Source organism: Onychostruthus taczanowskii, unplaced genomic scaffold, assembly GCF_017590055.1.
Source record: "Onychostruthus taczanowskii isolate IOZ18803 unplaced genomic scaffold, ASM1759005v1 scaffold32, whole genome shotgun sequence".
NCBI classification, from domain to species: domain Eukaryota; kingdom Metazoa; phylum Chordata; class Aves; order Passeriformes; family Passeridae; genus Onychostruthus; species Onychostruthus taczanowskii.
In genome coordinates this window covers 5,495,075-5,759,298 of record NW_024500572.1, presented here as the reverse complement: position 1 = coordinate 5,759,298, position 264,224 = coordinate 5,495,075, and the positions used below count along the sequence as shown (strand labels likewise).

At 43.6% G+C, this 264,224-nt stretch overlaps 4 protein-coding genes and 1 non-coding gene across 11 annotated transcripts; all 5 read right to left on the bottom strand.

Annotated features, from left to right (window-relative positions):
* Window positions 1-109,033: 109,033 nt before the first annotated feature.
* On the bottom strand, window positions 109,034-116,843 carry NOC4L (nucleolar complex associated 4 homolog). Its single transcript, XM_041409998.1, has 15 exons — window positions 116,715-116,843; window positions 116,505-116,628; window positions 116,309-116,415; window positions 115,953-116,060; window positions 115,667-115,816; window positions 115,015-115,114; window positions 114,681-114,715; window positions 114,527-114,577; window positions 113,875-113,986; window positions 113,198-113,258; window positions 112,550-112,660; window positions 111,180-111,343; window positions 110,724-110,806; window positions 109,881-109,994; window positions 109,034-109,579 (listed from the first exon to the last, which is right to left on the bottom strand). The coding sequence occupies exons 1-15, from the start codon at window positions 116,808-116,810 to the stop codon at window positions 109,463-109,465; spliced, it is 1,533 nt and encodes a 510-aa protein (XP_041265932.1). The 5' UTR covers window positions 116,811-116,843; the 3' UTR covers window positions 109,034-109,462.
* Window positions 116,844-116,972: 129 nt separating this feature from the next.
* EP400 (E1A binding protein p400) lies at window positions 116,973-173,663 on the bottom strand. Its single transcript, XM_041410410.1, has 60 exons — window positions 173,097-173,663; window positions 172,061-172,266; window positions 170,072-170,235; window positions 168,425-168,700; window positions 167,758-167,878; window positions 166,312-166,487; window positions 165,740-165,849; window positions 160,717-162,069; window positions 154,844-154,934; window positions 154,326-154,433; window positions 153,229-153,608; window positions 152,402-152,707; window positions 152,068-152,253; window positions 150,580-150,720; window positions 150,394-150,472; window positions 150,071-150,117; window positions 148,885-148,942; window positions 148,110-148,199; window positions 146,819-146,926; window positions 146,153-146,346; window positions 145,788-145,965; window positions 145,212-145,348; window positions 144,892-145,061; window positions 144,296-144,470; window positions 143,767-143,903; window positions 142,951-143,137; window positions 141,853-142,019; window positions 140,851-141,005; window positions 140,105-140,347; window positions 138,889-139,053; window positions 137,921-138,088; window positions 136,637-136,728; window positions 135,651-135,946; window positions 134,961-135,163; window positions 134,693-134,862; window positions 134,277-134,473; window positions 133,681-133,792; window positions 133,046-133,189; window positions 132,580-132,738; window positions 132,263-132,346; window positions 131,568-131,699; window positions 131,403-131,447; window positions 131,141-131,294; window positions 130,443-130,684; window positions 129,773-129,946; window positions 128,341-128,477; window positions 127,788-127,844; window positions 127,535-127,613; window positions 126,649-126,953; window positions 125,944-125,953; window positions 125,704-125,749; window positions 125,504-125,613; window positions 124,735-124,939; window positions 124,080-124,243; window positions 123,509-123,715; window positions 123,036-123,231; window positions 122,594-122,724; window positions 122,026-122,187; window positions 121,242-121,319; window positions 116,973-119,468 (listed from the first exon to the last, which is right to left on the bottom strand). The coding sequence occupies exons 8-60, from the start codon at window positions 162,037-162,039 to the stop codon at window positions 119,196-119,198; spliced, it is 9,357 nt and encodes a 3,118-aa protein (XP_041266344.1). The 5' UTR covers window positions 162,040-162,069; window positions 165,740-165,849; window positions 166,312-166,487; window positions 167,758-167,878; window positions 168,425-168,700; window positions 170,072-170,235; window positions 172,061-172,266; window positions 173,097-173,663; the 3' UTR covers window positions 116,973-119,195.
* LOC121339029 lies at window positions 166,972-167,110 on the bottom strand. The gene has a single exon (XR_005953116.1). It is a non-coding gene; the product is annotated as a small nucleolar RNA SNORA49 (small nucleolar RNA).
* Window positions 173,664-175,752: 2,089 nt separating the features above from the next.
* Window positions 175,753-181,350, bottom strand: PUS1 (pseudouridine synthase 1). Of its 4 annotated transcripts, none has more exons than XM_041410349.1 (6): window positions 181,246-181,350; window positions 180,558-180,782; window positions 179,592-179,729; window positions 179,237-179,339; window positions 178,292-178,989; window positions 175,753-176,195 (listed from the first exon to the last, which is right to left on the bottom strand). In XM_041410349.1, exons 2-6 carry the CDS (start codon window positions 180,771-180,773, stop codon window positions 176,145-176,147), a joined length of 1,206 nt encoding a protein of 401 aa, XP_041266283.1. In that variant the 5' UTR covers window positions 180,774-180,782; window positions 181,246-181,350; the 3' UTR covers window positions 175,753-176,144. The 4 variants fall into 4 exon arrangements, with proteins under 4 accessions (XP_041266283.1, XP_041266280.1, XP_041266284.1 ...); XM_041410346.1 differs by lacking the exon at window positions 181,246-181,350 and adding an exon at window positions 181,084-181,232; XM_041410350.1 differs by lacking the exon at window positions 181,246-181,350 and adding an exon at window positions 181,166-181,227.
* Window positions 181,351-186,437: 5,087 nt separating this feature from the next.
* ULK1 (unc-51 like autophagy activating kinase 1) lies at window positions 186,438-262,327 on the bottom strand. Of its 4 annotated transcripts, none has more exons than XM_041410424.1 (29): window positions 261,797-262,327; window positions 261,460-261,657; window positions 260,560-260,652; window positions 260,427-260,468; window positions 246,591-246,623; window positions 245,788-245,824; window positions 238,811-238,984; window positions 236,985-237,058; window positions 234,730-234,831; window positions 227,467-227,525; window positions 223,658-223,740; window positions 220,754-220,804; window positions 214,347-214,435; window positions 212,120-212,282; window positions 210,822-210,882; window positions 210,431-210,520; window positions 206,424-206,549; window positions 202,860-203,011; window positions 201,954-202,037; window positions 201,110-201,372; window positions 200,273-200,457; window positions 199,364-199,479; window positions 198,706-198,849; window positions 196,016-196,203; window positions 193,229-193,407; window positions 192,980-193,098; window positions 191,246-191,403; window positions 190,902-191,037; window positions 186,438-189,029 (listed from the first exon to the last, which is right to left on the bottom strand). In XM_041410424.1, the coding sequence occupies exons 1-29, from the start codon at window positions 262,295-262,297 to the stop codon at window positions 188,974-188,976; spliced, it is 3,756 nt and encodes a 1,251-aa protein (XP_041266358.1). In that variant the 5' UTR covers window positions 262,298-262,327; the 3' UTR covers window positions 186,438-188,973. The 4 variants fall into 4 exon arrangements, with proteins under 4 accessions (XP_041266358.1, XP_041266357.1, XP_041266360.1 ...); XM_041410423.1 differs by having other exon boundaries at window positions 212,120-212,285; window positions 261,797-262,321; XM_041410426.1 differs by having other exon boundaries at window positions 212,120-212,285; window positions 261,460-261,610; window positions 261,797-261,939.
* Between the last annotated feature and the right edge of the window lie 1,897 nt (window positions 262,328-264,224).

Sequence of the window (264,224 nt, the reverse complement as noted above, 5' to 3'; positions counted from 1 at the left end):
ACTGTATGAAATCTTTATTCTCCTTTTGTTTGCTCTGATGGAGTTTTACTCCTTGAGGGAGGTGAGAAAGGAAAAGAAGGAAAAGATGGTTTTGCCAGGTGAGATTTTGGGGGAGTAACAGATCATTCACACCCATTTTTAGTCTTTCCAGTGAGTAAGTGCTAACTATTTTATATGAACATGGCAGGAAGTGGAAATTAATTATATATCAGTATGAGCTATTAGAGTATGAGGTTACAGTACTGAACACAAGCAAATATGCCATGTGCTTTCTTTTCCCCTTTTATTTTTCCTTGTCTTGAATTAGCAATCTACACTTGATCCTTGATTAGCAGTGGGGCAGCAAGCCTTTCAAACCCTGGGTAAATGAAAAAGGAAAGCTGAACATTTAGAGGAATACCAGGGTTTAAATCTACTCTCCTGAAATGAGTCTTGCATGGGCAGTTTAGGAGCTTTGAGGCTGAGAGGACCAGATAGATCTGTGTTTACTGGCAGAGATTTCAAACCTTCATCTGACACCACCACGATCAAAGAGAATTGGTTGTCTTGGGATTTTGCCCCTCAGGGCTCAGTGCAGAGCATTTGACTGTGGCCACTCTGTTTGAGAGTGGTCAGTCCTGGCAGGTTTGAATGCCAAGGCCACCAGCTGCAGGAGGCTTGTAGGAACCAGACTTAGGGTATAAGAAGGAAAACAGGTTTTTGTGGTAGATAAATGGCTTTGAGATTTACATAATAATATAAAAGAAATCAAATAACTCTTAAAAGGTGGAGTTGGTGATTGTCATTTTTTTAAGACTTGCTGGAATAATTTCTTATATTTGCAAAACACATCTGTTGGATTAGTTTTACTTTATTCTTTATCTGTATGAACCACTGCTTTGGCTGTGGTACTAACATGGTGACTCTGCATGTGAGAGGGTCTTAAATAGTCTCTCGTCAAAGGAATAATAATAAAAAAAAGACTTGAGTATTATCTGTTTTAACCAAAGTCTGTGGTTCTTTTGTTAGTATTTCACCCTTAGTATAATCTGAAATCCTGCTTAATGGTGTTCAAATTTTCAGTCTTGTTTCCCACAGTGCAGCATTCTAGATCTCATGAAAAGTATTCAATGTAGTGTAATATGCCTTGTGGAGAAAATTCAGATCAAAGGCTTTCTATGCTATTTTTTTTTTTGATTAAGGGGATTATGGAGCTAAATGCTAGGTCATAGGACAAAAGAATAGAAGGTAAGAAAGACCAGCACAAGAGTAAGAGTCTAGCACACTGTTGTGAAAGCCAAGCCAGGAAAAATATTTTTTTCTAAGCATGTTCGAGTCCCTAAAAATGAGTTTGAGTCCTAAGGTAATAAAAGCCCTTTCTTTTTTGAGAGCTACAAACTATTTTCCAAGCTGAATTTAATTTTGGTTGGGTTGAATCTATTTGTTCCTCAGCCAGAACTGTCCTCTAGCCCTTACTGGCTTCCTGGTTCCTGAGGCATGTTAAGCTCCAGTGGGAAGGAAACAAGAGAAATTTGATGTTTTGGAAGGACCTACTGGATTCCTGCAATCATGTAAGATCTTTATTGTGCTCACCCACCAGGACTCTTCAGGGCTGTTCCACATGCAAAAAACCAAACTCAGGTTCCATAGAAGTGATTTAAGACCAACTTTTGGAAATGAACAACAGGTCTTTATACGTATTTTGAAAGTGTTGGAGTATTTCTCTCAGCTGAACGAATAATTTGGGGCTCAATGTGTCTGAAGATGAAGCCTACATGGTCCTTCATTTACAGTCCTTTTCACTAGCCTGTCCCTTTTAAAAAACTGTGGTCTAGTAGATGAAAAACTCACTTGCCATGTGACTAGGGGTGTAACCTATCTGACACAGGATAGCTGCAATTTTAAGTACTTAAGTCATAGCTAGTCAGATTTAATGAAATAGCACCAGTCCTAATCTGTTCTTCAGATCAATTACACAGCGTGTAATTCCTTCAGTATCCAGTCTTCATTTGAAATGGTTCATTACCAGCCATACAAAAGTGCATTGTGGCCAGTTTCAGGATCCAGGGAGCTGGGCTATAAGAAGCACTACAGTAGAAGTTGTAGTTCAGAAGGTGTTTAGCATATTATTATTCAGCTGGGGCACAAATACCTTTGTTTTTTCATGAGAGGCTTTGGGAGGAAGAACAATTGCTAGAATTCACTTGATTGAAGACGTTTCTAACAATTATGTTCTATTTTTGCCTGCTGCTGTTTTTACTGCCTGCTTCTTAGTGCTGATCAAAGTTGATGGTAGAGGTCATACCACAGATAAAACATGGTATTGCAAATTAGAAGATCTAGCTAACAGGCTGGAGAGAAACCAAGGAATGATCAGATCTTCACATGCCTCTAGACCTAGATGCCAACACAGGAAACTTAATACCCAAAAATTCTCTTTGGAAAGAATCCCAAACTACAGTGACCTCTTTAGTGCAATATAATGGATTTCAGAATGGCTTCATAAAATACAGTGACTTACATTACAAAAGCATTAATGACATGTAACTAAAAGGGGTTCAGGGATTGTCCTAAATAAAAACAATGGCTTTTGGCCAAAAATGCTTACAAATACACAGTGAAACCATATACGGCAACCTGATTTTGAAAAATAATTTATGAATCAAGAGTGTCTTCAAAGATATGTAGAAGCATAGATTACTTTTCATAGTATTAGTGTTTCCTATTGGCCATCAACAAGTGTTGTGCAGTTTTCAAACTCTTTGTAATGTTTAATTTAAAAAATGCAGCAACTAGAATGCAAGTTGTGACTGCAAATATTTTTTTTCATTATGTGGCACATCATCAAATCAATTTGTATTCACACTGAAAAAGTTAATAAATTACTATGCATTTTACTGCTGACATGAGCTGCATGTTTTATCATTGTACATTTGGACACATGTATTAAAATTCAAAGATTCACACAATGGAAAACTAGAAGAGCAAAGCATATGGGCATTTTAAAATTTAAATTGCACATATTGTGTTCTGAAAGTACTCACCACACACTTGTAAGAGACTTGGCCCTGGGGGTGCACATCCAAAATTGGATTGATAACAGTGCAGACTGTCATCTACATATCCCAGCACCTCACCACTGCAAACAGTCAATAATTGGTGCTTAGAAGAATGAAATAGGATGCAGGGAAAATGTAGAATGATCCTTCCACATTATATCTCCCCCTAATTTCTCAGGGTAAGGCCTTCCCAAGCCAGAGGCTCTACACAGCAACCCAACCCTTAGATTTAATGACACTGGGCCGGTATGTATCCAATCCACTCAAAGCTCTGGATATCACAACATCCTGCTGTAATAAATATCACAGTTGCTGTGAGTCAATATCACAGCCTCTCATTCCATAGGATGCCCTGTAGTTCTCTTATGGTGAAAAGCTGTGAATAACTGCTGCCAACTCTTTTTTAACACTGTTCTTAGTTTGACCTCTGTCATTCTGTTTTAAAATATATTTCTGAACTCACTGTCATGCTTTTTTTTGTGTCACCAGCAAACAACTTTGTAACTGCACAAGCAGATGGTCTGTGTCATCTCTTGTGCTGGGTGATAGCAGGGTGAGAACCCATCAGGTTCTTGAGCTGCTCAGTGGGATAAAACATACATTGCTGGCTTTAACATTGATTTTGGATCTCAGCCAGGCTGTTTCTCCAGTGTGTATGGCAAAGTTTGCAATTTGTGATCAAGGAGAACAGAGCATCTGAGAAACGATCCAAGTCCTTTTTTCACACTTCCCTGCCCTGCTGCTCCTGCTGTCAGGAGACTGTGGAGCACCCAAGGATTACAATGGAGTGACCAGGATGGGACATGTGCCCATGTTCGTGACTCTCTTACACCCCTCTGGTTCAGCTGATTCAGCTGGGTGACACCTGAATATCCAAGCTTTTTCCTTCCCAGTTTCTGCAAGGACAGTGACTGCCTAAGTTCAGGAGCAGCAGTTGATTCTTTGGTTTTCCCAGAGGAGGTAGGGCTGGCTGTAGCCTTCAGGTGGGTGACAATACCACCAGCCTCAGAAGGAATGGCCTGATACAGCCTTGGCAAATTTAGCTCCATCCCCAGGATCAGTCTTTTTGTTCTTTCCCATTTCTTTGTAACTCCATGCTGAGGACTCTGTGTAGAAACACTGCTCTGTTTCAAGCCAAGGTATTCTGTAGACCCAACTTCCTATTGTAATCAAGCCAACATTTCTTGGAAGGAGAAAAATCACCTTTGAAGGTACCATATGCTTGCTAGAATGAATGTTTTGTGAATAATATCCAGCAAAATTAGGTTTGTATAAATATTTTGTCAGCAGTTCTGCATCTGACATTTTTACTGCAGAAGTTATCCTAAGCATGAGTTTTTTTCACTGTGAAAAATGTATTCTGTGGATGTAGCCATCCTTTTGTTCAATAAATCCTCATGAATTGACTGTGAATCATTCATATGTGCCTGTAACTGAGCACTGACTAGCAGTGATAATGATTTTTCAGCCTATAAGGGCTTGGTCATGTTTGTGTTTTGTTTTGGCTGTCTATTTTTACTGTAGCATAGTTGAGCACCTTTATTAGTTAGTCTTGCCTTTCCATTCTGACTCATTATCTGGAATTTAAAGCAAGGAAATAAGGACTGGGGTATTCTCCTGTCTGTAATGTTGAGGTAAAAGCAAACAACCAAACTAAACCCCCTTTCTTTATTCTAGAATTTATGAAACATTTGTAACTTGTGAATTAATCCAAGAGTTAATTTCAGTGTTTAAAACTAACTGTAATCCTAAGAACCAGCAAACAAAACCCATGAAAATTCAGTGCCAGGTTTTTCTGGACTTTGTTCTTCTTACCATTAGCCCATTTTTACTGCTTAACCAAATTCTACCATTTTCCTTTTAAGATTCATCTTTTTCTATCATTCTTTCAGGTGTGTTACTGATGTAGACTATCTGCACTGGAAAAAAAAGAGAATTCTAACTAACAAAATTCTGTCATTTTCAGAACTTAGGGGTAAAGCTGTGACCAACAAAGTGATGTGACATTCATTGGATCATGTGTGCAACATTATTTATTTTTAAAAAGCCAAGCTGAGCTTCCTAACAGCCTCTGTCTTGCTGACAGTGGAGGCTGTAAGGTGACTCTTTGGGTGGGCCCAGCTGGCAGAAAAAATTCTTGAGGAACTCAGAGTTCCAGTAATGGGATGGGAAGGATAAGGCACATCAGGATTTCCTTGAACTCTAAAAGTGGGAGTTAAAGAAAGACTGAGCTGCACTGTCCAACCTGGAAAGCATGAAGTGACACACAGCAATTCACCCGGTGATAAGGCCCTGGCGTCTTTACATGAATAACTGAGCTTTAATAAAGGGATTTTAATCAGGATTTAGGAAAGATTTTTCTGCTTTTGCAGTTTATTACAGTGAAATCTGCCTAATCTGTTGACAGAGCCCCGAAACACACAGGTCAGTGCTGTGGTGTGTTAGCAGTGAAACATTTGTCAAAACCTATTGAAATTCTCCGTGTACTTAAAGCGTTGGCATTCTGAGGAGAAGCTGGTGCCACCTATCATCAAAAAGGAGAAAATTAAACACCAAAGTGATGTGCTTAAACTGGAGAAACTGCTATTTTCATTGCAAAGCTGATTGTTTTATATTAAAAAGGCAATTAGCAAGATATTGGGGCTACTCAGGATGATTCTGGGTGAGGTGCTGACCTGGCCACTCTCACCCTGCAGAGGAGGTCAAGGCTAGGCAGATCCTGGATGTTCTGATCTTGCTGACCAAAGGGAGAGTTATGAGATTACAATCTGCATCAAGGGTGCAAAAGCAAGTCCAGCAGATGAGCTGAGGTCCAAATCACCACATTTAAGTAGTTAAATATTTTTGTGAATCTGAATCTAAAAAACTTTTGCTCCGCTTTTTCTCTTTTAGATGGTACAAGTCATTTTGAGTCACTCTAGAGAGCAGACTGTAGGTTCATTAAAATGGCATAGGTATTTTGAAAATGTTTGTTCTTTGGAAAGGTACATTTGGAATGATAGCCCTGTTGGAGTTTTTGTTTAAAATGCTCAGAATACATCCTAGCATGTCCAAGCCGTGTTTTTCCTACAGTCTCAAGCTATCATAATACTGAGGTCCAGGATACTGCATTGTGCCTTCTTTTGCTGAAACGAAAGGAATTTCAAAGCTTCAGTGGGCTCCTGAGGGGCAGTGAGGGATTTGTGTTGTGTTCAGTCTTATTGAAAAAAAGTCATGACACTATTCATCTCTTAGGGGCCTGCTTCATGTTTTGATCCTGGAGCCAAATCATCTTTCTTAAGTCTGAATCAGAGACCCTTTTAGCCAGCCATCAGGCCAGGGTGACACAAGGCTTTTCTCCCTCTCTATGACTCTGTGTAACTATTAAGCCTCTTCAAGACCTTACAATTCTAATGGTTTTTGAAGTAAATTTCAAAGTTCTTTGGCTGAGCACAAGTCAAAACAGTGGACCTTTAGGTTGTCTTTCTTTCTTTTCCTTTGAAATGCATTGATAAATGTATGGGTGATAAATTTAGTATGAGGCAAATGCACACAGCATCATGTCTCACAGAACTGTTCTTTGATATCCTCCGAAGATTCAGCTCAAGTAGAAAAATGCTGGCTGCTTAGAAAAATGAGGCTCCTAATCAGTTAATTTGTGCCAGGCCTGAGGACTTCATGAAAACCTGTGGGGTTAATGTGCCATATATGCACATCATCTATATATTAATACTCTAAACACTCCAAAATAAATAACACTCTAAAAACTACTTCTCCTCCTCTTGTTAATGTGCTGATGAAGTCTGATTCAAGATAAGGTTCTGACTTACTCGGTGTGTAAATATCAGTGTGACATATATCGCAGAGCTCTTATGGCACACAGAGGCCAAACAGTAGAAAAGCATCAACAACATCTAATAGTGGAAAAGGAGATGACAAGTAAAAACTATTTTTTATGTGTTTTTACAGTCTACACCTCCACCATCCCTCCCTCCCTCCCTCCCTCCCTCCTTCATTCCCCAAGGTGAGTCTCTTGCTGCCAGAGCTAAGTTCTGTTCTAGTGATGTTTTGTTGTACCTTATCACATAAAACAAATGTTTTTCTAAAAGCTTTCTTACATGAAGGCAATGAAGTAAATCGAATCTCTAACGTTCAAATCAGGCTTACAGAAAGGCAAAGAGGACTCACTTTGGCTCGGATGACATTTATGGCCAGCAAGCAGCTCATGGACAAGAAAAGGCAGCATGCTGTTCTCTGTAGGGTGTACAATGTGAAACAATTTTATCAGAAATGCTAGATAGGAATCTTAATAAGCTGGAATTGAACAACTGGGTTTAACAACTGGGTGGTTTTAACTTGGAAGCAAAAAAAAAAAACCCAAATAAAACCAAACTCCACTACATTTAAAATTTGCCATATGCACAGTAACTTGCAGTTAGCAATTAAATTCTCACAACATCCTTCCACAGTGCCAGGCAGAGCATATTGGCTTAGGTTGGCCTGGTTGTCGAGCGTGAACTGAAATGATTTCTAACAGCAATCAAATACATTTTGAAATATGCTTGTAAAAATGCTAGCTCAGAGGCTCAAAGCAATAATGATTCATGTATTAGCAAATGAAGCTGTCCTCTGCAAGCTAGCCCCTGAAATGTAATAAGGGGTCAGTCCAAGGAAAGGGAAAAAAAGTGTGTTTGTGAAGATGTTGAGAGGTAATATTTTGGGATGGGAGTTTGGGGTGACATCTCTTCAACATTTATGGACTGAGGTGTTGGACTGGCCTCCAGAAGCCAGTCTTTGTCAAGGGTGCCTTTATCAAATCTATATTCACAGAGGGATTTAGGCAATGTGCTTGCCAGAACCCCTCTGTCCCTCAGTGGTACCCAAGGGAAGCTCTTTGGTCCCTGTATGAGCAAGATTAGCACGCAAAGAAGGTGAGAACAGCTGTCCCACATCTCCTGTGCCGTGAAGATGCTCAGGAAAGGCCTGTGTGTGAGACCTGGGAGATCTCAGATTAATAACACTACTACCTTCCACTGCCACTTCTGGACATGTCCAAATATACTCTGAAGAGACTGTGAATTTAAAAAACAATCATAATAATTTCCCCTGGAGCCTAATGGCATGAGCAGTGGCTGGACACTGCCTAATCTTCCTTGTTTTGAGCATGAAACAGGGGTCAGATTCTCTCTCCCCTTGAGAGAGATCACCTGGTACTCAGAAGGGCTCACAGGGCTGGAATTTTGACTTGGTGAGGCAGAGAAAATTGGGGACCCAGGCAGCCCCTGGGCTGGCTCTGCCATAATTTATCGCTGTGCTCTCAGGCACAGCACCATCAGTAAGAAAATGAGAACAAAAGAAGAGTAGCGGCACAGAGAAAAAATCTGTAAGGACTCAGGTATTTTATCGGAGTAGAACAGTCTTAAATAAATATCTGCACAGAACCTCACTCATGCACCTGAGATGCTGATTCATTTTATCCCACTGGATTTAATTTTTTGCCCGAGGCCGCTCAGCTAAATGGCATTTAGTGGCTCAGGGATGAAGGGGACAGCAGAGCAGCCTGCAGACTCCAGAGAGCCGTGACCTTTCCCAGCACCACGGAGAAAAGCTGCCGGTCTCACGAGGAGTGAACAAATCCGGGCGCCGCGGGCAGAAACCGGCACTGCCACCATCTGTAAAAGTGTCACCTCATCAAACCCAGGCACAGTTCCATCCTCCTGCCCCGGGGTGGGGACACAGGTGGACACACAGAGCTGTACCCCGAGGTTTGGGGCATGGCTGGAACCCCACCGCACAGGCCCTCAGTGACCAGGCCTCAAGCCAGCGGCTGCTGAGGCCTGCTCTGCCTATGGAGAGGCCATGTTGTGCCTGGGAGCAGCCCTTAGCTGGGACACAGACACTGTCCCTGTGTCTCCATGTCCTTGTGTCCCCGTGTGTGTCCCTGTGTGTGTCCCTGTGTCCCTGCCAGGGGGAGCTTGGTGTGGTGCAGCTGTCCTCCCTGATGGCTGCTGCCTGCGGACATGGAGGCCTGGAACAGATCCCACGGGGACACTTTTGGAGGAGGGCCAGGAGAGCAGGAGCTCCCAGCCTCCTCGGAGGGGTGGGATAAAGGTCTTTTCCTGAGGGGCTGGAGGAACTGTCCCACTGACACCCCCAAAAGGGTCAGCATTGAGTGTCGGCTGTGGCCAACACCCCGTGGTGTCCGTGAGGAGGCTCGGGGATGCTCTGAGCTGCTTGCTGAGAAAACTGGAGGATCCTGCCCATCCTGTCCCTCCCTGGGGGCAGAGCTGGCACCACAGAGCCAGGCAATGGCCTCTGCTCAGTCCAGGACCCTTGGGAAGCTGGGCACTGCAGTGCAGGAGGCACAAAATGTGGACACAGACTGGGTTCATCGTAACAGCTCCTGTGTATTCTCTGTGGGGTGTGGGCTAGAGCAGTCTAAATACACTACAAGCACTGAATTCATTTTTCTAGCACTCAGATAAATTTGTTTTCCTTTCTGAAGCCTGTGCATGTCTCTGTTCCCAAAGCTATTTTAAGGACTCAGGTGTAATATCCCTTTGGCTCCCCTGCCAGTCAGATCTGTGTTCTTACGGGTTCTTTGGATGCCATGCAATCTTTAGACACAGAAGTCTTCATAAAATAAAATAACATAAATAAAATAAAATAAAATAAAATAAAATAAAATAAAATAAAATAAAATAAAATAAAATAAAATAAAATAGTTCCTAAAATTCTTCCCTCTCCCCATGAGGGAAGAATTCTTCCCCATTCTTCCCTCCCCAAACATTCATGGCTTCAAACTTCGAGACAGCAGCCTGATTCTGACAGCCTGGAATTTTCTCATATGAGGTGCTGCTGGGAGATCCGAGGCAGAAATTTAATCAGGACTAGGGGCAGCTATCAGAGCAGGCTGTCATGCCTAGGAAACCTCAAATTATGTGTTAATTATCCACCTACACTGCCAGGGAATAAATAAATAATGACTTCAGCTTACTGTGCTAAAGATAATTCCAGTTGTAACAGGATTGCAGGCTGAGTTTTTCCCTGATGTGTTGGCAATGCAGTAAGGAGCAAAAAGGTTTGCTGAGGAGTGACTGGGTGGGTTTTGAGTCCTGTGGGCTCCAGAGCAACAGAATCAAAGCTCAGAGTGGTCACTTTGAAGGGGCGACTGCTGCTCATTGCCTGCCTCCTGAAAGGGCTGTGTAATGATGTGTGGAGAGGTATCTGCTCTTTTCCACTCCACTTTCTTGCTCTGTAGTATTGCTTTTAATCGCAGGGAAGGATTTTAATCAGAGAAGCAGGCTTTGTCCTCACCTTGACCTTGCAAACAAAAGAAAATGCTGAAAAGAGGATCCTTTTTGAGCCAAGGTGTAAGATGTATTGTTCAAACCCGAACATTTCTAAAGCTGTGATCAAACTAGATTAGGCTCGTGCATGGGAGTGAAAAATAATGCCAGTCTTTCTTTTAAGCATTTGAGATGAATGTTTGCTTGCTTGCTTCTTTAAAAACTCGAAAAATTTACAGTTTTTCCATTCTAGAAGTTCAGTGTTTGCTCAAGTAGAAAAGCTGCCGGCAATATGGGAAGGTATGAGAAGAGCTGTGAAATTAATTAAATTGACACAAAGAAAATACCTTTATTGTTGCAATCCTCAAAACAGCAGTATAAAGCAAACTTATGACATTTTGCCAAATGTTATTTTTCATGAGTTAAGAAAAGCTAGAGATTTTGCTAAACTCTGAACCCTGGGGGGCTGGTTTGATACACATTCTGAGGGTGAGAGCAACTGTTTGTTGAACTGCAGGCAGCCTGGATTTATCTCTCCTTTCCTGTAGCTGTCAAATAATGAATTGCTCCTGGACAGCATTTTTCTTAATGACATATCATTAAGACTTAAGTTCAAATTATGTGATAACTTCTTTATTTTTTTTAAGTACAGTTCATGCTATGAAACCCATACAAATCAATTCCTGTTCTTTAAGGATCCCAGTCATTAAATTTAATAAGTATGAAGGATTATTATTTCTAATTGTTCCTGTTTAGGTGTTTTTATCTCCTTTCCTATATCTTCCTTCCCCTGTTTTATATTTGGAATAATTAGCTAAAACTGGTGAATTTTGTTAGCACCAGGAATAACTCATACCTGGATTTAATGGAGGAAGGGAAGCAGGGAAAGAATGAGAAGTAGGAGGTAAGGAGATTAATGTAGGTAAGAATGACTGACTATTCCCAACTTGCAAGTCAATGTTTAGGTGGGGTTTTTCTTTTTTGTTTGTTCAGGTTTGGTTTTCTCTTTTTTAACCTAAGCCATTGAGCATTGATATCTTTTTCTACATAAGCCTTTTTACTGGTGAAATTCAGAAGCATGTACTTGGCTCTGCTTCAGGGTAATTGATATCTGCTGGGCAAAACAGAAACCAGCGCAAGAGTTCACACTGCAGATCAGGGCAGGAGAAACAGATGAGTCTTAACAATGGCCTTGACTGCAGGGGTGAGTTTTTCCATGCTTCACATATTTGGAGATCTGGATTTGTTCTATAAAATGATGAGAAAAATGGCCCACATGGGAAACCATTATTGATTGCTTCCTCTGCCCTTCAGTGATAAATATTGCATGACTATCTGCTCATCCTTTGCATTAAAGGAACAATCCAATATCCATTTGTGTTTTCCACACTGTGCTAGCATGACAAGCTCTTTCCCAGTCTTCATATAAAGCAAAACCCAAAGAGGTTTCTTCTGAATGCTGGATGACAAATAAGAGAGTAATGCCTTCCACAGGAAATCTCATGTTGCTGTTATGTACACTGTTGGGATTTTTTTTTTTTCAAAATTGATAGTGGAGAATATTTCAGAGCCATTTGTATTGGGGATAACTCTATACCTTGAATGTGTGCTTACCATTAGAATTCCCAGGTCAGCTTTTGAAAGACACTTGAAAATGTTTATTTTGTTTGCTTGCAAAATCCTCACCTGCTTGCAGACTCTCTTAGAGCTTTTCGGAAATATATTGACAGAACAAAAGCAAAACTTGTCCATTCCAAACCCCAGTACTCAGTTGCAAATAGTGGTTTTATTTCCTTTAGAAAAAGATAAAGGATCTTGATGATCTCAATGAGCAAAATCAATACAATAAAATTTAGGCATATTTTCCTTCCAGCTGTTCAATCTTAAACCAAATATTGCTTTCTTCTCCTCTGTAATTTTACAAATTGTTATGAACAATCCAGAATTTTTATTTAAACAATATGACATAAAATTTCTCAATTATTTCCACACCTTGAAGCACTAGCAGCTGAAAAGAAATAGGGCCTTGACAGGTTTCTGTTAAAATCCCCATCTCACAGTTCCACTGTTTACTTCATTGTGTTTGACCTCTGCTTGTAAATTTTCCCTCATGGGCTCCTTTGGGCAAGGGACCTGCTTGACCTCAGGGTGGCCCAGCTCTGATACCCAGCTGTGACCCCCACTCATTTTCCTTTTATTCTTTCCATCTCCTGAGTTGCTCTGCATGTTATTATGCTGTTCTGGATAGGTTCTTAATACCATTCCTATTGATTTCCAGGAGATAAATGTCAGGCATGATCCATATATCACTGTGATCTAGCACTGGTCAGCCCAAGTGAACAACAGAGGTGAGAAGCAGTGCGACAGCTCCACACCACATCTGGCACCTGCTCTTTCCCCAGGACAGACAACAATTATCAAACCCTACATGAATAACTTAAAGAGAGTTTGAATGGGTGTTGGTTGATGGAAAGCTGCTGAGGAGTCGTGGGTAGGTGGTACTGAGCTTTGCTGTGGTCTGCTGGCAGTGGTTCAGCTGATAAGAGATTATTTATTCCTCTCAAATCAGCCCAAAATGTAGTTGAAGCATCAACCTTTCTATGTTCTGCTCATTGTAGCTGAATGTTATCGATACAGAAATACTGGGAGTGTCTTTCCCCACTGGTGCAAATTGGCTGCTTGGAGGTGCTGATTTAGTGCAGCAGTGACTGCAGTCCCTTCATGAGGAGCAGCAGCTGGTAGAAGCCAAGCATAAATTGCACTGGTATAGCTGCTCTGTGCTGCAGAAACTGCATACTGGGTTCTACAAATTTCAACCCACTCATCACTTTGTTTATGCCATTAGACAGGCTCAAGTTACCAGGTCCTGTGACTACTTCTTAACCTTTTCCTATTATTTTTTTCTCATCTATGTCAATAGTAAAGTGGGGAAAATGCATATAATTTGTGAGTTTCAAGACTTTGGAACATATAAGCTAAAAAAAAAATCCTCATAAAATGCTGTGTTTTGCACTTTTGGAGGCTGGGGGGAAGCTCGTGCCGTATATTCATTATACATATGTTCTTTCATTTAGTTATTATGACACAAATATCCAGGGATAACTGCAAGGGAAAATCTTTCAGCTGTGTTAAATCCCAATGTGTTGTTTAATAAGGGCAAGGCTTCAGCATTACCAGATGAATTTTTAACAGCAAAATAGCATTTTGGGAAATGCTAGTTGAAAGACAGGATGATAATATTAAACTTGGGTTAGTTTTTATCTTTTTATCTTGTCAGGAATAAGGAAGAAAATTCTGCTTCCTTATTATGCCATGTAAAACATACATAATTTAGAAGGTTAAAATTATATTTTATTTCACTTAACATAAATATTTCTTTTCTTCTGAAACTGTTTTACACAATACAGACTTACTGAGAGAACCTCTGTTTTGGTTTTTTGGTTTTTGCAGCTCAGATCTATTCTTGGTTTTCTTTTGCAATTGTTCTAAGAAAAAGTAACACAGATTTTATTAATGAACTCATTGCTTACCTTGGTTATTATCACCTGGCAAGTTTCTCCAAAAATAAATGTTCTGGAGTGAGCAAGGGTTAGGTAGCATGAATTAAGACCAAATTTAAGCCATCAAAAATATACCAGCTGGGTACTGGGAGACAGGGAGGGGAACGAAAAGGAAAGAAGAATAGAAAAGGGAAAATTGAGAATTGAGTTATGCTTCATGTATACCTATCAGGTTTGTTGAAAGGCAGAGCTGAGATAGTGGAAGAAGAACTGTAGGATTTTTCTACTCTAAAAAATTGTATTAATAATTAAATGATAAAATATTTAAACAAAAAGGAAGCGCTTATGTTCAGACAGTGCATCACTTTGTCAGTGGTTCCCAAGATGCTTATTCCAGGATACATTTTTTAACCTAAGCTTTAATCCTGAGAGATAATGAGAGCAGGAATGTGAAGAGCCAGAAAAAGAGGAAAACTTGGAGAAGGAAGTGAGGATTCCACATTCATGAGAGCAGAAGATTGGACCTTGCCTTCCCCTTTGGCAACAACAAGTTGTGCTCCAGGCTCCCTATTCATTGGCTGGTTTGCTTCACCACTTCCCTCCCTAAAGCATTGGCAGTCCCTGGACAGTTTTAAGCAAGCTTTAAGGAAAGACTAAGACCAGGCCATTCGTATGAATATTTTTCTGAGTAGTCAGACTTGGTACTATGGCAAGTTGTTCCCAATTCTCCAAACCCACCCATCATTTTTGTCATATGCTACACATACAGAGTTTGTTCTTTCCCAGTGCCTCAGCAGCAGCTCACAGGACTATAAGCACACAAATTTCTGTAGCACTACAAGAAAAAGCAATCCCTGGCTGTTGCATTTGTAGTTCTAAACAGGAAAAAAGCACTTACAGTTAATAATCATATTTTATTGTGGGACTAGCAGTTACAAAGACAGGCTGTTTCTTCAGTACGGTCGGTTCTGAGCCACCTAATGAGAATGTGTTGCCGTGGCAACCAATGCCATAAGTTTTTTGGGATTTTTTTAAGTAATTAAACTTTCTAAGTCAATTTTCCCTTACTTGCTAGGTTAGGAAATGGAATGTTGCTTATTGTTTTCTGCTGGAGCACTGAGGTGACTTGGAGGGCCAGCAGGACTGGAGCTACCTGAGGAGATATCAACAATGCAAGGACTTTGTTAATAAATTATTCTTTTTCTAATATGTGGCAGGTGTGGGAGGGCTCAATGAAAATTTGTGAATAATTCTATTCCAGTTGGATTGGTGGGGTGTTGCTAAATGGAGACAGGAGGTTAAATACTAAGACTTTGCTTTGTGGCCAGGTGAATGTACAGGAGATGAGGATGCTCAGATGCCATTGAGACAAATGCGTGTGGGCATGATATGAAAAACAGCATCTTTGCCAGGCTGATAGTAGAATGAGACAGACATCCCTGATTCAAGCTCTGCTTGGTGCTGTCAGATTTATTTACCAGCCCTCATATGCTGTACAACATGGAGCTTATTTCCAAGGCACAGAATGCCCTAGGAACATAATGGAGGGAGGGGACCAAGTCTGCTCAATTCCTGCAAAACAGGGATCTGTAAAGTGCCCAGATCCCTTTGCTGTAGCTTGATGCACAAACACTGCTGGCTGTTCAGGGCATTCTCTGCTCAGAGCCAGCTTTGGGAATACCCAGAACATATGGGCCAGCCACAGAGCAGCATGGAAGAGTGAGGCCCATTTCATGCCTTCTTCGATTCTGCTTGAATTTCCTGAAGTCACTGTATGCCTTTCCAAATGCCTGTCAAACCTCATCTTAAAAACTACAGCTGTCAGCTATGAGATCCTACAAAGTTTATTTTAGCTGCACTCTGCCTGTGCCCTTTAGCTCAAAAGAGAATGAGTCTCCAGCAGAAAACAGAGGAAATAGCTCCTTAAGTGTTTTAATTTTTAACTGTGAAAAGGTTCTGCTTAAGCATCACAGACAGAAGCAACAGCCCAGAAAGCTGCAGACACTTTAAAGCATTTGGTTTTATTGATCATGCTGTTTGCTGTTCCACTGAAATGATATGAAATAAAGTATAAAGAGATCTTTGTAGAATATTTGATATCTTGAGTTCTGTAGGACAACAGAAGATCCAAGAAAATAATGGGGGGTTTTTTTATGTTTGGTGGCTTAAACTGGAAACAAATTTTCTTTCAGCTTTGCCTGAATGCCACACTTTAGCTTTTCATGCCAAACTAAAATTTGACACAAGTAGTCTTGGTTTAGAAGGAATTTTGTTATTGATGTGATTTCTTCACATAACACTGAATTTAGCTGTTAAAAATTACAAAATTATTTTCCCTTAGAGCACAATCTTTTCCTGCTACCTAAAGAACATCTTTAACCTGTCCAAATATGCCTGAAAGCTTATTTGTATGTCCCCAACCTATGGCAGTGGTTTTCTGCTCCCCTCTTCGAGTGCACTGATACATGACAGGGCTCTTTGAAGTATTTATTGTCTTTGGACCGGCCTCTGCCCTGAGGGGCTCTCTGGGGGTCTCACTTGAAACCACTACAAATCTGTGACAGCATAATTAGGGCAATCTGCTGGATGCAGGTGCCTTTATTTTACTCTGGTGAATATGCAGCATTTTCACAATGTCATTCCCCCTAACAAATCGGAGCTCACAGATTCTCTTCACAGCACAAGTTTGCTGGCTCTCGGAGCAGGTGAGTGATGGAGCAGGAGAGCAGCTTTGACATCATGTTTTATTTTCTTCCTTCCCTCTAAAGCCTGGTTAGCTGATACGAAAGCAAGCAGGCATTTTTCATGTAGACTTTTGTTTCCCAAAGTGCAGAAGCTCACCTCTAAAGCTCAGTCTTTGGGGATGGGGAAAAATATCTGCAAAAGGTTACTCATGTTTGCACATGGGAGAAGGAGTCGGGCACCATCAAAACTTCCTGGTATGTCCCTGAGCTTTTAAAATGTGGAAAGAAATAAGAAGAAAGCAATAATGAGAGGAGCCACAGATATGACACAAATAAGAAAGAGTGAAATAGAATGTAATTTGACAGCAATGAGGAAAATACTGAGAAATCTATCACATCTGTGCTCCTGGTGTTAAGAAGGCAGTGAGAACTGTTAGGAAGGCACAGAGCATGAACTCACAGTACTTTTATGCAAAGGCTACAGTAATGAATTCCAATCTTGCCTGGGAGCAATTCTTAAGATAAGTACAAAGGTGAGTCTGGAGTATTGATTTTTTTAAAAAGACGATAAATTGGAGTGAGTTGTAAAAAGTTAGTGCTGCCTGGAACAGTTCACATTAAATCAGAGCAAAAGTAAAGAGGTGCAGGCTCAAAGGGGAGTGTATCAGGATTGAATTTTGGATCTTGGAATCATTGCACAGTAGGGTCATTCCTTCTTCCATTCTGTTCTCTTTCCCCTGCCTCCTTTGTTGCAGTAACCCCTGTGGACAGATCTCCAATTAATAAAACTTACCTTTATGTATGCATTATCATAATACAAAGGCTCAAGGGGAGCACAATCCCTTCATGCCTGAGCAAATTTAAAACTCATGATTCTCCTGGGATGCTTGCTGGGAAATAGAGAAAGGGAATAAAGGGCATTCTAACATTTCTGCTGAATGATTGCTACTCCTTGCAAAGTGCTATGAAGCTTGTTAGATTCTGAACATTTATGGGAACCTTATTGCTATTAGATCCTTTGAAACTACTGTAATTAAAAAATTCTGGTATTTTTTACATAGAAGTTCTGCACTGTGTGTTAAATCATTTTCTTGGAAGAGCCTGGGAGAAATTAGAAACGTGATTGGTACAATAAGAGCAAATGACCAGAAATATTTAAATTGCCAATGTCTTTTAAGAGAAAATACTGTGAATGCCAGGTTTGAATGCACATATACATTGGCCCATATTTTATCCTTGGGACACAACAGTATGCGTATGATTACTGTTATTAAAAATTCTGAGGTTTTTATTTTTTGGTCTGTTGTGTGACTAGAGGAGTCAGGCCCATCATAGCTTGTGCTGTACAGAGCATTTATAGAAAGGCAGATGCCCCAAAAAACTTTTAAAATCTATCAGGGCTGTAATGACAGACTCAGTTAAAGAGATGGGGTGAGGGAGAAGTCAATAGCCCAGTAATGCAATTATGGCAGAGTTATAATTAGTGATCAAAACACTCCAGCTTCCCAGACATTGCCAAGTGGTCTTCAGCATGCCAAAAAGCACAAATGCAATCCAAGATCTGAACAATAACTTGGTGGTGTTGGAGGATTTGTAAGGGTGTTAACACCACACATGCACATTCAATGCAAATTGCTGCCCATTAAGCAGATTTAATAATACTTTGCAGAATTGTGACTTTCATTAACAATCACCTTGGCCAAAGGGACTAATGAGAGAATGAGTACATTAAATAAAGAGATTTTTACAATTTGGCCTCTCTGTAGAATACAGCAACTTCCAACTTTAATTTCCCCCAAGAGTGAGCACAGCCAAGGAATATTTAGGGCCCAGGAGGAGCCCAAAGGAGCATGAGTCTCCTGTTCAAGAAGTTGAGTGCCAAACTGCAAGGAAATCCTCTTTTGCCAGAAGAGGAACTTGGAACCTCACTAAACACCTAATTGACTAAGTCAGGTTCCCAACAGATAGCAAAGAGTTTTCACTTTGATCTAAAACCTTGCACACAAGCAAGGCATTTGTTCTTTCTTTGTAAACTCATGTTGAGTGAGAAGCCAGCCACAGATTTATGGTCCAATTTTTATTTTCCTCTGTGTTCCATCTAGTTTTCTATGAATTTATTTATAAAAGTCCCAAGTGAGAGTGTGGGGTATTTCTTCTTGGTTTTATAACCTGAAGTTCATGAAAGATTTTTGTCCCAATGGTTTTGAAAAAAGACAAGTTCTTGCTTCCCAATCCCAAACCATTCCTAGGAAGGCAAGGTCATTCCTTGATGAATTCCTGTACATATTTACTTTCAGCAATACCAGATAAATTCCCATACGGACAAGTTTAATTAAATTGCTTGCTAAGTCATGTAGTTAGCAGCTAGTAGATAAATAAAATGAACTCAGACTTATTTGTTATTTGTTCTCAGTCTTTAATCACCCAATAGTAATTGCATAATTGAATTAAAGTACTTAACCATTCTAATGCAAATTGTCTGGCTTACAGTTCTTCAATGAGTAAATTATTGCAAATCAGGCACCAATGATATCAACATTATTCACTTATAGTTAATTTATCTTTACAATAATGAGCTAATTTTTATTTATTCTATAATTGGATGTCTTTTTATTTCTGAAAATTGAAAATTAAAATTTGGATGGCTTCATAAAACAAAACTCTCTGTTTTCTCTCTTTTTTTTAATATTATTTAATGTTTTATCAGACTAGATGAGCATCTAGGAGTGATATGGATCATAGCAGCAGGCCAGCTTCCACTGCAGTTTTGATAAAGTGCAAACAAATGAAGTATAAACAACAAGAATGCTGCTACATATCTGAAAAGGAATATAAGAATATTTATGAGAGCATACACACTGCTAAGAACTGCTTTTCATCATTAAAAAGAAGGACTTGCCTACAAAGAGGAATTATCCTCACTGAAAGAGCATTTTAATTAGAAAAATTACTTTTGATTTAACAGAATATTTTAGTAAAATTATGTGTTACTTTAAAAATATGTTTATTTTGCTCGTAAAATACTAACCAGGAGGAATTTACTAGAGAAGCTGCACTCAGATAATTTTGTAATTGCAATAGACAGTCAACAACTGCAAGTTGCAAACTCTGTGCCACAAATAGAAATGGTCAGCAAGGCAGAAGGTAACTTCAGACAGACAGGCAGCGTCTTCTCTAGTTAGAGCAGGGTAATTGGACAAGCTACAGTCCTGGGGATTTTGGTCTGAAAAGGTGAAAATGCCTCCTCTCCTAACTGATGTCTGATTAACCTCAATTAGCATTGGGTAAACAGGTGCCTTTGGCAATACAAAAGGATGGTGGTTGAGCTGCTCTGTGTTTTTCAAGTCTGTTAAGAGCTTAGAGAAGCCTTCTGAAATTATAGAGAAAGGGAAATTATTTTTGTCCTGTTCTTGTTGTATGTAAGAGTGCTCTTGACTTTGTTTTACAGAAGTAAAATATTGTAATAGGAAGAACTTCCAGGAATAAAACAAATTGAGAGTTGCTGACTGCTTTTGAGGCTACTCAAAAGGATGTGACTCATCCTTCTACTACAGGAGAACTTGTACTGGTGAGTTCATAAGGGCTATGAGCATTTTGCTTTCCTTTATAATTTTTTTTTGCCTGGTATTTTATTTTGTTTATTTTACTTTTTATTTGTTAGCTTTTGCAGTTCATTATTTTAGGACCTAATTCTGCACCGAATATTAACCTGGTGTGTCATCTGTCTATAGATACATGAGAGGAGGAAAAAAGCTTATTCATTCTCTAAGGATCACTCAGTCTTACAATAAAACAAGTCTAATTTGATAAAAGGCTAAGGATTATTTTATGTGCTGATAGCTGAGTACATAGGCCCTTACTGCTTTGTTTGAATCAAAGTAAGAGGAAGGTCCTGATGTGGATTCAAAGCCTCAAGTCAAAGTTAAGATACCAGGATGGGAGGCAGGTGGTATTTATGTGCTGCAGTAAGCTTTAAAACTTGTGCCTGGTGCCGGGGTACTCTTTGATGTGTGAGTGCTCTGTGTGATCCTTGTCATGTGGAGCCTTTCAGGAAAAAACAGTGAGGAGCTTTTTAGCTCCCAGGATCTGTTGTCTGTGCAGTCTCTTTTCACTGCCTCAGAGGTTTCAGATGAGTTTGCCTGCAGGTGTAACTCAGAGTCAGATGGGAATTTCTGAAATAATTAAACAAAAATTGCCTTCACAATTTCTGAGGTAATAATCAGTTGAATGTTATTGTTAGGAGGAGACAACAGCTTAATGTTCGTCTTCCTCTATACTTTTGCAGTTAAATGCTGTCACTTTCTGCTCAGTGGGTTGGACAAAACATTTTGAGGCCCCAGAGCATGAGCTTATCACTCTGCTGGAGCTGGACCACTGGTGGGAGATCACTTGCTGCTTTTTTTGCTCTCTTACTGGGATGACTTGGAATCTTCTTAGCTTGCTCCTGCTCTTTTTTGAGTGTCTGAATTCATAACAGACTCTTCCCTAACAGAAATCCCTGTCATATTATTACTCAATTATCCTTCTCTTTGCAATGACTAATCCAGTAGAAGGTTGGAATGGGATTGTGAATGCTGTTATCAGCTGCATGTGTAATACCTTTACTTTTTAACTTTCAGAGTTAAAATATGTTAGTTTATAGTATTATTTTTTGAGAGTGACAAATAAATGCCAGGCACACTGGGAGATCAGAGCACAAAGTGGTTTACATGAAAGAGCTTTACCCAAGGTTAGAAATTAGAGTTACCATGAAAGGCAGCTAATTGGATTGTGAGGCTTGCTTCCTGTTTAAGGAACATCAGATGTGCAAATTCCCCCATTATTACACTTGCCACGTACTGACAATTAAAGCTTTTACCTGAAAACACCAGACAATTGTGCAAATGTAAAAGGGGGAGAGGGAAAATCATTCTTTTTGCAGTATACTGGGGAGAAAATGATGGCTGGTACCTGATTAGGGTAACAAATATACAGGAACTGTAAAACTCAGCTTTTAGTTTGCCTGGCTGTTTTAAATGAATGGTTTAATTTGAAAATGATGTTACAAATCTGGCTGGACTCTAACTCCCACTAACCTCTGGCTCCTTGAGTCTCTGCTAATGAGGTGCTATTTATCAAACTCTATCATGAGCTATACTTTCCATAAAATGGTTCTGCTGGCAATATGATTATTTGATTCTAAGACTGTTTCCTTTGTAATCTCTGATCATTAGAATTATCCTCTTTCACTTTGCAGTTAAAATATAATTTCTCTCTTGACAATGGATTTGTCTTGGCTCAACCCCGAATGCCCTAACCAGCAGTTCCTGGAGTCTCTGCTCTTTTTAATCCTATATGAGACTAAAACATCTCAAGCATATTACATTCTTATGATCTGTCTAAGCTGCGAGTTTTCTGAAGGTGCTGGTGCTGTGACCTTACTTCAAAGTACCGCACCTTGTAGAGTGAAATGATGGGAAGTGAGTGTTAAGCATCTCCCAGAAACATGGAATATTGGCTGTTAAATGTCTTCTTTTATTTCAGCAGATCTGTAACAGTGGAGATCAGTGTGGTATTTATTAATTCCCAGTGATTCTCTTAGTAATGTACAGCAAAATGGTGGCTCTTAACCATTAGAGGAATGAAATAGTGAACCAGCCTTATTCTACCTACAGTGGGGCAAGCAAATACTTGCAATTGTGTTAATGAATGAGATTTTTATTATATGTTCACAGCAATTGCACAGGCTTAGGCTGGATGCAGGAGTTACATCCCACAGCTGTTACATCCCTGTTGTTTATCCCCATTCTGCCTGCAGTGCAGGGAAAGCAGAAAGGTGGTGTGAGCCACTAAAGCCCAGGCAGCTGTTACTGCAGAGGGTGAGTCAGAGCCTGCCCTGCCATTTGTGCTCCTACCCCAGGCTCATGGGAGCTTAGCCAGGTGCCATAAGCTTGGAGTATCCCAGCTGCTCTTTTCCTGCACAGCAGTGGGAAAATAATCTGTAAATAATCTGTGGTTTTTGCTGGTGTTGCATGGGATTGCCCTGTTAGACCATGGTGTGTCTTTTGGTGTCTTTTGTGCTTTGTGGTGGAACAGCAGAGATCAGGGAAAGCATCAGCATTTTGTAGAATAAAAGAAACAGTTCTCTTGTCACACGTGGTGATCGCTGACCATGAGTTTTGTCTCTGTAGCTGAGCTGGGCCAATTCTGATAAGGAAAGGAAGGGGTTAAGCAAACTGTGATTGGAGTTACTGCCCTTTCTGCATTGTGTCTGTAGACAAAGGTGTCCCTTCAAGGACAGAATGGGCTTGAAGTTCTTACACTGAGGAATGTGTGCTTGCTGCAAGTTTTGGTATCCCTTTACTAATTATCTTACCCTTTACTTTCCCCAGTACTAATAGGTGGGCTGCTAATGGTCATATCATGCAGCATTTGTGACTGTGCCTTACTGTAATTGAGAATAATGATAACATAATAATGATAATGGTCTATACTGCAGCTCTGTCTCCAGGCAGTGGAAGTAGGATGGAATTCCTTGTCAGTTAATGAAAAGAAAAAAACATTGCTTGAGACCTGCAAAGGGAATGATAAAGTGTCTAGGAAAGCAGTTGTAAAAACCTCCTGAAAAATCTGAAACAATCTGTTTTTAAGATCTGCCAAATATGTTTTGGGGAACAGTAAAGACGGTTGTATTTAACCAAGCATTAGCATGATCTGTGAAAACAGATGCTCTCCCTCAAGGACAATGATGAAGCATTAATTACAGGTAGAGATGATTTGAAACAAAGACTGGAAACCTGCTGCTACCAGAGCCTTTTTTATTTTTTGGTAGAGCTGATTTATTGTAGCTAACTGTGGAGTTTAAGTCCTAACAAAGATGAACCTTGAAATCAGGCAGGCAAATGTATTCTTCTACAGTCCAACATGATACATTGAATTTACATCATGTTGGAAATTAGGCTTGGTATGAATTGCAGTTGTAATGAGCAGTTTGCCCTGTGATTTCAGTGAAAGCACCTGATGGTGATAACTGCCTTACAAATGCCAAGGACTCTTACTCTTCTTTAGAGCAAATTACTTCCTGGACCACATCAGTCACAGCGTGCTGGAGGTGCAGCAGGCCTAAATGAAAATGAATAAATTCAGGCGGGTAATTAAATGTTGCTGCCTGTGATAACCATAAGGCAGGAGATTAGCCTTAACTAAGACAGAATAGGTCAATTTATGGTGAGGTTTATTGAGTCAAAAAAAGGCAGCTGATAGAGGCAGAGAATATCATACCTGTGAGTGTGTCAGTGCACAGTGTGTGTATATAAATGAGCACTGGAAGCTGCCACTTAAAGCAAAGTAACTACAACTTCCTAGTAATCAAGGCAAGCTAAGAAAATGTAACAAATAAGAATATGAAAGCTTTTCATTACCTTAATTACTGTACAGTCTCACAATTTTCCTGTTTTTCTGATTTAATTTTCAAATAAAATCATACAGAGTTATTCTTTCATGGAATCTACTTGTTTTGAATTTCTCAGTTATAAAGCCATCACCTTTCCCAGGGAAAACTGAGATCCTGTAGGGCTGGATGTGTGTGAGGTTTACATCAGTAACCTGTTTATTGTGCTGCAAACACGAGTGAGGGGGTGTGCTACAAGTGTAACTAACAGCAAAGTGAGAGAGGCTTAAATAGCTCCAAATGCATTGATCATGCATCTGGAACTATTGGCAAAGTTGATTGCAAGGGGACAAGGGTCATGTATCGATCAGATTGTAATGAAGATTTATTGTGAAGAAACTGGGAAAGTAGCAATCTGTTCTTAAACAGAATAGGCAATTTGGGTGTGAAGGAAAGATAATTAAATGCTGCTTAAAAGTTCTTGCATTTTCCTGTGTTCTGGGATTCAAGACAGTTTAGTATATCATATATTATCCCACTGACATTGGGGGATGTTTATACAGCAGCTTTCTGGCTCATACTTGGAATAACTGTAAGGGTACTTAAAATTCTTCCAACACAAGTGCTCTGACTCCTCAAGGCCTGTGTGGTCCAGCTTACACTGCAAGAAGCACAAGAATTGCATGACCTGCAGAACTAAAACTGAGCTCCCTTGCTGTGGAGACCCTTCTAAGCCTCCAGGTGTACCAATGACCCCCATACAGAGGAAGTGCCTCTGTCTTTTAATGGCAGACATCTGGCTGAAGATCAGATTGATCTGTTTTCTCTGAGGGAATTCCTTGGACCTGTAGCTAAACAAAATTTTCTCCTGAAAAGACAAAGCTGCTCCTCTCCAAAGCAAATCAGCATCCCTTTCAGAAGATGTGGGCTGAGCCTTGCCAATAGTACAAATCTATTGATTGATTTCCAAGCGCTTGAAAATGGATTCATGTTGTTGCAGCTCCCAGTGGGTTTTTCACAGGGATTTGAGATTAGTTCAGTGCTATAGTAGCTTCCTGGTCTCTGCTTCTAGTCCATGTGTGCTCCTATTGTATCAAAACTTAGCCCTCATTTAGTTTCCAGCAGTGGAACCACTGCTGCCTCTTTTAATATCTTTGGGTGAGATTGTGCTGAACTTGCTTGCTGACTAAAAACTCTGGAGTAATTTTAAATATAATTTTTAATTTACAGCAATACAGCTTACAAATGCACAGAAAATGTGTCTCTGGGCTGCACTTGTGCATGTGTGTTTTATTCTACTTTCACTCTTCCCAGCTGCTCCTGTGCAATTGTGAAATGAGTGCACCAAGTCACAGATCTAATTGAGACAGGCTGGAATCTCTTCTTGCCAGGAACTGTTACACTATGGCAGGGTCCCAAGGGGGATTTTAGAATTCACTACAACAGGTTAAGACAAGACTGAGGTAGGCAGGAAAACAGTAATTGAAGATGACAGTTGTCAGAAAGAATAGTTTGCATGCCTGCACATCTTCATTGATGTACTGTGGTGTATTCCCCAAATAAAAGCTGACATTGAAACAATGAATTGGTCATTCCTAGAGAAAAACAGTAGTTCTTGCTTGATTAGCTGCCAGGAAAATGCTGTTCTTTTTCAAAAGTTTTTTGATGAGTATTTCCACTTTGCAAAAGAGGATTGTGGTATCAGGCTTGGCTATCATCTTTAGTTTCTCCTATGGAGAAAGCTGGAGATAATCTACCTCTAAAATATCCTCAGCCCTGGGGGAACAGCATTATTTCACCCTTTTCACTGATTTTCTTTGCTGTTTCCTGGATAAATAAAAACATTCAAGTTGTAAATGTGTTACTGCTGATGAAACTGGTTTTTAGTTTGTTTTGGATTTTTTTAGTGGACATTTCTGTGAATATTGTAAACAGTCTCAGATGACTTTGAGCCAACTACAAAGATTACTTTAGCTATTCCAGCAACTATTCCTGATTTTAGGGATGCCAGTTATGTTTTGTGAGATGTGCAGTTTGAATAGAAACAAGATAGAAAGGCTTTAGATGAGAGCAGCCAAAAGTTAAAACATAAGCTTTTCACAAATAAACAAGAATAGTTTTTCCAGGAATGTCTTGTTTCAGGGAGCTGCATTCCCTGTGGAATGAGGGGCTGTCCAGCCACTGCTCAAAAGATGGATTTACTCCCATCTCTGTCATTTCCATCACAAATGGAGGCAGATGGTGCAAATGGCAACTCTGGACCATATGTTCTTGGTTTGCTCAGTTGGTTCCTCCTTTGTCTGTGTTTGTAAGTCTGCCCTGGTTTCTCCACCTGCTCATTTGTGAAAGATGAATGGGCTCTTTTGCTGAGCCTTGTCTGTTGTATTTCACTTTATTTCCCCTGACCACACTTTTAAATGTCACTTTCTGGGAACTGCCAAGAAGTGACTTTTTGAGCATTTGGTTCAAAAAGACCCAACCAAAGCAGCAAAAGGCATTAAGGTTGCAGATGTCCAAGCAGTAGCAGAGCAGTCCTTTCAGATTGCTCATCAGTACATCTTTTCCCTGATGCTGGTTTAATTTCAATGATTTTGCTCTAAGTGCTTCCAGTTTGGCATTTGTTAATGCTTCAAGTCTAACTGCTGATAGATTGAAAAGAACTGACTGTAATTGTTTTGGGTGACATTTTGTTTAGCTACTGTAAGTTGAGCCTGCCCAACTTAGGCATCATTAAGAAAAATCATATGTTCCTTAAATATTTTTATTAAAGCTTTATTCCCCAGCTGGAAGACAGAATTATCATTCTAGGATAACTGACAGCAAAGTGCTAAATCAACATTACACTGTCAGGATGCAGAGAGAAATTTAGTCAAAAGAGGCTGTCACTACCAAAACACTCCCGTTCTATAACAAAAAGTAATGTGTATTCCTAATAGTGTTGAGTGAGCTCTTAAGCAAATAATTTCTTTTAAAATTCTAATTAGGGTACATTGTTGCTGCTAAAGATGCCCTGTTTTATTCTGTAGCTGACAAGCAGTAGAGATGTCAATTGCCAGCTTAAAGGAAGCAAGCTGCTGAGGTGGAGCAGCAGGGTTTTGGTGGCCTGTAAGATTCCTTAATGCCCCTTCCTCTCTTCTTCTCTGTCAGGTGATACCAATAAGCCACAATCCTGCCACAAGGCAAGTCCTTCCTCATCCTGCCATTGATTTAAGCAGAAAAGTACACGTGAGAATTGGCTGAGGGAGTTGTGTAAGAGCTTGTAATGTGAAAAACCAGTTTGCTGAGCCCAGTGGCTTCTCTCCAGCTGGTGGTAGCACCAGCTGCTCTGGTACCTGCAGAAATTAAACTCTGAGCTCTCTTTGCTAGGGCTTGGCTGCTGCTCTGTGCAGGGTTAAACACCTTCACCAACTTTAAACAACTTCACCAGCTCTTTTAGTTGCTCTAATCATGGCTAAGTTCAGACTTGGGCATTCTTCTCACTGGGATATCCTCCTTTTCCAGCATGAGCTGCTGCTGGTGGCATTTGATCAGGTACTTGTGTCTGTCTTTCTGTCTTAAAACACCTCCCTTGTGACTTTGTGTCCTCATACAGCCATAAAAAGGGCATTAGCAAACCTTCCCAAATGCAGAGCTGGCTGCTACAAATGTCCTTCCTGCCCCTGCCAAGCTGCAGAACCAGTGAGGAGAAATTCAGTGCAGCAAGTACCTGCCTGGCCACAAATCTCCTTTTCCCTTCCCTTTGCTTAGGTGTGTGACAGATGTTTACCCACAAAGATTGATGAGGAGGCTTATTTAGAAAGATTTGATCTGGCATTTGAACCACGTTCATAATTGGGAACATTTTGGAGGATAAGTTGATGAATAGGCCCATTTGTTTAGCCAGGTTGGCTAAAAAAATTGTTTTAAGGTACAGAAGATTCATCTAGGAGGAACTACAAATATAAGAAATAGCTATTTGAGCTGGAGAATGGGGTTGATGAGAAAAATCTAAATCATGTGAAAACAGGCTCTGGATAAATTTAGAGTGGAATTTGAAGATGTACTATTATATCATGGTTTAAATTGAGTGTTTCAGTTTGGCTGGGCTGTTGGGTTTTTTTTTGACAAAACTGAGTTTTAGAGAAAGTTGGCTGAAATCAGTCTGAGACAGGAAAGCCCATGTGACATCAAAGAACAGACTGCTGTTCTTTGAAGCTAGTCCTCCAAAACTTGTAAGACTGTCTCAAGACTCAGTGGGAGATGCTGTTAAAGCCAAAATTTTAAATCAACACCGATATTTCCAGTATCCCTATGATTTAATTATATTATGTCTGTGTTGAGACAAATACTGCTTCCTCTATAGTTCTGTGATCCTTTACACATTTTTATTTAAACATATTCGACTGGATAAAATCCATATCTTCTCAAACTTACAAACCACAACCTGATGTTTGCGGAACTTCCCACCCCAATGAAGTTTGGAAGGCACTGTTTTCTAAGTTTCAACCATTTCAGAGGATCTCAGTTTCACATTTTCATATTGGCAAAATGAACTTGCAATCACATTTTTCCAAATTCCTGTTGTAAGTTAAAATGAACTTTCTACTAATTACAAAGCACTTACTGGAGATTTTTATGATTAATCAAACCTTTTCTCTGAAAAGAAATGTCACTTTTACATGTTTTCGATTTGGAGGTGTGGAGATAGAAAATGTCAAGAAATGACCAGCCAGTTTTTCCTACCACCCCCTGAATGAAAACCAATGGAGAAAATTAATCTGGTTTTATCAGCCCTGACATACAGTGTGCAAGGTTGGAGCAAATATTTTTCAAATGAAAACTCTTCCCTGAGATTTGTTTTTTCTAATCTTCATCCATCACCCCAAAAGATGAGGAACAAATAAAGGCTGAGATATGAATATCAAAATAATGTCAGGAGGATGTACTTGCACAGCAGTCCAGGGGAGGCTTTAATACATTCCATGTAGATGATGATATATGTTGATTAATCCATATCACTTCACTCACAGATGTGCAGAAATTCCATCAGATGCTTTATTGCCTACAGAGGGAGTTGCAGTTAGAGTTCACCTGTTGTCTGCTCGAAATTTATTTAAAGAGGGAAAACAACAACCCTTCCCTGAAGAGCTGCAAAAGTTGAGGCTGGTTCCACATTCCCTTTCATTACAGGGAGCAGTCAGTCCCCTACCAATCATTAGCATCCTTTAAGCACAGTGACATTGTCTCCTGTTTTCTTAAGGAACCTCATTTTCCAAGATAGAAGGTACTGAATGGGCTGTGGGAATAAGTGTCATGCCTGCTGGACGAGAGATTTCCTGCAGACCAGCAGCTGGACTGAGGGGCAAATGCAGCTGCTGCTGGGGAGGGGAGTGAACACAAGGCGGGGAATTTCACAAGAAGAGGGAAAATGGAAATGCACAAAATGCATGAGGCAGTTCTGCAGCGAAGTACTGCGCTGCTGGATCACGTGTTGCACTGATGGATGAAGCAACACCAGTTGCGCACAATCATAAAACCAGAGGAGAGGCTCAGTTTGAGAAGATACCATTACTTTAAAGCCATGTGGGTTCATTTACTGAAGAACTAATTAGGTTAGTTTTGAAGAGGGCAGGGCTATTCTAGGATGGCATTCATTTAAGGCCTTCTCATTCTACAGAAAATTATTTTCACTGCTTTGTCAAAAAATTCAAGGATACAACTTCCAGTGACCCATTCCATTTCTTTTGAAGAAAACAGCCCACTTCTTTTTCATCTGGCTAGAAAAATTAAAGCCAAAATACATGGGTAATTTATCTCCTGGAGCAGCCACTGTTGTTTTCTGTTCTGCCTTCTGATCTCTGGACCTTGCCTAGTGGGAAGTCAGACTCTTAGACCTTACAAGGAACTGTGGGGCTGAAAATTGCTTTTTTTTTTTCTTCCCAGCCATCAATACTCATTACATTATTATTGCTTGCATGTTTATTACCTTCTCCACTTCCTTCACTTCTGTAAAAAAAGGAACTTTTATGAGAATCATGAAGGTGAATGTCTGAACTGGCAGTTTCCTTTAATAAGCCCTTTTAAGAAGATTTTCTTCTTGTAGTAATGAGAACTCTATAAAGATATTTTATGCAGGATGAGCAATTCTGGCTGATGGATTCCACTAGGACAAAATGACCAGCTTGTTAGTCGATGATCCCACTCCAGCAGGAAATAACCATAGATTATTATACTAAAGTGAGAGAGAAATGAGGCTTGCTTCCCTGACAGCTGTGAGTGGATAATCCAGAGAAACTGTTATTTCAGAAGCAATGCAAACACGACACTTTCTTTTTTCTCTGTACTTTTATAGCTGGGGGTTATTTTTTGGAGCTGGTTTTTTTCCTTGCTCTTTTGGTTTGGAAGGGTGTGGTGTTTCTTTGTATTTGTTTGGGGGTTGTTGTGGGAGTTTTTTTGGTGAAGTTTTTATGTTTGGTTGGTTTCCATGGAGTCTTTTTCCCCTTACCAGGGATCAATTTATTCCTTGCAGGTACAGAAAACTAACTTTTCTTGCTCATAAATAATTTTCTCGTCATGGAGTGTCTAATGACCTCAAGTGGCCAAGGGCTTCATTTACATTCTGCAAGACTGTCTACCCTAAAGCTTACTTTAGAATTAAAATAATTATCATAAATGAAAAACTATACAGCAAAGGCAAAATTCCAGGTGAGAAGGAAAAAGAGCAGCATGAAAAAACTGCGTGTAAATAAATGGCTTGTCGTAGACATAAAAAACAAAAAATTATTCTTCTCTTGCCAGAAGGGCAAGGAATTACTGAAGCTGCAGATATTCATGCTCCTCGCTCTCACACAAGGATTTATGTGAATGTGGGTGTACATATATATGTATGCAACTAAATTTATAGGCTGCCTTCCTAAGGAGATTGGAGGATTAAATGATACTTGCTCCAGCTGAAGCAGTGTTTGGTTGTGAATTGGTCATGCATCCATTCTATTTGATTTGTTTATGGTTTTTTACTTCTTTTCCTGCTTTCTCCATCCCCATCTCCATGGTTTCACTCCTCCTGTGGTACCTGTTTCCTTCAGCCAGCGTGTGTGGCCCTGGTAGGGAGAGTTTTATGGAATGGTTAGAAGATTCTCTTTCCATGTCTCTGCCCTGTATTGCAGCAGCACTGGTGCTGGTGGGAAAGTCATGCATAACATGTTCCTCTGTCCCTGTGGTGATGAGAGGAGAGCCAATATTCAGTCTCTTCTTTGGGATAAATCCTGTTTATTTTAATCTGTATTCCCCTGAACTGATGCCTCCTCTTCCTTTGGGACTGTGACACCTCATCCATGCAGAGTTATCTCCCCAAGTGCATCCTCTTCACACCATTTCCTGGAGGAGCTGTGATTTCTGCAGGGAAAAAGTCACAGAGCCCCTTGGAGTGGTGCCCCCAGTAACAGTTCAAGGCATGCTCAGAAGTGCATTGCTGTCATCTAGTGATGAACAATGACAGGCTTGCAAATTAATTGTATGGATCCCAGGCACAGCTCGTGCAGCTGTTACCAGGTTTACTGGCCAAATCTGCTATAAAAGAGCATTAGTGAGCTCTCTAACAGATGCCTGGGTGTGGACTGCAGCCAGTTCTGCAAGAAAGAAGCCCACCAGCCTTTCCTGTCCTGTGATCCCTCCAGTTGGAAAGGAGCCTACAAGAGTGCCGGGGGGAAAGGAAGGAAGAGACATCGTTACCTTGATTCCCAGCTTTGGTTCAGCACAGGCTGAGCTTGCATTGCTTGAGTGGGGTGATGTGGGCTACAAAAGACACCAGGAACTCTGGTGCTGTGTATGGGAAGGCAGCACCTGTGTTAAAATGCCTGCCTGTCACACAGGGAATGCAGGATGTGGGCTGTTGGAACAGCAGCCAGTGCATGCCAGGAGCAATGGCACAGCATGGCAACAGGAATGTCAGGGAATCATTTGTGGATGTGGCAATGGCCAGGCTGTGCCTCCATCCAGTTATTGCATCCTGCTGGATACCTGCTGGACTCATCTCCTGGCCTGTAACAAGGGACTCCAGAATAAAGCTAGGAGGAGGAATAATCTGTGCTGCCTCTCCCCTGCCTTAAAGCTTTTGTCCTAATGTCTAGTCCCAAAAAAAAAAAAAAGAAACAAAAAAAAAAAAAAAAAAAAGCCACACATGGCTTCAGACCAGGAAGTGGAGATTTAGTGGACCTTGAAGATTTGGGGTCATCTGCCCACATTGCATAACTGTCTGACACCCACTCCCCCTTCAACTTTGATGGATGGTTTCAGCCTTAATGAGCATCCAGTGGCCAATGAATTTCTCAGCCTAATTACATGCTGTCAGATGAAGTGCCTGCATAGTGTAGGTTTTCTTTTTTTTTTTTTCTCCTAAACTGCCATCTTGTAGCTCTGATTAGTGTTGGCTACCACCACTAGCTATAGGATTGGCATATGGCAGCCCAAGCCTCAAATACAGAAGGGTCTTTTTTGTTCTATCCTGCATATCCAATTTTTGGAAAGGCAGTTAGGATGCTATGCATGAGCTCTCAGGCAAAATCCAACCTGTGCTGGATCTTAACTGCATGAGAACACATGGCATCTCCAGATTTATGGCAGTAAAACCACTGTGCTCCAGACATAACAGTGTAATGCCAGTCACATCCAGGAGCACCAGAAAAGCTTTGCCTTGATTAGTATTCTGATGTCTGCTGGCGTTCTGTTTGACAGAGAGATTATCCTTTTGTGATTGCAGACTTATCACAGCTCTTCTTTGTCTATTAGCACCATTTCCCAAGGTGATGGGAAGAGAATTTTACCATCTTCCATCTTTTGTCCTGGAATTATTGATTATCAGTTTCACAGGGACTCAGGTTTGCTTTGTGAGGAAGGTGACCCTCACAAAAGAAAGGGAGGAGAAACCTGGTGGGATTCTAATGTTGAGCAAGGTCCAGGTTGGTCACTAGCTTTGCTTTCTATGTGTAAAAATGCCTTTTACTTTCTCTTTTTTACTGCTTGATATATCAGAGGAGAGGTTGGCATTTTTCATGGTCCCTGCCATCCTCTGTGTTCATATATCATCTTTGTTTTCACTGAAGTGTGGGTGTGTTTCTCCTCAATTAGAAGATGCAGAATTCACACTCTGCATGATTAGACCTTTCCACTGAGTCCATGAACCAAAATCTTAGAAATGAGCCCTTGCAACCAATGCTGAATGTTACTAGGATCTATACCACAGTATTTTATGCCTCTTTACCTCTGGCTCAAATGAGGTTGGGAGTCTAGATTGCAATAAATTGTTTCTTAAGAATAAATACTTTTTCTTTTTATTTTTTGTAAGTTATTTATATCAGGTTTAACAGTCTAGATACTGCTGCATGCAATAGGTTTCAGTGCATTCTGCTCTGTTGTCCATTGTTCATTTTAAAGACCTTGTAGTTTCCAGGTTTCTTATTTTCTTTTTTTTTCCCTTAATGTCATAGCTGACAGTATCTCCTGACTGAGTAACTTCAACTGCACTGCAGCTTTTGGGACTTGAGATCTACAACCTGGGAGTGGAGACTAAAGAGGGAATTGATTATAGTACAGCTATATAAAAATACATTTTAAAAAAGATACAAGCATGAATCTGTCAGAGGAGAAAGTAATAATCTTCTTCCATCTTCTTGTGTGTAATCTTCTGCTCTTTATTGAAATGAACAAAATATGCTTTGCTTCAAGGTCTTCTGTTTGATAATTTATCCTCTGTGATCTCTTGTCTAAGCTTTCTTCTCACTCCCTGTTTTCTTAGTTGTCCATCAAATTCTCTTGTTTATTTAACATGAAGACTCCAATGTGTCCACTTGATCATTCTTAGACTTTCCTCTGCTGCATTTTAATGGAGACAGGAACCCATCTGCTGCAGGTATCTTCCTGAGCTAGGATGATTTGGGGCACTGTAAAAGGAAGGGATACAATGTCTTGTTCAATCCACTTTCCTTTTTTAGCTTTAATTATGGAGTTTGAGCAAGAAAAGGTTGACATTACTTAAAATAACTGTTGCAATTGTGTTCTCCTGGGGTATGTGAGGAAGCCAAATATTCAGAGCATACAAAGAATGCTGGGGAAAAAAAGGCACTAATGGTGAAGCAGTGCATGCCTTGAAGAATTGTTACAACAAATCAACAAATGCAACTTCAGTCCTGCAGAAAATTCTGATCATCTGAAACTTTTTTCTGTCACAGAAAAAACATATCGGGGTGGAAACCTGTGCTAATTTTAACCTAATCTTTTGAAAACATGCTGTGCATCAGAGCTCCCTATGCAAGGAAGATTTTCCATGCTACCAAAATTCCATGTTATTTGTTTGGAAAGACACAAATGTTTTCTTGAATTTTCTCATTTGAAAAATACTATCCAAAAGTATTTAAAAATAGTACATGCCCCATTTTCTAATAGGAAAACCTGGTTTTATTTGTGGTCAGTTTGATATTATATAGATTGATAATAGCAGTCCAAAGAAAGAAGACAGTATGTTTATTTCAGGATTTCTGTAATTGAGAGACAACACATAAATAAAAGACAAAGTTTATGGTTTGTGTTTACAAACTCTCAGCTCTGTGGGAAGGAGAAAAGGCCTCCCATATGTTGTTGATCTAGACATGGTATCTGGTTCTCTCCACTTGAATTTTGAGTTAGACCTGGTTTTGAATTAATCATGAGAGATTTGAATGTCATGTGATTATTTTTACAGCTTGTAAAAAACTTTCCAGAATTGGACTGGACCAAATAAAGTAAAGTCTTTGCAATTGTTCAGACCTTCTAATGCTTTAAAACAGGAGCTATGTAAATTGAACTTTTTTTCATTAAAAAAGTAAATGTTACCTTCTCATTTTAGTAATGGAATTGAATAAATATTACAAGAGTTCAAATGAAATGTAATTTTGTAAAAAGATACAAAGGAAACTTCAAAATTAACATTTAAGTCTAACATCTGTACCTGGCTTCAAAGAGAAAAGGTGAGGACAAAAGCAAAAGCTCTGATAAATCTTGAGAAAATTGGACCATCCAAAGGAATAATAGGATCAGAGGCCAGATTATTTTTTACTATGAGGTCGGGAAGGGGAGAAAACTTTTCAACTGATGCTTGGAAAAAAAAGATTAAAAAAAAAAAAAAAAAAGGAAACATGCAGCAGAATTTAAGAGTCTTGCCCTGAAACATGACACTAAAGGAAGGGAGTGTGGAAAATGGAGGAGGAGTGGCACAGGCTGGTATCCAGTAGAGGAGCCCCTCCAAAGCTTTTGGAAGTAAAGCAATTTGAATCCCTGGCCCTTGGCAGAAGGCAGTGCGTGATGTGGTGCTGTGCTGGGTAGGGGAGAGAAGGCCAGGCTGGGGTTTCTGAGGAAATCTCCTCTGGAGCCCTCTTTCCCCTCAGCTCCACTCCCTGCCCCAGACTTCCCCGGCTCTGCCTTTCGTGCCCGGGCACTGCACATTTACAGAACAAGCTCAAACTGCCAGGTGAAAGGCAGGGAGCAGCGAGGGAGGTGTGATCTGAGAGCGAGGATTGATCCTGCGACGAGGAGCTGAGGAAGGCGTGGAAAGAACCTGAAACCTTTCAGATTGTTTTCAGAAGTTTCCTGTATCGATCCCTGCTGGTTAGCAGCAGGTGCCTCTGCAGTGCATCAGCTCTGTGGGCAGCCCTGATCAATAGCTCAGAGCAATGGCCTGACAGTTATTTACTCATCAGCTCATTAGGGTGGGAAGAGTAGATTACACTTCTCATAATTTCACTATTGACTGGCACGCTGCACTATGGTTTTGTTGTTGCCTTTATTTTATTTTTTTAAAGTACTCTGTAATGAAGATGTCTGAAGGAGAGGAGTAAAACCACAGATTTTTAAAATGAAAGGTGCTTGTAAAAGCAAAGGAGACTTATTCATGGCAGGACAAAAAACTTCAGCCATGATAAAGAACAAGCAGGAGAAGGGAGGAGCAAGGGCAGCTCAACCCTGGGTAAAATGAAGTTCTTTATTTCCATTATGTTGTGCAAGCCAGGATCCCTTGCAGTGTTCATCCAGCACTGTTGTCTGGGGGGAGGAAGAAGTGAATTTACTTTGAGGTCAGTGGTGGTGTGGCACTGACTAGCAGACTTGTACTGACACTTTCCTGGAAGGGCTCCAGCAGATAAAAGGTATTTTAGAAGCCTTACTCAGCAAATGTGTTGTTTGCAGTCCCTGATGAGTTTTACAAATTGCTGGTGACTACAAAAAAGGGGAACCAAGACCACTGTCACTGCCCAGAAGTGTCCCACTATTTTGATCTACCAAGAGTATGTACCAAAATTTTGACATTTTTCCTGGTTTTAGATGGATTTCATTCACTTCAAGTAAACTTGAAAGGCCAAAGAGCTGAAGAAGAAATCCAAATACATTTTAAATGGGGTATTTATACTTTTATTTTAAAAGTTGGGCATAATTACCAATTGGAACGTGTTGCTATAGAGATTTTTGCCTCTCTCTTCAAGCCTTTAAGACTGTGGCCTGTCTGAACAGTTTTTATTTAGATGTAAATGAACAGAATTCATTTGTCCACTGAAGAAGTAACAAAATAAAAATCTGTGCCTGTGTTGTACTAGTAATTGGACAAATAAGTAGAACAGAAAATATAACATTTCTGAGGCTCCCCACTAATGAATTTGCTTTAAACATGAAACTTTTGCTCTAATCCAGATTCATGTTCTGTAAAACTGGAGCCCCTACTCGAAAATTCTTGTTCACCTCCCTGACACCCTTGTGGTGCAAAACCTATGAGCAAGAGCAGCATCCAGTTAGAAACCATGGGATTTATGCACCCATTTATGTACTCCATGGAATAGGAGCCTCATTCTGCTGCTGAACCTCTTCAGACCTATATACCAGGGCCTCAGTTTTCTTGATTTCTTGCCAAGCTGCTGCTTTTTCAATTGCCTATAAGGAGCGTTTTTATAATTTTGTACCTTTTTGACATGAGGCATTAATATTTGAGACCGACTCTCCTTGATTTGATATATCTTGCATTTTTTAATTTGCTTTCTATATAATTCTTTTTGGGATGAGAAAGTACATTATGTTTTGGGGAGTGACTAGAATGCTGGATGCAGACAGTGCTAAATCTTTTATGAAGCAAAGCACTCCAAGAAGCTAAAAAACTAATTTATGAGAGCCATTCAGAAAAGGGAAGGTGTCAGGAGAAGAGTTCAGCCCTTGCATTGATTTTTCTGCAGCTCCTTGCATTCTGAACTGGGGCTTATATTCATTGCCTGAAAAACTGTCTGCTTTGCAGCTCCTGCCAAGGGTGTGTTTTGTATTTTTGATTGTAGTCTTATAAGGTCTTTTTCTCTTCTGCTTTTCATTGCCAAGAAAGAACCAATTTCCCCATTGTAAGAACTAAATGGCACTGGGAGCTGTTTGTAAAGGCATTAACTACCAGCTTTACTCACCGGATTTTGTGAAATATTGAGGTTGGCTGATTATTGCTTGCCCCAAAAGCAATCTTCCAAAATTAGACACTAGGCTATGTAAATGGGCAGGTTTATTGTGAAAACATTTGAAACTGACCCAGCAAAAGGAAGCTGTCAGTGGCAACTTTTCCATTAGTTTCAATAAACCGTAATCAAGCTCCTGTAATAACAGAGCACTTCCAAAACATGCTGCTTCAGGGCAGTTGCAGGTCATTTGTGGAGAGCTGGATAGAAAAAATCAACAAAAAGAGTTAATCCATGAAACATTTATACAGGCACATCTTTAAAGTACCATTGTTTCCTTACGGAGCATTTGCAGGCAGGAATTCTTGTCCATTGAGGCACTACGGTCTTCTGATATTTAAAAAAATAAAATAAAATGTCCAAAGCCCTGTAACTTCCCCAAAGAAGAATGTGGTGGCTTGGTGGACAGTTTTCTATTTTAGTAAATTGGGTTCTGAGGCAGTGTGTGAGGCAGGGCTGGGAGCAGCAGCAGCTACCCCAGGGTTACAGCAATCCCACCAGCAGCTGTGCAAGCACTGGGCTCAGCAAGGTCGGTGTGGATCCATTAGCACTGCCCCATAAAACATCCTCTGCCAGCCTTGCCCTGCTCCCTGCAGTGGTTAAAGCACAGCTGACTCTGCCTCAGCAGAACCCTGCACGGCCTAACCCATTTCAATTAACCGTGAGCTGAAGGACTGACAGTTTTATTTTATACAAAGAGAGGCAGGGAGACCCTTTAAAATGCAGGCAATGTCAGGTTAAGCCCTTAAAGTCATGTTTTAGCACTGAAAAAGGAGCCAAGTTTACTGGCTAGGGCTGAAGTTAAGTGAAGGGAGGTTTAGTTTTGCAGCTGAGGTGTGTGGCTGGGGCTTCTGATTGCTGGGTTTTATTGGGGTCCAGGGAAGACCACAGCACTGCAAGCTGCAGTGGGGTGAAATGCATGGACAGGACTCCTAGCACAGCACTCTGCTGATGGATGACAAAGACAGTCTGTGTCCATCATTTCTGCTTGCTCTCCTTCAACATCACTCTTCTTCACAGAGCCCTTGAGGAGTGTCCTGATTGACACTACAGAATAAATGCCAAATTCCAGGACTAGGGACATGTCAGCAGTGAAGCTGAGGGGGCACGACCAGTGGTTAATAAATCATAAACCTCTTTTATGAGTCCTAGCCTGGTTATTGTTTGATCCCAAGATCAGCTTGCTAGAACTCATTTAAGGAAAATAGAGCTTGAAAAATAAAACACAAATATGAAGCAGAGTTATGCCTTTTAGAGAATACGTGCAGGGGATGATTGAGAGCACGAGGTACCAAAAGGAGCAGCTGTGGGGCTGACAGCAGCATGGCTGTGTTTGGGGGGATTGATTGCCTGCTTGTACCTTGATTTTTGAGAAACAATCACTTCCTACTTTTTCATTTTCTTTTATTTTTCTGCCTTCTCCTTCTCTCCTCCAACCATTAAATGGAAATGTGTACCTGGAGCTTGCTGCCAAGGTGTTCTGCTTAGAAATGGTGACATTCACTAGTGAGAAAAGCACAAAAATACAGAAGCCTTCAGCACAGGAGTCCTTTGAGCAGAATACTGCCTTCTGTACCACTTTCCCACTGGTCATCTTTACTCATTTTTCTTATTTAGTTCGCATGATCTTTAGTTTAAATGAATGTTGTGTGATATTTTCTAGGGGAAGTGTCCTGTGAGCTCCAGTGCCACAGCAAATACGGTGCTTGCTCTGGGAAAACTTCAAAATTTGATCATCTTTGGGAGCATCAGACACTTTAATTTTTCAGGGGTTCTTTGCCTCCTCCCTGGATATAAATGTGAGACAATGATTGTAGGTGCTCCAGGGTAAAATAATAGAAAATGCAGTTGTGAACAGAAAGCAGCAGCGAGCTGGAGACAGAGAGCACAACCCAAGGAGGGCAAACCTCATGCCAGGAACCAGCTGCTCCTGCTGGGTGCACTCACATGAGCAGGCAGGAGCTGCAAAATCTGTTTGGAGGTGGAGAAAACTAAATTTAGAAGCTAATCTAAATGTTGCCACCCTGCCTGTCCCTGGCTGGAGCAGCTGGTGCAGTGCTAGCCCTGGGAGCCTTCAGACAGACACTCAGCTCTGCTGGTGGCAGTACCTGGCACGTCCAGTGCTTGAATTTTTCCCAATTTGCTGATGAAGTCAGGAGTTGTTCATTTCCATGCCCTTTGTAAGTGGCTGATAAGCACATTCACTAGAGGTCTGCAGATCTGTGGCACTTATCATGGTGTGCAGTCTCTAAAGAAATAATTTTTTATTAGCCTTTTAAAGGAGGAGAGGCAGACAAAGTAGACAGCACGTTGATCAAATGGGCGACACTTGTTCCAAAGCTTTTTCCCTGAAGCAAATGTTATCTCTTTATTGCCGTCTTTCAGCTTGGAAATAAAAAGGACTAAACTTTCCCAGTTGGACCTTGATTTGTAACTTTTCTTCTGGACTCTCAGCAATTTAGATGGAAATTCTAGTGGCATACTGAGAATGGGGTGGAGACTTTGCCTTTGTGAATGTGTGATAGTTAACCATTTTCATATGAGCTCTCTACTATCTCAGGGGGAAAATGGTTTATTTTAAATTGGGGTTATTCTGGGTCTTCTTCATAAATTCAGTCTAAAATTAAGTTGTCTGTTGACTAAAATTGATTTGTCCTCACAGAACCTGGCATGAGTTTGTCTAAATAGATTTGAAAAAGCCAGCACAAATGTGGAGGTCAAGGTGCTCTTTTAAAGGTTTTGTTTTGGAAGCTGGTGAAACCAAATGAAGAGAAAGAAATTGTTCGCTCAGGGGAGGGCAAGGAAAGAGAAGAGAGTTGTAAGCAAAGCAAATTTTAAATAGCTGCTGGACAATAATTTTCAAAAAGGATTCCCTCAGGCCTTGGAAAGCAGGGTGCTCTGGGTTAGGATGGGGACAAGGATGTGCTACTCCTGTAACTTTTGCTCTCCCCACAGCACAGATGAGAAGGGCACTGAGGCTCTGGGTTAGGTCAAACCAAGTGCTGTCTTCCCTGAGCTGCTGTTTTGTAGGCAGAGCTTGTGCTGAACATCTTTGCAGTGACACCTCTGCAGTGCAGCTGGCAGGGAGCACCACGAGAGGGCTTGAGAACAATTCCATGGCTCAAAGTGAAGGGATTTTCTGTTCCAGGTGTAATGCTGGTGTGTCCTCTTCCCTCACCCTTGCTCCTCTCTGCAGTCACGAATGGTTAGTGACTGAACAGCCCAGGAGCTGTTGGCTTGTTCACTTACACAGCACAATCTCCCTGGCTCCCCCACCTACTGGCACTAAAAACCCCTCTAATTCCAAACCTGTGATACTGCAATACCTGTGCACAGATCAAAGTGCTGCCATTCAAGGCTTTCTTTAGCTCCTGTGTTTCTGAGATGGATGTAGGTCAGCACCCAGCACTCACCATTATCACTGACATCTGCCAAGGGCAAAAGCTCACTTCCTTCTTACTGCCCTCCTGGGAACAATTTCGGATTTAATCTTGCTGGTGCTGGGTAACTGCAGGATAAGGCTGAGCAGGAGTAGGATTTATTAATGGACAATTGCTAGGATGTAAAAAAGTAGGGCAATCTGTTCTGGTTTAGTAAAATTAAGTGCTAGGCTTGGGTATTGCAAGTGTTGAAGAGATTTTGGTTTTTTTTTTAATTTTTATGCAGCTGGGAAGCCGTGGTGTAAGTAAAGCTCAGGCTGAGCTCACTGAGGAAGGCAGGACGTATCTGTGCTCCTGAGTTCCAGATTCCAAGTTTGTATCTCTGGGAAGAAAAGAATGGGACTGGAAAAGTATAAAAGGGTTAGCCCAGACTGGGACCAGTTATTAATAGGAGAAGATGTCTCAAGGCCCTGTGCAATATAATATTTAAGAGGAAAGCCTATTAAACTTGCCTGATAGGTCAGTGACAAGGCACACTGGGGATTCATTTCACTGTCATTATTAAAGCTGGTAAGAAAAGAGAATCAAACCTTCACTGACAGAGTATCCTAAACAACTTCAGTCTCACTGAGTAAACTTAATCCCTGACTTGAGAAATATTCCCAGCCTTTCACGCTTCCCACAAATCCCTGAACTTGCCCATAGAGAAACCCTTTGTATTCAAATAGAGTCCAAAAATGGGGTGTTTTATTTCCCCCACAGCACTGGAGAGCCAGAATTTTTTTCTTTTTTAATCTGGCAAGATCTTTAACCTAAAGTACCTGGGAGACCAAATCACAGAATGGAAGCAATGTGCATTCAGAAGAACATCCTGTTGATGCTAAAAGTTGTGGTAAATTCAGTGTTCCCTGCTGCTTGCCATGAGCGTCCAAGAAAAAGAATTAATCTATTTTAGAAGGTGCTTGAGAAGTTACTGCCTTGACAGAGTTTGTATAGCAAAGAAGCCAGAGACATCTGCTTGCCTGTGTTACAAATAATATAAATATTTAAATTCATGATGCAAGTATGGTTTAATCTGTAAACCTCAAACAAGAAAACCACACTCAGTGGTCTTCCAGATAAGTCTCTTCTTACAGACAGAATGGTGCCAGTTGGATTTGCTATCCCTGTAATCTCCTGTAGAGCTTGGAGAGATGCAACCTGTGCAAATGCACAACCCTTTTATCTGCAGCATTGATGACACAACTTGCCTTATGTTTTTACATTTAAATGCCAAATCCTTCTTCAGTTGCATAGAAAATTGGTTTGGTGCAATACAGATTATCAGGCTTCTGGGCAAAAAAGCATTAACTGTGTTAGAAAGTACTTTTATCTCCACTGGAGTGTTGTATAATTGTCTGCTGTGGAGCTTCTCTGGCTTTCTTTGAAGCATTTGTGTTTGCTGAATGAAACCCCACACAGGATTAGCTTGCATGTTAATGTGTTATGAGAGGTAGCAATTACTTCTTTTTCCAGACCAGAACAGTGGGTGCCTTTGTGATTAAATGGTTTATCCACTGTAATGGTACATAATAAAATCCAAAATTCAGGCTGCTTTGCAAGCCCCAGGTCTTGATTCTACTTTATAGGTGTTACCTGAAGAGCTTGGATCATGCAGCTGCCATAAAAGTAAATTCAGACCCAATATTGAACATTTTTCCATCTTTGCTCCTGTTTCTACCCATTGTTCTGTACCTTGGCCAACTTCTTGTCTAATTTGAAGCAGACCTGTGGCAATATAAGGTGTGCTTGCTTTCACTTCTACAAGAGCTCTGACTCAGCTATCACATCACAAATTATTAGTAGCTAATTATTAGCTGGACCTCCCTCCCTTTCCTCTCTTGCCCCATGAATATTATTTTACCTGATTCTCTGCGTTCTTGACTTCACAAACTGGTGGAGCAAATGGCCACAAAGGGGCAAAAATATCTTCCTGCCTTTTTGTCTGTGTTGTAGCAAAGGTTTAACACATTGGTTGTACAAAGCACACAGGAGTGTGGCAAAGGCAGGTGGGTCAGGGCACCAAGGTCCAGAGCTTTAAATGTCCCTGTCTAGGAACTATATTCCTATCACAGTGTGCAACTTTATTCTCATACTTCACCACTGTCTGTAAGGTTCCTTGAGAGACTTCTCTTGTTTAATGTGGAATGGGATTCACACTCAAAAATAAACTGTGACATTTAAAATGTGCATCACTCATGCTTTAGGACAGCAAAAACTGATTTCAAAAATAAACAAACTTGTTAAATGGATTTTCCATATCAATTGTTACTTTGTGCATCTGAACCAGTAGAAAATCAATCACTAGCTGCCAGGGAAGTTGTGATCTACAAATGTAGACGGCAGAGGGAGAGTGAAAGAAAACATGGCTTTAAACTATGCAAATACTTTGCTAGAGCAGCCTGTTTTGTGGGAGGCATGTCCAAAAATCCTGGCTCAACCCTAAACTCCTGTTGGGATGTGAAGTTGTTGCAAGAGAAGTTATGGAAATAGCCCTTAATATGGGAGGTCAGAACCAACCCACTTTCCAAGTGCTTTGTTTCTGAATTATCTCATGGACTGAAACATCACAGGCAGATGTTTTTAAACATGCTCAATTATCTGTTGTAATTAATTAGGTCTGGTGACTTCCTTGCCCCTGGATAGGACAGCATGTGTTTGGGTTAGGTAAGGACCTGGCTCATACCAAGGCCATCCTTCCTTCTGAATGCTCTGCTGTCTCCAGACCGTTTTTACAGTTCTGAAATTGTTTCAATTGCCAGCTTCTGTCAGGCTTGTGCCTCATTAGGCTTCATGACCCATTGCCTGGGAGCAGTGGCCTGGATGGCATCCCTTGGAAAGCAGAACTTTACTCAAGTTCTATGTGTTTTTATACCATTGCTGTTTCATTTTCTAACTCAAAGCACAAACTCGAGGCATTTTACAAATTACAGAGTTGAGCATGTCAGACAAGTCCTTGTTTCACGGGAGATAACCAGTAATCAACCCTCTGTACAAAGCATAGAGAGAACAGAACTAGCAGGGGGCTTGCAGGTCAAACTTCCAGCTCCATTTATTACCTTTTATTGTACACAATTACAATCCTGGCAGTTATTGGAAATGAAGAGCTCCTTTAAATGCAGCATGCTATGTGCCTTCCCCTATTCTTTGATATTGAGCTGAAATTTTACAAACCATTAGTCCTTAGAAGTCTTTTTAGATCTTGAAAGCAAAAATCAGAAAAGCTTTATGTGATAAGTCTCCAGAACTAGTGGATGTTTGTGTATGGAAAGCAACTCTTGCATGAGTATTTTATAACATTGAACTGTTTCAACCTGATAGACTGAAAAGTTTATTAAAGCTAAATATCCCATGCACTAAATAGCTTTTATCTGCTGATTAACATGGTGCACACTAAGGATCTCTGCAGAAGTTTATTGGCAACAGGAAAAGTTCATGACATGTTTCTTCAGAGGAAAATGAGAGAGGTTTGCACACTTCATGTGTGATAGTTAGTTAGTTAGTTATTTAGTTAGTTCTGGAACTACAGTTTTAGAAGAAAGTACCCACCAAAGTAATAATAGATGGACACTTACAGGCTCCCTGACAGTAGATGCATAAAAGCATTAAAGGACAGACCTAATTTGAAGCAATCAGTATTAAGCATTCCTTGGCAAAGGGACAGGTTTTCTAGCTCACTAAGCTCACTTATGTCATTGAAAACTTAAATTGTCCATAAATTATAGCACCAGGACTGCCTCTTCCACTGGGCACTTACCAGGCACACCTCAGAATCACCTCCTTTCCTCTCAGGCCAGGCCAGGATGTGGAGCTTGACTCTGACTCTTCATCACCTTCCCTTTCCTTCCACATGCAGATGGCATGTCCTACCCTCATGCCAAATTCAGGGGACAGCAGACTATTGAAGAGCACTACCTCTCTTCTATGCCTAAACAAAATATGAACTGAAGCAGCTGATCCTGCCCCGCTCTGTTTGGCAGCTGGCTGCAGGTGCACAACCTCCTGGGGTGGCTCTTTGCAGCAAAGGATGGGGCAGGATGGGAGCAGTAATCAAGATTTTGGTGGGTTTGCAATTTTTAAAATATCATAGTCATTATTTGCTTTATGTATTTTGATATCTGGCTGCTGTTTTGATGCCTAAGGTTTTACTGTGAGTGATTTGAGTAGTCCAAATTCTCACAACTTGAAAATGCCACATGTAGTGCATCAGAAGCAAGGAACCACTAAACCAGTCATTACTGGGTGTAATGTAGGGCTGCTGGAATATTATCTTTCTGCTGTTCCCTGACTAAGTAGACACCTTTTTTAGCAGACTCGTGTGCACAATCAAAATGTTCTTGACACACTCCATCGCTGGTTTATGGATGTGATAGCTGGGACTCTGCAAAGTCTCTGAACACATGGAGGGATTTCAGCTCCATGCTATATCATCTCCTGCTTCCACCTGTTCAGGAAACTGCATTCCATTTTATTTTAATTAAAACCTAGCAGATGTTTCATTGGGGTTGATCCAAACAAAAAGAATGCCAGTTTCTCAGCAAAACAAAACCAAAGTAAACTGCAGCATCTTGTGCTCCTTCCACCTGGTCCAGAAGGTAGTACTTTTGTCCATAGCCCAGATTATATGTCTAAAAATTGGTTGATTGCAGAGATTTTATTCCTGACAGCTGGTTAATGCCTGATGACTAACTGCTCATAACCATTAACAGAGCAGCAGAACGTTCACCTCTGTGCTGAAGCGCCTCAGCAAAGCTTGTAGGCACGCTGTTAGCTTTGTTAAACCTCTCTTCATCACAAAACCAAATCCTTCCCTACATTATTATTAAGCTTGATCTGAGAAATATATAATTTAGGAGGCAGACCTGGGCTGGAGAGGCCTGAGGTTGGAAGTGCAGCTTTGTGCAGATGCACAGCACCGTGTGCTCCATGAGTTTATTGAAGCACGTCAGGCCATCTGCTCCACGCTGCTGCCTTTGCTTCTCCACCAGCAGCACCTGAGGCAGAGCAGCAGCAAAATGATGCTGTCAGACTGGGTCCTGCTTTATCCAACACCTTCCTGGCTTGTGAACAAAAGGGCTGACTTCAAACATCCACTTTCAGTATCAGTTCGCCAGGAAAATGAAAGAGAAATAAGCTCAGAACTTTACATTTTATTTCCATGAGCACACGCTCATGTTTAAGTGAAGCAAAATTACATAGCACAGATTTTACAGGCATAAAAAGCCTTTTCCACCTGCTGTAGTTACCAACAGCATCTTTAAAATAATGGGAGTGCAATGGTTTTTTTTAAAATCTATTACAAAAATATGAGAAGGCTGTTTAGTGCCTGCCATTATTTAATATTTTGTAAGTTGCCTTTTTTAAAGCAGCCAGCAAAGCTGGGAGAAGTTTCAAGCAAGGCTAAGCATGATTTCAAAGACAAACTGTTTTTCAGCTGCCCTGCAAATTCTTTAACCATGTGTACATTGGTGAAACGTGACATCTACCCAGGTTAAGGGTGTTTGGATATGAAACTGCCTGCTGTGATAGCTGAGGAAGAATCAGAACTAGAGGTTTCTTATCTGAGGTGTGAAGAAAATCAGTGAATTATTTGGTATTCAAATGTAACAAAAAGAACTCTTGACAAAAGTTGTTCAGATTCCCCCTGGATCTCTCTATGCTGGAATAGGACTTTGAAATAGCAACTGAAATTGAATTATAAGTTTGATACCACCTCTGCCCCTGGGGCTTCTATAATTCATGAACTCATGAAAATTCAGTTCAGATACAGCATCTGGTTCTCATTAAAGTTCTTCTCTTAACCTGGTTTTCTAGTATGCTTACTCAAAAGTCAAATGTCCTTCTTTGAGGTCAAATACAAAGCAAGTCCTTCACTGATTTCTGTCCCAGAAGACTGAATTTGAAGAAGGTGTGCCAGGAAAAGAGTATTTGCTGTATTTTCTTTTTTTTCCAAAATAAACAACAGCACAGCCTAGAGCAAGATGCCATAGCATCTGTGGACAGATTCACATGACCACATATTGTGGTTAGCCATCTAATAAAGATTTCTGCAGTTTTAAACTTTCTTTCAGAAGGAGTGAACAATCTTCAATGAGAATTATTTTGACATCAAATTTGCTTTTCCCTCTTACAAAATTCATTGTATTAAGGGCAAGTCCTGACAGTTCATTACAAATCTGAAGTCTCTGCTGTATTTCCATGAAGACCAAGTACGCCAAAAATCAAAAAATGCCAGTAAGGAATATAATTCATTTGTCACTCATAAATAGTGTTCTGTCTAATTAAAGGGCATGGACAGTGCTTTCTGCCAATGTTAGGTGTTGCTCCCACTGTTCTGTTCTGTGCCTGCTCAGTTCTGGTTCTCTTTTCCCCATTACCCATTGCAGTGATCCCCAGCCAGGAGAAGGTGCTATATATCCAATTTGACAAAAGGCATTAGGAAATTTCAGAATTCAGGACAAGTGCACTGGTTCTAGAAGCTTAGAATGCGGCAATACCAACACACTGCAATTTCTCCACACAGTATTAAAGAAAGATGAAATGAGGATGTGAGGTGGACATTAAAATAGTGGCTTGTGGGCACTGGAAATGATATTCATGGTAGGCAGAGTTTCAGCTGGAAAATATTATAAGCTTATGTGGTCTCTTCTGCTGCAAAGAATGGGCTGAAGAATTTCAGACAGATAGTCCTGTGCTGAACACAGCAGCTTGGTCTGGGCTATGGAAGATGAGCAGCTTTGATTTGAAGGCAATGAGAGGGAGAATCAGCCTCTTTCCCTCGTGATATGTTCCAAAGGTTAATCACCAATTCATAGCTGAACACTCTGAAAAATGACTGTGTGTTGATTCATCTGTTTCTGTCTCTACCAAAGCATCAGCTATTCTAAGGTTTAGGTGACCTTGCAAAATATCTAAACCACAATTTTTATTTGATAATTGCATCAGTTTCACCTTTGCCATCTCCACAAACAGTAAGAGACAAAAAGAAGAAGAAAAGAAAAAAAGAAAAAAAATGAACATTACTACAGTATAGTGTGACTATGTAAGAAAGTGCTGAAAAACTTGAAGTTTGAGAGTTTTTTTCCTGCAGGCTATTCTGACAATGACATTCTGATGTACTAAGACTGAACTCTGAATCCCTGTTTTTCATATGCATAATCTTCTCCAGGAAACTGGAATCTGGGTGCCATTGCCACCTCCCAGCTTTCTGAGGAAAGTAGAGCAGAAAGGATGGAAAGGAAAGAAGTTGTGTCATACTAAAATAAATACTCCTGCTGCCCTGGCAAAGAGAGAATTTCACCCAAAGTGAGATGATTTATTTAGGTAAATTTATTTGGATTCTTGCTGCTTACCTGTGTGGGTAACCCATGCTGGGATACAGGAGAGGCTCAGCTACTGGAGACATGAGTTCAACTCACTTTCAAGGGATCTCTGTCTGTGTCTTCTCAGTGCTAAATGCAATGAACTCTGTTGGAGTTATCAAAATGAGAAATAAATATTTGAACTATTTAGAGCACTGCTCTGATGGTAGTGGATGAATTGAAGGGACAGGGGCTGAAACATTTTACTATTCCTAGTGTTTAGGGTTGTTTGAGGCTTGTAATATGTGTCTTTTCTTTTGCCTTCTTGGCTGTATTTATCACTGTTTTGAAAACCTTGGGGCATTTTAAGATGTCTTTTTCCTGAAGTTGGTTATATGTTTCTGCAGTGAAGAAAATGAAAATATGGCTTCATTTAACTTCAGACTGAGTACTTTAACTTCAGCTTCTTCAGCTAAAGACTGACTTGAGCAAGATATAATACTATAAAATAATATTCTACATGCAAGAGCAGTAGTTATAATACCTGGAAACCAATATGAAACATGAGGTGTGAGGGTTTTAACAACAGAGAATTAAAAAGCCCCCACATTTAAATGGCTAGATGATAGTAAATTGAAATTCTGTTCATTAATGACTGCAGCACTTTTTAAAATGCTCAGCGTACACCTAACAAAACAACACACACACACACTGGAAAGTTGTGAGCTGCAGCTTCTTGTGTGCTGAGCAAGGTTATCAGAGCAGAGAGGCTGAGCCAAGACAGCCCTGCTGAGGAAGAACGAGGATTAGGTTTCCATCAAGGTAAACACTGAGATAGCTGAGCTGTAATTCTGCAGTGGAGCTGTTCTTGGCTAGCAAGAGCACACACCGCTGTGCACACACCAAATGTGCACACACCACTGGAGAAGTGCTCTAGATGAGTTTTCACAACTTGAAATGTAGGTTCTGGGGAGGTTTTTGGAGGGAGTTGCTCTAGTGTAATGATCAAGTGAAAAGGGAAGCTCTGGGACTGGCTGGATGATTCCACAATTCAGAACTTGCAACCAAGAAAACAAAAAAAGTGGCTGAAATACAATGAACTTGAATGTGTTTGGTAAAGCTGTTCTACCTTATGAGGGTGGTGTCCTATACCTGTGAGAAGGATATTTTATTTTTTTGACCTTAAGACCAGTCACTGATGTTATTGGAAAGAAATACTATTCAATATATATCTTCAAAATCCATTCTGCATGGTAAAGCATTTTGGTTTATATCCCCCTTGTGTGAAGCACAACTGTGATTAGAATCACTGTATTTTTCCTGACATTTTATATTGCAGAAGTGGCAAATGCAGCAGCCTGTCCTTCAAACCCAGGTTAGTTGAGGTTCCTGGAAATTACAGTGTCCAGGGCAGTTTGAAGATCATATACCTGCCAAAATAGAATATTCTTTTGTAAAACTCCAGACAACCAAAATAAGCATCTCTCAAACTGGCTTTGCTCTTAGAAATTTCATTGGTTTTGTGTGGAAAATGTAGGTTCAGATATAAAATATCATGGTGGAAAATTTCACTCAAAGTGAAACAATATCATTTTGCTTAAAATGGGCTGGGATGGCAGGACTCAAGATTTGTGCAAACAGATGTGTGACCTTCAGAAAGTCACTACAGGTCCCACAATCTCCTCTTGCCCCTGATTTCCATCAAATGGTAGAAACCTCTCCCAGTGGTTCTTGTTCAGGGCAGCAGAGGTTCTCCCAGAGAGTGTGCACAAAGCTGCTCCTTTGAACCAGCAACAACAATGTGGGCACCAACCCTGCTTCCCAAAACAAGGAGGATGGCAGCTCTCTTCCAGGCACTTTTTTTTTTTTTTAATTTATTTTTCTTCACGTTATGCTGCTGGAGAAAAAAAAAAAAAAAAAAAGAAAACTGAGAAGAGCTATGGATGTTTAGAATGCAGCCATGACCCAGATTACATGATATTGTAATGAAAGCCAGCTGTTTGGGGTGTGGCTGCCCTGCTGTGTCCCTGCCAGCTGGGCCTGATGTGGTCAGTGCTGTCACCTCCTTATTGACTGCTTCAACAAAAACCTCTTTACCACCCTGCATTTGGAGGCACAAGGGGATGTGGATTACAAAGTAGAATTAGTGTGCAAAACAGGAATCAAATTTGGGATTTAATTATTCCCATCTCTGCTCATTACCTCTCCTTTGCTGAGAAACTGGAGGATGCATGAGAGCCATTTCCATAACTGAGCTGGCAGGCAGGAGCTTGGGTGTGCGCTGGAGCCAAGAGGGAGCTCCTGCAAATCTTCTGAGACCAGGTGATTGAGTTTCTTCTGTCAAAAAAGCACAAAAGACTTCCATATTTTCAAGGAAAATACATTTGGTACAGCTCAATCCACTGGGACCCACAGTGCTGAATGAAATAATGTAAATATTCCTGGAGGCAGAAGTGTTATGCCAAGGAGCCTTATGGAGGAGTTGGGACTTTCAGACACAGTAGTGTGCTATTATGTAAATCACTACTTTGTTTGACAACTGAATGGTATTAAAACTGTCTGCAAGTTTATTTCTTGGAGCAGAGAGTTCCTCAGAGCTACATTTGACATCATTTAAATTACAGTGGTGCTGTGTGGTATGTAAAATAACTGTCTTTGTTCAGCAAGGTGTGTGCGCTCCCCCGCTCGCCTCCTCTCTCCCCGCAATTATTTCAATCCCAGGCAAGACCTTTCCCCACAAAATTCAGTCTTGAGCAGACAGGGGAGTATTACAGAATGTTCAGAAGAATTTGGTGATAACAGAAGCAGCCTCAGTGCAGAGCTGTGTGGCAGGAGGCTTTCTCTGCCTCAGGGGGAGCAAAGATGTGCACTGGGAGAGGAGGAATCCTTCGGGGTAAGCGTGTTCATGGATGTGATCCTCAGCAGGAGGAAGGGCTGCAGGGCCAGGAGAGGGATCCTGGGCCTGGGTGCCTGCTGGGGGTTACAAAAACCTCCTGGGAATTTGACACACTTGGCTTTTTCCTGCAGCAGGTCTCCACAGTGTAACTCTGGAACAGTAACGTGAGGATCAGACCCGAGGTATCCCACTCATCCCTTCTGCCATGGGCCTGGATACAGCTCAAACACTGTAGGCAATGGATGAATTGAAGGGACAGGGGCTGAAACATTTTACTATTCCTAGTGTTTAGGGTTGTTTGAGGCTTGTAACATGTGTCTTCTTGGCTGTATTATCACTGTTTTGAAAACCTTGGGGCATTTTAAGATGTCTTTTTCCTGAAGTTGGTTATATGTTTCTGCAGTGAAGAAAATGAAAATATGGCTTCATTTAACTTCAGACTGAGGACTTCAGATTCTTCAACTAAAGACTGACTTGGGCTCAGGTGTTTTCCTATCCAGAATCCTGGTGCTAAAAGTGAGACACTGAATCACAGGAGTGCCTGCTCAGGAGGATGCTTGTGCTTCCTAACTCACGTTGAGGTGAGAACCTGTCTCATCCTGACCTGGACCTTCGACATCCTGCAGTTCTGGAGCCTCTAGAAAATGCATTTTCTGCAATTTCCTTAGACGACAATAATCTTTCCCTTACACAGAACGGCAAGAAATCGGTTTGATTGCCACTGTAGGACCCTGGGGTGGTTTCTGGGCCAGGCTGGATGGTGCAAACCACATGGAAAGGAGGAGAATAGAGCCTATGGCTCAGCTTTGGCTGTTCTGCCTCCCCATGCATGCTCTGTCCCTTAAAACACCTCAGTGTTGGGCCTTGGGTCACCTGGTGCTCAACCCTTTACCCAGGAAGATTCCAGCCCCTGTGGGCACAGGGTTTGTGCCTGGCTGTGGCTGCTGGAGTGTCACATTTTGCCTTCAGAACCCAAGCTCTGGTAGGTAACACGTATTTAAGGGTACCTGCAGCCAGGAAGGGTCTGACAGGGGAAAGAGGAGTGACTGCTGAGTCTGGAAATGCTGCCCTGGGACACTCACCATGGAAAGGGCAGCTCTGAGCCTGAGGCTCTCAGCAGCACTTTGTCTCTGCACCTAGAGCATGGGGATGATGAGAAGTTTAGGGGAAGCTTGGGGTGCCCAGTAACTGCTGAGGGGAAATACACATCAAGTCCATTATTCACTGTGTGTAGACTCACCTCATGGAGAAAGAGAGGTGCCCATCAAAATCTTCAAAGGCACAGACAAATGCAGCAGTCTCCTGATTCTGAGTGCCCAGACCCTCCTGACAAGCTCCATGTCTGAGCAAACAGGAGGCTCCAAGCCAGCATGGAAAGCAATTTTCTATCAAAACCAGGAGGTGAAGAGCAGGACCCTTTCCTCTTCCCACAGGTGCATTTGCAGGCATCTTGTTGGCCAATATCTTGGTTTTTCCTCCTGTCTCTACACAGAACGCAGCAAAGGGAGAATGTGGGGTGTCTGTGAAAGCCTCAAGTGTGAATAAAACTTGATGTGAGGAAGTGAGTTTTCTCAGGAGTCCAGTTTCAGTGCTCATGGGATCCACTGAGTTTGCTCTGGGTTCCTTCCCACCTGAGAGGTTGTGTGACTTGCTGGTGCAAGAGGGGAAACTTAGCAGCCATTTTCTTGGAAATAGCTATATTTAAACCTTGTATCTTATGCTCAGTGCTCCAGAAGCATAAACCTGTGCAACCAGGGACTGAATGAAATATTCAGCCTTTCCATTCTCCTGCAGTTTTTCCTGCCTGCTTGGCATATGGAATCACTAAATATGCTTGCCAATAAAGAACTCCCCTGGAAGAAATCATTTAACAAGGGATGAAAATGTGATAAATGTTTTATAATCAGGGTCCCACAAGCAAAAGTGAGTGTTAGGTAGCTCTCATCCGAGTGGGAACTGGCTGGAAGTTTTAATATTCACTTGGCACTGGATTTTTCTGAGTTTTGATGTGAACAGGCTTCTTCCAGCAGGCTCATTTTTACAGGCATTCATCTCTGCTGCAGCTGCTCCTGCTATAATTTATACAGATGCTATTACTCACAAGCAGTCTTGTCCCCAGTACTTTTGATGTTAAAATCTTTTTGTTGTTGTTGTGTTCCAAATCAAAAGATCTACTTCTACAAAGTATAGGTAATTCATGCAGTTCCACTTATCTGCATGCTGATGCTAAGGAGCCTCATCTAATTAAAAAGCTGTTATCAAAAGTCTCTTCACCCCACAGAGAGCAGATAAAGTTGGTTTACCAGCTTCATTTCTGAACTGCAGGATAATGAATATAATTTTACTGATGAGGGATTTCTGTATGATTCCCCACACGAACTGCACGTTTAATCCAGTGGAGGACTAGCTGAGCTTGCAGTGACAGTCAAGTCATTTTTCATACTGGGGCATAGTCAATATCTTTAAAATCAAATTGTTACTCTCTATTAATTACTGCAATGTATTTATCTGAAACATAATAACTGGATCGACAGTGCTTATTAACAGCCAGGCACTTGTAAGTATGGTGGAAAGATCATAAATGAGAATTGTGAGGAACACTAATGAGAGACAGGGGAATATTCAGTTCTGTGCAGTGAGGAATTTCAGTGTGTGGGTACCTGGCTGCTGCCTCTGACATCTGTCAGCAGCTGTGGCACTGGATCAGCTCACAGGGCATCTCTGGAGGCTTTGTGCCAGCGATGGATTAAGGCTACCACAGCAGAGATTTTAAATTTACCATCTCATCCAGGGATGCTCAGGACAGACAGAGGCATTTTCCTACTTACAGAAAGCAGAGAATTTGAAGCAGAGATGCAGCAGCTGATGTGGGGAGGATGTGCCAGTCTGTGAGTGGAGATGTGCTCACATTCAGAGGGGGTGGCACCTGCTGCCCGTGGGGATGTGGCAAAGTGCCCTGACCCCACGGGAAGGACCAAGCTGCTTTTGTGTAATGATAATTAGATGAAAACTTGGCTTGGGATGCGACATGAGCTGAAATAGCAGACTTTATTTCTTCATCTTACAGAACTCAAGGTTCATAGAAAGATGTTGCCTTTCAGATTCTGGGAAGAGCAGAACCCTCAGCCAGGCTCACCTGCCTTGTTGTCATTCCAGGAGAGGCTTTTGTTTTGGAAAAAGTGTTAGGATTTGAGGAAGAAAAAATATCCATGGTTTGCCAATCTTGTATGGCATCACAGTTTTCCTAGTGCTTCATTATTCAAACAGAGATTCACCTAAATCTGATCATTTAACTCACCTCCTCTACTTCCTAATCAGAAAACCAGCATGGCCATGTGCTCTAAATCTGCTCCTTATTTACTTCCCCTGGCTAATGTCCACAGAAATTGTTACTGCTGCTGAAAATTCAGCACACTTATCTGAAACAGAGTTTGTTCCATTAGTACAGCTGTTAAATATCTGGGACAAAGCAAGAAAAAACAAAAAAAATTATATTTCTCGGCAGTTAAATGCTGCTCTGCATGAACACTTATCTGAAACAGAGTTTGTTCCATTAGTACAGCTGTTAAATATCTGGGACAAAGCAAGAAAAAACAAAAAAAAATTATATTTCTCAGCAGTTCAATGCTGCTCTGCATGGCCATTCAGTCAGGTCACAGAAACCAAGGTAAATTTTCAAAAATCAGATGGTTACAAACCTCTGTAAAATCTGCTTGTGTTCAAATGTCAAAAGGAGCCTCTTTTTGAAAAGTCAAGCTAATTAATACCTGTGATTTTTAGGAAATGAAATGCAGGAAGCATTCCCTTGTACCTTGCCCCTAACTGGATGGCTGGAACTACAGTAATTACCTTGTATCAGGAATGTCATTTTTCATTTCCTGCAAGTCTTGTTTAGGCAGACAGGCTCTTAAATTACTGCTCATTGTCTGCTCTGCAGTGAAGCAAACCTTTCAGTGCTGTTTTCCACAGGTGGAAGCAGGAATTCAGAAGGTGGCTGACACGTCCTGAGCAAAGGCACGTGCTGGGCAAAGCTCTGGCAGCCTGTGCAGCTCCATCAAAGCATTGTTTCTGCCAGCAGCGGGCTGCTGCTTGTCATTCTGACTGATCCCACAGGAAAGGAGAACATGAAAAGCATCCCACTGTTTAACTGACTTCTGAGATGTTTGTGGTTTGTTTTGGCCCGCTGCTCAAGCCCATGGGGATGGTTTGTGATTGGGTAAAGAAGGGAGAAGTCACTCATATTCACCTTGTGCTCTTGAAAAAATCTCATGGGGGTCTGGTTTAATTTTTTCCCCAGGATCTGACTCATTTTTCTGGGACCCACAATTATCAGAAAATAAATCCCAAGAGGGAAGAGAATCAACAAGTCCCATTCTAAAGTGAGGATAATTCCTTGGCCACAACAGAGTTGCCTTTTCCCAAAAAGTAATTCTCACATTTACACTTTGGCTGAATTTAGCACTAATCAAATGTCCAGGTGTACCCAGCCTTAGGTACATGGGACTTTAATGAAGTGTGGGCTGGTCTCCCTAAAATAAAGACTGCAACTTCTTCTCTTTCCAATATTAATAAATCCAGTGTACATACATTTCCTTGTACATATTTTTTATTAATTCTCTTTGCTTGATCCTTATGTTCTGTGTATCCTGTGAATAACTTCCAATATTAATAAATCCAGTGTACATACATTTCCTTGTACATATTTTTTATTAATTCTCCTTGCTTGATCCTTATGTGTATCCTGTGAATAATTTCTAGACCATGGATGTTTTTCTTCACCATCCCTGATGTAAGTTTTGCTGTCTAGTTTGTATGTTTAAAACTCCTTTATCTGTGTGCAAAAAACATTCCCCGATGTTTCATGTGGTCAAGGCTGTGCTCTTTGTTATTACTAAAGCCTAACATAATTCTCATTAAAATTCTAAAACCTGCTAATGCAGATGACTAGTGCATGACAGATTTTCATTAAATATGCTTTATTCATTTACAGATGTTTAAAGGGATGATGTGCTAGGAGCACTGAACTGATTCAATCCAGTGCTAAGCCCTCTGACAACACTGTGAATGTTCTGGTGGGGAGATCTTAGCAGAAGTGTGTTGTCTTTAATATCTGGTCCCTGGCATCAGTGGGGCTTAAGAAATAAGAAACTGGCATATTTATTCACCACCTAAATTTTTTAACAGCAAGGGTTCTTAAAGTACTTGCTGAAATATTTAAGCCAAGCAAATAACAAGTAGATGATATGTGACAGGGAGAATAAATTCCCTGATTTCTTGAAGAAAAGTGAATTCTAGAACAAAGTGTGGAGAACCTTCTTGTTAAACTGACGGAGATGATTCTCTAATTAAATTGTTCACAGTAGATTATTGAATTTGAGAATCTGTAAAGGAGCGCCAGCCCAAGGTTGTAATCTGACCACCTAACCCTTGTGAATGTCAGTCACTGGCAGAGATGAGTCTAGAAAGGTTTGCAGAGCTGTCAGCAAGTTCACCCAAAATCAGCTGCTTGGCAAGAACAGATTAAGAAGGGACTTTAATGTGCTAATGCTGCAACCTGCCATCTCCTTCATTTTGTGCTGGGAGCGGAAGAGAGAAGTCAGATTTCGGGCTAGTGAAGTGTCAGACTCACAGTTCTCTGTCAAAAAGGAGGTCACAGCCTGGGTTTCTGATTTAAAGCTCTTCATTCACATCTATTCCCCCCTTCCCCCTTCCTTTTTTCACAAGAAGGAAGCCTCTGAAGGGCATCCAGAAAGGATAGGATGGAGAGGGAGAAGCAGCAGATGTACAGCTCTTATAAACACTCACTCTTTCTTGGCATTTATGGGCTGCATCATTTTAACAGCTGGATATATGGTCCTTTACTTGCAGTTGATCTCTTAAAGTGGCACTTGTTCAGTGACTTTTATGACCCTTCAGACTTCAGATGCCTGTATGTATTTTGAACAAAAGGCAGAAACAAATAAACTGTGCCAGTCCTCCTCAGAAGTTTCCAAATTTCCTAACTCTGCATTTCAGAGCAAGTTGCCAGGTTTTGCTGGCGGAGGAGGCTTCAAAGGCAGTGTGCAAGGAGCAGGTTACACTGATTTCCATTCTGGATTCTTCTCCCATGCAAACTAAACTGAGAGAGGCACTGGGGCTTTTCCTGCCAGCACAGCTGCTAATGAAGCTGCCCTCATTTCACCTTTCAACCCCAGTGCTCCCCTGGAGCTCAGGGCATCGTAACTCATTTCTTCTGTGGCAGGGGCTGGAAAACAGGGAGACACACAAATCTGAAAAGCTTTGCAAACTCACTTTGCCTTTTAGATTTCTCTTTGTGTTTGGGATGAGCTAGTCTAACATAAACAAGTGCTCTGAATTCTCCTGGGAAGGAAGGGTGAATCTGCTAGGAACCATAAGGAGGTGTTGGCTGGCAGACTGAGCAACACCAAAGCACTTAGACTTAGCCTCCTCTTTATGTTTAGCCTCACATTGCACCTGATGAGAAGGAGGTTTCAGTGAATTTGGGAATAATCCAGCAAAATTCTGGTTGGTTCTTCATGCTGCAATGTCAAGCTGTGCTCAGGGCAGGTCATAAGGCTGGTGACAAGGTAATGATTCTCCAGGATCAGATCACAGAGCAGTTCAGATGAAGTAGATGATGGAAATTTTACTTCAATGATTTGGAAATAATTAGGCAGATGACTCAATATTTTTGGGATAGAAGCTGTAACATCATATGCTTACATGAGCATTCATGTAAGGGTGAGGGGGTTTTTTGCTTCATGACCTTCCTTAATCATTTGTATTTGAGAGGAGAGGAAGAATAGCATGGTATTTTTTAGGCTGTGAGCCAGAAGTTTTGCGTCAATATTGGCAAATTATATTACTATTGTTCAACTTAGGTATTTAGAAAAATCTCCCTATCAGAGCTAAGAACACTTCTGTTTTACAATGAGTCCCCAAAGTCACTGTGTTCATGGCCAGTTTCCCCACAACACATCTCCAGTAAGCATGCAAATGGAGCAGGTCAAAACCCAAGTGCATAACAGCTGAGCAGTTTAATACTCATCAGCTCTTGACCCTGAATTTCACTGGGTTGTCTTTTCAAGTGCATGACTGCACTAACCTTGCTGTGTCAGGAAACTTTGTGTCCAATCCTGTAATTATGCATTAGGTGTCCTGGCAGGAGAAAAGCAATGGAGTTTCTTTGCTGAACTCCAAGTGCAGCCTGTCATTATTTATTAAAGAGCAAGTAGCTGAAAATCCAACTATTCTTGACACTGCAGCCTTTCCCAGCCTTATTTGTGCAAGTGGTAAAGTCATTTGCAGAGAAAGACATCTCCAGACACTTCTGGGGGAGCTGAAATGATACGTTTTTCTTATTTAGTGAGGGCATCTGTTTTTATTCTCATTTTAAAGGTGGGACAGGATGGTCAATTCCCCTAATGCTTTCAGCTCTCATTTCAGCATGCCTGCAAGAGGAGAGTCCCGGCAGAAATCTCAGGAGCAAGTTGTAATTAATTGAAGCAAGCAGATGGCTCCAGCTTTGTGTGCCTTAGCAAAGTGACAGCATCTGATGGAGGAGCTGTGGCAGCACAGGAGAGGGGCTGGGATGAAAGCTCTCCATGTGCATCTGCAGCAGGCTTAACAGGGTCTTTATTCAGACAAGTGTTATCTCACCCCTCATTGAATTATCTCCCTCAAATGGCCTTGGGTAAGACATGGCTGTAAGGGAAGGAGAAAGAGGTGAGCCAAGATTTATTCTCAAGAAATTGTAGAATAAGATGCTAAGTTGAATGTCAGGCCATAATTGGCTCCCAATTGGCTCTGTGAGTTGTTTTTTCTTATTTTGGAACAGGAGTGCCTTTTCTGAATAAAACCCTCTTCTAAGTGGATTAAACAAATTCAATTAAAAGTCTGAAAATGCTGTTCAAGGATGAGCACAATCACAGATGGAATGAGAGTCCAAAGTAACCTCTGGCATAAAAATATCCTTGTAAGTGTAAACAATCAGGTTTGTGCTGTTTCTGAAGGGTGTGTTTGGTCTTTAAGCCAGGGTGGTTTGAGCAGAGAAATTGAAGAGCATCTTTTCTTTAGGAGACTCCTTCTGGATACATAAAGTGTGACAGATGGGGGAGCTTGCTGGATCTTGGATAAGTTACTGAGATATTGCAGAGCTGCTGTAAATATTGTAGGACCTCATGGCAGTCAAAGAAGATGAAAAATGACACCTACCCAGAAGGGCTGCAAAGTGTTTGTAAACCTCCAGCTTTTAAGAAGGAATGAATTTCCATCTGCCTACAGTTTGGGGTCCTTGGACCTCAGTCCTCTAAGGAGAGTGGTGGTGAAATGGATCTCCCCACACCCCATCAGTGTCCAGAGAAGGACCCTGCAGGGTTTCATGGCACACAACATCATCTGCTGAGGGCTCAGACTGCTCCAAGCCTCTTCCCACAGGTGGCCTGAGTACCTTGCCAGAAGTGTTTGGTTCTCAGGGAAAATCAGACTCTGGTCTGACCTTTGTAACTGCAGGTGACAGGGGTGGATCAGTTTTCTCTTTACCTATGTCCTCTCTTTCTTTCTTTTGTCTGGACATGCCAAATGTGTGCCGTAAGATGAGTCCCAGTTTCTCACCAACATTCTAAATCCACAATTAGGACAGATATTTCTTTATAAGATCTCTATGCACTGCAGCCAGCAGAATTTTCTTTAAATCCTTATACCCAGTTTAATCTCATGTGTTAAAAAAGTTTTATTCATTACCCTAACTATTGATTATCTCATTATTCTCTTCAGATACTCTAGAGTCTGACATGCCAGCTTTTTGGCTGCAATTTCTGATTGTGGGGGCAAGCTGTCATAACTGAGCACTCCCTACAGAGCAGCTTCTCAGTCTGGGTGTTTTTGTACTGCTCTCACTCAGGCAAACTCCCAGATGTGGCAGGATCAGGCCTCTTATTCTGAGGTTCCTGATAATTCAACCTAAAGTTTTCCATCAAAACTTCTTCCAAGTTCAGCATAAGCATAACTGATGGAGTTAAAACCAGTTCCCTGCTAGTGCTAATTTAATTCCCATCCCTTATCTTCTGATTCCAAAGGCATGGCTGGATGAATGTTACTTGTCCCTTCATGGAAATATTTCCCAACCTTCTTTCTCCCATATCTTCTGGTTTTATGTGTGCATACACTTTTTAAGAAGAAAAGCTTGTTTATGTGCCAAAAAAATTTCTATTGTTGCTTTTTCTTTGTTCCACGGTTTCTCTGTTTAAATTGCCTCACAGCAGTTCCTTTTCATTCACATGTGTTTATCAATTTTTAACAATTTCCAATTACCATATTCATTTCAAAAATTTGCAGGAGTAATGTTGCTGATAGAAACTGTATGTTTATTTACTGCCTTGTTTCCAGCCTGCCTGAAAAACACTGAAAACAAGTGTGCTGTTTGCAGAGATGTCTGACACTGAGTCAACAGCCATCCAAACCAAACTGGTGCACACTGACACCTTTGGGATCTGAAGGAATCCAAATTAGTCCTTACTTTGTAGCCTACAACCTAAAGACCTTTTCTGGGAAGAGTTGGAATTAATTACATGAAGGGGCATATTCTCAATTTTCAGTATTTAGCATCTCATCCATGTTCTGTGCCTACTGAAAAACAATTTTTTTTTCTAAAAAACAAAATATCTCAAGCTGTAAAAAGTTATCTGAAATTCTGGAAAACACAATTTGACCTGCACATACTTTTTCTTTCAAAATCGCTTTTAAAATAAAAAAGGAAATCAAACCAGTTGGAAAAATAATTAGCAGAACAATCACTGCTGTTCCCAGAGGAGACCCTGTGTGCCAAACCAGTGGGTGGAAAGGATGGGTACAGCTGGGCACAGCCCAGGCCTCCTTCCCCCTCTGGAACACAGACTGGAAAATGCTGACAGACCCTGAGCTGTATCTGTGCAGGTGAGAGTCACACTGCAATAAAGCACACCTCTGTCAAGCAGATAAAACCTGGATTTAATTCAGAATCTTAATTCTGCTTCATCACTCTTCTCTTTCTGTGTTTATCACATCAAAATGTGTGCTGTTTCCATCTGTTAATACTCCAGAGCCTGTTTGACAACTGAATGCAGCTGAAAGCTCTTAATTCTTGATTTGTGTTTTGGATTTTAGGGGATGGGCCTTTTGTTTTTCCACATGGCAGTTAACACAGCAAAGCTAGATGCTAGGAGCTGGCCTGTTCTTCACTGAAGTTTGCCCAAAACAGAACAAGATTTGGAAGAGAAAGCCCTACTCCAGAGCTTATTAAATAGAGTTTGAGTGGATTGACAGTTATTTGAGGCTGATGTCTATTAAAAAAGTACCCTTGGTGAATATGTAGGAAATCCCAGTTTTCAATAAACAAGGAAATTGAAAATATTATACAGATGCTAATGAATGGAACTTCAACTCTGTCAGAATTAACCAAATTCATCCCTGATATGTAATGCCTAATATTTCACAAACTAATAAAATCTGTGGGCCCTTCTGAATGAGAAGTTGGTTGTGCAGAGCCCTGTGAGTTCTGCTGGAGGTGTGCTGTGATTTACAGCCACTGAGACTTGTCCTGTTGCATCCCAGAGAAGGGGCAGGGGGTGATAGGTGGGGAACATGCAGAGGTGATAGGTCTGAAGGGTCCAACCTGAGCACAAAGCAGGCAGTAAATGCTTGTGCTGGCCCAAAACCAGCCCTCCCAGGGGCCTCCAGGTGCCTCCATCCCCATTGTTAGGTGCCAGGATGTCACATTCATATTTTCTGAAAAATCCCTTTGCCTAGGATTTTTCTCCTGGGAAGCTGAGAAGCCTCAGAGAAAAAGGAAAACAATTTTAGCTGATTTGCTTCTCCTGTGTTTTGCTCCTTTAGAATGTGCTTGGAGATTGTTTACCCACAGGTGTTTGTTTCATTGGAGTCTACTGTGAGTTGTTTTGACTCACTGGCCAATCAGGGCCAGGCTGTGTTGGGATTCTGGAGAGAGTCACAAGTTTCATTACTATCTATTGGCATTGTGTAAGTATCCTTTCTGTATTCTTTAGTATAGTATAGTTTAATATTCTTTAATATAATATGGTATTATAAAATAATAAATTAGCCTTCTGAGAACATGGAGTCAGATTCATCATTCCTTTGTCTGGGCACTCTGCAAATACAATACCAGGTCACCAAGAAACTGGAAAATTGTCAGTGCTGAGGTGCTGGCAGCACCACCCTGCTCTGTCCCCTGGCATCTTCTGCCCCTTTCCAGGAAACACTTCTCCAGCACCCAGATCTGTCTGGGATTGCAGGGGTTCTGCAGGTCCCACTTCAGTGGCTCAGCGTTGTGGCTGTGCTGGAGGTGGGACTAAAATCCAAGGTTTGGGCTGGGAGAGATGCTCTGGGTCACCCCAGGTGGCAAACAGGGAGTTTGGGAATTGTCAGCTGAGGGAAAAGAAAAGCAGGAGACACAGCAGGAGAGTGGGTTCTTCTGGCACAGCTGATTTCCAGGCTTCTTCTGGCAAATACACAAACCCTTTGGACAATTAGGAGCACAAGGCCTCTCTGTTCCCATAAAAAAGGGGTTTCCATTAAGAAAAGGTTTGGCATTTCTGCACAGCAGCAAAGGTCCTCTCATCTGTAACTTTCCCTCATTTCCCTTGCAGTTGTTTCCTTTCCAGGTGAACTCAGCAGGAAAACCAACATCTCTCCCTGTCTTTGGGGTTACCTGTGCTTATTCTAGGCCACAGAATTGTTTTGTAGGCTGAGACACTGAGCCTGGAGGAGTCCTTGGTGCTCTCCTGGGGGAGACAGGACACCCAACTGGATGGACCAGAGCTCAAACCTTCCCCAGCATCCCTTCCTCTTCTGCCAAGTGGAGCTGTGGCAGCCCTGGGTGAGAGCACAACCAGAGCAGAAATCCCATCTGTGTGCAGCAGAATCATGCAATGGATGAGAAAATCTAGTTATGCTGAAATTTCTCTTGCTCTGTCTTTTGACCTTTTGTGGTACCTGGTAGCTCATTTGTCTTCCAGCACTAACAGAAATAGGAAGAAGGAAGCAAATTAAAACTAGAGAGCTCAGAAAATTGAACATGGATTCAGATGAGACAGAAAAAGCTGATTTTTATTGTGGACGTGTCCATTGTCACTCTTTACTCATCCAAGTTAGGTCAAACTTTTCAAACTTGGAAAATATTTTGTATTGTCTGTTGAACCTAATCAAGGCATGATTCAATTAAGTGGGTTGAGAAAGATTCTAGTGAGTTATTTGTGCACCTGGCAGTGTGTGATGAATACTAATAGTCTGGGTAATGTTCTCCAAGTTCTTCATCAGCAGCAGCTGGAGCAAATTTTTTACTTTGATGAGTAGGGAAAAGAAGAAATCTATTTCAGTGCAGCGACAGTAGTAAATTTACATTACAAACACAGCAATTGCTAAGCATTACTGGAATTCAGCTGCCAGAATAAAAGCAGTGGAATTCATTTAGTTTCACTTCCAATTATAAGAGATCCTGATGAGGTTTTTTTTCTCCAAAATAAAAACTTTGCAAACCTAGCTTAATTACAAAACTACACGGGCCACTACCCTCCTTGTCTGGCTATGGCTGTTGTCAGCTGTCATCCCAAGCATTTTGAACTCAGCTGGGTTTTGGGGAGAGGAAAGGCAGTTTTTGGTCCTGTGATTAGTGTAGAACTTTTATTTCACAGCTGAGCATGGCAGTGGGCAGCCTGGTTCTCTGAGGAACAGCTATCCCTGGTAAACTCAGGATATCTCTCAGCCTCTTGTTCACTGTGGGAGCTGAATCTCTGTCAAGCAGCTCCTCTTACTGGAGTAAATTTTTAAATTCACAAATGTAAACTTTTAAGTTAATCAGACTGGGACTTTGAATTTTCTGTACACCTCCCTGGTGTCTGCTCCAGCCAGTGGGACATTCTCTTAACTCCAGTGTAACCAAATTTCCTCCAGTTTGGACAGGCAGCAAGCAGAGGGCTGTTAGAACAATTCCCTGCTGATCAGAGAATTCCTGACAGCAGCAGGAGGGCTGGTGAGGACACAGCCAAAGGACAGCAGTGCTCCAGGACAACAATCAGTCTGGTCACTTCACTGCCTGCAGGTGACCCAGTAATAAACATTATTCAAGGCAATTTGGTGGGAACAGATATTTTAAAGATGAACCACATTGAAACAAATCCTGCTGTCAGCATAGGAGTGATTTTATTGTAAGAGCAGGGTGGAGAGAATCTTTCAAGTTCTGCTCAAAGAAGATTACTGAGGCTCTCCCTTTCCTCCCACACTGAGGCAGGATGCCCCCAAACCCTTCCTGAGACCCCAGCCCTTTGACCTTGCTGCAGAGTTTCTGGGAACCTAAGGAAACTAAGACATGTTACTAGGCACAATGTCTAAAATCTCCTGCCCAGGGCCCAAATTTCCTGAGCTCACAGCAGGAATGAAATATTTCAGCTGTGACATGAAGCCTCTCATGTTTGTTGAGCAGAACAAGGCAAGGATCAGATCTGATTCATTAATAAACTTTTGTGTGCAGTAGCTCTGTTTTTTCTTCAGGCTCTTGCTGCTATACAATGAAGTACATGATTAAACCCAGCAAATGTCAGCTCAGAATCAATCTGGTTTGAGCAGGTTCTTTTTAATTCAGGTTACTTCAGTGGTGTTTTCAGTTGCCACTTGCTGAACAGTTGGAGGGTATTGGTTATGTTACAATCCTCAGGAAAAATTAATTCTGTTCAGACCTAGTGCAAGCAAATTTTATTGTGCATGCAGCTGCTCAAGATTAAGTAATTATATGGTGAGGCTTTGGAGGCAATGAATTTTAGATGAAGCATGTACACATTTTTATTATGCATACATTTTTCTTGATCAGTTTTCTCTTCATTTGGTCACTCGCTTATGTAGCAGCAATGAGCAAAATCTGCATATTTCACTCTTTAGAAAGAAAATTTCCATTTACAAAGCTGTGATGCTTTCAGCCCACACATCCTGCAGTGAATTTTCAAAGCCCACTGATCTATTACACTCCACACAGCAGCTTTAATAAACAGGTCATCTCAGAGAGACCCAGGTTAGACCCTCAGCTGGCTCAACAGTCTTTTCTCTTTTGAGCTCTCTTTGAGCTCACTTAGAACCATTTCACCTTCAGGTGAGCAGGGGTGGCATCATGACCCAGGTCTCATCAGGGGATGTTTTACATGGGGTTTTCTGTTGTTTAGAAAAGGTTATAAATCAAAAGTTTCCTCTCTTTGTTTTGTTCTTTCCGAGCAGCTGAAAGTTCTTTCTGTTCAAGCTGGTTTCTAAAAAACACCAAAAGAAGACAAAAGGGAGAAAAGCAATTCTGAAACAAAGAGCAAAAGGGGATGTTTTCAAAGAGAGCCTTTCAACAATTTCACAGTCCACGTTCCCTGAAGTGTATTTATGTAACTGGTCCAACCTCAGCAAAGCCTGCAGCACCTTTGGGTTTCAGGTCAGATCTGTTCACCGTGATTTTGGCTCCACATCTCAAAGAGGAGCTTCTGCTGCCACCCTGAGCACCCCCTGGCCCCTGCTCACACCAGAGGCTTTGCCCTGGGACAACACAGCCTGGAATTGTTCCAGCAGAGGCTGAGGGGGGCATTCTCCAGTCTTTATAGCAAATTCATGCTCTTTGGGTGCATAGATGGTGGGACCATGTAGCCACACGGATTGGAACCACATCAAGCATGCAATTGCATCTCTAGGGAATTGGTAAAATGTAAAATAAGGAGCTTCTGTTTATTTTCTGGTAGCTGAAGAGGATATGGGATCTCAGAAAATGTTAAAGTGCTTCAGACAGCTGGTATATGATCCTGACAGTGAAAACTGAACCTGTCAACTCTCTGAAAAATTTGAATCAGCAGAGCAAATTCATAGTGGGTCAGTGCTCTGTGTCTAACAGCTGCAGCAGGTTTGGTCTAAGATGGATAAATTATATCACTGAACCATGATGTGAGCCTGCAGAAGATGTGAATGCAGCTGAGGGAAATGTGTTTCTATTAGAAAAACACACCCTGCAAGATACCTCACCCTAAAGCTCTTTGGCTACATTATTTTTGAGCCTCTCTGAGAGCCTTTTTCCATGACTGCCTTTCCTTGAAGCCCAGCTTTTGCAGCACATTGCCATAGTGTGGTACACAGAAGTACTAATGCTGTATTCTGAAGAGGTTCTGTAGCAGGAAAAAATAAGTATATCTATGCATTTACAGGTATTTTTAGATAAATAAATACAGGTAAAAAGCTGTCCCTTGTCATATGGCAAAATACCCAATGTCTGCCTGTGTGGAGCATGAGTCAGCTTTATAAATTCAACTTCAATGAGCAGAAGACTCATTTTATTGTAAATACCATCCAGGATTGCCATCACTTATCTGCTGGTGAATGGAGACACCATAAGCAGGTGCTTTTTCATGGTGCTGTAGAAGAGTTCTGTGTGCTTGGAACAGTGATCAGGGCTGAGAATGCTCCATAAGATTTTGCTGTGGAGTGAAATCCTGGTCTGTCACTCAGCAGTGGTGGCCCAAGGCCTGTCCTGCCCCTGATGCCACATCACACCAACAAGAAACACAGGTGAGCCCCAGACATGCTGCAGTCACTCCATTGTGATGTTGTTTTCTGTCAGCAGCTCCTGACAAAGCCCCTGATATTGTTCAAAACAGTGGATATGAAAAGCGATGTGCCTTTGTGATCCCGTGCACTTCAGCACTGAATGCATACAAAAGGGATGGATTTCTTTTGGGCTGTATTTTATATTACTGAAGCTGTCTCATCTGCTCAGACTGATGCCTCTTGTTCTGTATTTTATCTAAATGTGTGTTATAAACTGCCTCATGTGGAGGCAAGAGCAGCAGTGTGGTGCCAGAGGGGCTCAGGGGCTTTGCTTAAATCAATGCTTTGTTGGCTTTAGTGGAGCAGGGTGTTGACCCCCTAACAGAGCTTTTGATGATACTTCCAAAGCCACTATTTGTACTGCAGTTGCCAGTAAATGAAACCAGCAAATTCTTTATCAAATTGGCCTTCAGAAGTGAGAGGAGATTTGCAATGATGAAAAACAGGACCTGAACTCTTAAAAGCTCAGCTGTACTCATTTTTTCTTGGTCTGTACCAGCCTTGGGTAATGACAATTACATTGCCTGTCCCCATCTCATATGCAGGAAAAACATATGAATGGTTGGAGATATTATTTTTTACTTTTAGGCACTGTAAAATGAGGAGGGGGAGAGGAAAAAAATCTTGTTTTTATGAACAAGGATCATAAAAATCAAAACTGGAAAGAATAGCAGAACACACGACAAAAGCATTTCATTTTAGCTTTTGGCAGTTTGTAAAAAAACCTTTTAATGAAAAACCGTTCTGCATGAGAAAACAAAATATCTCAGTGAAATGTTTTGACTGCTTTTCATGGCTTTTTAAATGGAGCTAAAGTCCAGAAAGTCGTACAAAATAATACCATGGTGTCCCAGTGCCAGTATTTCTTATTTTTGGTGCTCCAAAGGCATAAGGAAAAAAAAAATATGTTTTTCCTCTGAGGTTTTCCAGTTTAGAGCCCAAGTTTCAGGTTTGTCTCAGTTGCCCGGCCTGGATGTGAGGCTGTCCTGGCTGCACCTGTGGCATGCACAGAAACTCTGCTTTTCAGGGCATTTTTGGGTTCACTGGAGCTGCACATGCACAGCTGCAGCAGGACAAGGCCAGCTTTGCAGGGACTCCTGCAGTGGATATTTCAAGCAATCAAAGATTTTCTTTTATAAGATTCAAACCTAATTTCTTGCTGGAAGAACTCAGCTTTTACCTGAGAGGTGTGCATGATAGAAAACTTCAGAACAATGGCTTTTATGGCATCTGCCAATATTTTCATTTTAGCTTAACGGGGGATTTAAATTATTATTGAGTCCTAGTTTCTGAAGAGAGCAAATGCTCTCTTTTAGAAATTTGATTATATTGAGCCTCTAACTGAATAAACATAATACCAGCCCCAGTGGACTAATTCCATTAAGACTTGAACTATCCACCTTGAAGTAGCTCATGAATACAAAGTGCCAGAGCTGCTGGCATTGCTGGGTTTGCAAAGCAACTTGTACATTTATGTGTCAGATAATAAAAGCCATATTTATTTAGATATTAAAATGAACAGATTTAATAATATATTTTAAAACGTCACTGTTACTGGTATGGTCTTTCTCTCTGCACGAATAATACTTTTTATTACAGCTGTATATTACCTCCAAAATAATTCTTGCTCTGAACTTTGCAAGGTGCTGGATCTGAGGTCTGTAGCATAGACAGGTGGAGAATTTTAATTTGCACAGCAGAAATATCAGTTTCAGTATTTTGCCTATCCAAACTCTGCTCTGTCTCACCAGTTTTTTAATTCTACCTATCTTTTAGATAACTCTTTTCTATCTAAATAACATATTACTGCTGAGGTTTGGGAGTCATTAGGGAAGATCTGCCCAATTAGCATGTTAATTAGGACCTACCCAATTCAGGGATAGGGAGGTGATTGTTTTATTAGCATTCTGTGAGATGAAAGAAAGATTAATGACTGTGCCTACACCCCTTGAGGGGTATAGAAGTAACACTTCTTATTTGAGATATCTGTGTGTGTGAGGAGGTGTTTGAAATGGCTGGGCTTACTGAGGGAGTTGCCTGCTGATTAGTTATGCCTGAAGCAGAGAAAAGTATAATTGAGTTTGTTTCTTGATGAGAAGAAAATGATAGTACAAAACAAACATAACAGGGCAGGAATGTCTGCTCTTACAAGCGCAGTCCTGTTGGTAGCTGGAGATCAGCTGGAGCCCTGCTCCCTGAACTGGGCTGGCAGGGTGAGGCTCTGCCAGAACCCAGGACATCCCTCTGGATGCCCTGGATGGTCAAAATCCTGGCAGGGGTTTGGAGACCCTGGCAGGAAGCCAAAGACACCTGGGAATCTGATCTCAACCCACGGAGCAAATTGCCAACTTTATATGAAGAATTACAAGTCACAAAAGTTTAGATAACAACAGTAGTTGTCACAGGGTGAAAGGTGGAATTTTGAAGAATTTTACTACAGGGATCTAGGGGGCAAGATGGAGGGATTTGGGCGTTGTCCTGTTCTTCTCCCTTCTTCTTCCTAGCCTCCATCTTCTTGGTGATGGTGGCACTTTGGAATTGGTGTAGAGTAGAAAGTCACTGTCTAACATAGGTGATAGGTATTGGAACGTAACTGTAAATATTGAATATGTAGTTTATAGTATAAAAGACAACCCCAGCCCCATGGGAGGGCAGTGTGCCTCAGACTGACCTGCCAAACAGACCTTGGCAGGCGGGACAGAAAATGTTTTAGATAAGAAATAATAAACAACCTTGAGAACGTGAGACGAAGGCTTCTGACTCCTTCTTCAACAGCTGGGTTGGGGAAAAGAGACTTTAAATACATCTCGGGGTGATCTCAACCAGAGGAGATCCCGAGAAGGCTCCTGGCCCTTCCTTGCAGTATGGTTTGTGCAGCTCCTTAGAAACCTGGTGGCTGTGGATGGAAAGTTGGTTTGTAACGAGCATCTCTTGCAGATGCTGTTTCCTCCCAGCCAAGTGCTGCCCTACAGCCACAGAGCGTGGTACCTTGAGCAGGGTGTGCCCAGGGCATTCCCATTCAAAGGGCCTGAAGGAAAGTGCAGGAGCCTTGGGCACATGCTCTGGTTTGGCAGACTGTTGGTGCCACGCAGATTTGCTCCTCTTCTCCCTGCGATGCTGTGAATCTGATACATTCCAAGATTGTCTGGCACACACAAACTCATGCCTGTCATTTTGTTGCAAAACTCCAGAGCTGATTTATTCCAGGCTTCTCAAATATTCATGTACCCAGGGAAACACCAGATTGTTGGTTTCTTTGCTTCCTGAGAGTTCTGCACAGACAACACCTGTTTTGATGCACTTCTGATATGAAAACTTCGTTCTTCTTTTCCTTTGTTAAATTTTCCTGTAAGGAGTACCAGCTTCTCATAATGCAGAGGGTTGTCAAGGTGGTCTCATCCACAAATGCTCAGGAAATTGCACTCCTGGCTTTGGGATTTGAGCATATATTCCTTGGAAAGCAAATGATATCTTCTTCCCAACGTTATCCTCAACAGCATAGAGGAGACCAAACCAAGGTCCCTGTGGGCATTATCAGTTTACCACAACTTGTTCTGGTTGCAAATGCTGTTCTTTAAGCCTTTGTTCTATTGTTGTCTGTGGTGCTTACATACACCTCTTTGTTTGTCTGTCACTCATGCCAGTCTTAAAATTTCTTTTAGAAAGTGATGCAGTTCCAGGTAGATTTGCTAGAGGAAACTCTTTCATATTTAGGTGTTTCTGTTTGATGCTCATAACCATTTGATGCAGTAAATTCCCAGTGCACAAGCACAGACCTTATGCTTTCAACATTTTAGTTGTCTCAGTGTTGGGATTTTTTTAAATCAAGTAGAGCTGAGGTGAATTGCTTTATTCAGATTTTTTTTTCCTTTTGTGGTGCTATGTCATCCTTATCCATGTGAATGCTTCTGCATCTGGATTGTAAATTAATCTCTTGCTGAGTTTTAAATTGGGGTATGAGCCACTCACTCATCTCCCAGAGAATGCAGAAACCAGGAGATAAGACCTCTGTGCTCATGTGAGTTACAGCCAGGCTGTTCAATAAAAAGCTGCAGATAGCCACAGTTTGTGATAACAATGTGGTTTTTCAAGTCACCCTGAGATGGAGTTTGCTATTTGTCAAACAATACCGTTTTGATCAAATAAAAGTAAAAGTTGCCTACGTTATCTTTCCACACAACCAACAGTACCTGTGGGAGACACAGTTCTGTACAAAACAATTGATTCCACTGATATAAGCAAATTAGTTTTTTGTGACACAGGGAGTTTTCTTTTAGCCTAAAATGCTCCCCATTGAGAACTCCCACCAGGTGTGCTATGCTTTCTGAAGTCATTAATGTAGATCAAAGAATAATTAGGCTTTGGCAAGCATAAGGGGGTGTGATTAATCAGTCTGAACAGCATCCTTTTATCTCCTAATCCCAACTGTTGAATCAGCATGGCGTGGCCAGGCTGCAGGAAAGGACCCACACAATTGTTTTACTCTTGCACAAAAGCATGGCATGGGGATGAAGCAAACCCACCCTTTTGTTTCTTACCTTTCTCAAAACTGGGAACTGGGGCCAAGTGTTTATAGCAAATCACAGATCCAGAGAGTGAACCAGAGCACCCAATCCTTTGTGACTGATGGACACCACCCACCACAGAGAAGTGGAAAATCCGTGCAGTAAATTATCTTTTGAGGGCAGTCCTGTGCAATGAGACTGGTTCTCACTCTGTGTGTGGCAGAGAACACACCAGGCTTTCTTGCTCACTTACAGGAGTTTGCTTTACTTTTTGACACTTTTGTTTGCTCTTCATAGAAGCTTCCTGTACTTTTTGAAGACAGCTATGTAAAAAGCTACCTCTGCTTGCAGGTGGCCTATCAGTTCCTGGGGTATGAATGTTGATAAATGCAAAGGGGAGAAAGTCAATGCTGTTACATGATCCTGTGTCTATAGAGCACCAGCAAGACTGTCTGGTATAAATGTGATCAGGGTTTGGCCTACAGAGACCTCCTCTGGTTTAATTACCTGGCAAGCCCCAGAAATTTGCTATCAGCATTTTAAAATCCATTGATTAGATTAATCCAGAGGCAAAGAATCTGACCAGAATTTTTTAAAATTGACTTACATGCTTCTGTTAAATAAGAGCACTCAGTCCTTCTCTGGGGAGGAGGCAGCCACTCAGGTGTCTGTTTTATGCATCCCTGGAGAGAGCAGGGAAGAGCAGGTTCTTAAAATGTAAGGGGACTGGACAAGCCACTCACCAGGCAAGGAGAAAAGGGGAAGATTCTTTTCCTTCTGCCTTTTCTCCTGAAATGGGGCTCCTGAGAGAGCAGAGGGTGCAGGATGGAGAGGCTGGAGCAGCAGCCCCTGCCCATCCCAGGGCTGCTGTCAAGAGTCTCTCATGCACAAACAAGGAAAGAAGATGTTACAGCAAGTAGGCAGCATTTTCCTAACAATATTATACTGTTTGTCTTCTTCACTTACATCAACATTTCAGTGAGAAAACAGCGAAGCGTTTCCTTCCTCCTAGCAGTAAAATATATCTCAAATAAAATGGGGCCAGTAATGCTTTTATTACCAAAGTATCTGCAGCACAAAGTGCTTACTTTCTCCTACTTATTTCTAAATCATACCCACACTAACTGTTGCATCCGTTTTCTGCATCCCTGACTGTGTGAGAGAAACTTGGGGAGAAATTACCTCAATAATGTCTTTCTAATCTTCCTTGTTTACAGCACACTTTTTGTTCAAAGTCATTATGACAGTCATGGAAGATTCTGAGTATGATGCAGTTATTGAATTTTAAATGAAAACTAAATTGGCTGTGGTAGAGGGGAAAAATATCTCATAACACAGTAATTTTTCCTCAGGGTACTGTTGCTACATTTTATTAGAAATAAGCAATTTTCACCATGTCTCCAAAATGTATAGTGCAGATAAATGTGAGATATTAATCTAAGGAAAAAAAGGCTTTTACACGTATTTAATGCCAAATGGCTGCTTAAAGTTTGCATGTCTTCCACATTTTTCTGGAGTGCAGCAGAAACTATTTACCCATTTTACTGGGGTGAAACATCTCAGTTCTCTGCATTGGTCAAAAGCCTCCTGTGGTGTTGGTTAGATGGGATTTAATTGAAAGGTCTGGAGGTTTTTTCTGCTTGATTTCTGCATTTGGGAAGCCAGGAACATTATTTGTGTGTAGAAAGTATCAGGGTGCCTGTGTGGCTGCTAAACAAACCTGTCTGCAGGGCAGGAACCCCTTTTCCCATTCCAGCATCCCCCACTGCTCTGTCCCCCCAAGCCCCGAGGCTCTCTCAGGGGGATTCTGCTGGCAAAGAGGGCAGGCCTTTGAGAAGATAAACATGGGGGTGAAATAAAAAGCACCTTCATCCTAGGGCTGGCAGGTGCAGCCCACAGGCTGGCTCTGTCAGCTGGCAGGGAATGGCTCATCCCCAGCTCAGCTCAGAGGCTGCCAGGAGGGAGCTGGGAGCAGCCCAGGGCCATGGGCAGCCCCCTGAGCACCCTGGGCATCCCCTGAGCACCCTGGGCATCCCTCTGAGCCCTCTGGGCACCTCCTGAGCCCCCTGGGCACCCCCTTGAGCCCCCTGGGCACCTCCCTGCCAGGGCCCTGGAGGGCAGATCCCTGCAGCTGCCCCAGCAGCATCCTCCCTTCAGCCATTCCTTCCTTAGCCAGCAGCACTGGTGCCCTGGTGTCATGGGTTAGATTTGCTTCATTGCTGCAGCAGCTCTCCTGCAAACAGGAGCAATGTTCCAAGCAGTGTTTAGTGAATTCTCATTAACCAGGATCAGTTCTTGCTCAGCTTCAGCTGCAGTTGCAGTCTGTTGGACAGGAGTGGACGTGAATGAATTGTTGCAGAGGAAGGGGTGTGTTTCAGTAGCTGCAAAGTACAAATCAGCGTGGAAAATGCATCCACACGTGCTTGGTGAATCTATAAAGTTGTGGTTTTACTCATCCTGGCTCTGAGCTGCAGCTGTGACCAGCCCAGAGCATTGTCCTGGTGCCCAGCCCTTGTGCTCGTGTCTCCTGTTTGCTTCATGGCTGTAGCTCACGCTGGAAACCTAAAAACAGAGTAGGGTAAGGGTTCAGTTTGGTCAGAAAGACCAAAGTGGGCTTGACAGAGGATGCAGTTATGGAGAAACCATGGTTTGCTTGGCCTCAGGTAACTGCCCTTTGGAGAGTAAAACCTGCATAGGCAGAGTCCAAAATGAGTGTTAGAGGCATGTTCAGGAGAGTGCAGATAGAGGATTCTGTAACATCCTCACCCATTTGCAGAAAATCTCGTTTGGATTTTGAATTTTCACACTTCTGCCAGGATGCTAAAATAGAAATTCCAGGGAGGTTTGCAAGCAAGCTCGCAGCAAACCTCACACTAAGTGAGCTAATTCAATTTATCAGTCCTGGTCGGGTGCTGGCACGAGAGAACATTTAGAACTGAACACAAGTCTCTTTCCAGATTAATCACAAGCTGTTATATTTTTATGATTTAGTGGTGTTGTTTATGACTAACATTTATGGAAGATAACTGTAAATTTTCAATAAAAGCTTTTCACCTCAAACTAAGATTATAACAATTTTAGGGGTAATTGGGCAACTGTTGAATTCAAAAGCTGATAAATATAGGGAGATTTTCAAAACTGTTTATTGCCTACTGACTTAATGGCAGGTTAGACTGCCAGATACATCTCTCTGTGATGAATGTATGGCTTGCTAAAAATAATGTTGTTGTTCATCATTTGAAATATATGGCAGCCTGTAAGCAAATGAAAGGGGTCCTCTCCAATCTCAAATTAAATCAGTTGTGAAAAGCATTTCCTAATTAACAAGGTTTCATTTTAGAGCAAATAACAAAATCCCTTATAGTATACATTTCACTCTTCTGCATTTTCTCTTTGTAAATATGCCACATTGGTTGCTTTGCTTCCCATGTTGTCTGTTTGGGCTTCACAAACTGAAATGGGAGAGGTGTGTGTTAACAAAAATTATGAAAAAATTATGTGTACCTCACTATATGATCTGTGAGCTGTCTACAGAGGCGGAAAGACAACCTTACAGCCATCACGTCTAAAGATTGTTACAGTAATCTGCATCAGCCTAGAAAAATATTTAGAGTAAACAGGTTGAAAAAGGTCAAAAAATTCTGTTCTAAGGGAAAACTTTATCCCCTCTCTCTCCCAAATGAAATTTCATGATATTTGCATTTTGCTCTCAAATTTCCTGTAGAAGTGCTTGCATTTCAGTACAATTGCTGTTTACAGTAATTTAACACAAAAGCACTCTTCAGAATTCTTCTGCATGGGTGCAGTTTTGTTGAAGTCTGTCCTCCATTTAATGATCTTTTAATTAATTGTTTCCTGGTTTTCAGCTTCGCATTGACTGCCACCCACTCAGTCTTGGCTTCATATTTTGGACAAACTCTGCTGTAAATAGTGTTTCAATTTCTACACAGGGAGTGTAAATGTAGTTCTCATTTCCAGCATCATTCAAATGCCCACATAACTCTTATCCCTGTGAAAGTAAATTGAATCTGTCACGTCATCTTCTATGGCAGCCTGATTCTTGGTAACAAAAGATATTGCAGCTGACAGATGGAGCCACACACTACATAATTAAGTCTCCAGTGTGTGTCAGCTGCAGCCTTTCAGACACAATTAGAGTCTGACCAGTTCACCCATTTAGGTGCTTTAAATAAAAACAAAAAATATCCCTTAGATGGATGTGGAGGTTTCTGTTAAAAAAAAAAAAAAAAAAAACAAAACTCCAAAATGCATTAAACAGGAAAAAAACTAGGATTTTGTTCATTGCCAGACCTTCCAGTGATAAAATTTGATACAGGTCTTTAAATCCTCGTTTTACCTCCTTTTCTTTTGCATTTATTATGTCCTTAGTGTAGCTAAGCATAAACTCTTCTCAGTAGGGAGGCTCATGGAAGCAATGGATAGAAAACACATTTTCTTTAGAAAACTGGCTTCAGGAACCCCCAGCTGTGCAGGAGATACAATCACATTGGGTTTGTAACAGAAGATTGTAAAACTTGGGCAGAACTATGAAACAACAGAAAACTTTAAGGAAAGACAAAAGGCATTAAGTGGTGTGTGGTGCATCCAGAATTAAAGATGAGCCTGATGCACAGCCTCGTGATCTGGCCTCAGCATCTGCCATCTCTGGGATCTCCATGTTTCTGTGACTTTTCCTCACCAAGAGAGAAGAGATTTTGGATAATCTGCTCCACGGCACTCCTGGGAAGAGATCAGGTGCCTTACACCCCTCACCTCTGCACACCCGAGGTGCTTTGGGTTGTAAGAGCACTGAGCAACGCCAGACCTCAGTGTTCTCCCCTGGTTTTAACCTCCAAAGCTGATTCCATCTTTTCTGACACACACTCCTTTGTTCAGTCTTTCCTCCTTCCCTAAAACACACCCAGCAGTTCCCTGACTGTCATTACACTGATGCACCAGCAGCAGCTCACAGAGTTACAGCTGCTTCCTCACATTCTTTTTTGCTTTTTAGGTGTGTTTTGTTTCATTAGAGAGAAGTTCCATGCTGCTTTTATTACTCTGACTCCTAATGAAGGATAAGCTTATTAATTCAGAAGTTTTAATTAAATCACTTGCAGAGGGGCCTGCTTGGCATGAAAATATATTCAGCGTGTGACTGAAAAGAGCCCCTGGTGGTGCAACCTTCCTTGCTGACCATCCACACTGGACACTTGTATTCCAAAGCAGCCTTGGTGAGGAGGTCAGGAGGCAGGAGACACAGGGGTGCACTTCCCAAATAAAGGGCTTCAACCACAGGGCAGAATTTCAGCTTTCAGCAGGCATCTAAAAGCTAAAATTTAGCTTTTACGTCTAAGTGGAGGTGTCTAAATGTAGAAAAACAGGTTGCCAAGAAAGTCAGTCAACTTTTCCTACAAAACCAGCCTAAAATGGGCTTGGATGCCTCATAGTTGACCCTATTGGGTTACTGCTTTAGGCTGGGGAGTCACTTCTAGCAGTTTAAATTAGGACTGGAGTGACATTTATCCACTCCTTTTGAGCCTGAAATCTCCAGAAAGCACATGCACCTCTGTAGTACATCTGCATTGAGAAGACCCAGGACTTGGTTTTCCTCTATGGCTGCTATCAGATAGACTTGATTTTAAGAAATAAATGTTTCCTTGGGGAAAAAAAAATAAAATTAAGCTGCTTTCTTATTCTGGGAACTGTAATTTTTGGTGAGTATGGCCTTTGACTTACCTCTTTCATGCTCCCTGCCCCAGTCTGGCATAGATTTACAAAATTGATTTAAAGACTGATATTTCTCATCCTATTCCATCCTCCCCCCACCCCCAAAGTAACCAAGTTACAAAAGGTTTTCCCCTGATAAAACGCATTCTTGAGAATTCCATCACCCCAGGTGGACTCAGGCAGGAAATATTTTTCCTTGCAGCCAACAAAAGAATAGGAAAAGATAGAGAAAAATCTTGACTTCATTTATCAGACTTCACCCTGTTGCTTCCTTTGGCCCATGCCTCTCAGATCTGCATTGCATCTGAGTTTGACAGTCCTGGTCCTGACAGGGCTGTGCTGCTGGGAGGGTCTGATTTGGATTTTGGACACTGGTCTAAGGCAGGAGAAACCCCCCAGGCAGGAGCTGGTCACTGCAAATCCAACTAAAAGCTGTAATAGCCACCATCCATCAGGTGGAAAACCTGGAGAGAGAGCAAACGCTCTTATCTCAAACACTGAATTTACAGTAATTAACAATTGTAAATGCAATTGCAGCGTATTATAGGCTGTCCTTTCTATGATTGTGGGGAATGGAAGTTAATGGAAATACACTTGATAACAGTTGTTGGCTGAAGGGCTCCCATTAGCTGATCCAGTACCTCCAAATGCACACTTAGGTAGTAATGCTGTAGATGAATCTGCAAGAAATTAATTGGGGGTTTTGGTTGGTTTTGTCATGGAGAGAGATAATAAAGATGTTTCTCAGTAGGCTCAGCTGGGATACTACTGCTGTTTGTACAGCCAAGTGTTTTGTTGGAGAGATGAAGTGCTGTGTATAAACTTGTTCACTACCAGAAACCTGACAAACACTGAGATAATATCATGTCAACAACAAACTGGGGGTAATGCCTTTCCTCTCTTTCTAATAGATTTTTCCTTACATAGAATCATAAGCAATATTTAAAAATTACAATGGGGGTAAAAAAATGGCCTCTGGAAGGTGTCTGCTCTCTGTGATTGTTTACCTGACTCGAGGTATCAAGTGCAGAGAAGATGAAAATAATTTGTTTGGGTGTTACCTACAGAAAGGAACTTGATAATCACTCCAGTGAGTAGCTGCTGCATTTGTCTGCTACCCTCTTGCCTAGAAATTGTTGTTGAATGCAAAGAAATTATTGTTTCCAGGGGTGGGGAGTGAAGGAGAGCTCATTGCTCATGAAGCTGCTTCTGCTTCCCTGTGCAGAAGTGTCAGCAGCCACTTAGCAGGGCTGTTAATTGGATCTACAGTCACTGACCAATTAATGCTCTTTGGGTTTTTTGTCCTTAAGGAAACATAAACACATAGCACAAACAGGGAAGTTTAATACACAGACCAGTTTAGTCCTCAGAAAATGCTTAGTGCATCTTCAACACAACATGGCAATCAAAGGCACACATATAATTATGTTTTATAAAGATTTTATAGGAATGGCCGGAATAATATTAATGATGCGTGAACTTAGGTGACAAGACTTGATTTATGTCTCAGGCAATTACATTCTACAAGCTGAAGTAGAGAACAGAGGTAATTAACAAGAATAATGAAAGCACTACCTTCCCCTATATCACTGTTAAAAAAGAGTAAATAATAGAAGACAAAGGGATTATGAGTCAAGTCGTGTCGTTATTCATCAATTTTAGAGCAGAATGGTGGGTTTAATTAGTGAAATGGCATAGCACTTTCTTGGTGCTTTTCAAGTAGTCTTCATACTCTTCTATCACTGGGAGCAAACATCTGATTGAATGCAAATGGCAGTGATTGCCTTCTTCACACTCCTGATCAGGGAAGGAAATTTCCCTTTGTGCTCCTTTGAATGAAGCCAAGGGAATGATTAGTGGCCAGGCTGGACTGGGGAATTTTGCAGTCCTGATTGCAGGTGAGGGTCTCCCTAATCTGCAAAGGATGAAAGCTCCTCCAGCAGTTCCAGTTTTCTGTGAGTTGTTCTGTTCCAGTTTTTAATCTGCAATGCTTTTTGGATAAGAAAGCAAATCAGTCTCCACTGCGAGGACCCTTATCTATTAATTAATTTTTCCTTGTCTGATCCCAGGAGAAGACATTTCTCATGCCAAGCCACGGGAAGCTGGTGCAGAATTGCAGTACCACGAGCAGCAGGAGCCCGTGAGGATAAACACAATGTGCCTGCTCAGCCAGCACAGGGCAAGAGCTGCCACAGTCCCAGAGCAGGGTCAACAATGGGCAAAATACCCAGCAAAGTTTCCTGTTGTAATATTTTAGCTGATACAAGGACTGTTCCTTTGGAAGTTGTTTTATATTCTATTCATTCCTCTGAGGGCTGAGCAAACATGGACTGAAAAAAATGACTGACTGAAGGCTTTTTTCATCCTGATCAGCTTGGGCTCTGCTTTTGACTGGCTTTACAGACTAAGGGATAAGATAGTTGCTACTTGTAGATGCATTTGATCTCTCATTGCCAGGAGGACATGCTGCCATTCCGATAAGGAAAAGCAGCACTGAGTTATTTCTCCATTCACAGAACACAAATCTGGTTCTGCAAGCAGTTTGCCAGATGTGATATCAATCAGTACAGCCTCTTTACTAATCCCCAGTCGAGGGCCAGGACAAGGGTAATGGAGGAGATCCATTGTGAAGAGGCTCAATATTTTCTTGTGCACTGAGTCAGGGGAAAATCTCTGTGGTTCAAAAGCAGCACTGGCTGACCAGAATCGTGTGGCAGCCCTTTGGGTTGAAGGCCTCAAGAAATGGGACTTCCCAAACCTTTTTAGATCTGACTGAATTAGAAACTTAGCCTGAAAAAGACATTTTGTGCTGGTTGACTTAAAAACCCCCAACAAACAAACAAACAAACAAACAAAAAAAACATACAAGAAGAGAAATTATTGCCATCATTACAGAAAGTTGGATCAAACTCTGAACAAACAAACAAACAAACAAAAAAACCATACAAGAAGAGAAATTATTACCATCATTACAGTTAAATCAAACTCTGCACATCCCACAACTCTTCACAGCCCAAAACCCAGATGCAAGTTCTGATATCAGGCTTCCCCCACATCCTCAGCTGGCAGGCAGTAGCATATTTTAAAATGAAACTACAGAAGGTTGTCTCTGTTTTTCAGAGCCTGGTCCTTGCACAAAGGTTCTTGCGAGCTCGCTGTGACTGCACAGGGCTGAGAGTGGCTCTGCAGCAGCACAGGTGACATCTGTCCTGCAGCTGACACGAGCCCAGTGCAAACCTGAGCTGCTCCAGACCCGTGCTGCCAGCGTGTGGCACAGAATCAGAGCTCCACAGAGCAAAACAGCTTTTTCTGGTGTCCTGCCCCATTGGAAACTGGCCAAGAGAAGCCGCTCTTCTGGCAAAATCCCGGCTGGCTGAAAGAAAAGCACATTATGAAACTGCCTGTTTGGAAGAAATAAGGCAACTTTCAGTTCTGAGCTTCTTGGAAATTAACACAACCATTTTTTCTTCAGGAAAAAAACAAACATTTTCTTGGGGTTTAATACTTGCACTTGGTATGAATGTGTATATAATGCGCAATGTACAAAAGTGTTGTCCAATTTCAATGACAAGTTTCTTTCTTGATTGAAACACAACGTTTCAGTGGTCTGAAAATTAGTCTGAAGTATCTTAACTTACAGCAAAAAAAAAAAAAAGAAGAAAAAAACTGAGCACAAAAAAATCACGTGATAGTTTCATGGAAAACAGAAATTCTGATTTCAGTTTAGGCAGCCCTGCATCGGCTACTTTGAGTTCAGACCTAATGGATAAAAGCAAAACAAGAATTTTCCTGGAAATCCTTGGAATTTCTGTCTGTGGGGGGCAGATTCTTATTCTTCATGTTCACCCCCTTTTTTCCTGTGTCTGGGCTTGGGGAGAGAAGCAGAGCCACTTTAAAAATGCCACTGAATGCCATTTTCATGCCACTGAAAATCAGGGGAGGGAAGAAGTGCTTCAAGGCTTGTAGTGGGTGTGTGGAGGAAGGGGGGAATTTTAAACAGGATTTAATGGAGCTGGGAGCTAGGTTATTTAAAACTGGTGCAAAGATCCTTTGTATTGACAATTCACTGTATGAGCCATAAACTCTTCACTCTGTGCCTATAAAAGATGAAAGGACCAATTACTTATTGAGGCATTAAACACCCACGGGACAAAGATGCCTGTCTAGCAATAGTAAACATATTGACTGAAACCTATTTGAATTTCAAATTGCCAAATGTCCCGATTTTTTAAAAGCTTCCTATGATAACCAAGGTCTGGAAAGTCAATTGAAACGTAATTCTCCTGGATATCTCATGGGGGGAAAGTACATGAATCTGGACAGATTCAATTATTTAATTTTAATGAAAAAACAGATAGCTGCTTTATAATTTCCTTATAGAGCCATAGATGGGCACTCAGCTCCTTTTTCTAAGATGTTATCCTAGGATAAATGACAACAGTGGTTTGGCAAACACAGCTTGCCAAGAGGTTTATGTCCAAGGGTTTTCTGCTTCCTCTTGTCCTTAGATCTTCTTTTTTCCCTCCACCTGGGACCAGGACTCTCTGCTATGCCAGCCCACTCCAGAGCAACATTTCCTCCATGCCCAGCGACAGCACAGGTGGAATTTATAAAGCACTGCCCAGGGGACCTGTTGGAGGATGCTGAACATCCCCACGCTGCACAAGGGCACTTTTCCCGTCTCATTTATTGGAAAGACTCACAAAACCAATCAGCCCCAGGCCAGTGTTGCTGCTAGCAGCACCCTGCTGCTGAGACACCCTGTGGATGACAGGACAAAGTCAGTCCTGATAGCAAATGTGGAAAAACAGCCACTGGCCATGTCCTGGAATCCCCCCACCCTCAGATGCTCCTGGGACTGGCCATGATCATCAGCTTGATCGAGCTGCCATCAGCTCTTGCCAGGAGGCAGCAGGGCAGAGCTCATCGAATTAAAAGTTACAGCTAACTCCCCCTGCCTTGCACTGCTCTCACCACATTCATTAGCAGAACAGCTCATTGTATTTAATTGCCATTACTCTGAATACCAGTGGAGTTAATTACTCGCTCTGTATGGGCAGCACTGCCTGAAACGTTGACTCCACATAAACCCATTAAAACAATTAGTGCGGTGTAATTGTGGGTATTTACTGTTGGATTCATTTTCCTTTTGTTTTTACTGTAATGTCGTATACAGAGCAAAGGTCCACAGCAGCAGCAGGGCTGTTATCAAAAACTCAGAGGAGTTTATCCTCCTCTTTATATGCTCAGCACACATGGAGGGAGCATCCCTCATCATAACAGCTGCTGTGTGTGTAGTGCTGGGCAGGAGAGACAGCACTGCACCCCTGTCCTTGACCTTGGCATAATAAGGCTTCTGTCAGATGCAGCCAACAAGAGCAACTCAGTACTTCTGTCTGAGCAAAACTGGTGTTTGTTGTTGCTTTTGTTCCAGCAGAACCTCGTTACAGGAGGGTGAGTGGCTGCATATCAGCATCCTGTGGAAGAGATTCCATCTCCTCCCTTTGTTTCGGGTGGTTTCTGTTGGGATTCCCATCATGCAGTCATTTTTATGTATTCCATTTTCTCTCTGTCTTGGTGTACAATCATAAATGAAGGCAAGCATTTATCACCACAGCAGCTTTAAATAACAAATGCTTGATGAATTTACTCTCAGCTGGCCGGAAGCAATACTGTGATTGCAGCATTTTATAATCATCAAGACTTGTTTCTTTAAGCTGAATTAATTTGCATGGGCAATGTGTTATTAACAAAGTTGCTGGTAACTGGTGTGTAAAGCAAACTGTGGAGGAGGACTCTTTCTGCCTGTGCTTTCCTTGGGCAAACTTAACCTTGTGAGGTGTTTTAGATGGATGGGTGAAGAATTGTACCCAAGGAAAAGGTTTGAAGTGAGTGCAAGGATTCTGAATCCATGTGGGACAGATCCTGCAGAGCCAGGCCCTGTCTCTGGCCATACAGGACATTCCCATATTACTGTCATATATATGTCCAGCCAAGCTCTTACATGACAGTAAATCCAGCACTAGGGTTTGTAATGCCAAGTCATAAATACAGACAGAAACATTTTTCTTGCAAAAACTCGATGCATTGCTCAAGAGTGTTCAAAAATTCTTGGTGTGCCAACACATCAGGTATCACCTGTCCTTCCTCAGGCAGACAGAATAAACCAGTTGATGCTGTAGATCATGTCTGGGGATGCATTGACTGGAATAAACTCCTTGTTTACACTTCTCTAAACCTGGTATTTACACTTTGGTGGGCTGCTAGCTTATGGATCTGGAAGGATGCTCCAGATATTTGCTTCAGTAGCTGATATGTGACCAGCATTTGTTCTGATTCCCTCAGATTACTTCTTTTTAAGATGGTGGAAGGTTTCTCCATGGTGCCTGGGGGTGGATTTTTGTGCCTTCAGCAGAAGCTTCAGCCGCTCCTTTCCGTGAAGGTTCTTAAATACTTCTCACAATTATTTTAAGTGGAGGGCACTGTTTACACTTCCCAGCCTCAATGAGGTTTCTGCAGCTCATTGTGGTATTTATTGCTGTATTAATTGCTCATGCACAAAGGCTTGTGGTGGTGTGCAAAATGCTAATGATGGATCCTAATGGCTGTGCACCTCCCTCTCCTCTGGTCGGTGCTTTATTGATGTGTTCATTAAACTGTCTGAGCAGCAAGGCTGGATGCACATACCAAAACATTTCCTTTTCAGTGGAGAAAAAGACAGACCCTGAGAGAAATTGGTGGTTGGAAGATGCCAGACAGTTATCTCTGAAGGATGAACAAAGGCACTGTGAATAATCATGTAAAAGCTGACAGTCAGAGTGAGAGGCTGTGCCTCGCAGAGAGAGGGGGGTGTGGTAGGATGTTAAAGAGCAATTTTTGCATTTTTGAGAAACTTGTCTGGAAATGGGTCCTGATCTTGTAGGGATGCTAGAAGATAATCATATGGACATGGAGCACACTGTCTTTGAGGGAAGATGCAGGGGGTTAGAGGTTTCTGTGTAATTGTAAAGGACTGAACACACATGGAATTGAGCTAATGATCCTGGAGTGTGTCCCTTAGGAGAGCCCCCTCTTTGCCTCAGGATGGAGACACTGGGCAATACCAGCTTTTATTATTTATTTTTATTTATTTCCTTGAGTATGTTGAGAGGAAGGTGATGAGGAAAGGCTGTGGGCAGCTTTGGGTGCATCCCTTCATTTGGTAGAGTTTTCCAACAAAAGGCATTTCAGAGCCCCTTTACAACAGAAGTATCATAACATCCACATGCCAAAGGAGAAACCAAGGCACAAAGATATTCAGGAGATGAGAAAAGGGCTAGGTGTCCCAAGACTTCAGTGTTTTGTCAACGCCCTTCAGTGTTGACTTTAAAGTTGCTGTTATTCCATCTTTCTTTTTTCATTCCAGGGAGGTACAGGGGAGAAGGCAGTGATGTCACACCATCATTGTCAGTGTCACAAAACACACACTTATAGAACAACATCTATAACATTATAAAATAATATAAAATGTTGCATAAAATATAAAATACTGTTGTAAAATAACAGCATTTTTTCAATTCTTAATCTGAGTTTATGCCAGAGCTCTGTAGAAATAATTGATTAGGTTTCAATTTATGCTCAGAATGGTAACTGACATGGTAGCAAATGTGTTCATTGATATCTAATTTGGTGTGGCTAATTTCCTCAATGCCAGCTAACTGCCTGGGTATTTCTTATCACATTAAGGTATTATCTGAATCTTGTTGCACATTTGTTCAGTGCTTCTGTAGCCATGACTTAATTACATGGCAACTGAGTTTTTACCCTGGCATGGAAGGATTGCTCCTCAGGTGGGTTCCTCAGATAAACAATAGATAATTGCCATATTCCTACTTTAATTAATGTGAATTATAAGATTATTTGAATGATCTTGGGTCCAGCCTTGGTTAGACACAGATCACTTCTCCAGTCATGCTAAGCTCCCACAGCACTCACTGAAGTTTTCAGAGCAGGTTTGTTTTCACTCAGCTCTACAGAAATTGGATCTTTTGCATAGGAAAATACTGTCCCTCAGCCTGAGGGAATGACACACACACAACAATATTCAAATTTTTGGCAAGAATTCCCTACCCCCAACCCTCAGAGGCCGTGCAGCACAATCCTGCATTGTGTGACCTACTCGAAACAAGTGGGAGTCAATATCTATTAACTTCCCTCTGTTCTCTAGTCAATACCTTGTCTTTAAAGCAGTTGTTTCCCTCTCCAGGCTGCACAGCTCATGATCAGAGGAAAAAGGGAATTTTCTCACCTCCATCCCTCGATGCTCTTTGCCATTAATGCAGCCAGGTGAGGGGAGGTTCCCAAAACCAGGAAAGGCAGAGGAGCAGGAAGGGGATGTGGAGGCACCTCTGTGTGAACAAATCTGGTTTTCTGGTGGGGTGGGCAGGTGTGCAGGAAGCTTGTGTCAGGATTCAGCTCTGGGTGTGTGGCACAGCCTTGTGAGCAGAGTGAAGGGAATGCTCATGGGGTCAGAAATGCTGGGGGAAAAAACAGAAGTGATCCTTCAAGATACCTAAATAACAATTTGTGACTCAAGTGAAATGCTCTCAGTAGACCCTCTGGAGGAGAATTTGGCATTTCCTGTGCCACCTGCAATATTAAAAGAAAATGCTGCTGACTTCTGCATTGTCTCCTGAAAGGCACAGGGGCTGACAGAAATGTAATTAAATTACCTGCAGCATTCATCTGTTGTCATAGCAGCCCTCACAATGAATATAACAATAATTTCATCTGTAGCTTAGCTTAATGCAGTTTTGCCTACAGCAGCCAGAAGAGAGTTTGCTATTCCATGTCTGACAGAGTTCAAGGCTTTCCATTTCAATGGTCTGGAGTGGGGTGAAATCACAGATGGAGCCTTTGCTGCACTCCCCCAACATCAGACAGCACCCACGACCTGTGGGTGATCTCACGTGATCCAGGAGCTCAGATTAGATGATTATATTTTCTTCTAGCCTTAAAAATCTCATAATCACTGCATCAATTTATAGGCAGGTAACAGAAGCACAGTGAAGTGTTCTTCCCACCTGGATCAAGCCCACCAAGAAGCCCTGGCTGTGTTCTACACTCGTGTCCTTAATTTCCCTGGAGGTGTTTCAGGCTGGATATGTGGAGCACAGAGAGGACACAGCAGTTTTGGCACTGATGTAGGGCACAGCAGACAGGGTAGAATTAATATTTTCTTTATTTTTAAATCACCAAGGAGTATGTTTTAAACTGAGACATCATTGGTGGACCCAGGTGGCTTCAGGCACCTCCTGGCTCTCTCTTGCTAAATGTGGGATGAGCTCCCTGGCTCAGCTCAATGCCCTGCAGGGCAGTGATCCCCATCTCTGCTGAGGCTGAGGGCACAGCAAACTGTCTCTGTCCAAAGGCTAAAGGACTGAATTATCCTGAACACCTGCACAGTGCCTAATACCTGAAGATAGATCATACATTAAGTCCAAGAAAAGGTAACAGGCTACTCCTAATTTCTATGGCTTATCCTTCTTTGGATATGAAGGAGTTTGTCATTGATTTATCACTGTAAGAAATTTCAGAAAACCTTGCTTTACTTGCTGATATTTAATTTTGTTTTATTTTTGCTGCTATTTATCTACTACTTTCTTCCAGGAACGACTGCCATTTACCACCTTTCTCAAATAAGCAGTCCCACAATTCAGTTATGTAGCAATAATATCTCAAGAGAACAATTAAAAACAAGCCAAGAGTAGAAGAATACGATAAATGAGACATACAGCATCTGCAACAAATATGTGGCTCCACCCAACACACCTGGGAACTATCGCCTTCTTTTTGCTTCTATCCATTCCATTCCTGTTTGGGGAGGTTTAGGGAGCCAAGGATCATCCTGCAATGACTTGTTTTTATCTCACATACTCAGGAATGTACAAGTTGAAGAGTTTTAAATGCCATGTGAAGAAAGGGTAACTTGTGCATGGCCAAGATAAGCTGATGTGTGAGCTGAGGCTTGCCCGAGCCTGGTGCATGGAATATTCCTCCTTCAGGCAAGCTCTGCTCCGAGCTGGGGAGTTTTCTCTCTCTCCAGGAACTGTGCATAATAGCCTTCCCAGGCTGAACAGTGCTAAAAGGAGCTGTTGCAAATTCCTTATGTGTTGTAATTTTACTTTTCCCTCTATGAGTAGACCTAATAACAGAGCCACATGCACAGTGCCTCACCTCTGATGCTCTCACGTGCTTTACCCAGTGCATAAACAGCATTTATCCCTGTTTTACTGATGAGGTAGGGGGGATGGCAGCAGCAGGAGAAGCAAGTGTCACTCAGCAAGAGTGAGATGTGCCTTTGCCACGCTGGACCATGCCAAGCAGCACTGTCTGAGGTTTTGGCAAGCACCAAATAAATGTCAAAGGCAGCTCTTGCTGAGGGGCCATCAGTCAGTGCCTGCAGTGCAGGGCTGTGAAACCCAACCCCTGGTACTTGGCCACCAAGCTCTGGAGTCAGAGGATTTGCTCTGAGTTGCAATGCAGGGTTGGAAATTCTGAAAAAATATCAAGGGGCTCAGCCACCATGGCCTGGCTCAGCTACAGATACCTGATTTTCCTGTGGTCCACGTGTTCTTTTGGAAAAGCTCCAGTTTATCCTTTGGAGAACATTACAGCTTGAAATCTATTAAGTTTGACTGAAATCACCCACCTTGGGAGGCAGCAGCAGGTTTGTCCCACAGCCCTCAGGGGCTTTGGTCTCCCTGGGCTACGACCACGGTGCCTTGGAGCATCACCCTGCACAGGGAATGGGGGGAAAGAATGGAACCATCTCCTCCCAGCCCCAGGCATCCTTGGCTGATGGGTTTATAACCTGTTTTGGAGCTCTGGAAATGCTCCGTGTTTCAGGGTTCCACAAATGGTGCTGCTGCTGAGAAAGGATTGAATGGCACCAGCGTTTCTGATCTGGAACAAAAACGAGGAGGGTTGTGAAGGAGTAAATTAAAGACAGTTTTAAAGATACAGCAGTAAATATGCTGAAGGTCGTGGGACATCACAAGTTAATAAACTCAACTGGATAATTTAATTCTGCACAAAGAACCCGCCTGTGTGCACTGAATAGGAGGTAAGAGTTTGACATGACGAGATGGAAAAGCTTTGTTATCCTCTTGTCTTGCCAGGATTTGCTTCAATTACACCAAAGAATGTTACTTCATTCTTGCCCTAATAACACTGTAGAGGAAATTAAATTACTCATATATAACAAAAGTGAACTGATTTTGACATCTCTTCTAGGCAAACCTCCTGCTGTATTAGCTCCTAAGCACATTCTCCCTCACTTAAGGTCTCATGCATATTTATGATTATCACTCATAGTAAATATAAGCACTTTGTGAGAACACAAATTAACTGCAGGATGTAATGGAGGTTGCCAAGGGTGGTTTTTATTGTTGACTGTGACATGAAGCCTGCAATATGGGCACTATAATGGATGGATCGTGAGGCATGGAGAAATAATCCCATCACAGAGTGCTCTGAAATCAGGAACCACAACAGCAAAACCAGTGCCACTCCAACTTCAGGCTGGTTCTACTGTGCTTTTACTTAATTTCACTTTAAAAGGAGCTCTGCTTTAGCTTGAAATCTTTTCTTTATATTTTTATAATTCATCGATTAGTGAAAATAATTAAAGGTTGTAGAGCTAAGAAGGAATTCACTTCATTTTTAAGGCTGACAGACCTTAGCCTTTGGTTTTAGCTGGATTAATAATGGTGGGTTGTCTCTGTTGCAATGGATCTTTCTTAGAGTTTGATTGCTTTTTCATTACATTAGCTAGCTAGCTTTTGGAAAGGTTTTATACAGTAAATTTAGCCTCTAGAAATAAACCTCACAACCTTTCAACTAAGGTTGAACCCTGCAAGGCAGAGACCATTGCATCAGTGATGGCTCTTGCAGGCTTTCATTAGGAGGAAGCTGGCACATCATGAAAAATACAGAATTTAAAACAAAGGAGCCTTATTTTAAAAAAAAAAAAAATTTCCCAGCCCATTCCAAATGCAGCTCTCAGCCTTTGTTCTCTCAAAAAAGCAGAAAAGTTCTCTCTTGTTCTCTCTTATCTGACCTTTAACTCCAGCTCCACCTGTCTGGAGCCTGCCCTTGCCAGAGCTCTGCCAGGAGTGGGTTCAGCCTGGAGGTGGGTGCAGGTGGATTTCACCTCCCAGAATCTGATGTCCTGACAGTGAGAGCCTTTTTTGAGATGGACATTCCTGAAGTTATGGAAAAAAACTTCTGTCTGGAGCCTCAGGTTCTTCCTATGAAGTGGGGGTGGAGTTTTAAGGGGCTTTGCTGAGCTTTTTGTTTTAAACTCAGTAAAAGAGCAAAAACTTCGTGCAGGGCAGGAGAGAGGCCAGTGGGAGCAGCTCTGCCTGCCTTCCCCTGGGGATGGCTGTCTGAGGGAGCCAGGGACAAGCCCCCTTTAGGCTGTGAAGGATGTCCCCCTGCACAGGAGCATGCTGCTGCTCTCAGGCTGAGCACAGGAGCAGATCAGAGCAGGCAGCACAAGCATGGCAGGAGGGGGACAAAGGGAGCTGAGCTTCCACTGAAAATGGCAACATCTGCTCCACCCTTGAGAAAAACAGGAGGGAAATGCTGGCAGATGTGCCTGGGTTAAGTGCCAGCTCTCCTTGCTGCAGCTGAGCATGCCAGGCTGAGCACATCACACAGGTCAGAGCAGCAGAGCCTGCAGCTGGGTCAGCCTGCCGCCCCCACAGCTCTGCCCATCCCAGGGAAAAACCCTCCTCATGCTGCCCCAAACGAGCATTCCAAATGCCAAGAGTTACATTAGGCAGTTACAAAAATAAATTAAATACAGGGACTAATAGAGAGTGGAAATTCTCCTTAATTTGCCCATCATCACTTTTGTTTCTGAAGCAAAATGAGTCTGGCACGGAGATGATGGGGAACACAGCATTGAAATGACACTTAGAGCATCCCAGAGGGCCATTGAAAGCAAGAAAAAAACTGGTGATGTCCTTAAAGACTGCAGATGGTTTCTTCAAGGTGAATAATTTTATTGTTTATTGCCTGCTCTGTGTACTGCAAGGAATGACATTTTAAAAAACTGCTCAAAGATGTTTTTTCAAGGCACAAAGCAAACATTTAGGAGCCAAATTATCCATACCAGTGACTGTGTCATCTCCAGAGCTTGGAGCTTGGCTTAGAGGCACATAATAGATTTGGGACAGTGAACTCTTAGAAAGCATGGAATACAGGTCAGATTTGTGTTTCTACAAAAATATAAAAATCTTGGAACTGGAGTGCTTTTGCATGGCATGTAAAGATACACCCTGTGAGGGAAAAAAGTGCTCTTATAAAAGCAGGTGATGTTAGGAAACTTTTATTATACAGCTTTTTCATTTTTCAGGAGAATTAAATACCATTCACAAGCTCTCCTTTTCCAAGATATTTCAAAGCTTCCAGATCTGACCAAAAAGAGATTATATAATACAGTCATATTTGGAAAGTGTCCTTAAACCCCTTGTAAGCTCGTGTTCAAAATTTCATCAGCAGTAAAGATTTAAATACATTCTATTTGGCCAAAAATTCCACTTCATTTTCAGGCTTGGATTGTTTGGGTTTTTTTTCATTTTTCCTCTTCATATTCATCTTCTCCCTTCAACTCCTGTCCCAACAGATATCTGTCACTTCTCCAGGAGACATTAACACCAAATAAAAATTCAAGTGTGACCTTTTCCACAGGTAACAAATTTATTGCTCATTAGTGCAAACTGGTTTGAGACTGCACCTCCCTGGTGCTCAGTCCAAAGCTTCTGCTGCCATGGCTCTGACCATTTGTTCTGATTCCTTCAGGTTTGAAGCCTGTAAAGCAAGAACATGTTTTGTGAGGGAAAAAAACCCCCACACTCTCTGAAGGCAGAAGAAAGAAAATATCTGTTTATAACCCTGAAGTTATGGTTTGGGGTTTTTTCTTCTTTTCTTTTTATTTTTCTTTTTTTTTTCTTTTTTTTTTTTCCCAGTTACTTGTGGAAGGATGGTGAAAAGGTCACAGCAGAATTACAGGAGGAAGGTGTCCATAGACCAGCTGTGCAAGCTGTTTTCAAAGCAAATTTTGGGGACAAAAAGATAAAACATAATCAAAGCAACAACTTTCCTTTTCTGTCACCTGAAAGGCCATGTAAAATTTGAGCCTTTAGAAGGATTGAGGGAGAGGCAGCCCCCTGGACCAGGCAGAGCATCACCTGTGACAGCTCCAGACTCCCCACCCATGGGGAAGGAGAGCTGCACCTTGGGAGAGAGAGGGTGCTCTTTGTTACATTTGTTTGGTTTTTTTTTTTAATTTCGACCTGTCTTTTTGTTTTTCCAACACAAAAAGAGCTTCTCTTGCAGCTGAAAGCCTGTGGCAAATAAAAATCCATGTGCTCAGAGAAATCTGTGAGCTGTTAAATGAAGAAGCAGCAGCAGGAAGGCAGAGAAGGCAGGAAGGCACAGTGGGCTTTGGGGGTGTTACTTTCATTTTTACTCTCAGTGCAGGCCTGGAGTAGGGCATTGGCAGCTGGGAATGAGTCAAGCAGAAGCCTGAACAGCTTGCTGGTGAAAATTAGTTGGGGAAACACTGTTAAATCCAATAAGCAGACACATGAAACCTGAACCAGAAGCATCTCACCACAAGAGTTATGTGCAAATTAAAAGAGCAAAGAGAGGGAACTTCAGGCTCAAAGTCAAGAGGCACCACCAGGAATGGTTGGATTTCCTGGGTGCAGCCAGAGCCAGGAGCTCCTGATGTGAGAGGAGGCTTGGAGCTTCCTTCAGATCAATATTGTCCTGCCCTGGCACTCAGCAGAGCGCAGAGTGTGTGACCAAACCTGCCAGGACATGTCTGATTACATGGCTGGGTTTTTTTCTTTAATGTAAATTTCATGGCTTTAGCAGCAAGAAAGAAAGGAGCTGGGAACAGTGGTTGGAAATATTAAAATGGCAGAAAGAAAACTCCTCTCACATAATAAGGAGCTGTTCCAGCCAGGACTTGTGGGATAATGAAGGATAAGATTTTGGGTTGTGAGTCTGACTGTGATTTAACAGGCTGCAGAAAAGGTAGCCATGGAAAACAGAGAAATCCCACTGGATTACCATGAGATACTGTGATGTTCTCCCTTCTCCCATCTCTCTCCTGCATTTCAGCTCCTGTATCACAGGGCAGGGAGGGCAGCAGCTTTCCCTCATGGATCATCTTTCAGGTTTAGGTGCTGGTCCTTAGCAGAGTTCCCTTTCCTGAGCAGTCTGGAAAAGCACACCTTGCCTTTTACCTTCTCTGAACCACTAAAACCATTTTCCTAATTGATTTACAACTGTTGTAATGCGGTACTTTTGGCACAGTGAATAAAGATTACATATGATTAGATAAGCAGTTTAGAAGCTCAGAGAGCTGAATTAATTGTGAGCATTTATTGATTGTGCTCACTCATTTTGGGCTTTACTTACAATACAGTCCCTGGATCCTTAATAAAACTGAATCACAAAGAAAAGCTCATTACATGGAGGAAAAAAAAAAAAAAAAAAGGAGTTTTTTACTTTTAATGAGCTCAGTTTCTGTGGCCCTGCACAAAGGGGTCTTGCTGTCACCTGGCTGTGGGGCAGGGACCTGACTGCAGGGCTGAGCCCCTCTGTAGGAGCATTGTCCCCTGCAATGGATCACCTCAGAGAGAATCACAGGCACTCCTGGATAGTTTGAACTGCTAGTTTGAATCCTTAAAACTGATAATTTTTTTAAAATAAAGTCTGAAAACTCTAAAAACCACCAGTCTAAGGAGAAGCATGGCGGTCTGCTTTCAAATCCAAGGCTAAATCTTCATGTCCTTCCTCAGTCTGAAGGAAAGGGTGAGGGTTTGTGCTTTGGTCTGCTCCCCTGGCTGATAAGAGATCACACTGAACTGTGGAGAAGGTTTCAGCCTTGTGTATACATATTTTTTAAAAAGTGGCAAATTAAAAGTAATGACTCAGGCATTTTGTGTTTGCACTTTCTCCTGGCCATAATAAATCTTTACACAGAACTGCTGGAAGCATTAAATCACTCCAGAGCAACTTGTCCTTGTTCCTCACTGCGGAGACAATAGGATTTTAATAAACAATATCTTTGATTAGGTTCAGCAGGAAAGCCAAGGATAACTAGGTATTTGTACCTGTCAGGGATTCAGCAAGAATCCTTGTAATTCACCTTGACTGCAAAAGCTGTTGCAGCCACATGCAAGACTTGATAATAGGTTTGGTTTTTGGGGAGAGGGGGATTCTCAAATACAGGGATGCGCCAAGTACAGCAGTACCATCCTTTTTGGAGAAAAAAATTTCTCTTTAAAATACAATACTTGTGCCTGGATAGAGAATATGATGATAATAAATCCTTATTATGATAAATGGAGTCATGTTCCTCAAAGAAGCAGCAACTCATCAAAAAAAAAAAAAAATAGCCAGGGAAAATGAGGCTGAACTGGTTTGATGAACAGTAATGATATATAGCCACCAACACAGATTTGCAAAATGTACTTTGACTTAATTTTAAAGTTGCTTAATATTCTTGTGATATCTGTAATAGGTTCCAAGACAGACTTTACACTGCTTTAAACATGTTGTTATTTATGTTCCAGCCACAGTGAAAAGGGATGCAATATGTAACCAGTACTTAAAATGAAAGAAATGCCCAAAATGAAAGTGGGCAAAGGAAACTGAGAGCTTTTGTTTCAGAATAATGACTGTCCCAATGGGATCATTAATTTCCCTTAGAGCAGCTTGTTATTTTTCAAAGATATTATACTTATGCAGATTTAACTGTAGAAACATCATATTGTTATAATTTCTCCAGTGTGATGCAGCTCTAATTACTCACTGCTCAGAGCATGAAAAGGAAATGAAAGATGAGCAGCAAGTTAATTTTTATTTTAAAAACAAAGATAAGTTTCAAAAGAGGAAAACCAGACCACTGTGTATCAGACTGGGAGCATGAATACATTTCATGGAAAGAGGAGCTGCAGTAATTCTGGATTTTCCCAGGAGGATGTTGCCAGAGATGAGCCACAGCCTGGCAGGAGCACTGACAGCAGGATGGAAGCAGCACACCCTGAAGAACTCCCCACCAAGGGCAGGAGCTGGAGCTCTGGGCTTCTGTCACCAGTTTCTTTGGATTTACCCTTGCTCTGGCTGTACACATTGCCTTGGACAAATCTTTCCCAAAGCTGGGGATGCCGTGGTGCCTTTGGGGATGTGTTTGGCTCAGGGCTGCTGCATCAAACGTGCTCCAGGGCACAGGCTGCTCCTTCTCTGCCCTGCCTCTGCTTTGTGTCTGGGGCTGATGCTCTGCCCTTTCAGCCATCCAGTCATTTTTCCCAGGCTAAGAAAGACATTTTCTGCCTCGTTTTTCCTTGCCTTTCCAAGGCTGTATACATTGTTGGTCCCTGCAGGCATTCAAAGCTCCTGATCCCTCTGAGGGTTGGAGCAAAATGCTCAGTGCAAACAAACCCTGAGAGCTTCAGTACACCTGGAGAACAAAAGATCCTGATGCAGCAGCAAGGAGCAGAGATGTGAAGAGGTGCCTCTTCCAGCAACCAAAGCAACAGGAACTGCAAACACCTCCTTCTCCTGAATTCTGAGTTTGGGGGATTGACTACTCTGTCCACCTTGGTTTTTTTCTTTTGCAAGCAAAGCCCCTTTCTGTAAATGACCCTTTGTTATTGCACAGTGAAGTTCAGAGGTGCCAGGCAGTGCCATGCAGAGCTGGCAGTGCAGCTGGCACACCAGAGGCTTGGTGGTTGTTGCGGTCACTGGGATGCCCCAGCACACTCAGCAAGCTCCCAGGGGAGCAAAGGCTGCACCCCCCTGCCCTGCCAGCTGAGCAGAATGAAGATTAAATTGAAATAAACAAATAAGCAAACACTTTAAAAAGGAGATAGAGCACACGGGGTGCCTGTGGGCAAGGATGATGCTGCAGAGTGATGACGCAGGGGCATGCTGGCACAAATAAAAGCTGTGTCTTTGCCCTTCCTTTCCAGCTCCCAAATCAGCCTGGGCATCTCCTGTCCAGCTACAGGGTTACTTAGCACAGGTGCCAGGGTGCTTCACTGGCCCTGAGAGTGACAGGCAGCTCCGTGTTTGTCCCTGGCTCTGCACAGACCCTGACAGTGTGACTGCCCCAGCAGCACCCTCAGCACAGCCCTGCCCATCCCACCAGCCAAGGCTGTGCCAGGACACCTCCTGGGGAGGGAAAAAAAACATCAAAAATAAAACAACAATAGACAAGATGATTCTTCCCTCCAGACTGTTTGGAGGAGCCTGCTCAGACACAGGAAGGTGCCAAGGGCTCACCTGTACCAAGGGCAGGGCATGAAATGGAGCACATCCACAGCAGGGACAGAAATTAAACAGAAATTGAATGCCACGGTTCCATTCTCACCTAACAACGGCCAGAACAAAGGCAGGAAAAGGAATTTCTTGGCTCAGTTGTCATGACAATACTCTTGAAAAATATCTGCCACAGGAGCAGCCCTCGCTGCCTCTGAGTGAGTGCTGCTGCTCCCCATTAATGCAGCATCTCTGCCAGGTCAGCTCCAGGATGGAGCATTCACACTCCTCTGCTGCGTGTGGAGCCAGCAGACACCAACGCTGCAGTTCATAATGCAGTGGCTGTAATTAGTTTGTGAAATGAGCACTACATGGGGAACCCCTCAATCCATGTCATTGCAGACAGGATGGGATAATTGCAATGTGGTTGCATTGTATTTCTTTTTTATTCACATTTTTCGCTGCTAATAATCTTGTTAAATAGTGACAAGTACAAATTTTCATAGCAGAAAAATTAAATGCAGATGCTACTACCATGCTTAAAAACAAAACCAAACAATTAACTAACAAAACCCCAATGTGCTGTCTATTTTTTTCTGTTACCTCTGCTTCTATGCTAGTCTTTGGACCTACACTCCTAGGATAAAACTGAAGCATTTCCTTGGAAAATTATCTTTGATTAGAATGAGATTATCATTTTGGTCTTATTCTTAATATATATTATGTTATTATATTAATATTTATATATTATATTTCTAGTATTGTGGTTTATGTTATTATTATATACATTCTATCTCTTTTTAAATATATATTTTATATATTTTAAATATATTTTATATATTTATATATAAAATAGGTACATTTTATTAATTATATTTTATTAATTTATATATTTATATTTATATTGTTTTATTAATATTACCTATAACAAGATATATTTTATATATTAATTCTACATATTTTATATCTACTTTATTTTATATATATATATATATATAAATTTTATATATATAATAAAGGTAAAGAGAGGAAAAAAAAAAAGAAACTGTGTGTCTCTGCTGTTCCGTGTCAACATAATTTTAAGAGAAATTTAAGAACTAACTAGGCAGCAAGGGGAAAAAAATACACATTTTCATCCACAAGCTAATATGCTTCCCCTCACTGACTTTTTAGTAAATATGTTGCTAATATCTCTTCCAAACTACTGATAAACTTCACTGGTGTGTGATTTAGCTATTACTGGAACACTCCTTTCTGAAAACAAATAGAGGGAGGGAAAGAGAGGGAAAAAAGGAAAGGGTCCTGTGGGGTAATGGATAGCTTGTCCCAGAAAGAACAGGAATGAGGAGCCTCCGAGGGCAGAGCATGGCCCAAAGTGTGTAGCCGGCACATTTTCTCCCTGGATCAGCATTTCAAGGGCAAAATGAGGCAGGAAACCTGGCTCAGCTCAGTTCTGCAAGCACAGGCGAAGTTAATCCAAGGCACAGCAGCAGCCTGGACCCACAGATCCCCACACGATGCTCCAAACAGTCCATTACCTTCCCAACAGGTGCCCTGTCCCTTCCCCTGCTCCTGTGAGCTGCTTTGCTCCCACCAGAGCCACCTTCCCCCGTCACCCTGCCCAGAAACCCAAAAAATGGCTTTGAACAGAGCGGGCTCCGTTTGAACCCCACATTTGAAACCCACTTCCCTGAGCTCCTCTGTGCGAGCAGGGGCTGACTCTGCTCACATCCTCAGCACTGGGGCAGACAGGCCTTCTGCCCTCCTCTTCCTCCTCCTCTGCTCACACAGGAAAAACCACCAAGAGGAGCACTCTCAACCACACCAAAGTGTGAGAAGAAGTGAGGGTCCTGACCCGGGCAAACCAGTGTCTGCATTTCCCCTGCTTACCCTCCCCTCTTCTGTAAAGGCTGGCACAACCACTATTATTATTATTATTATTATTATTATTATTATTATTATTATTATTATTATCCATAGCAATTGTTGGGCAAGTGCATGGATGCAGGGTGTCACTGCACACAGCAAATATCTGGCCTACATGGAAAACTTTTGAATTAAGCAGATGAATTTCTCTTTGCCCTGGTGACTGAAGCCACTTTTGGACAAAGCAAATGATACATGCAAGCAACAGGCCATGCTTTTTCTGTCTCAAAATCCAGATAGCCACTTAATTCCTGCTTAAGCCAGACCCGCTCCCTGATGGTTTTCAGCAGTGTGCTTTGGAGATAAGACCAGATAGAACCTTAGATGATCCCAAAACGTTCCATGCACTAAGCTGAAAGTTCAAAAATCAAATTGAAATCTAAACAAATAAACAAATAACCTAAAAAAAAAAATCATCTTACCCTTATCTCAGATGAGCTGAAACAACCCAGAGGAGAAATGATATCATGCAGTAGCTGTGTCAGGCTCTGTGAGGATGTTCTCATGGTTTGGCAATACTCCCAGGGTTTCTTTCCTTGCTACAAATGAGTTGGCAATAGTAAAAATGAGTAATTGAGAGCAAAGCCTTTGTTTCAAATCTAACCAGGACAGGGTTAATGTGGCAGTTCTTTCCAAAGGTGTAGGAAAAAACACCCACCAGGCTACGACAGATGATGAATTTTGCTCCAAGAAGCCTCTAGTTTTACTAAGCACAAATTCCAGGACATTGGGTCCTGCTCCTCCTCCAGGTCTGCATTCCACCTGGGCTGGAGTGCTCAGAGAGGGCTGCAGCTCCTGGGCACTCACTGGGGGCTCAGGCAGAGGAGGCTCTCAGGAGAGCACAGCTGCATTAAATGCAACACAACTGCTGCAGCTGAGAGGAGCCCCAGCACAGCCCTGCTGCTCCTGGCCCAAATCCCTGCCCAGGGATCAGTGCACTGACAGCTGGAGCAGGGAGCAGGACAAGAACCAGCCTGGCCAGGCACAAACTGCTGCTGCAGCTCCAGCATGACACATTTGGCAGCCGTGTGGGCTGGAAAAGAGCCCGAGGGACACCTGGGGTCAGGTGGCACAGCTGGCATGTGCCATCACACCTGCGTTAGCCAGGCCCTGCCCAAGGTCACCAGCACGAGCTGGCCCAGGGCAGCACCACTGGTATTGAAAAGACACAATTCATTAAATGAGCCTCTTGTCATCCTCCAGTCCTTGCTGGTGACCTGAGGTGAGCCAAGGCCACCTCTGCCAGCTCAGGGAATTTGTCACCAGAGTGGTGCAAAGTGACCTACAAGTGGTGGTTGGGGAGAGCAGATTCCTGCAAGGCTGCAATTTGCTGGCCATCAGATAGGTGTGGATGGCTTGGCAGATCCAAAATTACAGTGCAAGCAGGAGTACAGGGGAAATTATTATTGTCAGGATTTTATGGAGAAAATAACCATGTAGAATGTATTTTAAGGTGGTAGTTTAGACAGGAGCATGATAGCATCGTAAACCATAAGAGGAAAACTTGAGGCATTTAAAAACATCAGAGGAAAAAATGAGAGTGAATTACTACTGCCTCTTCTTTCCTAGTTATTTGTTGTCTTAAATGATATGTGTGTGCCTGAGAGTGCATTTTTAAATATATTTCCTTTTTTTCTCTTCAGGTAGAGATTTTACAAATGGAAGAGCTCACAGTGCTGCTGTATTAAGGATTAAAAATAAAAATCTGTGAATGTTTACAAGTGCCAGCCAGAGAGAACAGGGAGTAACTGCATCCCTCCAGAAGATGAAGGATGCCATCAGACCATCTGACTGCAGCCACCAGTGCCAGCAAACTCCCTCTGGAAACCTCCCACCCCTCCTCCCAGAGCCCTGCCAGAGCAGGCACACACCCCTGTAAGTAGATTTGATTTATTATGGGACCTTCTCAGTGCTCCTTTGTGCATCAGCACTGCCTCTGGAGTGAGGGGCAGGTTCCAGGTTAGAGATGAGGGCGTGCAGGGAGGTCAGGATGCACCAAGATGGTTTGGTGCTTCTGTGGAGCAGCCCAGACCCTCAGGGATTTATGGAGATTTATTCAGGTCAGAGCCTGAAGTTCACCTTGAATTGCACTGCCCTGTGCCATCCCACACAGGGGTGGCACTGCACATGGAGTTCCTGCAAAGTGGGACAGGCAGGGCTGTGAGCTGCTCACCCACCAGCATTTCACACGTGCTCCCCAGAGCCAGCGTGGGGGACACTCCTTGTGTCCTCCACTTGTCATAAATGAATGCCACAAACAAATGTCCTCCAGGAAGGAGCTGAGTGTCAGCATTTCCTGGGCCCTGTTAACCAGGCTCACACTGTGCTGAGGATTTCTAGAGGGAAGCAGAAGGTCTGACTGCATGGGGAGAGGCAGTGGGATGGGAAACACCTCATCTTCCCAAGGTGGGAGGCTGGAAGTTGGCAGAACAGCTTATTCTGGGAGCTGTTTGTTAGCTGAGCTCTCAGCTCTGCCTACTGGCCTGTCACTGAAAGCTTGTGTCTGATAAAAGAAGACAGGGATGAAAGGCTAAAACGTATTTGGGCAACTTTCTAGGAAGGATTTTAATCTCTTTTTCAAAAGTATAGTCAGGAACTGCTCTAAGACTCTGCTCCAACATTTTCACTGCAAATCACCAACCGAGTGGGAAGCTGATGAACGAAGTGTCTGGTTGACACAGAGAGACACAAAGTGATGTCACCCTTGGGGGAACTCCCACAGCTTTCCAAGTTATCTCTCCCAAATTTCAGCTTTGTAACTTTTGGAAGTTTTGGATGACAAAATACTGCCTCCCAGTGCAGGATAGGAGGACAAGGCAGAGCTGGGCATCTCCCGGGGCTGGGGAAATCTGTCCCTTGTGGATGAGCTGGCTGTGCAGAATGCTCTGCTTCCATGCCATGTTCCAGCAGGCTGTGGCTGAGTGAGTGGCTGTGTCAGGGTGTGGGCAGCCAAAGCCTCAGAGGGTGAAGCTGGAAAGGCTGCAAAGCCCCCAGATCCAGCACACCATCCTGCTCCTCTTCCTCCCGGAAAATCCACTGCTCATGAGCTCTATGAGCAGCTTTCATCATCCAGTCCCTTTCAGACTCACAAGCAAAGTGCACTGACACTTTGTGGGCTGGCTGTGTGTATAATAACGCCACATAAATACAGCAGAGCTCACTGCAGGCACAGTCAGAGAGCAGGCACTTCTAGGTGTAAGTGAAAAATAGTTCCTCCCCAGTGAACAGTTTCACAGGTGGTGTAAACCAGCCTGGATGCCGATTCCAGCGGGACAGTGCAGGTTTCTGTAATTTAAAGCTCTGTCCCACAGTATTTAGAAGGGACTCCCTTCATGCCACTCCCAGGGTATCTTCATGTCACAACACTAGGAAATTGTCAGCCAGGAGTGTGAGTTACTCCAACGGCTACATCACTTCAGACAAAACCCAGCCATCTGCTCTACCCTCTAATTACAAATGCAGAAAACATAATTCACAACCAAATCACATATAAAAGGCAAGAAAATGAGCAATTAAAATGCACATTCTGCCAGGCAAATCAAGCTTCCCTTCCCAGCCACGCTGTACCACTGCTGCCCTGGCCTGTCACAGGCAGGGTCAGGATTAGTCCTGGATCACTGGAGAGCCTGGTCCTGCTGCTCTGTCTGATAGCAGCCTTCCAGCAGCCTTCCAGCAGCCTTCCAGCAGCCTTCCAGCCTCGATCCCCTCATCTACCAGGGACTCTCTCAGCTCCAGCCTGCTGCTCTGCTTACCAGTGGCTTGCCAACCCTCTTGGATCACTTTCTCCAAGGGAGCAATTTATCTTTCCAATATACAGACGTATCTTGGTTATTTCCCACTCCCTGCCTCTCTTCTGGAGGGCTCCTGGCTCACAGGTCGACACAAACTGGACGGTTTGGGGTGAATAAGCAGGGGTGGATGGTGCTGTGTTTGCCAGCAAGCACCCCAGGCTGAATTCATCAGTGGTGCAGCGTGGCTGCACTTAGTGAAGTTATCATCCCCTCTGGAATGTGCATTAACATTCCAGCATCATTTATACTCTATAAGAAATTCAAGCCTACAGGAGCAATTTCTTGCATGTTCAAAATTCAAAGTCTCCTTCTCTAACGTCAGCTGGCTCAGAAGGACTGAAATGCATCTCTGAGGCTGCAGAGAAAGAGGGTCCTTGGGGAGGGATGTTCCACTGGGGAGAAGGATTTGACCACTGCACCTGACCCCTATTGTAGAGCTAGGTGAACCCCCAGCAGGGAATGACTGGCTTCTGACTCCATTGATTCAGAAGGCTGAACAACTGCTTTATTAAACTATATTATATTACATTATACTATGCTATATTAAAGAGATACTATACTATACTAAATTACATTTACTAAAGAAAACTTCTGTCTCCCAACAGTCAGGACACAGCTTTGAGTAACTGGTTAATTAATATAAACAACCATCACCAGAATCCAATTACCAAATTCCTTCAGGTAAACAATCTTCCTAACACATTCCACATGTGCAAAACAACAGGAGCAGAGAATAGAGATAAGAATTGTTTTCTCTTTCTCTGAGGTTCCTTGCTGCAATTCCCAGGAAATTCTTTGGGAAGTGGTGCCTGCCTGCTCCCTATGAGAGAGTTGTGGCTACAGACCCCCACATACCTGACTGGGAGACTGGATGACAGACAGCTCTGTCCATCAGTCTGTCCATCACTGATGTTTGGGCTCTTAGGAGCAGCCCCAGTGCCCATCAGGTCCATCCCAGAGGATGAGAGTGCTCTGCAGCTGCGCAGAGCAGGGGGAACAAAAGTTCTCTCCATTAATGTCACTCAAGCTATCAAAGCTCTGCATTAGACATGTCTGCTGGGCCCTTTCTTGTGGCACATCCTCCCACTCCTGCCTGGGGGGAGAAAAACCCCTTTGTGAGCCAGCTCAGCAGTCTGATCCTCCCTTCCATCCCAGCTCAAAGCCTATACAATGCTCCTGGGTTTCTTGGCAATGCTCAGGTTTCCATGCCGGGCCTGAAGGAACACACAGGTCCCTGCTGTAGAGCTGCTGAATGCCAGAGCCATGGAATGGAAAAGGGATGGGTTTAGCACAATAGGTATGCTGCAAATGGGGGATTCCACATGTGCTGTGCCACTCTGCCATGGCAGGGGCTTCATCTCATTGAGCAAAACTCCAGCAACAAGAGAGCTGATGTGACCCAGGCTGAGGGAGATTCCTGGCTGGATCAGCTTGCTAAATAATTTCTACTCTTCCTTTTAAAAGCCTGCTCCAGAAACCTTCCTCCCCTTCTACCATCAGAGCTCATCCATGAGATGCTCACAGGCACAGAGAGCCCGAGGTTCTGATGTTCCTTCAGAAATGTCTCAGGGCATTTATTGTAAAGCTATCTCCTGGTAGCAGTGACGTGGCAGATGGGATTCTGGACTAATCAATACACTAACTAGAGCCAGGTGCCAGATCACTGATCTGAACTGGAAGAATAAACCGTAAATCCAAATAATAAAAAAATTGCAAACCTGGGAAGTGAGTTGCCTGCTGAACAAATTGCAGATCATGTTGCTCTACAGAACCAATGCAAGCCTGTGCTGTGAGCCCAGCAGGATGAGGGCAGGAGGCATCTCTCCTCCTGCACAGGGGCTGTGCCTGAGGAGGAGCTGCAGGATTGCTGCTGCAGGGAATCACAGCTGCAGCTCTTGTTGGGGCTCAGCACAGGCAGCCTGAGCTGAGCCCAGGCTCAGGCAGCCCCTGGCTCCCAGTGCTGGCTGTTGTCACTTCCCTGAGCTGGATCCACTCCACATGGAGCCATGACAAGCCCTCAACCCAAAGCCAAGTCACCTGGTGGGATCAGTGGCCAGGAGGAGCTTGGGCCATTGGATTGCCATGAAGGGCCAAGTGCCCAGCTGTAAAACCTGGGATGCCAGCTCTGTGTGTGGGAGATGGGGCAAAAGGGACTCAGCAGCCTCAGATTCAGCACCAGCAGAGCCCTGTGACCCCCCCACCTCCCTCTGCTTTACAGCTACACTCTGAAATCAGGATTGCACTCTGAATCAAGACAATCAAAGAGCTCCTAGCAGGTTTGAGGATTTTGTCCTTCCCATTTGCTTAGCAGCCCCTGTGCTGAGTCAATATCCATCACCTATAACTTCTTTTTTCAAATATTTGGATATTTTAAAAGGCATACAAAAGACATGCAACAAGTTATAAATTCCAAGGAGATTTTTTAGGTGCAAAACTGCAGCTGAACTAATACCTAAACAGACATAAAGCTGTAATGTGGATCAACACATTTTATCACAGTCATTCACTGAACACTGAGTCCATGCAGCTTAGCTATTGCCTTTCTACAGCCCTGGAAGATTTACCATAGTTTCAGATTAATCTAGAAGTTTATTATGTAGTTATTTTAATCTCATTTTATTTCATCACTGCTTGGAGTCCTATTATCAAAGTAAGATCCTGTTAAGATACAGCAGTGATGAATGATGTTAGAACCAGCTAAAACAGAAAGAGAATCCAAATCTGTTTTGCTATATGCAGTTAAAAAATACATCAAGAGAGCCCTTATGAAGCAATATAGAGGGATAAAGGGGTTCCTATACAACCTGCAGCTCTGGGGACAGAGCCTCTCCAGCAGGTTTCCTCCATGATGGCACCAAGTCCTTTGTCTTGCCATAAGGTTTTTGGGGGTGGAATTGCTTTGTAGGTTGAAGGGAGCTCTGAGAACAAGCCTGGTGCTTGGGGCTGCAGCCTTTGCCCTGTTAGGGTGCTGCTCAGACATTCTCTGGTGGGTGCTTTGCAGCCTCATTCCTCAGTAAGGAAATCAGGGAGTGTTAAAGCTAGTCCTAAGTGCTCTAAAGCACAAATTTACATTTCATCTGCCAAGATACTTAAAGCATATAAATATCTAAATGCTACCCTGAAAGAGAGTATTTTCCTAAACTGGGATTGAATGTTTTTTAGGACATGGTTAAAAACATCAGGATGAAAGGCCACATGAGGCTACTTGGGAAGAGGCAGGGAAGGCTGTTCCCCAGCAGAGCAGCGCCAGCCAGCACAGCGTTCACTGCCAGGGGCTCAGACATTCCAGCCGGGGACACACGGGTCACCAGCACCGGGGAGGGCTGGAGCCTGCCCGGTCACAGGGCTGGGAGGCAGGACCGCTCAGAAAGGGTGTGCTCATCCCCAAAAGGGGGTGCTCATCTCCAAAAGGGTATCCTCATTCCAAACATGGGTGTGCTCATCCCAAAAAGGGTGTGCTCATCCCCTAAAGGGTGTGCTCATCCCCAAAAGGGTGTGCTCATCTCCAAAAGGGTGTCCTTATCCCCAAAAGTGTGTGTTCATCCCCAAAAGGGTGTGGTCATGCCCAAAAGGGGTGTGTTCGTCTCCAAAAGGATGTGCTCATCCCAAAAAGGATGTGCTCATGCCCAAAGAGGGTGTCCTCATCTCCAAAAGGATGCGCTCATCCCAAACAGGGTGTCCTCATCCCAAAAGGAGTGTGCTCATCCCCAAAAAGGGTGTCCTCATCCCCAAAAGGGTGTGCTCATCCCCCGCCCCCACTCCGCAGCCCTGCCGGGACACAGTGACAGTGACAGCCCCAGCGAGGGGACAGAGGCCGCTGGCTCGGGTCCCCCCATCCAGCTCCCCGCAGTCCCCTCCCTGCACAGCACAGCCGGCTGCTTTGGGATCGCTGCTTTTCCCCCTTGTGGCACTGCGGGATCAGCCCCTCGGTTAGCGCGCCCCTAACCCGCACGGCGCCCCGCTTTGCCGCGGGGTTTTCTCTCCTGTGCGGGCACAACCCCGAGGGCGCTGCCCAGCCCGGGGCACCTGCACTGCCAGGGAGCTGCGGGAAGGGATCGGGTTCGGTGCCGCCTTGGGGAGCAGCCCCGGGCACGGAGCCCCGCGGAGGCGCGGCAGCGCAGCGGGCACCGCCGCCCTGTCTGCACCGTCCTCTAGCGGCCACCGGCCCTTCCCTTCCCTTCCCTTCCCTTCCCTTCCCTTCCCTTCCCTTCCCTTCCCTTCCCTTCCCCTTCCCTTCCCTCTCCCCTTCCCTCCCGTCCAGGCGAGGTGGCACTGCCATCCTTGCAGGGACACTGCAGCTGTCACACTGCTCACCAGCAAGGCTGTCTCCCGCTTGGGAAGTGCAGCTCTCGGCCACCAAACGTGCTTCCAGCGCCACAGCACGTGGGATCTCCCAGCTCCAGCAGAGATTACTAAAATGTAAGTCCTCACACTCCCAGGGTGCAGGAAACTGATGCAGGAAAAGGGATGTGATGATTTGTTCACTTTGTATCTCAGAGTCCACCACTCTTTCCCCAAAATCAGCCCAAGAATGCACCTCGCCACCCACCTCAATATGTGATAAAAGTTAACAGGAGCACCTGTGATTGATGCTTCTCCTCACACACCGCTCTGGATAACTCGTGGCGTTATTGAGGCATCAATTATCTTCAGCACAAGCACAGCTCCATTAGTAGGCCTGCAGCCTGCTCGTTTTGATAAGGTTCACTCTGTGCATTTATCAACAAAATGGGGATAACCAGCAGGACACAGAGTTTGCAGCTTTTAACTCTGTTAGGACAGAGATGATGTTCACATCTCTGTATGCACCATCAACCAGAGCATCCTGTTTGCTGGGGTTTATTCCTCTGGAAGAGGAAGGCAGTTTCTCTGATTTTATCTCTTTTGGCTCTATTCACATGCTCCAGAAATCTCTTTTTAGAGGTGCAAGTATGGCCCAGGGACAGGGCAAAGAAACTGCAGAAAAGCAATTCTTTTTACTAACAGGTCTCAAACTTTCTTCATAAACTACACAAAGATAGACTCTTGGCTTATTAATAGCAGTAAATCTCCAAGTCCAATAGGCTTCAGTTAATGAATATTGATTATGATAGTGCTGGAAAAAGCTAGTGTCAGTTGAACTGAGATCCTGTAGCCCTTTTTGCCTGAGCAGGGCTGTAAATTAACTGAGAGCTTGTTTTCCCAAATTAGACAGAGGAAAACACAGGGGTTATGGCTGCACTGTAGCTCTCACTATCTCAGGGACATGAAACCACCTTAATGCTAATAGCAGCACTCACAGATGTAAATTTGCACCTCCCTCTATCTCCCAATGAATATCTTAAAAGAAGCTAAGCTGATTAACACAAACATTGTGGTCACCTCAACCTTTGACTCCCCAGATAAATCACATCATGCTCTTGCTGAGCAGCTCTATTTTGCAGCCAGGCTGGGATGACTTAGAATGGAAGCTCAGGAAAATAAACCAAGGGCAGTCCATTGAGTCAGAGACCTTATCGTTACCCTGTGGTGGGGGACCCAGGCAGTGATGGGTGGGGAGGCTGCAGGGTTATGTCAATGTTTTCATAAAACTATGTTTTATGCTCACTGAAATAGCCCAAGAACAACAAAAACCCCCAGAACAGCCCTCTCCCCCCTCCCCAAATCTGATAAAAACCAAATAATAACAGGAGTGACTTATGCACTCGCTGCCTGGTACTTCAATGTGGCCTTCCAGTTAACACACCCCATGATTAAAGCATCTATAATCTACAGTCTGTGGAGACCTGGAGAGCAGGAGCAGCAGCAGGTGTGCAGCCTGATAAGGATTGCTCACTCTGCGCAGATGAAACTTTCAATATTTATAACTGCTGATTTTTTTTCTTGATGCCTCCCATTTAAGGGGAAAGGGGTGAAAGTTCAAAGATAAAACCTTGATGAAAGACCAGGTGGAATGTTTTTCCAAGGACAGGCAGGGGCTTAAAACTATCTGCACGTAAGAGCTAGTTTAAAAATGCTGCTAAGGTAAGAGCAGCATCAGAGCTGGGGGAGTCTGTGGAAGACCTTCAAGGCTTGTCTGAAGTGCACCCAGGCTTTCAGCTGCAAGCTCCTCTGAGCTGTCTGTGGTTTGACTGCACCAAGCACAGTGGGACTGTGCTGGGGCTGCCAGGCATCATCACAAAATAATTAAGTCACTCCAGGTCAGCTGCAGGTACTTCAAGTAAAGCACTAACAGCATTTTCAGCTCGGCACTGAAATGTGCTGAGGAATCTGGAAACACCCTGTGTCAGCCTGAGCCTCTGCCTCAGTGTCAGCAGGAGCTGCCATGGGCAGCACACAGGCACCACACATTCCCAGCACACTGGGAATGCTCTGGAAAACAGGAATTGCATCCTGCTCCAATGCAGGCACTGCTCACTGCAGTGTGGTACTTGGGATCCACAGCTGGTGGAACACTGGAGATGCTGGTGCCTTTGCAGTCCTCCTCCTGAAAGACACAGGGATTTCCATTTCCATTTCCTTTCCATGGCATCCCTTTTCCTGGTGCTTGGATAATGCTTTAGGCTGTGGCTATTCTCTCAGATACAAGGCTGTCTTCCCACAGGCAGCAGAGGGCCACACCACAAGGCAGGAGCTGCTGCTTTCCAATATTCCCCACCAAATCCATCTGCCCCTCGTGCAGGGTGTCCCTGTTGGTGCCAGGAGAGCCCAGAAGGACAGACAGGCACACAGGTCACACAGCCCTGAGGACACTGTTTACCCTCTGTCCATGTAGACACAACCAAACTCCCTCATTTTCAGCACTTTGAGATGTGGATTTGCCCCATGCCCAAGTGGTTCAATACTTGTGCTTTCAAAAACAGCCCAGCACTCCTGAGTGTCAGTATAATCACAGAACTGAATGACACTGCCCACCAGCAATTACACACAGATATAATTGGGGCCACCCTGAATAAAATAAATCAGAGAAAGCCATTCAACACAGACATTCATTCTTTCAAATACAGTCGTTAATTTCATCTGAGATGGTACACTGACCTCTTCCAAAGTGAGCCATGTGGTTCTCACTGCTACAGCAGAGCACCTCAAGAAATTTACCAAACACATAGAGACAAAACCCCCATGACAAAGGGAGATACATCTTGGAGATGAAATACAGAGCTTGGGTGAACCTGAACTGAGGCCTCTCAAGTTGAAAGTTACATCTCAACCATTCTGCCTTCCCACCTCAGATACCAGAAGTCAAAGAAAGAAGAAAAGCAGGCTGGCCAGGGAAGAGGTAGCACTGCCCTTTCACCAGAGAACAAAGAAAGAGACTTCCAAAGAAACAGCGGAGAAATATCAATCCTCAGAAACACCCCATTTGAATTCAAAAGCATCAGAAAGGAAAAAAAAAAAGGATGTAGAGCTCTACACTGTGAGGACACGTCCACTGTTTGGAAAGCATGAAAAAACTGGATGAAGAAAATGTAACACTTCAGTGTCTCCAAGACAGCTGCAGTTTTCCTTGACTTAACCAGACTTGGCTGCCAGAAATTGGATTTTTTGCCCTCCACTTTCTTCATTGTAATTTGCTCTTCCACAAAATATGATTTCAAATTATGCAAGCAGAGTTTAAATCTAAGGAGGTAACAATAAGTTGTTGAAAATGAATTTTAAAAAACTCCTGAGTTCATCTCTGCTGTTAGTAATGAGTTTATCTCAAACTTAAAAGCTTGGGGGGAACCCAATCAAATGGAATTTGTGCATGACTTCTGGAAGTATATGAAAAATTAACAAAAGCATCCAGCAGCAATGGAGTTAAAAAGTTATTAGCCCCTGGATACACTCTGGCCAGAGCTCCTAAAACACATGCAGGCTGCAAGCAAAACTACACCAAGCTGCTTATCATTCTGAGGCAAAACTCAAGGATTAGCCTCCCACTGCACATCAGCTGGCCTCCCTGCTACAGCAGGCACCAGGATTATGTTCACTTCCAAAGCTCCTGAGCATCTGGAATCCAGCAACCTCAGTGCACGAGATGGATGTACAGGAAGGAACACCAGCAGCATTTCCCAGATGGATTTACTGAGCATCTTCGGAGTTGTTAGACAAACCAGTTTCACTGCCTTGAACGTGGGAGTGCTGAGTACAAGGAAGATAAACATCCCTCTCAAGATGAGCTTAAAAATGCATATAAAATATAATTATAATACATCAGGTGTTTACACTTATGTATTGAAGACATTTATTACAAACAGGCTGTCAGATCTCATATAAAAGTAAAACATCTGAAAAACAAGAGCAGTCAGAGAATGCAATTCCCCTCAGTCCCATGGAACAGCAGTGAGATGTCTGCTGATGCAGCCCCTGGTCACAGCCAGCACCAGCAGTTCTGGGGGGAGGACTGGGATCCCAGCCATGAACAAGTCCAGAAACACTTGCTTCGAGGGAAAATCCCTCCCAAATAGCAGGTGGCAGTACACAAGTGTGAGAACCACAACAAAGTCCATCCAGGGGCAGTGGCAAGGGGACTGAAGAAGGCTGCAGCTCAAACAGTGCAGCTCCCCTCACAGGAAAGGGCTGCAGAGCACATGGGAGCTTTCTGTGTCCCTAAGATCCAGCTGCTGACAGATGTGTTTTGGTAAGAGATGGCATCAGGCTAAACTGAAGTGCTCCGCAAAAATGTCATTTTTCTTCCCAAACAAACCTCGTACTTGCTCAAACTCCAGGGGCACATCAACAGCCTTTTTCTTTACTTCTCTATCAAAAAGCTACAAAATAAAAACCAGAAAATATTGTCAAAACTCAGCACAGGCTCTTCACCCCAATAACACTGCACACTCTGAAGTCTTAAAACATCCAGCAAATAAACACTTCAAAGAAAAGAGCCAGCCCTGTCACCACTGTTGCTCATGCTGTTATTTGACAGAACATTTTCCTGGTTTGCCCTGGTTCTGGGTAACCAAGTCAGTGCAGCTGCCTCCCCAGCAGCAAGGCAGATAAGCAAGGCTGCTGTATCCAGAATTTCCTTTCCTCTGGTTCCAGTCATTCAAAAAGGCATAGCAGCATTACCTCAGAAGCTGAGAGCTCCAGGAGCCCTGATATGTCATCCTCCATTTCAGACAGGGACTGGTTCAGGACAGCAGCTGCCTTGGCCACATCTGGGTGATAATGGTTCTGGAGAGACTGGAAAAGCAAGACAAACAGGAGATAATCTAAAAGTACAGGGTAACACACATCCATCTGCACTCCCACACAGGAGTCTGCTCATTTGTTGGTCAGATCTCCAGTGACCACCAAATTCCATCAGATCCAAGTTTGCTACACCATGCTTCACAAAATCCTCATTTCAGGCATCTTTCAAACATGTCAAAGGCTCCTCTCACATGGTCACATCCAGCTCAAGACAAATTCATCCACAGGCCATGCCTACACTGCATAACCCAATTCTGCCTCTCACAGCGCCCTCATGCCACACCCAAGCTCCAGCTCTCCAGAATTCCAGCTCCTGCACATCATTCTTGCTGCTGCTTCAGCCCCCTACACAAACCCCTCATCCATTTCTAGAGGATAACCTGGCTCTACTCAGTTCACTTCCATCAGTGCTCACCAAGCTCCTCTCTCCCCTCCAGAGCCTGGTCCATTTGCAGCTATTTAGTCTGTTTCAGCTCTGAACTGCAAGTTCAAATGTGTGCTCACAAGTCACCCACTATCTAGCACATACATTTCTCCAGTGTATGGAATCCTTTGCTAGGACAGAAAATGAGGCAGAGTAAAAGAACTAATCTCATTTGCAAGATATATGTCAAGCAGGTTCTTGTGAAAGGGGCTGTCCACTGCCAACACATGTCAAGGAAGCAGCAAAGGTGGAAGAGACCCACACCAGACCCAGATGCTCATTTTGGGATGACATACCTGAATCTCCCAGAGAGAGCTCTGCAAAGCCCTGCTTTCAGATGGCTCCTTCTCCTCCATAACATATGGATCTTCTGACATATCTAAGGAAATAGGAGATAGACAGCTAACACCTCCTGTGTGATGTACATAAACCCAAAGGGAACACAGCTCCAGAGCAGTGCTGCAGCCAGAGTTGCTCCTTCCCAAGTCATTTATGGTTCCAGGGACAAACTGACAAATCCCAGCATGACCCAAGAGTCACTGCTGGCAGCACTACAGAACCATGTTACTTTTAAAGAGCAAAGGAAGTAGGGCACTTGGAATAGCTTTGAACTTAACAGCAGGATCCTGCTGACCTTTCACAAACTCAAGGGACAGGACAAAGGGATCCTTCCAACCCTCAGAACTGCCATCTCCCCTTTTCCTCCACAGGAATGCTCCTCCTTATGCTGCCCACCACAAGTCCCCTGTCACCTGCTGGCCCTCCTGGTCTGTGCAGCAGCACCCTGCAGGCCGGGTGCCTGCGGAAGAGGTTGCAGATGAAGGGGATGATCATGAGGAGAGCCTCGGGAGGGGCCGTGAGCGCCAGCCGCGCCAGCCGCTTGACGAACGCCGCCACCAGGTACGCTGGCAAGTGCCTGGGGACAGGGGACAGCAGGGAGCAGCTGTTACAGCCCTGGCAGGACAGCCAGCAGCCCCAGCCACCCCAGCAGCACGTCAGGGGGCTCGACAGGCTGTTCTGGCTGTGGAGTAAAGAGAAGCTTTAGGGATCTCGCTTTTTTGTTGTGTGCTCGCTGGAAAAGATTTTTGGGGGATTTTACATTCAGCGCAGGAATAATCTCAGCTCACTGTGAGATTCAATCCTGACACGTGGCACCATTGCCAAGCACAGCCCCTGTACGTGGCCATTCCCATGGCAGACTTTATTCAGTTCTTTCATGAACTGAGTGCTTGGTCAGGCAACCTTAATTATATGCTTCTTATGTCATTTTGTGGGTTTAATTAATACACAGGCCATGGTGTTAAATTTACACAACACTTCCAAGCACTGCAGCTGTTAATGGGAACATAAAGCTCCCATGTAGTGTAAATGTGCAGCATAATTTTTTTTTTTAATGGTAAAAATGCACATTTCTAACAGCAACCACCTCATTTAGGCCCCTTCTTCATGTCAGAAGATGAAAATGACAATTTTCACTCAGGCCTCACTACACCTGCCAGGCTCAACAAAGTTACCCAGAAGTCTTGTCACTCTCTCCAAAGTACACCAGGAATACAAGAGGGTTGGATATAAAGTGCCTGGTGCTGTGTTACTGTTGGGTTATTTTATAACATATGACAGTAACTATATGACCAGCTGCCTATCCCATTTCTTCCCTGTGTACAGTGAACTGACAACATCAAGACAGGCTGTCAAACACTTCACATTTCAGTGCTTTATGTCTGCAAAAAGCCATCCATTTATCAACAGCTTTTTAATCTATAAAAAGCCTGCAAATTTTACTTTTCCATTTTCACAAAGACAAGACAGAAAATTCATCACTTTCACCCAAAGTGGAACAGAGATCAAAAACACATCCATAAGCACTTGCAGCTCAAACTCTGATAACTAACTGCAATTCTTCCTTTCTGAAAATCCATGGCTGTGAGGCAAATCTTCAAAAATAGCACATGAAAAATTACACAAGACTACAATAATAGTCTCGGAATCAGTTTTCTCCATAAAAATGTATCTAATCCAGCAGGCACACTGAATACGTTAAATCCAGACATGTGGGAGACTGCTCAAGAACAGAAAAGCAGGAGGAAAATGTGTGAGCACACATAATAAAGATGCTACTTACGATGAAGACAAAAACAGATCAGTCAGGTGGAAAAAGCGAGCTCGGTACTTCACGTGATAGATGGAAGGGTCTAACAGACTGTACAGCTTCTTGTAAAAGTCAGGATACTCCCTGTTGAAAAAAGGAAAAATACAACATCCATTAGTGGTGTACAGAGGGACTGTGTCTAAATCTATTTGTGCTTTCATTAACAGCACCCCAGCCCACTGCTGTGCTCTGTTTAGCTCTCTTAGGCTTCCCTCTACAGTCTCCACTTGAAAACAAGCTGCAAGGTGATTTTATGGCTCTTGCAGTGCCCAGCTATCTTCAGGGTGTGAAGCCATGTCCAGCGACTGCAAATGGTACAGGATGCAGTGAAAGGGACACCAAAGACCATGGCTTCACCCTGTAATCAGATCAATGGAAATTGATTTTTAAGTGCTGAGCAACCACAGCCTAGAGAACAGACTATTTAGGTTCAGTTGTACAAGAAATCAGACAGCAAAAGAAGCTCAGCATCCAAACAGCCTGAGCCTCTTGTGCAGTTTGGCTTTCTCATGGGGGAATTTCAAAGCCTAAAGGTGTAGTGAATCCATTTCAGTTTCTCTTACATAAAGACATAAATGCAAAAACCCATGTTACTTTAAACAATATACTCTTTTTACTTACAGATTATGCTGATGAATCAAAATAAACAACCCATTTAGGGCTAGAAGACTGATTGCTCCACCTGTAAGAAAACAGACAGATATCAACACAACAAAAATAAGTAGAAAAAAATAATCAAGTTTTTTTCTATAATACAATCTTCCCAGAAGGAAAGCAAAACTCAATAGGTGAAATCAGAGCCAGTGTGATGGCTGAAAGGTGACACAATTTCATCTACACCTTTCCAGAGACTCCCAAGATTCCTACAAAGATTAAGCTGTAGTTTAGTAGAACAAATGTTCAACAACTGAGACACAAAATGTGCTGCTCTAATTCCTAAACAAAGTCACAGTGGGGAGGCAAAAGTCTGCTCAAAAAGCACATTTCTGCAGGAATCTGGATCCTGTGTCTGGATCAGCAGCACTGGCTGAACTCCGTATTTAAAACATCTTACTCCAGTGTTCTACTCTTCCCCAAAGCCTTAAATATACACACAAGGAGCAATGACATTGACAAACACAGGCAAAATCATCTCACTTTCAGGGACAATGGAGTTGACCCTAGCTCCTTAGCTCCATCCCAGCCAGAAGTACACCCATTCCACCACCCAGGGTGTGGTGCTGCATCCAGCAGAGCTTCCAAGTCCATCTGTCCCATGCTGGGGGTGCCACAAAGGACAAAAGGCTGTTCTCACTCACCTATGCCATAGGCCACTGTCAAGAAGTCCATCATGAGAGTGGGCTCGTTCATGTAAGGCAGGACAGAGTCGTGCAGAATGACAAGAACCTTTTTGTAAAGGCCAGGGGGCAGCTGTGAAGGACAAAACAACACAGAGGAGAACTGCAAGGGAGAACTCAGTCAGCAGCAGCAACCTGTGTCTCAAAAAAGCAATGCACAAGCAGAAGGGAATGTGCCAGGAAAATACAGAACAGCTTGCAGCAGCAGTTCCCAAATGGGAGAGTTTACAAGTGACACCAAGGAAGTTCACTCAAGAAGCAGGAGCTGACAGCTAACAGCCTCATCACTCAGATGGGGAAAACCACCAGGAAAAAGGCTGGGGAAGGTTCAGCTTGTGAGCAGAGATTGTAATGCTGCAGATCACCCTTATGGGCAGAGATGTTTAAGGCAGGGAAAAAAGGCTGAGGGTAAGGAGAAAAAGCAGGTCATATATGAGGTCATGTTTCTTGGCAGAGTGATCCAACAGAAATGGTCACTGGGCTGTTCCCACCCAACACTCAAAACATTCTGGGGTCCTACCAGCAGCTTCCTGCACGGCTGGACAAAACTATTAAGGATCAGCCATCCTTAAACTAAAGAGCAATGCAGATCAGTGGCAGAAGTAACACTTACCTTGTGCTTCAAAAAAGTCAGCCACATTTTCTCAAACACCTGTTTGTGTGCCTTAAAACAGAATTGCAAATGGCAAGTTAAACACACTACTAGAGATAATGCTCTGTTTTAAGCAGACAAAATTTCAATTCTAATGCACCAAATGAACAGTTACCTGCAGCTTTGAAAATTTCAACTCCTCACGGTTATCTAAGAAGAAAGAGAAACCAGATGTTAAACTTGAAATGGATATTCAAAAAATGAAGATGACCCTTTTTGACTTAGCCCTTTGATGCTCTAAAAACCTGGGCTGAAGTACCTAATTTGATACAAGGCCACAACAGACACCCTGCAAACTGAGGAATGTGGATTTTTAAGACTGTTTAGAATCACAGTGATCAAACAAGCAGACATTCTTCATCAGCAAACAATAACAAAGTCTTTACATACTAAAAATCATAAACCTAATTTCCTTTTCACACACAGTATATCATGCAGAGTTTACTAACCTTGCTTGACCATAAATTTGACCATCTCAGACTCTTTGTTTGGCATGTTAATAGGTGAGATGAGGGAAAATACATTCTGCTGGTAAAAAGGCAGCGGCCTCTGAGGAAAAAAGCATATAAACAAACATGAAGCAAGTTCCACATCAGATAACAAGATGCTGGGCTTCAATATTGCCCTGTATTCAAGTACTGAATATATTTAGGAAAAAGAAAGGGAAAATGATGATTAAACTACACACCGGTATCTTCTCTGTTGCAGCCTCAGCCTGGAGCACTACATGTTTATCCAACATGAAACCTATCTCTGCACTTATTGTCGTTTAACAAAACTGGTGGATTCAATGAAGGAAACACGTTCTTCCTCTGCACCAGTGTAAACAGAATTAAAAGTTCTCTGTGTGTCACCCAAGCTGTAAGGATTTGGGTAAAACAAGCACGGAGCTTAGACCAGAAAGAACAGTACGTGTTTTGAGTAAAGCCAGTCTTGGCATACTGACACACATACGAAAAAAATCAATGCCTCCAGTGGGCACACTCATTTCTCTGGCTTCCAAATATTTCCATACACTACTAACTCCTCCCTGCTTCACACACAAGATACACAACCCAGAGCAGCTCATCCAGAGCCACCTGAGCAGTAACAATTTGTTACCTCCTTTGTCTTTTGCATGACCTGCCCGATGCTGGCAGTGACAGCCTTCATGACAAAGTACCGCACGTCGTCGTACTCCAGGTACTCCTGGAAGCGGGAGATCAGCAGTGAGGCGTCCTCGGTGGTGGGAAGCAAACCATCAACAACCACCTAACAAAGGGTTTGGAAAAGAAAGCAACGACTCAGTCTCTCACAGCACTGGAGAACAGAGTGAGAGGCTGAGGGCACATGAATTCGTGTGCCAACAGGTCACTGACAAGAGGGACTTCTCAGTTCTGCAGCTTACCTTAAGAAGGTCACATGGAAACGTTAAAGTTCCCTTCCACTCTATTTTGATCAACGGATACTGTGCCTCCAATTCCACAAACTTCATGAGCGTGCAGAGTGCCAACTCCTTTAAAAAAAAAAGAAAGCAACATCACAAAAAAACCCCAAAAAAACACCTAAACAAGAACACCAAAGGTCAAATTCAAAGGAAGAATAATATATTATTTCCTGGGAAGGCTGCATGCTCGCTGCTGGTGAGCAGAGCATCAGTGTTGTCTTACAGCACTGCCTGCCCTCCCACACTGAAATGCCGGGCGAGAGCCCCAAGGGAGCCCCGTGAAACCCCCGTGGGCCAGCAGCGGGCTCAGAACCCACCTTGACCTGGAAGGCGTCGTGCCCCAGGAGCTCGCCCAGGCAGCCCACGCAGTCCCTGTAGCGGTGCCTCATCCATATCCTGTACTTGTCCTCGGCGCTGTAGCTCTCTGTGAGGGACAGACACACACACACAGGCTGGGCTCGGGCAGGGCCGCGCCTGTCCCGGGCAGCGCCGCGGGCCCCGCTCCGTGCTCACCGCCCAGAGCGGCGTCCTGGTCGGGCAGCGGCCCCACGAACAGCTCCCGCCGCTCCAGCAGCGCCCCGAACAGCCGGCTGCAGGTCCTGGCGGCGCTCACGATGTCCTCCGGCTCCTCCTGGCCCTGGGGAACAGCGTGTCAGAGCGGCGGCCCGGCCGCACTGCCCTCCCTCAGCCCGCTCCCCCGGCCCGACCCGGCCCGGCCCGCACCGCCAGCGGCTCCAGGAGCTCGAAGACGCGGTTGGCGCTGGAGCGGCTGCCCAGCACGGCCTCCAGGCAGGCGGCGAGCGCGGCCTCCCGCGCCATGCCCGCATGGGAGGATGGAGGAGGAGCCGCGGCCGCTCCGCCCGCAGGCGGGGCCGGCAGCGGGGCGGGGATCGCGATCCGGACCGGGATCGGGATCCGTGCCGCCGCCCACACCGCCCCTCCCGGTAACACCCCCGTACAGAAGGCAGGGCGAGGCGGCGGTATAAAAATGTACACTTTATTACACCTTCAGGTAGGATACAGCACTATTCCTTATCATCCTACTGGGTCGAGTACAAATGTTCATCACTTATGTACAGGCTGACTTCCTAACACACTCCCGGGAGAAAGACACATCGAGAAGAAGAAAAAAAAAATAATTAGAAGGAAAAAAATATGGTGACTTTTTAACTTCATCAACTGACCTAAACAAGAAACAATCGCCTCTTTAGACACCAAATCAGACCAGCACAACGACGTAGCCAACAGCTCTCCCACTGCTGGAAGTGTTCCCCCCCACCCCGACCTTCATGCACATCATAAAAGCTAAACACTTAAAAGTAAAACTGGGGCTACCTAAGCAATGTTTTTGGATGAGCAAGGCTATACTGTACACAGTGTCACTATCCATTACCACTGCATCTGCTTTGCATTTTAAACTACTCTGCTGTCAGCAGTGCCAGCTCCCTGGCCGGCAGTGAAGATTAGGGGATGGCACATGCCAGGGGTTAGCAGGGTCAGGGGAACACTACTGCATGCAAAAACAGCTTAAAAAAAAATGCCCTTGTGTTTGTACACCTGAGGGTCCAAAAAAAAAGTATGCAGGACAAAAGGGGTATAAAATAAAAAAATCAGGAACGCTGCCTGAGCCAATGTTTGCATTTGTGATCTGAACAGAACTGGCTGTACCTATCCCAACTAACACAGAGGAGCTGGCTGAGAATGCTTTCTTGTTTAAGCCATGTGGATTGCCAGGTACCAACAAGTGTGGACATACAGAGGTAAAAACAAAATACATGCTTTCCTTGCCCTTAAATAGGCTCCTTTCCTAAAAGAGTAAAAAATGAAAAAATAATTTTAAAACCATCTCAGAAAAGGAATGTTGTAATTTTGTCTGGATTTTACACATTGTGCAGTTTTATGGCCAAAGTAAAATAAATCCCTTCAAGCCACCATGGGTTTTTTGATTCCTCACTCAGTGCTGTTTGCAAATTCTGTTATTCATTGTATGCAAGAAAAGTAAAGAAACCCCCCACAGTTCTATGCAGCTTTTTGCTTTTTTTTTTTTTTTTCTCCATAACAATAAGGCAAACTGATTTGGAGGAAGAGGCCACGCTCTATTCACATCCAAAATACCCACCTGAAGATACATTCATTGTTAGCTTTAGTAAAAGAATAGTACAAAAGTTAGATCTTACTCTTTACACAGTTGAAGAATTAAGTCTTAGATTTAATTTCACTATTCTCCCCTTCCCCCAGCCCCCCACCCCCCAAGCTGAAAGCCGTGTAAAAAGTACTGAACATTTAAACATGTTGCAAGAGCAGAATGAAACTGAGAGATTAGATTTTATCAGCTGGAGATTTTTTGTGACAGAAGTCCCATGAGAAACAGCTATGGATCATCTGTTGAGCTGTATCTACTAAACAATTCTTTTACAAAAAAAAATGGGCTACACTTTAATACACATTTACTATCAACACAGTATTTACTCAGCTCATGCCTAAAATATCCATTATTTTAAAGTGAAATACGAGAATGAGCACACAGGTTGGGTGATTCAGTAAACTGTACACAAAAACTACTAACAAACATTTTAAAAGACTTACAAAAATGGAGAATGAAACTTTTTTTTTTCCTTTTTAATTACATATACTTACAGGTTTTCACATTTATTGGCTAAACTCTGCAGGCAGCACTTCAAGCCTGTGTTAGATCTTCCAGGGGTGTTTACCACAGGGAAGAACAACACAGAGCTTTTGTACAGATGGAAAATACTGTGCTGTATCAACTACACCTGGATCTTTGTGTGGCTTCACTGTGGGTACTGAGCACACACTGAACTACAGCAAGGAGCTGCACATGCCCACAGGCAGGTGTGGTGTTCTAACACAGATGGATTTTACTGACATTTATGGCTGATCACCATTTCACTTTTGAGAAGCTGGGCAGAATTTCAACCTAAGTAATGCTTGCTTTATGTGGTTTAAATGAGCACAGAGAACACAGGCAGAATGCATCTTGTACAGAGTTTGAGTGCTAAACAGTTGCTAATACACTGAAGTTACACGTGAGTTTTCATGTTTAAATGTTCACCAGCAAGAAACCTTCTGCTACAAAAAAAAAAAAAAAAATAGAGGTGTTTTGTCTTCATTTGGATGTTTGGAGTAGCTTCTCACTCGTCTCAGCAAACACAAAACACTGTGTTTCTCTGTTACTGCAATAGTTCAACTTGGTTTAGTAGGTGCCTTTAATCTGACAGTCGGTGTCCTCATCTGTACTTTTGCTTGCTGACTCTGGGCCTCAGGTGTTGCTGGTGTCTGGGCTGGGTTCTGTACACCTGGAGCCTGAACCTGGGGAGATGCTGTGGTCACCACCTGCTGCTGGATCAGTTTCTGCTGCACGACCTGAGCAGTAGCAGTGGTTGCAGGGATCACCTGAACCTGCTGTTGACCTGCTGTCGTCTGAGAAAGGGTCACAGTCTGGGGCTGAGCTTGTACCTGCACATCAGGAGGAAAAGGCAATTACTAAATGGTTTGGCATTAAACTGAGCAATCCTCACATTTCTGCTCTACAGAAGGAATTCTGCTTCCTTAGGTATTTGCTCTCTTAACTGACAAACAACTCGGACAATGATTCTGGGAACAGAGGCTCTGTGGTTTCACTGAGAAACACCACTTTGTCACATTTTCTAGAGCCTTATAAATCAGAACTAAGAGCCAAAGTCCCTGTAACTCGGGTCTCTGCAGTGCAAATCCAAGGACATGTCCTCAGATACTTTCAGAAGGCAGATGAAAGGTATAGAAACCCTACCAGATATACAGGAAAATTCCTGCACTGCAGAAGCAAAGGAGCAGGGAAAAGAACAGAAAGACAGCCAGAAGACCAAAGAGGTTAAAATGCTGCCTCTGCACCCATATTGTGACAATAAATACAGTCACTGAGGCTTCCCACCAGTCTCTGCCATTTCCCTTTCAGACTACAGCTGCCAGTCTCTATTGCAAATTTATGGCAGAATAGTTTGACTCCATCCAGACATTTAATTTGCATAGCTCTACCCAGAGCAAGGGAGAAAAAAAAAATCAACATCTCCTTGTTCAGAGGACAAGGTAATGAAAATTGAGCAGCTTCAGCTGTCTTTGTCAGATGCAGAAACGAAACAAAGCTACAAGGACTTCTCCAGAGGAAAAATTAACACTTGAATGCTCCAAAAGGATTCCAGCAGGAAGCACTAAAAATGCAGGTAAAAAGATTGCCACATACACATAAAGACCACAGTTTAAAAAATACTTATGGCCTAAACCTACTGCCACTGAAGTCACTGGTGTGCATGGGAGGGAAACTATTTGTCTTTATGCCACCATTGATGACTTTTGAAAATGATCTAGCAGCTCTTCCTGACTACAGAGGGCAACTGATGTGTTGACTGATGAGGTTTCTACTTCCTGCTGTGTACATTGCCCTTGAAGCATTCACATCTGAGGTGGTTATCAGACAGCTTACACCACTTTATCACCATTTTGAGATAAACAGTCAAAGATTTTATTCTGCAGTAAAACTCTGCACTGTGAACTGTGGCAGGTCAAGAGCCAACTGGCCCAGACTTGTGCACCAAAGGCAGGAACTTCATCCACCCTCCAAAGCTAAATCACTCCTGCCAATCAACTGCCCAAGGTAGGCCTGTTGCTAATGATCTGGATGACATTGTTCTAAACAATTGTTCTGAACAATTCTAAACTGCCTGGTCGTTAGGGGAGGGGAACCAAACCACCTGAGCTTCTCCTGCCTGAGCCCTGTCTGTTACCAGCACACATCTGGAACAGGTACCACACCGTTCTGCCTTTCACACAGCACTTAGCACAGCTCAATGAACTGAAACAAAACAACTTGTAACCTTCAATTTGTCCTAACTTTTTGTGGAAAAAGTTCAGATGGTGCTCATTAGTTTAATTAATTGCTATATTGACTATACATCACCAGAAACCAATTTTTAAACATCCTTTCAGCTCTAGAAAACACCTTTAAAAATCTGTTTTTCAGCTTATCTACAGTGATGAACAAACATTGCTACAAATGTAATGAAAGTTTTAGACCAGAGAATATACCTCAGCTGATTCAGTATTCAAGACTTATTTTTAGAGAAAGGGACTTTCTGTATCCTTCAAAAATACTATCTATGCCACACATAACATGAAAAATACACACATTCCAAAAAAATGAGCTTTTCTGAAGATCATGTTTGCAGTGCTATATTTGACAAGAGCAAAACGTACCTGTTGGGAAACTGAAACCATCTGCTGAATGTTGGCAACAGTAGCCTGTTGCTGGACCACTTGTGGGAGTTTTGCAACCTGTGGTGATATAAAATAAAGAAAGATTGGATCAAAATAAAAAGCTGCTGATAGCAGCAAAACACCAAGCCCTGTTAATGGTAAGTTGCAGCTTGGCATTTTCAGTGAGGTTGAATGTTTATGAAACATTTTAGGTCCGTGAAAAGAACTTAGCTAGGGGAGGAAGAGAAATATTTTCACTTTTAACTACAACAGAGTCATTTCCTCCCGACTACCTAGAAAACTAGGGAAACACATGAGTTCTAACAGGTTCCATTATCTGGGATATACTTTTTAAAGAGTAAGGCTTCCAATTCCTAACCCCCTTCTTTTTCCTTGGTTAGGCTGATCCAGTTATGCAGAAAAGAAAGCATGTGAGTTGTCACCTACTCTAGGCTACCAGAGATTAGCTGTGAGGCAGCACCAGAAACAGGAAAAACTCTGGCTGAATTTTCCTTAGTAAACACAGTATGGAATCCCTTGCCTAACAAAAAGGAGTAACTCAATTATTTTATTTCAAAGAGGAAAGGCAAACTTGCAGCTCACAATTGCTCTGACTTGCTGCAAGGCCACATATGCAGCACCAGTGAATTTTATTAAAAAGTCAATTTAAATGAATGTGTGACTAGAATTAAAATGAGTGGGTGCTGAGTTCTACCTCACCTGTTGTCTTTACAATTCTCCAGTCCCAGTACAGTTTAAGGGTGTAAACCTGTGTTACCTGTACCTGAATCTGGGCCTGCACTTGCTGGGTTCCACCTGGTTTCTGGGTTTGGGAAATTGGAGTTGTTAAGAACTGTGTTTTAATGGCAGGCTGTGTAGCATAAGTTACTTTTTGCTGCTGTGAAGTCTGCTGTTGGGTCTGGACCGTAACCTGTTGAGCATTTATCTGCACAAGAGAAAAAAAGGCATCAATGACTACAAAAGATAAGTGTATTTTAAAGAATAGGTATGTGGGGGGAAAAAAGATTAGTTACATTTAATTACTGAAAAAAATTCTCCCAGGATTAGCAATAAAAAAAATGAGCACTAGATGAAAGCCTTCATGCATTTACACAAGTATTCAGAATTAAAGCGTTTAATGAAAAGTTTCTCTCTTACACACAACACTCACACAACAATACACTTACTAAAAACTACCAATCAACCATTTTACAGGAAAAATGAAGCATGTGAGAACCTGTTCTCTCTAGATATATCTAAGATGCACCCCTAGAAATCCTGACTGACTGTCTAGGGGTGTCCTGGTCATCCAGAACCACTGCACAAGTTAATGGCAGAGCAGACAATGGTACCTTTTGCTGCACAGTAGCCTGTCCCTGTGCAACCTGGGGCTGGATGGCTTTCTGCTGCTGTGCTGCTTGGTGGTGCTTGAGTTTCAGCAGCTGCTGGACATGCAGTGGCTGTGCAACTACTGTCTGGCCTCCTGAAAATTGCAGAAATAATTAGAACTGTAAGAGTCTTCAGTTTATTGCTTTGTCCCAGTAATCACAGCTTGCACACACAGATTCTGCTTTAACAGACTTACACATTTGCACAGCTTTGAGCACTAACAACCCACTGATTTTAATGGGAATAAGACATGATTTTGACATTAGAGAAAATTTCTTATCTAAGGGCATGAGTAAGCTAATTTTTTGTTCCAACATCAATCTTCCTACAAGAAAAAAATTGTCTATGCTATAGGAGACTGCTATGAAATACAGTTCTTCCTGTTTCCAACTTGCATTCACATACCTGCTGCTTTCTGTGGCTGCCCAATGGCAACACTAATGCCTGCCACAGTCACAGGGAGTGTGGTGACTCCTGCAGATGACACAACAGCAGCTGGAACAGACACCACTGGAGGCTTTGCCAGAGCAACCTGTGCTGCTTGTGGAGTCTGGGCCTGGATCTGTCCTTGTGCTTGGAGCTGGGAAGCAGGAACACGGGTCTAAGCAGTAAGGAATGAAGATTATTGTACCAGCACAGAAAGATTTGCTGCATATAACAGGTGATTATAAAGTGATAGCTGTAAATTTTTCTAAATGTAATGGCTTCTGTACAGTGACACAATTCAGAGATGGTATCAATGGGTAAGTACAATGTGAAGTTATTTATGTTACAGCTGCTCCTGCAAAGGAAACTTGTGAGCATGAATGAGCAGTTCATTTAAACCAGCCAACAGTGAGATGTCTGAGACTGTTTTTGCCAAGTCAAAGCCAACTCACCAGGCGTGCCACTTGCAGGTTGGTGACCGTAGTGCCCGTGAGGACCGCGCCAGGACGAGGGGCTGTCACAGCAGTGAGCTGCTGCGTTTGCTGCTGCTGCTGCACTTGCACTTGTGCTGTTTGCTGCTGTGCCCCTTGCTGTGTCTGCTGTGCTGCTTGCTGCTGGGGGAGCTGCAGCTTCTGCTTCTGCAACTTGATCAGCTGCTCCTGCAAAAATCAAACATCTCCATCACTCCCAACGGTTTAAATTACAGGAGAAAAATGGAGATTGCATCCAAAGCTTAAAAGGAGAAACATTCTGTGCCAGACTAGAGCTAAGATCAAGTATCTAAAATGTAACTCTCTTACACAATGGCTTCCAGCGAGCAGCAGTAAGTGCTTTCCATCCTACCCTACTCTGCTATTGAAAGTGCTGTCAGACTCACTGCCTGCATGAAATTTTAGTAGGATGAAATTGAAGAGGGAAATACATCTCACTGTAGCCCAAGAAAACAGGACACAACACACACTGCTAAGGAAGCTTGCAGTAATGAGAGCAATGTGCTACATTATTTCATGAGCAGTTCCTCACCTGTGACAATTTCCCTACAGTTTTTATTTGAGCTGGAGACTGGGCTTGTGCCTGAGCCTGGATCTGTGGGACCTGCACCTGAGCAGCCTGCTGCTGTTGTTGCCTCAGAAGCTGGAAGTGTGCAGGGGTGATGGTTTTGCCCGACAGCTGGACTGTTGGTGTAGCTGTGAATAAGGAAAAAACAAAATGTTATGACAAACACTTTTCAACATTCAATTTAACTCATGAATTTCACCTGAGAAGTGGAGCTGTTAAATGCTTATTTTTCTGCTCCAGTACACTTTGTGGATTTACTACATGTAAGAACACATTATCATGAGCATGATGTAAAAGCAGAGTAGATCATAAAATACAAGAGCCTTTCTTCACAATGCCTTTTAGTCAAGACAGTCAATTCTAATATTTTACTGCTAGATTGTTAATAATATTTTTAAATTGCAATGCTTAGCGGCGAAGCTCTCTATTGCCATACTTTATCCAGAAATACTGGAGATAAATGTCATCTGAGCACCAACAATAAAGCAAATTAAAAATCATAGCCCTGTTTAATTTCATCCTAGACTTCCAACATCGTGGGGCTGTGGTGCTGCATCAACAGGAATTCCGGGGCCCTTTGTGCACTACTGGAAAAAGTCCCTGAAGGCAGGATCATTACCTGGTGTGACCTGGGTCACCAAAGACCTTGTCTGGGTCTGCACAGGCGTGAGGTTGGTGGTGACCACGGCGGAAGCCGTCACCGAAGTCACGGCGCGCACGCCCTGCGTGGAGGCGATGGTCACCAGCTCGGTGGACGCCGCCGGCGCCGCGGCCGCTCGGGGCTGGCTGTGAACCACCTGGGCAGTGGCTGTGCCTCCCGAGGTCTGCAAGGGAACACAGCTGTGACTGCTCTCTCCCCACGCCTCGCACTTCCCTGCTGGAATTGTAGTAATTCCCTTCTAGGCAATTTTAAAAACAAGCATGAAAAATGCAAAAGGACAAAAGCCCCAGATCTGTCTAACACATCTGTTTGGATGAATCTCAGAATCAGCATGTGGTTAAATCTTTTTCCATCAGTCTGATCATCAAATTCTTCACCCCATTACAGACATTTGATTTTAGTACCTTTCAATATTTTGCTTTATCTTCCATAGTCTTAAACCATTAACATAATAATAAAGATCATAATTAATAAAGCACAAAACAGTTACAGGCTGAAAATGTTAATGACATAGCAGCACTTCCCCATAAACTATTTTTAACAGTATTATACATTTTTTCTGATAAATCATTCCAGTGTGTTCTGATGTTTTGGTAAGAGAGAGGGGCTTGATAAAGAACCCCAAGAAGCACTTGCATTTGCAAGAAACAGAATTTCTGACAACATGGAAAGCTAAAGCTATGCTAATAAAAATGCAGGGACACAACTAATGACAGGATCTACTCACAGTCAGCGTCCCAGGTATAACAGGGGAGGCCAGACGTTTATTGATGGGCTGGAAGGTGGCAGCAGGGACCCCAGCAACAGTGTTTACAATTACATTTCCACTCACTGTAGCTGAAAGCAAGCCAGGATTAATGTGAGATTCTGAAAGTGAAAATCCCAATGTCCCATCACCTCCTATGCCCAATTACAAAGTCTCCTTACCAGTCTGGATGCTCGTCCCCGTCACTGCTGTCTTGACGGTGCCTGCCTAATTAGAAGACAATTAAGGTAACAGTTCAGAAAAACAATAAAAGAAAACTGAGCATTGCTTAACACAGTGCTGTATTCCAGAAGTGACAAAATAACAAAAATTCAATGGAACACACAAAGATTTCTGCAGTTGTTCTTTGACTCTACAGATCACAGCAACCAATGCATACATAAATCAGGATTCTGCCTTACTAATGAGCAACTGTAGACCAGCCAAGTGTGTGGTAAAGCCTGGTCACTGGACATCCCTGTTAGCAGAGGAAGGGAGCAGTTCCTTGGACAACCACCCACACAGGAACATCACTGAGCACTACATACACAGCAATGCTTGTGGGCCAGAACACATCCTCTGAGTCTTTCTGCAAAAGCTGTGATACTCCTGCTCTGCAGCAAGCAAAATAAATCCACCACTGCCTGCACACATTACTATGCAAACTGGATTGGCTCTAAATACAAAAGCCACAGACCAGTCATCAGACTCATTCAGACTCTAGATTTAGGGAAGACATCAAAACTTTGCACAAATTCTCAGTAAAAGCTCCATGGTGTTTCCTGTAGGATGCATCATTTCACTTGCCTTGCAAAAGTTAATGAATCTTTGGGTTTTAAGCTCTTTAACTGAGTTATTCTTACAGCTACATTCTCTTTTATTCTCTGTATTTTGCAAGTTCTCTGTACAAATACTTCTTGTTGACCATGTATATCTATTCACTCAGACTTCACTAAATGAAAGTCTAAAGTGAAAAAGGAAAAACCATCTTTGCATGGTGTTTTTCCACTTGAGAATGCCAAGATCTGTTGCTACAATGGTACAAATAGTCTTAATAAATCAGGGTACCAGAAGATACCCAGCATAACCAGGGAAAACAAACAAGAAAAAAATATCTTTGATCCCACTATACTGACCTAAAATTCTTTCCAGAGAAAACATGACACAAATACAGCACACACAGAAGAACTGAAGTTACTACATCAGAGGCACCGAGCTCTCCCTTTCTTACCAATACTGCTGTGTTGGCCACAGTAGTGACTGCAGTCTGCACCACTGCCTGTGGCTGCTGAACTACCTGTGCTTGTGCCTGTGCCTGTGGCTGGGCCTGGGCCTGCTGCACGGGGGGCTGCTGGGGGGGCTGCTGGCCCGCCTGGGGCTGCTGGGGCTGGGGGCCCGTCTGCTGCTGGGCCCTCTGCTGCTCTGCCAGCGCCTGCAAGGCAAGGGGCACCTTCAGTCTTCAAGCATGGAACAAGCAAGATGTGGTTTTTATAAAACAAAACAAAACAACGAGACAAAACCTCTTTATTTCTATCCACAAAACCTCTTTAGTTCTAACCAGAGACAGTCCACAAAGCTGCCCTCGCTTTTCAAGTCCAAGTTACAGAGCCTGACTCATTTTAAACTACAAGATGTACTCATGGTTTTATGGCTTAAAGCATAGCACAACAAGAAACTTATCATTCACAAGCAAGGACAAGTAGTTCTTTCTGAATAATATAAGAAAGGAGGGTACAGAATAGTCAAGAATTAAACAACATTTTTAAACGTTTTATCATCTTTTGCAAAAATATGCTCCTCATTGTTTAAGGGGTCTGAAAGTGACAAGAGGCACAAGGAAAGGCCCCCTTTGGGCCTTGGTTATCTAAACCCCTGTACAAAAACAACGTGCAGCTGCTCATAACACCCACTGTACTGCCAAACTTCTCCCAGGAGGAAGCTTTGCTCATACCTCATCTGTTGCTTGATTTTTTAATTACCACAGTCATTTGTGCAGCAGAGATGGGACTGTACCTTTTTCTCTTTGGCAATGCGTTCTGCTCGGAGGGACGCGACTTGAATTGGAGGGAGGGGCTTGTCATAGTTGATTCCACTATAAACAATAAGACAAAACACACAATATTTAGAAATAACTGAAACCTAAAAAAAATAAAATAAAATAAAATAAAATAAAATAAAATAAAATAAAATAAAATAAAATAAAATAAAATAAAATAAAATAGAGCACTTTCATACAATTTGTAACTCCAAGACAGGGAGTGCTCACCTTTCTGCAAGCACCGATGCATGCTTTGGATTCTTCTGGAAAGGATTCATGCCAAGTCTGAAATTGAGAAAAACTGTATTACTGGAGACAGAAAAACCTTAAAAACAATATTTCACTTCACATATTTTAAGCATTTGGTGAAGTTTCCATGATATTCCAGCCAGTACTGGAGCCTGCATACAGACAGACATTTAAGAAAGACTCAGAGTAAATACTAAATAAATAAAGAAAAACTGCAGGAAGATACATAGGAAAGAATGTACTACTAAACAGCATAGACAGCAAATTGTCTACAATTCAGACAAACGCACAGATATAAAGTATATTTAAAAAACCCCAACGGAATGCAGCTCTGCTCTTAATGACAAAGAGCAAATTCCTGCAGTGAGACCCAAACACATGAAATATGGAGGAGTTTCCAATAACAGAGAACACAGAGATCGAGAACAGAGAAACAGAGTGCAGAATAGCTCTGGGTTTTGAGATCCATTCAAAACACAGTTTCCAGGAGATCTGTGGTTACAGGAAATCAAATGATCCCAGGTAAACTTACAGAGGTTTGATTGGTGGACTTCTTTTCCCTGCAATCATTTTCATCATCTCAAAATGATTAGTATAAAGCTGTGTGTGGGTTGCACCCTCATCTTGAGCATAGATCTGATTGGTACGAAGTGGGCGACTGTTTTTAGTCTAAAAAAAGAAAACAAACCAACTTTCAATTGCAAACTCACCCAACAGGGCATTTTGTCTATGTTTAAACACAAGGCGCGCTCGTAGATTATTTAAAAACACTCTCCAACATATCTATCACAGACTGGTTCCTGCCTCGTGTCACTGATAACTTACTGTCACACAAAACTCTATGGGAAATATATAAAGAAAGAGCAAAATAAGGAGCAGTTCTCACGGTCACACTGGCATCAGCACTTGGGGACATACAAAATGGCAAACTCTAATTTGAGAAAGAATCTTTGCTTTAGTTTAGATTTTGCAAGTTTAATTCATTACCCAAACCAAGAGCCCATTAGTTTATAGTTATGCATAGCGCACACGTAAGGTAATAAAACAAAACCATCACTGCACTGCTCTCCCAACAAAGCTAGGTTAACATCCACACACCATGCCAGTCTAACATTTGGCTTCTCCTAAGCAGAAACTGCCAGTCAGGGACAAACCTCCTTAGCAGTCAGAGAATGGGACTACAGCCAGAAGTTCTGGATTCTCCACCCAACTCTGTCACTAAATTGCTGTGTGGTTTGGAAGAAGGTGTTCACAGTCATGGAATTTGTTTTTGTTTCTGTAGCGTCCTATCATCCTCATTTACTAAAACGTGTTTCAGGCATCAAATTCACTATGTATTTGTAATCCACTTAGACTCTAGCATGAAGTTCATTCTTACAGATCTTAAATACCATCAAGATAAGATACATGGTGGAAAAATGCCAACTACAGTTTAAGTGAAATCACAAACTTCTTGCATGGTCTAAAATTTATCTATCAAATCCAAAAGCTGAAGTCTGGTGTCAATCCACTGTATCAACAAAGAAAGGAAAAATAAATTTGGAATTTTAATTGATGTTTCAGAACTCAAGTAACACTCAACATGGATCTCATATGAATTATCTGCCCACCTCCATTGCTGCTAAATACCACAGTGTCTAGATTTGATTTTGAAAGAATACCAATGCACACCTTATAAATACTTTTTGTCTTCTTTTTAGGATTAGCTTCGTACATTAGCTGTAAAATAAGAAGGAAAGTTAGATGATCTTTTGTGGAAGATTTTGTTCAGGTGCTTTTTCTTTTCAAAGAAATCACATAAAATAAGTGGAAATCCTGATGAGAATAATTTAAAAAGATCTTTTAAAAGTTATTTATTTACACTGTTGAAACGTTTAACAAAAAACAAGTGTTTATGGAGTTAAGGGAAAAAAAACTCTACAACTGAAGGTAAAAAAAAGACGCATCATTCCAGGTGAGCTCACCTTTCCTTCCTCCCTTGGGATTATGACATTCTCGTATCGGTTGCGGCACTGCTTGGGCGAGCGATAGACTCTGCTGCAGGAGTTAACAACATCACTGACCAGGTCCCAGTTGGGAGTGTGTGCTGGTGACACAACAGCAAGGTTTAAAGGAAGCTCCAGCAGCTGCTTCACTGCCTGCAACACAGAAAGGTACAAATGCATCAGGAGACATCACTGCCATCTTCCAAACCTTCCCTCGCCTGCGAGTGCCCACACACCGTTACCACAGTGGGACAGCTCAGGGCTAAGGCTCTGTGCTCAGCTACAGTCACTGAGAATAAACAGGCATAAGGTGCCTTAATGCTGACTGATGTGCAGGGAAACAGTTGGAGATTGGTATGAGAGGGACAGAGAGCTGTTATTTAAATGCTGCTCTCCCCACAAATGTGGGAAGAACCTTAGCTGCATTATCCAGTGTCCAGCCAGCACAACTAATCTGAATAATAGTAAGTGGGCTTAATCATACATTTTGTACTTTAGCCTTTAATTTCTCCTTAGAGAAGCACAAATGACAGGCAAGCTGTTCCAAGTTATGACAGCAAATTGCCACTAAGAATTAGAAACAACCTTGAAGAGATAAAGTGCAGGAATAAAAACATAATGACAGCAGAAGCTGCAGGTATCATCTGACCTGCAGAAGTGCCCAGTCTTCGCTGATCAACCACTCTGGATTATCCTGCCCAGCCTCAGTAGCTGGTTTGACAAGAGTTGGCAAAGGCTTTGCAAACTGTGTCTGTTGTTTCAACAAGATGTTCTTCTTTTGCTCTTTGCCCTCCCGGCGCATTTTCAACATTCCTGGAGTTGCTCGATCGAAGAGTGAACGAGGTGGGATAACTGTCTCCCCGTGACGTTGCTTCTTCTTTCTACCTGCTGCTAAGACAAAACATAAAGCATTGTTGGCAGATACTGTCATTCTTTGGTTCCTCTGCCTACAGCTGCAAAATGCTCATACATGTACAGAGTATTCCCCACTGCCTCTGAAAAGCACAGCAGGAACTAAACAGAGCCTGTGATAAAGTATGACGAGTTCTGTTCTAGCCGACAAAGTAAAATGTCTGCTCTCTAAAACTGACCTTTCAAGAACATCTTATGTCTAAAGAGAAGACACACCATAAGAACTGGGCTTCCAGTCATTCCACTACTTCAAGGCCCTTCAAACATGCAAATTTCATCTTTACTGGATCAGACTCCAACACAGATGCTTGAATTTATTAAGCACTGCAACATGGGTGTTTCAATGCATTCTGAATATATAGGAGGCATGAAAACCCCACTGGTTTTTTACACTTTCAGCAATAAATCCCAGAACAGTTTTGAGCACACACTCACCAGAGGGATCTGTTTTGTGTCGTTTACGCTCCTTCCTGACATACACTGGAGGCAATTTTGACTCTGGAATAGGGGTGGTATCATACATCAGGCACATAACAGAATCTATGTAGATATCATTATCATCCTGAGGTGGAGTAGGAGGAGTCCAGAGCTGCACAGAATAAAATTTGTAATTACTGCAATGTTAACTCTCTACTGATCTTTATGTTTCATAAAATAAAAAAGCCCGTTTAGGCTGCCTGGTGTTACTTTTACTTACTGGCATAATTTCAGTTTGTCCATCTGGACCTTCATAGACATATTCCTACACAGCAAAAAGAGAACATAATTCAAATGATCCAACTGAAACCTGAAGGGTAAAGTATTCTCAGACTAACTGTTAAGAAATAACTATTTAGAAAAAACAAGACTAATCAGCAATTACTTTGTTGTATGCATCCTCCCGAGTGTAGGTTAGAAGTTCCTCTTCATCCTCCCAAAGCATTTTTTGCTCTCTTTCCTTTAACTCCTTCATATGCTGGACTTCCCAGGCTTTCTTTGCAGTTTTCAGTTCCATCTAGATTAAAGTCAGACTGCTTAGAAACTTTATACAGTAACAGACACTGAATTAGAAGTCATCAATTAGTAATTTTATGGATAAATGCCTTGAACTTTGACATTTTCAGACACAGGAATCTTATAGCAATTTCTTAACAGATACTTTCACAACCATTTAGAAGATATTTATTAGTCTTTCTGGAGGGTTTTAAGATCATCAGTATAGAGCAATCAAAGAACTTCAGTTAAACAATGAAGACAACCAGAACAGAGGCTCACTAAAATTAATGAAATTTTTTCCCCTGCTGTCAATGGAGTACAACAAATATTTGCTGAGCCGGGCTGAAAGCAATTCCCATTTTATAAAAAAGAAATTAAGAATTGACACCTGCTTAAACCACAGAATCCCAAAATAATGAGCTCTCTGTAAGACATTATGCTGTTCATAATGTATAGCAAGAAAAGATTACAGAAGTGCCAACAATATATTCCACATCATTGGAGAAACTTCCATTTCATATTGAAAATATAATAAATGTTGTTCTGTGACAGAATAACATGGCAAAGAAAGATTTGTTTTACCTCACTCAACCGTGGCTCATTGTCATCAACTGAACCGTGGAAGAGCTCCAGATAATTCAAAGCATACTTCTCAATTGGAGTCAGCTGAGGGAAGTGTCAAAGGGAAAAAATGTTACTTTGAGGATAATAAAAGAAACATTACATGAAGTATCAAAGCCCTCCTTCAAACTCTTCTTAACATTTTAAATCAGCGGGAGATCTCCCTTCCATTTAATGGGAGAAACAACAAAGTTGCTTTAAGGTCAGACTGCAAAGAAATTGAAACATTTGAACTAAACATTACTTTTCAGCCAGATATTCAAGGGAAGTCACGGTACCTGATCCACAACAGCAACTAACTCCTGCAGCTGCGAGGGCTCTTCATTGTATTTTGTCTCACAGAGCTCTGAGATTAAAGGTTCAATGCTTGACTCAGATCCTATTTCTTGTATGTGATCATTTGATTCCTCATCCTCTCGTTCAATGCTGTTGAGAGCCTTTCAGAGAGATATATTTTAAAAATAATTAAGACTTCAAAAATATGGAAAGGAACTCCATAAGGAGCTCACTGAAATGCAACACAAATTTCTGGTGTAAGTCTCTGCTGCAGCAAGAGAAACAGTCCCAGAAATTATAAAACTCAGCTTTGGGTTTTTGGAAGTTTTGTCACAAGGCAAATGACAAAAGAGCATAAAACTACAAGAAAAAGAGACTGACAGAATTTACCCAAATAATATGGGATTAGTCAGTTGCTTAATACTAATGCTGCACAGCTGTATTTTTAATGTGTATGTTAATCATTACCTCTATGAATGGTCTTGCAACTTTAGGTGAAATATTTTCTGCTGGAGACGGCTCTTGAGAAAGTACTACAAATTCTTCAGCTTTCACTCTAAATCCAGAATCCTCCATAGGAGAATGAACCTCAAACAATTCTTGAATTGTTTGCTTGGTAAATAGAAAAAAGAGAAATACATTCAGTTTTTGGGAGCACACTATTTCTTTTCCTATACCAGGAGTGCCAGCCAGGATAGCCTGGCTTCACCAGTGCAGTCACTGTCTCATGTATCTTCAGAGCAGCAATTCAGAGCCTATCTAAATATCCAAACTTATTTCACATTTTTAAAGCTGCTGAGACCTTCACCCTTAACAAGCTCTGCAAAATTTTGCAGCAGGGTGAAGAAACCACAATATATTAAGTCATGGGTAATGTCTGTGCATCACTATGCAAATAACAGAGCAAAACAGATGGACGATATTTGAAAGAATGTGGCCCCAACACTGAGAGTTCAAGCAATCATGAAATCCAATATGCTTCCTTATTAATTCTAGCCCAGACAGATTTCTACTAAACTGCTATTAAACACTCCAACACAGATGCTTGAATTTATTAAGCACTGCAACATGGGTGTTTCAATGCATTCTGAATATTAACTTACCTGTGTCAAAAAGGCCATTGAATAGTCATTTCCCTGAGCAGCTACTTCTCTGATCAAGTCCTTTGTGCCATTTTTCAAAAGTTTCTCTTCTACAGAATTACCACTGACAAGCCTAAAAAAAAAAGGAAAAAAACATAGAAATCTGGTAAGTCATTTCCAAAGCAGCTTTCAGAAAGAAAAAAACAAACTGTCCTTAGAGAGTACCACTAAATGTTTAAATTGTGGTAGTATGTGGGCGTTTTTTTAGTAATGGTGCAGGCCCAGAAAAAAACACACTACCACCTTTACTTTAGAGCTGTCTTCTAATAATCTATGCCATTAAAAAAAACAAACAAACCCTGAAATCAACAATGAAAAGGGACCCCTAAAATTTCCATGCAGACTAACAGACAATACCCACGCAGGTATGATTAATTTACTACATTTAGTGTTAAACCCTCCCCACTTTTTCACAGGATACCCTGGCATCTTTTTTATTGAAGGTAAGTGATTCTCGGCAATGTTTCCACTTTATTCCAGATCATTCAGGGCAGCATTGTCTGAACTAACCTCACATCAAAACATGTTAAAGAGCAGATGCTGACTGTCACCATCACCTGTATATATGGATATCTTTACATCTCCCAATTCTGTCACACCATTCCTGAGCTTTTGCATCCATCACTGGGTTCAGATCATTGTCATAGAACACAACAGTGTCTGCCTCGACAAGATTGACTCCTGTGGAACGGCTGTGAGAGGAGAGGATGGCACAGAAAATGCGCTTGTCTCTGTTGAAAATTTTCATCAGCTCCTACATAAACAGAATAAAAGCAAGGACTAAATAAAATGCACACCAAAACAAAATACCAAACCAAATTCACTATAGCCTAATAAAAAAAGGGAAAAAAAACATGTCAGGTGTTTCAAACTGAATACAAAACGAGGCAAATTTTCTTTCTCTGCTGTAGTATATAAAAGCCTGGGCAGCACATATTGCTGTACCAGTGGGTAGCTGGTAGGGCACACTTACCTGCCGTTGTTCCTGGTTGGCATATTCATCAATCCTCACAAAGGTGAGGAAATGGAAATTCAGGAACAACTCCAGTATGTCCAGCATTAGAATCATCTGTGACAAAATCAGCACACGGCGCCCTTCAGATTTCAACTTCTGAAGCAAGACAGCAAGAGCTTCTAATTTTCCTATAATTCAAACAGAAAAACCAATAATGGTTTTATATAGAAATTCCATCCATGTGACAGAGGAAATTACTGAAATCTTGTCAGCAAATGTCCTTTACCTGAGTCATACTGCACCAGCCGGAGGTCAGGGAACTGCAGCAAGTGAGGAGTTGTCAGCCGTTGCAACTGATGCAAGTGTGGAGCTGCCTTCTGCCTCAGGCTGTGCTTAAGGAGTTTCAGTCTGTGACTGTATGAAGGGGGAGGATTTGCTACATAGAAACATGGGGGAGCAGCAACTGCTGCTGGCAACACGAAGAGAGCCCTGTGAAAAGCATTAAAACAAGGCAACACCAATTTAAAAAGCTACACACAAAATGATGATCAATAATCATAGGCACAGCAAGGAAAGTCAGTCTTAGTTAAACCAGTTTCTGCCTGCACCTCTTAACTCTAACTCTGGGTCTTAACTCTTCTTAGTTAGTGGTATTTCTGGGTGATTAACTAGGTTAGTTAGTCCAAGTGGTAGCTATTCAAGTAAATCCAAAAGCATAAGAATGTAAGGCTAAGTATGGTCAGATGAACTTGGGCTTGAAATTAGGAAAGAGGCACTGAAAACATTTATTTATAAAGATCCAAAGGAAAAAGGAAGTGACTTATTTTTACTTCCATGCTGTACATCATTTACTGCTAAATAAACCAGTCTAAACCAAATAAGCTCATCAACAGAAACAAGGTTTTAAGCCTTTTTGAGAAGTGTTTTAGAAACAACTAGATGTGTAAAGGCATGTTAGGGCAGAGTCACACATTACCTGTTAACAAGATCCTTTAGAGACTCCTGTTGCCGAACCAAGCCCAGGATCATTTCCCTCAAGGGGTTACTTGGGCCTCCGCAGGCACTTGTGGAAAGGCAGCAGTTGACAAAGCCAGCCCACCTCCAGCTGTTGCCCTCACTGGAAGGCAGCTGGGAGGCCTTTGTGTCCCCAGCCAGGGAGCAAAGGCTCAGCACGTCCCGGCCGTACACCGGCGCCCGCGAGCAGCGGCGCTCGTTGCCGCAGAAGATCCTGTCCAGGCGCTCCTTCAAGAGCCGGTTCTTCTCCTCAAACGTCTCCTTTGCCAAGAGAAGGTGAATGAAAACCACATTTGCTGCTCATCACAGTAATAATAAACGAGGGATTTGAGGTTCTTTAGAATGAAACTATCAGGATTAGAGTATAGATCCTAGAGTGGAACTAGACTTAGAGCAATTATTAAAGGTATACATTTCAGATAAAATCTGAAGACTACAGCTGAATTCAGTTCATATAAAGAGTCAATTCTACTTTATTTTACTATCTTCTTACTTTCTAAAGGTACATTTTAATAGCTTTTTGATATATTCTTGGATGTTTCCCTACACTTTGTAAATTGCTTGAGTATCTTATCCAAAAACTTAAGATTAGAAATCTATAAAAAATTGCCCAATTGCTATTGTGTTCAAAACACAAAAAACCCACATGATTTCTTTATTTATGCATTACTATATAATTAAAATATATTACAGTTAAAAGAACCTGTCTATCACAGCACAAGAAAGCTGTCAGCTGCCTTTATACACCAGATTATTTTATCTATGGATTACAAATGCATCAGATCTGTCAACCTGAAACATGGACAGAAGTTGGGATATTTACCTACTCTACAATCATCAAAGTCCCTAATTAATTCCAGCTTTGCAAATTATAGCTTTCAACTATTACACAGACTTACTACTGATTCTGAAAAGTGGTATTTCCACAAGAAAATAAAAATTGAGTACCTGTGACTGTCCATGCAAAGGTGCTGGTTTTAACACTGCTCCCATGTCACCAGATGGCAAGTTAGTAACTGTAGCTCTGCCTGGAATACAAACTGAGGATAAACCTTGTGTTTATATACTTATTCATCTGAAACCTGGTCTCTTTATAATTTTCAGTAAGTAGACATTTCATAGCTGTAACACATCATTGCTGCAGACAAATTTTTAGTCTAAATGTCCATAGAGTATTGCAAATTTGTAATTTGTTATACATCAAATCACTGACAGATATTCACATTAACTGTTCTCACAAAATTCCAAAATAGATCAATGGAATTTTACTTTGCTTTGTACAAAGCAGTGTGCTGTGCTCCATTTGTACTTTATTCAAAATGTCATGTATAGTGCAATACACATTGACATTCAGAAAATGTTAATATGAACACAATAGAAAACAGAAAATGTTCTAATACAGGAAAATATTGTTTTAACTTAGCTTGAGCAAATCATCTAAGATTTTTCAGAAAACACATCAATTGAGTGTGTCTACAAATTGGTGAAATCATATGATGGAATCTCAGTACCATTTTTGTGATTTCAACTATTAGCAGATGTTTACCCAGACAGTTAACTACCATGCAAGAGCATCACACCATTTTGAAGGAATGTTTTTTTATATCCCAAGAAAATTACAGCAGATGGCCATTTTCAGGGAATGAACTCCTAGTGTTATATTTATCTTCATTTAATAAACTGCTGTTTTGTTGTAAATGCATTAATTTCTCCATTATTTTTTATCAACATCTTGCTTGTGTTTTTAAGCAAATGATCACATTTACAGCAAGGCACCAAATACCTAAGCAACATTTGCAGAGGGAAATGGAAAACTATAGCTTGATCAGCTAGAAAAGTGAAAGAAATTAGATAAAAGCAAAATCAATATGGAAAAATTGAGACAATCACTGGACATTCTCTGCCAGTATAAAAAATTATCACCCTTGATTTTTCCTTGCAAAAATTAACAAAGTATTTCAAATTTACTTTCCCAAAAAAAAATTTGAACAAAGGCAAAATGGGTTAAAAAAATCTATAATTAAGTTACATGCTCTCCTAAGTTTGTACTAAAAATTTTCTTAAAACTCCAGCACACACCAAATACAAACTGCAAAGATTTGCTTCAAAGTTTACCCACTTCTGAGCTCAACTTACAGAATTATGATCTGCAACAATTTGGAGTTATATAAAAATGTGATTTTAGCAATTGAATATTTAGACAGAGACATTTCTTCAGGCTGGAAAACCCACCTTGCTGTGTGACTGCAGTGGAAGCTGGGCCACCTGCCTGGTGCTGGTTTCCTAAAGCGTTCAGGGCGTTCTGCACAGTTCCTGCTTGGGAAACTGTCTGCATGACCACGGGGCCCTGAGGCCTCAGGTACTGCTGCCCAGGGGCTGACACAATCTGAAGGACACTTCCTGCAGTGGAGGATTTTAACACACATTAGGGTGGAAAAGAATTCATGTTCTCTAGCAAAATCTATTAGTGTTACAAGCTGATCATTACTGCTTCAAATTATGTTTCATTTTACCAGACACGTTCATTACACCAATCTGGTGAATGAAAAAAGGAGGGAAACAACCACGTATTCATAGCTGAAGAGGAGTTTCATGTCATGGGATATCATTCTAATCTAGGTATTTATACAGAATTTGGACAAAATCCAATCAAATAAAAAATCTTCACTCAACATTCGCTCTATTTATTTTGTTGGCCACAGAGAATCAAGACATGCCAGTTCTCCTAAATCTGGCAACACATACCACCAGCAAGGCAGATTTCAGAACAAAATCTAGTGTAGGTAGAGCATTCAGACAAGGGCAATAATTGGGCCAAAATTCAGAAGCATGCCAAACTTGAAGTATTATTTACACAATTTCAGAATAAACCAAGAATGTTCTAATTTTTTCTGTTTCTGCTCAGCAGAGAGTTTATATCAAATAATGCCTCACCTTACTTTAGCTGCACTGCATGGGTATGGAAACAAAGGAAATAACAACATTTTTCAAATACAATACAGAAAAAGAAACTAACCATGTCTTTCATGTGATAGGCATTTGTTTTTCAAACCAGAGCTACCATGGCTCACAGAAAATAGGAAGAGCAGGACAATACAAGTACTGGGGATGGAAAAATCTCCAGCAACAAGGAACGAGGTACTCATATCAAAACATGAGCATTCTGAATAATGGAAAATTGCCTTTTTTGAAATAAGTACCTTGTAGCTGCAGGGGCTGCCCTGCAGTGAGCTGCCGGAGTTGACTGTGTGACAAGGTGAACTTGTTCCCTTGGAACTGCAGAGTCACTGGGGTCTCTGGCTGAGCAATCCTGCCTTGTGCTCCTGCTATAGAAGCCAGCTGGGCTATTTTTACTACCTCACCACCTGTTAAGGAGGGAAACAGGCATTAAAAAATCAAAGTGGGAGGCGAGATTTTCGATATTCACAATTCTACATTTTGGTTAGTAAACTGGTGCTGAAGCGCCTTCCATGCATAATTATACTTAGTGCATCAAAAGTGTCATATAAAAGTTAAGCAGGTATTGCTTTCTATATTTGTTGGACAAACTGGAAAGAAGCTGATTGTTTAAAGGGTAAGAACATCAACATTTTAGAAATTACCACTTTCATTAGCAAAAAAGTTAAGAGCTACCTGAAAACTCATGTGACACTTTGTAACAGAACAAGTGGAGACAATAAAGTGATTTTCACTGCCTTTTCAAGAGCATGAAGGAAGGTTTAAGGAAGAAATTAAAATATTCCCATGTATGGCACATAAAATACACATCCGAAATTTGCTGATGAAACATGATTTCTTTTAAGCAATCTGCATTTAGACAAACCAAAAAGCTTTGAAGTGGAAAGGACCAAGCTTTTTGTGATTTAAATGCAGGAAGGTTACAGGCATTTCAGCATTAAGTTTTAGGATATTGAGAAAATACTGGTGTGAAAATTCAGCTTTTGTAAAGGCAGTGCATTACCCCAGAGATAAAATTAATACATCAGTGCTCAGTACTCTCTACACATGCTAATAGGCAGTGCACATACAACCTTAAAGCAAAGCCTCATCACTTTTCTCTGCCTAACAGTGGCGACGCTCCTCTCCGCCAGAGAGGCCTTTAGCAGATGGATTAGTGTTTAACATGAAAGGAATAATTAGGAGAGAGCTAAAACATTTGGTCGGAAGGAAGTCTTGCCAGCAGAAGAAACATGCAGAAATAGGAGATTAAGTTGACACCGCTAATGTATGTCCACAGCAATTCTATTGTTTCTTATCCAATTTTCGATTTTCCTTGGTCATAAGCAACGTACTGAGCAAGGCTAATCAGAAGAGTGAAAAAAAAACAACGATTCTGTACACATCTTAGGGTGCCTAGTAACTTAACCTCATTGTAGTACAAAGGTGGGAGAAACCTTGAAAGGGGAGGCCACTTACTAGGCAACCGTGCCTGGGCCTGAGAGGTCAGTACGAGCCTCTGAGGCAGCACACTCTGTTGGATGGTGTGCGGGGGGGGCTGTGGCTGTGGCTGGGGCTGGCCCGGCTGCGGGGCCGGCGCAGAGGTCTGGCCCCGCGGTTTCACAGGGTTGGCTGCGCTAGTTGCTGTGGTGAAGGTCGCTGCGGGCTGGTGTCTTGGAGCACTGGTGGAAGCCTGAGTTGTCTGAAACTGTGCTGCTGCAGCTGCAATCAATAAGGGTTGTTTGTGCAAGCTGTTAGAGGTTTTAACTCCGCTCTTTTAAACAACCTGCATTAAAAAGAAACCTTCCAACAGGATAATCAAACGGCTACAAGAACGGCTTTGTCCTTACACACTGGGATTTCTAGCCACACCTCTTACTCCATCCTATTTTTACAACATTATCTATTTGGAAAGCATTGTTTAAAGGCTAAATAAATACAGAGAAGCACTGTACATTCCCATCTTTGACAGAAGTTTAAATATCAACTGTGGCATATTTACTCCATATGCTAACAGGTTACACAAAGCTTAGTTTCGCATTATACTGGCAGATCATACTGGAGAAACTAGCGGGAAATTTAACTGGCAATTAGTCTGTTGGTATTTTTAAGCCATTAGTATTCTAGACCAATAAGCTAGAGGGAAAAGGAGTTCTATTAAACAGACTAACTTGTATCTGTCTATGCCGAGGTGCAGGTGACCAGGGTGGCACTGACTCCCTTACCTTGATTTGAGGACACCGTGGCTATGGGGGATCTGCCTCGAACTTGTCCCTGCTGAGTCACCGTTGCCGTGGTCACCGTGCGCTGGACTTGAGTGCTTGGGAAGACCACAGTCCTGCCCTCGGGCTTCTGACCATACTGAACGGGCTGGAACAACCTGGCAAGAGCAGAAACAGTCGAAGTCTAGAGGAAGATCATAGTTTGGCCTTTAGAAGTAAACTCTGTAACCCCAGGAACATATAAACTGATCATGTCAGATACTAATCTTCCTGCAGATGGCTGAAGCTAGCAAGACTCGTCACTTCACAGGCTTCCTAAGTGAACATTGTAGCAAGTGATTTTGCTGAATCCAAGAAAAGAAACTTTCATTTCCATACACCCAGTTTAATGTAGGATGCTTCAGAATTACACCAAACATCTTAAAGAGGCTAGGTCAATATCTGGGAAAAGATATATCTGAAGATATCTGAAAAAAAAGGCTCCTATATAATCTCCAGAGAGACATCAACATGTTGCAGGTCATCAGGCAGCTCCCTTGCATTAGAAAAACAGTTCCACGTTACCTTGAGAACACTACTTCACTAGAAGAAAAAAAATACTTTAAAAAATGTACTGCTATAAAACTTCATATATCTCTGTCATAACAGTGAGAGCACAGCTGACACTGCAGGCCCTACTTAGTCTTGCATTATACTCATGCTAATTCTTCAAAACAACACTCAATTTGCCATAAACAAGGTCCAAGAACAAAGTTCATCTGCTGCTGAAGTAAGGACTATGGGAAATCCATCAACAAACTTCAAATGGAATTGCATGCCTCAAAGAACAGAATTCTTATTTTCAGAGGCAAACAGGAAAGCAAGATAAAAATTAAATGCAAAGGTAAGACTGAGGTTTTGTGTGAATCCCATTAGCAGAGATGCAGAGAGAACTCAGTGAGGATTGCAGCAGAACCACCTTTTGCTGCTGTAATTCTGGCTCAGAAGGAGTGTAGGTCTACACACCTGCTTGGTTTGAGCTTCACTGGGTTGGGCCTCGCCGGTGGTGGAGGGGAGCTGTAGATTTCTTCAATCAACTTTCTAGTAACCTTTTGTTTTGGCAACATTTGTGCTTCATAATGAGTCATTTTGTCTTCCATTCCAATGAGATCAAAAAGAGACAGGTCTGATTCCTAGGGATTTCAGAAAATTGTTTGTTTTATGTGATGTCCCAAATGGTTAAGCTCTCTTTACGTTCAAAGCTGAATTAAATTTCCATATATTTACTTTTTAACTTGAAATAAATGGTGCAAGTTTAAGAAATAAACTATTAATTATTAGACAAAACTGTCTAGAAACCTTGAAAATAAATCTTAAACTGACAGTCCTATTTTAAGCATTAGAAGAAAAAGAACTGAAATCATTAGCCAGTTATGGAAATTAAAGCAAAACACATTTAACAATTCTTCATATACCATACTTTCCAAAGAATTAAATAGAACTCTTTGAAGGTTAACTATCAAGCTTAAATGCCAAACTATAACTTAGGAGTAGAAAAATATGAAGGATGGAAATAAAATTAAATAAAAAATGTCAGCTGCTCCATTACTCATACTTCTTTTATATTTTTTATCATGTCAAGGAGTGGGATCACTTGTTTAACAATAACAGAAATAGTGGTACTTCAAATGGATTGACAGAAGGGTACTAATTTAGTCATTGTAACAGAATGTTTACTGTTATGTGGAAAAGAATAAGTCTTGCTTTCCTTCAGCTAGTAAAAGCAAAAGGAAAACTGCAGAATGCCATAAATAAGCACAGCGCTACCCAGAGTGACTTCAGTGTTGGAAAATTCCTGCAAACATGAGCATGATAAAAGCAAAGGTAATTTCTCTTTGTTCATGAAAAATTACTGTTTACAAACCACTTGAAAAGTTCAAACCACTATGACAAAAAAAAAAAGAGATGCAGCAAGAACACACTTGGTAGCCACTGTTATGGAAGAGTGAATTCCTTCTATTTATAAACTTCAGGCAGACCTATCACATATAACAAAACAACAATAAGTACTGAAATTCTGCCAGTGCACTGAGAGAGGAAAAAAACATTAACTTTCCTACTGACCTTCCAAATATCCCTTTCCAGGGCTCGCAGCACCAGAGAGGCTGTTCTGTATTCCAGTGTTTCAGACACATAAGAGGAGCTTGAAAGCCGGGGGTTTATCAGATCAGGGTGGTTACAGATCCGCTGCAGCTGCATCAGGACATGCAGGACACTGATGAAGTGTCCACTTTTGAGGGCTTCCTGGGTTCTACCAAATAAATTATAGAGAGAGACATTGATTTATGTGCATCTTCCATGGAGGTGTCCCTAAATCAGCAAGGTGAGAATGAGCAATGCAGTATGTTATGCAAAAGTCTTAGAACAAGTTTAGGTTTCACCAAGGTCTTCTGCAGTATTCTAAGCAGCACTGTACCAAAAGTAAATTTGGAAAAGAGAAAACTTAAAGACCCAGTGCTGCCTTACAATCAAATACAATCTATCCAGTTCCCCATCCTCTCCCTGCTTTGTTTCTGTCTCATCCCTGCACCTATCAATTACCACTGGCAGGAGGGTGGTGAGGAAAAACTCTGGGCTTTAAAAAAATGAAGAACCACTCATTAGAGACAAACGTTAAAACAACACAGCAGAAGACCTGACCATCATAACTGCATTCTTAGGTTCCAGAGGTAAATGCACATTTATCACATCAGCATAAAATAGCATAAAATTACATCACCTGCTGTAACTCTAGTCTATAATGCAATCACATTTTATTCACGGGTCATAATGCAAAATTTCAGAGAAGCACTAAAACATTTCTCCCCAAGACAATAATTTCTTTCCTTGCTTAAGCACTAAAAGTGACAGCATTTTATATTTACTGTTCCAAGCCCTTACCCTGGCTGCAATATGACATCCTCATACATGGCTTTTTGTCGACTAGACAGACGACACTTGAGCACGTGCTCATACTTCTTCGTGAGCTGCTTCTCAACATCCCTCTTTGATCTCCGCAAAATAAACGGCTGAATCATCTGAAACGTTGCAGAATTGAGAGGAAAAAAAGTCTCACTTCAAAGACTTTACAACAGGAAGCTAAACTTATTCACACCTAACAGATTTGATGTGATAAACTGCATATGCTATATATAATCATTCTGCTATGCACACAGTTGTGTAGAAATTAATTTGCTCTTTAATTTCTGCATGTCATGCTTCAAAATCTGAGCCTTGTATTATTTTTTAAAGAAATCTCCACATTCTTCTGGTAGCAGAACCCTCTGCTTTCAGCAAGATTTTCTGTCTAAACTGAACAAAGTGTTAAGAAAAGACACAAATTCTGATCTGAACCATATTATTTTTATTCCCCCTCTCCTTAACAGCATTACTCTTGTAGTAGGACACATGAGAAAAAATTCCAACATACTCTGTGCAACCTGATGACCAGTTTATGGCAATAATCCTGGTTCTCCTCATTAGGTGCTTTTACTGGAAAATCCAGGTAAGGTCTGGAAATTCCCGGAATCAAAAAATGTACCATGGTCCACAGCTCCATCAATGTGTTATGCAAAGGAGTGTCTATCAGAAGCAAACGATGCTGGCTGTGAACAAAAGAAGGTTTTTAATCGACTGATTACTATGCCTTTATGTTTGTCAGAAGAATTGTGTAGAGAAAATAAAATTAAACCGAGGACAAATATATTTTCAATCTTGAATATACCACCGAATAGCTTCTTCATTGCAGAGTATCAGAACATACAAGGGAATCTGTCTAGGAGCACAGAATATCAGCAAAGAAGAATTACAGTGATATGATAGTGGGAACAAAAAGATCTCAAGCATTTCTCTGAATCCCGATTTTTTCAAATAAAAGCACTTTTCTACAGGTGCACATTGCTCAGGAATTTGAGCAGGCCAAGTCAAGAGGGTTTTTTTAATCAAGTTTTCTGTTAAGAAGAGAACTGTGTGACATAAAAAGAGAAAAACTCACTGCCAGCAGGAAATCAATTCTCTGCTCTGTACCTGCGGAGATTGAAAAGTGCCTCCCAGTGTTTCTCAGTCATATTCTTTATTTGCTGCATCTCATCTACTATTAAGTATTTCCATCGCATTTTCATGAATGCTGTGTGGCCCTTGAACAGCTGCTTGTAGGAAGTGATGCACACATTGAAGCTGTTGGGTTCTGTCCATTCCTATGGAAAAGGAAAGAAAGGATGAGACAGAAAAGGCAGAACACTCAAATATCTTACAATCAGCTACTTCTTCATTTGAAAAGATAAGTAAGACAGATATATACAGGCTAAATGTATAGGCAACAGTGTAAGAATTGCAAAATACAGCACCTGTCTTTTTGCCCTAAGTTCTCTTTGGCTCCCAAAGTAGAGAAGTATTTTCAACCCTGGGCACCAGCGTTTCAATTCCAGCTCCCACTTCAATATGTTACAGCTCCGGACTACAACAAGGTGAGGGCCCCAGTTCCCTACAGAAGGGGAAACACAGCAGTAAACACTGGAAAGAGACTCCTTACAATGCATGTGGCTTATATTCTCCCTTGGTTTTTTAAGTGCATTGCATTAAATTAATCATTAAAAGTGAGATCAAATAACAATAAACAGAGGCATTTTAATTACTAATCTACTCCTGGTCATTAAACAATTTGTAAGGTTTTCTGTACTGGTAAGAACTTAGAAGTACTCAGAAGACTCTCTAGAGGGTAGTAGGTTGATCAGACACTTACTTGACTAGATAACACCCTTATGTCACAAAATACCAGGAAGTTACTCTGACACAATCTCACTCCTATTATTAACTAAAGTCTGATACAGTTCAGTAGGGGAAAAGAAGTGACCCTAGGCTACAATTCACAAAAATAATGCTGGCACAGTACCTGTCTAAAACTGTTAGCCAAATGAACTTACCTTCATTACAAGCCAAATGGGCAAAAAAGGCAATAATTTGCACAGTTTTTCCAAGCCCTGCCTCATCTGCCAGGATGCCATTGAGATTCTTCCTGTACAGCTTTGCCAGCCAATCCAGCCCAATCTTCTGATATTCTCTGAGAGACCCATACAATAGTGATGGAGTGTTGTATTTTACCTGTAATGTGAATAATTTGATATTCCTTCCTGAGTTAAATTCACTGAGCATGGCATAAAGCATAAACATTCTACAGATAACTCAAAAAAAAAATCAATTACTTGCTAAAAGCTACAAAATAATGAAGAAAAAATCGGTTTTTATGTAAACATCAGCACACAGAGTAGCAGAAAATAGGGATTCTTACTGCTGTTGTTATCCTGGAGCTGCCTTTAGGTAACAACATCTCTGCTGCAGCAGCAACTTCTGCTATGTCTCGCATGTGCTTCTTGGGAGGACTTGATCTGTCCATGCCCTTGTACTGGTCAATGCTGAGAAGGGAGTCTATGAGGACAACTTCTTTCTGGGGACTTTCCCTATCAGACATGTGGTCTTCCATTTCTAGGAGAGAGAGAAAAATTACAGTGGTATCTAAAATAAACTTCAGTAGCAGTTACACAAAGGAACTGAGATCACAAGGATTCCAACATGGGTCTAAAGGAGGCAGCTAACTTTTAAAAGCATTTCTATGATTTTCAAGCTAGTTCAGGTAAAATGCAAACAGCCTAAGCTCAGGCTATTTGTCTAGCTAGGCTAACATGGTATAATTATAGCTACTTATGAAGTGTGCTGTTTAATTCAGTGTAGAGAGGCTTTTCTATGGCTCAGTACTGTTCTTGAAAATCTCACACATCTTCCCTTCTGGACAGGCAAACACTGCCCTCTTTACACAAACTGAGAAATTTTAAATGTGATTCACTCAAGATGTGTTTTCCCTTAGAACAAAATGTCTTTTCACAGAGTCCTGAAGAGCCAAGCAACTTATTTCACCTTGTAAATCAGCACAACTACTTCTAAACACAGAGTAATTTACCTTCCTCACTGCTCTCCTCTTCACTGTCAGGCTTTGGCTGGGGCCAGTGAAAATTTTCTGCAAAGGCACCTTCGTACATCTTCACCAATTCTTCCAGAGGCAATTCAGCTGAAGATCATTAAAGGATGGATGTTTAAAAATACCAAATAAAAATACCAAACTTGGAACTACAGATACTATTAATTATAATCTCACTACATTCTTCACAATTGTATAAAGCCAGTTCTCTAATCAGAAGTTAACTTCAGAGGTAATTATTAAGTGAATGATGGCATTCTTTATTTAATAACCTTGATTACAGAGAACATTTGGCACTACACCAAGCAGTCTGCTCTCATACCCTGGTTTTTACTGCATTACAAAGACACCCAATAGCCCTCAGTAAACCCCCATTTGGGAAGGTAGGGGCAGCAAATCCAGATGAATGGTTGGAAGACAATTCAAGACTTCAAAAGTTTCAAAACTGAGCTGTAACTCCAGGATCCCTTGTCTGAGCTGTTAAAGCAGGAATGTACATGCTGGCAGCAGCCAATCAATCAGCAAACATTCTCATTAGGAACCTGGCTGACTGGCCAAGGCTTATAATCCCTCCAACTGGCCAGTTCAGTGCAGCCACCAAGCTGCCAAACAGACCAAACAAACAGATCTGGAAACGGCGTGTTCATCGCCAGGCACGCTCAGCCTAATGGGCAGCCTGCCTCCAAAAATCCGCTGTTACCAGGCTAAGTGGCACATCTCTGTGGGCTACTTTGCACACATCAAACTCAGCATAGCAATTACACTGCTAATGAGAGAGAGCTGCTAGCCAGAGCACTGTCCCTAAAAGCACCTTATCTTCAAATATTTATACCCACCCCCCTCCAAGATCAGCACTTAAGTGCCCTTTTGGACCTACCAAGTCAGTGACAAAACCCTTCTGGGATATTCAAGACAGCTGATAAAATGTCCATGTTCAATCTGGTACAAACCTGATGTTAAGTGTTTATCATGCACTCCTAGAACTTGGGTTGAGTCTTGGTGTAAGGTTTTAATGCAGTGCATCACTAGAGAACTACTTTTTCTCAAGCCACCTTGTGTGGTAACTAAGACTGCTTTATAAAGTGCAAATGTCCATCATCACCCCATAAATTGCTGCAGCTTTCCAAACAGAAAAAACTAAACACAGACTACACAGGACTGAGCATCTGAATGCAGTCTCCCACCTCTAATCCTCTTTACAAATATAACAAGTGTGTGTTTCCAGCTGTTGTTTCAGAGCCCAGCCCAGAGAAGGACCAAGCCACGTGCCTACCTTCTTTGGCTAGATTAGACAATTCAGTTTGATGGTTTATGTTTCCCTCTTTAGCTTCTTGTTCTTCAATTGTTTCTTCTTCATCTTCAACTACAAGAAAACAAATGCACATCTTGGGTTAAAATTATAAAATAATTCAGGAGACTTGTAATTCTACACCCCTGAAGTGAACAAGCAGAAAATATTCTAAGTCTGTAGAATATTCTAAGTTTGCAGGATTTAAAAATAATTAAATATATATGGAAAACAAGATAATCTGAAAGCAACTATATGCAGTATTTAAAAGATAAATGAACAGGAGAGAAGCACTCCTGCCTCAGGACAGAAGGCAGTTAAGTGTTGATTGACAATATTCACCACAGGTTGTTCTGAAGCTTTGAACAGGAGAGTTCCTTTGTCAGGAACATGACAGAGTAGTCACCAACAAGAAAGAACCCAAAGCAGATGGGTATCTCAGTCTAAAATCCTCAAAAGAACTTCAAGACCATTAGTAAGGCCTGACAAATGAACTAAGGAGGACAGAAAGAATTAAAATCCACCAACAATGATAGCAGTACCATTTCAAGGAAAATGTTATTTTCAAATTTTCACTAGAGCACTTTTAGGGATAATTTACTATTTCATTGACTATCTAATCTTTCTAAGAAATAGATGAAGGTTGGTATTTGGTTCATGAAGAGCACTGCACCCACACAGTAACAGACTGAAAACCTGTGGGTTTAATATTCAAATTCTGTGCTATGTTATGGATGCAAAATTTTGGGAAGTGACTTACCTTCCTCATCAGTCAAAGATGTGCTTGCCTTTCTTTTTCTTCCAGATGATGAACCCCCCTAGCATTAAATAATTGTAATATTTAAAATCAGAGAAAACAAAAGATAAGCAGGGGGCTTTGTTTGTTTTTTAAAGACAACAAAACATGCCTTGCAGTCCCAAAAGCATTTGCTGATAGACACTTAATATCTATTAGCACTTCCCTGGTCATGCAAAAACAGAAACTCTAATTCTGAACTGATGGGAGCGCGCAGTCTGCCCTTCCACTGCTCATGGGTCAAATTATTCAGGTCCAGCTGTGGTATAGAACTTTTATCCAGGCTGGCTCAAGGACTAAATTTTTTCACCAGTCAATAAAAAAGGGATATGGCACAGGCCTGTAATTGTCTCAGCTGTCCAGTGCACTCTGTAGAATTGTTTAGCCTGTGCCAATTAACTCTCACAGCCACTGCTGGGCCACAGTTTGGCTGATAACACATGCTAAGGCTTGTTCCTAGCAGGAAATTCAGATGCAGGCAGATTTCAGCACATGGGCATCAGCTGTGCCACAACAGATGGCTCAGGGCCTCAGATCCCTTGTCCATTTTTTTCCAATTGCACAGACACAGCCAAGGAGTCCTTAGTACTATCTCCAGATGTGTTTAAAAAAAGGCTGGACATGGCACTTGGTGCTATAGTCTAGATTCTGAGTTGAGTTTTAGGACATAGGTTGGACTCTATGACCTTAGAGGTCTCTTCCAACCTCATTATTCTGTGATTCTGTGATTCATCCAGGGAAAAAGGTATCCAAGTTTCATTCAGTTTGATCCATTCTGTAACATACACCTGCAACTCTCAGCAGATAAATCTCTGCTGAACACCTGAAAACACATTTCATGCCTCACAAAGTCTACCCCTGGCTACTGTAGATGAAACTCCTGCCCAAGTCTGGCAATTAATTTGTACAGTTTTTTGGTCTTCAATCTCAGAATGAATGATTCACAGCCACAAAAGACATGTACCAACCACAATCTACTTCCCTTCCTAACCAGAAAAATTATACTTGTGCTTGTGACTGAATGTTTATTTGTCAGTGAAATCTTATCATCACCATATATTTTTTTTAAAAATCACCTTTATCAAAATTTTTAACATATGTAGTCACATTTAAACTAATTTGATGGCTTTTTCAAAAAACAAAGACTCACCATTTCACTTTCTTTTTCCAAATAAAAGTCTTCTTTTGCATCCTTACCTGGAAAATTATTATACTTGATGTATGTATTCATCACTTAGCAATTTTACATTTCTTGCATGAACTTTTAAATGTATTCAAAGGAAAACACAAGAAGTATTAACAAAATCTAACACAAAAACATAAAAACCCTTAACTCATTATTCAGATCTATTCACAACCTATTATTAGCAACTCACAATTTTATCAACAAGATTAACCTGCACTGAGTGATATTATATAAAACAATATCATCAGAATTCAGACTATATTTCTTATTAAATGGAATACAATTACCTTTCCTTGAAAATCTCTTTAGATTCAAAGCTTTTTTCCTTTTCTCTTGAAATTCAATTTGCAGTTTAATTTCAACAACCTGAAATGTAAAGCAAGTCTAATATATCACTTTTATTTCACAAATAAACTCCTTTAGATGAAAAAGCCACCACAAACTGCATGAAAATTAGTGAGTGGGTACTTTACCTGCTCAATGTTAGACCAGAAATACTCTATTTCTCTAGCAATGGATGCTGCAATCCTCCTCAGTTTGTTCTGTTCTTCCCTTTTAGCTCGCTCTTCATTAAGTTTCTTTTCTTCATGGTAACGAGCCACAGTTCTTACCATCTAAAATACCATGAAATACTGAATTAGGTTACCTCAAAATACATATCATTGCATTTCTTAAGATTATAGTGGTTATCAGCAGCCAGATGTTGACCATAGCTTTACACACATAGCACTTACCTCCAATATTTCTAATTCTTACCATGCCAGTAAAGCAATAGCCATGAAACTCAAAGAAAAAAAAAATATACAACTATAACTAAGGTCAAGTAGGAAACTCTTAATTCACTCTCTGAATACAAAAATTAGAAAAAATTCCACTGAAATTAGCAGCAAACACACAAAAGAAAACTTTTTTTCAGACAGCACATACGAAGTCACAGAAATCACACCACAAAATGTCAGAGACCAAAGCTAAAATGAGTTCAAAAAGAGTGTACATACATGAGTGAAAGATCAGTCAATGGCTGTTAAGACTGACTTGATTGCAACCTTTAGCTCAGGAGGTCCCTAAAACATTGACTTCCAGAAGTTTGAAGCAAAGTGCCAGGGGAAGGATCATTTCACATTTGCCCTTCCTGTTTCTCCTATTCTTAAAAACCTACCATTGGCCACAAATGGAAATCCAGATTTAAATTATATTCAAAATGCAGATATTTACTGTACAAAACAATACACTAATTTCAATATTTTACTTCTGAGCTTCCATCATTTCAGAATATACAGTAGAAAACAACATGGCAATTTAAACTAATGACCTTCAGTTGCTCTGTTCATTACCCTAAACTGTTTATAAATGTATCAAAAAAAAAAGATGCAACATTGCTGGTATCCATAGAAAACCTTTGTTTACTGTAGATTAACAGATTTTATATATTTCATCTCACACCATACAAATTTTCATTGCACTACTGTATTCCTACTGTGCTGCTCTCTACTCCTATGAAAACAATTCTTTACCATGTTTCCACTACTGTCTTTACTCTTATTTTTCTGTCAGATTAAGAAAAAATAACTAGACAGACAACCACACCCAATGGAACTTATTTACAAAATTCTGTATTTACTCTTTATTATTTGGAAATAACTAATTTGTGAGACAGGCATGACAACTTCAGTTTTTATTTAAATATAACCCAGTCAACATATTGAGTGGGCTCCTAAAAAAGCTATTTGATCTCCAGAGGAATAAAATCCACAAACTGTTATTTGCATCCACAATCTGTACAATTATCCAGTCTGTCTCAGGTGTTATATGCAAAACTGACAACAAAATTTCTCATTTGAGGAAGAAGTTAGTGCCTGATCTTTACTGTTATCTGTGACAAAAGATACCTCACAGCTTTGCTACCAAACTGAGTGATATCAACATTTATTGCTCTGAGTTATAAAATGGTTTTCAAGTACCTTCTTAGCAGTTGCCATCTTCCACTTTCTCTCCTGGGCAAAATCAGTTGCCATCCATTGCATTTCTTCCAGCAAATAATCCCAGTGGGATTTTGGTCTTGGAGCCTCTTGGAGTTTAGGCAGTCGCCTGGGGGACCATAAACCTTCCTTTCTCAGTTCTGCTATCCGCTGGTGGATTTGATTTTCCTAAAAAAGAAGTACAGAGACTTACAATGAAGCTGCAGAATACACCTGAAGTTGTAGAATCAGAGAAAAACAGTAATTGCTCCCACTTTATTAAATTAATTGACAGGAAAATAAAAGGTGTAAAAGCATCACACAGAATATATCTTACCAGCTTGACTTGCTCAGCCAGCTTGTCTTGAGAGTTTTCCTGTGGCAACACCGCTGCATTCTGAGCTGGACTTTGTGTTTTAGGTGCTGCTGCTGCTACTGCTAAGCCAGGAGGCTTGGATGCAATAGGAGACAGGGATTTGTTGGTTGCTGGAGAGGTCCTGTTTGTTTGCACTGGGTATGGAGAAGGCGGTGCTGTGCCTGGGATCGCTGCTGGAGCGATGGATGAGGTAGGTGGCAGTGGATTTGCTGCAAGACGCTGAGAACTCTGAGCAGGATCTGCAGATGGCCGTGTCAGAGTCACAGTCTGCCCAAGAAACACACTGGTTACTGATGAGTTGAGGATTCAATATTTAGTCTACACCAGAGCAGAACATAATGGAGACTTTAACTTAATAACAAATGTACACCTGTGTCACAATATGACATGAAATGAACGACACTCAAACGCTGAGATGTCTAAGGCAAAAAGGGTGCATTTATTTCTGGACTTCGATATTTATAGAATTCTAAAAGTGACCATGGATTGGAGGATGAAATTGCTACTTCTCCAACCACACTGGTCAAACTAACAGTTTATCAGTTTTCTCTTCTTCCAGAAAGGAATGCAAAACAATAATTATCTTCATGAAAAGTGCGTGAGAAACTCCATTACAAAAATGTAAACATCAGAAGGCTTAGAAGAACTTTAGAAGAACAAGGCGACACACCTGCATTTTTACAAGGAAAGGATTTAATTGTCCGGTGGAATTAAGAGATGAAGACAGCACTTTTAGGTTTTACCAGCCATGGAAACAAACACATGCCCACCCCACAACGCTCCCGTACCTGCTGCTGTATGGCAGCCTGCGGCTGCGACACCTGGCCCGGCGCCTGTCCTTGCACGTGGATCGCTGGTGGCACCTGCTGCTGCAGCGGCGCCGGAAGCGGGGCGGCCGTCAGGGGCACGCTTTGGGGCTGGATCTTCACCTGGATCTGCGGCTGGGCCGGAGGTTCCACCAGCTGAGGCTGCTGCTGGGGGAGCTGCAGGGTGGCGGGCAGCGACGCCATGGGGACGTTGGCGGGCTGCAGGCGCGCCGGCAGCTGCGGCGGCGGCGTGTGCAGGCTGGCCGCGTTCTGCACCGGAGGGCCCTTGGAGGGGTCGTACTGCTGCTGGCTCTGCTTCTGCCCCGTCAGCTGCACCGTCTGCGGAGTGGGAGGCATCCCACCTGCAGGGCAAGAGGAGACACGTGCAGGTGAGATTGAAACACTAAAACATCCGACGCTCTCTGTTGATTTAAGGAGGAAATCGACTGCGAATAGAGTGGTTTTGTTACTTACTTTGCCACAAGACACCATCACTTGAAAATACCACATCACAATCACAAAATAAATCACCATTACAATAAACAACGAAGTACTTCATGCACGGGACTGTAACTAAAATTTGGAGCACAGCAACTAAAAAAGAGCATGTCATTATAGGTCTTCTAAGTTTTGTATACTCAAAAAAAAAAAAAAAGACTGGTGAACTAATGGAATTTAACCTAAAATACCAGCATGAAGTCTAAATACTACTTAGTTCTTTCTAAGAACACATTCACTCTAACACATATTCTAAAGCTTGGAATGACTAATGAATAAAAATTTGTCATGATGTTTCAATTAGATGGTTTCCTTTTCATAAATCATTGGTTCAGTTCCAGAATTCTCAGATTGGCCATTTTGCATCAGCACCTGTGACGTTTTTCCATGCCCACATGCACCTTTGGAGCCCGTCACTCAGCTCCTTAAACAAACCAGGCATTGCATACCAAGTATTAATTTACATGGAGAAGTGTGTGGTGGGACTAGGATCTTGGCAGGCCGGAAGCCCAAGTTTCTAGTTCCATCACCAACATCTCCTTGTGAAATTAATGTGCAACTGGCATGTGGTGACACAGTACCTTGTGCCGTTGGCATTAGCTGTTGAAGAGGAACTCCTGAAGCCACACCCGGGTGCTGAAAAACCATCCCATGACGGCCCACTTCAATTCGTGGTCTCTTAGACGAATCTGTGATATTCAAATTCCATTTATGGCATGGTATAATGGAATGGGTTCAATTTCACAAAGCAAACTACTACACATGATTCCACCGTCAGCTCCGAAAGCTACAACTACTGTACATGTGTAGCATTTATGAAGAACATGCTCCAGGGGCAGAGTCCCTCTGACTTCAAGTTGGCCATCTCCAATCTTCTCAGCCAGAACAATCAACCTAACCATGTCTCCATGCCTGCCAAATCCAGGCCTATCTACTGGGAGTGGAGTGCACTCTTCCCACAGCACCAGTCACAGTAGACAGTCCTAAGGATCTGGTGATTCCCAAGGTGAGGCAAAAATGTATTTTTGAACAGTGGGCTCCAATCACTGTTTGGAAAAAAAAAAGAGGATAGAAGTGGAATTGTGCCTGTGGGACATACCTGCTGGTGCAAGGGCCTGCTGCTGTCTCTTAAAAGCTTCAATCTCTATGGTGCTCACAGTCCCCGTTGCTGGAGTCCCTGTATGCGTTTGCTACAGGGAAAAGAAAACAAATCACAGAAGTTCAATCTGCAGATGGTCTGACACCAGGAGAGAATTTACAAGCAGATCTAAGGAAGCCAGCACAGAAAAAGTCCTTCAGAACAGCTGTACAACAAAGGAAACAAGATTCATTCAGTATCTGCTATGAAGTTTTAGTTGTCCACAATGCACAAATACTCTTCATTGAGTTTAAATTTTACAGTGATGGATTTGTTTATATATAATGCACACCTACACATTGTTAAGTGATACCAAACTCAGGAAAATGGGATATGTAAAGCAAACCTGCCCAGTATTTTTTGTTACTTTTTTTTTAATTAATGGAAATTTTCATTAGTGTATTATATCTGTATGAAACATCACTAACACAAATTCATCTTCATGCTGAAAACAGCTTAAGCTTATTTGAGTGTCCAGTTCTCTCAGGATAGAGCTTTGTGAGAGTTACTGTCGAAATATTTTAGGAAAAAGCTAGGAAGATGGAATAAAGAACCTCAGCCAAGGTACACAAGTTCCCGTTCCAGTTTTCCAGATGCTGGACTTGTACCTGTTTGCACAGCTGGCAAAATGAGTCTCATGAATAAACTCAGTGAGGAGAAACAATATTGCCATAAGGGTAAGGTGACATCAGAGCTCACCAAAAACTACTATCCATTTTGTCTGAGGATAAACAGCACACAAGCTATGAATTAACAAGCCTGGAAGAGGACTACTGATATTGAGATGCAAAAGAAATCACTGGGCTCTGATTCAGCAAGCTGGAATTTAGCTTCAGTAAGATCACACAGTGCATTCAAACTTTATTTTTAAATCACTACATTTAATATCAGCAACGATGGCAAGAACCTATCCCAGAGAATCCTTTCAGCATCAAGCACAGGTGACAGGCTCATGTACAGGATTACTGAAGCAAACAAATATGGGTATATAACAATTTTCATGCTCCTTGGGCCCTCAGCATACTGGCAAGTACTTATTAATATCCATCAGTGTCTGTGCAAGTCCAATTCTTTTCAGTGAGTTTCCAAGTAATTTTTAACTTCTCCTCAATATTTGGCCATGCTGTGCCAAATATTCTACTATGAAACTTAATATGAGAAAAATAAGGTCTTAAAAGATACCATCAGAAAATACAAACACAGACTTTATGTATGGCAGTTTCTGCATCCTGGGAAATGAATTAATTTAGCACTCTAGTTCTCAAAGTGTACTTTTCTAATGGTGAGAGCCTTAAAGTTGAGTATAGTAACGGTTTGCAAATGTGAATTTTTTTTTATGACAACATAGAAAGATAGCAATTTCCCATAGTTTTTTTTTTTAATTTTATTCACACACTTTATTTTCTCCTCTGATTTTAAACAAAATTTTACCAATGTAAATTAAACCCACAGAGGTAAACACCAGTTTATATTGAAATAAATCACAGCAGTGACATTCTGCATCTTCAGTGCTTCACTGCATGCTATTAATAATCACAGCCAACCTCACCTACAATGACTGGGTTTCAAATGCTCCTTTTGAAGCTGAATATATCTCATGCCCCTCAGACTCAATCAATAGCTATGAATTAATAACACTCAATCTCTTTGCTGCTCTGAGGGCATTTGCAGCCACTCCAGCGATACAGCTACAGCCTTAAGATGTAAATTCTGGTTTTAAGTGTCTCTGACTCATATTCACAGTTCAGTGCTATTTCACACTCAATAGGGATTAAGTTTTCAAATATTTGTCTTGTCACAAGGTAGACATGCAGCATATTTCAGGTCCAACAGCCAGTGTCTGACAGAGCATCATATACCTGGGCATTTACAGAATTTTCAAAATAAGCAACAAGAATTGATTATGCAAATGCTACCAAATTGACTAACAAATTCATTTTATGACCCATTTGCATCAGAGGCTGCTGGGACATCTGTTTAAGAAATTATATTCTTCAAACTCCACATTAAATGACATTTATTTCACCTGCTCTTTCCCTCTGGATGACTGCATACTCACAGTTTCAGGCTGTTATCTCTACTTTAGGATTTTTGACTGACATTTTCTTAAGAATATGCCTCCCAGCTGTCTGCATTATCACCATGTAATTTAGGCCAGACTCTTCAGAGAGCAGACATGTCTTCATAAATTGCAGTCACATACCAATAATATTAGACTAAAACTGTCCCAACTTTAATTAAAATAATGTAGTTGTCCCAAGGTCATGATTATGCAGCATGCACACAATAATCACTCTGAGCACTGCACTTCTACACTGGGATTTGAATGGTGATGCTGATTGGGACACATAATTTCTCCATAAACAGTTGCAAAGAGCAAGACTGATGGAAAGAAATGCCACTTTCTGTTAGCAGTTTGTGGTAAAAGGTCAGTACCACACAGAGAGTTTTGTGCATTTTTAGCATGAACCAGTTTCCCTGAAACTGCATGCTACAATACCTTCAAAAGTATCACCACTGCTGCAGCTACAGCTTGGTGGTAACCCTAATAACTACAATAAATAACCTGATATAATGTTAGTTATTTTAAACAGCTTAAATGAAGCCTGACTACCTAAGGAGACTTCCAAGATATGCCAGTACTGGCCCTAAGGAAGAGCTCTCAGTGCAATCCCCTTTGCTGCACAACTCCTTTGTACAATATCACAGGGAACATCCCATTTGTTACACACAGGAACACAACCCATCCTGTATTTCATTTCACTTTCTGTTTCCAAAGCCCAGATAAAGGCAGAACACCTGTACAGCTGCTGTGGTACAGCAGAGTAATTCACCCTGCAACACCTGCTAAGCATATCACTGAGCTAAAAGGTAAATAATTTAGTTGCAGATGGAATTAGGGTCTATTACTTCTCGGGGTATGTACGCAGTGATGTCTGGGTAACAGAGTTGAAGGCAGCTGCATAAAACCACACCAAACTGAAAAGGTTCATCACTGATCCACAAACATTTTAACTGATTATCACATTTATTTCTTGGCTTTCTCCAGCATTCCTCATGAAAAAAAGAAAAAAATTGTTAAAAAGGACTTTTTGAATAAAAATAAGCACTTCTGTTTCTTCTTCCCAAAATTTATGGTAGAGCTAATGGAAAGCAGTTAATTATTTAAAACAAATTGGGTCAGAGGATTAGTATATTGTTTAACACATCTCAGGGAAGGCAAATCCAAAACCTTCTGCAGCCACACTCAAAACCTTTAATACATAAGGGGAAGAAAAAAAAGAAAAGAATTTTAGAAGAAATCCACAATTACAATGCCACAGACAAAGAATCCATATCATCACTACGCAGAATGCACAAATGAACCAAATGCATTAGGGATACAAAAGACAAACAAACCAAAGTGAAAACATTCAAGCTGAAAGTTAATGCAATAAGCCAGCAACCTGGAGACAAAGCTTTAACTTCCTCAAGGCTTCTACTGATGCATTTGAAGACTGAAGAGGTTTTTTGGTTTTGTTTAGATGATAAGGGATGGGCTCTTGGGAAAATTCTAATTCATCTAAGAAATATCAAATCTGAATGAAGAAAAAAAATCTGGGATGAAACTACATTTTAGAACCATTGAAAAGTACCTGAAATGGTTGCTGCTGGGATGAAAAAGCAGCAGAAACATTTGGAGGAAGCTGGGTTGCTATAGCGACAGGAGTACCAGTCTGCCCATCCTTTCCTGTCACAACCTTTACCTGAGAGAAATATTTTGGGAAAAAAAAAAAAAGAAGGGAGAATCATTTTCTTTTTAGAAGTTTTTCTTTTTTTTCAACTGTTCAACACACTCCTTTGGTACTGATGGCACCTCACTGAAGAGGGGATAATAACTAAACCACCACCAGTACAGCTTGTTTCGAGCACAGCCCATTTTTAGAGTTCTGTCTTACTTTTAATAGCAGAACAGAGCACAGCCTTGACTGTTTATTGTGACTTCTTGTCACTGGAAACGTTTTCTTAAATCCAGTTAACATAAAAGTGTGTTTTAAATTGAATGATTGCTGCTGCTAACGGACAACAAATTAGCATGACAGACAGTTTGAACGTAAGAGAGCTTCAACATTTATTTAAGCAATGAGCACAGCCACCACTCACTCTCCCCTCGAATTCCCAAAGAAATCAACCTTCCAGGCAAGGGATGAAGCGCGTTGCTTTAGCAGAAAGTGATAAAGAGGGGAGGGGGAAATAAAACAGGAGACGACAACAAAATACAAAGAAAGAACATACTCAAAAGATGTCTTAATCTTTCAGGATTCATCACTTGAAAACACATAAAGACTTTTGCTGTTGCACTTTGCAAAATTCTCCAGCAGTTACAGGGACAAGAAGCTTCCACAAACAAAAGAGGATCCACCACGAGAAGGCAGTGAAGTACAGCAAATTCTCAACCCGAAACACCACAGGGCAGAGCCTCAACTCATTTAAAGTGTAGCAGCACCACTGACTTCAAGGAGCCTGTACCATTTACACCCACTAAAGATCCCTCAAAGTGTGCAAATGGTAGTTAAAAATACCTGGTTATTTCAGCTGACAAACACGCAACCCAACAAGAACACCTAAACAATTTGACAAAACACAAACCAGGTGAAAAAAAAATACTGAATATCCATTGTCAATAAATTACAGTAACAGGCTAGCTTTTAAGTTACTATATAATGATTCCTTCACAAATGTCACAAGCAGAAATAGATTTTCACAAGCAGAAATTCCTAATTAAGAAGCTTATACAACAAAGTACTGAACAAATTAAACTTCAGCCGTTATTCTGTTAAAATTTCCCACAAATTCCAACTGAAGGTATGATTGCTAATGATTCATGCCTAAGTCATCAAATTTCAGTGAAGGCACTCATTTCCAAGGGGTATTCAAAGCAACACGAGGTTCTTTACATAATATTGGTTTTTCTACAAACTGCCAGCTACATAATTCACACATTTTAGAAGATATTTATGAGTGCCAAGAGGTGCAGGGGCATCAGTTCCATCTACCCTGCCGCAACCACTTGCCAAGTTGGCTTGTGGGCAGGCTCTGCACCAGACCAGTGCTCCAGCACCCACAGATGGGTACAAACATGCAGGAAAAGCTGCACAGCACCTGTTTGTGGCAAGCTTCTTTCAAGTTCTTTGCCATCAATAAGCAGTGAATTCAAGTTAGGAATTTAAACCTTTGCATAAGTAACAAAGTGAACTTGTCAGTGTCCAGTCTGTAAGTGCTGGGTGTTAATCCTTTAAACAGCAGCTCACACACAGAGCTCCAGGGCATCCTGAATAATGTAATACATGACTGTGGACCCTTACACGTTCTCCCTCACTAATCAGATTAATTCACATTTTTGTTGGGCTGCAACAACATTGAACTTCAGTAACATCTATGATTAGAAGTCACATGAGTCAGGTTAATCTCTTGTAATGCTTTTGCTCATTGTTTTTTGGTTTGTCCAGGTCTAGTTAAGTGAAATTCAAACTATGATTCCTAGTCATAACCATTCTGAGAGCTTAAAACCATTTCCTTTACTTGTGTAAAACTTTACTTGTGTGCAGCTAGGACAGTTAAAGCTCCCTCTCTATGCTTTCATTTTAAATCCAAAAATCTAACAGCACACTCAAACCAGCCCATGGAATCACACTACCCAGCAGAACTGCATTCTTTCAGGTCAACTATTTTATGAAAAACTGCCACACTTCACTAAGCAAAAATGATTTTTCATGTCCTGTCCCATTCTTTAATACTTCACAATCCCAGTGCTACAACTTCATCTATGATTTTATTCCAGTAAAGTTTCTTACCTCATCATTGATGACCTCAGATTGTTCTTCCTCTTCTTCCTCCTCCAGGTCCAAGTCATTTTGCCTCAGGTATGCTTGCAGTGGAACACAATGTTTCTTCTTAAAAGCTAAAAAGTCCATCATATTCCCTTGAAGATGTTGCAGGAAAAACAGTTCAATCAAACATTCCTTAAAAGTTTCCTTAAGAATTTCCATCTGCTTGTGGTGATGATCCAAACATAGTTTTCTCATTTGAGCAGTTTCTTGGTTGGCAGGAGGAATCTCCTCCAACTTTTTGGGCTGTTTTTTCACTGCTGTGTTAGCTGTAGGAGTGAGAGGAAGACTCGACAGCCCCTGTGGCACAGTGGCCCGTGAAGGACTTGTGGGAGGAGGAGGTGATGTCATTCCAAACGCACTCGGTCCTCCAACCCCTGCTATCAATCCACCAGAAGTCCTGTCAAATCCAAGGGGTCTACTCAGCTGCTGCCCTTGAAGCACTTGCTGCTGCTGTTGCATTAGCTGCCCCTGGATAATATTGCTGATTTGGGGTGGCAAGCTGGTCGTTGTGATGTGGCCCGGGCTAGTCAAAGATTGCATATTTGCCCCGCTGGCCACGGGGCTCTGAGGGCCGAGGTGGTGGATGGTGCCCCCAGACTGCGAGTGAGGCTGCGAAAGCCTGCGCTCCCTCACCGTGGCAGGCGGCCCGGACGATGGAAGCTGCACTTGTGCAGCAGCTCCTTGAGCAATCTGCGCAATCCCCGGTCCTTCCTGGTACACGAAGTGTCCGCCGTTGGAAGGACTCAGGCTGATCTGTCTCACCAGCACGCTGGCATCCACAAACCCTCTGGTGGGGCTCTGGCTGCACATGCCCAGGCCAGCCCCGGGAGTGCCGGCCCGGACGCTGGGCAGCGCCTGCACCGGCACCGGGTTGGGCTGCGTGGGGCTCTGGGACTGCACTTGCTGGGGCAGCGGAGAGGTGACCTGGATGTACGAGGGGGATCCATGCTCAAAGCGCCTCTGCTGGGGGCTGAACTGAAAGCTCGGGGACGTCGGGTTTGGAAGCGGCAGCGGGGTGAGCGTGATCTGCTGGTTGCCCGAGGCCACCGGGCCCACGTTCTGCAGGGTGATGTTGACGTTCTGCCCGGCCACGGGGCTCCGGCTCATGATGAACTGCTGGATTTGGTAGCTGGGCGACTGCGGCGCCGAGGGACTCGCAGAAGGCGCGAAAGAGGCCGCGGGGGACTGGGGCAAATTTGCCTGTTGTTCTTCTCCCTCACTGCCCGTGAAGGACCTGGACCTCTGGAGCTGGCGCTGGGCATTCTGAGGACCATTGCCATGGTGCATTCTCACTGATCTAAGGTTTTACAGTATAGTCTAAAGAAATACACAAAAACAGACATTCAGGGAATGTAAAACTCTTCTGCAACTGAAACTATTTAGCTACAACTAGAAAGATTACCTTATAGTAAGAACTGTTATCCTGGCTTTGCAGCTACTTAAAATGTTTCAAATGATTCAAAACCCTCAGCACAACCAAATCTCACTTAGATCCCTCATAAATTTCTCTAGCTAATACTGCTATTGAATAGTCTTACAAATGTTTGTTCCCCTTAGCTAGGTAGAATGACTTCAAATAATAAAAAAAAAGAGTGAACAGGACTTTTTCCCTTGCTGTGGAACTTCAAGAAACAATGGTCTCCAGCATCAAAGGCATCTACTCTTTGTCATGTTCATTATTACCAATGTTTCAGTGCTTTTAACTCTTAATGCAAAGTTATTGTAAATGTAATTGCTAAAATGTATAGTCCATTGTTTCAACAGCAACTAAAAATAAGAAAATGGACAGATTATTCAACTTGATTGTTCTAGCTACTGAAGGCCAAGTCATCTTAATGTATACAAAACTACTGTACTCAATCCTTAACTGCCTGGTCTTTCCTTCAGAACACAAAGAGACAAAAATTAACCAAAACTGCATTTAATTTAAAATGCTGTTTATTGAGTCTAGCTACCCAGAAATCCCAAAACGTTCTGGTTTTGTGTTTCAATTACAGACAAACAAAAATTCCAATGACATGCACTGACAGGTAGATTCAAGGCTGGGAGTCACACAGAAATAGCAGCAAGAGAAAATGAAACCTGATGGTTGTTTTTTTTTTTTTTTTTCCCTTTCAAAATCTCTCCTTTGGGAGTCACACAGAAATAGCAGCAAGAGAAAATGAAACCTGATGGTTGTTTTTTTTTTTTTTTTTTTTTTTTTTTCCTTTCAAAATCTCTCCCCTCTTTTGAAAGCAACACTTTCACTTTTAGAATTTCAGGCCAAACATACAGAAACATGCTGCTACTCCTTTGTGTTCCTAACTCCAAGTTGGTCGCAGGCGGCAACAGGCAGCAGCACACCGGCACGGCAGCACCGCTGGAAGCGGCGGGATGCAGCGGGCGCTGCCGGCACTCCCGCTCCTCCGCTGCCCAGGCAGGGAGCACACCACAGCCCTCCGCTGCCCCGTCCTGCGCTGTCTGCAGCCATCTGCCCACGCCCTGGGGATGGAGATTCCACTCCGTGCCCCGGGAAAGAGGCGGCTGTCCGGGAAGATGGAGCAAAGTAGCGCCGTCACACACGTGCCAGCAGCGACAGGGGGCCGAGAGCGCGGGACCTCCCGTGCCGGGGGTACCGCGGAGCGCAGCCGGCACAGCGGCTCCTCCGGCCGGGTTCCGCCTCTCCCGCACCGGGGCTCACCCGGCGGGTCTCGATTGTCCCGCAGCGGGCTCATCCCGGCGGGTCTCGGCTCTCCGTACCGGGCTCATCCCGGCCGGTTTTGACTGTCCCCCATCGGGGTTCACCCGGCGGGTCTCGGCTTCCCGCACCGGGGCTCATCCCGGCGGGTCTCGGCTCTCCCACTCTTCGGAGCTCAAACCTGAGCGAACGAGCTCCGTAGAGCGGGAAGGGGAAAAAACTGCACTCCTTACAGGCCCCTTTTCCAAAAGATTTAACAATACTGCAATTCTTCGATGTATTGTGCTTATTTCACAGCGCCGACACCAAATAATTAAGATTCAAACGATACACCAACAACAAGGTCTTATTATTTTAATTACCCGCACCTCACTGCCACTTACGGCCCCAGTGAAAACACTTAATTAATTACAGGCCGACAGGGAGGTCCCGAAGCAGGGATCGCCTTTTGTGTGCGAGCAGCGCGCCGGGGCCGCCCGGCCGGGGGAGAAGCCCGGCCCCGCCGCCCTGCGCCGGCACCCGCGGGCCGCGCCGCGCCTGCGCCAGCGCCGCGCCTGCGCGCTCCGCGGGTCCTGTCGCGATAGGAACGGGCTCGGCGACAGCGCAGGAAAATGATATTTATTTAGCAGAGGCAGGGCAGCCTAAGCACCGAGCAATGGGTAGTTTCTGTCCGCGCACGGAGCGGGGCTGTCGCTGCTCTTCAAGACACGGAGTGAAAATCCACACTGGCAGCTGGCGGGGCTTGCACGGCCCAGGGCAGGAGAGACCTGGAGCGGGGCCAGCGGGGGAACAGCGGGGATGGAGGGCGGGAGCATCTCCGACGGGAAAAGGCGGAGCAGCCGGCGCTGCTCAGCTGGAGCTGAGAGGGGACCCCATCCCCTCTGTCAGGGAGCTCGGAGCACGGCCGGCTCTGCTCGGGGGTGCCAGGTTGCAGGACAAGAGACAAAGGGCGCTCACTGATGCTCAGGAGGGTCCACCGGGCATGAGGAAGGATTTGTGCTACATCAGATGGAGCTGTGCTGAAGCAATCAGGCTTTTCTTTACATCAGCACAGATTTGATTCTTGGACAGTAAACACTACTTAAGGCTAAAGATCATCACAGAGCCTTTGATAAGAAAAAGATCCCCGTGAAATACGTTCGTGCTTAAGAGAAAACAAATTCACCAATCAGACCACCAGTGATTTACTGTTAAATCTGAGAAAAATATTGACAGTAGAACTTAGAGAAATCTATATGAGGAACTTCTTTTTCTAGTACACATTGTCATCAACTCGAAGTGATTTATACAGATTTGAATACACTCAGAATTCTGGTCGTTGGCACAGGCTTGTCTAACACAAGGAGGATGACCACCTACATTCTGCAATAAATACAGAGTGAAAGCTTAGGTACCAAAAATACATAATCAAAAGTGTCCTGTCTCAAAATTCATAGTTACCAATAGTCTTGACTGGAGACAATTCATATCCTACCACTTAAAAGTTAAATAGCTCCCCTCTCTTATTTTTAACAAATTATACATCCAAGGTCATATTGTAATAACATTGGGGGAAATCACATTCCTAAGTGTATGGAAATGTAATAAATATAACCTATATTAGTTATACTGTTTACTAACATTTGCTTGTGCACCAAGCTATTCAAAATGCTAAAATCTAGTTATGTTTCTGCTCAGTAAACACTCTTGTAGTACTTTAATAGCAATGAGGAATTTAAAAAAAAAAAAAAAACTAACAAAAAAGACCCCAGAAGCCCCCAAGTCCTCACAATGCAAAGCAAGCTTCAACTTAAACTCTCCTTCCCCTCTGGACCCGTAATGGTTTTTATGTAACAATTTTGGCATTGCTTTGGGGAGTGATGAACATTGTTACAAGAGTTAACCACATCACTGATAGGATCCAAGCCCTCTAAGAAAAAATGCAAAAATGTTTAAGTCATCCTAAAATCAAGTTTAGAAAAGTCAGATTACAGATGTATTTGACACCTTTTGCTGCAGATGTTGCTTTTGATTGATTAAAACAATGTCAATAAAAGGGTAACATTATCATTGGAACAGGCCAATCTTTATTACAATTTATCAATATCGATATTATCAATATTTATTAGATATTGTTACCTTCTGATTTTCTATATGAGCTGACAGTTCAGGATTTCTACTCAATTTAACTGTAAACACATAACACTGGTTCCCAAACAAGCCTAGAAATAAATAAACCACTACCTTTTCAAAATTCTGTCTCAGATCTAGTAAAGCACTTACTTTTTATGTATCATTAAATGACTGCTCACATTTTTAATGTTACAGTACCTGAGATAAAAAGTCTGTTGAACAATCCCTTCCCTGAGCAGCCAGTTCTTGAATCATGTTTAATACTTTTTTTCAACAGCCTCTCTTCAATAGAATTACCACTTACAAGCCTGTAAAACAAAGAAACCCATCACATTCCCTGTGCTCTCAGCACATCCTTCCAAGACAAGAAACAGTCACTTGAGAGAAGCTTTCAAATACATCTCAGAACTGCAAAACCAGCATCTCATCACTGGATCTGAAACTCCGTGATAATCAAGAATGGCATTTGTTTATCAAGGGCTGAAAACACCCACATTTATTTTGGCTGTCCCAACACAGAAGTCCAGATGGTTTGTTAGATGAAAGTGGGAGGGAGAGACAGGAACAGAAGCAGCAGTGTGGGAAGGACATGATTTTCATTTTCCCCCTAGTTTGAAGGGAAGATGTAGGATATAATCTTTGAAGGCATCTTGAAAGATCAAGTTACTTAAACTACAAGGGTGACCTCAACCAAAAATGCTAGTTTCTCCCCAGATTATCTTCTCTCTACTTTTGATTTTAAAACATTGATTTCTTAGCATGAAATTCACCTGTATGTGTGGGTATCTCTGCCTCTTGCACTTTTGTCATGCCCATCTATGTGTCCATCAGTGTCATAGAAGACAACAGGAATCACATCTGTGTGACTGACACCTGTGGAGGGAGTGTGGGAAGACAGGATAGCACAGAAGGATCACTTGTCTTGGTTGAAGCTTTTTATGAATTCCTAAAATGGGGAAACAAGCAACTAAATTACAAATTGACATTAATATAGGATAAATCTCTAAACAAACTTTTTTTTAGCAGAGTCAGAAGATTGGAAAAATTGCTTTCTTATTACATCCCCTACCTACATTAAATGTGCAAATATTTCAAGTTATCTGACTGCCCACATTATAGATTTACACAGTTCATAATTAATCTGTCTACCATTAAAGCTATTAATTTATGATGCAGTCAGCCATATAAAATCTAGAGATCTATTACAAGTAATCACCTCATGTCCTGTGACTAAGCACACCTGACTGAGTTGTTATTCCTGTACATGCTCCATCATTTTTTTTCTCTATTGACTAAATCAAATCCCTTCTGTTGTGCTGCCTTGTGTTGCTTTAAGGCAAAGTATTCTTTTATGTTTTATACAGAATCTAACAGAAAGCATAATGATGCAATTTGGAATAAAAAAATAAGAAAAACTTCAATATATTGTTAATGTTTGCTCAAATTGTAGGCCCCAGAGGATACAGAGAATCTTACTGGGGAGGGAAAGGAGCATACTTTCAATTTATCCTCAGGCAATGCCAGGGCACTCCACGAAAAATAAAAGCCCCTGGAGTAAGGCTGAGGAACTGCCAACATAAAAATGCCAGCTACACTTAAAGTACTAACAATGTAAATAGCTACAGATAATGAAAGCAAAAGCAAATTAATCAAATGGCTATTGTGAAAAAAAAAAAACCCTGCATTTGAAGCACAAATTGCTCATAAACATAGGATAAGTAGTGGCATACTCCTTGGAAACACCCTAAATGCCTCATCAAATAGTAACATGACTGACATATTTCATATATAATTACATATTTGAGCTACAGCTATGTACATCATTTGCTTTAATAAGTAAGGACCTTATGTAAAGGAATCTTGCAAATGTCTTAGACTTCCCTTTAGCATTTTCCCTCCCCACCATGAGCATCTACTCACTATGAGCTTGAGGAAGAGATCCTCTTACCAGACAATGCCAGCTGTGAGCACCACTCTCACTAACTCACACACGTGAGGCAATGGAAATTCAGGAAAAGCTCCAGGAATGCTCAGCATTGCAATCATCTGTGTCAAAATCAGCACCTGCTGTCCCTTCTGCTTTCAGCTGCCAAAGCAGAACGACAGGAGCCCCCAGCTTGCCTGGTTATGAATGAGAACTGAGGGTTCTGCAGGTGACACTCACAACTGGAGACAGCCCCTGCACAGAGGTGTGACCCATGGGGGGTGTTTAATACCTGAATCATGCTGCACCATCTCTGCTCCAGGACTTTCATTCCATGGGTCCATGTGTAGGAAGGATTTTCTCCATACAAATATGGACGAGCAACAAATACAGCTGGGAACACACACAGGTCTCTATAAAACAAATGAAAACTTTATTATACTGATTTTTAACTGCTTGGGCTATTAACTACTCAAACCCAGTAATATTTGCAAAGATGTACAAAGCACCTGGCTAAAGGTAAAAGAAAGCAAATCAGGACATGTAGTTTTAAGTTGACATCAATAAAGTGAAGAAAAAACATGAAGAGGAAATTACCACTATCCATAAAGTTACCAAGAGAAGCTTACTACTGCTCCTACTTCTTTTTTTTTTTGTCAGCATTAACACAACAAATACAAGATATGTCAAAATAAAGTAGAATTGTTATATAACTAATAACAGTTGCCATGGAACTACTGAGAGTTTCAGGTCCTAGAATGATCCAAAATTATACATCTGAGATGCAAATAGGTTCAACATAGAGGAATGTAGTCTGCAAAAAGGATAAAACAAGGCGGCCTATTTATCATTTAGCATTTTACAGTATGTATATATGTTCACATAAATACCCTGTTTTGGAGGGTAGCACACACTCATCAAATCTGTGCAAAGAACTGCACATGATTTGTCTCAGTTACCTGGAAATAACATCCTTCAGGGCAATCTGCTGCTGTTTCAGTGTCAGAAAGGGTTCCTGCAATGGATCCTTAGAGTATGGAAGGCAATTTGCAAAGCCATCCCAGCACCATTTGTTAATCCTGGCAGAACATTGCTGAGAGATTTTTCTTTCACTGATCCCAGAGCAAGTTTCCAACAGGTCTCTGCCATACAGGGGGTTCTGGAAATATGACACTCATTCCAGAAGAATATTTTGTCCAGGTGTTCCTTCAGTTGTCTCTTTCTTCTGGAATACCCTTTAAATTCAAAATTCTTCTCTGAATCTATTGTAACCAGATGAAGGTTATGCAAAAAACAAACTTGAAAAAAAAGGATAATATAGCTCATGCAAGAGTTCTATGAATGGCGAAGAGCAGGAGAAAAGCTGACACTTGTGACACAAGGACAAATGTTAGCTTTGGTATTGCAATGAAAAATAAATCTGCTTTTCTACTTTATGCCTACTGGCAAAAATATTATTTTTAGTCAGTAATCTGAGCTGAAAGAGGTACCCAGCTGAAGAGCATATGGCAGGAGGGATTCTGCTTCTCTCAACACACAGAAGAAACACACTATACTGTAAAATTCAAGTACACCAAATGTCTGATGCTCCAGTCCTCTCTGAAGGATTACATGGAAGGGGAATAACAGAACTCCCATATCCCTTAGTCATCTTTGGGGTCTGGAGACAGCAAGAGAACTCCCCAGAAGATGCTAATTAGGGTCAAACTTCTTAATGGAGCAAAGCTTTAACCACGGGTATAGTTTCAAAAACACTGCAATTGTAAGAGCTGAGTTCACAGTAACTGTTTTGTGTATGATATTTCCAGGAAACCAAAGATGTCTGAACAGAAAAAGCATGAGTTCTTCTTCTGTTTTACATATATACTTCAGCTATCACTTCCAAGTCCTTAACTTCATTAATTGCCAATGCTCTCTTCTGGCAGAACAGCCTAAGAACACAAGGGACATCCTCCCTGTCACCTGTCACAGCCACATGTCACACAAGCTGTCTTGGGCTTCACTGACCACACTCTTCTCATATCAGGCTAATTTCTTTGTAAGATTTAACTCTACATTGCTCTACAGCAGAATTACATTTGCTCCAAGACTCAAAACCGAACCCTCCTAACTTCTCTTCTGAGGGAAGAATCAGGAGCAAAAATCAAATAAGCTCAAAATTTAACTGAGCATTTTTTTCTCCCTCTGTCCTTCCCTCCCCCCCAAAAAAATCTTTAAGTGTTTTGTAAGCACATCTAAAAATTAACTAGAAGGAGAAGATGTAATTATGCTGCTCAGGAAACTCTATTTCAGAAGTAATTTTCAGTGTTTGATCAAAACCACAAGTGACTTCAACTCTTGAGTGTGGCCAGAAAGATCAAAACTGAGCTTTCATAAATGAAAAGAACTATTAAACAGTAAGAAGCACTTTGCTTTCCCTCAGAAGACTGAGGGAGAAGACTTTAAAGGCATAAAGTCTTTAGCAGTGATCAGTTTGGAAACAAATGATAAAAAAACCCAAATAATTGTGAATGAACCCTCTCAGCCCTCACAAATATTACTGTTTTACATCTGTTACTTTAAAAAAATCAGTAAAAAAATAAATGAATCATTTGAACACTACATACCTGTTTGGTTGGAGCTTTACTGGCTCAAGTCTGGGTGATGAAGGGGAGCAGGAGATCTCTTCAATAAGCTTTCCAGTTACCTTCAGTTTTGGCAGCATTTGTGCTTCATAACAAGTAATTTGGTTTTCCATCCCAATCACATCAAATAGAGACCAGTCTGTGTGCTTAAGTTACAGTAAAAGAAAAGAAAACCCACAAAGTAAAGAAATATTTTACTACTATTCTGCTGCAGTTTAAAAAAAATAATAGTAATAATAGCACAGTATCTGAGAAAGATGAAAAAGCTCCCAGCTGATGGCAGGATTGAAGTGGAACTGGAAGAGCCACGTGTCATGTGACGCTGCAGAGAGCAGCTGCTGTTACTTTAAAAGGTTCCAAGGGCCCACACCATGGAAATAGAGCATTGTGCTCATGTTACCAGGAGTCACAAACAGGGCAGCACCCTCAAATGACAAGCTCTGCAGTTAATTCACTGCTCGTAATTAAAGCGTTTGCCTTTGTAGAACTGGCATTCCAGATCCATCTATTCCCACCTTGACACATTAACCCTAAAATAAAACCATACAATTATTTTAATTTTTTACTCATTTCTAGCTAAAAAGCACATTTCTAGAGAAAGAAAATAATTACAACCCCTTTAGGAGTACTGTTTGAAGTTTACAAATAGTGAAGAGGCAGCCCCGAACTCCCAGATCCTCAGTGATCACATCCTAACCATGTAAATCCTGCCTATTCTTTTCTGGTGTAAAATATCAAACTCACATTACTCTCTTGGCAGTTACCATCTTTCATCCTCTTTCTTGAAAAAAATCTGTTGCTATCCACTGCATTTCTTCCAAAAGTTAAATCATGGTGTGATTTGTGCTGTGGAGCCTGATGGAGTTTGGGCAGAGGTTTCAGATATCATAAACTTTCCTCAGTGCTGCTATTTCGTGGGGCCTGATGGAGTTTGGGCAGAGGTTTCAGATATCATAAACTTTCTTTCCTCAGTGCTGCTATTCGCTGCAGAATTTCATTTTCCTTCAAGTAAACATAATTAAACTTATGTTTCCTACTGCACAACAGAAAACCAAGACAGATACTGTGAAAAAATGTAAAATGTTACATGGATAATCAATAGAAACAATTATTCAGTCCTTGGAACATTCCATGGTGTTTGAAGCTGCACTTTATTAAAAGATAGTGAATAATGCATTTTGTGCAGCTTTTTGTAAAGTTTCTGAAGGACTTTGTGAGGCAGAAGTTATATGAGAAATCAGTAGAGAATCTTGGGATGCAGAGCTACTCAGTCTTGAGAACTTTTGGTTTTCCTCCTAAAATACAGTACTCCTAGATCTCATCAGAAGTGCTGGCTGATTTAGTGAGAAATTTCACAGCATTTAAATACTCTGCCAGATGGCAGGTGGACAAAATTCTCTAAAAAGTTAGTACAAAAACACATTTAGCTTCTGGCATTTTTATTAACACATGTAAGCATCCTGCAACTGCTGGCAAGTCAGCACAAGCAGCACAAATTTTTATTGTCATCCCCCCTCCCCCCTTATTTTAAAATGGTGCATAAAAATAATGGATTGTGTTTAATTAAATTTCCTTCTAGGGCTTCATTACAGGAACAAATGCTACTTCCCTAGAGAACGTGTCTGATTCCTTCTCACCCCTTTCCTTTCTTCAAGAAAAATCATGTATATCTGCAGCACTAATTAAAACCAAATGAGAGGCACAGGTATCCACAGAGCATTCCAAATTTAAATGAATACAAAATCTTTTTGTACAGATCCATACCCAGCTGAGCTATACCACAGCTGTGTGAAACACATTATCAGGCTTGGCAAAGTCACCTACAAAGATATTTGCTCCTTTCTCCCCAGGCTGGAGTGATAAATTCTGCCATCCACAAAGTCTCACACAAAACACAAAGGTCAACACTCCCCATACAAGATAATATAAAAATGTTGTATAATATAAATGTTGTATAATATACAAATATACCTGTTGCTGTGAGGGAACTGGAGCTGGGACCACAAGCACATGGTTCTTATCCCATCCTGCTGGTTGTACCTGCTGGGGCAGAGCTGGGTTCCTGCTGTGTGCAGCAGGTAAGGAATGAAGCAAACTTGACAAATTTGGTCCATTTTGCTGGTGGTTTTCCTCCTGGCTGATCTGCTGAGCCACTTGAGGGACAGGAGGCATTCCACCTGCAGAGAGAGTGTTAAAAATTGCAATTCCAGTAAAGAAAATGGGGAAATGACAAAGAGAACCGAAGAAAGTGGCCATACAGCCTGTTACAAAGCTGCTGAAATCAGCTTCCACCACACCCCAACAAACCTGCCTGCCTGGGAGCTCTGAGGTGTGACTCAATCAGCAAGTCAGCCTAGCATGCACTTATCCACTCCTGAACCTGGCAGGATCTTTGCTAACAACACCCTGCAGAGAATTGACAACTCCACAACCAATCTCTATCAGGGTATCAAATGACCAAAAGGGAAAATTTTCATGCAACAACATTAATTAAGGAAAGCAACAAATTGGGCTCAGAGGGTACAAATTTAAACCCAGTGTATGGAAAATGAGATGTGCAGCACTTACTAGGATCTCTAAGATTTTCTCCAGAGGGTTTTTTAAAATGTGTAACAATTGATATTAGATATAATGTTACAATTACACAAAATCTCATTAAAGCAGTTATTGGTAATTACAAAGCTTAAAACTTAATCTTAAATCATTAATATAAGCACTAGATGTAACAGCATTATTTTACAGTTCATGACTTTTTTTTAAATTGCTGTCAGAATTAATTGAGTCTCTCTGTTAAGTAATAATTTGGGAACGAAATAAAGTTTAACCTAATAAAGTGATCTCATTATCAATAAAATGGTGCATTGGACTACCAGTTCCAAAGCTCTACCCACTCTTATATCTTGATTTAAATTTTACATTCACTCCATTTTGCTACAAAATGGAGTTTATGGTTGCAGAATTGCTTCCTGCACAACTGTAAAGGGAGTTGATCTCAACGGTCACTGACCTTTTAACCCAAATTAACCACTTGAATTCTTTACGGTCCCAGTAGATTTATCCAGTTGCTGCAGCTCATTCTGAGTCTGGACTGGGTATGTTTGTACTTCGAAGAAGATGCAGGATGGCCAAGCTTTCGGCTGTCCCCAGCCCAGGGACCCACGTGCGGCAGTGACGGAGAGAGGCCGGTGCTGTCACGGGGGGTGACGGGGGCTGCGACAGCAGGGAGCTGCCTGGTGTCACTCCCGGCAGTGCCACAGAGCAGCGGGCGGACGGTCCGCGCTGCAAAGGCCATTCCAGCGCGGGGGGTCGGTGCTGCCGCGGAACAGAGCGGCCGCTAGCACGGGGCTCGGCAGCGCCCTGGCCCCTCACATCGCTGCGTGCCCCGTTCCCCGCACCGGCACGAACCTCCCGCCAGCGACCGCTGTCCCCTGTCCCCGCACTGCCCTGCGCCACCCCCGCACAGCCTGTGACATCCCGCACAGCCTGAGCCACTCCGCACGCCGGGTACTACCCCCACACAGCCTGTGACATCCCGCACAGCCCGAGCCACCCCGCACGCCGGGTACTACCCCCATTATCCCTGCGACATCCCGCACGGCCGGAGCCGCTCCAGACGCCGTGCACTACCCCCGCACAGCCTGTGACATCCCGCACGGCCGGAGCCGCTCCGCACGCCATCCCCGTACACCCCTGCGACATCTCACACCTCGTTACATCCCCCACCCCCCGCCCAGCTCCCGCACAGCCTGAGCCACCCCGCACGCCGGGTACTACCCTCATTATCCCTGCGACATCCCGCACAGCCTGAGCCACTCCGCACGCCGGGTACTACCCCCATTATCCCTGCGACATCCCGCACGGCCGGAGCCGCTCCGCACGCCATCCCCGTACACCCCTGCGACATCTCACACCTCGTTACATCCCCCACACCCCGCACAGCTCCCGCACAGCCTGAGCCGCTCCGCACACCATGTATTACCCCCGTACACCCCTGTGACGCCCCGCACAGCCCGACCCGCCCCGCGCTCCCCTCACGCCCCGGGCCCGCCGCGCTCTCCCGCAGCGCCCCCTCACGGCCGCCCCTGGCCCCGCCCCGCGCGGCGATACCATCCGCCTCCCACCGCGGGGGGGATCCAGGCGCTCCAACCCGCACAGAGGGGAAGCCACGACACTTAAGTATTTATTATTTTTCTTGTTATTCACAGTTTTTTCTCTCTTCAAATAGAGTTTCTCTTTGATTTCAACTGTGGTACATATCACAGCTTTGGGGCTTTTATTAAAAGTGGATAAAGGTAGGGTTTTTCAGATTGAAAGGCGTGGAGAAACGGAGCTTTGGATCGAAGATAATGCACAGTAGGTCGATAGTATGCACCAGCAAGGGATGTAAATGAAAATCCAGGCAAAAACCCTCTCCAGGGCACTTCTACACATTTGCTTTCATAAAATCGAGCAAGGCCTTCACAATAAAATAAAAAGCTGTAAAGAAAACCCAGATAAAATGAACATGGGAATCCTTTGTTAAAGGAAGCTGTGCCCCAAAAAATCCCCCAAAATCTCCACTAACCCCAAAAAAACACACCCTGCAAAACCAAAAGAATCATTCCAGAAGGAACCGTAAAATTAAAGGCTTTGGCAAAACACCACTAAATGTGGGAACAAAGAGCTGACTCCTCATTTTCAGTAGTCCCATATTAAAAAGCAAGTCTCCACAGAGACTCAGCAAGGGAAGTGTGTCAAGCACTTGTACTAATATCCAAATTCCTGGAGTCTTGTTCTAACCCTTCAATGGTGTTTTGCAGGCTGGTAAGGCAGGAGAGTGTCATTTCTTCTGCCACCTCCACAGAGAGCTGGAAACAAGAACCAGAAGTTAATCACTGATGGGGAAAAGGAGCATGAACTCCAGAGTATGCAATTCCTGAAAACACAGAAAATTGAAATTGGTTCCCAGCGGATGGCAATGCTCAGACATGTGCTTCATATCACTGCAGACATTCCCTGCTCTGAGGAGCTTGATGGGATTGAAGAGTTCACAAACCCTGATTAAAGCCCAGAGAATTCAGCACCATTTCTTTCCCACATGCCAAGTCAATTCAACTCTGGATCCTGCAGATGGCTCAGGAAGATTTTGGGGTTACATCTCAGCCAGCAAAGGCCCAACTACACCTGGAGCTGTGTTTTTATACCCTTGAACTTGCCCAAGCACGAGGGCAATGCTGGGAGGATGGCACCTCCCACAGGAAAGGTCTCATCTTGGAATGTATGGCTCAGTTCACGTTCCAAACTGAAGCCCTCTCACTGAGAAAGGAATAATTTCTTTTAGACCTGCGAAGCTCCAGAAAACACAGAAATTTGTTTCAAAACCAAAAGAGCTCACAGCAGTCAGCATGATGAGTTTCTAATCCATAGTTTGTAAATCACAGAATATTCTGAGTTGAAAGGGACCCACAAGCATCACCAAGTCCAACTCTTAAGTGAATGGCCATAAAGGGACTGACTCCACAACCCCGGCATTTTTAGCACCACACCGTAACTGAGTTAATCTCAGGGTCATACATGTTATTCCATAGGAAAACCACGGATGACATGAAAAATAAGAGCTTAGAGATTCAGTTTGAGTAAAGGTAAATTATTTTTAAAAAATCATAAGCTCATGAAGTCATAACTTCATAGTAAAAAAGAGTATATTAAAATGATTTGCCCCATCTTTATGCAGAGATTATACATATTTAAAATACTATTTTCCAGGTAAACATAATAAAAACATTATTCAAATAGCAGTTAAGATATCCTGCATTTCAAGATTTTTTTTAGAAGGCTGCTTTCCCACTACACTGTTTTCAAGTATATCAGTCAGGTGAATCAGTCAGTGGTATAAAAAACTTCTGTTTTTTCTGCTGCGCTGTCTTCCCCACCCAGTTTCTCCTGGGCACCCAGTTCTCATTCTGCAAGCACACCAACTCCTGTTTCACTGGATTCTTGGATTTGGAAAGGCCACTTTTTTGTAGACAAAGGGAACTGCAAGCAGTGAGTGTCCCACGTCCAGCCACCTGCCGGCTCAGTCGGAATCATCGCCACAGCCGTCGCTGCCTTCGAGGTCGCTGCTCTTCTGCAAAGCAAAACACAAAATGCTTGTCAGGGCTGCACCCACACCCACACCCTCACCTGAATCACAGACACTGACTTCAAACTTCTCCACAAGTCTAAGAAAATACTCCTGGGTCCCTACTTCATGGGTTAGACACACCTACGGTAATAAACACCTCTGATGGTACAGATGCTTCTTATAACAAAAAACATACTTGGGATTACGATTACCAGAGAGGAAATTTCTTCTTTCTACAACATTTAAAACTCCTTAATTACAACCTGCAGTATGTGGGAAATTTGAAAGTGGGATGGTAACATGAAATGCTGACATTTAAAATAAATGCAGGTGAGAACAGTTAAAGTGCTTTTTTTATACAAGTCTCTCAAAAGCTAAGCTTGGTACATTGTCTAAAGCCAGATTCAAGAATTTTGTCTGCTGCAGAGAATTTATACCCAACTTGTATTGCAGATAAGCCAGGGCTCACTGATACTTGTTTAAAAGTGAAGTCACTTGCACAAAGTAGTACTAAGGAAAGACTACAAATGTTAGAAACTTACAAGGAGACTGAAGTCAGAGCTCCTCTCTGGGAGCCACTCCTTCAGGAGTAAGGCAATATGGTGCGATTAATTTGGGGGGTTTATGTATTTTTTTGAAGCAAGTATTTTAATTGATATGACTGACATAAAAGTATTTTTATAAAGAGAAACTAGCATAGTATATATCTATAGTTCTATGTATCTGTAGTATATATCTGTCTGTAGTTATCCTTTTTTTTCCCCTCACCACCACTTGCTGAAAACACTGAATCCCACAAATTTAACACCGGCCATTTAATATCCTACTACAAAACAAACTCCAAGGCACTCACACAGCTGACTTCATACCAGCAAGCACAGCTCACTGAAGAGCAAACAGCCTGCAAAATCTCAGCAGACTCTGTCATATCATGCCTTATTTATCCTTCCCAGACAGCTTGTGCTAACTGTGATGCCAAACCCAAACTTGGTTGGGTCTATCTGCAGGGAGCAGAACCTGCCTGCTTCCAGGAATACAGCAGGGATTGGGAACCTGGCAGCACCAGGTCCTGCCAACACCACCAGCTAAAGGACTCTGAGCCACATGGTCTCTTTGGGTCCCATTGAAACAAACCAACGTGGCTTTTGCTGTGCCCTCCTGTCACAAACATCCCTCTCACATATCCAGAATTCAGAATAAAACTACCAAAAGTACAAAAATAACCCTGAGAAACTTATGCTTGTGCTATTCAACAAGGCTGTAAATTTTGTATCATGCAATGAAACTCTTTCTTGAACTCAAGCATAAAATAGCAGAAACATAATTTTTCTCCATTTCTCCATCTCCAACATTCTCCATTTGCTAGACAAAATAAAGCTAATTTTAAGGATTCTGTTAAATGAAAAAAGGCCATTATTTTCTTCTGTGTTGCACTACACAGGAGTGTTAGCCCTGCCCATCATTCATCCTTCAAGGACTTGCCAGCTTTTAACTGAAATTTCCTTTTTGGCAAAAATGTATTCTACTCCTTTGCTGTATTGCACTTCATTGCTCACAGGAGTTCCTGTTGGCACAAATCCAATTCCACAATATCCCAGTTACTCAGAAGTTGTTCTGATGGTCTATTTTGAGCTCATGGCAGATTAATTTAAAAAAGCTGGCCCTAAATTTCCCTGATCCCAAACCTTATCTGGTAACAAAATGAGAATTAGCCCAAAATCGGAGACTACAAAAAGCCAGCAGGTATTTAAAGCAAAACTGTCAACCTGAAACCTAGATTCCCAAACACTTTCACAACAGCAAAGGCTGACAACGTGTCCAAAATTTCTGTTGCCAGTTTATGATTATGCAAATTGCTTGTGCTTAAAGCTTTCCTTCCTCCCTCCTCAACTACTCCCTGTAAAACCCTGCAAAAACAATGCTTTGTACAGTTCATTCCACTATCATCAAGTGCACAAAGACAGAAAAGATTATACACATTTCATACTCCAGATGACTGTCATTTCCACGGCATTGCCTGGAAAACAAAAATGGTACAAAGGGAAGAGATGTTTCAACTTGACAGCTTCCATTTGTAAAATAATGGCTTCAGTCATTACCTTTGCAGTTTTGTTGTTAGTTTGCATCTCAACAGTAGAGGAGTTGAAGTCATGAATGGGGAGGGTTTTTAGCCAGTTTGCCATGGATTTCTCCTCCCTTTCCGTGTTGATAATGGTAGGATAGATGTACTGCTCTTTGAAAACAGCAATTTTCTCCTCCTCCTCTGTCCACTCCAGTGGCTCATGCAGCCCATCATTCCCAAAACGCCTGTTGTATTTTTCAAAGTGTACTTTCTCCAAAACCAGCCCAAGTCCTGGGGCTTTGGGGACATCAACCTTCTCCTCTCCCCAGCTGCGCTCCATGATGGACTCAGCAGCATAACCCTTCACAATTGCTATCACCAGCCCAATCATCTTCCTGATCTGGTGCATCATGAAACTCTGACCCTTGACTTGGATCACTGCAAATTCCATGTTTTCCCTGACGAAGGGCTCTCCACAGTACATCTCCATGATGTACCTCTTGGCACTGGGGTCCCTGGGGCCCTTCTGGGATGTGAAGTTGTGGAAGTTGTGTGTCCCCTTGTAGCAGGCCAGCAGCTGATTGACCCTTTCAAGGGTGTCTCTGTCCAGCCGATAAAGCTCCTCCTGCCCTTCATGGTCCTTATGGGCAAAGGCAAACGTGGGCAGCATGTAGGAGTAGGTTCTGGCATCACATTTGTTCTTGGAGTTGAATCCCCCAGTGACTCTCTTCAGGCCTGGATTTAAAAGTGACATTAGGTTTTTGGAACAAGAGGGTACAGATTGATTGTGATCTCACTCCTACCAATACGAATATTTTTCAAGCAAAATATAAACAAAAAGTAGATTTGTTCAAAAGAACCCCAATTTCAAGCTAATAGAAGCGTGTTAAAATTAAACCCTTTATAAGTAAAATTATAGAGGCCTTCTGCAGGAGAAAGCTTTTCTTGAAAACATTTTCTCTGCCCATTTCAGTGTTCTTACCCAGAATTCTGATGTGAGAAGGAAGATGATTATTGATCTTTTCTAAGATGTCATCTATTAGCCTGACCTTCAGTGACACAATCTGTCCAGCTGCAGACACACCCTGTAAAAACCAAAAACCACAAAACCCCACATAATGATGTACTTTGGAAGCTCTAGGATAAGACTTGCAGAACTGAAATAACTGAGTAACAAGTTTATTTGCTTGTACTTTAATTTAACAGAGGACAAAAGGAGAAGTTTCAAGGAACATTCACTTGCTGCTGGATCTCCCTCTGGACAATGCTTCAGCAGTCCATCCCAGCAGCAGAGGTGTGCAAACCCCAGAGCTCAGGAGAGCACAGCCCTGCCATACCTTATCTGTTCGAGCACAGCGCTGGAAAGACATCTTCTTCATGTCCTGCCCGTGGTTCTCTGGGATGCACCCTGACTGAACAAGGGCAGAGACCAGGTCATCTTCAATGGTCTTGAACTGTGAAGATCCCACGTTTCTCTAACAGGCCATATGCAGTAAAAATAAGAAACAGAACAATAACTGGATAAATGAAGATGGAAATTTCATTAATCAAATATTGTTGTGACATTCCTTAAAAGTCTTCCCTTTGCAGACTTAGGAGCCATTCTTTTACAAACCTAACTGTATTTTACCAGAGTGTTAGTAAAACATCATTCTGATTTAGCTGTTACTGTTACAAATAAGGACTCATTTCTAATTTCACTGTGCAACACTTCTGGAAGTTCTTGAGGATTCCTTCAACAGCACCAATACTGTCCCAGTGCCAGCAAGTCAACAGATGCTGCTGCAAACCCAGCCTCTACCTATTTTTCTTTTAGAAATTAGACTGGGTTCTTTTGCTCAGTTCACCTGATGTGCCTGTAAGCATGAGGTTTACTGCTGGTGAAAAAAATCTCCTTCGTTGTATAAGCATGAAAGGCTCCCTTCCCTGTGTGCAAGATTGTCAGGTATCCCCTGGAGCCTCTGAAGTATTCTTTAAGTGTATGGAGCTTGCAGTACGTGGAGAGGAGCAGCAGATGGAGCAGGATCACCCTCTCGCTGCCAGCTCTGTGCCTCAGACCACCCTGCAGAGGCACGTCTGGTGCTGTGACAAAGCACTGTCCCTACAATCATCAGAGATGTATCACTGGTCTTCTAAAATTATATTATTACCCAGCCATTTGAAGCCATTCACACACTGTTCCTGCCCTGGTTTTTCACACTGCAAATGCTCAACTGTTTCCCTATCCAAGCACTCTGACTAAACATAACAGAGACTCCAAAACAAAAAATAAGCTGGAGATGCTGCTTTGCCAAACCACATACTTGCATGCCATGGTAGCCTTTCCCTGAATATGCCATCAACAGCACGATCTTCCTTTTGGGTAACTTCTTATTCTGATCCTCTGCATCTTCTTCATCCGCATCACTCTTCAACTTTTTGTTCTGATGCCCGTTTTCTTCCAGCCTTTGAACCACCTCGCTGCTGCTGTTGAGTCTCTTTGTCTGGCTGGCAACCGCTGCTATCAAATCCTCAGCCATTGTAAGAACCTGCAGGGGAAACAACCGCCGATGGGACGAGCACGAACGGCACGAAACTCGGGCAGAAAGCGACAGCTCCGCCCCCGGGGCCGCAGAAGGCGACAGCACATGAACAAGTCTGAGGAAGGGAGGGCGAACACCAGCACCCCTGTTCCCCCCTAGGCTGTGCCACCATTCCCTGCAGGAGGCAGGCAGGGCCTGCGCTGCCCGGACACCCGGCGGGCCGGCTGGGAAGGCCGGCAGGGCGAGCGGCCGCACCCGGCCTGACCCGTCCCCAGAGCGGGGCAGGGCAGGGCCCGGCAGTACCCACGCTGCGCTGCCGCCGCCACGGCCCGGCGCACGCCGCGCTCCCCGGGGAGGAGAAGGCGCAGCTCACGACCCGGAGCCCCCACCGCAACATCGCCCCCGGAGCCGCCGGGCGGGAGAGGCCGCGCCCGCCGCCCTCAGCCCCGCGCCCGCCGCCGCCACTCACGCGGGCGCTGCGCAGCGACAGCGCCGCGCGGGGCGCACACGCGCGCGCTACGGCGGCCGCGCGGGGACACGGCGGGGAGGGCGGAGGAGCGGGGCCGTGAGGGCAGTGGGGCGGGCTGAGGGAAACGCCGTGAGGGCAGTGCCGTGAGGGCAGTGCCGTGAGAGCAGCGGCGTGAGAGCAGCGGCGTGGGCTGAGGGAAGCGTTCAGCAAACCGAGCCCTTCCCGACTCTCTCTCTCAGTGGCAAAAGGGATGGCGTGTAAAGCCAGCTCTGCTCCGGAGCTCCCAGCCTGACAGCCCGCCGTGCTCAGGTGTTGGCGGTGACCAGGGTGGGGGTATTGCCCTGCTCAGCCCCACCTCCTGCACACGGGTTCTGCGCACCCCAAAACTGTCGTATTGTTAAATAAACAAAAAGCAGGGGAAAAGGCAAACTAACATTCCGGCGGTAGGTGGTGGCTGTGTAAGTAATGCAGCCCATTTTTCTTTATCCATGGGGAAACGGGCGCTGACGGCGCTGCAGTCCCGGCGAGGACGAGGGGAGGGAATAGTTCCCGAGGCACACCGGTCTGCAGTGACAGCTCACGGCTCCCTTCCCACAGCGATGTCACATTGGTCCCCCTTTCCACACACCTTCTCTTGGTGCCTGTGTCAAGCATGGGCACCTCCGGCTCCACTTCCCCTCAGGATTTCCTCCAGGCAGCTTGCTCAGGCAATCCTTGTGCTCATGTTTCGTGCAGCAAGTTTTATCTGCAGTGATGCACTTCATGGGGGAGCTGAGCTCAATAGGAGCCCTTGCCAGGCCACATGTCCCTCCCAAAAAGCCAAATGCACCTGGAAGTTTTTTACTCCAGCTCTCTGTAGGACAGAGCTACCCGTGGGTTCCCTGGCATGTTATGAGATTATTGTATTTCCATTTATCCATTCAGATGGAACATGGAAAGGTTGACATTTCCAAGCGGGCCCGATTATCACAGGCCTATTATTTCAGCTAATAAGGGGAAGAAATGCAGCACATCCTTTTCTGAACTGACACTTCTGAGTTATTTCAGGAGTGGGATGGAGCAAAGGGGAGATTTATCACAGGGTCCCAGCTGCACTTTGCTTGGAGAAGTGATAAAGGATGGCCCGTCACAGTGCAGGGCTGCTGCCAAGGGAAACAGGAATACAAATTTCTCTATCACTGCAACCAGGGTGTCTGAATCTTTTTTTGCCTCATTTCCTTAGGAAGTGGATCTTATGCAATTGTCTGTCCACCACATCCCTTCCTCCTGCTTCCCCGCCCTGATTTCTGAGTTTGGCTCCTTTCAGTAAATGTGAGAGAGGGAAGAAGGCGCCAGTCTATATGGAAAACAGTGATGGGACAGGATAAAGACTTGCACGGATATCCCAGGAGGGAAAAAGCTTTGGTATCCCAGCTCCTTACCCCTTCTAAGAGCAGCCAAGAAGCTTCAAAACAGGCAGCACAAGCTGTGCTCTTAACCTCTCACAGCATGCACTACCTTCCTTTTTTAACTTACATATTTTATCTTGAAACACCCATGTATAATTTATCTATTTTATCTTGCTACCAAAAGCAAGGGGAAATCGAAGTGACTCGCCAGAGCTGGGAGAGCCAGACCCTCAGGAGGTCCCGAGTTCTCTTGGCACTGAAACCAGCATCGCCAGAGCTCTCCAGGTGCCAGCCTCGCAGACACCTGACCTTTGTCGAGCGGGCAGCAGAATGGCTGCACAGCGGGGCTCTGGGATGCTTTTTGGGGCAGTTCGTTTAATTCTCCTCGCCCCGCACTGCGCGGGGTGCCGGGGCGGCGGCAGCCTGCAGATGGGGCTCTGGCAACGCGCAGCGCCAGCTCCCCGCTGTCCGGGAACAGCCCCGGCCGCAGTGTCCCCTGCCAGCCAGGCACCTCTGGCACTCCTCCCAGCCCGGGGACACTGCGGGCTGTCCCCTCCGGCCGGCAGGGCAGAGCCCATGGCCCCGCCGCAGCTGGCTGTCCCCTCTCTGAGCAGCCTGCTCCTGCTCCGCTGTGGCAGTGTCACCCAAGCAACTTTCTCATCTTCCTCCCCACAGCCTGCTTTGGAAAAGGAGGTATTTATTTCAAGAGGATTTGCTTTCAATTCACAGAGAAATGAAATTTCTTTTAAATTAAAAAAAAAAAAAAAAAGGCTCCAAGGAAAGCTTGTGTTATGAAAAATGCTTCCTTCCAATTGTTTTCTGTTAAAGGGAAGGGAAAAACTGCCAAACTGATGTTGAGTTTAAGGGCTTTGCTGCACAGCACTAGAAGTTACTAGGAGATACCAAATGTTGTAGTTAAAAGCCATTTACATCCATGCTGGGAACTGGTGACGTGCTAAACTCAAAGAAAGAACAACTTATTCTGCTCCTCCCCAGCAGTTGTATATTGGGCATTAGCTGGAAATGTGAAGAAAAATTGTGCACATTTGGGAACTCAGTTACCCTCTGTTCATGATAAGAGGAAACCTGTGTTTGACATATGCTTCAGCCCCTTCTTAGAAATACACTGTTTAACATGTTTTTTAAAGGCATTCAAATCCCTTGCCAGGTTTCATCTCCCAGGAGAGGGGGTGGTTCTGACTCTATTGTCCCTAAAAAGGCTGTTTTTAGAAAGAAATGTCCCAGGGAAGTTTGCATCTCTGCACTACGTGCCATTCCTCACCCAGGGAATGGTACTCATGCTTAGTGCTACATTTATGGAAATAAATCTAAATAAATCCAACTTCTAGCATTTCTCTGGAGAGCACGAGGTCCTGCCCTGCAGAGCTGGGCCAGGGTATTGTTTCCCTGCACAGAACCCTTCCCCTCCTGGAGTGTGAGGTGACCAGGCACAGGGGGCCACTGCAGAGAAGCCAACATCAAGTTAAACACCAGAGAGCTCAAACGTGCTGTGGAGGAGTTAACTCCTCGTGAAATAAAGCTTTAAAAGAGCTGGAAGCAGAATAATTGATCTTTGTATGGCCTTGGTTCAACACCCACCCACCCGTTTCTGCTTCCTTGATGTCACTGTCACCTCTGATCTTTCAGAGTTGAATGAGTGTGTTTTTGCTGACGTACTTACCAACAACTAAATATAAAATGTGGGAACAAAGCCAAATGCCCTGGAAGAATTGCTCGGGTTTGTTTTCTCCTAGAATCAACAGCAGCATGACGTCACAGTCAACATCCAGAAAGTTGTGCAATTTCCACTGGTGCTTTTGAACTGTCCAGGTCCCATGGTTCAGTGCTTTTAGAAAAGTGTGTATTTCTGTTGTTGAAGTTTTCCCAGCTAGCACTTTCCCCCTCTGCTCTGCTGCCTGTGAAAGGGCCCAATGGATTCAGCAGAGAGTTCTCTGTCTACACAGGCATGTGACACATGGTGGTCCATCTTTCATTTGGCTACAATATTTTCACCTGAACCTCTGAAATTTTTAATGGGCAGCTTCAAAAGAAACCCCCCTCCCTTACCCTCAGCATTAGAAACTTTTACATGTATTATGTACTACTATCTCATGCTACAGAGAATAAACATACACAAGGGTTTTCTACAAAAGGGAAAAAATGTTAAAAAAAAACCAAAAAAACCCCACCCTGCAAACTCTCAAAAAACAAAGACCCAAGTGTGCTGAGCAGAAAAAAGAACCAGCAGCCTTTGTAATTACTCAGCTCTGACCAGCCTTCCAAGGGCTGCCGTGGGGTCTTGCCCAGGTTGTGCCAGCACGTTTTCAGCACACAGAAGTGCAGTTTCTCAGAGCTGACCCCAGCACTGCTGGTGCTGCAGCTCTGCAGGGAGAAAGGATCGACTGTCCCTGCGTGTGAGCCAGCATCAACAAGAGCCCAGCGTTTCTAGGCAGGACCGTTCTCACAGAGCAGTTCCCTGGGGTGGGAAAGGCAGGGCCTGGAAACAGAGGTTATAAACAGGGCAGAGCAAGGAAAAAAACAATTCCAGCTCACGGTAAATGATGATTTTGAAATAAGATTCTTTCTTACAAAACTACAACACTGTGCAGTAACTGTGGGCTGATGCTGCATCACACAGGGCCTGGTGGGCAGGACTTTCCTCAGTGATGCTCATGGGCAACAAAAACAGAGTTCAGCAAGTGGAGTTTTGGGAAATGTTTGGTGGAATTATGGTATTTGGCTTCTGAAAGTTTACAGCTGTGTGGCTGAAATTTCTGCAGGAATGGAAGGACTGGACTAATTAATTCAGCACCCCTACCACATCCCAGATGCAAGGCTTAGCTTTTCCTTCTAGAGTATTCCAGTCCAGACAGAACAGGGAACTGTCCTGCACTCAAGTCAGGACCAACACTCTCAGCATTCTCCCTGTTCATTTTGCCATGTTCAGTGACTTTTGGCAAAGTTACGTGGGCAAGAGAATTCTAAGCCATGTGCCTGCTCTGTTCAAAAACCAAAACTGCAATGCATACAAACACAGCAGGAAAATATTTACCACTGCAGGAGGAGAGGACAAGTAATATGGACAGAGAAACCAGGAATTGCAGCTCCCACTCAGCAACTGGCTTCACCTTTCCCAAATTCACAGGCTTCATGTGAATTCAGGAAAGGTGGCTCTTCTGCCCAAGCTTCACCTGCTGTGATAAGGGGGCAGAAAACAGCCCTTTTTTACCCAAAAGATGAGGCAGGTAGAACCACACACATTATAAAGGCCTCGCTCAGATGCCACCTGAACTGGGATCATAAAGGACAGAAAAAAGGCCACTAACAATTTCAAATCAATTTTATTGTCTTAAATCGGTGTTGTACAATTTAAAGCCAAAAAAAAAAAAAAAGTCACACAAAACACAAATAAAAAATGTTGACAAAGTATCAAGCATTACCTTATAAAGAACATCATCATACACTCTCACAAACCTGAAGGTACGTGTAATTAGACTGAGGTTTCTTGAAATCTATTAAAGACGCCAGACACAAACGCTGCAACAGCAACAAAGCCATGACAATAGTAGGTGGACTACACTAGCAACTTCAGCAATGGCTGGGGGTTGGTTTTTGGGGTGTTTTCTTTCCTTTTTTTTTTTTCCTTTTTTTTTTTGCATACCTTATTGTCTACAAAGCAATAAATACTTTTCACCAAAAAAGTTGGTTTCACGCTACATGCAGTTAGATAAAAAAGAAAGTCACCAAAGTGATGGCAAAATAAATCACCTTTCTTTTTTTGTTTTTTTTTTTTTTTTTTTTTTAAATTCAAGCACAGTGGCTAAGTTTCAAGTATTGAGAGAAAAAAAACATATATATACACGTTTGTGTTTGTGTGTGTATCTCTACCCATGCACACACATACACACACACACAGCCTTGCATGTATATACACAAACACATACATATATATCAGTTGTAGGTCTGTAAACCACAATTTTTAATTGTTTTTGGAGCAATATATACTTGTATACATTGAATGTGGACGATTTTGATACATTCAAGTAATGAAGTACAGCTGGAAGGTTAGTGCTGAGCTTGCCACACACACGGCTCGCTGGGGCAGCAGGCGTGGGGCTGGGCTGGAGCCCTGGGGGCTGTGCCCGAGGGTGGGGTGCAGGGCTCGCTACTGCAGACTCACTCCTGGCTTGGTGCTTCCGTGCTGCAGCGTAGCCCTTTGCACCGCTGGCCAAAGCCTTTCAGAAGCAGTCTGGGTCTCCTCGGCATTGCTGTCCACAACAGGCTGGGGAGGTTGGTTGTTTTTGTCTTTTTTTTTTTTTTTCTCCTTTTTTTCCCAGGCACAAGCACAAATGGCCACAGAAGCAGCAAACTGTGAGCCAAATACTGAAGCATTTGTGAAAGCTACACTTAAGCTTCCCTGGTCGGGGCAATTGGAAATATTTTTAAATTTCTTTATTGGCACTTCTGCTCTGTGAACAGAAACACCCATGTTGCCAAATGTGGTGCCAGCTCCAAAGCCCATGAAGTTGCTCCTGAAACTTGTGAAGTATCACACTGAACGTGCCAATCTTGAGAGGAAAAAAAAGCAACGAGGACTTAACCACCATGTGCAAAATATTTTTAGATCCCCAAAAACTAAGCCTGAGGTTTCGAGTTGCTTTCGAAGATGCTTTTCTGCCCAGCGCTACCACAATAGTGCCACGACTCTGGAACGTCACACTCATGCTCTCACAGACAGACGGAAGGCAGGCAGCTCCCCTCTCACACACATGCTCACAGCACCCGAAGCCTCATCCAGAACTCCAGCCACTCGCACCCATTTGGCTACAGAGTCTCCTTGAAAGAAATGCTGAATGTAAAACTGAACGCTATGGGATTTCTTTATAAAAAAAAAAAAAAAACCAAAACCCCAACAAACAAAAACAAAGCAGCAAATAACACTTCCTTAAAAATGCGTTTCCAAGTGTGTGGGATCCTAACGCCTGTTCTTCAGCTCTTAAAAAGCATGGAACTTTGTAATGACTGTCCTTAAAAGAACATTTAAATAAAAAACAAATCTTGGTACTGCCAGACTGCAAGTCAGCTTTGCCTGGTGTGGAGGAGGAACAGCACAGACTCTGCAGTGCTCTTTGCCTCACGCTCACGAGATACAGTACAGTTAAATACGTACAGTTACACACAAACCATATCAATATCAATATATATTCACTCTTAGGAATACATATTAATATACGCACACACGTAGTGCAATAAAACAACCAGGAAGCAAGGAAAGGAATAAAAAGAACAGCATTCCTAACAGTCGTGATGTTCCTGGGTTGTTGTGTGATGCAAAGTCAACTTCTCAAAGTTCCCATAGTGTGTAAAGTGCTCCTTTGATTCACAAAGCTAGTGTTTTCAGTTTGGGGGGCTCCAGGGAAGGGGTTATTGAGCCAACAGCTGAAAGCAGGACATGCTAGTGCTTCCTCCAGGTAGGAACGTGCTGACAGGAGAGCTCAACAGCCACGAGTCTTTCACATTGATCCCACTGAGCCGGGGGACCAAGGGAGGAACGGATTCATCTTGACTTCTTACGAACACAGGAGTGTGACACTTTCTGTTGCCCTCCTGTTTCCTGCACAGCCCCTTTCCCTGCGTTGTTTGCCCATCCAGGCAGGCAGACAGGGAGCCCACACAGCAGCCATGAGACTTCCAAGCTTCCCAGCAGCCGCACATCCTCTGCCTCACTCAGCGAGTCGGTTGAGGTGGGAGCTACTTCACAACGCTAACTCCCTCCTCTCCAAGCACTCCAAGGCATAAACACAAGGATAAAGGACAAAGGAGAGAGTGGAGGGGAGCCTCCAGTTGTCAGGGAGCTTGAAGATGCCTGGCTCTCAGCTGGGAAGGGGAAAGTACACGGACTGGCCTTCATGTCTGAATGACACACTCGGACATCAACTGAAGCCAGCAGTTTCAGCACATCCATTGCCTGCAATGGACACAGCACTGGAATACCCTGTTCTTAAGCAAGAGGGAAAGGCAGCAGTCTTATCCTTCAAAGTGCTGGGAAGAAGCAGACTTCTATCCTTCACCCCCTCTGACAACGAGGGAGACCGTTCCACATCAGCTATGTCTTCACCCAGGCCTTTGGGCAGGGAAATATTTGTGCTTGCTGCAGTCACACGTCCCCACAAAGGAATCTGAGTCTGTGGAACAACTTCCCAAAACGTCCAAAAACAGAACAGTGAGCAGTCCATCCTCCAGGTGTCCTACTGCCAGAGTGGTTTCCCACCACAGCACAGGCTGTTGGGGATAAAGCAATCAGCTGGGGTGAGGTGTGTGAAGGACAACACCACTGGAATCAGGCACAGAACCCCGACAGCAGAGCTGACAGCCTGCGCTCGATGCACAGCTTACCTGGGGGAAAAAAACAGCACAAGCAATCAGCTTCTCATTTTCCTGCCAATGTAAAGACCACCACTGGAGACTGCACAAAAGAGGGAAAACAGACAGTAGAATTTAAATAAATCTAAGCAGAACTTTGAGAATCATCACCAGGTACTGATGAGGGCAGTGAAGACCTGACCAGAAACACCCTGCTGGGAAGGGACAGGTCAGAGGGTTCAACAGCCAGAGATCTGACAGTGAAAAGCTGGGAGGCAGCAGTTCTGACAGAGGTATCAAGATTTTACAAAGGATGACCATTCTCTAGGAAGAATTTATTCACTCCCAGTTATTGGAGCAGCTTTTTCCAGCAGACAGAATGGCTCAGGGCCTCCAGTGCCATTTGCCACGCTTACACTGGGAGGGCCCATCCAACATCAGGTTCTCATTACCTGAGCCCAAGAATCTTTCAGAAGCTAAATGTTTGGTGAATTTCATGCCTCTCACAGGAGTACTTGCTGTATTTCTAGGTTCATCATTTTACTTTTCAGAAATATGTAATCATAGACCTGAGATCTAAAATGAAACACACACCCACTTCTGCCTATCAGAGAACAGCTCAATCAGGAAGCTGGAACTTGCAGTACCAGGATAACAACTGGGAAAAGAAATCTATTACATGCATTAACTGTATCTCTGGATGAAAAGATGGGATCTAGGTTTGGTAAGAAACAGTACAACAGAAACTGCTTAGTATTCCCTATTGACTTAGCCCTCCAGTACCACACACCACCTGCCCATTTCCCTTTGTTCTTCTCCAGTGAGCCTCCTGTCAGCTGTGGAAGTTGGTGATAATTAACTGACTGACTGCCTGGGAACCAGAGATCTCTCATCTTGTTACCTATCCAAGAGCTCTGCCTCCATGGACCACTAGAGCTGTCCACTGCTCTGGATCTGGCCTGAGGCAGGCAGTGGGTGGCCAGCAGAGGGGACAGGCACATGGTCTGCCAGCTGTGGCCTCCCCTGTGGACACAGGGACACTGCTGGGACTGCTGCAGGTGGACTGGGATGGCTGTGGTGGAGGAGAGCCCAGGCCAAGCCAAGTTCCTACAGATGATGGTTATTCCCCATCCCCTCTTCCCACCACCTGCAGTGAGGTGACAGAGGTGATTAAACCCCAGCCTTAAGGGCAGGGAAAGTGTGCTCAGTCCTTTCCCCTCCAGATGGAGTAACACCCCTCAGGGGACAGGGAGAGCACTGGAGAGGGGACAGCTTGGAGCAGCAGACTGCCTGGGAGAGGAGGCCCAAGGACAGCACGCAGGTCAGAGCTCAGCTTCCACTGCTACAGCAAGCACTTGCTGATGAGAAGAGTTTGTGTCTGCTGCCTTCCCAGCCAGGCTCAGGGCTGGGGAACCAGGCAGGAGAGCAGTCCTGGTTCAGAGATGTGCTGGAAGGAGCCCTTGCTGTGCTGAGCAGCCATCCCTGCTCTGCAGCCACTGCAGGCTCACGTTCCCAAGTGCTCTGTGCAGAGAGATGGCTCTGGCTGGAAACCACCCCCAGGCCCCTGCTGCTGCCAAACCACTTCCTCAGCGAGTTCTTTCACATGTCAGAAGTTCCACCAAAGTGCTGGCTACTGCTCTGCATGGGAAGCTCTCAAAAGGTGGCTCAGAACAGGGAACCTGCATTTCTAACAGTTTTTCTGCTGGAAAAGCAGGAGGAAAAGCAGTTTTTCTGTTGGAGGCCAGGCTGAGAGGAGCTGTAACAAGCCAAGAGATCTCTGCTATGTCCACCAAGATGTAGCCAAAGGAAAAAAAATGGTGCTGGGAGCTGAAATTTCTGATCCATGCACCTAAAAAGCCCACATGTTCTAGTCAGGAAAATAACAAAAAGTCACCTAATACTCACATTTACTGATGTTTTCTATGTCTCCCTGTTCAGTGATGATGTTCAGGAGCCCCTCCATCAGCAGCAGAGCCTTGTGGTACCTCTGTGCACAGTCCTCTCTGTGGTGGAACATCTCATCCAGGGCTGCAGACTGCACCTGAGGGCAGCATCCCAGGGCCATGAGTTTATTCCAGAGCAGACCCAGCTTTCCCAGCACAGTCCCTCAGCTGTGTGGACACCCCCCCTGCCCAGCCTCCAGAGGGGAGCATCATGAGGGGAGCCAGCTGCTAAGGCCACCAGCAGGAACCATTAATGCCCAGCACTGCTCTGTGCTATCCCCAGTCCCAGGCACTGTGGGGTTTTACCATTTGCACAGCGTAGCTGAAGATGAGCTTCTCTGCAGTGATGCTGTTGATCCGATCCATGAGCTTCTGTTTGTCCAAGAAGAACCTCTGCAGTCTCATGTTGAGGCAGTGGCAGGAGGATACACTGGATTTGTAAAGCTCATTTAGCTTCTTCACAACTACAGTAAAAGAAAGAAATACTTTAGAAAGAAATGGTTTTTACTCACAATTCTCCCTGCGCCTCCCAATTCCCACGTGCAGGACCCCAAAGGATTAACCTGGAGACAACAGGGTTCTGTTAAAGCCAAGAGCCTGGCAGGAAAGCCCTGCACCAAAAGGGTTTTCTCCCTTTCCTCTGTCACCTTCAGTAACAAGCCTGCACATGGCAACTCCTACACAAGTCTGGTTCACCTGAGGCTGGGTCTATTTTTGCTTCCCCCAGCAGTCACAAGGCAGGAGCAGTTTGCTCTCTACAGGATGTCTCACACACCAGCAGCAGATACAGAGCTGGGTGACGACGTGCTGTGAAGGGGTGCATGGCTCACACGTGGCAGCCCTTGGAGTGTGGATCAGCAGCACTGACTAAGCAAGGGAATCTCTTCTGGGACTCTGCTGTGCCACCAAGAAAGGACACAGATGCCTGTGAAAGGCCACCTCCTCTCTTGAAGCACGGCAGCTCGTGCAGGAAGGTTACAGAATAGGGAATCAGGAATCAGATATGGCTCTGAGTGATTAAATAACAATCCACAACTGCAAGGGATGCCACAGGCTGAGTCTCCCTAGCTACATGGCATGACCTACACAGAGTACTGAACACAAACTCCCACCGACATCTGATGAGTACTAACTCCTACACACACATCTGAAAATCCCCATGCTGCATGAAACAAAGACAAGGCAGCCTTGCCCAATTCCCACACACTGAAGGAAAAGCAACACTACAAATCTAGAAGCTGCAATCTGCTCTGAAAAGAAGTGATTTATTTGGGTTATGACAACTTTCCTGTTAGCCTGAACTTGTTGAAGATGTGTCGCTAAATCTGATGTATTTTGCTCCACACAGCCTGCTACAACATATGTGTGCAATTCATATTTAACTTCCATTTTTTTTATACCCCATCCCAAGGCAGCACTTTGCAAAGACAAAGCTCTTGGGGTAGGTGGCTGGTGGGTCAAGTATTTCAAGTGCTTCCAAAAGCTCCCTCAGTAATATTACACCGGGAGTTTAAATTTTTTTTTTCTAATCACTGACTCACAGCCAGCTCTCACCACAGCCAGTCAGATGCAAATGTAAAGCTGTAACACCAGCAAAGAAGTGACTCTGGCATTACCAGTACTTCACTTCCTGTGTTTTTGTTTCACTTGAAAAATCATCACTGCCAGGACAAGTCTCTATTTGTTGAGTAAGCACTTCCTAGGACATGCACAGTGTAATTAAGCTGAGCTTACATCAAGTACATATTAGCACCTAAGACAAGGATATACAAGGAATCAGATAAGATACTTCCCCCCTTACAATTAGTGCTGAAGAGTCTCACAGGAGCATGACAATAGCTCTGAGCCATAAGGTCAATGTGAACAGAGGAATATGCTCAGTGTGAATAAGATCCAGCTGCACAAGGGGACAATCACAAATGAGCCCCCACCATCGTGGTGGGGTTCACACTCACTCCACCCCCTCCATACCCTCTGTGACACTTTTAATGGTTCCATTCCAGGTGAGCCCTTTCCCCCATGAGTGCAGCAGCCCCTTACCTTGCTTGACAGTGGAGGAGAGGCACAGCTTGCCAGCTTTGATCTGCTCTATGGCCATCTGCAGTCCTGAGGACAGAAGTTCTGCCACTTTCAGGTACAGCACGAGCTGCTCTGCATAGCTGCAAGGAAAGCAGACAGACCAGTGTGACAGCAGCTCCGTGTCCCCAGGGACTGCGGGTACAACAGGATGTGTGGGGTGGGAGGCAGCGACAGAAGCCCTGGGAGAGGAACAGCTCTGCCAGTCCTTACCTCCACTCCCGGCTCAGGAGGCTGATCTGGTCGGCCACCACGCTCTCCTGGAGCTGGTACTCAGATGTCACCGAGCTGCCCATGTCACTGGAGCTGCCCTTCAGAGCAGCGATCTCCATCACGTAGTGCACGAAGGCCAGCGTGAAGCGCAGGCTGCGCAGGATGTCCGTGTGCTCTTGCTGTGGAAGGGATGCCAAGGGGGGGTTACAGGGAAAGCTGCTCACCTGAGCTGTGCCAGCAGCCCACTCCAGCCACAGAGCCAACACCTCTCCCCCAGACCCCCTTACACCTCTGCTTTGGGCCAAGCTCGGCCTGGAGCCTGCACCGGTTCCTGTTCCACAGTAACAGCAGCAAAAAACAGTGCCAGGCTAGACATTTCTAGACAGCCCCCTGGAAAAGCTGGTGAGGCTTACTCTAAAATTACAAGCTCCCTTCCCAAGGAGCATCCCAGCTCTGTGGGATTCTTTCTGAAGTCAGCCAGGAAGGGGGAGAGACCATCTGCACCATAAGCCCAGCTCTTGTTCCCACTACAGCAATGCCAGTGTGGATTTCATGAGAGTGAAAACCTCCTACCCCACAAAAAAACTGCCAATGGCCAATGAAGTATCTTCCACCCTACATCCCAGCCTTCATTCCCTCCCAGTTCAGTGCAGTGAGCCCTGGGTGAGGATCTTCGAGGAGACAGCAAGGACAACCTTTTATCTGCAACTCCTGCCCAGCTGGTGAGGGAAGTGCTCACACCAAATGCTGTGGTCATTTCAGAATAGTTTTTCCTCTGCTATTACAGATCAAAAGGGATTATCCCATTTCTGGGAAGCTGCATTGCTTAAGTCACTGTAACCAGTTCTGGGAAGTTAGTATTTGTGGAAAAACTGAATGCCTGTGGGTCTGCAAAGTGAATTGCTGCCTGGATCAGATGCCAACTTCATTGTTTGTACTCTCTCATTGTTGAGAAGTGGGTAACCTGGTCTTCAAAGATTCACTGGCTCAGTTCTCTCAAAGAGGGTAAAGGATGTTTCCTACATGAATTTACCAGGAAACCCCCATGCTCAAGATCTGAGAGCTGCTTTCTTTCCTTCACTGGCTCAGGCACCAGGCTGCTCAGGCAGCTTTGACTATCTGGAACACGAATCTCTCCCTCCCACCACCTTGCTACCTGGACAGTCCAGTATGGTGAGGAAGTGTTATCTCCATCTTCCTCAATTTTCTTTAAAAGCAGAGGAGGAACTTGGAGATTAAGTAATTACCAAGTCATACAAGAAGTTTGTGGCAAAGCAGGAAACTGCTGAGATCTTGCAGGTCTCAGCCTCTTATCTCTAACCCAACAGGCAGTCCTTCCTCTGTCTACAGTCAGCTTCTGTTATCTGTGCTAGCATTTATGGCCTCATTTGCCATCACAAGTCTTCTGTGGCCACCTCTGTATTGTGTTTTTAGAGCACTGCAAAAGAAACTAAACCCCAGCCTCCAGTATGCCTCGTCTGCACCTAAAGAAACTTTCACAAAAGACAGAAGAACCATCCATCCAAATGCAACAGGGCTGCTCAAGATAGACAAGGGCACCTAAACAGTCAGACTTCAGTGCCCTGAAAGATGAGCAGAAACCAGAAAACCTGCCAGGTTTGCATTCTGGCCAACTCCACAGAGCACAAAAGGGTCTTGAAATCTGCTGTAAAGGTTTTGTGCCTTGCAAACAGATTGCTGTGCTCAGCAGAAATGACAACTGAAGCCAAATGACTCACTACAGCCAGAGAAGCTGAGTGCTATTCCAAGACCAACTGATACTTCCTTAGGACACTTCTCTTCAGACCAGCATCTGAAGTGGTGGCAGCTGGCAGGGCCCCAAACTTCTGTCACCCCAGCCAGGTGGATGCTGAGTTAAATTGACTGCTATTGTGATCACATCATTGCTGGAAGCCTTTGCCCTGTGGCTTTACAGGTAATGAAGCCAACAAATGCAATCCAACGCAGAACTGACACAAAAAATGAGTTCAATAAAATCTGTAGAAGTGGAAGAGCAAAGCCACATCCTTAGAACAATGTGTACATATCTGTCTTGGTATCTTGGGGTTTTCAGCAACACCAGCAAGTGTCAGACACAAAGAGCCTTCTCCAGTCCCAGACAGCCCAAGGAGGTATCACAAGCACAGCCAAAAGCGTGACTGAATCTGCCTCCCACCTCCACTGCAAATGGGCAGCCCGACCTACATTTCAAATATATCTCAGCTATAACAGCATTTGCTCTGCTTCAGCCTGCAGAGAAGGGAAGCCTGGCAGCCTTTCAGCTCCACAATCTGGTTCAGCTCTTCTGGTGCAGAACACAGCGTCCCCCCAGCCCCCAGCAGGAGCAGAAGTGTCAGGTTTACTTTGTTTTCAGATCCTTTCAGCAGAGATCATATCACTGCTGACTCCCCAGGTGCACCAGGCAGGCACCTGACACACTGAGCTACTCATGTTCTCAGGTCAGCCTGTACTAATGCTGAACCTTCTACAAAAGGAGAGGCACAACACAGGCAGGTTGGCTTCAAAGACCCTTCATATAGAATGCATTGGCTAACTGATCTTCCAAGCTGCAATTTCAACTTTGGGAATAGGGAATTTTAACCCCAGTCATGGGCTGTAACATGGACTAAAGGGCTTGGTGCTAAATGCACCCTGGGCTTTCTGAACACTTCACTGGCCTTGCTCTCTTGGACCTTGCTGTATTGTTTGCTGCACCTCTGGAAGCAAAGCATGGATCTGCTTTACTTTTATTCCCCTGTCCTTTGCCCTGGGCTATACCATACCCACCTCCATGAGCGTCTCTTCGGGCAGCTCTGGTGCCTCAAATGTGACAGCACCCTCCAGGTTGGCAGTGATGGGATCAGCAAAAGTGTACCGCAGACTCGAGGGGCCCTCCAGAGCCTCCCCTGCAGCTCCCACTGCCAAGTGCCTCCCACTGAAGGAGCCTCCAGAACTGAGAGAGCTGGAAGACCCCACTGTGAAGAAAAACAGACAAAGGAATTAACTGGAGGTATTAACAGCAGGTCAGGTAGACATTCCTCGTGCAAGAGAGAGAATTCTGTAGGATTCAGGATCCTGGATCTGACAGGAGCCAGCAAGAGGTACTTGGGAGGAAGATGCAAGGATCTGGATGCAGAACAACCACTCCCCACCACAAGCTCCTCAGTGACTCAGACCAGCTGACAAGCCCAGGCAGATTTAAGAACGATGATCATTTACAGAGACAATTCAGAAGAAATTATTTTCCTTTTTTTTTTGGCTAAACCCTTTCTGCATCCTGCCACAATATCTTGGGCTGATCTTTATCATAGACTGTCATAGCCAACTTCCCCATCATGGAGCAGCACAGTTTGAACCCTGGCTCCCTGCCTTTTTGCTATTACTGTCACTGAATGAGCACTCTGATAAGTGATGGTTCTACATCCTGTATGCAAGCCAGGAGAGTTTTCCATTAAATGCCCTGCACTTTTGCTTTCCCCTCTTTGTAAACAAGAGGCTGGGAAGAGAATGAGTGACCAGCTGAGTCAAGACCCTAAACCCAGGGTTCTGGAGACCCTCTAGATATGGTGTCCATCAGACAATTCCCTCACCATCAACTTTTCTTCTTCTTGACCACTGAATCCACCCCAGGAGCACAAAGAAGATTTTGTTTCACAATATATTCACCACTTCCAGAGGCTTTCCTACCCTGGCACACTGCCACAGAGGGAAACATTCTGTCTGATGGTGGATGCCAATACCAGCTCCAACACTCTGCTAATTCTACCCAGGTGTTATTCTCCACTCTCACTGGTCCTTTGGAGGAAGATGTTTCTCTTCTAACCACAAGTTTGATTGCCCTACCCTGCCTTCAAAAGGTTCAGCAATATAATAATGCACAATTGATCTGCAGAGAGGCACAGCCTCTTTTCTTCCCAAAAGCTCTCTCCATGTTGGCAGCAATGCTTCAAAGCCAAGAGGATCATCAAAGACAGTCAGAGTATTTCCAGTTCCCTCAGAGACAGGAGAGGAGAGGACCTACAACACATCACATTCTGGGTGCCCTGTAATTCCAAGAGGCTGTTTGCAGAAATTGTTAGGATGATTCACAGAAAGGCTCTGCCTTTAGTACTATCCTTACTCATGGCTTGTCCAAGCACTTGAGGTGAAAAGTTTCAGCTTGCAAATTTCCCCTTTCCACCATTAACTTTGTGCATTAACTATAACATGAGGAGTTCCTGCACAAGCCTAATAAACAAATCTTGTCCTGCAGCATTGCTTTGGTCACCCTGACCTAACACTGTGTGTGCTGCAGGTTCGCTTTCAACAGCCTCTATTCCAGGCCTCCCATGTGACATCCTGACTATTGGGCAGACCCTTGAGCACCTGAGTATCAACCTGCTAAAATCTAGTGCTTGGATCCACTTCCAGATTGCTCTTATCCCTGAAAAGCAACACTGGAAGTCTGAATCCTCTATCCATCACATTGCAATAGCAGCTGGAGGCTGTAGCCAGGACAGTAACCCCACTGTGCTACAGGCACCTCACACAGTTTTTAAGAGTCTTAAAGCTCACTCCACAAATAAACGAGACAAAGAAACATTTGTGGTTCCAATCTGCCAGGCAATCAAAGACATGAGTGGTTTTAGTTAGGATGGAAATGCAAGTTATACACAGGAACTAAACCCACATGTACCCCATCCCAGTCAAGCAGCTTATTCATGGTCACATCCAAACTTTCCCTGCAGTAATTGAGGACAACAGAGTCAAGTACATTCAGATGAGTAACAGCCAAGACAAAAAACCAAACAAGCCAAATATGCAAATCCAAATGTGTCCAAACATTTTCTTAATCTGAACACAGACTCCAACTCCCAGACATTCTATCCCAAAAGGGCCAATCACCACAGCCTCAACTGCTGGCTGACGAGGCCAAAGCACTGGTGTCTTACAGGGAGTATCTGCCATGCAGGAGTGCATCTCCCCATCTCCTACCTAAGCAGCTCAGAGCATAAGCAACACCTCTAATAGTTTTGCACACAGAGCCTTCCTGGCCCTTTCCCAACAGTCCTTGTGCACTGAAATTGCTGGGCACAGATAGTCACACTCATCTTTTACAGCTCATCCAAAACCCACAGGGAGAACAATCAGAACACAACACAATCTTTACATTTGTTGGCCTCTCAGCAACAGTGGTTCTGTGGACAGCTGCAGCACTATTCCTGAAGCAGAGAGCAATAAAGTAAAAGTTTGCTTGTCTCTTACAGCACTGGAAAGCCACTCTCTGGCACTAATGCCAGTGCAAACAGTTAGCAGCAACAACTGGGGTTGGCAGGAGCCAGCACTAGAACATCAAAGTTGCTGAGACCAGCTGAGCTCTTACAGATTGCTCTGGGCAGCCTTCTGCCATCAGCAGTGCCCTGCAGCAGGGAATGCAACACATCTCTCTGCCCCCAGGCATTCCCACTGGAATAGGCAGGTAGGTATCGGCCCTTTACCTGAAAACATCCTGGTCCTCGTGGTCTGTGGGGGGGTTGTTCCACTGGGAGGGGATCCGACAGTAAAAATCACTGGGGATGGGCTGGCAGAGCCCCCAGCCCGGGCACCAGAGTGCAGGGTCCCTCCGTAAGCACCTGAGGGAGCTGGGGAGACAGTTGAAAGGTGCAGACCGGCATTACAGGAAGGTTACGCAGAGCACGGGTGTGTTCCTGCAGACTCTCCTGGCACACAGCGGGCACCAGCACAGGCCACTGAGGCACCCCCAGCACCACGGGCCCCAGGACAGAGCCTGGGCAGCACCAGCCACTGCTGCAGCTGCTCTCCCTCCTTGCTGCCTGCCCTGCACGCCCAGAACACCCACCCCTGCAGAGCCATTCGCACTGGAGCCACCTGGCACCAAGCCACCACTTCCACAGGTTATCACACTCAGAAGGGGCCAAAAGAGGAAGCCCTGCCTACAAAAATCACACCACTACCCAGCAGTTACACAGCACACACAGCCCACAGAGCGGGGGGGAGCAAACACCACTGCACTCCGCACACACGGCGCTTCCTGTGCCAAGAGCCACCGGCAAAGCAGCCTCCCATCTGCAGGAGGGGTGCAGGCAAACCCCAGCCCAGGACATCCTGCCAGATCTGCCTGGCCTCCCCACCTACCTGCAATTTCCATTGGCTTCTCATTGTTCAGGCTGTCGCTGCTGCCAGCTTCTGAGATCTGTGCCCCAAAGGCTGCCTTGAGGAGCAGGTCAGTGAGCCTGCCTGTGCTCAGAGATCTAAAAACAGTACACACAACATGATGCTGAAAGTCAACAGGTGCCAGGTGCCAGCTAACTTCACTTCTTTGTGCTATTCCTGGTCCACAGCCACTTAACACTACACAGTAAACAGTCTGGAGCTGAAAAAAATGCTCTTTCAACACAGCACCTGAAGCACCTGCTGCTACTTGTAGAAAGCACAAAACTATCATGAGTAACTGCAGTAATGCAAGTCCTTACTATGTTAATGCAACACAATTTGTTTTTGGTGAAAACAATGAAAATTATTATCAGAGGACTCCTCCAGAACACTGAGGAAAGCTGCAGTGTGCAGGGAGTGCACGTAAGAAAAACCACAGCAGCACCTGGGTGACTTTCTGTCCTGCAGTGCTCATGACAGCCAGCACGTGTTTTTCCAACAGATCTCTCTTCTGAAGATTTGTGCCACTGTTTGATGGAGGAGGAACACCCGGAACAGCTTCTCCTCCGTGACAGGCCCCACAGAGAGCAATTGCTTGTCTGGTAACAAAGTCTTGCATCCCCACTTGATGAAACACTGCACACTAAACATGGTGTGAAGCTGCAGACAATCTTTCATTTTAAAAAATACAGGCCACGGCCTGTCTGTTTACAGGAAGACTTTTTAAAGTCTGCATCATACCTGTTTGCAATCCAAGGGGGCTAGCAGATAACTACACAATGTTTACAGATGCCTCACTACAACTTCAGCATCAGCTGGGGCTTGAAATTTGCCCCATCTGTCCTGTATTGAGGAGTGAAGCACCAGTGCATGAAGCAGACTGCAGCTCACCTGCCCTTGATCTCTTCCACAGGCCTCAACCCCAGCCCAGTTTGCTGGCAGTGGAAATGACCCATCTCCTTCAGATCTGGCAAGGTCTTGTTCCGGGTCGGAGTCATCATGACCCCCTGATGGGCCAACAGGGTGAGGAGATTCTGGGAACTTGGGGTTTTGGGAAACTCAAATGGGGACACAGCCTAAGAATAGAAAGAACAGAGATCTGTATTTAAAATGAAGGAGGAAGGTTCTGGGAACTTGGGGTTTTGGGAAACTCAAATGGGGACACAGCCTAAGAAGAATAGAAAGAACAGAGATCTGTACTTAAAATGAAGGAGGAAGGTTTCTCTTTGTCCCCATTTGTTTAACAAAATCAAACTGTTTAACAACCTGCCTGAAATAAGGGTAGAAATCCTACCCTGAACAGTTACTTGCCCCTAATCCCAGAAAGGCTAAAACAAAAGGACAACAAACTGCTGAGAATTTTGCAAGCAGAGGAAATGCTGTCACAGTGCCTGCTCCCCATGAGGCACAGGGCTGTCACTGCTGGACACACCTGTGTCACAGCTGGGTCACCATGTCCCCACCAGCCAGTCACTCTGGCCACTGGGGCAGCTCCTTCCCCTGCCTGCTCCCAAGCCCAGGCTCTGCTGAGCACTGCTGCCAGGGCAGAGCTGCCCAAGGGAAGTAGGACACCACCCCATTGCACACAGATCACTGCACAGCCCTCACAGGATAGGAGCAAGTGCTGATAAATCCAGGTCAGAGTTATCCTGATCCTGCAGCAGCTCATCCCCAGATCACCCAGAAGATCAAGCTGTGAGAAGCCCAAAAGCAGACTCCTGGGCACACCTTTGTAGGGGAGCCCATAATTGTTGGCAAAGGGCTTCTCTGCATGAACTCGGAGAGCTTTGGTGAGGATCGGAGCTGCCGGCAGTGCTGCAAGCCGTGGATCTGCAGAGGCTGGCTGACTGGGGTATGACCAAAGTGAGCAACAAGAGGATCAGAGTGCTGCTTGGTTATCTTCTGCCTGCAGGAATGCAAATCCGACAGGTTGGGAGCACTGTGGAGCCGGGAGCCCATCCCTCGAGGAGACTGCTCGGGTGCCAAGGAACCTGGAGGGCACAGAGTGACAAACCACATCACTGCCTGCTCCTAACACAGAGACACAGCCTGATCCAGGATCTACAGCTCAAACAGCTGCACAGCAAAACCTTCTAGGGCTAAGAATGGTACTGGGCACAGCCACAGCAATACCAGACCTGGTCATGTTTTGAGTCTGTGGGAGGATGAGATATGAACAACAGGGAAATAAAAGTGCAGCTTCTTTTTTTCACTGCCGCCCATTCAGAGACAAAAACCCTGACTGTCAGAGCTCAGCAGCAAGGAAACTACACATCAAGCAGGCCTCTTGGCAGAGGAGGTGTTAGAGGTTTTGAGATGCTTTTCCTACGCTCAATCCATTGGCTTCCAAGTCCCAAATCTGAGTTTTTGCAACACTAGGTCTGTCAGCACTGGAAGATGCTGGCTGTCAGAAAGCGAATGGAACAACCCCAATTCCCACCAGCACACAGAGATCCTGGCTGGCCAAACATCCAGAGAAGCTGCTGAAGCAACCAGCTCAACCTAAATGCCATGAGACTACAGTTCTGACTTTATCCACGGGAATAATGAGGGAAGGCAAGGACCGACGCACCGGCAGCAGGAACTCTGCTTCTCACTTCTGCTCCAAGAGAAGATGGGATAACAGTCTGGCTGGGCTGCTCTGGGATTGTTCCAACTGTGAGGGAATGAAATAAAAAGGAGGTTAATTCAGTATTAAGTTTTCATAGGCAAGAACAGCACTGTGCACCACCTGTTTATAGAAAGATGCCAGTTATCTTTTCCATTTTCTCAGCCCTGCTGTGTGGTGAAAAGATCATCAACTCCTGTAAAAGGAGGTAAAAAAACCTCTGCCTGGTATTAGTTTAGCAAGTTGCAGTCTGACTTTGCAGTGCTTTTAGTTCAGAGGAATAGAATATGAATATACTGTATTTCCCCATAAGCACAGACTAATAAATACAGTATCAGAGACACCAGGGATATAGAACAGCTCATTATGTCAGCTTGTTCTTTTACAGAAAACAGAAAATTGCATCCATTGCACATTGGGGTTTCTCTTGTCCCTTTCCACTTGAACTGCTTGTTAGCATCTAGATCAGGATACCAGATATTCAGCCAGAACTTCTCAGTCTGGAAGTTCAAGCCCTTTCAAAGCTGCTCAGAAGTTTGCTTTGACAATAATTGGCTTACATTTGTTCTCACCCCAACCCAAGCCAGTAAAAAGATACTTTGCACTTACAGATGCCCCCTTCTGAGGGCAGCAAAATGTTTGATGCAGGCACCAAAGCAAAGCCTACCTCTCCTGGGGCTAACAGGTATTTTCCCCTCTGTTTTACTGAGGTCAAAACACTTGTCAAATCATCTGTGGAGAAGAACCACAGGGGAACACAACAATCTGAACTCTCTACTACCTGGCAGCTACAGGTGGTCAAACCCCTCTCTTTACAGAAAAGAGGCAAATGAGTTTATTAGGACAGCAATGTGCCAGCTGCCATCTTACCTTGTGGTGATGGCATGAACGGCTTGGCACCACCAAAGGAGAGCTTTTTAGTGCTGGGCATGGATCCATGCTCTCCAGGATAAGGAGGGGAAGCACCAGTTTTGGGAAAACCAAGAGGACTTGTACTGCTGGACCTCCGGACCGTACCAGACCTTACAGGAAACAAGAGCAGCACACAGGTCACTCCAGAGGCCAGGCCAGAAGAGGAAGGAGAACAGCAGCACACAACACACACACAGTTACTCCCACAAAAGCAGAGCTTCATGAGTATTTATCCTGGATCAAAATGTTCTAGGACTACACCAAAACAGATTAAGATGATAATCCTTGTTCAAAAGAGTTTCGATTCAAATAAATGAAAAGAACAATGGGGGTTAGCTTAGCTGTAAACAGGACAGTAATTTTTCAGAGACACTTCAGATGCTTGCAGTTATCCACACCAAACCTGAACAAGACAGTTTCCTATCTTGCCATGTCCAAGATGTTTATTGTAGGCAGTGTCTCCAGAATGCCCTGAGAGGGCTTTATTCAAGTGTGCCTCCTGTGCTGAGCCACTTGCCCTTCAGTCAGAGCAGCCTTTAGGCAGAAAGCTCTGTGCTCAATGCTGAGGCAAAGTGTGCCAAGGCACTGCCCTGCAGCAGAGCTTGGACTCAAATCAGGAGCTACTGAGCAAAACACAAAGGTGTGTGGCTGTCAGATCTGAAACACTTCACAGCTACCCAGAGGAATTTGGGGTTTTGGGCTGGACAGTCAGAATTGCCTGTCTAAACACCTTTAACTCCTTGTGAAGGCTCAACTTAGGGAGTTAAAATTAATTTGTAAATCCCACACATGCAGGAACCTTAAGTATTAGCCAGTGCTAAAATGAAACAGAAGAGGAAACTAGTGGGAAAGTGAGTACATCCACACTATCAGTCTGGAAAGAGACAGGATTACTGCATATCAATTAATTATTTCTCAATATGTTAATCTTTTCACCATCATTAAGAACACACAACCTAAATTGCAATGCCATTCTGCCTCTGGGAAGGGAATCTCCTGCACCAAGATTCCCATTACACTCCTCTATATGAGAACACAGTTCATCAAGTCCTTCATTGTATTCTCAATTTTAAAACACTTTTTCTCTTGTTACAAGAACACTAGTCTCAAGAAGTAGGTGGTTTTCTGGACAGGAATCAATGACTGCTGAAAAAAACCCCTCCTTGCTTGAGTCACTGAAAGATGCTGTCACTAAGGTATCCTGCCTCCTCTGCCAGGGATGCTGCATTTAACTGTCCTCATGAATCTGAACAGAAGGAACAAAGGATGTGGGTTTCAGCAGTGCCAGGACTGGCAGAATCATCCTGATGAACAGTCAGTAAATCTACTCAACAACACTTCTAGGTGTATATTTCACTTTATGGCACATTTCAGAAAATAAATATATTTTAAAAAATAAATCTATTTCAGTAGTTGAGATAGTTGAGTAGTTGATCTGCCAACCTCCCTGCCCCTATTCAATGTGTTACCATATTCTGCACCCAAGTAAATCCATGCTATAATCACATGCTTGGAAAAAAGGAAATACTTGAAAATTTTAACCTAAAAATCACTTCTCTTCAGGTTGCTCCAGATTCAGAGGCTAAAGCTCATCAAGTGCCTGGCCCTGAAGCAAAATGAATCTCCAAAGAGAAAGGTGAGAAGATACCTAGATATTCAGTGGCAGAAAGTATTGCCCTGCCATGTTTTTAATTCTCCAGACCATGAGCCATGCAGAAGGCTGAATTTTATCTATCAGGAGCTTGCAGAAGAAAACCACCAGGAGACTGCTGCTGCTGGAAGATGTGGAATGTCAAACGCCACCCTGTGAGACCTGGGGTAAGCCGGCAGAGGAGCAGGACAGGTGATGTGGCCAGAGGCACACACACCTAACCAGCACCTCAGCAAGCCACACATCTGTCCACAACCACAGCAGTGACACGGGCACACAGCAGCCAGTCAGGTGACAGGGGGACATTTCTCAGCCACCAGAGTGCACGTCAAGGTTTGCAATCAAATGACTCAGCAAACACGACTCAGCTCTTGGCACCAGTGGTCGGTTTGATACACCTGATGGAAAAGCGGAATCACACACTAAATGCCTGGTGGAGTTTTCTCCTTCATTCCTGAAGGGTGTCTACTGAACCTGCTGATTAGAGGAAGTGATGGCCAGAGATAAGTATGGCTTCCTGGGGCAGGACAAACATGACGCCAGAGATGCTGAGAAGATGCTAAAAGCAGCCTGTGAGTCACCCTGATTGGGGCCATTCCTCGAGTTCCTGTGCAGGGACATGCCACTCTCAGCATTACCCAGGGGTGACTAAAAGCAGCAAAACATGGCACTTTGCTCCCTGACTGTAGCTGTGGGCTGTGAGCCTCAGCTCAGCAGCCCATCACCAGATCTGGGGTTGGCACAGCACCTTCTCCAGAGCTCTCTCTTGATACCTCACAGGGATAACCAGGGCTCTTGTGAGGTCCAAAACCAACAGTGTCCACAAGTTTTGCTGTCAAAAACATAAGGCACACAGGAAACAGGACAGAGTTTACCACAAAACCTGCCACACGCTCGAAAAAGTTAACATAAAGCAGTATTAAAGTTACAGTGGCACAGATCAAGCCTTCTGCTAATCCCTATCCTTGATCAGTATTAGCATGTTGTGTCTCTGCTTCTGGCCTCCACTTCTGGGTCCTCATCCTGAATTAGGCTGGCTGAAGCCCAAACTTAGGCTGATGTAGGTATTACCCTACTTTCGAAATCTAAACTTTAACTAATCCAGACACCAACACCACTCATCCTAGACACCTCCTAGACACTTCTATTTGAGTGCCTCTGTTGCACAAGCTCCTTAAGATCCTGTGCTGGTCTCCTTCCCATCAGTCCACGACCTGGGCCGCTGCTGCCAGCCAGCAATCATATGTGAGAAGAGATAGAAGCCCTTAATGTCTTGGATGTACCAGGCATTGCCTCTGCACTCAGGTCAGCTGTCTGCTGCAGACTCGGCGTCAGGGTCTTCCTGACAGCCTCCAGAAAACATGCTCTGCCTCACGGGCTTAGATTGCTCATGATTTACTCAGTCCTGGCTGCATAACCACATTAAAATGCAACTCGTGCACAACACATCATCTGTGGTATGACTGGCTACAGGAACCAATTAAGGTAAAGTCAGGTAGGTTCTGTAGCCTCATCCATTTTAGTTGTTTATCTCAAATTTTCCTTTTATAAAGGCATCTGCCACATGGATGGTTCTCTCTGCCTGGACACTTGGATGCCCAATCCATAGCTGGCATGGGAAAAGCTGTCAGACTCAAAGTGGCTCAGCCTTCACTCTGAGCTGACAGGAGCTTTCTCACATGAAAGCACACAGGCAAAATTAACAGTGCTAAAAAATCTCAGCACCACCACAAAAAAAACCCCAAAACCACCCCAAAACACACCCCTACAGCAAGGGGGAGAGCCCAACACAGAGATATTTACAAAGGCACAGAAAGTACAGTGTAAAGCAGTTTGTTTGCAGACCCCCTGGTCCCAGCCCCAGCACTTACCGGGGAGAGGAGTATGGATTGGGAGACTGCAGGTTCTGCTCGATCCGACGGTAGTTGTGGATCTGTGTGGGGACTGGGATGGGCACGGAGTGGCCGTACTTGCTGCTGGAAAACTGCCCTGGCCGGCTGTGGAAAGGAGACACAGAGAGAACCTCCTGTAAGGGCTGGGCCTTCCACCAGCTAATTGGAGATTTTATCTTCACGAAGCAACTGCACGCAGGGAGCGTCCCCTGGGCTGCTCTGGGGCTTGGGTTTGCAGCAGGAGGTGGTTCAAAGTGATATCAAAGGGAAGTGGCACCACACATCTCCTGAAAACAGGCACCTTTCCTCCAGCACCATTCCCACCCACAGCCTGATGTTCAAACGTACACCCAAGCACACCACTCCCTCCAGGAAAACCAGAGCCCTGCTATTTCAGGCCATGGCTGGCCCAGTTTCCAACAGCTCAGATCCACAGCCAAGCAGACAGAGCTGCACAGGGGCTAAACACCCCTGGCTCACAAAGGACACCAGCAGAGACTTTGCTGACAAAGCTGCTTGTGACTGACTCATGCACAGCACTGCTGCAGCCACGGCATCCCCGTGGAAGTCTCACACCACGAAGGGAATGCAGTGCTGCAGATCACAGTACTGCCAAGTTAACTGCAGGGTGGAGAAGGCAGCTCAGGAGAAAATAAATCTGAGGGACAGGAGCTGGTATCTATGCCCATCAAGGACAAGACAGAATACCACACACACAAAATGGGACAAGTAATTTCTGCAAATTTCAGGCTCCTTCCATCCAAGCAGGTTAACTGGCTCATGTCTGATACCTGCTCCCCCAGGTCACTCTTGGCTTGTCCACCAGGCTACAATCAAACCATGCTGTACAAAACCCATGCAAATACCACATTTAACTAAGTAGCTGCCTAAAGTCCTTTCCCAAAGGTCCCAGAATTCTAGGATTAATTGCCATGGCAAAGCTATTTGCAACTGCCAACACCAATTGCAGGGATGTTGAACAATTACAGGGAGATCTTATTGGTAATGAAGGCTTCTGCAGTCTCCCTCGTTGTCCAGCAAGGACACACACCCGGGTCTGCCCCTGACAAGATGGAAGCATCACTCCTTGGAGTCTAGCACTTGGAATGAAAATATTTTACATGACATGAAAGGATATACTTAATTCAGCAAGAACACACGTGTATTCAGGGGAAGAAATAAGAGTTTGTGACTTATTTGGTAGTTTAAAGCATCTCATTACCAGAATTTCTGTTTTGAGGAAGGTCATAGCATTGTGTGGTTTATGGTGACAGCACTAACAAAGATGATCTGCAGTAAAGTATCCACAGATCTCCACACAGTGCATGTGAAGACACTCCTCCACCACAGGAGAGCCAAATAGCTGGAAGAGACCTTTCATCAAGGCTGAATGATCAAATGATTTTGATCTTTTCATTCCTCTCTCAACTTTAAAGTTCCACATTTTCTTCCTTGCGTACACTTATTTCTTCCACCAAGAAAACAGACTCTTAATTTCCTATTTGTCTCCAAAAGGCAGCATGGATGCCTGGATTCTTCACTGACACACAAAAAAAAAGGCATTCAAGGTTTCCAGTAGCCCAACAAAAAGGTGAGGCTTTGATGTAGCTGCCTTCCACGAGTATAAAACATAGTGTTGTGACAGACATAAACAAAACAAAGCTTTAGCAAGAAACGTGAAGGTTCACATGAAACCTTGTGCTCACTTTGAACATGCTATCTTTTCTATCTGATCAAAATTCTTTATCAGAAAAGAAAAGAAGTTCTTGGGTAAAAGGATTCTCCCTCTCCCCAGGAGTTATATCAAGTCCTTACTTCCTTCACATGGTGCAAGTTGCAAAGGAAATTATCCAAATGAGGTGACATACACTAAACCTGCTAAATGGCCTCAAGCCCTTAAGAATGCTATTTGACCATAAACCTGCAAAGTCCAAGAGATAAAGCTGGCACAGGGAGTTTAACTACTTGGCAGTAATTAAAAGCTCTTTGAAAACAGTATTAAATCTAGTGCTGTGGGGTACATCCAAGGAATAACCTTTCATTAGACTTACTAAGCATCTTCAAGGAAGTGTTTAAAAAACAGAATTAAAAAAAAATAAAGGATCAATTATTGGCATGTTGTAATTCTGCCCAGTTCTTAATCTCTTTAATTAAGAGCAAGGAGAGTTGTCAGTGTACCATAATATCCTGTGGAAAACCCACTGCTGGCCACTCTGAAACAGCCCTTGCTTTCTGTCCCAGAGGGACTGCAGCCAGCATTGCCTGCTAGCCTGGAGCCACACATGGAAGGGAGAATGCTGCTTCCAAGTGAGCAGGCAGAGGGAAAACCAGGAGTCCTCTGCACCAGTGGAGCCAAGTGCTGAACCAACAGGTCTCGTGCCACCTACAGGGAAGGGCACTGAAACCCAGTGAGGGCACACCTGGGTGGCACCAGCTCAGAGCACTTTCAGGGGACAGACCAAAGAGCATGCTTTATCCTCTGGACTCAGAGTGACTCCAGTCTTTCAATACTGATGTCTTACTCCCCCATCCCAAACAGCACAGAAATGAGCTTTCCAGTGTTACCTCAAGGCAAACAGAAAAGTGGGAAGTAGCACTAGAGGCTACTGCTCCACAGAAGCTGCTGGGAAGGAGTAGGAAAAACAGTGAGAGTGGAAACATGGTTAGATCAAAGCCTCTGGCATTGACTGGCACCCTGGGATCCACCAGAAAATGATGAGGCCAGTTTGGTGAACAGTGAGAAGTGGGCAGCATTTGTGGTCAGCTTCCATGAATTTCTCCTCACTGCTGCCCAGAAGCAAGGCCCAATCCTTTAACAGAGACAGCTCTCCAGAATGCAAAGGAATCAGTTAAGGAATAAGCTGTTAAAAAGCTTAGCAGGCCATGGCATAAGAAGCCTCATGCAATTAAACTCCACACTGTGGTACATGCTTGCCAATTAATCTGATCACGTCAGCGAGGCTCTGAGCTATATTATTCTCTGTTAAATTTGTAAGCTTTGAGGCTATGTTTTGTCATTTTCTGGGCTCTGTTCATGACAAATGTGTTCAACACGCAGCCTGGGACTATATTATCTTCTTAAAAAAGATTTTAGGGTCATCCATCTCCCAGTGTGAAATCCCCTTAAACCATCCTCCCCCGACAGGTGCCATATTGACAGAACAGCAGATGAAAGCTGTCCTGCTTCCCCAGCAGGCAAGAACAAGATGGGAAACAACACAAGCAGTTCCCTGCAAGCCAAGCACATACCCTAAAGCTTCAGGGCCCAGAGTCAAGGGGATCACCTTCCAAAGGCCATTAACACCTTCAGAACACAAAAGTGTCTGACCCCACTGGGCAGCTGTCACCTACAACACTTGTAAAGGCCAAAACTGAGTTTAGAGCAACTGGTTTAGTTGGAATGAAACCCAGGACCATGCCTGTTTGCACATGCTCCTCCTACTCCTGCATCCCCCATTAGTAAACAAGGTCCAGTATCAGCATTACTTTCTAGAGACACAGCACAAAGAGCTTTTCAACAAACCACAAACAGCTAAGCAGGCCCTCATCTGTCCTTCCACAGCAAGGGGAGATGAGCAACACTCCCCCACACTTGTCCAGTAAATCAGAATTAGAAACAAGGGTCTTCAGCTGGAATCCTCCCCAGCTCCGAGGGCTGGGCACTGGGGGAACGTGCCAGTGGAGCACATTTGCCTTCTGCTTGAGAACAATCCCTGCCCCCTCAGGGAACAGAGTTAATTCCAGCTCTCCTGTGTTCTCTCCTAGCCCCTCCTGAGAGCCAGAAGAGGGAGAGACAGGCTCAGTTGTTGGGACTGATCAGTGCCCAAGGCTGGGGAGTTTCTCCTGGGTGTTTCTTGTTACCCATGAATTAAGAGGAGAGATGTGGATCTTGCCCAGCACACCAACAGCAGTAAAATCCCCTCTGGAAGTCAATGGGAGTTGGATGATTCAGTGTTGCACAGACACCACCAAACAGCTTTTCTTACCCAGATGGGCTTGGAGAACTGCTGTATGGGGGTGATGGAGATGGTGTCCTCCCCTGGCTTTCCAAGCCCGCTGAAGTCACCAGGGAACTCCTGAGGAAAACAGAAAAGAACTCAGCTGTCAGAGCCTGGGAACCAACCCTGTTTCCCTCCTACAAAGCACAGCACAGAGCTCTGTCTGCCCAGCACCTTGTCAGTGGGAGCTCTGGGCACTGTCATCCTGCTCCCACCACATGAAAGTGAAAATGGTCAGAACCTGGCAGATGACAGACATCCCTGAAAAAAAGGCTGACAACTCAGGAACATCTTCCCTCCTACCCACCAGAACCACACAGCCCCAAACACCCAGCAGGCTCCAGTGGCTGGGCAATTTCAGGTGCCTTGGTGGTCTTACCCACTGTACATCAGGCTGTCCTGGATTGGTTTCCCTCCTGCAGCCTCAGCAGCTAACTCACCTGAGGAACAAGGAAGTGCAGAAATAAATTAATTCAAGATAATTTTCTTAAAAACCTTTATACATTCATAGCAATTGAGATATTGTATAGAATTTCCTGCTCCTCCAAGCCCTGCTGAGTTGTTCCTGAAGTCAGTGTTTTGCAAACCACACGTGGGCTGAAGCTGAAGTTCATGGTGGATGCTGCTAAGCCTTACACCCTGAAGTTTTGGAAAATTTAGGCTGAAAGCAAGTCCTCTTGGAAGGGGGCTTGACAATCCTGGCAATCATTTGAGGCAACAGGTCCATGTCCACTTGGTGCAAGTCACTGGCTGCTGTGTAAAAGTGGTACAAGATCTTCAGAGTGCTTTGGAACATCCCTGTCCTCTGTGGCAAAGATCCAGAACAGCCAAATGAGCTGGCAGCTGGATACAAAAAACATCTGAACACTGGGAACATGACCAGCACCAGGCAAGTGTGTACTGGACCCACCAGTGATTCCAGGAAAAACAAAGCTCCTCCTTATCGTAAGGATTGCAGAGATCTTCCAGAGATTACTCTACCCCTCCAAATTCCTGTTTTAATACAAGTGGTGCAACAGTGAAAGGAGGAATCTCAGCAGTTATCACTAACTTCCAACTCAGCAAAGCATCACACACATGGGCAAGGTTGAACAATGTCCTTCTGCTGGTTAAGTAAGGACTTGTGCATGGACATACTAAGGCATGTGGCTGAACTGTGGCCTGGTTCTATGTACAGCTGTATTTTCAAGCAAGTTCTATCAAAGTATAAACACATAAAGGTCATAAAATGAAATTTAGAGCACTTGAAGAAAAAACAACATATTTTAGTTTTTCTCGGGGATTTTTGTAAAATCCAGCTTGCTGGCTGAAATCCTGTCTTGGACTGTGATGCTGAGTGAAACTGATGACAGGATAACAAGGTAAAAGCTTCTGGGAGAGAGACTTTTCCCTGTGAGCCCATTTATCTTCTTTTCTAGTTGGATTTCCAGGTTCAATCTCTTATTGAGATCCTCAAGTAATCTTTACTATCAAATCCTGTCTTTAAAGGTAATTACAAACCATCCTATGAACCTAGCCAGTGAGCCAGATGTCTCTGCCAGCTTGAAAACAAAACCACTCCTACTATTCAGTCCAAAGAGACAAGTTTAATCACTCTTTCAAGTTTTCAATATCTATCCTTAACATCCACACCCCCCCCTCTGCTCAGAACATCTGCATTTTCAGAAACCACCTTACTTGAGAACTGTGCTGGGACCATGACGAAGTCATCTGTGTCACAGGAGGAATTCTTGCTGCTGCTCCCTGCAGAGTCCTTGGATCCGTGCAGAAACCCGGGAGAATCCTGGGTAGGAGATGCCAGTGCCTTCTCCTGCAGCTGCTGCTGCATCTCTCCAAGGGACTGCTAATTCAAGGAGAAAACAAACACTGCCCTCAGCACAGCTACTTCATCATTCTGCTCCATCCTTTAAACTGAGCTGTACAAGGCTACAAACAACATTTTGCTGATAAACCAGGGCTGATGGTTTACCAGAAGCAGCTGTTCAGATTGCTGAAAAGGAACAGCCTTTTATGTCCCTGTCAGAACAGTGCATCTTTTGTTACACAAAACATATTTCCAGTGTGTCTGATGCTCCACAGATAAGAAAAATTCACTCAATGTATTGCATCCCTCTGCTGAGGTTTTCTGGATCAATCCCTCATTTTCTACCAACTCACTTTAGTATGGCTGGGAACATGAGAGGAGCTTTCAGAGATACTTTTGGTTGTTCTTTAGGGTTATGGTTTTTTCTGTTTTGTTCTTAAACACAGAACCATCTGGTCTCTATTTGTGCTTTTGCAGCACTTGGTAACATGGAGATAAGTGTCCTGAACTTCTAAGACCACCCTGTTTTGCTGTACTGCTGCTAAGGAGCTAAAGAAAGGCCCAAAAGAGATTAAACTTTCAGCAGATAAACAGCTCACAGCTGTCAGAGGCAGGACAGTCCCTAAAAAGTCCCATTTTCCTGCTTCCTTCAGCTAAATGATGAACAGCCCCACAATCCCCTCCCACTGCAGACAGATGGAGGAGGCTGGATGGTTTAAGAAAGCTTTAAGGCAGCTGAACTGCCCACAGAGGAGATCACAATCTTTATCCTAAGGCATTTCCAGGCTGAGAAAGACTTGAAGCAGCTTTCACTTGGGCCTCATTAAGACCTTGCTCACCCTGCAGAGACTCCTGCTGCAGCTGTGGGGACTCCCTCTCTCTGCACACACAGGACATACAGGCAGAAGGAAGTTTCCAGCTGTCAAAGTTGTCTCTTTTCCACCCAATCTGTGAACTCTGCCCTGCAGATGTGGCATTTTTCCCAGACTGAGCCAGCACACCTCCATCAGCAAAACCTCCAAGGGCAGAGGAGGAAAGGAGCAGTAAACCTCTAACATGGAACCCCCTCCCAGTCTGCCAGTGATTCTGTTCCATCCTTAAGCTTCCCAGACCAGGAAAGCTCAGGAGAGTGAGTCTGCTTTTCACACCATCTGCTCATTCCTGGAGTCTTATGGCCAGGAGGGCCTCAGCCACCCCCCTTGTACTACAGGCTGCAGGGAGGAAGCTCTCAGGGACACAGCCATGAAATATTCAGAGGGGAGCAGACCTGTCTTCTCTGTCCAGCTCACATCATGAGCACCTACATCAACTTCTGCTGGTGCCCCTCAGTCCTTCCCATATCAAATTAAGATACTTTGGCCCATGGAAACTCAGAGAACAGAGCAAAAAATCAGTCATGCCAGGGAAGAAAAAGTCCCATCCTTCTCCCTTCCCTTACCAATCACACCACCAGCATTCCTGAGTTCAAAGTCAAAGGCAGCTTTCACCAAGAGCCTTCAAAAACAACCTTTCAGTTCATCGAGCTGGAGGAATGTCACTTCACTGGTCACTTAAATGCCCTGCCCTCCAGAAAAGATTTCACCATTTTGGGTAACCAGAGAGAAAACCCATCAGGTCAGATCGTCTTTCATGAGACCACTGAACTGTGGCAGGTCTGGTCTGAGCACACTGCTTTGCTGAATGTCCCTCTGTGGTGCCTGGACACGCTGGTCAGAAGGAGGGGGCTACACTGTCAGGCTGCAGAGACTTTGTTTGAACACACAGAATGTGCAGCCAAGGAAGCAGAGCTACACCCTGAATTAGCAACTGGTTTGGGTTCCAAGGAGCTTTCCATCTCTGCCAAGACAAGCTAGTGCTGCTCATACCAACTTCTTTCATAACGGCTTCTCATCCAACAGGCACACTGAAACATGTCTTGGGCAGAGTAAGCCAACCTTCAGGATCCAAACTCTGAACTGGAGAGAACACTGCACCAAGCCCAGCCACGAGCACAGTGTTCAGTGACTTGCACCAGGAGAGCACTAAAGCAGAGACCTCATTTCAAACACACAAGCAGGAAAACCATTAACACAAACAGTGCAGCCTCTGAGCTGTACTTACAGGAGGTGATGCCAGGTGGGAAGTGGATGAGCTGCTAGAGGAACTACCAGAGCCAGAACTGGGATAAGAAGGCATTGGCACGGAAGCAGCTAAAACCAGCAAAAGACAAAACCAAAATAAGTGGTTAAACCAAGATCAAGCAATAATAAAAAGTCTTCTTCATCTTTTCCCATCAGATTTATCTCATGCACCATCATGTGTCTCTTGTATCATATGTGGTCAATTAAAGGAGAACAAAAGAAAATCAGCATTCTGTTCAGTTATGTGATTCACATGCATCCACTCCTCCGTGCCACTCTCACAGGTCTGAGAACTCCCTGACCAAGGTCAGATGCCCACTCAACCATTGACCTACTCAAGCAGCAAGACGGTTTTTGCCCTAAAGAACCTCCAAAGCATCTTTGTAAATGCAAGGAAAGAGAAACAGAAAAGTGAACACAGTTGCTCATGTCTGGGGCAGAAGCCAGGAGCTAGGCCATACCCTGACAGATTCTTCCTCATGAGACCTCAGGGCTTGGCACACATACATCAAATACTGGGAGGTGTGTGCCAAGTTAAACACATGCCTACTCAAATCTATGTGTTTGCTGTCCAAACAGCCACTCGGGCACCCCAGGCCACGTGCTCCTAGCAAAAACCCAAAACCCAACAAAAAACCTTCAAGGGGGTTTCCTCCAGGAAATAGTGCATTGCTACTATAGCACAACTTGGTCACTTCTGCAAATTAAACATGTTTTGGTTATTCAGTATCTTTGTACAGAAATTGTTTCCATGGCACAGGCCATCCCTGTGTTCCCTTTTATGTTTTATTGCTCAGTATAGGAACTGCCAATTTTACTCAGTTTTTTGTTGCACTGGCCTTTGTAACCCTCACAAGGCCTAAAGCTTACACTGAAAGGCCTGGTTAGCACTGACCTTCAGGCAGAAAAGATGATTAAGGCATCAGAGGAGAAAAGAATATTTAACTCCAATGAATTATGCAAGCGAGGTTCAGTAAATAACAGAAGAGCTCAGCTCAGCCAAGCAGGGAGACAGTCAAAGGTAACAATGGCTCTTCAAAGGACTTTGAAGCAGTTAGTGGTTCAAATTCCCCAGTCCACCTGCACAAGACTGAACAGCACAGAAGAGCTCAAAATCTCCACTTCAAGGCAGCCTGAAGTCAGATTTTACACTGGAACCATTTTGGTATTTGAATGACTTAAGATAGAGATCAGAGACAATGCTTAATTGAGGAGAGGAACACTTTGCTGCTCTTCCATTAAGCTGGCAGAGAATTAGCACCTTCTATCAAATTTCTACCTTTACAGTACCTGTGCTAATGACTCCATACCTAATACAAGGGAGATTAATAACACCTAGAAGAGGAATGCTTCTGTCTGAAGTAAAACTACCTCTGTCATTAATCCCATTAGATATTACAAAGTACTTACTCTAGTCAAAAGGCTAGAAAAATAAAAGTCCATTTCTCTGCAATTAGCTGCTGAAACAGTGTTCTAATGATAAAAGAATGGGAAAATATGCCTTTTAACAAAAGGCTTTAGGAAATCTTTCCATGCAGCCTATCAAAGTAGGTTAAAGGATGACTGGACCAGAGCCTTTTATCACAAAAAGAGCAATCACTGAGACACTGAATTCCTCAGTCTGAGAGAGATGTAACAAGATCCAACAGCAAAGAGAAGCCAAAGTAGTGTAGACTTAAAATATATATTTTAATGTAAGTAACTGACCACTTTAACAGTTTAAGCAGGGTCACAGTGATCTCCTCCAGCCTTTGCCAACATTAACAAGTAGGAACCCACAGCGGGATGGCAGCAGGGGGCTGGACACACTTTTTAGCTTCTGCATCTACTCTGCACCAGACAGAGTGCCCTTGGTGGGCTGTGCTGCTGTAACACACTGCCCTGGCTGCTGTACAGCAGCAGGGATGGAGGTATCCCAGGGATGGGTGTTCTGGGAGGTCGGTCAGGGGCTTGGCATGCAGAGCCACTCTGTCCACAGCCAGCACAGCTGCCTTCCCTCCCCACGCTCAGAGAACACACACAGAGGTCTGAGAACTTGCCTGTAAAATGAAGAGCTCTGTCCTGCCTCTAGCACACTGCTTTTGATCTCCACAGTCCTCCCACAGAGCCTGCAGAGCAATCCCTAGGACCTTCCCTACAGATTTAATACTAGAAAGGAGGGAAAAAAAGGTCTCCCCTATTTATCCTGCCAGCTGCTACAGAACAAATCACCCGTGTACACACAGCCCTTCCTGTTATGGAAGGGTGCTTTTTAAAAAAAGATAAGTCAATTCTCCACTGTATCCACACATGCCTGATGCAAGACTTGCACCACCATTCATTCTTCCTGGAATGAGCATTTTTGTTAGAGTCATTCCAGTTCTCTCACAAGGTCCCCTCCAGCCTATTTTGGTTCTCTGATTATTGATTTAAACCTGGCTAGAATTGAGACACTTCTATTTTTGACTATTTGCTTCAGATAGCTTTTCATTAATCAGGAGGGAAGACAAGCTGGCAGACTTTGCCATTATCTGAAACTCAAACTCAGCTGCATGAAGCTCTCCTTTAGATACAGCCTCTATTAATCACTGCTCTTATTTAAATCCCTTTGAACTCCCCAAATTCACACTGTAGTGCTGTGAGCTCCAACTCAGAAGGTCCTGACAGTCCAAACAGACTTTGATGCATGCAGAACCATGAGGTTTGGCTCTGACAAACCCTCTCTGACCTCCACATCCCTGCTGGGGCATTTTTTGGTGTCAGCCATGTAGCCAGCTTGAAAGAAAGACGCCTGCTTCCATCTCCTCCACACACCCAGGCACTCCCAGTTCAAAATTAAAAAGGGTGCAAACACTTGGCTCATCATGTTTTCAGTTGAGTCTGAATGTGGGGAATGTTAACATGAATTGTAGGCTCCCACCCAAATCCAGAAATTGCTGGATTGTAATTGTAATGTAAATAAGTCTGTTTTCATAATTGTCCTCTCCAACTTGCTCCAGCAACAGAACAGTCATCCTGCACATTGTGTAACCAATGCCAACTGGTTTCAGAATGGGAGAGCTGGGAGCCATAAAGGCAAACCTGTGCTCCAGCTGTGTGGATCCTGATACTGGATCCTGTACTTGGAAAAAGAACTTCTGACACATCATCCTACCAGGGGCTCAGTTGTCCTAAAAATATCCAACCCTCAAGTTTTATAGAAAAGCTTTATTTGGAACCCGAGTTCTACATACATTGGAGAGATGCATTTTCCTGATTATCCTGATTCAATTAAAACCACTCATCAAAAAGTTCTTTAATTGCAATCCCTGACAAGGCAACAAAGTTTGAGTGCAAACTCTGAAAGGACTTGTCGAAATAATGTGCTTTTTAGAGTTTAAAAGTCTACAGAATTAAAATCTTTCATATGCATGGGGATTTTTTGCTGGTTTTCACCTGAGTATTTTATGTACAGTAAGATATAAAAGATGGCAAAAGTCAAGCTAAGCCTGACAGGTATTTCAGAGAGTGAAGCACACATGCACTTCTGAACCATAACTGCTCACCTTTCATGCTCTCTAAACTCAGAGTCAAGGAGGTAGCAGCTTCTCATTCATTAAAGGCAGGAGCAGAAAAACCTCCAAAATATTCTGCATGGGTACCAATTACAATGTGTTTACTGAGAGAAGACTTGCACAAGCATCTAATTATGCCTTCTCATGTGTTATTACTGTAACACACGGCCCCATACCATATGCTGATCAGACCTGGCTACAGACAGACGACAGTCTGACTAGACACAGCATTTTAAAACTTTATTAATAAATTTTTACACAGCTAAAGTACATGCTTAGTCACAGGTACAAAACCCACAATATAAAATAAATTATAAATAAACAAACAAACAAAAAAAGTACAGCATCTTAGTTAACAAAGCCCAAGAGCCCTGAACCCAGTCTCCAGGGAGGGCGATGAGAGGAGGGACATGAAAACAATCATCTCTCAAAACAGCAGGGAAGAAGAGGTGCTTGTCAGAAATGTCTTATTGAAGGATTTTTGAAAGAAATGTTGATTTTTCTGAAGCATCTCAAAAAACATGAAAATGTATTTCAACAAGGGGGATCCCCCTGCCTTAGCAGCTTCAAAATTGTCCACCTGCAGAATGATCTACATTTGAGGGCTCATCAGTTTTCCAGAATTCCAAAGTTCCATTATAGTAAAAAAACTTCAGATGTGAATGACTTAATGGTAGCTAATTATCAGCTCTCAAGCAAGAATGCAAGGCACACTGTTCCTTGCTCAGCACTCCACTGCAGGCATGAGGGCTCTAATTCAGTCTGAGCACGACCATCATGGTTCAGATGCAGCTCTTCTTCTCTTTGGTATTTCCTACACTCGTGATATGCTGAGCCATATGTTGAGATGAAGAAGCCCAGCAAGGTTTTGGACTCACCCTAGCTCTGCACACAGACTGAGGGGAGCCACCCCCTGAGAACTGCAGCCTTGCCAAGACACACTTCAGCTACAGCTGTGCAAGGGTCAAGCCCATTGCCATGCTAGACAGCATTCCATAAATCTCAGGTGAATTCTTCTTATGGAGATCACCATAACCCAACCTTTGCTGATACACTGGCTCTTCTCCCTCCTATCAGAAATAAAAGACCACAGGCAGCCTTTTCTTCTCCAGGCTCTTCAGCACACATCCAAGGGGCTCTGATCCGTCACTGGCATCTGGCAGCAGCAGAGACCTCAGAGCACACTACCAGAACTCTCTCCTTCACTTCACAGATTTCTGCGCACCACAGCTTGAACATCTCCAGCAATGGGTTGATATTTCTCCCATGTCTTCAAAACCAGTAGCAGTCTCTCCTGCCTGGAGAGGACTCCAGGCTACGGACGTATGTCCGGAGGTGAGGATAAGCAGGGTGACAGAGAGGTCTGGAGTTTGCATAAACCTTACCTGCCTGTAAAGGTGCTTTTTTTCTTGGTCCTTGACCCCACACCATTAACCTTGGTGCAGCTGGGGGCAAAGGCTGAGCTACATCCTCCTGCTCATAATGGCACCTCTGGTTCCTGCACAGCAGATGTGCACAAGCTGGAAACCGGGGCCAAGTCAGGAGAACCCTCTCCTGTTTTTCTGGAGTTTTCTGCTCTCCTGGCCAGTGAAGCAGGGGGACAGCTGGAGGTAGGAGATGAGCTGGTGGGCATGCAAGAACATCCTGAGGGGGAGATCTTCTGCCCACAGGAGGATCAGACTCCGAAGGGCTTTTCCCGCGCAGCCGCAGGACAGCAGGTGCCAGGAGCTGGGCTGGCTCAGGAGCAGCCCTGTAGGGCCAGAATCCTTTCCTGCCCCGTGTTCCAGGGCTGGCCCCACACCCTGCTGCCACAGGTGGGTTTAGGGCCCTGGCTGCTTTGAAAGCTCCCCTAAACCAGAAGCGTCTTTTCTTGCCCACAGGACGATCACCTGAGTGCATAGGTAGAATTTCATCAGGGACAACTCAGAAGTCCTGCTCTGGCAGCAGGAAAGCAAGAGAGGGTCAAGAGTGATGTGGATATCAGGCAAGGTGTGTCTGTGCATGGCACACATCCAAGAGGGAAACTGGGTTTGTGCTGGACATGTTTCCTCCAAGACTTGGCACTGGACACCCCAAATTAGTCACTGATGAAGATTCTTGGTGCTATATTTACTCAGGAGATTAAATGCCCAGGAGAATCCCTCCAGAGAAGACAACCATACACAATTCCACTAACCCAAGTCTCCTGGCCAGAGGACTATGATGCCCCATGCACTAGAAGCAATCCTGAATTGTTTTCTACCAAAAACAAACCTCTGAACCATAATATGTGTGGGTGCAATTTTTCCAAAGTTTTGAATCAAAAGGAGGAAGAGAGAACTTGCAATGGCAATCTTCGTTTTGGCCAGCTCCCACAGAGTAATAAATGTAACCTTTCTAAAACAAGATGTATCAAGAACTTCGATGTAAATGATGAAACAAGATTTGGTAGCCACAAAATTCTTCTGCACAGCCAGCCTGGCAAGCAGGGCCAGGAGTGCCAGTTTCCACCATTCACTAGCCTGAATGGTGCTACAGGTGAGGATGAAAAGCAAGGCCATGAGACATAATCCTGTGTACCTACAAGCACCCCACTGGCCAAGCACTTCACACAAAGCAGCTGAATACATTTCAAAACTACATTTGCTTCCACTTTAGGTTTCTAAATATCCCCCAATCATCCCTTTGAAGATAACTCAGTAAAATTAAATACATTTTGATGGCAAAATCTGGATGTGACACAGTAATAAACACTGAATCCCTGCCGAAATAACTAAGGAAATATAAAACAGTATTTTTCTTTCCTTTTGAACTAACACCAAAGGAAGTCAGGCCATGGTTCAAAAACAGTTGTAATCAAAAATGCAATACTTACATTTTTTCATAGAGGCACTTGCATCCAAGAATGGGTGATGGAAAAATTCATCTGAAAAAAAATCAAGAACAATGACTCAGTGAAAGAAAATGCCTGTAAGAAGTTTACAAAGCAGATAAAACACAGGAAGTTAGTGTTATACAGTGATTTTTCCATGCGACAATGGAAGCTGACTGACTATGGCTGCATATAGAAGCAGTCAGGAACACAGGCTGGAGACTGGATGCTGGACTTGGTCTTGAAAAAAGGATGGGAAATTAATTGGATCCCTTGCTAATCAGGATGGTGAATCACCCTAAATGTAGGGATCCAGGGGAGCTGTATTTATCACACTGCACTGCCATTCACTCCATGGAATAGGGATGATGGACAAAAATACTTTCACTGAGTGATCTTCCATGACAGACTCAAACCCATCATGCACTGAGGGCAGAAATGCATTTTTTAATGGGTCACCCCAGAACCACAGCCCAGAACTCCCTCCCTTTCACATCAAACAGAACTGCTGCTTCCTCCCCTCACTATGGGAATTCATTCTACAGATCCAGGCCAAGAAAAGCTTCTGTCCTGGCTTGCTGAACACTCTCTGCATGTTTGTCTGTCCTCACAAGTAGCCACTTCTCCCAGCTCCTTCATCTCTGATTCACTGCAGCTCTGTGCCAGAGCCCTTTCCTATCACAATCAGCAGCTCAGTCTTTTGGGAGTGTCAGCCATGGATCAACACTGATTACTGAGCTCCAGCTTCTTTCCCAGAATGGATTTCCTGTTGCAACACCCAAGGTTTACAAACTTCTTCTGTAAACAGTTCCTCTTTGGGGACTGAGCTTTCCAGAACGTAGTCACTGGGTTTTTTTGTTTGTCTGCTTTTTAACCTTAAACAATCCCTTACCCCCCAGCCTCTCCTCCCCAGTTGCCATGCCAGGGTCCAGCAGCCAGAGTGGAGTGGTCTGGAGCTTAGCCCAAGATAAGGAATGGAAATCTTTGGCAGGGAAAGCTGGCATCTCACTGATTAGATCTGCTGTGGATGGAGAACATCCCCATCTGTGGGAGCTGCTCAGCTGCTGGGGTTTCCTGCTTCTTTTTCAGCCTGCTGCAGTAGAGGAGGGTACCATCCCTCAGCCAAGCTGACTCAACTGAGGGGGTGGAAATGATGATTTCTTTCACTTTTCCCCCTCCCCGCTCCAAAGTGCTTATTAGCTGTGCTTGCAAAGCAAAATTCAAACAACCCAGCTTGTAATCATCAGCAGGAAACTTGCAACTTGAAACCCTCCTGGTTTTCCTTTAGATAATCTTGAGATTGCAGAGAGAATCAGCTCCTGGCAGAACAGCAGCTGGGACACACAACAAGCATCTGAAGTTTCAAGCTGATGAGTTGCTGTTGTGTGACTCAACTGAGCTCTCTGGAGGTCACTGTGACATCCCCAGGCAGAGGGTCTCCGGGAACAAGGAACAGCAGGAAACTCTCTCCTCTGGGGACATGCCAATTAATTGATAAAAACGTGATTAAGGACAGGACAAATCTCAATACTGCAAGATGTGCTGTAACTGTTGTCCAGAGTGATATCAAAACTACTATCTCAAATTTCCAAGTGTTAGACATGGACTCATGCACTCTACTCCCAAGAGGTACAAAACCAGCTTATATGGGCTAAAAGGGTTTGCCAGACAATTTCTGGCAGCGGGGAATTGAGAACCTCAAAGACACCTTCTTTTGAAATGCACAGCAGCATCAGAGAAGAGGTAGAGATCCACAGCCCAGATAGAAGATCTGCAGGGAATAGCCCTGCCAGGTGATTCTATCCAAGCCAGTCTGTCAGGAGCTTCAACAACTCACTTTTCAAAAGCTCATTCTCCCACTTCTACACTCCAGTAACCAGTCCTTGGCATTCATCACTGGATAACAATGATCAACCTCAGGTAATCCACAGTTGCTTATCTGGCTGACCATCCCCAGAAAGGCTTTCCTGGTATCTCTAATCCAAAAGAATAACAGAGGATGCAAAACAATTCCTCTTCATCACCTAGCATGCGCTGCCCAGGAGGAAACAACCTTCCTGAGCAGATAAGCAAACAAAAACCCAACAGAAAACCAACCCTCAACCAACCCCAGAAATATCAAGCTATTTTACCCAAGTCGGACTAAAAAGCAGCATCCTGAACACACACAGGATGTGTTTGCCTTTAGATGACCTGGTGCTTTCAGTGATTCAAGGAAAGGCTCCACCTCTGCCTGCTCCTCTAGGGCATGGCTTTCCTAGGAGGTTCTTCAGACCTCTGAGCTCAGCTAAAACACATCTGTAAGATGCTGCCAAGTCAGAACCACTGGGCTCACAATGAATGATCTCAGTTTGGAAGGAATTAATACAAAAGAGGAAATCCTCATGTCAGCCAAGTCAGGAGACTGAGATAAAGGCTTGCAGAGCTTGAGCCCTGAGAAGGACCAAGGTTTCCTTCCACAGAAATTGGAGGAGGGAAGGGTCTACAAGCAGCTGCATCTCCTGGCTCCGATTATCACAGCAAACCCTGAGAAGCAGAGGGTAGTGACTGGATTGTTCAGTAAATGAGTGCAGCTTGCAGCTCTGGGAAAAAACTGTGACAGAAAAGCACAGATACACAAGACACATTTTACCTAGTAGCACACTTAACCACAGCTCAGAGAGATGATAAAAGTAGAATCCAGGACAGGGAATGCAAGTAACAAACATATGCTGAAAGTGTGCCAAGTCTCCTTGGTTTACAAAATTTTACTGGAATCAGCACTGACCTTTCCAGCACACAAACTAAAACCCCCAAAATTATGCAACCCTCCAGGCACAGGTGAAATCCAGGTGTCTGGATGCTTCTCCTAGCACCAGCCAAAAGCACAGAGACAACAGCAGAACTCAAGGTGGAAGGAGCCCTTACCAAAGTCCATGCGGTCCTTATGGTTACGCTGCAGAAGGCCCAGCAGGAGCTGCCTCAGGTGGCTTGATGTCTCCCTGGGGATGCTAAGAATGAAAACAAAAGCAAAATAAGAGACTGGCAGTCTACTGAAACTGCTTTGACACATTCAGGAAGACAACGGGCAGATGCAAACTCACTCCGTGCCTGCTGGGCGAGGAGCACCAGGAGCTTACTGAAGGGAGGCTGATCAGAAATGTCTTTATTTTGAGTCTCTGGCTTTCACTCCCCACTGCCATTGGTCAGGCTACAGCTAATTTTGCTTCAGTGGCCTCTCCCATGAGCACCTTTCAGATCCTTCCCAATGTCATCTCTCTGGTGCTCAGCTAAGCCCATTCCACTTGCAGTATTTCACACATAATAAATAAAATCACTCCTACTTGCTCCAATGGGAATAAGATCACTAGAACAATGCAGTTTCCAAGGGGAAGCTTCCAATTAAGACACTGGTGGTGAAATGTATCACCAATTACTACCGTTTTATTAAGGCATTTATTTTTCAGTGCAGCTTATGTAAGACTAGCAAATAACCTTTGTCTATTTGCTTCCTTGATATACAGCACAGATTAATGGAAGGCCACTAAGATGTGAGCAACTGCCACCTCAGCAAGCTAAAATTTGTGCAATTATTACACTTTTCAGCATAGTTAGGAAGAAAATATTATTTTCAACAGCATTTGAAACACAAAAGAGCTGGTAAAGCATTGTGCTCTCCCTCATCCCACAAGCAGATGGGGGAGAGGCCAGGGCAGCTCTTTATAACCCCTGTAGATTGAAAAATGCAGGGAATAAATGAATGGATTAAGGCAAGGAAAGCAGAGTTCAGCTCTTGCATAAGTGGATTCAGCTCTGCTGACTTCCCTCCAGCCCCAGAGTGCTGCTGGGGGCTTTGGGCTGGGGCAGAGCTCTCCTAGAGAAGCGTGGGAGGTTGCAGCTCCTCTCAGCATTAACTCTGTTTATCATGGCTGTTCCCAGCATGGCCCCCACGCTCTGCCAGGCTTTCCCCTCTCCCCATGCTGGGTCAGCTGAGGTAATGACATGTGTGCCCAGCACAGTAATTTTAGCTCTCAGTGGCTCTGAATGTGGCTCTGGCATCAGTCACTGCCCTGAGGCCAAGCCTGACCAATTCTGGGAGAAAAATACCCCTTCCTTTATCATCTTTACCAACACACTCTGCCACAGACAGGGGTAAAACAGAAGCTAGCCCAAAAATAGCGAGGGGAAGAAAAGGGTGCTAGCTAGCACTACCAGGCTCCTGTTCAGAGAAACAGGAGAGGGCAGGCAAGGTGTGTGTTTACACATTTCAGTACCACCCAGTTATTGCTCTGTGAAGCCCTAGGCCTTGCTGGGGCAGGAATTTGAACCTAGTGATTCCAAGATGAGAGAATGATGGCAAGAATCCCTCATCCTTGTTTGTACTGGAGGAGCTGCTTTTCCATCCCTGATGCTAGAATGGTTCTGTGCACCATCTCAGGCTGACACAGGAGGAAGCCACCAGGACTCTGGAAGGGATGCAGTTAGACTGAGACTCAGGTTGAGCCTCCCATGAAAAGAGGTGCCCCTTGGAAGCACACTATGTAATGGAATAACCCAAAGATACCACAGCAAGCAGCCTCCTGAAAAATGCATTAGTGCTGGAGTCCTGCAGCCCTGCAGTGTTATCATCATCATTTATTTATCTGTGACACATAAAACACTCATTCAAAATGAGTCCATTTCCCACCTATGACTTTAACCTTGGTTTTAAAGCCAAGAAACAGGTACATCAACTCATGGACTTCAGATGACACAACACAGATGAAGAGGGTGCAGATTAACAGCCTGTTTGTCTCCTCTTACCTCCCATGTCCAAAGCATCAAGCTTTGCTACCCTTCAGAATTATTTTCTAGGGCCATCTTTTTAAACATGAGCAACAAATCTGCCTCCTTGCCCCCACGACCTGGATGTACCTTGCCATGCAAACCAGCACAATGAATGTTAATTGTTTAGATCAGCACTATTAAAATTGTGAAGCCTTCAGGCTTCTGCTGCCGTGGGCTCCCCAGAATGCTCAGAACAGCATCTCCTCACCTGTCAGCAGCAGCACTGCAGCCAGGGACTGCTTCCCCACCCCATTCCCAAGCCAAAACACTTTCCCTGGCCATGGCAAGGAAGCGTGTGCCAGCCTGCATAGCCCCAAGGAAAATGAAACCAAATCCTGGCACTGCTGCAGTCTGAGAAGGAGGTCTCTGGAGTAGTTTTGTGTTTCATCCTGTGCTGGCAGGGCACTCAAGGAGTTTATTCATGTTTACTCAGGAATAGCACAGATTGCAGCCCATGCTAAAGAGATAAACTGACTTTGGAAAGAGGGAATTGCCATTTACACAAAGACCTGTTCAGATCCGACTTCCACAGTGAGAAAAACAATCACCTTGGATCTGAATTTTGGAAGAATTCAATAGTTCAAAAGTGCAGGTAAGTGAAAATGGCAAATGCAGACTGTGAAGGACTCAAAGGACTAATCCCTACAAGAACAGACATGCTCTCCTCTTACAGCTGAGTTCAATTTCTCCCCGTCCCTGCACCATGAGCCAAACAACAGCAGGGCAGTGGGATCAACACAAGAAAACTTCTTAGTTTTATGGATTAATTTCTCATTTTGTACGAGGGGCTACCTCAATGAGCAGCCATGTTCTGGGCTGTGTAGGTAAAACAGAAGCTCTGCTTTCTGCTCACACAGACTGGCTCCAACTATGCAGTCACATTTTTGCTTTAAATTGTTTCTTTTCAGGTGTTTTACTCCATCACATCCTCTGGTTCAGTCCAGGTGCCCCAGGGGTAATCCTGGTAGAAATTTGTGCCTTTTCCCCAAATCAAAAAAGGAAGTAATTAAAGGGAAATTAACTGCAGTATCAGTATCACAAGTCATTGATAAGAGCTCCAGCTTCTTGACAGTTCCTTCCAGTTATCTCTTGGAGCTGTCTGAAGTGATAAGGGAAAAGAAAAATACATGTACAGCAACCCAATGAACTTCCTGCATATATGGCTGCATTAGCAGCTCTGCCAACTAGGAGATAACTTTCTGGTTAAAAAAGGCCATCCAGATTTTAGATATACAATCTGGAATTTTAGTCCTGTCTCTGTATCAGGCTGAGGTTTTCAGAGCCAGCATGAGCTTCTGCTTTCAGAGCTCAGAAATGAAAAGGAGAGACCACAGCAACAAAACCAAAATACCCTGACAAATCACAGCACCGAGCAGAGAGGTAACATACACCCCACTGGGATGAGAGCAGTTCTCCTGCCCCTGGAAACTGCAGCAGTGTCCATTTCCAGGGAGGTTATAGTGTTTCCCCCAAGAGCAGGATGGACACAAGCAGTTGCTGCCCTGACACGTGAGAAATGGGAATGTGATCCTCAGGCAGGTATGGCAGGTTCCAGCAGAGGCTGCAGCCTGGCTGCTCCCACGATCCCAGAGTTGCCTTGAGTTCCTCCCAAGGCTCTCAGCCTCAGGGAAGCCACGTGTGGAACAGGACCTCTAGATGGCTCTTGGAATCACCAACAGCCCTGAATTTTTGCAATGTAGGAGAACAGTGTCTGCAGAGAGACAGGACACCCCAACCCTGCTGCTGTCCGACTTTCCCTGGGCCACATCACTGCTGGTTTCAGGAATGGGGAAAGGCAGGAGGCCAAATATTTCGGTCACCTCCCCAAGTGACAAGCCAGGAGCATGCAAGGACAGGTGTAAACACAGTAAACAAGTGCCTACAAACATTGACACTGGAAAAATTCTTACTTGGGCATCAGCATCTTGTTTTTCTCATAGAAGAGGCGGAGATCCTGTGGGCTGCTGGCCTGTGGAGGAGAAAGAAACCAGCACATGAAGCAGTTGACAATGAAGGAAAGGGATTAGCATCTTTATTTCACTGTTGCTCTGAAGAGCAGAGGCACTTTTTAATTGCTGGACCAGCACAGACAATGCAGCTTGCTTTACACTGAAAAGGCAGCCCTGTGCTGCAGTGAAAATACAACATTTCAACCTGCTGCCCTTTTGTCCCTGACCTGGTTCTGTCCTGCTCTGCCCTTCCACAGGCTGAGCTTCACTGCAGTGGGCTCTGATGCTCAGGTTTGAGCTGGCCTAATAGCCTCACCCAGGAGACTAAATAATTGTGGACGTGAGGAGTCCCAAATGATGAATGGCAGCTCCTGCTGAGAACATGGATTAGTGCTGCAGGGCATTTAGAAAAGGGGCAGGGAGCCTGCTGATGGGCAAGGGATCTGTGAAGAGGCTAGGAACATGGAGAAACAGCAACTGAATTAGTATTTTCTACTTTAGTTCCAGGAAGCCAGAAGGGCTCAAGCCACAGCACTATTTTATTTGTGCAGTAATAAACACAACTGCGGGGGATGTTGATGACAAGATTCCAAATTCTGAGAGATGGGATTAAAAAAAAAGGTGGGGGCTAGGCACAAGAGGTTTACAGCTGAGGTTAAAAATAAAATCACCAGTAGACGAGCACAGACACATAAAAATCCCCTAATATAAATTCTCCACTTGTTTTCATGCAATGAATAATACAGGCCAGTAAATTAACCCTAGTGTCTCAAGCTTTTCTGCTTAGGCAAAGTTGCTTTATTAAAGGCAGAGCAGGCTGGCTGGCACGACACAGACATGAAGGCACATAAACAGGGCAGGAAGATCAGAGGGATTCATCTGCAATCAATTATTAGTGCAGCAGAGTGTGTAGGAAAGTGTGAATGAGGAGGCAACAGGCAGCTTCTCCTGATGTTCAGGGCAGGTTCAAAAACCCCTCGAGCCTTCCACCTACTTCTATTTCTAAATTAGAAGCATTTAAGGTCAATTAAGATGCTTAAAATGGCAAATCAGACAGGCCAATCTGCAGATGGCCATCAAAATACCACTAACACTGTATGGCTGGAAAAGCAGCCACATAAGATGCTGTTTCAACATCACCTACTCCCTCTGGCTGAAGATGAAAATAAAGGATAACTGAGAGCTAAAAAAACCTCAAAAGAAACCAAAGGTAGACTCAAAAAAGCTGATAGTATCAACACACTTGTGTAGTACTCATCAGGGCAGTGTTTTTTATACAGCCTTACCAACAGAAGCTACACCAAAAGAACATCAGAATTAAAGCATAGCACCTTGTTACACAGATGCCAAACTGCATCATAATTTCCAACTGCTGCCACTCAATTTGATTCAGGAAAACTCCATTTTACACCTTCCCCTGGCAGACCTTGGAATGTAATTAGATTAATATTTGGCAAACTTTAGGGAGGCAAGCATACACACTGCACCAAATATCCTGGCCACTTTGCCCAGAGTGATGACAAATATTCCTGACAGACAAAGTAAAAGGAGGGGCAGAAATCCAGCCGAGGGAGGGAAGGGCTCATTCACTTCAGAGAGATACAAGCCTTGGCTGTTTGCTCTGGTCATTTCCTGTTGCAACAGCTCAATTGTTTCACAAACACAATGAAGCTCTGATCTACTTCAAACACTGTTTTGTCAGAAATTTTCCTGGCAATAAAGAGACAGTATATTTAAAGCAGCACATATATGAAGACCAGTTCATTAGAGAAGGTTTCTAAGCACTGGCTTGGACAAAGTTCTCAATGAAGTTTTCCTCCTCTTTGTACAAATTCAAGAGATGTCCCTGTAGGGATGCTGTTCCTCCACATTCTGCTGTCTCAGTACCAGCCCCACTTGCTCTGCAGGGACCCTGCCAGGCTGCCAGGTTCCTCCCCACCCAGACCACACTCCTCCCTCAGGCTGTCCCTGAGCCTGTGATTCAAGGCTGGTCCAAGTGCAGATACCAGGGGAAGAGAGTCATTCCAGTGAGTGCCCAGCACAGACAGCCATGGATCACCCTTCATTTGGTAAAACCAACTGCAGCCTCATGTAACTTCATTATTAATTGACTGAGTCACACAGTTCTGCTCTCAGTAACCTGTCCACTGCTCTCTTGCTATCACACAATTCATAAAGCACCAGGATCCTCAGCCAGTTTGCTCACCTCTCCTTTCAATAAATAGTGCTTCTCTAAGAATCATGGGAAAAAAAAAAACAAACTCAATTTTGTAATACAGTAAAAATGTCACTTGAATTCCCTTATCTAGGAAGCTAAGAACTTAAATTGAAATCTGCCTTCCAGGCAGATACACCCTGCCCAAGAAAAACACCAGAGGCATGAAACAACCACACCATTCAAGGTACACAGAGCCAACTTCTACCTGTGGGACAGCACCCATCTATCAGAACCAGGGATGCAGAACAGCTCAGCTTTCCCTGAGGCCAGGAGGGCACCCCAGCAGGTCAGTTCACACGCTCAGTCCCCCTCTCATGTCGCTTGGAGCAGCTGCATTTTGGTTTTGTCTACCCTTTCTATATATAGAGGCAATTGGGCAAATTCAATCCTGCCACTCTGTTACTTTGTCCTGAGCAGCAGTGGAAATATGTTGAGCCAACAAAGGCATTCAGCAGAACCCTGCCAAATCCCCTTCAGTGCTGGCTGCCTGGCAGTGAATTCATGTGAAAAGCAGGCAGGGTGGTGCTTCCAAAAGCACTCAGCAGTGGATTTGTCATGCTTGGGCCACGGCTGGATGCAAAAGCCCAGCATTGACACAGAGGAGGACCAGAGACTTTCACACCTTCCCTGAAGAGCCCTGTCTATTCAACACTCCAGAGCAGGTGTATGGTATTGCCCTGCTCTTTGAATCCTTTTCTTGGGGATTCAGAGGTGAAGAAAGGGGACTTGGTTATGTTAGAAAGAAAAACAAGTAATATTATTTCTAGCTCAGCAGCTCTAGGCAAAAGCTTGAAAATCTACTGGAAATACTTTCTGATATTTTAAGACTCCCACAACTAAGTGGCTGGCATTCAGAGGACTTGAAAGCCCAAGGACCAGAACCAAGCAAACAAAAACCCATCCCCTGAACAATTTTCTTTAGCAGTCCATGGATTTCTCTCTACTGCCAACAGAGACCCACAAACACTGGTCCAAAAGGCAGTGGTCCATTGACTTGTTGCTGTAGTCAATCACTGCACCCAGCCTCAGCAGAATTACCCACCAGTTCCAGGAATTCCTGTCCCCATGGACACAGAGCACTCCAAAGGAACAGAGCTGGGAACAGAAGAGCAAGCTGCCTAACAAATATACCAGGGGCTCAAATTCTTGGCATAAAATCCACCCTTTCCTGGTGTTCCTCAAGGCCATTTCACAACATAGCAGTTGCTGCAAGTGATACATAATCCCAGTACTTATGCAGACAGAATTAACTCAGAATTAAAGCAGTGAACTTGGTACACCAGACTTAGAAATTAATTTTTCACCTAACAGCTAGCTGGGGTGAGAACATAAACATTAACTCTTTCGGAGCTGCCAGACCAGGCAGAAAAACTTGCATTAATTCTCTTGTCAGTTCCCTGCTCTTTGTCTCAGTCTCCCCCAGACACAGGGTACCATGTCCATAGAAAGCTCAAGATTCCTGCAAAGGCTCAGACAGCAGACAAGCAGGTTTCAGGGTGTTTGGCAGGATCTGATGTCCCACTGCCACTGCCAGAGCCAGCTGTGACACAACCTGCACGTGCTCAGTGGGGTGTCTGCTTACCAAGAGCTGCCCAGATTTAAAAGGGGTCACACAACAGAAGCCACCAGAAATATCAGTGTGGTTCCTCCCACACAGGGGAAAAAAAAAAGAAAGAGGAGATGGAGGTCATTTAACTAATCATATTTAAAACACCATCTGACAAGGACTTGATTGGTTTTGGATTGTTTTAGACCTTGTGTAAATCTTTCTTCTCTTGCCTCCAGCTTTATTTCTGGTTGTCACTTGTTTACACAGCCAGCACCACCTCAGGGTGGGCATGGAGTCCCAAGCTTTGCAACTCAGGTATGGACAAGAATAAACCACTAGACTCCCAAGGCCCTTCCCAGGTCTGGTCAGGAGCAGGAAATGCACTGTTCAAGTCCTGTCCTCAGTGACAGAAATGCAGAGATGTGAGTGCAGACCACTTATTAGGCAAGGCAAATTAACAATTCCACATTAATACAGAGCTCAGAAAATCTGTTTATAGGGATTATGAATCCCATTAATCTCATCCCTATGGCAGTCTCACTGTTTTGTTTATGGCCATGTTTAATACAAAAAGCTCCTTAAGAAAGCTTCACCAGCCATCCTACCAACTGTTCACATCTGAGCATCAGCAGCTTCTTTCTTCTCTGTGTGCAGTGAGGCACGGAAGGGACAGGAATGGCTCTGGGAAATTGCCTTGGGTGACCCAGCTGTAGTTAATTTTAACTCTGAGACAGCCAGAAATCACATTCATGCACATGCACATCTCTGTCTTGATTTACAAGCACTTTCAAGATTGACAGTTGCCTCAGCCTTTCCACACATTTGATCTTTTTTCCATCTAACTCGTTTCCCTGAAGCTCTGTTTTATTTTTAGGCAGCTCATTCCTCCTCAGTGCAGATAACACTGGAGTCCTTTTTGTCTGCATCCTCCTGAAGGTGCCTTGGCTCAGGCAGTGGCAGCTACAGCACCCAAACTCAGCGTTTCATGAGCTCCAGATTCCCATGGGAATCTCAGCTAGACAGAGAAGAGGGGCTGACTTTGCCAGCCTGGGAGGGAAGGCACCGTGAGGATTTAGCCTGAAGAGGTTCACTCAGAAATCCAGTTCCTGGCTTCCCTGTACAACTGGGTCTGCTGGTGGCACTATGTGGAATCTGCCTGCTTTCTTCCCACCCACTGGTAGCCATCCCTCCCAAAAGCACTCATTCCTGCTCATGGTGTCCCAATCACCTCTGTCCACTGCCCCTCTCTTCTCCTAAAACCTCTTTAAACACCAGCTTCTTGCCTGCTCAGTGACCATCACAAAATTCTTACAACACAGTCCTGCCAACAAAGACAGAAAGCCAGTTAACCTTTAACCAGCTTCCCCCAGACAGGCTTCTTTCACCTGCATCTCAAGCTGGAAGGCAATTTGTGACATGCATGGCCAAAACAAATAGATGGGGCACAAAGAACCATCTGGGCTGAGCTCCTCTCTCTCCCTGATCAAACACACCCACAGCTGCTACTGCAGTCACAAACAGGGCCTGGCATTTTGTTTCAAAATACAACCTCCAAAAGAGGAAAGGGTGTGGGGAAAACTGAAATAGAGAAACCAAGAACCCCCATTCCAACCTAACAGATGTTTATGGGAGAGAGTTATCTAATGAGGCAAGCACAAAACAAGGTCAGGAACTGCTGGGCAGGGATGAAGTGTCCCTTCACTGCCCACTCCAAGGCAGGGCACTGCCATGCCTCAATCAGAGACAAAGAACCCCTATGATAAAGTCACCACATTAAACAATAATTAAATAATTTGAATGAGTAGGCCACAAGGTGCCTTTAGAGACTTAAAGGCACCAAGATACAAGGGAGAATCTGTGCCAGGCTCTCCTATGCATGCAGTCAAAGCTTGCTTTCTCCTCCCCTCCATTTTCTTCCTAACACACAAATATTTATTTTCTTTCATCCTAACAGTCCTTTTCTCCTCTCAAACAAAGATACCAACGCTGATGACAAGATGCAGCCAGTAAACAGAAGCCATTCAGAAGTTTCAGTGCATTTTGTAGGGGTTTATAAAAAAAGTAACATGCAAAGGAAATGAAGTCTTGCTCTAAATACAGAAGAAGCTGGTGGACAGAATATAAAGCATTGGAGTGGAAGATTCTTATAGCAGCAGGGAAAAAATTACCCTGAAGGAAAAAAGTGTTCTTGGCTCTAGACAAAACCAAAACATACCATTAGTTTACTCCTGTATTTGCCCACTCTTTCCTGCAACAGATTCAGAACTCACTTTATCCTCCCTGATGATGTAACTGCATAAACATTCCAGGTCTTGTGTGAAATCCTAAAGAGCTGTGGAACTAAAGCTCATAACGTCCTTCACTTCATAAAATTTGCCTTATTATTAGAGCATAAATTTCCCTCTGACTTTCTTTTGTGTTATTCATTTTTGTTTCTTTTTTATTAATTTCTGGGGGTTTGTTGGGGATTTTCCCCATTTTGTTTTGTTGGAGAATCAGGATAAAGGGATGTCAGGCCCTAAGAAGAGAGGACCAGAAAGCAAGGGGGGAAAAATCTGACAACTACAATAGTTTGAAAGAGTAATTTGAAGGGAGAGTCTGCTGATCTCATTCAGAGATGAAAGAAGTAAAGTAGCACACAGTGTGGCTAACAAAAAAAATACACTGAGTCTAGGTGAATTCCAGCTATGGATGATGAAAATATGTGAAGTAATTCTGAAGCAACAGGAGTAAGGCTGTGGTGAATTCTCCCCCATTTATTAAAAAAAAAAAAAAATCAGAGAATGCTGTTCACAAAGGATATGCTGTAGCTCATCCAGAAGTTATGGCATTAAGTACAGGGTGGAGCTTTACAGGGCTGTGTTATATTTGGAGGGGTTTGGATCTGATGAACATAAACATTTCAGGCTGCAAGAGACTGCTGTGAGATGACAGATAAGAACCTTTTGATATTATCCAACTTAACTGCTCTGAAAACCAAGTTGATTTATCTGCAATACACTACTTACCACCAAATCATCCTGAACATTAAGTTGCAATTACAATGTTTCTTATAGCCCTTCTATATCCAACAGAATTATAATTATAAATTATACACTGACTACAGTTGTAAATACAAACTGATTTTCTAAGTGCAGGCCTAAAAAAACCCCACTGCTTTAACTGATTCATGGTAATTTTCTCAAGAAGTGACCCTTCTTAAGCTCCTATAACTGGGAAATGCATTTTAATGAGAGACAGCCCAGAGAACAGTCATATTCTAGTAACACAACCAGAATTACAACATATAAAGCACAACACTCAACACTGTCAGGTTGTTAGCCAGACCTTCATGGGGCTGATCTATGGGAGTTAATATCAGAGATGACAAAAGCCTTAGAGCAACCAGATTAGCAGGAAAAAATAAGAGATTAAAGAAGTAGGAGAGAGTCACAAACATCAAATCTAAGCAACTCACCTGGAAGGGAGCCTTTCCTGTCAGACACTGATAAATGATGGTTCCTATACTCCAGAGGTCAGCTTTGGCATCATAGTGTTGTGACATAATGACTTCTGGTGCCTTTTGGGGGAGAGAAGGGAAATTTCTTTTATAAAAAGAAGTTGTTTTGGTGTTGTTTTTTTGTTGTTTTTTTTTTTTTTTTTAGCAACTCCAAGAGATAAGTCACTATTATGCTATAGAACTTCTTGAGCTAGATTCCCCAATAACCACGAAGATTTACTCCCAATAAGACTGTAACACTTTATTGAAAGGGCCACTTCCCTAATTAAGTGGGGGAAGCATAGACTTTCATTCAGAAGACAAAAATACATCCTAATATTGTGTATTTTGGGCAAACTCAGTACTTCCCCTTCTGCCAGTGTAGCATTTTCTGCTGAATCCACCAGAAGAAATCCCATTGAAATCACAAACAGATCTTCTCAACCAAAGCAAGGAGCAAGACCAAGAGCAGCAAAGGCTCCCACTGCACAGGTAAACTCCAGCCTCCATCCTGAGCTGCACCACTTGGGCACTTCCCTCATTTAGCCCAAGATGGCAGCACATTAATTCAGCTGCAGGGCCTGGTGCCAAGGTCACAGTTGGGGTTCAAAGGCAGTGTTCCAGCCCAACAGCTTGAGCCCTGCTGTGCCTCAGGTTTCTAATCCCACATTGTGCCCTCAGCTGCTCCCTCCCAGGCTGGTTCCAGAAGCTGGAGACAGTGCAAGCCCCCAGAGCCCCTGGCTCAGCAGGCAGAGCCTCAGGAGCAGCAGCAGAGGAGGGACAGGAGGGCAGCCTGACTAATCCCATGTGTTTATAACTACAGATTTCATTGCACTGCTGCCAGCATGGAACAGGATCAATTTTTTAGCTCTGTTAGAAGTAAAGGCCACACGTAATGGAAAAAAAATGGCAACAAGTAAATTGTGGACAGGAGCTTGGTCTGTCCCTAAGGGAAGGAGGCATGACACCAAAAACAGCCAAAGCAGCAGGACAAGAACTGCACAAGGAGGTTTCAAGTCTTGCCATGGCATAGATCATACTGGATTTCAGACAGAAAGCTCTTTTTGGTAGAGGTAAAATACCTTTCTGGTTTTTTTAAAGAGCAAAATTGAATAAAGCAGCAATAGGTTTTGAGCTATAGCAGGGATTAAAGTCCTGCCTTGCCAGCAGATGCTCCCAGAGCTCCTGCACAAGACCTACAATAGCAGTAGGGAAACACTTCAAAACCCTCCCTAAATCCCAACTGAACCCTCCCTTCCCATCTTCCTTCAAACCCATCAATAAACAGAGAACAATATGAAACACTGAGATTTCTTGTAACATCCAGTGTTGTTTAAAATGAAAATAAAAAACAAATAGAAAAAAACCATCATCGCTAGTTTCCTCCAGCCCTTTCAGAAAATAAGCTGGGTGTTTTCAATTACTTTCACAAGAGACTCTGAAAGAAAAAGTATCACTAAAAATAGACAATTCAGGAAACTCTCACAGGAGAGGAGAGTTACATCATCTTCACATATAGCATAGTTCAAATAAACATCAGGCTTCAAAAAAAGGGAGAGAGAGGAAGTGTGTTTTGCTTGAGGTAGTTCTGTGGAACAGACTACCAGATGCACTAGGCCTGTGCAGCAGAGTCCAGCCTAACTCTGCCCAAACACTACACACAAAAAACTTAAGAGTGGATTGGACTGTCTTTGAAATTAGGTGCCTTTTACCCCAGGGCACCTGTAAAACCTTCAACCTAAATTGACTCACATCATCTTTTTACTTTGAGCTCAGACACCCACATGCCCAGGAACAAGTCTGAACAAGTCTGGTTTTGACATTTTTATTTCTGTCTAGTTTTCTCATTTTTCCTTTCACTGACTTGATGTGACACCGAGACCTTGACTGCTGCCATGAGCACAAATAAGAGATCACCTCATCACAACCTGATCCCAGAGTGGAAAGTACAAAGATGGCAAAAGGAACCAGTTTGGTTTCTTACACACATCAGTTTCACAGTTTAAGCAGTCATGCTAAAAGCATGGTTTATCCACATCTCAGCTGGAAGTTACATCACAGAACAGGCACCTGCTGTCTGACATTACCAGCAGCCAGAACTTCAGGACTGTGCTGGTTTCAGGCAAGTAAACAAAATTTCACTTCCGAGGAAAGGGCTAGATAAAAACAAAGCCTTGCTTTTGGGAAGTAAAGCAAGAACAACACAGAAAATCCTCTAGAAAAATCATACTTACCATGTACATGGGTGAACCACACAATGTTGCTGCCATCATATTGTTCTGCAGGTACCGGGCAAACCCAAAGTCAGCTGCAAAGAGAAACAGAAGTAGGTCAGGAGCAAACACCAGCTCTAGAGAGCCTGCACCTTCTCCAGTTCATTCTTCCTACTTTACCTTCACTTCCAATCAATTTTTGCAGCCTCTATCCCATCTTAGCAAGACTTTGACAGCTCTTCTTGAGCAGCAGCATCCTTGTGCTAGTTATTAAGGCACAATACAGACACTGCAAAAGGACAGAGCAAGCCCCAACAGTACTCAGATGAACAAACTCCCGTCCCTCTTTCAGGGGTCAGAAGCCATTTTCCTGCACTCTGAAATGTCAGCTGGGAAGGCTCTCCTGACTTCAGTGAGAATGTGCCAGTTCATAACCAGCCAGTTCATCTGCTGCTGTCTCAGCCTTTCATTTGGGGAACTGAAAGTTTCCCTCCATTGAAAAGGCAGTAATATGAAACACATTCAGGAGGAACCACTACTCACCACTACCCACATTTCTAGACCAGCCCTACCAAAATCAGTCTTGTTCTGTTCCTTTAGAAGAGTACCAACTGTGCTAACCCCAGCACTAGGACAGATAACTGAGCCACAGTTCACTCAGCAAGTGGAAGAGCCAGGAACAAGGAATACTGAGGGGAATTACCTCTGCAGGTTACTGAGCATCTGATCATATGACACTGAGATGTTCTCTCAAGGTTACCAGATATTTCAAGCTAGGACATTGACACAGCTGTTTACACTGTCATCTGTCACTACTGAACTGGTACAGCCAGGTTCTCCCTGGACCATGTACTCCTCAGGGAGCACAAGGAGGGTTGCAGGTTACATCATACCCAGAGCAGTTGTGCCCACAGCCCTCCTGCCTGTTTGCAGCTCCCAGTCCCTTCCTTACAGATATTAACTCTGCACTTGACGAAAAACCCCAAAAAACCAACAAAATGAAACAGAAAATCACATCAAAATGCTTCAGTCAAACAAGCAGTAACATTTCCAACTTTTCCACTGTAAATCATTTCCCAGCTGAAGGAAAGTACTAACACTTTCTCTCCACAGCACAAGGTTAAGGTGAGGAACAGTTTTACCTAACTGGTGTCAGCTTCAGCTCTGAGCTGTAACGTAACCAAAAGCCCACATGTGAGGGTGATGTCATCTTATTTTAGAGGGACTGCGGGGAATACGTGTGCTCTGTAACTGGATTTCTGGAGCACTCATCCCAACTACTGGTCCATCAGTGCCACTTGCCTGATGTGCAGAATGGGAATTTCTTCAAGATGCAGCTGAGAAGCCTGTCTGTGGTTCAGACTGAGAGAATTCCCACTTTTGGGTCTGCCTGACAACCCACTGCATTCTCTGTGGCCAGCCAGGAGAGCAACTAGTGTCAGGTCTTCAGACAACAACATTTAACCTCAATACTATTAAAAGCTGAAGACAAAAGTCACAACTTTGCTCATTTCTTGGTAAGCCTGGAGATTACAAGCCAATTAGGGCAGGCTGGTGTTTGTTTTTACTGAAAGTGGCACCATTCAACTGAGAGAAGAGCAAGGCATGCCCAATTCCTTTGTGTTAAATCTGTGTCCTGGCAGAGCAGAAAGCTTTTGCTCCTACTGCTTGCAGGCAGCTGAAGGCTACATTTACCAGAGGAGCTAAGACTGAAAAACATTAGGGTGTTTTTAAGGTGGAGAAAAGCTTTTCTCCTCCTAGACAGCTCCCCAAAGTAAGATGGAGGTTTCCATGTGCCCATCACCAAACTCCTCAGTGCTCAGGGTGACGTTGTAGCGGTGTCTTACCGATCTTTATGCGAATGTTGTTGGGATTTGATTTCCTGCCTCCAGCATAGGAAAGGAGGATATTCTGTGGCTTCAGGTCCCGATGGATGATGCCCTTGCTGTGCAGCATTTTCATGGCACCTGCTATCTGCTGGAGAAAGAGCCTGATGGTGTCTTCACTAAGTGTCCGCATAGCTGGCAAGGAGGAAAGAAAAATAACCACAGATGAAAAACTTACAGTGCCAGTTCTCTGAGGAGCCCAGAGGGCAGAGTCTCACAGCAATTAAGTCTAATTTGTCATTTTATTCCCACATATGTTGTCCTTTCCCCACACACCATTTCTGAATGATTCCTACAGGCAACAAGGGAGAGCATTTGCATTCCCAGCTTATTCTGTGGTCAGGGCCGTTTTCAGCCCCAAATCTCTCATGGTGAACTCAGGCCAGCCCTGGGTGCTGAATCTGGGTTATTAACTGTGTCCAAAAGTGGCATCTGGTGAGGTTTAGGGCTTCCCTCAGCAAGAGCTGCTAGGCAGATCCAGGCAAGCACCAGCAGGGCTGTGGCTGCCTATGAGCTATGGTCAGCAGCAGCTGGATACCCAAGGTCAGAGCTTTATCACACAAACTAGGTCTAAAGGTGGAGCTAAGAGGAAAGGCAATTAGGATCAGGATTTAAGCCTGCAAGAGTCATTAAGGCTCACACTGGACCTAGGAAGGGTTGATGGGTTAAATTCACAATAGGTTAGGGCACATGGCCAGCAGGGATCTGTACCTTTAGGGTATGAATCCAAGTCTAGGCTAACCCTTGTGCATCATCACCCAACCAAACCAGAATTCTAATCCCAAACCCAGTGTTTGGGTGAACCACGGTCCAGTATTTGACAAGAGACCTTACCAAATGACCCCTGCAAACCATCACCTGCCACCCCCCACCCTAGATACAGCAAGAATATCTCGAAATATTTTCACAAGCCAAGTTTTTTAGAAGAATGTATTAGTGATCAAAATATGCAAATATAGAAGCTCTGGAATAGCCTCTCCTGAGATACAGGCTTCCCAGGGACCATGGTGTGAAAATAAACATTGAAGGGATTAAAATAATTTTCAACTGGCTCTTCTAATCAGAGCAGTGCGACATCAGCTCTCGTTATTTTAAGAACTATAGGTATGAAACTCTGGCCAAAGCTGGGAACAGCCTGCTGAACAAACCCCAGGATCAACAGTGCTACCAAGCCTGCCTCCTTGTCAGTCACTGAGCAAGTCAGGCTTCAAGCAAGCACCATTCCTGTTGAATAAAATAATTTCTTTTGTAAAAGGTCCCTGTAAATTACTTGGGACTTCATTAGAGCTCTTCCAGCTGTTCTCTAGTAAGACATTAAAACAGGCTGGCAGAAGCTTCAAAACATCACTCTACCCAGTCAGCTAGAAGGGAAGAATCCTTAAGAAAACACAGCTGAGGCTGCACACAGCTTTAACACAACACAGGAAATTAAAAATCTAACTTGTAAAATACATGGATGGGAAGCAGCAAGGGACACAGATAAGTTAAGCAGCGCTTAGAATAGAAAATAAACTCCCATCACTCCCAAGCCTCACTGGTCTAGGAGGCACAAGCACAGCTGAAGTGTCACCATGGCTATCAGGTGGTCCTGGACTCCCAACACGTGAGAGCAGTGCACATGTATATAGAGTTTCTCTCCCCTCACTGAGCCTTTTCCTCATGAACTGGCACTCACTGGAGTTCACGAGACTCCTCTCCCAGAAGGGAGATTCTGTGAAGGGATTTTAAGGGTACTAAGAGGCAGCTCAGACGCAAGTATTCAAAACACTCTTGCATCTTCTGAAGAAAGCACTGCCTCATCTTTAACAAAGCTCTCCCCAACCTCCTGCTGAAATATCACAGTGTGCTCAGTGCCATACCATTTTCTGTCTATTGAAAGTCCAGCATCTCTTAGCTGTGCTAAATATTCTCTCCAACAAAAGGACTCTGCAGTATTTCTGCAATTTATACTCAAGGAAATCTATACAGTAATGGTTAAAACACCGTATTTCAACAAAACAGCAGGAATTCAAAAGTTTTTTTTCCCAATTCAGCTCAGGCCCAGGAAATGACAGGCTGATCATCCTCCCCTAGACATGAAGCAAGACTTGAAACCTGATAATTCTTATTATTAAGGCAGCAGGCAATTACCAGCTCCTGGCTAAACACACTCTGCCTCTAGCAGAGGAACTGTGCAGAGCCTTGTCCTGACCTGCAGTCCCATGAGCGTGCCATGGCTTTAAGGCGTTCCCTCTCCTTTAGATAATTTGGTGGCTATAAAGCTAACACAGCACCAGCCACAGCCCTCAGCAAACCCTCCCTGATGTGAGTTCTAACCCTTTATAACACTGAAAACAACAACACTGCTACCAAGATCACAAAAATCCATTCATCCATAGAAAACAGGGCTTCTAAACTACCTGTTCATGCAGAATTTAAGCATTTCCACATCACAGAAATCCATACAAAAGTTCTCAGCCCCGCAAAAGAACTGTTTTCCTGGCACACAGAATCTAAATTGGTGTCTTGAGCCTGTGCAGACCTATTCCCACAGTGTAACTGCAGTAGCAGAGTGGAGCTACCATGTTGCAGGGCTGTAAAATCAGACAGAGAAGTCTGCTGGATCCTCTGGCAGCATTAAATCTCACAAATCCAGTCAGGAAGGCAGGACTGGGAAATTGAGGCTCTGCCCTCAGGAACAGAAAAGGGACAGTCAGTTCCTTGGGGAGGGCAGGGGCAATACCCTTTTACCTCCCTCCATTAACAAACAGGCTGTAACACTGGAAAACAAAACTCCTTATCTCTCATACTCAGCCCATCAGTCTGCTGTGTGACAGCAGCAATCTGCAACTGAAGGACAGAATCATAAATATAACTGACATTTCCAATGACTTCAGGATACTGGTCTGCAAAAGTCCTCCCAGACCAGCTACCAACAACAGAGGGAATGAGAAGATACAGAAAACTCATTCAATTTAGGCTCCATTAAAAAAACCAAAAAAAACCACCCAAAACCCGAAACAAAACAAAAAAAAACCACCCAAAACCCGAAAAAAAAAAAAAAAAACACAACAAAAAAAAAAAAAACAAACAAAAAAAAAACCAAAAAAAACCACCCAAAACCCGAAACAAAATAAAAAAAAACCAACCAAACAAACAAACAAAAAACAAAAACCAAAAACAGAAAAACCCAAACAAGTGGAGAACCAAACAACTCTCTTCCCTTGCTAGATCTCAGACAGGAAACTTGTAAGTCTGTCCCTGTAAAAAGGGGATATTCTCATCTTCACCAGAAAACTGCTGGCAAAATACTAATTCTGTATTAAAGTCTGGGCATCCCTGTGGATGTCTGTGGTGAGCAATACATTCTTGCAGAGGATGCTGTTTCACAAGCCTTACTCTGCCATTACTGAGAAGCAATAATATCCCTGTGTTTATTTTCATGGGCTCCACTTCAGTGATGAGGCACTCTTACTGCCTTGGGCTGCTCAGGTCAGTAGATCAGGGAAAATATTTACTCTGGGTCACTGTGGGGCCCACATGCCTCGAGCTCTAAAGGCAGAGAAAAAGGATGAAGCCACTTAAGAAGTGCCCTAGTCAGCCTGTTCTGAGAAGTTCAACCTGGAAGAGGATGCCAGGTGAACTGCAGTAAACAGCCCCTGTCAGCTGATCCAAGAGTAGATGTACTGCAGTACACCCACTGACGTTGCATTACAACATCATTTTGGAAAAGTTATTTAGGAAAAAGAACATCTCCTCTTACCCACAAGTGTCACAAGTATCTGCAACGTGGGCCCAATCCAAGTCACACCGAAGTCTGAGACCGAGCTGACTTGTTTGGGGCCTGGCTTGAACGTATCCCATCTACCCATGGCCAGTGACATTCTTGTGAATCTTCTGTACAAGAAGGCTTATTTCAGATATATCTGTGACAGGACCAGGACTTCTTAATTACCTGGCTGTAGAGGGAGAAAGGCTACAGAGCAATGCTTCACACCCCTGGTTTGCAACAGGGTCCCTGCACCAGTTGGGATGGACTAAAAAGAACAAAGCTCCCTGTACGAGTTGTGGTCAAACCAAGAAATTCCCTCCTATGATATGAAAGCAACAGCTTTAAGAAAGGTCACAAATATGCTCTTATGAAATGTCCATAACAGGCCATGCCAATGCCAACTCACAGAAATTAAGAAGGAATTTCAGCCCAGCCTGCTGCTGAGTACCTGAGGACACAATTCCAGTTATTCCTGTACAGAAGCTGGTCACTGCTGGGACACCTCCCACAGCTCCACCACGCACAGCAGAGACCTACCACTCTCAGCTCAATACATGATGGCCTCCAGTGAAAGCAACATCTGGAGATCTCCCAGAAGGGAAACTGCATTGTACCACTCAAGGACACCACCAGCACACAGAGCCTTGGGCTGTACCAGAGATGGATGGGGCTGCCCAACACCATAACCCAGGCGGACACGCACACCGCACGGCATCGTGCACCCATGCACGTCCTCCAGTCATGAAGACAAGGAGAATTAGAGTGCCTTTAGATTCAACATGGAATTACCAGATTGCCTAATGCCTGTAATTAGAGGGCAGAATGGATCTGGAAGCTTACAAGCAACTCTTTCAATGAGAACCAGGGGATTTGCATGTGCTGCTTAAGTGTTACAGGAACTACCAGCACAATTGTCTGAGGAGCCAGTGGGAAAGTAGATGTTGCAATTAAACACCATCACACAATTACCAAAATAACTGAAGCAGCACAATAACCACTCAATAGAGATGAGCCTCCCAAGTACCAGTCAAATACTGAAGAAATCTAAACTTTCCAAGATGAGTTTTCAGGGAAAAATCACTCCTGTCAAAAGCACCCTGAGTGCCTGCAGAAGCTGGAAGAGGAGATTCCCCACAGGAGCATGTGGTGGGATGAAGAAAGCTGACATTTATCTAGGCTCTGGGATCTGGCAGTGATGGGAGTAACTAAACCTTCTTTCTGCAGTCCCTTACTGGCTCCTCCCTCTGGAAATTGGTGCCTGCTTGCTTCTCTTCACTGGCAACCAGCACACAAGTGTTAAGAGTTAAAAGAAAACTAAGCACCAACTTCCCAGTCACAACAATCTTTACAGTTGCCACAATAAAATATTTTATTGGTGAAAAGAGAGCTAAAGGTTAACTTTCTCACATGAACTCAGGCAAAGAAGGATCAAGTCTTGCACTCAAACACACCAAAGTGGGGTAAATCTGAATTTTATTTGGAAAATACAATTCATTGTCACTTTCTCAAACTAGCCTCCAACTTCCTGAGTAATTTCAATCAATAGACCAGGAAGTGAGCTGTATTAACAGCCTAATTGCATGCTTCACTTTTTTCTTCAGGGTTTTTTTTGGGGGGCAGGAGGAGTGACAACAATGTACACACAGAAGTAGTAGTACAGATCAGAAGATTTTCTATAAATTCTTCTTTCTGTCATTTGTTTCTATAATTTCTTGATTACAGGTCTGCCAATGAGAGTGCATAGCCCAGTGCTTTAAGATCAAGGTTCACTTCATTGCATGAAAGCTAAAAAATTTAGCTTTCAAAGCCTATGCACAGGTAAAACTGAAATTTCCCTATTTTTTAAAAGCATTTGATTTATAAAGTTTGCATTTGCAATCAGAAAGAACAAGAAGGCACCAAATACAAAGGCATCCTCCACTGGTGTCCATAAGAACATTCTGCCCCCACTACAGATGCTCCTTTTAGAGCAAGCAATACCCAACAGATGCAAAACATATCTAAGGCAAAGCACATTAAACCTGGATTTTAAAAAACAAATGACTGTTACTTCATCTCACCCACACTTTAAACAAACAAAACACATGAAAGACAGAATATTGTTTTTCTTTCAAGTACTAAACCATTTCTGAAAATTCAAGTCCACAAATATAATTCATTACCCTGTAGGAAGAGTGTGGCATGCTAGCATCAAGCCCCATATTATTATTCTAGGGATACCAACACTAGCTGTAAGGCAAATGTAAATTTATCTTTTAATCCTTCAATTTTTGCCATTTCCAGGCATCACATACCTCAATAAGGAGCCTGAAGTATTATCCAGCTGACTAGCTTTTAATTTGAACAATGTGAACAAACTTTGTTTAACCATGACCCAGAGCCACACATGAAATGAGATTAAAGTTGTCTCTTCACATTTAGTAATCTTCTAGTTGACATGCAAAACAACTAGAAAGCTACTTTAAGGAAAAAAACCACAGGAAAAAAAAAAAAAGAAAAAAAAAAAGAGGCTGTGTCTGAGTGCAGCCAAGTATATTGTTCAACATTTTATCCTCCTACCTGTTCTAGGTACTGAGGTGCAAAGTGATTTTCAGAAAGACCAGGGTCCTGTACCTGTGCTGCACTGAAAAATACCTTGAGGGGTTGCCTGAGTCCCAGCAATACAGCTGGCTGACCTGCAAAGCATTGGGCTTGAAAGACACCCCTGAGTCTCACCAAAAGGTTCTTCGAGGCACCACGGGTCCCAGATACTTGTGCTGTACTCTCCAGAAGTCCCCAAAATTAGTGGGTTTTGTCACCCTCACAGCACTACTGGCTACACCACAGCCAACCTCAATATGCTGAAACAGAAAAGATGTCCTGCCCTAGATGTGGGGACACCTTAGGGGTAACTTAGAGAATATACTCTTGGGATCTTATTTTAACCCAACACTACAGAACTGCAAGGCTTCAGTATAAATAGTTGTTTTCCAGTCACCAGGAAAGACAAACTGTGTCCCTAACAGTGTTGGAATATGTTGAACCTATAAGGCCATTGTAACAAAAATATATAACTACTGACAACAGTCACTACTGACCTACATAGAAAGGACTATAAGACCAGCTTTTATTGTCATGGCTTCTCAGTTTTCCAATGATTATGAAGGGTGACCCTCCCAGAGGGTATTCTCCATACTGCTGTACTTACTGTGAAGGTAGTCTGCCAGGTCACCACCATTACAGTACTGCAAAGAGAGCAGAAAGCTCAGTTAATACAGGGCAAATCAAAGATTCACAAGAAAAACAGTAAACTTCAGTAGGATGGCAGGCTAATCACAGCATTTAAACATAAATAATCACACATGTCAAAATATATATTCAGAAGTTGGCAGGGAAAAGCCCATTCTTTGGGTTCCTCTCCTGTCCTATTTCCCCCAAACGTTATGCTGCATGATGATCCACCAGCACCAACCAGCTCTTGTGCACATCCATGCTCAAGCACATCAGAGAGAAAGGTAAAAGCAGAACAAAGCAGAGGGGTCACCACTGGAGACACCAGCAGAAAGCTGTCTGAGAAAAGCCTGGGAGTGGACACAGCTGAAAACTGAAACTCCTCACATCAATGTTCCACACCATTAGGAAAAGTCAACAAGACCTCCATGTGAGAACTGCAGAGCAAGGGAAACATTCAGAGGCTCTGCAGGTAATCTGTGTCCAGAACATTCTCTCTGGTGGATGCCTGAGCACACACTCCCCCATGGCACCCACCTGACCCCTGAGGCTCAGTGCCTGCACAACCTTCTGAGAGCAGCAAGATGAAAAATCCCCTTGCTGCTCTCTGCACCCACACTCTCCAAGGCCTGAGCTGCAGATTAGTTCAACAAAACCTCATAGGTGAGACTGCCAGCAGGAAGCACCGCTTGTGAAACATGATCATCTGCTTAAAATGGCTTTAAAAAATTCATAAAGAGAAAGAGGGAGGGAAAGGAGGTTTAAAAAAAAGACACTCACCTCCATAACCAAGTAGACAGAGTTTGCCAGTTCCTGGGGAAATAGAAAATGGAAAATTAAGAGATTTATGCACTGAAATATTTCAGACATTTAATGGCTGTATTACCTTTTAAACAGATAATCTGTTCTCTGCTATGAGTCAGACTGAAGAAAGGGTGAAAACATTATAGGTTAATTCCTGGAAGACTGCTTGCTTTGAAAATGCCAGGTATTTAAGCATATTATTGGTTTGTGAGAGTGCATCTGTTTAACCAAGCTGATCTCCTGTATTGTGCCTTGGGTCTCCATGTCCTTTCGGGCTCCAGGGATTAACAGTGGCATGCAACACAGATGCTGGCACACTGCTATCTTAGAGCCTTAATCATTTCCACATTTAACTTGGCCCTTTATAGCAGCTGTGCCCACATGAGCAGGACTAGGCTGAACAGAAAGATAAGAGCAGCACAACTTTGGGACCTGTAATTCAATCCCATAGCTGAAAAGTGCCCAAGTGACACCTTCCATTAGAGAGCAAAAAGGAAAGATCTCAGACAAAAAATGCCAACCGTATTTTCTACATGCCTTAACAGTGCCTTTAGCAGGTGGTTAAAGCTTTCTGGATTGTAACAGGGGTCAACACCAGCAAAGTCCAGAACAAATCCTCATCTTCCTAAGTTCACTACAGGTGCTGCCCTGTGATGCTCTTAACCATCCTGGGAGTTCACCTCCTGCCCTGGCTGACCTCTCCCCAGCCCCGGGGAAGCATGCATTTATCCATGGTACAAGCACAGGAGAGTGCAGAGATGTGTCCCACAAAAATACAGCACCACAGAGCCACAACAGGAACTTTGGTGGCTGTGCAGCACATGGTGACACCAGTGGCCACCTGGCACGTGTCTAGCAGAGCCATCAAACCACTGCCAAAGAACAGACATGAAAAAAGCCAAATATTTCAATATTTGGTAGACCCAGGAGGTCAAATGACTAAATTCTGCTGTTGAAACAGAAGTCAGACAGAAGTAGACCTACTAGATAAAAATCTGTAAGCTAGAAGTCACGCAAGACCCAGCTGGGGACACTCACAGACAGCAACTGTCTGGGTGAGTGGAGAAGTCCTGAAAGCAGAGGCAGAGCATGAGATTCCATTTCCAGGGCAGCATGATTTACTACAGGCTGTTTAGATAACTGTGCACCTGATTCCTCTTCTGACCCAAACCATTTCAAAACCCCAGCATCCACCCTAGCAGCTGTTTAATTTCCAAGCAGTCTCCACTGTCTGCTCTCATCCCTTTCACCCTGGTCTGTCCACAGAACTCTGCCTCCCATCAAGCTGTACCAAATTCCCTGCTTTTGTCAATGCCTGGAGTTCTCAGCACCTCTTGCTTTCTCTTCTATCCTTTCAACCTCACCATGTGAAATCTGGGGTTTTAGATGTTTTCTGAAGACTGGTTGGAGGAAGAGAGGGAGAGAGGAGGAAGATGAATTATCTGATTTGAGAGACTCAGCCACAGCTGCAGAAGAACTGGCCACCTTCCCTGGAGGGGCTCAAGCATCCACCAGAGCCCAGGGCCACCCTCCATTCTTACAGCTGTTCTCTCTGTCAAGCTCTGCTGAGGTTCTAGAAGTCTCCTTGTTTGTTGAAAAAGCAATTTTCTGTGATACTTCAAGAAAGTGTTTGTTGCACTTCCCTGCATGACAAACACTTCTTTCAACAGGTTTTGTTTTTCAACCTCTGCATTTGAAAGCAAAACACATTAAGTCATCCAATTTCATACACACACATTGGATGAAGTGGGAAACCAGTCTGTGGCTAAAAGCACCAGCCCAGGGAAGCACTGCAGGAAGAAAACCCCAAGCATCATCACAAGCTTTGCACATGATAAAGCACTGAGGGAGAATTCTCAGGAGCATTCAAAGCCCACCAGCTCCTGCTGTCCTAAGCAAGAAGAGCAGACAGCCAAGGTTGATAAAAGACACCCAGGACTTTCACTTCTACAGGAACTCCAGCCCCAGATGTACCAGAAGATAAGAAATACACCAGAAGGGCAATGCAGCTGCTCGGGGAACTTACTGCAGGGCAACTGCTGGGCACACAGGAAGTGTCTGAAGTGGTTTTTGCAGCCCTGACGAAGTTGATCACTGCCACAAAAACAGGTTTCATAGACACTTCTAGGCTAAATGTGCTGTGATCACTGCAGCTCAGTAACACTGCACTTTAATATGTATAGTGCCAGCAGGGTTTGGGAAGCTCAGTGTATTATTACCTATATAGGAAATGAAGAGGAACCAGAGCTTACACAAACCAAACCCAGAAGATATTTGTAATAACTTATTAGCCAACAGCTAATGTACACTCTGCAGTTTGGTTGTTTTTCCACTCTCCATTATTTAAAGACTCTGCAAACAAACATCACCAAGGAAGTAATTGATTTTTGGCAGCCAGTGTGTGCAGTGACCAGAGTTAAACAAGGACCTGCACAGGCAAGGGAGATGCTCTGCTTCACTTTCCCAACAACAACATGACCTTAGTGGTTCATGGTTTTATCTCTTCACTCTGTGTTGGTGTGATAAGAGGGCAATGCCTGAAAGGCTTTGAGGAGAGAAGTCAGTGGCTCCCTCAATCATCACTGGCAACAGCAGCCTCTGAAAATCCAACCTCACCGGGCAGAACTGGCCAGAACATCTAGCAAGGGTATTTTCAGATCACAGTTGCCTGTAGCAAGGATAACAAACTTACACACGTGAAGCTTCAGCATTTCAAGACCCACTTACAAGAAAGATCTGTAAAATTTTGCCAACAAAACGAAACACTTATTTCAAGAAGGGTCCCAGAAACAAACAAGTGTTTGGAAAAAGCCAGTAGAGCTTACTGTAGTTAAAATAGACTCAGCTGTCTAAAGAGACTTCTGGTTTCTCAAACAGGCTGATGGATTTCTCTCAAGCTGATTCAGCAGCAGAAACTACTTCTTGTCCATTTTTATCCTTTCACTATATTTATGATTTTTTCATTAACAAAACAAGGAAAAAAAATACTGCAAGCCAAATTTTGCAAGCTACCAGTTTCTCTGAAAACCAAAGCAAAATGCCCAACCCACTCATTTCCACATCAAGAAAAGCATTACAGTTTGCTGTATTTTTGCAGAGGCTTATTTTCAAGAAGTGTTACAGATAATTTCCTCTGGACCTCTTATTCACATGTGCCAGTCTGTACAGCCAAGCCTAATCCTGTCATTAAACAAGCTCAATGAAGAGAGCAGCAGACACAACCCCTAACTTTTCCTGTCATCACAAAGGGCAGCAGTACCCTGACCATGCCCCACAATAGCAACAAAATGCCTCTGCCAAAAGCATTAAGCTGATAATTAATCAGTCTGGATCATTGCCTGGCTTGTTCTTGCAACAGAGGCCCCAGTGATGAAGTTACAATTTAATTGAGTGTAAAAATAGGCAACAGCCTCTGCTGTCTACAAATAACACACATCTGCTGATGGAGGACAAAGAAATGAAGAAACCTCATTTAGCAATACACCATAAATCACCCCAAGACTGTGCTCTGTTACAATTCCTCACTGTGACACCAGGAGACATGGTGTTATGGACATTAAGACCCAACAGTCCTGTCTCCCTTTAAATTTTCTCTCCACCCATACTGGAAGGTGGCATGATCCTCTTCTTGGAAAGAGTGTGTTTAGGTGTGTCCAAAGGGAAATGTCTGGGTGTACCCACAGTTAGTCATCCTCCTACCACAGCTTAAAAAGTCTCAGAGAGGAATTTTCCTTAGAAAAATCCTCCTCTGCACTCTACTCCTGAACTCAGCCTGCCACCAAAGTTTAGAAAGGTGCTCAGGAACAGCAAAAAGTGGAAATCTGATTACACAACATTCCAAATTCTCTCAGCAGGTGCAGTGTTCTCACCAGTCTGTGTGAGACCAGTGCTGTAGTAGATTCTGGGGAAAAACCAGCAAAGAATGACTTCCACCTCACACAAGGCCTCTTTTCTGGGGAAACTGTGATGCAGGAAGAACGCTGAAGATGAAGGTTACACCCGTGTGCTGAGCACTGTGGGGCTGAAAAGGCTCCTGCTGCCTACAGTAGAGGAGCCATAAGCACTCAAGTCTCAAGAGTAGTTTTACCACTCTCCTGGGTGTTTGCTGGCATCCCTGTGATGGCAGAGGGTCTGTGCCTCCCAGGAGATATCTCCATGAGCTGCTCAACACCACCTCTCCAACAGCACCCAGAGATGCTGGCAAGCAAAGATAATTTTGCTGCACATGGATCTCTCCAACCAGGGCCAGGACTTCACCAACTGCACCAACACAACAGAAGCATAACACAAAGCTGAGGGTCTGACAGTGGAAGATAACTCAACACCAACTGAAAGCTAAGCTTTTCCATTTCTTTTTTGTTACTTCCCCTTCTCACTGCAGTAGAACCACTGTGTATCACATCCTCCTGTTTTGCCACCAGGATCTCATGGAGCCAGTACCTTTCTGACCTGTGGTCTTCAGCCATTGCTTTCTGACAGTGGCACTGGAGTCACAAATACAGTCCAAACAAACACAACTTTGCTTTAAGGAAGGCAATTCTTAAGCCAATGGCACCTGGAAAATCCCTAGCTCAGGCAGGGGCTCTTTGGGAAAAACAAACCTGCTGTTCTAAAGAGAGAAAAACAACTTTCCAAAAAGTAAAATCTCTTAGTACTGTTTCACTGTGGCTCACAGCTTGGCTTGAGCAGGCTCTGAAAAGGGAAAGGAAAACTGTCATGATATGCAAGGATTATCTTCCGATGCATCTATTGGAACGGAAGCAAGATAAGGGACAATAGCAACATCAATCAGAAGTGTGGGAGAACATATCACTGCTCATCCTTTGGAAAACTGATCTACAGCAAATAGCCAGAAGATATTCACATGCCTTTGGACCCCAAGTGAAAAGAAAAACAGAGCCTCTTGTGTTTCTATCCTCTAGCCCTGGTTATCCTCCTCACTCATCCTGAACATCATCAATAAGGAACATCATCAATAAGAACATTTTGAGCAGGCTTCCAATTCAGGAGACAATTAACTCAGACGAAGAAAGGTAAAACCTACTGCTACTGGCTGGAAAGTGTTATTTCCAGAGTCAGCAGCTCTGTGACTTTCTAAAATAATGAGGGCTTCTAATTTCTTAACGTAGATCCCATGGAGTAAGCATCAGAAACAAAACCTGGCAAGGCGCACAAACTTCTGTCCACAATTGGCCCACAGTTGGCCATCGACTGCATTCTGCTTCCTTCTGACCTAGGACATGGAGCAAGCAGAAAGGAGGCCCTGCAGTACAAAAATGGTTGGTGGGTGGCCTTGCAGCAGGCAGATTTTTGTAGAACTGGAAGAACAGTGATGCCAAGGGTCAGCACTGCCCATTGCCCCACTCCAGGCACTAGTGTACTCTACACTGTAAAACAGATGAGCTGTTTCAGGACAGGTTGTACTTCAGGGCAGATTAAAAACAGCAGGAAAACCATTCTCTGGTACTACACAGGCTTCAGGAAGGGAGGGAGACTATTTCCCATCCCCCTGGCAACAGTTCTAAAGTCTGCTTGCATGACATTAGAAAACAAACAGGACGTCATGTCCGTGGAGCTGCTCTTTCCCAGGCAGCTCATACCACCACAGCCCGACGGGATCACTGCTGGTTGGGCAGCTCAGCCTTCAAGTGACCTGAAGAAACGTCACCATCCCTTCCACTGGACATGAGCTTCCAAGAGGTTCCTTCAGCCCGGCCCCACCTGTCCCCCAGGCAGCAACAGCCCCGCTGCTGGGCTTCACAAATTCACTGCTGGACTCAGACAAAGCACTGAGACCCACACTTGCAGAGAGCTCAGACAGAAAAACCTGACTCTCCTTCTGTGGGGCTTCTGCAGGGCAGCACACTACAGCAAGTCACAGCTGGAGCCACCACTGAGCCCAGCCACAGAAACCAAAGCATGGGATTCAGGTCCTAACGGGGTACAGAAACAAAGTGCTGGGTTTCACAGGTCACAGAGCTTCCAGGCAAGACCAAGAACGTGCACATCAGAGCAAGTTAAGTCCTGTGCTGCTGGAGCACTGAGAAGCAATCCCTTCTTACAGCAGTCACGTTGCTCTGGGGCTAACCCTGCAGCTCCTATGGCATCTGGGACCCCCCAGCCATGCACTGCCCAAAGACCACTGAATGCAGGCTGCAGCAGGGATAAGAGAATGTAGGCAAAAACAGAGCAGCAGAATCCTGAAAATACTGGACTTTCTGACATGGGGTGGAAGTAGTTACCCCTCTGCCAACAGGTAGAATAATATCTAGAAGCTTTTCCAAACAAAAGCAAGCTCCTGTGCAAATGGCAATGCATTATGTTAATGCTATCAAGAGAGGAAACGTCAGAATTCTAAAAACAATGACAAAAATAGCCAAGATCCGATTTGCTTTTCTGTATTTATTCCTCATCTCCTTTCTGTATCACAGCCATACCATAAACTGAACATTTAAGGTTGAATTCCCCATTACTTTAAGCTCAGTCACATGTACTGGAATTAAATCCTTGCATACCTTAGAGCTGCGTTTTATGAGCCTGCCCAATGAGAAGGGGTAGTGGGGGGAGAGCTAAGGGTTGAGGTGGATATTTCAGTTTTAATCACACTCATTTAGACACCTTAATTTATTGAGATATGTGCAAATACAAGCAAAGTAACTCAGTCCCAAGGTTTGATTTTAGTTTGATTAACGTAGTCCCACTGATAAAGTTGGTAATTGCTTGTTTTTTAATGGTATATACCAAACACAATCTGATACTCTGCAAGAGTTGTTGTGGTTTGGGTTTTCCTGGTGTGTTTGTTGGGATTTTTTTTTAAGCAACTCTGAAAATTAGAGGTCTGATCTCCCAGGGTTTTCTAAGGCAGCTGCATGAGTGACTGCCCTTTGCAAGTCTCTTTTCCATCCATTTATTTCATACTTCATTCACCAGATTTAAGAAAACAAGCACACTTGTTACCATAAAGGTGTGGAAACAAAGGGGTATAAAGAGCATGAGTTTTCTTTCAAATAAGAACAGCCTTAATTTAAGAAGGGAAAAAAATCCAGTTACTGGAAGCCAGAGAAACAGGAGATCAAATCTGCACTATTTAAACAACAGAGAAATGAGCACTTTTAAACATATTTAGTATGCTGGCTATGATTGCCGACCGAATGAAAAGAGCATCGAATGCAAATGAAGAGGGTGTGTGCAGGGTGAGGTGACACAGCACCCAAGGGAACACACAGAGCCACCCCACAGCCCCTGGGCTGCCTCCCAGCCCTGCCTGTGGTCCCTGGGGTCCCAGCAGCTCTCACACCCCGGCCACCAATGCACTCAGAGCTGGCTGGGAGTCTCCCCCTTCCTGGAGGTTTTTAAGATGCTTTGCTAAATGGGATCTCTAATGACTTAAAATTATGCATCTTTCATTCCCCCCCACTGGAAACACAGTCTGGTTGATCCCTACTATGCCAGCTCAGCTGACCTAATTCCTCCTGTTATTCTGATGCTAGGAGACAAGCCAGGTGCTCCTGCAGCCAGACTGAACATTATTGCCCTAAGCAACCAGTGATGCACAATTTGATTCATTTCTATCGGCCCCCCTTGAAACAACCTTGCTTAGTAAACAGATGCAGCTCTGAGATCCTCACTTTGCATTTTGACAGCATCTCTATGTTTATGGTAGTATTAAAGGTCTGCACATTATAAAGCAGGAGACAATGCACAATTAAAGGGCCTCTTTGCTGTACAATAAGCACAGCAGAGGTTCCAAAGCTATCTATGGGCAGGGCTCGTCCCTGCATTCTGCTGTGAGCATTTGTTATTACATTTCTCAGACAGGAAACCTAACATCTGAAGACAATTAAGATGCTTTCTTTTAATCAAAGCATGTTTAGGTCTGCACCTGAGAAACACTGCCTTGGAAGATCACATAATTCATGTTCATTTCCCACCAAATGTGTCATTTGCTACTGCTACATGAACATAAGTAACAGCAGGAGAAAAAAACCCACCAGCCAGACAACAAAAAACATCAAGCAAAACCATGTATACTTATTCTGAAAACAAAATCAAACCAATAACCTCTCCTTGCTGACCTCCCCTGTGCTTAGCTTCTCATTCCCACTGGATCTCGCTTCTGGGATGGAGGCAGTTTGCCTCATGGAAGACCCACATCCGCTTCTCTGGGTGTTTTTCCAAAGCAAACAGAGCCATCCAGCTTGGATTCCTACCACCAGCACCAACCCTCTGTTTGCTGGTGTGTGCAAAGCTTTTCAGTTGGTATCAACAGGTGGTGTGGGAAGGCAAGAGGAGAAGAGAGGACACACCAAAGTGAATTCTGCCCTCAATTCTCCATACAAGACTGAGCACTAAGATGAGCTTTTGAGACACACAGGTTTATTGCAGTTTCACAGTTTAGTGGCAAGTTCAGTCTAGTCACAAAACTAAATCTTTCAATTAGGCTTTGGATTGAGCCTATAAATATTTGAAATAAATTCAAACAGTGTTTTCCACCTGTATTTAATGCCACCCAGCCACTGATTAGGAGACACTTCTTCCCATCCATCATCCAAATCTTCACCTCCTTGCTTTGCTCACTCCAAACGTGTTCAGTCATCACAAGGATTTACACAGTGGAAATTTTCATTAGGGAAACACTGGTGGAGCTTCAAGAGCAGCAGCACAAACAGCAGCCACCAGAGCTTTGCTATCAAACTGTGAACACAACAGCCTTCCAGTTTCCTATTACTGCTGGGAAACATTCCTTAATCTGTCATTATAGTCTGAGTAATGCTACCTTCCACAGGAGCTTTGGAGACCATTAACCACCACGTCGCCGGCTCTTCCATGACACCTTAATCATGTGAGAGGAACACAGGTGTGTGCTTTACACACAGCATGAGTAAAACAGTGACCATAATTTCAGAAATGTGGCAAGACAACTCCCTCTAAAAAAAGCCCATGACTGAGGTCTATATTTAGTGGTCAACATTTGCTGGATGTTTCTGTGACCTGCACAGTGGGATACTTGGCTGGGAAAGCCAGCATCAAATCAAAGTTCAACACTACAGAACTCTCAACTCTCTAGAAACATGGCCATTCTGGTCCACTAAATTCCCAAGCATTTCCGTACAAAACAACTGGCAGAGGGTGGCTGCGTTTTCATCCTTTCCTCTTCTAGCTCTAAATTAAGCCAGATTCAATCTTCAATAAGAGTGATTCCCTTCAACAGATGCGAGGATGCTGACGGAGCAGGACAGCAGACACCCCATTCTTGTCTGCAGCACGAACAGAAAGAGGATTGCTTGGCAGTTCAGAGAGCTGCACTTTACACCCACTCACCAGGCAACCTGCCAGCTTCGCTAGGGGATGGAATTAAAACAGGGTTTAAGCAGGCAGCCTGACCTCAGGAGAGCAATCTCCCAGACACAGAGTGCCTCTTTAGTCATTCCAAGTGCCTCAGTGGAGCCCTGTCTCCTGAGACAGAGCATGTAAACAGCAGTGCCTGAGGAACAGAAGATCCTGCATGAGGTGGCACCAGAGGTGACCAGGCATGAGGTGACACTGCAGCAGCACTGATTCACCCAGCACCACGCTCATCAGTGCAGTGCTGCAGCAGAGGTGAGCGGTGCTGGAGGGCACACAGAAGGACACTGCTGTCCACAGGGGTCCTGGGGGACAGCAGGAGGCATGTACACAAGATGCAGAGCAGCATCTAAATGCTCTGTGTCAGAAAAAGTGTGACGGTGCAGCCAGTACTGCACAACACCACAGCCCAGCAGCCACGGCTCTATTGATCACAAGGGCTTTCTACACAGTAGCAACACAAGGCTGTCATTATCTGGCTCTCAAGACCAGCCCAGGGTGACTGATCACTAACCTGAGAAGCATTTGTTCTGCCACCCATGCCTTAATCCATGTGCACAAGAAAAATCTGCACTGCAAGGACTCGGTGTTCTTTGTCTCCAGGTGATACAGTCATCACTGCAGAAATATTTTTGGTGAGTCTGTACCAGGTGACTGAGTAAAGCATTTGTCTCAGTTCATCCCAAACTGGTGAGTATAATAAACCAACCTGTTACCAAACTGTAGAAAGCAGACCCTCAGGTAACATAGGCTGAGCCAGAAACATCACAGCACAGTGTCTTGTGTGACTTTAACAGCTGTGTTACTGCAACCAGTCCATCCCACCCGTGCAGAAATTGGGGGAGAAACCTAACATAAAAACCACCTGATATCCACTCAAGCACAGGCATAGCTAGGCTGCTTTAAGAAGCAAGCTCAACTCACAGCACACAACTAGGGAAAATCTGTCAGTAAAATAATCCTTCTTATTTCACACAGGAAAATGCTTTCTAATATCCAAAGCATGACATGTCCAGATTCAGCAGATTTTCTGCCCTAGCACCAACACAGCCACATATGAAATCCTCACCTGACACCTATTCAACCTGGGGCAGCTGCCACAGAACAGGGAGGGAAAGACACCCAGAATCTCCCACTGCCCAAAGATCTTAGCTATATATGTAGGAACTTCTGCCTAGTGCTGGAAGAAATTTTCTGGCACAGTGCTCCCAGGATCTGACAAGCTCAAGGGTTCCCTTCCTACTATTCACTCTCCTCAGCTAATCAAGTGGTCTCTGCTCACAGATTTAATGTCCTGAGACACAAAGGAAACCAAAGCAAGCCCCACACACCAGACCACATGTGCTAAGCTTTCCCTGTCAGTGAGCATGAAGAGCTGAGATGATCCTCAGTCAGAGTCATGGAAATCAGTTTTCCAAGAAACTTTATTTCCATACCAAGTTCTCCTTTGGCAGGAACCACCATTTGCTGTTAGTAATTTTCACCTTAAGGAACAAGGGCTCATTTGGCTGTCGTCAAAGGACTTCTGGTACCCAGATGTCCCTCTGGAGCACTCTGCTCCCCTTTGCTGCAGACTGGGGACCCCAGCAAGCCAGCTGAGGGGTCAGGTAGTGCTCAGCAGCAACTAATACACCCCACACATGGTAAAATACAGCTTTTACTGTCTGCCAAACATCTCCTGTGCCTAGGAAAAACCCACACCACAACTCCATACAGACACTAAATAGACAGCACTTTTAGAAATGTGGTACAATAAGGTTTTTCCTCTTTTTGAGCAGGGGTTCTTGCATTAGGCTCCTAAACTTTTAACATTACCTCTCATTAATATGAGAGCACATAATAATGGGAATATGCATATTTCATTTTGTGAGCCATTCTCATGTACTGATGCTGTTCTAAGGACTCCAGCAAGGGGATCCATAAAGTTCCAGTCACTGCACTTTCACAGATTAAACATTCATCAGGATAATTTATTCCTAGGAAGTTTCTTATGTTGTCATTATTTATGAACCAATATCACAAAAGATCTGTGAAATGAGAAGGAACACAGCCATTTTCCTGGATTTGAAGGATAAATTAAGGGTGCCAGGGTGAGAGCTGCTTGTCAGTACTAAATGTCAGTATTGCAAGTGTTTGTCTGCAGCAAATCTAGCCTTACATCAAAAATCTCATGTTGTGAGAGGTCTGACTAACATGAGTTTTTAACCAGGAAAATGCAAATGAAAGCATCATTGAGTGTAATCACTCGCTTACAGCCACTGTGGTTTTGGTAACCATTTCCTTGTGTGCAAGAAACACACGAGTAAAAGTCAGAGTCACTGTTGACAGGCAGTGCAGAGGAAGGGAGGACACAAAATGCAATGACAGACAAAGCTACAGGGCAACAATAAGTTTCACAGGAAGTATTTTTTTCCCTTTTGCTCTATGTTGTAATACAAGAATAAACAACATCTTCTGTTTTAGAAAGCTTGCAAGTAAGGATTCAATTAACTGCAAATATGGTATTTTTGAGGATAAATACATATGCAGCTATGAGTGAAGCTCCTGGTCTGGTATCAGGAGAGCAATGTAAGTAGTAGTCTTTTCCACAAAATAAGGAAAGATGGGCAGAAACCAGCCTTCCACAGACCTGCACTTTTACCTTTGCAGAAAATTTACTCTCACACAACCCCTAAGCAGACACAAGAGCAAGGCCAAACATTCAGACACACTGAACACACAACATATGTGGGGTAACTGCAACAGACTGTCTGGTAATAGATCACCTCACACCAGAGGAGAGTCCACACCCAGTGCCCCCTAAATAATCTCATTTTCTCTGAGAAATCAAATTACCCAGGTCATACAAGGACTGTATGACAAAGCTGGTAACTAAGCACAAACCTGGGCATGCCTTGAGCCCTGGACCATTCTTAAGTTCCTGTTTTGTGGTATCTTACATAACTCCTTGCTAAAATCTCACCAGACTACACTGCTAAACACAGAATTTGACAAAGCTCATCACAAAATGAGAAAAGCACATTTCTATAATTGTAACAGCGATGAAACTGCTCCTTTTGCAGAAAATGTTTGAGCTGCTTCCTACTCAGCAGTAACTTGAAGCAGGGAGGGGAATCTAACAAAAGTTTTGAAAGATCTCAGTAAGTATAAACGCTTCATACAAATGCAAACTAAGAAGTGCAGGAGCAGCCACTCACTCTCTCAAGTGAAAAGTTATTAAGCAAATTAGGAAGGTACAAAACCCACCCAGACCATGAGATCTAGTGGTCCAAGTGGGCTGTGCCAGCTCCCCCAGCTACCCTGCAGCGCCCATCAGCCCCAAAGGCTGCTCTGCCAGATCAGCTCGGAGGGCTGGCTCAGGAGCAGGGCACAGCTATCCAAGGAGAGCTCCCAGCAGCCATCCTCGCATCCCCTCTCGCCAAAACAACGCCGGGCATTAACCGCGCTGCAGGGCAGCCCTGCGGAGCCCCCGCTCCGGCAGGGAGCCAGCCGCGGCTGTCCCAGAGGGTGACACCGGTGACACCGGCGGACTACATCCCCCAGCAGGCACCGCCGGCCGGGGCTGGCACTCACCGCCGGGGCTGACGTGGAGGCACCGGAGCCAATCCACGGCAGGAGGAGGAGGAATGTCAACAAACACGGCGGCCTGCGGGACGCGTGATAGCAGCGGCGGGGCAGGACGCGGCCGATAAGGGCGCCAGGGCCGGGCGCGCAGCGGGAACTCGCCCCGGAGCGCCTTGGCATCCCGCCGGGTTATTTTTTTAAAAAAAGCATTCGCGAACGGCAAGGAAAACTTGCCCCGTTATCAAAATTTAAGGGAATAATCAAGGGGAAAAAAAAATAAAAATTAATGGCTTATGTTTCGCAGCAGATCGGTTTTAGCCCCTCTGGGTTAGATGTTCAGGGCTGACTTTGAAGGAAAAATGTCTGCTGGAAGTTTTAACACTTAGTGACGACCACAAGGACAACAGAAAAATGCAAATTAAAATCCTCTGGAGCTAAGACAATCATATGCTACAAAGTCATGCTTGCACTATTTTTACGTGGCCTAGGAAAAAGAAATTTTCCCAGGGAGGGTATCCAGACCAGAGAAAGAAAATCAAGAAGTGGGCATGCCAAAAAATAACTACTGTTAATTTTATTTCTACCATTTTGAGAACTTAAAAGCTTCCAGCATAGGCACATTCACCACACTGCTTTTCTCAGTGTATCATCCTGGAGCAGGAGCTCCCACCTCAAGTCCCAACTGCTCATGAGTTGTGTGGTCCAGCCAACAACTAACACATGATCTGCTGTGTTTATCTTTCCTTAACTTATTGATATCCAAGGACCAAATAGGTGCTAATTTATTCCATTTACCCCCAAGCACACATCAGAATACAAACACTTGTTAAAAAGTGAAATTTCACAAACTCCATTCAACTTTTCCCAAATTTAGAATGCTTTGACATAATTGAATGTATTTACCTGGAAGTCATACAAGGCAACAATGTTTTCATGTTTCAATTCCTAGAAAAAGTAAAAAAAAATAAAAATACCATAAGCTAGGAGCCACAAAGGGCATATAAAGATTGAAGAAAAGAAGTCAGTCTGCCTTTACCTTAAGAATTTTTATTTCTTTGCCCAGCAGTGTTTGTGATTTTGCAAGGTTCTTCTTGTTAATACATTTCACAGCTACTTCCAGCTCAGGTTTCTGAAACAGCATATAAATAACACAAACAAATGTAAATTTCACCATTCATTCACATTAGGATAAGCAGCCTCTTAACAGATTACAAATACGACCCAAAGAACTGTCTTGCAGCTCTGGTAAAGGCCTCTCTCTTCACATCCTAATGCCTCCTCCTTACTTGTTCAGACTTGCCCTTTCCTGAATTATGCTTGTCAGCCCAAGGAGAAAAGCCCAAGGTTTAGGTTTTTGTTACTACTTCATACAATGATTATCCTCTTATTTAATCACTAGAAATAAATGCACTGTGGGAGCCGTGGCTTATCCCAAGCACTAATGATGGAAAATCCACTGCCGGATTGATTTCCTTTTATTTACCAGTAAGAGATTTCTCCTCCTCCTGGAAAAATTAAGTGGAGAAGGAGAAGGCTTCACAGACACACACACAAAAAAATCCCAAACAAACTAAAGAGTTCCTTTCACAGATAGTGTGTAGGGATTTTTTTTCTCCCTTGTTTTGGAGGTGGGGACAGGTTTTGGGTAGCTCTGTGGGCACCCCACAGGCAGCTGACGGCCTCCCAGCCCCAAGGTGAAGCACCTGCTCGGCTCCTGCCGGGACACACGTCTGCTTGGAAGAAACTCCAAGGAGAACAATAAGAAATAAACACCCCAAGAAGCCCGGGGTGATGCCCAGGCTGGCAACAGCCGCCGCTTGCGGCGGGGATGCGGCGACCGGGGCGCGCTGCCCCCAGCTCGGCCCAGGGCAGGAAATAAATAAATAAATGAAAAGCAGAAGAGCGGAGGGTGGAAATAAAAAGCAGGGATTCTCACCTCTTTGTGCCTGCCTTTGAAGACGACGGCGAAGGCTCCGTGCCCGATCAGGTCCTTCCTGCTGAACTCAAACTTTCCCACCGTCTCCATGGCGCTGCGCCGGGGGGTCCCGGGGGCCGGCGGGGAGGCTGCGGCCGGGACGGCTTCAGAGCTGCAAAGGGACGAGGAGGAGGAGGATGGCGGTGATGAAGGAGCTGCCTTTAAAGAAAATTAAACCTCTCCCAATCCAAACGCGACGGGGGTACCCCCCGCCACCGCCCCCCTCGGAGCGGTCGGGAGCCGGAGCAGCCCCGCTCCCGCCGGCCCCGGTAGCTCCGCGCCGGGCTGCGCTGCCCACCTCGCCCTCGTCCATGGGCTGCCTCTTCCTGCCAAGCGGCCGAGAGCCGGGCATTGTCAGCGGCCGGGGCGAAGCTGGCTCCTCAGCAGCGGGCCTCCCCCATCTCCTCCTCGGGCCGGGCCGGCGCGGCTCCTCGGGCCCCGCTTCAGGCGGGGCTCCCCATGCCGAGCCCCGGCCCCCCCGCCGGCAGGCGCGGCTTCGCCGAGAGTCCACCTTAAGCGCGATCCACCTTAACGCCCGGTCCGCCTCACGGCAGCGCTCCACCTTAAGCGCGATCCACCTTAAGGGCCGCCCGCGCCCCCGGCTGTGAGCGCTGGCGGGGCCGGGGTCGCGGGGCCGGGGTCGCTCCGCGGGAGCCGCCGCTCGCTCGGCCGGGCCCGGACAAAGCTGTGCGGAGCGGAGCGGGCGCGCCGGGCGGCGCAGGCGCGATGCACCGCGGGGGAGGCGGCGGGCAGAGTGGCGGCGGCGGCACCTGAGGCGGAGCGGCCGGGCCCGGCACATTTAAAGGCGCCGCCTGCCGCCCGCTTGAGTCAGCGCCGCGCTGCCGCGGCCCCGGCTGGGCCGGGAGGGCTCCTGGCAGCCACCCGCCCGGGCCTCTGGGAGGTCACACAATCATGGGATGTTCTGAGTTGGGAGGGACACACAGCGATATTGAAGTGCGGCTCCTGGCCCGGCACAGCACAGCCCCAGGAATCCCACCACGTGTCTGGGAGCATTGTCCAAATGCTTCTTGAGCTCTGTCAGGCTCGATGGTCACCGCTTCTCTAGGCAGCCTGTTCCAGTGCACAGTCACCTTCCAGCAAAGAACCTTTTCCCAATAACCATCCTGAACCTCCCCCGACACAGCTTCAGGCCATCCCCTGGGGTTCTGTCACTGTCACCGCAGATCAGTGCCTGCCCTTTCACTTCCCTTCCCAAACCCACAGTTGTACACCACAATAAGGTCTCCTGTCCACCTCCTCCAGGCTGAACAGACCAACTGATGTTAATTAACAAATTAAACAAATGGGTCTGCTTGGGTGAAGTTCATCCCAGGAGCTATCAAGTGTCCCAAACCCCACCATCCCCATACCCCTTCCTCTCTCCCAGCATAGCCCACCTCCTCCTCCACAGGCTCTGGCCCTTCTCCACCCGCTCCTGTGCCAGGGCACCACGGCTCCTCCGCGGGGAGCCAGCCGGGCCTCCAGAAGTGCCCCAGGGTGCCTCCATGCAGCTCTGCTCTGACGGATTCTTCTCGATATCCTGCTCCAGAGCTCGGCATGGAATCACTGCTGCGATAAGAAACCTTTCCCGGCCTGAGCCTGGTGTGTGGTTTGGCTGTCCCATCTCTTGCTGTGCAGTGACCCACAAGCTCTGCCCTGTGGGTGTGGGCTCACAGGTCATTCCCTCCGTGGCGGGAAGCTCTCACACGTTTTCCCCATCCTCTCCTCCAGGCTGCCCAAATCCACCAGCCCTGGCAGCATCCACACCGCTCGCGCACTCGCTCCTGTTTGTACGCTTATCACAACGTCAAATTCCAACTGCAGAGAAAACAACGCTCCTCGTGGGCAGCACCGCTGCTCGCACGCTCTGCCTGAAGTTTGTTTTTTACCCAACTGCGAGGTATCGACCTGTGTATCGACCTGTGCCAGCCCTGCAGTTCCGAACACACGCGGCCCGGTGATGCCAGCGGCTCCGCAGACGCCCAGCACACAGGGTGCTCGGTGTTGTGACGCGGGGTGGCTGCAGTTATCACCGCTCTCGGCACAGGTTGGGCGCACAAAGAACTTCACAGCGTCAGGACATGTTATCTACACTAAGGCAGTGGCTGTCTGATATGCTATCTGGCTCGTAGTCTGTCGTCCTTGGTTCCTACATAACTGGTGTTCAGGTACATTGCTCCACTTAAAATTTTAGTGGGAAAATGACAGTGCGTACTAAATGCCAGTATAAAAGAGGCAGTGCCTGACTGGTAGGGATTGGCATCTCAAATTCCAGCAGTGTAGTGCTTGTTGGGAACTGTGAAAGTGACAAAGATATTCTTCAGTGGGAATCTGAAAACTGACTCTGTTGAAGTAGCCCTTAAACCAAAACAAGACTAGAGCACCTTTGTAATTTCAACAGAAATTAGTTTTAGAACTCCTTTTAAAAAACATACAATATATTTTGTTTTCTTTCACACTTCTATATCATCCACATCTACAATTTCAGGCCTTTGTTAATGATCATAAGGGGTTAATTTAAAAACTAACACAGAAACCAGTAAAAATGTCAAACATCATCAAACTTCCTAAGAAAAATGGTACTTGGGAAATGACAGATGGGAATTAATTTTACCCCTTGTTAAAAGCCACTGTCTCTAATGCAGAAGGTAATAGTTGAAAAAGTTTAAGGCAGGAAGTGAAGAAAAAGTTTTAAAACTACTTAGATGGTTTCTAAGCAGGCAAAA

Coding starts and splice junctions, on each gene's coding strand:
- PUS1 (XM_041410346.1), bottom strand. CDS start 181,173: ATGTTGCGGTGGGGGCTCCGGGTCGTGAGCTGCGCCTTCTCCTCCCCG. Junction 179,340..179,591: donor GCTGTGCTCGAACAGATAAG/GTATGGCAGGGC, acceptor TGGTTTTTACAG/GGTGTGTCTGCAGCTGGACA. Junction 176,196..178,291: donor CTAACAACAAAACTGCAAAG/GTAATGACTGAA, acceptor TTTGCTTTGCAG/AAGAGCAGCGACCTCGAAGG.
- NOC4L (XM_041409998.1), bottom strand. CDS start 116,810: ATGGCGCGGGAGGCCGCGCTCGCCGCCTGCCTGGAGGCCGTGCTGGGC. Junction 115,115..115,666: donor TCATGCAAAAGACAAAGGAG/GTAACAAATTGT, acceptor TTTTTTCCTCAG/AGGCCGCTGCCTTTTTACCA. Junction 114,716..115,014: donor CAAATTTATGGTCAAGCAAG/GTTAGTAAACTC, acceptor CTTTCTTCTTAG/ATAACCGTGAGGAGTTGAAA.
- EP400 (XM_041410410.1), bottom strand. CDS start 162,039: ATGCACCATGGCAATGGTCCTCAGAATGCCCAGCGCCAGCTCCAGAGG. Junction 138,089..138,888: donor GCAGCCCCTGCAGCTACAAG/GTACTTATTTCA, acceptor CCTCCACTGCAG/GAAGTGTCCTTCAGATTGTG. Junction 132,347..132,579: donor TAGTTGCTGTTGTGGATCAG/GTACCGTGACTT, acceptor CACTTCCCTCAG/CTGACTCCAATTGAGAAGTA.
- ULK1 (XM_041410423.1), bottom strand. CDS start 262,297: ATGTGCCGGGCCCGGCCGCTCCGCCTCAGGTGCCGCCGCCGCCACTCT. Junction 214,436..220,753: donor AAGTGCCTCTATGAAAAAAT/GTAAGTATTGCA, acceptor TGCTGGTTTTAG/CTGCTTCCGTGCCAATGCCT. Junction 191,404..192,979: donor CTCCTCCACTGTCAAGCAAG/GTAAGGGGCTGC, acceptor CTTTTACTGTAG/TTGTGAAGAAGCTAAATGAG.